At 42.9% G+C, this 277,320-nt stretch overlaps 21 protein-coding genes across 43 annotated transcripts; 8 read left to right on the forward strand and 13 right to left on the reverse strand.

Moving 5' to 3' along the window:
• Positions 1-2,030: 2,030 nt before the first annotated feature.
• On the reverse strand, positions 2,031-7,794 carry srsf5a (serine and arginine rich splicing factor 5a). Of its 3 annotated transcripts, none has more exons than XM_068580353.1 (8): positions 7,644-7,794; positions 6,474-6,613; positions 6,310-6,380; positions 5,736-5,876; positions 5,254-5,323; positions 3,824-3,897; positions 3,632-3,736; positions 2,031-3,270 (listed from the first exon to the last, which is right to left on the reverse strand). In XM_068580353.1, the coding sequence occupies exons 2-8, from the start codon at positions 6,597-6,599 to the stop codon at positions 2,928-2,930; spliced, it is 930 nt and encodes a 309-aa protein (XP_068436454.1). In that variant the 5' UTR covers positions 6,600-6,613; positions 7,644-7,794; the 3' UTR covers positions 2,031-2,927. The 3 variants fall into 3 exon arrangements, with proteins under 3 accessions (XP_068436454.1, XP_068436451.1, XP_068436452.1); XM_068580350.1 differs by having other exon boundaries at positions 5,254-5,332; XM_068580351.1 differs by having other exon boundaries at positions 5,254-5,332; positions 6,474-6,605; positions 7,644-7,792.
• Positions 7,795-8,078: 284 nt separating this feature from the next.
• Positions 8,079-17,628, reverse strand: LOC137788011 (deubiquitinase DESI2). The gene is made up of 5 exons (XM_068580814.1): positions 16,627-17,628; positions 12,913-12,985; positions 11,559-11,652; positions 11,327-11,468; positions 8,079-10,558 (listed from the first exon to the last, which is right to left on the reverse strand). Exons 1-5 carry the CDS (start codon positions 16,663-16,665, stop codon positions 10,334-10,336), a joined length of 573 nt encoding a protein of 190 aa, XP_068436915.1. The 5' UTR covers positions 16,666-17,628; the 3' UTR covers positions 8,079-10,333.
• Positions 17,629-18,706: 1,078 nt separating this feature from the next.
• On the reverse strand, positions 18,707-23,147 carry synj2bp (synaptojanin 2 binding protein). The gene is made up of 4 exons (XM_068581039.1): positions 22,953-23,147; positions 22,271-22,407; positions 21,535-21,630; positions 18,707-20,799 (listed from the first exon to the last, which is right to left on the reverse strand). Exons 1-4 carry the CDS (start codon positions 23,014-23,016, stop codon positions 20,656-20,658), a joined length of 441 nt encoding a protein of 146 aa, XP_068437140.1. The 5' UTR covers positions 23,017-23,147; the 3' UTR covers positions 18,707-20,655.
• A 558-nt stretch (positions 23,148-23,705) lies between these two features.
• On the reverse strand, positions 23,706-28,264 carry lgals3a (lectin, galactoside binding soluble 3a). Its single transcript, XM_068581017.1, has 6 exons — positions 28,104-28,264; positions 27,665-27,682; positions 26,751-27,575; positions 25,411-25,499; positions 25,079-25,235; positions 23,706-24,763 (listed from the first exon to the last, which is right to left on the reverse strand). Exons 2-6 carry the CDS (start codon positions 27,677-27,679, stop codon positions 24,608-24,610), a joined length of 1,242 nt encoding a protein of 413 aa, XP_068437118.1. The 5' UTR covers positions 27,680-27,682; positions 28,104-28,264; the 3' UTR covers positions 23,706-24,607.
• Positions 28,265-29,212: 948 nt separating this feature from the next.
• Positions 29,213-36,618, forward strand: gmfb (glia maturation factor, beta). The gene is made up of 7 exons (XM_068580890.1): positions 29,213-29,403; positions 31,859-31,955; positions 32,309-32,358; positions 32,505-32,554; positions 32,912-32,994; positions 33,088-33,161; positions 33,604-36,618. The coding sequence occupies exons 1-7, from the start codon at positions 29,401-29,403 to the stop codon at positions 33,673-33,675; spliced, it is 429 nt and encodes a 142-aa protein (XP_068436991.1). The 5' UTR covers positions 29,213-29,400; the 3' UTR covers positions 33,676-36,618.
• A 620-nt stretch (positions 36,619-37,238) lies between these two features.
• cnih1 (cornichon family member 1) lies at positions 37,239-43,126 on the forward strand. 2 transcript variants are annotated; one of them, XM_068580628.1, is made up of 6 exons: positions 37,239-37,402; positions 38,411-38,479; positions 38,752-38,799; positions 41,148-41,260; positions 41,342-41,485; positions 42,080-43,126. In XM_068580628.1, the coding sequence occupies exons 1-6, from the start codon at positions 37,322-37,324 to the stop codon at positions 42,105-42,107; spliced, it is 483 nt and encodes a 160-aa protein (XP_068436729.1). In that variant the 5' UTR covers positions 37,239-37,321; the 3' UTR covers positions 42,108-43,126. The 2 variants fall into 2 exon arrangements, with proteins under 2 accessions (XP_068436729.1, XP_068436730.1); XM_068580629.1 differs by lacking the exon at positions 38,752-38,799.
• A 96-nt stretch (positions 43,127-43,222) lies between these two features.
• On the reverse strand, positions 43,223-47,338 carry cdkn3 (cyclin dependent kinase inhibitor 3). 4 transcript variants are annotated; one of them, XM_068580627.1, is made up of 8 exons: positions 47,280-47,338; positions 46,561-46,657; positions 46,416-46,471; positions 46,258-46,302; positions 45,704-45,926; positions 44,490-44,521; positions 44,226-44,329; positions 43,223-44,009 (listed from the first exon to the last, which is right to left on the reverse strand). In XM_068580627.1, the coding sequence occupies exons 2-8, from the start codon at positions 46,638-46,640 to the stop codon at positions 43,920-43,922; spliced, it is 630 nt and encodes a 209-aa protein (XP_068436728.1). In that variant the 5' UTR covers positions 46,641-46,657; positions 47,280-47,338; the 3' UTR covers positions 43,223-43,919. The 4 variants fall into 4 exon arrangements, with proteins under 4 accessions (XP_068436728.1, XP_068436727.1, XP_068436725.1 ...); XM_068580626.1 differs by having other exon boundaries at positions 45,739-45,926; positions 47,235-47,318; XM_068580624.1 differs by having other exon boundaries at positions 47,235-47,318.
• Positions 47,339-48,191: 853 nt separating this feature from the next.
• On the forward strand, positions 48,192-55,905 carry si:ch211-67f24.7 (rho guanine nucleotide exchange factor 33). Of its 4 annotated transcripts, none has more exons than XM_068581156.1 (15): positions 48,192-48,356; positions 48,678-48,795; positions 49,115-49,159; positions 49,266-49,430; positions 49,515-49,615; positions 50,302-50,441; positions 51,003-51,123; positions 51,266-51,404; positions 51,486-51,584; positions 51,676-51,765; positions 51,927-52,072; positions 52,185-52,268; positions 52,439-53,141; positions 53,228-53,331; positions 53,420-55,905. In XM_068581156.1, exons 3-15 carry the CDS (start codon positions 49,118-49,120, stop codon positions 53,520-53,522), a joined length of 2,037 nt encoding a protein of 678 aa, XP_068437257.1. In that variant the 5' UTR covers positions 48,192-48,356; positions 48,678-48,795; positions 49,115-49,117; the 3' UTR covers positions 53,523-55,905. The 4 variants fall into 4 exon arrangements, with proteins under 4 accessions (XP_068437257.1, XP_068437256.1, XP_068437259.1 ...); XM_068581155.1 differs by having other exon boundaries at positions 48,681-48,795; XM_068581158.1 differs by having other exon boundaries at positions 48,711-48,795.
• sos2 (son of sevenless homolog 2 (Drosophila)) lies at positions 54,363-87,191 on the reverse strand. The gene is made up of 23 exons (XM_068581154.1): positions 86,310-87,191; positions 75,951-76,076; positions 75,627-75,758; positions 74,496-74,660; positions 74,156-74,362; positions 71,499-71,642; positions 70,718-70,828; positions 66,774-66,872; positions 65,991-66,118; positions 65,245-65,900; positions 65,045-65,126; positions 64,764-64,886; positions 62,896-63,008; positions 62,242-62,464; positions 62,014-62,133; positions 61,762-61,924; positions 61,088-61,205; positions 60,815-60,987; positions 60,612-60,728; positions 59,527-59,791; positions 59,194-59,235; positions 58,906-59,009; positions 54,363-57,739 (listed from the first exon to the last, which is right to left on the reverse strand). Exons 1-23 carry the CDS (start codon positions 86,391-86,393, stop codon positions 57,206-57,208), a joined length of 4,029 nt encoding a protein of 1,342 aa, XP_068437255.1. The 5' UTR covers positions 86,394-87,191; the 3' UTR covers positions 54,363-57,205.
• A 327-nt stretch (positions 87,192-87,518) lies between these two features.
• Positions 87,519-92,908, reverse strand: l2hgdh (L-2-hydroxyglutarate dehydrogenase). 2 transcript variants are annotated; one of them, XM_068580475.1, is made up of 10 exons: positions 92,714-92,908; positions 91,476-91,591; positions 90,895-91,046; positions 90,636-90,767; positions 90,388-90,550; positions 90,230-90,264; positions 89,981-90,148; positions 89,063-89,220; positions 88,768-88,899; positions 87,519-88,628 (listed from the first exon to the last, which is right to left on the reverse strand). In XM_068580475.1, the coding sequence occupies exons 1-10, from the start codon at positions 92,797-92,799 to the stop codon at positions 88,433-88,435; spliced, it is 1,338 nt and encodes a 445-aa protein (XP_068436576.1). In that variant the 5' UTR covers positions 92,800-92,908; the 3' UTR covers positions 87,519-88,432. The 2 variants fall into 2 exon arrangements, with proteins under 2 accessions (XP_068436576.1, XP_068436577.1); XM_068580476.1 differs by lacking the exon at positions 91,476-91,591 and having other exon boundaries at positions 92,714-92,764.
• A 113-nt stretch (positions 92,909-93,021) lies between these two features.
• dmac2l (distal membrane arm assembly component 2 like) lies at positions 93,022-97,060 on the forward strand. The gene is made up of 5 exons (XM_068580768.1): positions 93,022-93,086; positions 93,216-93,312; positions 94,878-95,086; positions 96,175-96,346; positions 96,472-97,060. The coding sequence occupies exons 2-5, from the start codon at positions 93,218-93,220 to the stop codon at positions 96,584-96,586; spliced, it is 591 nt and encodes a 196-aa protein (XP_068436869.1). The 5' UTR covers positions 93,022-93,086; positions 93,216-93,217; the 3' UTR covers positions 96,587-97,060.
• Positions 96,725-107,637, reverse strand: cdkl1 (cyclin dependent kinase like 1 (CDC2 related kinase)). The gene is made up of 12 exons (XM_068580767.1): positions 107,605-107,637; positions 106,987-107,121; positions 106,256-106,340; positions 105,233-105,495; positions 103,337-103,458; positions 100,864-100,936; positions 100,408-100,498; positions 99,568-99,768; positions 99,010-99,092; positions 98,680-98,736; positions 98,258-98,419; positions 96,725-97,540 (listed from the first exon to the last, which is right to left on the reverse strand). The coding sequence occupies exons 4-12, from the start codon at positions 105,398-105,400 to the stop codon at positions 97,439-97,441; spliced, it is 1,059 nt and encodes a 352-aa protein (XP_068436868.1). The 5' UTR covers positions 105,401-105,495; positions 106,256-106,340; positions 106,987-107,121; positions 107,605-107,637; the 3' UTR covers positions 96,725-97,438.
• Positions 107,638-107,734: 97 nt separating this feature from the next.
• On the reverse strand, positions 107,735-135,881 carry map4k5 (mitogen-activated protein kinase kinase kinase kinase 5). Of its 4 annotated transcripts, XM_068580319.1 has the most exons (35): positions 135,472-135,881; positions 134,799-135,051; positions 131,429-131,486; positions 126,512-126,602; positions 125,495-125,559; positions 125,337-125,392; positions 125,210-125,257; positions 124,388-124,430; positions 124,206-124,278; positions 123,573-123,704; positions 123,313-123,375; positions 123,121-123,202; positions 122,356-122,472; positions 121,363-121,441; positions 120,583-120,654; positions 119,491-119,549; positions 119,253-119,320; positions 118,062-118,106; positions 117,706-117,748; positions 117,403-117,616; positions 117,292-117,315; positions 117,089-117,174; positions 116,668-116,709; positions 116,361-116,445; positions 116,199-116,278; positions 115,835-115,895; positions 114,996-115,110; positions 114,707-114,765; positions 114,324-114,427; positions 113,907-114,084; positions 113,508-113,576; positions 113,292-113,384; positions 112,925-112,995; positions 110,938-110,993; positions 107,735-108,749 (listed from the first exon to the last, which is right to left on the reverse strand). In XM_068580319.1, the coding sequence occupies exons 2-35, from the start codon at positions 134,904-134,906 to the stop codon at positions 108,662-108,664; spliced, it is 2,727 nt and encodes a 908-aa protein (XP_068436420.1). In that variant the 5' UTR covers positions 134,907-135,051; positions 135,472-135,881; the 3' UTR covers positions 107,735-108,661. The 4 variants fall into 4 exon arrangements, with proteins under 4 accessions (XP_068436420.1, XP_068436422.1, XP_068436421.1 ...); XM_068580321.1 differs by lacking the exon at positions 120,583-120,654; XM_068580320.1 differs by lacking the exon at positions 117,292-117,315.
• A 713-nt stretch (positions 135,882-136,594) lies between these two features.
• atl1 (atlastin GTPase 1) lies at positions 136,595-148,189 on the forward strand. 4 transcript variants are annotated; one of them, XM_068580324.1, is made up of 14 exons: positions 136,595-136,944; positions 138,602-138,852; positions 139,192-139,326; positions 139,886-139,990; positions 140,822-140,872; positions 141,142-141,198; positions 141,705-141,797; positions 141,875-142,013; positions 142,787-142,914; positions 143,191-143,247; positions 143,822-143,893; positions 143,989-144,420; positions 145,447-145,461; positions 146,212-148,189. In XM_068580324.1, the coding sequence occupies exons 1-14, from the start codon at positions 136,905-136,907 to the stop codon at positions 146,326-146,328; spliced, it is 1,692 nt and encodes a 563-aa protein (XP_068436425.1). In that variant the 5' UTR covers positions 136,595-136,904; the 3' UTR covers positions 146,329-148,189. The 4 variants fall into 4 exon arrangements, with proteins under 4 accessions (XP_068436425.1, XP_068436426.1, XP_068436427.1 ...); XM_068580325.1 differs by having other exon boundaries at positions 136,596-136,938; XM_068580326.1 differs by lacking the exon at positions 145,447-145,461 and having other exon boundaries at positions 136,596-136,944.
• A 93-nt stretch (positions 148,190-148,282) lies between these two features.
• Positions 148,283-155,779, reverse strand: sav1 (salvador family WW domain containing protein 1). Of its 2 annotated transcripts, XM_068580328.1 has the most exons (6): positions 155,385-155,779; positions 153,799-154,350; positions 151,145-151,415; positions 150,861-151,016; positions 149,749-149,919; positions 148,283-149,514 (listed from the first exon to the last, which is right to left on the reverse strand). In XM_068580328.1, the coding sequence occupies exons 1-6, from the start codon at positions 155,476-155,478 to the stop codon at positions 149,382-149,384; spliced, it is 1,377 nt and encodes a 458-aa protein (XP_068436429.1). In that variant the 5' UTR covers positions 155,479-155,779; the 3' UTR covers positions 148,283-149,381. The 2 variants fall into 2 exon arrangements, with proteins under 2 accessions (XP_068436429.1, XP_068436430.1); XM_068580329.1 differs by having other exon boundaries at positions 149,381-149,919.
• Positions 155,780-157,827: 2,048 nt separating this feature from the next.
• On the reverse strand, positions 157,828-180,801 carry nin (ninein (GSK3B interacting protein)). 3 transcript variants are annotated; one of them, XM_068579673.1, is made up of 29 exons: positions 177,520-177,726; positions 176,463-176,556; positions 175,423-175,580; positions 173,232-173,277; positions 172,955-173,130; positions 172,337-172,486; positions 171,948-172,115; positions 171,115-171,251; positions 170,887-171,027; positions 170,627-170,801; positions 170,395-170,505; positions 170,148-170,237; positions 169,878-170,013; positions 169,645-169,766; positions 168,190-169,313; positions 167,102-168,023; positions 165,771-167,020; positions 165,391-165,489; positions 165,224-165,293; positions 164,694-164,861; positions 164,497-164,613; positions 164,164-164,283; positions 163,883-164,023; positions 163,380-163,559; positions 163,146-163,277; positions 162,952-163,053; positions 162,279-162,371; positions 158,824-158,937; positions 157,828-158,137 (listed from the first exon to the last, which is right to left on the reverse strand). In XM_068579673.1, the coding sequence occupies exons 1-29, from the start codon at positions 177,709-177,711 to the stop codon at positions 157,922-157,924; spliced, it is 6,744 nt and encodes a 2,247-aa protein (XP_068435774.1). In that variant the 5' UTR covers positions 177,712-177,726; the 3' UTR covers positions 157,828-157,921. The 3 variants fall into 3 exon arrangements, with proteins under 3 accessions (XP_068435774.1, XP_068435775.1, XP_068435776.1); XM_068579674.1 differs by lacking the exons at positions 165,771-167,020; positions 167,102-168,023 and adding an exon at positions 180,757-180,801 and having other exon boundaries at positions 163,883-164,029; positions 164,170-164,283; positions 177,520-177,732; XM_068579675.1 differs by lacking the exons at positions 157,828-158,137; positions 158,824-158,937; positions 165,771-167,020; positions 167,102-168,023 and adding exons at positions 159,237-160,341; positions 180,757-180,801 and having other exon boundaries at positions 163,883-164,029; positions 164,170-164,283; positions 177,520-177,732.
• Positions 180,797-187,523, forward strand: LOC137787340 (lysophosphatidylserine lipase ABHD12-like). 2 transcript variants are annotated; one of them, XM_068579677.1, is made up of 13 exons: positions 180,797-180,912; positions 183,042-183,218; positions 183,993-184,095; positions 184,297-184,416; positions 184,593-184,623; positions 184,722-184,767; positions 185,420-185,549; positions 185,638-185,675; positions 185,865-185,944; positions 186,775-186,857; positions 186,991-187,069; positions 187,163-187,296; positions 187,453-187,523. In XM_068579677.1, the coding sequence occupies exons 2-13, from the start codon at positions 183,116-183,118 to the stop codon at positions 187,475-187,477; spliced, it is 972 nt and encodes a 323-aa protein (XP_068435778.1). In that variant the 5' UTR covers positions 180,797-180,912; positions 183,042-183,115; the 3' UTR covers positions 187,478-187,523. The 2 variants fall into 2 exon arrangements, with proteins under 2 accessions (XP_068435778.1, XP_068435780.1); XM_068579679.1 differs by having other exon boundaries at positions 180,811-180,912; positions 182,853-183,218.
• A 410-nt stretch (positions 187,524-187,933) lies between these two features.
• On the reverse strand, positions 187,934-197,804 carry pygl (phosphorylase, glycogen, liver). The gene is made up of 20 exons (XM_068579676.1): positions 197,443-197,804; positions 196,756-196,857; positions 196,535-196,613; positions 196,034-196,137; positions 195,220-195,351; positions 194,507-194,618; positions 194,204-194,286; positions 193,573-193,710; positions 192,931-193,023; positions 192,435-192,581; positions 192,177-192,340; positions 191,223-191,337; positions 190,988-191,089; positions 190,478-190,625; positions 190,020-190,078; positions 189,780-189,921; positions 189,477-189,684; positions 189,248-189,382; positions 188,985-189,051; positions 187,934-188,260 (listed from the first exon to the last, which is right to left on the reverse strand). The coding sequence occupies exons 1-20, from the start codon at positions 197,683-197,685 to the stop codon at positions 188,072-188,074; spliced, it is 2,562 nt and encodes an 853-aa protein (XP_068435777.1). The 5' UTR covers positions 197,686-197,804; the 3' UTR covers positions 187,934-188,071.
• A 3,092-nt stretch (positions 197,805-200,896) lies between these two features.
• trim9 (tripartite motif containing 9) lies at positions 200,897-236,606 on the reverse strand. 3 transcript variants are annotated; one of them, XM_068579767.1, is made up of 11 exons: positions 235,557-236,606; positions 222,857-222,952; positions 221,226-221,348; positions 212,712-212,822; positions 211,113-211,266; positions 210,244-210,389; positions 207,609-207,747; positions 205,820-205,858; positions 203,892-204,195; positions 203,532-203,694; positions 200,897-202,372 (listed from the first exon to the last, which is right to left on the reverse strand). In XM_068579767.1, the coding sequence occupies exons 1-11, from the start codon at positions 236,406-236,408 to the stop codon at positions 202,295-202,297; spliced, it is 2,205 nt and encodes a 734-aa protein (XP_068435868.1). In that variant the 5' UTR covers positions 236,409-236,606; the 3' UTR covers positions 200,897-202,294. The 3 variants fall into 3 exon arrangements, with proteins under 3 accessions (XP_068435868.1, XP_068435869.1, XP_068435870.1); XM_068579768.1 differs by lacking the exon at positions 205,820-205,858; XM_068579769.1 differs by lacking the exons at positions 200,897-202,372; positions 203,532-203,694; positions 203,892-204,195; positions 205,820-205,858 and adding an exon at positions 205,932-206,036.
• Positions 236,607-256,618: 20,012 nt separating this feature from the next.
• On the forward strand, positions 256,619-262,375 carry tmx1 (thioredoxin-related transmembrane protein 1). Its single transcript, XM_068580955.1, has 8 exons — positions 256,619-256,870; positions 257,291-257,406; positions 258,232-258,277; positions 258,767-258,895; positions 259,267-259,312; positions 259,871-259,972; positions 260,089-260,155; positions 260,288-262,375. The coding sequence occupies exons 1-8, from the start codon at positions 256,665-256,667 to the stop codon at positions 260,533-260,535; spliced, it is 960 nt and encodes a 319-aa protein (XP_068437056.1). The 5' UTR covers positions 256,619-256,664; the 3' UTR covers positions 260,536-262,375.
• Positions 262,376-263,182: 807 nt separating this feature from the next.
• LOC137787826 (salivary glue protein Sgs-3-like) lies at positions 263,183-265,856 on the forward strand. The gene is made up of 2 exons (XM_068580563.1): positions 263,183-264,085; positions 265,824-265,856. The coding sequence occupies exons 1-2, from the start codon at positions 263,183-263,185 to the stop codon at positions 265,854-265,856; spliced, it is 936 nt and encodes a 311-aa protein (XP_068436664.1).
• The last annotated feature ends 11,464 nt before the right edge of the window (positions 265,857-277,320 follow it).

The following is a 277,320-nucleotide window of genomic DNA, read 5'->3' on the forward strand; positions in this document are numbered from 1 at the left end:
TAGCATAGAGGCTTAAATTTAAAGTGGCTTTGTTTTCCAGTGGCTTCTGATCGACAATGTCATTCTTCTTTTTCTCCTTTTGATTCATTAGTAGTATTAGCTTCATGCTATTTGGTTGCTACTTTCAGACTGTGGTGGGAATTGTGTGTCTTTCTTAATATTTGAACAAAAGTATTAATACCAACAATGTAGAAGTCAGTGGCGGGCCGTGGATTTTAATACCTGAGCAAGGCGGACTTACTAACTACTGTCGCCCATTCAGCACTTTATACGAGTAAAAACTCCACAGTATTAGCTTTGAATCAGTTCTTGCCGCATTAATGTAAGCATCCCTTGTGTTGCAGCTGGAACGGTAAGGCTGATATTAATTGAACTCCAGGAAGACTCAATAATACATTGATCCTATTTGTTTTTAATGATCTGACCCTGCAAAGCGACTCTAAAGCCGTCAACGTGCGTCGAGTCGAGTATAAACTACATTAGTATAGCATCCAAAATGTGGCACAAGCTTGACATATTTAACTGGGAAAACAAAACGGGCATAACTAGAGCAAATGGGTAAACAAAAAAACTCTGGTTATAATAAGTAACATATTAACAAGAGCATATTTCTTTCTTAAGGTGGCACTAGTCATGACACTGCTCTCGGTCTTGCTCGGGCATTAATCACCTCTCATATAATGCCCCAGGAAAAACGTCATCGGCGGTCAACTCCAAACTGCATTTTGCTCATTTCTTTGGCAGGTGCAGCTGGTTCAGGTCTGGGGCGGATTCACGGACACGAGCCGTGTCGCCTGATCGATCCCCAAATGTTGTATTCACCGCACAGTACAGACACACTGCTGCACAACCAACCCGGGTTAATCCCATCCTTACTGTGCAATTTCTGGTGCACATTTTAAATAACCTACTTTCACAAACTATGCTGTTTCCGCACAAGACCAGTTTCCAGATTATTAATATGTATTAGAATAATATATGTATCTGATGCACACACAAAGTGTATTCTGGGGTTTGAGGGCAGGCAGGTACTGCCACCATGTGGTGGTCAGGGTCGTGGTTTCAGGGTTTGTGCTCAAGAGCATCATTTTAATTAAACATGTGTTTGTGCAACGTGTTTAACTTGCTTTAGGGATTCAGCATCAAGGTCTTCAAGCTCTGCATGACTTGGACTTTGTCACTTTAAGGATTAATATGATCTGATGGATAAGCTGTTATCATGTTAATCCACGGATTGCTTGGTTTCAAGTATCTTGCATTACCAAGAGCCGCTCCTCTCTTACACCTGTACAGTCGTCTCCTTGGGAGTTCATGTTCATGTTCATTAACGTGACATAAAAAGTTGACCTATCAAGTTGCTTTGGATCAATTCATGTTCACCATACAGACCAGGTATAAGAATAAAGAGAACTGATTCATTTCTGGTGGAGTAGGGTTTTTTTTAAGAAATGTCTCTTATAAAAAAGTACAATTGAGAAAAGGTTAAAGTAAAAAGGTAGTTAATGCAAAAAATGAGATTTAATAAACTCATTGTTTTGTTTGCAAAAATCTAGTATAGGGAGTCAAACATAGTGGAGTACAATGAGATGACTTAAGTACCTCAAGTGTATACAAACAGTACACGAGTTGAAGTAGAGTTACAATCCAATATTGGTGGCAAGAAATATAAAAATGTTTGAAGCGCTTCTTGAAGACCTGAGCTGTCTTTTTTTGAATCATCCACCAGCACAGATTAATATGATTGGTTCTAATTCACTGTGCTTTGCCTATTTTTATTCTTAACCACCAGTTTAGTTGTGTTAATGCTAATTAATATGCATCCAAACATGAATAAGTTTAAATTTATTGCATGGTGATGCATTTGGACTTACTTCCAATTTTGGCATTTCACTTGTTGGTCTGCTGAGTTTCACTGATGAATACAATCTTAACTTTTACTTTATATCTATAAATGATGTGGTATTTAAGCAGACAGAAGTTGTATTTCATTGTCTGGTGCATCTGCAAGAAAGAACCAACAGTCTCACGAATTTAACAGTTTGTGAAAACTTTATTCGGTTGAACTGCAGACTTTGAGAAGTCTAATCCCAGATTCACAAAATATTAAAAAAAACACTGTTCTTTCTGAACATTACTAAAAAAATTAAATGACAATATGCAGTGAGTTTTATTAGTATCAAATTAATAAACTTATTTCGAGACATTTCTTCCTGCAGAAACAGACACTTGTGTTCAGACGACACGCTTCAGCCCGAAGCTGCAGTTAAAGTTAATAAAAAGCAAAAAAAAAAAGATGAATCACAACACGAGACGAGGTCCTGGTACAGAATTGAACAAAATTAATGCCAGATTCCAACAACATTACACAAGAAAGCTGAAGTAAACCACCAACTGAGACGCTTGCATTTTTCTGTTCACATATCAGGGCAGTGAATGCAACACGAAGAGATCATCAGAATCACAGTTTCACAGCAATGCCAGGCGCTAGCGTTGCAAACAAAAAAAAAAACATACCTATTGACACTTTGGGGAACCGCTTCCATTCCCACCTAACTATTAACCGCTGTGAACACTCGCAAAGCACAGGAGAGTGGATGGAATCGTAACATGGCAGACGGCTGGGACAGGCTGCAGGATGCGACGAGTGTCGTCACTGATCAAAAGGGTTTCTGTCGCTCAGCATTTCAGCAAAATATGAAGGATTTTATGAGGGGGCCAAAAAAAAAGTAATAAAAAAAATTCCGGTGGATGTTCATCCAAACTAAAACAAAATCATAGCCAATGAGGGCACATTAACAACTTAAGATCTTATTTCAAAAGAAGCCATGTAAATGGGGATTTCCTCCCCTTCATTAAAAATAAACAATAAATCACGTGCCACCATACAGGCCTATGGTGAGCAACTATCAGTCTATTTTACACCAATCTTAGTGCTTGCTGTCTGCAGAGGCGGAGCGGGAGCGTGAACGGGAGCGAGACCTTGAACGAGAGCGGGAACGGGAGCGGGACTGCTTGTTCTGCGCGGGAGCAGGCGAGCGGGAGCGAGACCTGGACCGGGACTTAGACCTGGACTTGGAGCGAGACTTGGACCGAGACTTGGAGCGAGACTTGGATCTGGAGGGGGATCTGCCCGACGCCCGCCCCCCGCCGGACGACTTCTTCTCCGGGGTGCGACTCAGAGACCTGGAGCGGCTCCTGGAACGGTTGCGGCTCCTGGAGCGACTCTTTGAGCGGGAGTAGCTGCGGGAGCGAGAGCGGCTCTTGCTGTGGCTGTCGGGAAAAGAAAAGTCGTTTAAAAATGTTTCTCTGTGGATGCGTTTGTGTGGCATAACAGCAGAAACGGTAACAAGATAATAATTCAAACCGCACAAAGCAGCAATTTATGTACAAAATAAGAGTCTAGAATTGACCGATGTCCCCAAACTGTCAGGTTCAGTCTGATTACTGGTGGAAAATACAATCGGTGCAAAATAAGTCAAAGTAATTTAACATTATGGTCTAAGAACTGGTCGAAATGATCTTTAAAATAAATAAATTCCTGTATGACCTATATCTGAGGAATTGCCCACTTAACTAAATGTAGGTGTCGACGTAATGGCAAAAACTATGTAGTATAGTTTTAACAACTCACCTTCTGCTGTCCTCAAAGATCTTAAGCTTTCGTCCGTTCAGCTCTGAACCGTCGAGCTTGGAGATGGCGTTCTTTAGGTCACTGCGGGATGCAAACTCAACCACTCTGTATGAAAACAGAAACATTCATTAGGCCCAAAACAATGAGGACAACGACCATTTGAAAGTTTTGACCAAGAGGAACGCAACTCACCCTTCATTTTTGTTGGGCCTGTGTGCGTCCACAAAGGTAACTTCACCTGCTTTTCTCATCAGGTCTTTCAGGTCCTATTTCAAAGCATAAAGTAGGATTAGTAACAAAGAACAAAACATAAGATGCTGGTGAAAGCCTGTTCAGACCTGGGGGGAGAAAAATGAGCAGGCAACAAAAAAACCAGCACACACTGAAATTTGAGTTATCTAATGCTGACTTTTGTCACTGTGATAAGCTCCAATTTCAGTGGAGGGCATGTAAATAAAAGAGCCAGTGGAAGTGTGTGGACAAGTGTTGACTTTACTCTAAAAGTTGCATCAGCAAACAAAATCAACTCCATAGTGGAACGCCTGACTGATTACAAGATTTGTGTGTATTAAGTTTGAAACTTGTCTGAGTATGTGAGATGAACCTGTGTGTTACTTGTCGGATAACAATAGTATGCTGGTTAAGTGAACAAGAATTGTGTTCACGTGGCCTAAAAAAATATTATTCTTAAATGGTCTTTAAGTGTTTACATAGTACAACTGCCTCCTTCCCATGTGAGACTGTAACTCTACACCCCTTAACCACCCGACCCAGAACAAACCCAATCACATGAGTTTTATGCTACTTACCGCTCCATACCCAGGAAGATATTATCATAGAGCCACTTGTCCAAATAGCAAATGGGAACCAATGCAGTGTTAAGCCCTTGAGAAACGACCTCGGCCTTGACCAGCATCCGGCCTCCACAAGTAAGGAACCACCAGAGCCAGAGAGCAAGTAGGGGGAGGGGTGTGCGCCCGATTCAACACCGCCCCCAGCTCCATCAGCAACAGAAAAAGACCCAAACGGGAGAGTGTAGGGACCGTGGATTTGAGGGGGTTACAGCAGTCGGGGGTGCCAGCCCACAGAACCTCCAGACTGTGGCTACGGACCTCCTAAGGCTACCGTATCCTGCGCTAGACCACTTTCACCCGCTACGGGGCCCAGCCAAGACTTTAGACCGGCGGCAACTGCGTGTAAGGAGAGGCACCAAATGGACACTATTCAGAAAAACAACCAGGAGAGGGCGCTACACACTTCTGACACCTCCGTGGAGGGTGTGCATATACCTCTGATATAAAGGAAACCTTATCAGATCAGCCGTTTAAAAAAAAAAAAACAACAGTTAAATGTTTGTGTTTAAAATTTTGCCTAAAAAAGAAAAATGTATTTGGGGGGGAAGTATACAAACTAAAACACTAGGGGGCTTTCTGTAATTGGCCGATTACCTATTGAATTTTGTATTTAAGTAATCTGAATATAGAAAAATGGACCCGGCCTGATCAAATGAATGCTGCTCTATTTAAATAATTATTAAAAAACAATGTCCTTATATAGGTGACATCTACATTTAATTGAATCTTGTGTTATAAGTTAAATAAGAAAGTGTAGTTATTGCTTACCTGCCAGCTGATTCGTGAAGAGAGGTTCTCCACAATGAGCCTGTGATCTGTTCGCACAGGGGGGCCATACCTGTCCAGTCAACGCAAACCAAAAAAAAAAAAAACCTTTAATACCAATCTTTAAGTTAAGAGTCTAAAATATCCTCACATAACCTGCCTGGCTTCATGTTCACCTTGCCTAAGGTGCCATGTTAATATTGTAACTTGATAGGTAAAACAGGATCATATTAAAGACCTGCTCTTAGTGAAACCGGCTCAAAAGACATCATATATTTTTGCTTATGTGATTCCAGCCACCCGATCATAGCATAGCCTTCAAATGTATCAACACGTTTCACTTCAATAATAATTGCAATAATGTAATACTGGTTTCATTTCTAATTTGACAAAAACTTTTGTTCAGTTTTACCGAAACGCAATACAAGTAAAAGCTTCGACTAACTAGTAAAGGTTTCAAGAAGTTGTTTTTAGGGTAAATGTACCTGGATCCACTGCTGCGAGATGGACGATAGCCACCGCCGCCACTGCTGCTACCTCCACCACCCCCACCACCAAAACGTCCTCCCATTCCTCCAGGGCCACCACCCCTCCCTCTTCTTGAGCGAGCGTGCTCAATAGTGACCCTGAAAAGAAGGAATTATTTTATTTATGATCAAAGAGTTGGATGGCTGAACAACAAACTAAATGTTTCCAATAAGCCTATGAAGAAAGTTATTGATATAAATTAAGCTAGTATTTACAATTATCTGCAGGATGACATAAAATAATTTATTGATTTGAATGAACTTGGTTTTAAGTGGACAATACGCTATTAAATGCATCAAAGGAATCCTGTCTTACAAGAAACTAAGTGTCTAGTGATGTTACTCTGTCCAGTATTGAATATCAAAGGACACAATCTGAATTGTGTTGCCATTATTAATGATTGATGTCTGGTTTGGAAAATCCAAAACTCAAATTGTGCTGCAAAAAAAATAAACAAAGAGGAACACAATACAGTGCATATCCTAGACAAAAAAAGGATGCATTTGATTTTCCTTCACATCTCATTCTTACCTTTCACTGCACAATTCTTTGCCATTCAACTCGTATACGGCATCATCTGCATCTCTGTGGTCATCAAATTCCTAAAAAGAGATCATTAAAAGTTATTAAGTAATCCCAAAAACCAGGATCGGAAAGCTTAATTTGGACAAAGCAATCACTGGTCAGTCACTCACCACAAAGCCAAATCCATTCTTCAGGTTGATTTCCCTAATCCGTCCGTAGCCCTTGAAAAACTTCTCCACATCTCTCTCCCTGGCATGAGGGCTCAAGCGGCCAATAAAGACACGACAACCACTCATTGTAATCTGAGGACCTGGAAAAAACACAAAACCAGGTAAACATTAAACCACTGCAGGAGGCACTGCAGGAGTGTGTTGACTTTACTAGCCAAAGGTTAATTATAGACGACAGTACAAATTCCACGCTTAATCAGTATTTACTGATGGAAATACAGATATGGTGGCCGGTGCTGTGTCAAAGACTTGTGAAGTTGAGTATTTAAAATAAATGTGCACAGTGTCGCATTAACCCAGGTCTGGACGACTCAGGTGAAACTGAGCAACCTGGATCGAGAGCCAAGACACGTGATCAGCTCTGGTCAAACAAGTTTCACTGCAATAGTCAGTAACTGTTTGCTCTTAAATAACGTCCCCGAGATCTCAACACAGATATTTATACTTTTAAACGCCAATTCTTCAATAGGCGAAAAAATATAACTTTTACAGCAAGGGTTTGATATGAAAATATAGACCCCGGATTAATATGAATGAATGAACGAATGAATGCATTTTTTTAAACATCTCACTACACAATACAACGGTACCACAAACTATAACCTCAAAAAAACATAGATAGTATAGTATTTAATAAAAAATTAAAGCGTTAACGTTACAACTCTCAGATACCATTAATCAGTAACCAACGTGATATTTGTCATGCATCTAACGTGCGCGTTAGCCCGGTTAAAATAAATTGGGCCTAGCTAAAGCGTGCTGGCAGTTCATTCTTCACTACGACGACACACTGCAAAGCTATCGTCTGAACGCTGAAGCTAAACATTAAAGCTCATTGTGAAGCTGAAAAGAAGTAATCGAGAGGTTAAAATGCTATAATAACGCGTCGTAATATTAGGCAAAAGGCCATCTTTTTATAGCTTAAAGATAATATTGCTTCTTGCACGGCGCCTTCTTAACGCATGTTAGCATGCCTCGAGGTCGGCTACTGTTAGCTCAGGCGAGCTCACGACAAAGACGTAATTATCAGTTTAGAAAACACGAACCCCGCAGATAGCAATTTAAAAAAAAACGTTTATTTATTTAACGAGTGGTATATCACAGTCTGACCTTTTCTTTCACTCTACGCGTCTCCGGGTTCGGTGTTTACGCCGATGGTAACCTGCAACGTTGCGGCTTGTGGTCTCAGCAGCACTGCTCGAATATATCAAAATGGCGAGTGGGTCTAATGCCAGAAAAGGGAACCGGAAATGCTGTCTGCCTTCAAGTTGCCAGTTCGGGGGTTGTTCATTAACTGCCCCGTTTAATCCGTAATTTGGTTATACAATTGACGGTTTTGACGGTTTGGCCAACATATACAATGACATAGTACATCTGTCATTATTTATCGGATGTATTAGAAATAGTTTATAAACTAAAATGTCTGCACTTTTAGCATTTTATGTGAAAGTCAAGTTAAATACCTGGAAAATCAAAGAACTTAAAATAAATCATATAATCGTTTTACATTCTCAAATTGAAGAAGCCACACAATTCTTTGTCATTCTGTCTCTTTATTCTAGAACTATATCATCATTCTTAAAATTGTCCTGGGTTAGGAAAAGGAAAATACAGGGTTACAATTGGTACATAACGAAAACATTCCTTTGTTCTTGTCTGCTTTTTAGAAAGTGCCAAAGACTTCTGAGCAACTAATCACTGCACAGCTTCTGTCGACTCAAAATGTACTAAAAAGGTCTGAACACAATACATTTGGGGAAATGTAAGACTACATCAAAATAAATAGGAATATAGCTTATTCAAGAGCATGAATAAGAAGTCAAGTTTGCACTTTCAACCCCATTTAACAAGGTCAGCGGGAATGAGATGACTGCCACTGTTACAAGTCATGTGATTTCCTTCCTGAGAAAGGGTAGATGTCCATGAAAACACTGCAGCAGGAAGGATGGGACAAAAGTAAAATCACATGTGGCCTGGTTCTCTGAGCTTTTGCATTTTAAAAAAAGCAAGCTATATGAATTTAAATGAGTAAAACTACCAGGAGCCGATGTTTTTCATCATCATTATCATCATTATAATCACCACCTTACCTTCATCACTATCAGAGGTGAGTGTGTGTCTGTGTGGTATTGTTTACTTGCGGGTATGCTAATTACAAGTATGCAATCTTTTCCCTGCAACAAACCCCAGAAGTTTGTAGACTATGATTAAATAGCTTTGTATCTGTAAACATGTCACAGTTCAGTTGCCAGTCAAAATAAATCAAACATAAAATGGTCATAGTTTGATATTTTGGGAAATACACTTATCTTTTTGCATTGTTAGATAATAAGTTTGATACAACTATCATGCCTAGGATAAATATGATGCTTTGTGTAGCATTCAGTTAGCTTAGCCTTGCATAAAGACTGTAAACAGCTAGTCTGGCAACAAAACAAAACTGCCATTTTTAAACTTTGTTTACTTTGTTCGGGTTAAACAAAATAGATATAATGTGTTCAGTGGGGAGTTTTCAGTCTGCTGGTGGGTGGATTTTGCTATCTTAAGACAGGACCAGGCTAGCTGTTTCCCCCTGCTTCAAGTCTTTATGCTAAGCTAAGCTAACCAGCTTCTGGCAGCAGATTCATATTTACAAACCCCGGTATTCATCTTCTCATTTAACTCTCGACAAGAAAGTGAATAAGTATATTTCCTGAAATGTAGAACCTGTTCCTTTATGGACTTCTGTAACTTAAAGGAGAATACTGATTTTCTGTTTTTCCTTTCCATGGCTGCTTAATCTTCATTGGTTTAATAGTGGAAAAGGCGATAAAACCAGTATCACAGAGGAACATTCTCTGGGCGTGAATATACATTTGCTTGCCTCGAAGTGTCGCACTGTTATAATATAAAGATATTTGGATATAAAAGCGTAGACAAAAATTGTACTGGATCACAAAGTCAATTGTCAGCAGCTTGACTTTCGTTTGTGTCTCTGAGATGTTCACAGATAGTGACTGAGCTGCATAAACAGCGACTATTAAAACTGAACAGTATTTGCCCTTGATTGTTTACAACTGTCGATCAACTGGTTACACTGCCGGTTTATTGATTAAACCGAGCTCCAGGTTGCATCATTCGTTTTACAAAAGGAAAAAGGAGAAGAAATACTTGATGATATGATCAGAAGTGTGTGGCGTCACAGTCGCTCAACATGCAATATTTTTACGAGTTCAGACTGAACTGGAGGAACAATCAAATCCTCTATAAACCCTCTAAAATGGCCAAAGTTAACTACTCAGGTTCCACACAATGAAAGCAGAGTCAACGATATCAACTGAAGGCCACATAGAGGTTATCGAACGAGAACTTGTTGAAATTGAGCTAATAAGCAGTTCCCTGGTAATGCCACGATGAGTAGCCTCAGGTGTCTATCTTGTTATTCTACAAAAGCAGCTCTGAAGGCAGGGCAGGGAACAAGGCTGACACAGGTTTAAAAGTCCATGGAAAAAAACAATAACAATGTTCTACAAACTTCAGTTCTACAAGTGGTTGTGGTGGAGTCTGAGCCACGCTTCAGGACTCAAGTCAAAGTGTGTCATCCTGCCGTCTGCAGGACCGGCCGGGTCTCTGCAGGTCTCTGGCAGCAGCTCTTTTTATGAAGAGGGGACTCTTCTTTTCCCGCCATTTTACTCCGAGGACAAACAGTATGAGGTCAGCTGGTTGTTCGAGCTTACTAATGCCACGGTCACGAGCAGAGGTGGCAGGGCGGGGGGTAGGGGGGAAGAGGGTATACCAGAGGTCAGCGGATGTCGGGCAGTTCAAACCCTTGTGTGGCGACAGCTGTGGGAGGAGCCGGACGGGGACGAGGGGTCCTCGTCGCTCGAATCGTTACGCTCCTCTTTGTGGAGGCCGAGGCTGATGTGGGTCTGCAGGGCGGCCGGGGTTAACCACTCCTTGGGTAGGCAGCTCTGCAGGAAGGGGATGCAGGAGCTGAAGTACGCCAGTCTGTTGACCCAGCGAGGGATTTCATGTCCACACAGCAGCTGAAAAAAGTCGGGATACGTTGGTGTGAAACGTATTGTCTTTATTTTATTATTCCCATAAAAGTGCAAGAGTAAAAAAAAAGTTGACTAGAAGAAAACAGCAAAATAAACCAGAAGATTTGATGATTTTGTGGATATTTTTGTATGTATGTGTACAGGAAATTAATACAAAATAAAGGGCCTATTTCTTTAATTTAGTGTTGCACTCTACAGTTAGTCAAGCCTCTAAAATGTTTGATCCTACATTTCCCATAGCTCCGAGGGGTAATTATTTCATTTCAGGCAAAATGTTAACAATGTTCATCACCTTAGGTTAGGATGTTAACATGCTGACATTTAAGTGCTGCTGAGACTGATGGGAACGTAACTCTTCCCTCTAAATCTTCCGCAGCAAACTAAAAAGAAATATTTTCCGACTATATCTTGAATAACTAAAATAGCACTTTAGTGGCACTCTAGTAGCACTTAAATGACACGTACTGATAGCATTTTGTAGTTTTTCTTTCTTGAAGAAATTGTACTTTCTTGATTCCTGTTGTTCTGAGTTTGTACTCATGATTGAATGCACCAAAAAAAGACACCTACATATGTGAATGTAGTGCAGTGTCCCCTTAAATCTCTGCACAAACTTTCATATTGAAGGATTTTTATGTCTTTGTGTCTTATGTATGGCTATATCAGCACTGTTCTGTACCTTCAGGTTTCTGTACAATACATGTAGGAACAGAAAACACAAACACTTGACAGTCGAAACAGCATCAGACTGACCTCAGACAGCGAGGAGGAGAAGTGGTTGCAGTTTTTGTGCATTAGATGGTAGGCGATGCCTTTGAACTCTTTACCCAGCTCCTCCATGATTTTATCAATGTCCTCCTCTGTGAAGTCGGTGGTGCCCAAAACAATAGCCTCCCTGTTTGAAAGCCGAAAAAGCCCAATCAGCGCAAATTAACATTGATAACCTCTCAGAGCATGTATGCTAAAAAAAGAAGCACACGCTCACTTGAATTTGAATGTCTCTCCCAGTTCGGCGGCATTCCCCGGAGTGATCTCAAAGATGCCACTGAAAGGGTACGGGTGACCCCCGTATGCAAATTCTGTGTGGGCAAGGACGCAAAGTACACATTAACCCCTCAAACCAAGCACCGAACAACTGTAATTACACAGAAACAAGCAATTAGTCACTGACACACTGTGCTTGAATCATTAGGTCGGGTCAATTACAGCCCTCTATATACAGAAGTATGACAGTAGCGGGCCGTGCCATGTTGAATAGAGCATTGCACATTTTAAACTCAGCATATTATGAATTCAATTTGAATTCATTCATTTAAAACAAACACATATGAGAAATCATTGAATAAACAAGAATGAAATAAACAGTAATTTGATCAATAATATGTTTAAATGTGGCTTCTATTTAGATGTATGAAGACGTCACTGTTGCAAAGTAACATTTAGGCTTTTACTGTACTTAAGTACACACTTGAGGTACTTCTACTTATAGAGTATTTCCATTTACTTTAAATGTCTTCTTCTACAATACAGTTCTGAGGGAAATATTGCACTTTTCACACCACATTGAGTTGCTTTACATATTAACAATTGATGATCGTATCAAATATGATGTACTGCTACAAATTAAACTACTTGACAGTTTATAAATGTCTCTTTAGAACAAGCTCCACTTTGACCGTTTAACAGTAAAATGCTATTCACATGAATTTATCGTAATGATAATCCATAATAATACACAATGACACTCACAGGGGGCAATTTGGGGCATAGTGAGTACTTTTACTTTGATACTTTATGTACCTTTAGCTAATATTATGCAAAGATGTGAGACCTATGCCCTTTGCTTTTCGCTCTCAAATAAAGTCTTTCACCTGACGGTGATGGCATACAACAATACAACAATCGAATAGGATTAAAGCCGCTGCATTACGCAAGCACAAAATCACATACTAAAATTACACAAGAAGGGTAAGAAGAATGTATTTTCACTACCATCATATTTCACAGGGCACGGAGAAAATATTTCTGCAAGGGCATAATGGGATTCTCAAGCTCTAGTTTCACGCTGGTTTCTGCACCTCTTTTTTCACACCACACACACACGCACGCACACACACACACTAACTAGTGAGTCAATGGTGACTCAACCCAGAACAATGAGGTCATGTAATCAGGGACACAATTCCATATTCCATTTTTAAAACCAGACTTCATCCGCCTCGTACAAACCTCACGATCAGACGCTGAGCCGCGGGTCTGAGCGCAGCCAGCTGTGCCGCTCTGACAAGCCGTAATGGGATTTCACGGACATAAAAGAAAAACAAAGGAAAAGGTCTTACCTCTGCCGTATATCTCAATGCCTGAGTGGAAGACTCCAATACCCAGATTGGAAGTGTATTCATTTATCCAGTACTGCGGAGAAAGAGAGGGAGAGGTAGAGAGAGATAAGAAGCTTCGCTCAGGATCGATATCAAGAGTTATTTGTGGCGTCTCAGGAAAGAAACAATACGGCTCGACAGGAAACTCTGGCCTTAAATACTACATCAGTCAATTCAGTCATAATTAAATTATATATATCTCATGAAAGAAACAATAACACACAGGAAACTCTGGCCTGAAATACTACATCAGCTAATTCAGTCTCAGAAATACACTTGCGAATTAAATTATATATAACAGGAAATATAATGATAATACCTTAAATATGATCATAACTTAAAACTTGAACATATCAGGCTGTGCATTTAAGGGTTTACAATGATTTTACTGCGCTTTCAATATTCAGTTTATACGCCTTAAGGGATCACGTAGCTCCTTTAAGGTCATATTTCAGGTCATATTTTGCTCAAATTAGCATTTAGTTTTATTCAGATTTCGTGATGCGCCTGTAGCTCACTTCATGGAGCGGGTTAAGTATTTATCGTGAGGTTGTTGAACAGGCTGGAAAGTTATTTCGGCAGAAACTGAGCCTCAGTGGATCTCAATGTGCAAATGAAAGATAAGCTTGACTGTCATGCATCTTTCAATCATTTGTGTTGTGTTGTTTTGTAACCAGCAGAACGACGAGGCTTTCCTGGTTGAAAACATCCTCAATCCAATATTCATCCTCTCGTTTCCTCGATAGAGTTTAATCCTTCTCCGCGTCGTGACAGCGGAGGCGTCCCAGCATGCACCGGGGCCCAGAACAAACAAAACAAGGGACACACCCAGAACTGATCCATCAATAAACAATCAATCACACAATGGGGCCTCTGATCTGTTTGACCTGCGAGTCAGACTCGGATCGCGTTGGAGGAAGATTCACACGTGAGAAACGCTCCATGAGCCAACATGTCGCTCTTCACTGCAGACAATCAGACATAATTCATGGCAGGACCACGGCTCTTCAAACCCCCAACGCCCACCGACACCAGACATCCCGGAGGAAACGCGCTAAGAGCTCTGCACGCGGCCCCAGCTGTGCCGTATTAATAATAGAGCACTTTTCCGGGGCTCAGTAAAAGCATATCCACCTTTTTTTCTTTTTTACTTTGTGTCAAGAGTCCTACTTCTACGGTGACTTCTACCCATTTTAGCTTTTAGATATTTTTTCTCACTCTAATGGAAATCTCAGTTACCTGGTGAAAAAAGAAAAACCACGCACAAGAACAAAATCTCCCAGAGAAGTGAAATGAAAATGGGACGAGCCGACGCTCAAATGATATGACTTTTGCCTCGGTGCATAAACAAGAGAGTCCTGGTGACATCAGGCACAGCTCTCCCCCGTGATAATAAATCACACTTCTCTGATGATGCGCTCATCTCTCGTTGCACGCCATCAAACTGCTGCAACGATCCGTGCAGCCTCCCCCACCGACCGACAACATCCTGCCTATTGCGGCTGCAGCATCCAGCACGAGACACATCCGTCACGTTGACTTAACGCTGAGGAGGATCGATTTCCTCGTAATCCCCTTCTGCTCGCACGATGCCCTCTCTTGCTCGCCGTCTCCGTGTTTGAATCTCGGGTAAGAGAAGTATTCGAGGCCGGTCACTTTCTCCCCTCTTCCACAAACCCGATACATGACCCGCGAAGTCCCGGCACAGCGGAGGCACACTGGTATCGAACCAGCTGTTTGAGCAGCTGCCACTCACTCAGGTCCACATCTGTGAGACGACTTCAAGAGAGCGCGATTAAACATTTATGTGTGAGTGTTATTGTGAAATCACATGTTTTGCCAGTGTGCAGCATGATATCGTGTTGTTATTTAACATTAGTACAACCTCTTAAAATATGGAGCAGGCTGACTGACTCACGTCTGGGAAGCAAACAGATGAGGTCATCTGTTGGAAATAGTTTGACTTCAGGTGAGCAGAAGAAAAGCGTGCTGATGATTCTGTTTCATAACACTTCAGCGAATAGAAACATATGACAGTCAACTGCAGACTTTCTCTCAATCATTATTAATTTAACACCATCCACCCACCTGTGCTGATATGTGTAAGCACATATCAGCACATTTTCAGTGTTTGTTTGTCAACAACTAGAACTGCTCTGCTGAAGCGTCTGTGTCACCGGTGTGTAAACATTTTGGCAAATATAACACATTTATGATCATATAAACTGGGGGAGATGGTGTTTGCTAAAAACATAAATACTGACATAACACATTAGACCGGTTTAAAAAAAATAAAACTACTATTATTATCAATACATAAGAATCAAGCCAAATGGCACATTGTTGGGAAAAGCACTGTTCCAGGGCTGTAATTCCAGTTATTACAAAAGTCAATGGGATTTTGAAAATGAGTTTTTCTACTTATGATGCAGAGCCAAGAAGTTCCCGCTTCCCTTTGGCTCTCTGTATTTGTTTTCTGTTTGCCAATAAATGTATTTACACTCATTAACTTCCTCTCTACATCGTAGTTTTCACTGTGGCGGGGTCCGCCGTCCCCACACACGATTCAAATTGTGATCGCAAAGTACCAGTACATATATACAGGAAGTACTTCACATAGTAACTAGCTCAGCATGTCTTTTGTACACAGTTTTGAACCCACTTGTAAGTGATGAATACATATATTAGTACATAACAGCTTAGCACATGTTTTATAGCAAAGATATGTCATCATATATCAATAAATATGATTACTGATCGTTTTTTCTTCCCAGACAGAGGTTATGATTGTTGACGAACACATGAATAAACACTTGCAACTTCTGTTTATCTGCGTAGAACTGTGTGTTAAAGTGTGTTATTGTATTTCATTTCTATGTACAGCACAACCATTCTAGATATGGGGAGTTGAAGCAAAGAGTGACAACAATATCACAACTGTTTTGGGGTAAATGGAGTAATTCTGTGTGTTTACAGCCACATGTTGCATAATAGTCACACAGGAGGCTGTTCAGACTGAAGAGACCGGGCACGTGTCTGAATGAAGACACTTGTCCTTTACATGGTGTGTGTGTAGGTGGTTCATATGTGCGTGTGTGTATGTGTGTGTGCGTGTGTGTGTGCATCATGTGAGCTGTGGGCACAGTCCCAGAGGTCAGACTGTTGAGGCAATGTCTTGTTTTAAAGGAATTACTTAATTTTCTTATCTACTTTCTCATCGTTTTATGTTTTAAATTTCACTCGATGTTACTAAGATGAGGACATTAACACTGGACACATTACCGCCCAGGCTTTTCTTCGGTCTTTGAAGATGGGTGCGACTGTGCTCCATTGGAAATTATTCTAATGTAACACTCTTTAGACGTCCATGGGAGTAGAATAAAATTAGCATGTATTAGCATTTGAAAATGATTCATGGCCAACTGTGGCTTTACACAAACAGTCTCATACTGCAGGCAAAACATGTTTTTCGTGTCCTGTTTCTAGTCCAACTGGACTCCTTCCAGCATTAAAATAGCTGTCAAGTGCAATTGTGAAACAGGTGTGTAGTGGGCCTGCTATTTCTGGTGGTGCATTCACTTCCTCTGCTGGTGTCGGATGACAAAGTGCAAACACAAACACACAAACAAAAACTGAATAAAACAAGCAGGCAAGTGGTCAGGGGCGGGTTCTTACCATATCATACACGTTAAGGATGACAGGTGCATTGGCCATGGTTTAAACCTGAGCTGGAAAGGCAAACGTCCCCACCCTCCACGTTGTACGGTTGTCGGGACCTCCACACCCCTCTGAAGTCACAGGGCCACACCGAGGACAGCGTCTGCTGGCGGGGTGGAGGCTGTTCATTCACCCCCTGTGCACGAGGCTGGAAAACCGAGGAAAAAGCCAGACAAAATGTCCCGAAAGAAGACAACTGCAGCGTACAGTCCTCAGAGCCACTATGGCATGTTTAGGGTTGTGAAAGCGTGAGACTCGGATCCCCAGCAGCTGGCAAGGCGAGGTGCATCTCTCCCCCGGTTCCCCCCCCCCAAAAAATACCCGTTTGTCCGGGGAAATCGATGCAGAGGAGTGTTTTTTGTTGTTGTTTGTTTAAAAAGCAACCACAACAGCTCAAAAAAATGTCACGTCAAAAACGCGTTAGAGGCGCTAACATGATGGCCAGCGGACACGGAGGGGCCTGCGAGTGTTGAAGTGTGAGGCCGGCGCCCTCCCGTCACCACGGGCGGAGAGGCGACCGCTAGGGCGGACCGACGTCGACGATGGAGGCGGGGAGCGGGACATCTTTCACCCGGAGGATGTCGGTGCAGCTGCGGGAGAGGACTCCTTGGCCATGGCGGTTAATTACAGCTGATGTGGAGGCAGGAGAAGGAGGAAGAGGAGGAGGAGGAGGAAGAGGAGGAGGAGGTCAAGTTCACCAGGAGCATCCCTGCCCGGTGCTGCTCCCGCTGCCCGTCCGCATCCAGCAGCCTCTTCTTCGTGGTGAGGGGACAAACCTCGGCGGCATGACTCCTTCAAAACACGGGACTCTTGTACTCAAACCGCTCCGATGGAGAGTTTTCTTTTCTTTTCTTTCTTTCTTTCTTTCCTCCCTCCCTCTCCACTTGTGCCAAAGCAGCCGATACGCATCGGCGTCGTGCAGGGCTTGTTGCAGCTCCGGCTCTGCCTCCCTCTCCTCTGCCTCCTGTCGGGACTGAAGCTTTTAGATTACATCATATCTGCCTCCGGGGGAGACGGAGCTGCTGGTGGGTGTAAGGAGATGCATTTTGTTATAAAAACACTGCACTGTTCCTGTCAGCCGGGGCCCTGCTGCGATATGCGGATGTTTCACCTCCGTTTTAAACCATAAAACCTCACTGTTAGACGCATTAAGACACATGAAACACAGTCATTTACATTTATTTGTTTGGTTTGACAAAGTTTATGTTTTATGACTAGTACAAATAGTAAATACATATATAAAATGTATAATGCAACAACAGGTTTATAGGTTTATTATCAAATTAGCAGGACAAAAAAAAATCATCACTAATTAATTTGTATTATTATATTTTAATGAATTAATTTATATTTTTCCCCCATGACATTGTGATACTAATAAGCAGTCGTATGTGTATTATAATAAAATATACTTTATACAGGAAAGCGTTTTTGACGCAATTATGTCGACTTTTATTTTGAAGGTAACGTGGCAACATCCGGTTTAATGCTAGTCATGCGAGTCAGAATCATGTCATGCAATGTGTTTTCACATACAAGGAATTTGTCCTGGCTAAATGTGCATAACATTTAACATTTACCAATAAACATTTAACAATGCTAAATCGTTTGCAAACGACACAGATTTAGTTTTAGCCGTGGCTTTTTATTTTATTTCGTATAAATCAGTTATATGTATTAAATCACAATGACTGGCATGTCAAGAGAAAATGATTATCATTCATTCATTCAATTATCATTTTCTAATACGTAAAATATGTTTAAGAGCGAGTCAAGCCTTTTCCCATCTCATAATGTTGACGTATCAGAAAGGTAAAATTGTCCTTATCATTTTGGCCCTTTCATAATTTCAATTAATTGTCTCAGAATTTTTCTATTTCTCATAATTGCAACTTGACATCAGAATATTTGTACTTCTGAAGTTTTTAATCTTTCCCAAGTCATCTATTTAAGCGTAACCAGGTATTTATGGATTAATGTGAAATATTCTATAATCCCTGAAACAAAACAAAAAACAAAGAAAAAAACCTAAAGCAGATACATTTAATAAGTTTTATTTAATACAGTTGGTGCTTGGATGCAAAACACAATATTTTACATAATTCATTAGTGCCTCTGATGATGCATTTTTCTGGCATCCTGCACATATTCACAATCCCAATCAGCAGAGCAACGAGAAATGTATTTACAGAACACAAGAGCCGCATACGGTCAGAGGATTGCATGAACGATGCGCTGCAGACTGACAAATGTTGACAAATACATCCAGCACACACAATTCACTAACTCATCGGCTCTATAGAAGTTCGGAGTTCCAGGATTGTGGCTATAGTGCAAACAGTAAAAAAAGATGATGAAGAAGAAGAAAAAAACCAACAACATGGCTGACAGCAACTAATTTCTTTGAAGAAAACTTTCCTTTACATTAAACTGGCTCCAAACAGATTTACAGTATAAAGCTGTTGATGCATGACACAAATTGGCTAAATTATAACATACTCCAATTCTCATCAGTCCGTTAGCAGGAGGTGTGATGTGACTATTTCCACTGGCCTCCATGTAAGATTAGAACAATGTCTTCAATGGCTGTGACACACAACAAAAACATGGCAGCGTCTCTCAACGGTCTTCAGCGGCGACCGAGCGATAAGAAACGAGCTGCTCACCACATGTAGATTATCTAAGGAATGATTTCTTTTTAAAGATATAGATTTAATGGCTCACCCTGAGTGACTGCGCGACTCTTAGAATAAACCCTTCCACGTGAAACGACTCGGTGATACTTTCAACAAGCGTATTCTGCTTTAATGGATGAATCTGATTGTATTTCTTAGTCAGCAAATTCATTTTTAAAGACCCAAACCAAGAGAGTAGTGAATGATATATTTGTGCAACAGGGCCCCACTGTTGTCTAAAAAAAAATATATATATTAAAGCACCAAATATGTTTTAATCCACAGCTGTAAATAGTGCATGAAATTCACCATTTCCTTCTGTTGTGTAACGTTTGCTAAACACAACAGCGCTGAGCTGTTTTAGCAATGTTTCATAATGAAACTACATATTTGTGATGTGTTTTTAAAGATTCACGTGTTGAATAAATGGGTTTGTGGCTGCAGGCAACAAACAGGCAGAGTCGTAAGGTGTTGAGAAACAGTGTTGGTTTAGGGCTTTTTTTAAATGGTATTCCTTGACAATAAAAAATAGAGATTATTGCCAGCAACATCCTTTAATTTATTGTAATAATGGTCGTGTTGGGTTGATTTTCATTTGGATCATGAAGGGAGCAAGAACAACCAAGCCATTACTTGGAATAGACAGAAAAAAGGCACTCCGAAAGTCAACTACAAGACACGATTGATCACGTTATCATCTACCACTCCTCTCATGATTCTGTGCAACGGGGTGCAGAAATAAAACTGAAATGAAAAATCAACCCCGCTCGGTCGCATTCACTTTTTAAAAACACTGGAGGAATTGACAGTAAAGAGGGTTCCCCTCACATCGACGCCAAGACAGAGCTGCCATTCAGTGATGGAGGTGCACAGAGCCACAGAGACTGAACACAAACACGGTCTTTCAGTTCGCAAAATGGACCCTGAAGCTTGAGTCAGTCCGACCCCGACCCGGGGGTTTAATAGTATTCTGTCTACGCCCCGCCGTTTGTTTCTACCCTGGGCTCAGCCCTGCGGCAGGATTATACATCCTTCTTGTTCTCCTGACGATCACAAAGTTATCTATTACGTAACCTCTGTGGTAAGAGAGCATCCCTTTTGCATAGGAAGGGTATCAACAAAAAGCTACCAGTAATCACATTAGACATATGAACATGGAGAAACTCATCAGTGACACCTACACCTGCTAATAAAAAAATAATAATAATAGCGTCTACTGTTTAGAGTTTGATCCCCACCCTTTTTCTTTTTCTTTGGCCTTTAAGCAAAGTTGTTTTTGTTTTTTTTAATCTTAAAACAGACGTTGGCTTCGTTAAAAGTGCTTCCTCGGCAGCCGCATGTAAAGCAACCCACAGATAACTGCAACTGCGGCTAAAGCAACCAGTATTTCCAGAGAAGACACAGAGGATTTGGGTTCGGGTCGTGGGCCTGTCGGTCCGTTCAAGTGATTAGGCAACTGCAAGACACAGATATGAAAACAAGAATAAACATGACAGCTGCACAGGAGGTGATATTTATGTAGAAATGCACCCGTAATCCGTTTGAAATCACAAATACAGACAGAGCGGGTCGCCCACTCAGTTTGTCTGTATTACATTCTGGTGTTGGACAGATTTCTGTTTCAATAAATCTTCTAAGAAGAGATGAATCAATTAAAAAAACTTACTTGATGCTATTGTTTGATTTCGTTTTTAGTTTTGCATGAAACTGCAAACACGTCTGATTTTGTTGAATCTTAATGAAGATAATGAAGCGTTCATTGCGTAAAAGCAAATGTAATAACTTGTTGCATTCAAGATCACTATTTATTAGCATATCGAGTAAAAGCTGAAGCCATTGTTCAGGTTACCGATTCTGAGAATTAAAGAAAACATTTGATTATTAATGTTTTTATGCTGAATTTATCGTCTTGACGACGAGCGCTAAAGCCACGAGCCAACATGACAAGCAGTCTACATCCTTTGTTTTCTCAGTATTAAACTGAAAAACTCAGTTAATTCTCAGGTATTTCTTTACTACTGTGCTGAGCTTTATCTGCTTTTATGTTTGTGGTGACAATTTTCCATTGTGGCGAACCATAAGGAAACAAATCCCCAACAACTGCTTGCAGAAAACAAAGCACAAAAATCAACAAACCACCCAATTGTTTGAGTACAATGAAGAGCTCATTTTACGGCGTCATGCTTCTCACCTTTTTCAGAACACGGAGCTCCACGTCCTCCCCTGCGGCCCTGAACAGATCCACTATAACTTGGTGTTTTAGATCCTCAAGTTTTACTCCGTTGATCTACACAACCAACAAGAAGAAAAAAAAAACAATATGGACGTGCTTTTTCATTAACTTTCACTTAAAATCAAATCACTTGATCGACTGAGTACATAAAGCCATTAAACCCTTACTAGCTGCACCATTACATCAAATTGTGCAATTTAATAGTGCGTTTCTGCACAATAATCTTACCAGGCTACACCAGATGAGATACACCAGTGTCTTTAAAGTTATTTTACTGGTTTACAAGGCTCTTAGTGCTCTGGAACAATAATTATTTGTCATTTTGTAAGCCTTCCCAACCTTTTAGATCCTTAGCTGCTTGTTATAAAAATAAAAAAATATCACCCAAACATCAACATTTTTATTAAAACGAATAAAAAAAATATTCAGCATCATCTTTAACAGACTTTTGTATGTGTCATTGTTCTTTTGTTTGCCTTTGTCAGTTCCCATCTCTTGCATATTCATTTGTTCTCACCTGAACCGGTTCTTTCTATTTGCTGTCTCTTTTCTGCAATTTAGTTTTTTTGATAAACTGGACTGGACTCGTTTAAATTGGACTTTCTATGTCTTCTCCTGTTTTCTCCACTTCATTGCTTCACTTCCCCTCCTCCACATCCTTCCCCTCCTCTGATAAGAAGAGCACATGTTTTACCGCCAGGATCTTGTCCCCTTCATGGAGTCTTCCGTCCAATCCTGCAGCTCCATCTTCTTTAATTTTGCTCACGTAGACGCCATTGTCATTAATGACATACTGCTGGTCCACGCCCCCGACGATGTTAAAGCCCAGGCCTGGAAAACCACAACAGACAGGAGACAGTTGAGTAACATTCAAAGACAATCGTTTTCCTGAGAAGAAGTTGCCGTGTCAATCACAACATCCATCTCAATGGCTCAAAGTGCACGATGAATCACCCCAAACGCAGTACTGCTCCTCTGATAGTTCACACCACGTTACATAACAAGAGGGAAATCAGACGTTACTCTCGTGGAGCTAAAATAAACCGTATTATCAAACCGTAGTGTCCTTTGGCTGGAGTAAGCGGTCAGTCTGTTAGAATCTGACAGGCCGAGAAGTAACATAACTTTTAAGGAATCAAACATCAGCAAAGAGCATTAATATGTCATAAAAGACAATTAAACCGACTGTTTTTAGAGCTCGACAAGCTGTCACGGCCCCCCAAATGCCCTTCTTGTGCTCCACGAAAACACACAGCGGGGGGTGGAGGTTTGGTTATTTTTGATACGCAGGATTTAGCCGTTAGCTTCAAAATACACGCGAGCTTGACACGTAGCTAGCTAACCGAGCTACCCGTCAACTCAACCGGTCCTCTTACCTGCTGAGCCCCGCTTCAGTTTGATGTCCACCACGTTGGGCGAAGAGGGCAGCGAACCATTCATTTTGGTCGAGACGATGAAACGATTAAAAAAATAAGTCTTCGGAGGCGGTGCGGGCAAACTATTTTATGTGAAGGTGAACCTCATTGAGGAGTTTCGATTTGCTTCCTTTCGACGCGGTTGGCGGTCTGTGGTTGTTGCCGCCCCCTTGAGGCCCGAGGCGGAACTGCAGCCCAACCTTTGGCTCACAAAGCGGGGAGAACAATCGCACATGCAAACACGACAGATAACTTGTCATGTACTTTCACCATTAGTGGTGAATCCTCAACTTCAGGTTTCTAGATTAGCGCTGGATTATTTTATTTCCAACATGTGTTATCTCAGACATTATTAGCTGTGTCTTCCTTTTAAGAAGCCTAATATTTTACCATATCAGTGTTCAAGTATATGAATCCTTTATTTTATTTTATCAATCTAATGTTATTTGTTTTAAACATTTTAATCTTTGGTCAAAGAATGAATAAAAAATAAATACATCTACTGTATCTTTCTTTAATCTTCGTCTCATTTCTGTTCTAAGCAACTTTGCTGTAGTCCAAGAATATATTGTGTTGTATAAAAAAAATATGAGGACTATACACATTTTACCATCTACATCAAATGCACAGAAGTACATCCTATAAAATTATATGTGACTGCGGTCAGAGGATTAACATTCTCCCCTTTATGGTAAAAAAAAGAAAAAGAATGGGAACAGGGAAACTAGTATTTATTATGTGCACAGGCAGAAAAGTTTACAATATTTTGAATCAAACAGCATTATCAGTCATTTGTTTTTTGCCCTTTATTTATAAGCATATAATCTCAAAATATTGTACCACTGTTATCTTTGGCAACAAATCAGAGATCTCATCCCTCTCCTTTCCAACGATTTACTTTAAACTGAGCCTCACTTTTCACCATTTCTCTCCATTTGACTTCAACATGAAATCATAATTCGTCCTGTCTAAGAGCTCGGGAGGATTCACACTGAAGAAAAGAGGAGCTCAAAGTCTGTATATAAATACATTTTAAGAAACTTCATCATGAGCATATGATTGTTAACAGGCCAGTGAGCTTTAAGGGGAACCGGCCAGCACTGAAGAAAGAAAAGGGAAAAGGAGACCAAGTCGATTTTCAGCATCACACGCTCATGCATTGCAAAGGCTCATCAAGATATTGAGTTAAAGTACATGATAATAAACATACACGGGCTGTAAACAAATTACAGCATACTAGTGGAAAACATGTTCCACTTGTCCTACAATCTTTTCATTAGGTATAAATTAGTATTTCCTTAAAACGCCTGTTTTAGATGCACCTTATCTCATTCGCTACTTCGATGCTGTTATGTCCTTAAATATATTTGATTGTGAGCGGCAAAAAAAAGAGATATCATTCAGCAAAATAAAGGAAAAGGATTATAATGTGCTGACCCTGGGTTAGTTTGCCATTTGTTCTGTGATAAATGACAAAGTGCCAGGCGGGTAAAGATTGCACTTGACTGACTATTGTGCCTCAGAAACTCCATCAAGGCATTTGAAAAGGACTTCAAACACGGTGGTGAAGTGTGGCGCCGGGTCTCCAGTCCGGCACGTGGTTTGGTAGCCGAGTTTCAGATCATGTTCGGGGCAACGCTGTAAAGGACGACGTCTCCAGTCACCCGCAGCAGATCCACATCCTCGAGCCCGCCGACTCTGTGCTCGTACTCCAGCAGGTGGTTGCCGTCCACCGCTACTTTGAACGAGTCCTCCTCTACGAGGATCTTTAGCTGCAGGAGGGGCAAAAGAAAGTTTATGCACAACATGCTATGTGCCGACCCCAACGTAGTGTTCAGACCGCACAACAGCAGCTTGATTACTATTCAACCAGCCAGGCGTACGGTATCAGGAACAAAAACGTGCATCAGGTAAAACATAGTTGTTTTGCCTTCGCTACAGTTTCATCACGGAAAACACTAAACCAGCAAGGGACTAAACATGCACATTACATGAAGCTATAATCTGGTACCAAAATAGTGACATTTATGTTTGAACTGTACACAGTCCCTTTTAAATTAAGATAATTCAATTACAAAATACTTTACCTCAAAACGGCGTCCTTGAACGAATGGGAAATGTGCGTCCCGCTCCTCAGGCCCCCAACAGCCACCGAGGTTGGAGTTCCTGACGACGGTTTGCTCGTGAAATCGAGGGTTCAGGTGGAAGACGACATCTGGACCTTTGATGAAGTCAACTTGGAATCTGCAAGAGAAAGATCAGGATTAACTAACCATTGTTCCGCTGGTCAATTAATACAAGATATCTGTGGCTTGAACAAATAAAAGCAATTGATAATGAATGAAGTATTTTCCATGATTGGATGCAGGCCTTCGCTTGTGTTTCTCATACAGGAAGCCGGATGAGAGGGTGAGCGTACCTGTCTGCACCTGGAAGCGGCTCCCCCTCTATTGTGATTACAAGTCGTGGCATAATTCCAGAATCAAGTGGGAGATCATACGGCACCATCTGTGAGAAATAGTCACATTTTTTAAACCGTGACAATACATTTACCATGCTCTGTTTTAAATTTGAAGTAAAAAAAAAAAAAAGCATAATGAGAAATTCTGATTTACTGTGTTTATTAGGCAAAAATACACGTTGTTAGTTGCAATTCACAAAAAAAAAAAAAAATGTTTATCATGTTTATAAAATCCCCAGGAACAGAAGTAGAATGGTACACATTTGATCACAAATACTCTGAACTTGGTGATAAACAGCAAAGTACTAAATATCACAAACTAGCTAGGGAATTTTTAGTTAAACATTATTCAAAACTTTGACCCGGCTCACATTCCTAAAGGAACACCCCAATGAGTCATCACCTTTTCTTAGTTCAACGCTCCTACGACATTCACAAAGACTCGTCATGACAAGAATAGAAAAGTAAAAAAAAGAAAGTAATATAAAATCTGCTAACAGTTTTAGCACAGCAACAGTACAAAGTGACTTCTGAGCAAAATCCCAGAAGACAAAACAAATACTTTTGAGACTTAAAACATGCACAAAAGTGATCATACGAGATTTAATCAAATTGTAATTTCATCAGAGAATATAAATGTGTCTTCATACATTAAACATGAGTTCTGTGTAAATCTGTCAATTGAAATCATATTGCACTTAATTAACGTAATACATTGGCCAGGCAGAATGAACATATATCCTCTATACTGTGTAGATAATATAGTCTTTCCACATGTTCGCATTGCCTAACCAAACCATATGTTGATTCTGGAGGTGAAGTCCTTGTCCGACTGAAAAGTTGAGTTCATTGCTTTCAATTATATGGTGGATTAAATCTGGGCTGAAAGACAAGAATACATTTTTGATAACTACTTCTGAATATTTCTTGATTCTGCTTAATGTTTTGCTTTGCACCCCAGCAGAGCCCAAGATACAGAAATGATCTAAATGCAGCCCTCGCTGAAAATGTACCATCATGCAGTAAAACCCAACAAGGCAGGAAACTAGCCGTCTTTTCCCACCGTCAGCAGTAATAGGACGACACCTCATCAGGCACACTGAATATTCTACAAGAAACCCTGTGCTAGAATATCCATGTGAGGTGAGCCCGAGACCTGCTAAGGAGGCCGGCAGTGTCATGTCCTAAATCCCACTGAGACCGCCACCCCAAGAGAAGATACTCCCCCACCAGAGCAAAGACGCATCAGCAAGGAAATGCAGAAAGCAAGCAACATAATGTTATTTATTTGTACTCACCATCATGCCTCCCGGAGCGGCAGGCCCACCGTATGGACCCATGGGCCCAGGGCCAGGACCAAAGGAGCCAGGGGCAGCAGGGAAGCCGCCCCCTGCAGGTGGTCCCCATGACCCAGTGGGCATTGGCGGAAAGCCTCCAGCAGAGTATGCTGGAGGAGGGTATGCTCCTGGACCACCTGGTCCGTACATCCCGTTGCCTCCTCCTGGCTGACTTCCTGGGTAAGGCACATTGGGATAAGGCCCAGGGGGAGCTCCGGGGCCAGAAGGAAACGGTCCAGTTGGGTAAGGACCAGGGCCTCCAGGTAGTTGTCCTGGAGCTCCTTCAGGTGGGTACTGCCCAGGGAACTGCCCAGGATGCTGACCAGGGAACTGCCCCGGGTGCTGGCCCGGAAACTGCCCAGGATGCTGGCCCGGAAACTGCCCCGGGTTCTGCCCGGGGAACTGCCCCGGGTGCTGCCCGGGGAACTGCCCAGGGTGCTGCCCGGGGAACTGCCCGGGGGCTCCTGGGCTGGATGGAAACTGCCCTGGAGCTCCTGGTGCAGGTGGGTATTGTCCAGGTATCCCAGGACCAGGGGGGAACCCGCCAGGTGCTGAAGGAGGTCCCGGGTATTGCCCTGGTGCCCCAGGACCCGAGGTATACGGGGATTGCCCTGGCGCCCCCGGCCCGGACGATCCACCAGCAAAGCCACCCGGAGCGGAGGGCTGGGCGGGAGCTCCTGGGGCCGGAGCTGACCATGGACTTGGGTTACTGGCGGGAGCAGTCGGGTTTGTGTTTCCAATTTTCTTTGCCTTGCTTGCAGAGTCGTCGCCTAAGGCATCTGCCAGCTGAAAGGGAAAAAGAAAGGGGAACTGACTCACTGAACACAACTGAAAATCTGTTTCACCTCTAAAATTCTGTAATTATTTAAACTCACCGAGAAATCGCCCATGATCTAAAAAAAGAGAAAGAGAAAAAAGAAGACAAAACACAACTTTTATGAGTTTTACATCAGGAAGATGTACAAAGCTGTCAAACACAGAGGGCTGGACGCACAGAGGCTCTGAGTAATAGCACAGTAAATGTTTCCATCCCCGACTGGTGACCAACTAAAACCATTTTTTGGGCAGAGTCGAAACCCCTTGATTAAAATGAAATATCGTGACGACCAGCTGTGACTTCAGCTGCAATATTCACGGAGACGTAGGTCTCACAGTTTCTAGTAAACTGCTGTTGCATAGTTGGCCACCGACCGAGCTAACGGCGGCTAACTGTTATAGTTGACGTTCAGACGGTTCACTTAAGCTAGCTCGTTTAGCTCCTCTGTGTCCAAAAAGGGAATAAGTAGTCAAAAGTGATGTGTCTCGCGAACTCACCAGATGATGAACTCCTCTCAAATGATGTGTGGGGTGACGGAGATAATGTATCCAGCAGTTGAAGCCAGTTAGCCAGCTAATTTAGCCTTCGGAGGTTCACAACTACAAGCTAACGTTGGATCCGCTCTCTCGCGACTACAACTCTCTCGACAAGGGAGGAAGGACGGGAAGGTGCGCGCGCACAGACGCGCTTCGATGATGACGTATTCCAAAGGGCGGGCACGTTCCTGAGCACACGCGCAAAAACATGGACACACACACACACACACACACACACACACACACACGCACATACACAGCCTAAAAACAAGTTATATTAAAGTAAAAAGAAAATAAGAGCGTGAAGACTTGTGACAAATATGTTTTGAAAATCATAAATTTAAAATATAATTGATTGTCTTTTGTCTCTGTGGTCTTTAATGTCTTTATTTACATTTATCTTTTTTTAATTGTATTTATTGTATTGTATGTACTGGAGTCAATGTTCATGTATGTGTAAACACGCATTGCCAATAAAGCTGATTCTGATTGTGAGGTCAATTTATAAATTGACGATAATTGTTATTTTTATGGATTAGACCAAAGATCAGGCTTTTATTCTATCAGGTGACTTCTCTGTTTATTTTAGATTTAGGTCTGGACTTTGTGGACCCTATCAACCCTCCACTCCCCGTGTAACATCTATAGGGAACGTGATAAAATATAAATGTTCATACACCATGTCGGCATATTACCAGCTGTCTCTCTACAATACATGTAGGAGAAACAATGTGTGCTCTCTAGTTCACACGAACAAATCAAATATTGTGTGCTCCTATTTGGCAGACAAATTAACATGTTTTCTTCTAGAGAGTTTTGTTTTGTTGTGTTAACTTACCTTTTTTTGAGAGGTGATAATATTATTTAAATATTGTTTTGCTTTAGTTAATAGTCTGTGACAAAACAAAGCTAACTTCAAACCAAATTCGTTGGGTAGTTTTAAATTGTAAATATACACGTACTCTGCAATGTAACAAAAAACCTATCAACAACTAAAGTGTTCGTTTTGAGTATTTTTTCGTGGTTAACATAGCGATTTTAAACGGGACAGTTTAATAAGGATATATGTGTTTTAATGAGGACAATAACGCCCGAGGACAATAAGGAGGAGAGATTAACGTTTGGGACGAGAGCAGCGCGCGTGTGATTGGTCCAACCAGTCACAAGATGATATGAAGGAAGAAAAAAAAAAACATTGTTGGCGTTTCTACCATTCAGAGCAGCAGCTGCAGCTTCAGGGATCTTTTTATTTTTAACAATGGTAAGTTGTGAGCTGAGCTTTTCCTTATTCGCCGTTCTGCTCTTTAATCGTGTGCTCTGAACAAACGTGAACTTCCGGAACATTATTGAAGAAAAAGTGAGACTGCAGATAGATTGGCAGCGTTTTCCTGCTAGCTTAGCATGAGTTCCACCCTCTGTCCATTGTGTCAGTGTCAAGCTAGCCTCAATAGAACGATGGGCATATCCGGTTATCGATTTCACAATAAAATTACTTTGGACGAAAATTCCATAATATATATATATATGTATTAATTCGCTGTGAATCACGAGATTCAGTTCAATTATATTGTACTATTATATTAATTTATAATTATATTGGATGCATAAAATCTGACATATTTCACATGTATGTCATCAGACCGTTGCAACATATGTCTGTCAGTGCATTCTCGTCATAGTTACTATAAAATACAAATAATGCTGTTAATTGGAAAGTAATTCTCATTAAAACAGAGTGTGCATTAGTTATTTATTTATAAGGTTACAAACATCAACAATATTTTAAACGCAATTCACACATAATACAGTTCTCAAAATGATGTAAGAATGACTTGACACAACTGTGTTATAATCAATATAGCTAAAAGTCTAGAGTCTGACGTCACACTGCAGCAAATCCTACATGCACACAAAACAAAATTATTGCAAGTCTAGTCTCAATAATAAAGGATAAGACACGTTCTTATTTCCTTTCTTTTTATATGATTACTATCTTTTTTTGCAGCTCTGCTTACCTCAGTAACTGTAGAAAAATAATGTTTATTATTTATTAATCTGCAGTTCATTGTCTTGATTGTTATATCAGGAAAGTGTCAGGAAGTAGTGCAATAATGTCCATTATCATTTATCAGAACTCAAGGTGACAATGTTGAAACAACAGTCCAAATAACTATCGTTTTATTTTATTTTGCTACCAACTATAACGGATAGAAGCAACAGATCCTCACATTAGAAACTCTCAAACCACGGAAAATATATTGCTGATTACTTTACTCCCGACGGACTAATGGATTTATCATTTCAGCTCTAATATTATTCTTGCTCCGCTTCTTATTTTTAAAGACTTCCATTAGTGTGTGCTTTTATTCTGAAGCCCAAGCTAGCGGACTTCCTGTATGCGTGTAGCTAAGTCCGGGTAGCTTGTCGTCGCAGCGGTGATGTTCTCCACGTCTGGGTTTGGGCAGCTGCCTCATCGCTAGCTCGCTCATCGTGATGAACAATCATTACCTTCCGCCTTTTTGACAGCTCGACTGTCTAATTTTGTTCAACACATAAGATGCATTCAATAAACTGTACAGTTAAAGTTATCTGACTCCTATTTCCTGCATGAACTGTGAGCTGTGGCTGTCAAAGGCTGCAGGAATTTAAACCAGAAGTCAACCTGTGGCCTTAGTTTTTTAAATATTTTTTCATTGTCGTGTCTGTTCCGCATTGTCTTCCTTTTGCATCCTGTTTTCCCAACTCTCTCATTCACAACCACACACACTTAATCTGTAAAGATCTCTCTGAGCTCAGTGAAATCCTGACTCCCACCAGCCATCTGCTCAGGAAGCTGTAATTATAGAATTCAGAGACTCTTGAGGAGTTTATGTCTTTGTGCTGGAGTTATGTAATGCTGTGTGTGTGTGTGTGTGTGTGTGTGTGTGTGTGTGTGTGTGTGTGTGTGTGTGTGTGTGTGTGTGTGTGTGTGTGAGAGAGAGAGAGGTTCAGACCAATACAATCCCGTTCATACTGGTTTGTTTTAAGTCTGTGGGTCAGACTGGACTTCTAAAGAAAGACAGTTTTATTTTTTTAAGTTTCTCCTTTCGCTAAATCAGGATACTAACATGTTGCTTTGCAGCTTAGCAATAAAAAAAAATGCACGAAAATTGCTTAAAGCTTCAGTCTGTGACTCTGCAGCTGTCTGCCGAGCATTAAAACCCTCTGCAAATAGCCTCAAAAACATACGGCCAATTGAAATAACACTCATTATTATTTTATTTCATTCATTTTTCTGAATTATAAGCAACAAAAGTTGACAGTTGAAATACTCCTTGTGTCCACAACTGCGTCACATTGTTGTACACATCTGTATTTGTACCCACAATTCATGGGTTTAAGGGTTTGAGCTGCTTGCTCCGTTGCTAACAAGTCCATATATTCTTTAATCCAGTTATATTCATTCTGTCATAAGTTTTTTATGTGTTCTCCAGTTTAAAATGTAGCCACTAATGCAGATGTTTTGCTTTACACGAGGATGGACTTGGGGGATTCTGACCATTTAACACGGATCACATCAATGATATGGCGTTAGATACGTTCTATGTAGAGATTAATACATTTTAATGAGTGATGATGAGGACAAAAATGACGTCATTAATTTGGTTTGCTAAATCTGTGTACCGATTGTTCGATAATCTGTAAATATAAGTGGATGTTCCTCCCGTGTCTCTCAGAGTGAATCACTGGCGGTGTGTGACGTGGACGAAGAGCTGGTTAAAAAGGTGAAGAAGTTCCGCCTGCGGAAGGAGACCGACAACGCGGCCATCGTTAGTGAGTATTTCAATTAGTTCTCTTCCGTGTTGTTTATGAATGTGTTACGGTCGAACAGTCAGCGAGTCCTGCAGGAAGGAGTCAGTGTGTTTCTGGTTAAATGCCTGAAATAAGATCTTAAGAGATTTTAACATTTTTGTTCCCCTTTGTGGAATATGTCCGTCTTGTGAACTCTGAAGCTTTTATGCTTCTTAAAGGCACAGTACATCTGTGATCGAAAAATATGAGCTGAAATATCTTACTTTTTTCACAAAAACATTCTTACAATGTGTTACTTTTGAACGTGACCAGTGCAACTAAACTCATGTGATGGTTTAATCTTTTCTTTTCTTCCTTTTTTTTCCTCCCCTCAGTGAAGATCGATAAAGAAAAGCAGCTGGTTATTCTGGAAGAGGAACACGAGGTAAAATATTAAACCCGTCATCATAACGTGCCGCACTTTATACTTGTTCATGTTCAACTTTCATTTTTAAAATGTTCACGCACCAAACTTTGCGACAGTAAAATTAGTTTTGCTCATCGCAAATGTGTCTCTTTTTTTTTTTTTAGGATATTTCTCTCGATGACCTGAGAGACATACTGCCTGAGAGACAGCCCAGATATCCTTTTGTATAAGTCAAAGTCCTATTTTAGTAGTATTCAAATGATCTTGGCCTTTTCTCTGAGATGAATATATCTATAGATATATACATATTACGAGTCTGCTTGTGTTTCCGCCCAAGCTTTTAAAATATAATTCCCCAAATTCTTCATGGAAAATTCAAACGCTACTCACTTTTACGATTAACTGGCCACATATTCTTCCTGCGATGTGACCTGTGTGTGTTTTCACGCCGGATTTCTACTTGTAGTAGACCATTTTATACAAAGAAAAATCTTCAATCATTCAGTTCTGTATTCCGTCCGACTCGACGGGGCCGATGCGAAACACGTTGACCGTCCTTAGCGCCCGGAACGTTTATCGTCTACAGTTACAAATACCTCCACGACGACGGCCGCATCTCCTACCCGCTCTGCTTCATCTTCTCCAGCCCCGTGGGTAAGAGCTCCTGCAGAGTCGCGGCCCGCTGAGGGCGCGTGTTCGCCGCCGCTCCGTCACTTCTGCTCATGTCGGCGTGTTTGTGTCCAACAGGATGCAAACCGGAGCAGCAGATGATGTACGCGGGAAGCAAAAACACGCTGGTGACAACTGTTGGAATGTCCAAGGTCAGTGGAGCTGCTGCGGATGTTTATTTTATATCATAGGTTGTATTATTTAATTACTCAAGATGTCTGCTTATTTTGATTAGATTTTGTTCTTTTGTGGAATTTTTTTTGTGTTTTTAGTATACTTTAGTTTTGATTTGCTTGTTTAACACTGTGGGCACTTGCAGTTTATACATATATATGTATACTAACTCACTCCTCAATATAGAAGGCAGGTAGAGGACCAACAGGAGAGCCAGGGAAAGGCATGCGTTCTTTGTTCTTTCATTTGCTTAAATCATAATATGCACATTTTGCATGGATAAGGAACTGTTTTGCCTGCGTGAACCACAGTGGATTTAGACTTTTTTTTACCACGCTCTACACTAAGACTTTTCCCTTATTATATTAAAAGCAAATTCTACAGTTTTGCTCCTTTTTTGTATGTTGTTTTTTTTTACAGGTGTTTGAGATCAGAAACACGGAGGACCTGACGGAGGAATGGCTGAAAGAGAAACTGGTGATCTTTGGCTAAAGTGACCTCATCCAGTGGTCTGAGATGTGAGGAGGATCCAGATTGCACAATCTCTTGGGGAGAACGCACCACAGTTCATGTTTCCCTCCTCCCTGTACCAGACCTGATTTTGAAATAGTGTTTGAAAATACCTTCCGTGCTCAGGTTTAGGCCTCTTTGATGGAGTTTATGGCATATTCTCATTCAGTGTGTCACTTCTAAACCTGCAGCCGGACACTGCAAACACTATTTGACGCGGGTCTGCTGTAGTTTCCCATGAAAGCAATCGACGTGCCAGTGATGTGTCTGTATTGAAGTGTCACTCTGATGGCTCTTAACGAGGACAGAAATGTTTATTTATCATCCACCCTTCCTCAGCATGTTCATCGGGAGAATCTAAAGGCATTGCATCAACAGTTTCTACCATCTTTATTAGTTTACACTCGGCGTCTTTTTGCTGAACTTCTTTAGTTGAACCTTTTTTTTTTAATGCTTTTTCAGATGTTTCATCATTTGAGGGACTTTTAGTTTTTCTCCTGGTGTTTGTAGAGTAATGTAAGCTTATACTTTATAGCAGTACTTTTCCTTTTGTGGTGGAAAACAAACTCCCTTACAGAACATTTAAAGTTTAGTTACACTACAGAGTTCAGCTTTAGTCGCTCAATCTTTCAGTATTATTTCATCAGATTATGATTTTAGGTAAAATAAAACACTGTAATCACTCCAGTCTACACAGGACCATGACACTAAGACCAATCCTCAGACTTCTATGTGATGTGTTGTATCTTTTCCTGTGCACAAGCCCTCAAAGTGGTGCTCACCACACTGCAGATTTTCCCCGCCGGTCCATCCTCAGATCACACCTTTCCATCTCCGCAGAGGGAAAACAGTGGGACTCATGGGTAAAAGCTGCATTCTGCCTTTTTGACATTTCCACTGAAACATTCCAGACTGAGCATTTTATGACTTGCAACAAACGCCAGTCTTGAAAAAACACTGCACACTTTTTGAATCCACTGGGCTTCTCTTCGGTTTGAGTGGGTCACTGTGTCTGTAGGGAGCGCGTTGGCTAATATTGTGCATCATAGCTATTGCTGTTGTTGATGTTTATGAATGTTGTGCTTCATTGCCATTTGCTTATTGGTGGCAGCGGATTGACAATAACGGCTGCGACCTCTCCATAAATGCCCGTTGTGCTTAACGTTCAGACTCGGTGGGTAATTTCCATCTTCCATAGAGAACAGGGTTCGGCCAGTGTAGCTTTTTGATATTGATATTTGCGTATTGAATGTGTCAGCAGCTCATGATATCTATTTATACAGTTACATTTGAGCACAATGAAACACGGACTGAGGTTAACATGACCAATTCCTTTCATTTTTACATTTTCAATCCAATGTGTTGGAGTGCAGAGTTAAAACAACACAGCGTGTGTCCCTTTCCAAACACTTGCCGTATGTATTTGTGTCTATTTGTCACGCCCCAAAGTACCAGGTCTTCCACATTTCCTGCTGATGATCCTCCACAGCGTTCAAACCAATCAAACGCACAAAAACGTCAAACAGGGCAGCCAGCTTCAGATGCGCTTCAGATCTGCAAAGAAATAATTGTGTGGCTGGCGCGGTGAGAGAGAAACTTCCATTTTCTGGATCTGATCCTTAATAAAAGCTTGATATCCGCTCTGTTTATTGGTCTGACCTTAATAAAGAGTAATAGGCACAGAAATCCACATTTGACACTTATTGAGAAACTCAGATAAGGGAGTGTTGTTGCTGATTTAAAGCCCCCTACCTACAGCAATGTATGATGTCATACTGTCTACCATGACAATGCCTTAACTTTTTATTTTGTCATATAAATGTCAATTTTTTAAAATTCAATTATGACGCCAAAATGTAAACGTGACACAAATGTCTTTTCGGGGGAGGAAAGATAGAAGGTGATTGGAGAAGTTGAGTTGGGGGATTATATTTATATATTTCTAACTTTCTGATCTGTAAAATCATAGATTTGACTCAAAGACATGTATCCACAATAACACCATTTCAAATGAATATTTTTTATCATTCCTGCTTTACATGTCAGGGCTTGGTTTAATCCAACAGGAATGAGGATCGTTGATATCAAGGCTCAGATTTACACTGTCAGCTTGACAGTCAGTAATACGCTGCTGTGGCAGAAACTCCAACGTGGATAATTCTATGTGAATATAGTTCCTAGTTCGATATCTTTTGTGGATATAGAAAGTTTTCAAATCTCCCTGTAAATTTACAAACATGCGCAGCCAATCTAAAATCAAGAATGTCTGTCTTTAGTTTTGATTTTGAAACATGCAATGAATTGATTTTAAAATTGTTAAAACCTCATAAATGTGGGGAGCTACTGTAAAAGAAATGCATGCTTTAATGTATGTCTGAACGGTTTTCCTGACAAGAATCTGCTGCTCTGCATGTATTTTTAAATATTTAGTTCACACGATTAGACTGAATTTATTTGCACTCAGAACTTAAAAAAGAGGCAACATTTGCATTTCAAACATCTGGTCTCAGCTCGGCTCTTCAACTGAAATATCACTGACCGTATTTTCTTTAAATAAATAAAACTCTGCTACTGCTATTTTTCATTATGGATTATCCATTGATCCTGTATCAATCAGAATAACTCCCCTCATGGTTTCATCACTCAGTGTTTCCTTTATCTGGTTTTGTCCTGTGAACCCGTTGTACTTTGGCTTCTTGAGTCTTTTTCTTTCAACTTGCAAATGTGTCGTTCGGATCTCAGCGTCTCGTACTATCAAATGCTTATTATTCTATTTTCTTTCCTTTTTAACGAAAAACACCCCTGAGACACGTATCATTACCAGCTGCCTTGTGGCATCAGTGAAACTTGACATATTTGTATTTTCCCATACTTTATAAAGTGTCTATTGTCTTATTGTTCAAATAAAATGACAGTGTTGTTTACCCCTCTGGTTTCAGGAGACAGCTGTTTTCAAACAGACACGTATGATGTGTGTGTGTGTGTGTGTGTGTGTGCGTGTGTGTGTGTGTGTGTGTGTGTGTGTGTGTTTATATGCATTGAATAGATGTGGCAAAAGCAACACCCGTTTTTCAAAATAAATAAATAATAGCTAATGCATGCACATCAATGTGTGCTTGGATTTACAGCCTGCTTTTAATTATTATATTGAACTATAATTTGTAAGTACAGTAGATATTTTTGGATAAGAGGGACACAATCCAATATACTGTTAAAATGGTAGTTGTAGTAGTTTATGGAGCCACATAATCTGTAATAAGAATAAGAAAAGAAATGTGGAACTATCAAGAGGACTAAATAAAAGAATGTGAAAAAGTACTTGAGTTCAAAACTTCTAACTTGTATAGATATGTTTAATTTTTTGCTATTCTGGTAATCTGAGCAGCTTTAAGATCAGTTCGATCATTAAAGCCTTTCAATTAATTATAAGCATTTTAAAAACAAAGACTCACTGAAGGACCTTCATTACTCCAGAAGATGGCAGTAATGAGACAAAAGGGATACCAGCTAGCTAAGCACTGACTAAAGAAGAAGAAGACTAGCTGACAAATCTCAAATCGGTAGCGAAGCTGCCTGCATCATCTGCCAACCGAGCCAGGAACCGACTAACAGAACCCGAGGAACAAAAATGGCGTTCACATTCGCGGCCTTTTGTTATATGCTCGCACTGCTGCTCACGGCGGCGCTTATCTTCTTCGCTATCTGGCACGTAAGTACACATTTGGACAACTGCGGATAAGACGGTGGGCCTGTCGCCCCGACGGCGCTGATGAAAGCAGGCGAAAGAGCGACGGGAAGGTTGTCTAAAACCCGGGCTAAGACCCGGGCTAACGCTAGGCCAGCTTTGTGGCTGCGGGACGTTTTAACGTCTGGACGGAACGTATCCGTGCCAACGCCATAGAAAACGGCCGCGCGCTCAATACTCTGCATACGTAATATTAAACTCATCCATTCTTCAATGAATGGCACACACCTTGGCTCATGGCTACAGTTGGCTAACGATATGAACACAATCACTTTAACAAATACTATTATGTCGTATTATCGCAATACCTCCTCCATTATTCCCATTTTATTGACCGTAGTCAGAATATAGCAATAAATAAAATAATCTATCCGGCTTGTCAAAAGACTAGAGTCCAGCTATTAGCGGAACAGCTTGTTAGCATGTTTAGCTAACGTCAATGCTAACGTCAACGTCCGCTCGATGACGCGGCTGTCACCTGTTTCCTGACATGCCACGTTTATTCGTTTTTTTTATTAACGTTAGTTTTATTGTCTTAACTTAATAACTACCGATTGAAGTTTTAGGTGACGTATCCACGACCCCAATTCGTTACATACATCGTTGACGTTACTTGTGTTTACCCCGTAGAAAAAGAGGAACTACTCACACTATGTCAAACTACACAGTACATTCATTGACAAAAAAAAAATTCACGAGAATGACGTAGTATTGTCTTATTCTGAATAATGGAGGAAATAAATCTGTTTTGATTTTTTTTCTTCTTCTAAACATTCTTTGAAAACTGAGGAAACAAAACATACATTCTGAAAACACTTCCTGGCTGTGGGAACTTATATTGAACATTTATTTTGTCAGATACTGTAGACTAAATTACAATTAGGGGGGAAAAAAAAGATTATTTGATGCATTCAATTTTCTTTTTCGTGTTCATAAAATGTTCGTCACATTGTGCCCATCTTGTCCCCCCAGATAATAGCATTTGATGAGCTGAAGACTGACTACAAGAATCCTATAGATCAGTGTAACACTTTAAATCCGGTAAGTGACACCACCGTCCTTGACACACGGCTTCCTTGCCTCCTTAGACTGCATGCAGAAATGCTCTGTTGAAAAGGTCTTTCATTTATTTTAGGATAACTTTATCCGCCTATCTGTCTTTTTTCAATCATTTCTCTGCACTGTTATGCTAAATGTCCTGCCTGTTATGAATTCAGAGATCTTGTCAGCTGTCAAACTCTAACGGCTTTTGTTTTGTTTTTCCTAATCCTTTTTATTTATTTATTTTTTTACACTTTGTTATCGGCAAAAAGACAGTTGAAAAGGTCAAAAAGATTAAGAGAGTCAAAATTGCAATAAAGGTTTGTACCAATCTTTAAAATGCCCGCTCAGTCCAACTCAGTCTGCAGTCTTGTCATTTTGCACGGAGAAGTGTTTGCAAACGTCTTTTCAGTTAACTAATCTCAAGAGTTGAAGCCAGAGTTTAGCCTGGGATTAGAGAACATGCCACCTGTGCTTTGAGGCTTTTACTGTTAAGTAGTATATTGGTTTGTGATCAATTTTGTTATACTTTTGTGTGCATTTCTTTTGACTGTTGTGGACTAGTTATTTTTTCCAATTCTTCCTGACCTTTTTTTTTAGAGTGCAAAGCGTCAACTGTAACATTAGTTTGGCTTTCTATTGTCCTTTTTTATACCTCATCTAACCAATTAAATTGACCGCGTTAAGCTGTTTTATTTAAGTATAAGAGCCACGGTGCGTCGAGTAGCGGACAATATTAGCTTGGATGAGATGTCCAATGTGTAGGATAGTGTAGTTGTTAACTGAAAAGACTTGCAAATGCTCGATACATGCATGATCTTTATTACAACCTACCCTTTGTTTGCAAATAGTGTCAAAGTTACTGGTACAGTAGACTCTCAGTTAACTAGCCAGGCACACGCACTGTCCTGCAAAGCTTCCACACAGCAGCATTCAGAGCAATCATGTAAAGTCCCAACAGGTGACTGGATTTTGTAGCAAAGCTTTTTGAGTAGTCGGTGCTTTGAGCTGTGGATCATCGTAGGGAGTGATGCTTGATTGGTTATGCAGGACATTTATTTAATGTTCCAGCTTTTTAAATTAAACTTATATTATTACGGCGTTTCTCCATTTTCTGTGGGAGGCGCGAGCTGCAGTTTCAGACTCAGCCTTTAGCAGAACTGAGCTCGACCTTGGCTCCGGCCAACATCACCTGTGGTGCAGACCAGATGGCTGCAGAACCACGACACAATCCAACCTCAGCAGTATTTGGGGCCACTGATTGGTCCGTGATTTCAGTGGTAGGAGGAGTTGTTTTTTGTCACTACAGAAGAGAGATTCCTCGTGATCCACAGTACTATGTGCAGTTTTGACCATGGACAGTCTTTTTTTTTTTTTTTTTTTTTACGTGTGGATTGTTAGCTCAGTTGGCACGTTTTGTGCTGCGATCAGTTGTTTTTGTATTTGGCAGCACAGTGCAGGGTTTTCAACACATTATAGCCCTCCACACCTTCCTCTTCCTACACGCCCCTCACCTTTCCATCTGTGGGCTGTTGGTTGCCCCTCCTACCCTTATACCCTTCCGCCCTCTGCTCTTTTTGAATGCATGGCTTCCATGTGGTGCCTCCATCTGCCCCCCACTCCACCCCACACCACATCGAACCCTGTCAACCCGAGGCAGGCTGCTGCATCAACACTGCTAGTGCTCGCAGCATGATCCCACTCCAGTGTGTCTCCCGTTTGTCAGGAAGTGATGCAATCGCTGCAAAAGACGTTGTGACGTGCAACTGTTCTCCATAGCAAGTTGTTGATGGGTTTCCCCTTTATTTTTAATATATACTTGTAATTAGATGCATGCATGACACATAACCAGGGTGGGAAATTAACATTTTTCTATCCACTTAAGCAACAATAAATGTCTTGTAGATTTTTTTTTTTTCTAAATTTCAACAGCAACTCAAATGATTTACAGCAATTATAAAGACTAAATGTGATGCATGACTTGAGCTGCGTCGCTTAAAAACAGTCGCACATTGTTTTGCCACATTAAACAGAGGACATCTGAAGCTATTGCATAAGCCTCACCGTGGGGGGTTTCAGTCGACCAGGAGGTTTTTTTTACGCTCCTTCGTTTACGCTAACATGTCAGTGGTGAAATTCACTGCCATTTCTGCTTAATTTGTCACCCTGTTTCTCGTTCCACATCGTGTCAGGTCGGTGCATCATGAAGCACCGTTAGTGTCGTACCAACAGCACGGCGGCTTTACATGTGACATTTCTCTGCACATGTTAATAATGTGCAGTAATTTCACATTAAACTGGGCCTGGTAGTTTGTCACAATTGGCTCAACGTTTGTATTTAGTTCATGCATTCGCAAAATTATCATCTCACTGTAGCGAATTAGTATTTCAGTCCTGTCTTTGACTCTCTGTGGAGCTGTTGGCATTTTTTTTTTTAGCTGTCTGGCTCTTTAAATAGCTCAGCTATCTTTGTAAAAAAAATACCCTCTTTGAGGCTCTTAACTTCATACTGTGTCGTCTGACCGGCTTTATCTTTTACATGTATTCATGTGGCGCCTTACTTGGTAATAATTAAGTATTTTGTGTGGACAGTTAAAGATTTTGTCTCAAGAACTTGACTTTTCACTGTGTGGTTTCTCACATTTTCTTTACATTTTGTTCTTTTCAGCTGGTTCTCCCAGAATATCTCATCCATTTCTTCTTCTGTGTGATGTTCTTCTGTGCGGCCGAGTGGCTCACCCTCTGTCTCAACCTACCGCTGCTGGCTTATCATGTCTGGAGGCGAGTATCTCACGCATCTTTTACACATTATAGTGCTTATTCCATCGGTGTTGTTCTATTTAACGCCCACTCTGGTTGCAGGTATATGAGCAGACCTGTGATGAGCTGTCCAGGACTCTACGACCCAACAACCATCATGAACGCTGACATCCTGGCCTTCTGTCAAAAAGAAGGCTGGTGCAAACTGGCTTTCTACCTCCTGTCATTCTTCTACTATCTCTATGGGTACGGAGACTTTTTTCTGCTTTGTTTCCTTTGCTGTGAGCGTTTATGTTTTCATTGTACATTAAAAAGAAAGATTTGCAGGGGATATGATGTATAGTCTGGGAATAACCACTTTATAACAATTCAAGAAGTTTTTACTGTCATATGCACAGATAACAGTTAATCTATACAATAAAAAGCTTATTTTTGCTCAGTCCTCCTAACACAGAATTACAATAATAATAAGGCACAATATATATAACAATATTGCACAAAAATATGATGATAGTATTGCTCATTGTATTCTTATACACTATGCATTGCTACAATTTAATCCTTCGCTATAATCGGCCACATTCGTAAAGTAATAAAAAAAATAAAAAGTCTTGAGCAAATTCAGTATTCTAATTTTGGAGGCTGGTTAAAAATCAAGATTTGTGTTATTAGATATGTGGCATTAGCAAGAAAGCAAATAAGTGTTTCCCAAAAAATGTTGAGCCGTTCCTTTTTAACTGTCTGTGTTATACAGTAGGTCACAATGACCTCTGCGTGATGCGACTACACAACGTTGTCACTGTTTAACTCGTCCCACTTTCTCCTCTCTGTAAAAAACAGGATGATTTACGTGCTGGTGAGCTCTTAATCTGGACGACGAAGGAAGAGGACCTGCATGTACGGTAGACGACCAGACACTGACGTTAGTGCTGGAACACTGGACCTGCTGGAGGCCGCCGTCCAGCAACAAAAGACGCCATTTCAAGCGGACGAACTCTCGACCCTCATTTAGCCCGTTTTCAAGAGAATATCTCGGCCGCAGCGTTCCTCTCACAGCACTATAGTTTAAAAGCGGACAAACCGGAATGGACTTTTTTTTTCTTTTTTTAATGGTGTGATTTTGATGCTTGGAATTTAAAGTTTTTTTTGTTTTTTTTCTTCTTCTTCTTCTTCTCGGCTCCCAATGTTTGAGTGTTTACACATTTAGGTAGACATTTGCAGGTGTGTGTGTGATGTGAGGATCTGAGCCGTGTGCTGAACCGCATTAGTTTTTTTTCCCGCAAATTAGATTCTGGGCTTCGACGGCTAATTGATTTCCTGCAGCGTGACTCATTATCAACACTAAGACAAATAGTTAAACACAAACTACACTTCTGTTACTGCTCGCAGATGCATACGGTCTGTAAAATTGATATGGGGATTATTATTTTGTGGACCTGATGGCACTGTTTCGTACAGTGAGGGCTGATGTGCATGGGGTTGTCATCACTTAGTAAAAAACGTGTTGCACAGGGACAATCACAACCTGGTTGTCGCGTTGAATTTTTTTTTTTTTTTTAAAGAACCATCTGATGTATTTTTTCCATACTTCAGATATATATCCTTCATCATCATCATGATGTAATCCCTCTTGAACTCAATGGCAATATTTAAGTGTGACTCCAGAGTAGCCAGCAATGTGTGACCTGTATTTCTGTAGAATCGCTCTCGCAGCAATCAATAAATTAGAAGGTAGACTCAACAGTACAATAATGTAGTCGAGCATTAGAAAGCAACAGTACGCGTTATTCTCCTTAGTGGGAAACCGAGTATGCCAAACTGTTGAATGTACCTTTTTTTTTTTTTTTAAGTCATTTGTGCATTATGTTCAATTTAGCACCAAATATTTCCACAGCATTAGGAACTCTGGTGTTTTTATTTATTCAATGTTTTGAATTGTTTCCAAGATATCAAGCACTCCACGCAGTGTTAGGCCTTCCCCCCCCCCCCCAGTCAAATCTGGATTGTTTTCTCAATAGAATCGAGGCCATTAGACAAACATTTTCATAAATACCAGAGTATTTATTGCCATTTTTCAAGTGTGTACATTTATCAGGGAAAGCTATGGTCTTTTGTCACGAATAACATCGACATTTTTATGTATTAGATCCCATCATTTCACATCTAGGGAAATAACATCTTGAGTTTATTTGAATCTGAATAAAACTGTCCCACTCTGTTATAATGGACTGGAATGTTGTTTTACCTCCAAAACCTTTCAAAGGATTTGAGTGGCATAAATACATGTTATCAGCCATGGTAGCGAAGTGGCTTATAAACAATGTTTCAGTAAAAGTGGAGCAGGAAAGTAGTGATTTGTGGTACTATTGAGAGGAAAGGGATTTCTGAAAATGCATTTTATGGGACAACAATAGACACAGCAGAAAACCTTTATGCAGTTGAAAATCAACAATGACAATTTTTTAATGCAATATTAATGCTAACATGTTGTAAACCTGCCAGTAGGATACCCTCAAGTCTTTATTGTTATCACAAGGAGAAAAAACAGCAATATATTAAGAGTATTCTGTTAAAGTGCAATCATTAGAGAATACAATTACATATCACACACACAAACACACACACAATGAGAAAGTCACTGACAAATGAGGTGAATATTTTCAGACGTGAAGCGCAGTGATCACCGGGACACCGAGCGCTCTGAGGGACTCTCTCTGCCCTCGTGGTAGGCCGCGTACTTTTCCCGAAACTCGTGGAGGAAGTTGTATTGCTACAGAAAAGATGAATTAAGGCGTTAGTTTACATGACAATCGAATAGTGCAAGCACTTCTAAGACAGTTGGAACTTGCTCGACATCATCAACGCTTCTGATATCATCTGCAGTAATGCAGATGATATGAGAAGCGTGCAGATGCGGTAATGCAGCCAGAACCCTGCGGTTCCTTATATTCAACAGATCCAGAGAGGAAGAGAGGAGATCTCTCACCTTCACGGTTTGTATCGCTCCTCCTCCTCGGTGCTCCCGGAGGATTTCGATGGCTTTGTTCGCCGTCATCGTGAGAGAGAGCAGGAGCAGCAGACAGGCAGCGACTGTAAAAACATGAGACATCAGGCTTTTTTTCTTTTTAAAAAAGGTTACACTTTTCAACAAACTGACATGTAAAGAAAAAAGAAACACATTGATCTTGGTTGACGTGAAAAATGACAAAGAACAACTTTCAAAGTAAAAGGATAAGTAAAATATTCATACTTAATCCGGAGCGTCCCAGACCTCCGTAACAGCTGAAGGGGGCGGAAAAAAGAATTAAAGGCTGGAAGCAAATTCAGTTGTGTAATGAGACGGTTACAGAAAACAGACGTCTTTGTGGTGAGATGTGCTCGGGTTCTCCATGGCTGAATGTATACAAAATACTTTAAATATTACAAAACACAAAAGGTAGAACAGTTGCAGAAAGGGTGGCCGACACGGTTGCTACGGTCGCACGCTCGAGTAGAAACGGCCCAGTACAACCAGTTTGTTCCTGTTCGCTCCACCGGCTCACTCTGGGACTCAGGAGCCTCTCGGGGCCTTTCAGCAGGTTTTTACAAAGAGACACGTGAACCAGCAACCTTCCTCTGGAGGCTTTGGTCTGCAGTCAGTAGCTGTTACGACACAATGCTGCTGCCGCCATTGCACAAGAAAACATTTGACTGTTTTCTCAATAAATCTGTGAAAAGATCTGGTTGGAGCACCTTTTTCCTCATATTAACAAGATATCCTAAATATTTTAATGACATATATCACTTTTAGATATCGAAATATTCAATTTGTACAATAAATGTTTCTTGTTTCATTAAAACTTTATGTTGTTCCTTCACAACACTTCTTTATACTACTTAAAACCTCATAAAAAGAAAAAATCCAATAAAATAGGAGTTTGTGACGTAAACTCTCTTTTTCATTACTTTCTACTTCAAGAATCCTCTTGTTCATGTAGAATGTTTATGGTTTATGAATCTCTTCCCCCAGGAAACCCCATCTTTTGAACTATGGGTGTTTCATATTTTGGGTAAAAAACAACAGAAGGCCTACCTTCTGTTCAAGAGTTTAATCGATGCAAGTATGAATGTGCTCTCATATATGAAAAATAGAAATTGTGACCAAGGAAATAAGGTTCATCATGGACAGTCAACTGATTTTAGAAGTATTAACACATATAGTTTCTGGCAGGAAAACAAAAGTCTGTATCATACTGCTTTACTTGCCGTAGCATAAAAACCAGTACGACTTTTAATGGCAACTTAAGACTGCCAGTTCAAATATAACACTTTGAATACATTGATGTTGGAAGCCATTTTCTGGGAAATGTCAAATACGCTACGTGATCAGAAACTATTTTTTTGTGAATGTTTTGTTGAAAACTGATGCAACTTTTTCAGAGACATTTTTAAAAGAAATCCAGAATCTCAACAGGTCCCACTCACTGGATCACAGTCCTCCTGTTGTTCTCGAGGCTGACCTGCAGCTCCTCGAGGATCTGGCTGCACTGTCCCAGCTCGGGAGCGTCTCCGTCTTGGAAGGGCGTGTGGTGGACCGTGAAGCCGCGCTGCCGGTAGACCTCCAGCAGGGAGGGAACCCTGTACTTGTTCAGCTCTCCTCTGGTGCAGAAAACAAACACCTCCTGCACCCCTTGGTTCTGGAGCTCTTCTGCAAACAAAGATGTGAAACAGGTTCAACAACTTATAGCCTTTTTCCTCTAACAAGCTGGTTTAAAACAAGATTGCTCCAGAGGAGCAGGGATATTTTACATGTGTAGGTTGACCAATGTCTCTGGTTGCTGCTATATACTGCTGATAACATACCATCAGACTGACAACATATTTCCAGTAAAGCATGCTCACACACACAACATTGCCAAAATCCAATGACATGAGGTATTTCAAAATAAAGGGCAAATAAAAGATCTACATGGGAATGTTGAAATGGTTTTATCCTGAGCATTTGATTCAAGCACCATTAAAGAACAAGGTTGTCTTACCAACATCTCTTTCCAGACTCCTGCGGACGTCTTTGTATTTGCAACCTGAAGTCAAATGAGGAAAACATTGTTTTATTGTCAGTCGCACAACAACCTTACAATAAAAGTAAAAACAGCAACATACAGATACAAACAAATATGATGAACTAGGGTTTTACCTGGTAGTGCACATATTCCGAGAAACTGTGAGCACTCCACTATGGACAGAGGTAACCTAGAAGACAATCATATACATACACACATGTCATTGACTTTCATTGATGCACAGACTTTTTGGCAAAAGGAAAACTGCTAGAAACATACCAGGAAACATGAAAGGGCGTCAGCTGCTCGTCTCCAACGTCCTCCTCTTCAGATGAAGAGTCAAACTCACTCGTCCTCATGGCTCCAGCCCAACAGACTGTTGAGACAGGAGGGAGGTACAACATGTTTGCAGTGAGGGATTATTTTATCAATCAAGTTGAGAGTCTCTGCAGCTCAGCTGGAGGCGATGGCATTTTTGTTTTTATCGCTTCACAAAATAGTAGCATTTGTTTCAGGACATTGTGCAGTTCTCCATTTCATTGAGTGTGGTTCCCCTGAACGTCATAAAGGGATACGTGTTTGTACGAGAGCGAAAACATGCTAAAACATGCTAAACCACGATGGGTATGCTCCTTTAAATGAGCGAGCGACCATGTCAGCGAGCAGCTAGCTACACAACCTGTAAACTATGAATTAAACATGCTTTATTCCGGATAATAGCTAGCTTTCTCTCCACTACCCGAGCTATTACTATTCAGATAAAGACAACATAGTATACAGAATAATACATGTATATAAATCTTCTAGGAGAAACATTTGTTGCTACTAGTAGCTAACGTTAGCTGTGCAACTTGTGTCAGACCGAAATCGCGACATGGAGGACAATTACCTAAAATCTTTTCGTAACCGTCATTTGCAATAAGATAGAGCGCTGTTTAGCATTACATAAGTACCTATATTTGGCTTCATTCACGGTACGTCTTTGTCTTATTCCTCACCAGTCACGTTGTCGTCCTGTCGGCTGTTTTGACAGCTCCGTCAGCTGCAGCTCCGATTTTGAAAACTCATTGAGCCCAGCAGCCAATCAGATTCGAGTACCGTCCTTTAACCACGCCCCCTTGCAAAACAAATTAGACGCGTGTGCGCTCGATTTATCCTGCGGAGAGATGCACGCGGGCGGAGTGAAGAAAAGCCATCGAATTAAAAAAATAAAATTATGTTTGATCTATAAGGTTGTTTTTTGTGTGTCAAACATCAAGTAGCCAAAGCCTGTTAGTTTTTATATATGTATAAATATCTAAATATATGTATGCATAAAGTTATGTATGATAATGTGTGTATATTTATACTGCAGACACATGTTACTATACTGTATATTTAAAGTTTGAATATATGTGTTTGTGTAATGTATGTGTTATTCATACCTATTAACATATTTACATTATGTAGGCTGTATTGCACACATCATGGCTGCCGGATTTGCATTTCTGGATTTCTGGATATATTTTCTAAAATTATTTCCTTCATCATTTACATAATTGGAGGTATTGCACTGCGAACAAGGCCATCCCTTATTTATTGTTTTTTTTCTCTCTCTCTAATCATATTATTATTTCACTCTATAATAAATTAAAGCAATGTTTTGTCGGAAATTGCACAAAAAAGTGACAATTGCAGATTGAAACGCTTTGAAAAACTACTTTTTTAGCATCATTTGTGAGCTAATTAAATAAATAAACGTGTTGGTAAAATAACAGTAGAGTGGAATATAGTTATAATATAGAAATACATTATTTACATACATATAATACATATAACATACATATATATAAGCAAGCGATACTTCATTGGGGCATTGGTTCTCCAGAGGCTCACTGAGCGTCATGCGGGACATCTGCTGTCCGCACAGCGCATGCGCAGCTCACCGCGAGACAGCCGCCTTCAAACGCTGCAAATGACTGAAACCTGCAAGTTTTTCCACAGAAAAGCAAACACTGGACATTTAAAGTCTTTTTGGGGATTCAGTGCATCTTTTCAGATGTCTGGAGTCGCAACATCAGAGAGCTGTAACTGACGTGAGTCCTCTGGCTTTCTTTTAAACCTCCGTGATTTTTTAAATATGTTTTTAAATGTTTGGAAAATCACTGATATTATGATTTTGTTTGGGAAATATTATCACATGCTTATTGGTAGCTATGACCGTCACAGTATTACAACTATAATAAAAATGTGATTTCTGCATATTTTAAAAGTGTTATAAGATGACCAACGGAGATCTGTCATTTTGCTTTCAAACTGATTTTATATGATGTGTTTGTAGTTTAAAATATGTCGTTACCCTATATCCCATTTTCCTTCTCATTTTTTTTGCTGATCCATGCCTGCCCTTATGTCAGCAGACTTATAAGGAGGGATTTTGGCTCCTGCAGCCATTTCCCCTGCAGGGCTGAGCTCTTTGGCTGGCTTGCCACTTCCTTAGCAGAGGGGCTGCTGGCAGGGGCAACATCGGAGCAGGTACCAAACAAACCAGAATATGCACACGGAAGTCGTTTAATCTGGTTAAGAAAGGCTATTCAAACTCTTCTAGTAAATGAATACGCTTTAATGGGGAAATACAGTATGAACATTTGATCAGGAAGAAGTTAAAGATTCACTTTATGGAACAAAAGCAGGTTGACCTTCCTGCTTTTGTCCCCTTTACACAGGCGTGTAAACTCAACTGTTCTCTTCTAGTTTATCAGCTAGAAATACCAAACAGTGTGTGATGCTTTGTGCAGATTATGAACTGGGTGTTTGCAAACAGCCTTCCTTGTTTGTGTGTCTGTCTCTGCAGGTCATGAAGCCTCAAGAGGCCGAGCTCGTCACCGAGATCTCAAAGGTGCTCTGCTCCTTATTGTTCTCCCTGTTGATTCAAAGCTCTTATTAGTGTAACAAGTGTAAATGCCTTTAGTTGATTAATAAATGACACTCGCTGTCCCCCTCAGCTGCAATGCATGGTGTCGGAGCTGAAGACGGGCTTCACCGGCGCTCTGCTGGAGCTCAGTCAGATCCAACATGGAGACACGTACCTGAGGGAGGAGCTGGAGGAGAACAGGAGGAGCTGCCAGAAGAAAGCTCTCCGTCTGGAGGCGCTGGTCGAGTCCCTGAGGGTGAGCGTCAGATCAGCTGTTGAGGAAATGAAATATCTCATTTACACGTGGTGAGCTTCACCCGGGCGTCTTGTCCTCCTGCAGGAGGAGCTGGGAGGGATGCGGTGTCAGATCCTGCAGCTGTACAGCAACAGACAGAGACCTCAGCAGGATGGGAAGAGCTGCACATCCAAACACAGAGAGAGGTGGACAAACACACACAACAACAAACTGCAGCTTTACGGATAAGAAAATAAAGTACGAGAAATCAGATCATAGTTCAGAAGACCTCTTTCTCAAAATGAAGACCTTAATTGTCAATAATCTAAAGAGGAAGACTAACATGTTTCTATCATCAGACTAAACTCATTCCGTCATCTGGATGTATTTAAGACTGAAAGCATTAAGCTCGCCAAATATATGAGGACAAGAACACAAACAAAGAAGTTAAACGCACAATTCATTTATCAAATGAAATAAGAGATAAAATAAGATACTGGAAATTGCCTGATTACAGCAGCAAGAGATAGGAGTACAATAAGAATAAAAGGGAATACATCTAAGTCAACAGTACAAAATAATCCACAATAGCACCATTATATGTACAGAATAAACAAGTATTTTGAAAGAAATCTGTTTTTACTGCAGCGGTTAAGTTGTTAAATATAAACACTAGAAACCAGTAGAACTATTTTCTGCTTCACGCTGTAAATTTCAGTCAAATCAAAGAGTGAAATGCAGAATCGGACACAAGTCTTCTCCAGGATGTGTTCATGTTCACAAACAGTTACTCATGACAGAGCCGGTGGACGCCGCGTCGTCGTGGTATTTTTAGAGCAGGCGAGTAAAAACCTGCAGGGAGACATTTTGCCATCTGTCCTCCGTCGTGCAGCAGCGGTCCAGCCGACGCGGCCAGCGAGCGGAGGAGGCCGTGCGAGCGTGCAGCGGCTCCGCCGGCCGCTCGGTCCAGAGGGAAGATGCTGCTGCTCTGCTTCCTGCAGGGCCTCAAGGCCGGACTCAGCGAGGGCACAGGTGAGCCAAGGAGCCAAGGAGCCAAGGAGCCAAGGAACAAGATGTTTGCAAACGCTGCGAATATCCCTCACGTGGCTTTAAAAAAAAAAAAAAAGTGTTTGACAACCTTCATAACTTGAGTTCTTTGTTTGATGCTGAAGCCACGAGAGGTTAACCTTTTGGAAACCGTGTGAAAATCCTCCTGCGCCAATTTTAAGTCCCAGCATGCCCCATTCAGACAATCTTTTGGCATAAAATAAGTAATTTTTCCATTTTTGAAGCGAACGACACAGTTTTTGGACTGAAACTCTTTCCTAACAGGCCAGAGCTTTTGTTTTATTGTGATTTTTGTTGCAGATTCTGATTCTTTAGGTCCTAATCTTTCCAAAAAGGTGTGTTTTTGAGCGCTCCGGGAGGCATTTTTGGGGAATCTGGCTCATATCATGTTTATAGTTACGATCAAAATATCTTTTAAAATCTTTTTTCCCCCTTGGGGATGAAAAAAGTATATATCCTAACCTTATTTCGGTTTGCGGCCCATTCGTTCACATCATTTGTGAACGTCTTCTTCTTGTTGCACAGATGCTCGACATCAGGTGGCGATGCAACTTCTGCACTCTGAGTGGGAGTACGTGGCGGCCTTAAACCAGCTGTATGAGAAATACAGGACACCGCCAGCTCACCAGATTACTGTGGAGCCGTAGTGAGTGATAAATATGACCAAAAACACTTTGCGTCCTGACAAAACTGACCCTCACAGATTGTTACTACATTCAAATGTCTTCGCTTTGATTTTCTATTTACAATTCAAACCCTTCACCTTGTCCCTTCGCGTCGTGATCCAGTCAGACGTATCTGAAGTTTGTGGAGCAGCTGCTGCAGCGACACCTGCTCTTCAGGAACACCCTGCAGGAGCGACTGACTGCCGAACACTGGAAGTCTCTGCTTGGAGACATCCTGGTGCAGCTTATCGGACAAAACGATGTAAGTTCTGTTAAATGACCTCACTCCAATTTGACTGCCAAATGACGGCGCTCACTATTTGCTTTGACTTGGGTCGTCCAGACGGCCTTTTCGGACACGTACCTCGGGTACACGGCCACCCTGGCTTCATTCCTCTCGCTGGAGTTCAACAGACTGAATCATTCAATGCAGGAAACGCAGGTATGACGAGATGAGAAGGGACAACTATTCAGTCACAGGGTACGTGAGCGACGGGACACGCTGACGGATAGTTCCTGTCTGCATTCAACAGAGCGGCCAGACGGAGAGAGAGGAGATGAAGCTGCTCTACCTGCTGCTGGCACCCGTCTCTCGCATCCACGGCTACCTGAGCCACATACAGGTGAGTCAGCAGCCACGGGGACGATAAAGGCCTCATGAACACATGTGAAGATGTAGAAACACTTTCAGAAGACACTACGAGTCATCGTAGATACAGTCAACTGGTCATTTTTGTATTAAATGAAGCAGAAAGTTGAATATTTCTCCACGTTGCTCCTCCAGAACTTGCTGCAGTGGACGGGGAAAGAGCATCCCGATTGCAGCCTCCTGCTGGGGACCGAGCGAGCGCTGAGGAGCATTTTGTCCCGTTGCCATGTGATCCTGGAGGAAGACGTCCGGTGGGAGGAAGGAGAAGGAGGTGCACAAAGGTCAGGGCATCAGGAGAAGGATTGGCGGCTTCACAGATGAGCTCGAACGGCCGACACTCACATGAATGCCCTTTCACGTCAGATCAAATGTTCCTGTTTTTGTCATATCCAGCAGCTGCTGTGATGCGGCGGCAGGTGGATCCTCTGCAAAGTGCTGCGCCGGGAGCCAACAGACCAGAGAGTCTGCAGCTCAGAGGTGAGTGCGGCGCCCTCTGCTGGCGGCAGGCGGCACAGCAAGCAATGCTTTGATTACGGTGCAAAGATGTGGAAAAGGATGGAAAGAGTACGAGGAAGTTAGATATTGATGACATTGACACGTCCTTCACGACGCCGCCCCCTCACTGTGTCGGCCTCTCCTTCCCACAGAGACGACCAGCAGCCCGTCAGCAACGGCGTGGCCGGATGTCACGCCATGCGTCTGGAGTGCTGGTCCTGCAGCCCGGTGAGGAGGAAGGGCTGCGGGGGAGACCTGACCCTCCCGAACCAGCCGGCCCGAGACTGTGGTCACGCCTGCTGCTCCCTCCTCACCCCCGACGATGCGGCGGGGGCGGCGGCGTGGGCCGAGACCAGCGACTCGGGTCAGGGCACCTACAGCCAGCTCACGGGGCCGGGCGCCAACGGGCCGGAGGCCCCTCACGCCCGGCCCGGCCTGGAGGACTGCGAGACGGACCAGGACGACACCTCGGCCTTCGACTACTCCTCGGTCACCTCCTGCAGCCCCGACGGCACGCTGCGCCGGGAGACGACGGGCAGCAACAGCGGCGAGGAGGAGGAGGAGGACGAAGGCGAGGAGGACGAAGAGGAGGACAGCCAGGTGCCGGTGCTGCTGAAGCCCTCGTACAGCCAGCAGCAGCAGACGCCCCGAGAGAGGACCGTGTGTCTGAGGTGGCAGATTCCCAGGTTGACCCCTCACCCTCCTCTGCGGTCCGCCGCGGGGCCGTGTGCAGACGGGCCGTCGCCGTGCATCGTGGGCTCCTACGGAAAGAGGCTGGTCCACGTGAGGAAGGGGTCGCCGCCTCTGCATCCAAAAAGTGCCTTCAGGCCCATCTGGGACGATCCATCCAAACAGGTATTTGTTTAACTTTTCCTTCTAGCACACCGAGCGTTACTATCGATGTGACGAGTGGAGCACATTGTACACACTTCATGCACCAGGCCGATGCAGCGCCGGAGAAGGACAAGAGAAAAGGCTTCGTACCGATTCAAACCCCAGCGAGGAAAAGCTTTCTGAATTTCAACCCGAGCAGAGAAAACCTGAGGTGAGACGCTCGCATCGGTGCCGTCCACGCAGACACAAAATAAACTGAGTTAAAAACTGGTTTTAATGAGTTGGTTTAACCTCTTCAGACCCGGCCCCGCCCAGCAGAGAGGCCTCCACGCAGCGGCCCCGAGCGCCGGAGGCCTGTGGGACGACAGCGAGGACAGCGAGGGGCCCTGCAGCACCGTTTGAGCCCCAAGAGGACCAGCAGGAGTACGAATAATAAACAAACAGGAAAACTGCAGCACACAAAATGCAGAGCTTACAAACCGGAGCCCAACGAGAGATTTCTTTGGAGACATTTCCTCAAACCGCATGGCTTGTTGGTGAACCGGCAGACGGCTTCTTTTGGCTCAAGATATGTTTTAAAAAAATATGTGAGATAAGAGGTCAAGAGAGCAACAATCATCTGAGAAGAATGATGATTAGACTTTTGAAACAATCTAAATAAATATTCCAGACCAAGTTGTTTGTGTTTTTTAACTGGAGGGCGGTGATGTGTGACACGATGTCTAGTTAGCTTAAAGTAATGTGACTAATAAATACTACTTTGTACCTTTAATGAGGATATTTAATGTCCAATGGAAGCAGTAAAGTCACATGCTTATTTCACTTTCAGGTGGAGCGTGAACGTCCCTCTTGATCGAGTAGTTAGATAGCTCCGTGAAATATTAAGCAAAGTCTACAAGCCCCACTTATTAATATGTTGTCTATAGTTTAGGTAACAAAGGACAATTTGTTGTATTAAAACTTTTCTGAGTCAGTTATCGCCAGTTGTTTTTTTCTCTTGAATAAACAACAAGGAAATCTACCGTGTTGATTTCTGTGAAATGGATTTTGATTCGTGGTTTTCCCTCAAGTCCAACGTTAAACTAATCTGTGCATATTTGTGCTAACAGACACATGGAAGTAGCTTCTAAAACCAACTTTCAAAAGCAAAAGAAAATTTAAAACCACCTACTAACAAAAGCTGAGGCAAAAATATTTTCAGTAAAAAAAAAGAAATTAAAAAAAAAAAAAAAAAGAGCGAAATGAGTAGTTCAGTACAAAATAAGACTGGGTGATTTATTAATCTCATGAAGACCATTAATACAAAGCAGTTAAAAGGCCACATACCATCAAATAAACCGACTGCTGGATCAAGCTGTTACAGTGCCACTGGAGGAAAACCAATCTGTTATTCTGTCGGGGGTTAAAACAAAAAAACAAACAGAAAACAAACACAAAAAAAGGACAAATTTGGCAAAATGAACCCCACCACTTGGGAAACTTGGAAAAAAATGGACAGAACATGAGCGAAGACAGTGAAGTGATTTGACTTCAGCTGTCGATTAAAAATCCTCCAAAACTTTCCTCTCCAGCTGGATCAGAAGTTTTAAATCGACGCGACGAAGAAGGAAAAAAAAACAAAACAAACGGGCACGAGATCACACGTCTTCTCTTTACGCTGAACGCTCGGGTTTGTCGAGACGTTCTCGGGTGTTCGTGTCTTTAATACGCAACACGAGGACGAAAGAGAGGTGGTAGACGTGTGTTCTTATCCATATCCATGTAGAAAGTGAGTTGGAACAGTTGCATAGGACCATTGCATTTACAAACATGACCTATCGACAACTGCGGCTCTTCAACAGTACAGCCTAAAGTGCACAAAGTGTGTTTCTCAGAAAAAGAAAAAAAAAGTCCAATTCTCCACTATGCTCAAATACTTGCAACTGAATATCGGTCTGTGTGTATTCACCTGCAGCTTTAATACAATCCCAACCTCTTGTTTAATGAATGTTAGCATTAAAAAATCTTTGAAAAGGAGAAAAAGGCAATTAGTAGGATGTACAAAGTGAAGCACACGTCTAAGTAAGTGCTTGGCATACTGAACTGTGTATTTCTTTTTTTCATTGCTTTTAAAACAGCTACAGGGAGGAGGGGGGGGGGGAGAAAAAATGGCTTTCCTCAGTTAATACTCCCAGTGTTTCAACTGGAGATTGTCTGTAAGTAAGTTAGTGACAGTGACCTGTTTTTTTCTTGTTTTGTTTTTTTTGTTTTTTTTATCCGACTGTAGCAGCATTGGATTATTAGGCAATATTCGACTGAACAGATGCGGATGAGGGTACAATACAACGGGAAAGGGGGGGAAAACTTGCCACTTTATACAAATTATTTAGTTAGTGTATACATGTTATATATACACAGTATCCACAAACATGTACAATTTCATAGTGTATAGCTTTGTTCTAAACATTACATAGGCAACTTTATTTTTTTTTAGCATTTTAGACACCATCTGCTTATTTCTGTAAAGTAGAAAATAAAATAAAAAGGCACATCTGAGCATGATGCATGGATTATTTCAGTCTTTCCAAAAGAGAAACAAAAGGTTTTCAAGCAGAAAAAAAAGAAAAAGGAGACAGAAAGAAGAAGTTGGGTTAAAAAGTTCCTCTTTTTCATGTTTTTTTTGTAATTTTTTTGTTTTTAAAAAAGGTACGTCGAGCAGCCACTAGGGGGAGCCGACCCCAGCTCTGGTAAGGAGGTTTGCGTGCTTCCAGTGCTGAGAATACCAATGAAGAAGAGTTGGTCATGGAGAGGGGGGGGCTTTTGGGAGAAGAGCACAGTGTCGAGACAGCGGCGCTGTGAGGGGAATCGGTTAAGACATCAGCTTTTGGAAGAGTTGGAGAGAGAAAGACACACCGCTCTCCTCCTCCGTCTCCGTCCCGGGGATCGGCGGGACGCTTGATATCGTGGCGGACGTCCCGCTGTCGCGCATCATCAATAGTCTGATCGGGAGAAAGAAAAAACCTGCTGACTCGGCCCATGTGCAAATGGAGTGTTCCTCGGCTCTCGCCGTCCCATCCGGGGCCGAGAGGACTGGAGCCTATGGGGGAGGGGAGGGAGGGGTCAGAGGTCACCGCTGTTTGATTTTTCATTTGTGTGTGTGTGTGTGTGTGTGTGTGTGTGTGTGTGTGTGTGTGTGTTAAAGGCAACAATTTGTGGCTGCGGAGAGGCCTCTGTCTTCAGATAATAAAAAAAAACAGTCGAGACAGTTTGACTCTATACAGTCACAGTGTACAGTTGAGACGAGGTGGAGGATTCAGTGTCGCCGCCCATTCTTTTAAATGTCACATTTGTTTTTAAAAAAAAAAAGAAAGAAAGAAAAATCCCTTTTCCCCCTGCATAAAATAAGACTTTGGCAACTGTTTGTTTATCAGTTCGTAGGAAAAAAAAAACACAACAATGGAAACGTTTGCTGCTCACAGCCGCCGTGAAAGCGCTACGTCTGAGTGGATGGTCGAGGGAGGAGAGAGATCTGTGAGCTGCAGCAGGACTCCAGATCATGTCAATGCCCAAAGACACAAAGCACGACATTTTGACGCTACAAAGTCCAAGGCCTCCCCTCCTCTCTTCCCCCCACACACACACACATTCACCCCCACCCTTGACAAGAGGAGTGGGACGTGGGGCAAGTTACGAGTGTGAGGGGTGAGAACTTTTTTTTTTTAAATGAGGAGCAACAGTCCCGCTCCGTACAGAAAAACAAAACAAAAAGACACAAACGCTCGACTCCTTGTTGTTTATTAGCTGGCACACCGGTGAGGGTTTCTCATTGGCACAGAGGGTTTATGATGAAGGCGGAGCTACTGATCCCCTGAGAGGCACAGCGGGGGGCGAGGGTGTGATTGGTCGATGCAGAGGGTCAGGTGGGTGGAGTTAAGAGTGTGTGTGTGTGTGTGTGTGTGTGTGTGTGTGTGTGTGTGGAGCAGTGTTATTCTTTCTGATCAGTAGCTTTTGAGTCCACTGTGTCGTAAAGTTTGCGGGAGACAGTTTGAACGTTTGCATTTTAAGATAACCCCCCAAAAAAAAAACACGACGGCGACGCAGCGGACTCACTGGCTGCCGTCGGCGTTCTCCACCAATGAGAGGCCTTGTATCGGCGGCGGCTGCAGCAGCAGCGGCGGCGGCTGCAGCAGCAGCTCCCTTTTGTACGTCTTTGGTGGGAGTTTGGGGAGTTGCGGGCTGGAGTTGTGGCGCGGGGGGACGGGCGGCGCGGTGATGGGGACGGGGAGCGGGTAGAGGCTGTTCTGGCTGGCGCTGAGCGGGCAGCTCCGCCGGGGGACGCGCGGCGACGGCGTGCTGGGCGGCGTGTTCGGCGAGCTGGGGGAGCTGCTGAAGTCCCAGTGGTATCGGCCCACGGGGGAAGGCTGCATGTTGAGCGGGTAGTTGATGAAGATCTCCGGGGGCCGCTGGGGCACCGGGGGCGGCGTGTCGGGCAGGGGGTCGCGGGGCGGCGGCGGCGGCGGGCTGGGCAGGGGGCCGTCCATCGGGGGGCCGTTGTAGACCAGCGGTCGAGGCTGGTTCCTGGGCAGAGGAGGGGGCAGCCGGGGAGGGATCGCCGGGGGGCTGTCGGACCTGGAGCTCAGCTGAGAGAGAGACAGGGAGAGACAAGCACATCAGAATCGTGTCAAAAGACGATTATATGATGAAAAACTACGCAGCATTATTAAAACACGTCTCTCTGAAGGTTAGAATATCTTGTGTGGCAGAGAGGTCAAACATTTGAGGCAGATTGAGATGATTATGAGGAAAGAAAGCAAAAAAATGCCCTCTAATTTAGTATCAAGTATTCAGCTTGAAGGAGGAAATAAAAAAACAAGAAAATATTGTTTTAAAGCGTCACCAAAGAAGTTGAGAACCACTCGGTCTGTCAATGCATTCATACCATCAGTCATCCATCTAGGATTCATTATGCCCTTTAACTTATGATATACATGTGAATCATTGTGTGGCCATTTAGTGATGCATACAAAAGTAGCCAAAACACACCATAAAGTAAAATTTACTCCAAGTTGTCACCGCCTGAGAATTGTATTTTTATTTGCAATAACCACAAATAAGTTCAACCCGATCAAACGGAGTTAAAGCTGGAGCACAAGAGCTTTGTCTCCCCCTTCAGGCAGCGAGAGTAATTACAGGACCGAGACTCATCTTTTAATCCAGATTAAAGACTTGTCTGCTCGCTGCTGCCTTTAATTCAACCAGATTCAATGATATTAATCATTTCTGCATCTCACGACTGCATTTTATTTCTTAAACTGCAACTTGTACTCTTTGTTTGCTTCTTCACTGTTTTGAATGTTTTAATGATAATTCTTTTCTTCTGCATCATGTTTTGATGCTTTTGAGTGAAGCACTTTGAATCACCTTGTTGTTGAAATGTGCTGTTCAAATAAACTTGCCTTTCTTTGAGTACTCCAGGTGAAAAAAACAACTCGGCGTTGAGAAGAAAGACTAAAAGACTTGAAGAGAGCGCTGCAGGCGGGCTGCAGGCGGGCTGCAGCGAGGTCACGCTGCAGGAATAGTTGCGCCAGTGCAGGAAAGTTGCCACAGACACGGCAACTCCTGCATACCCGCCAAACGCAGGGAGTTCTGCTCGGCGGCGCCGGGGCTTAATCAGCATTGTGTCAACTCGTTTGGCGAGGGCTTAAACGTAACGGACGCTCATTCATATGTAAGAAGTCTCGCACCCCGGCTTTACGGTGTCGTAACTACGGGTTCAATTGGTGGGAAATGATGCGCTGGCTCTTACTTTGGCTTCAGACATGGCGTCTTTCCTTCGAGGCGGCAGAGGAGGAGGCTTCAGCAGCTCCTCCCCGAGGTGGTGGAGGCTGCCGCAAGACACAGACTGGAACTCTGAGGAAAAGACGAAGAGTTTTAAAAATGATAATAACCGGCGTGGGTGAGAGATCAGGAACGAGCTCAATGTCACAGCTCGCTGATCACAACGTGAGCGTAGGAACGACTCACGGGACAATCAGGCAGAAAGAAATCAGGGAAACAAAAAGACTTAATTGACAACAGAGAAGCACACACTCACTTGAAGGCGGCAGAAGAACAGGAGCAAATATGGAGTTGCTACCTGTAAAAATTTAAAGACGGAGAAGATGATTGGTTTCTCAAGAGAGGTGCACGCTCTGATTCAGAAACAGAACAATGTCGGTGGGTCAAACGTCTCCGCTGGACGTTTGTCCCACCGACAAGTGTCATGTGATGCAAAACATCTGTGAAACACTGTAAACATGAAACTCATTTTTTGGTATTTACTGACTTTTTATAGACGCGTTGAGCAACTTTCCCGCGCACTTCCCGCTTCTCGAGAAGGGGAACAAAAAGACGCCCGACGCCGAACCGGAGCGCCGGGCGAACTCACCGCCGTACGAGCTGCTGAAGTCGTGGTCCATGAAGACGGAGCTGAGGTCGGAGGAGGCCGACTGCGGCGGGGTGGGCGTGTTCGGGGAGGTGGGCACCGAGGCCGACGCCGGCATCTCCGGCTCGGTCTCGGCGATGCTCCGGAAGGTGATCTTATGCGGGGGCTCCCTCTCCAGGGGCACCGGGTGGCCCTTCAGGGTGCCAGAGGTAGACGTTCGCACGGGCCGGATCCCCGGGGACTTCAGAGTGTACATGGTCTTCCTGGGCTGCAGGGCGCAAGAGAGAGAGGGCGAGAGACATTCAAACAAACCCTCTTTCTCCTCTGAGGCAGAACCGAGCGCTTCTTGAAAACTGCACACTGAAACCTTTTAGCCTTCACGTCGCTCCTGACCTCAAAGTCATGTCTTTTGAAACTAATTGTGAAGAATGCAGCAGGAAAGTCGGATCTTTTGTTTCATTACAGAGCAGAATCCTGGAGACGGACCGTTCATACCTACTTTTAGGTTTATCCACATCTCTGTCCACGAGAAGCTTGTTGAGACTCGCTTTAAAAATATAACCGGTTTCTTAAATCGTCACCTAGAAAACTTAACGCTAAAGAAACAATCCCCTATGTGTGAGACATGTGGATTATTTAGAGTAACAGCTGCTGTTTAATACTTTAAGCTCATGTTTGTGATGTTTTGAGCAGCTGAAAATCCAATTTGGAAAAATAAAAAAAGTATTTGTATGGAGAAATGACACTGGGAGTAAGTCAGAAAATACTTTTTGGGGGGAGCAAGGGGGTTTATGACTTTTTAAACTACATGAACACGATTCTACTGATATTACAGTTTAAATGAATGTATTTAAGGCTGAAACAGACTTTTGCAGTGAGCACTAAGTAAAGCCGGACAGTGCAGCTTTCGGGCCAATTCTTCATTTAAGCTGCTTTTAAAATCAACAATATTACAAAAATATTGCTATCAAATTGCCTAAATTTACAACAGAGACTAATATGTTGTTTGAATGGTATACAAAAGGTCCAAACAACCGTTTTTTCTTCACCTGTCAATGTGCATTTGGGACGAGAACAGAAACACTTACAAATCGAGGCGCCTGCCTGCAGTTCCGTGGCTCAATATCCAGAGACATTTTGAACAGGTAGTCGGAAAACTCCTTCTCACTCCTGTTGTCCATCGGGTTCAGGTTCTCGAAGAACCTCTGTGCGAGAAGAAAAAAGTCACGTGTTGAGTTCAGGATCCGCGAAAACAAGTCGAATGCTAAAAGGGACGAGAGCGAGCGCTCACCCGGATCTCGTGCTCCACCTTCAGGCAGTACGGCTGGTTCTGGTACTGCTGGATCTCTCCTGTGATTTCGGCCACTTTCCTCCTCTTGCTGAAGTTGATCAGCTCTTTGCCGTGGCGTTTGAGGAAGTCCGGGTTGCCTTCCTCCGTCTTCAGGATGTTGGTTAAATAGATACCTGGAGGGTGAAGAGGATGGCGGTCACTTTGAGATGTAGAAAATGAAGAAACTAGTTGTAGTTTAACCCTCATTTCATAATAAAAACATAAGGGACTTACCAAAAAAAGGCACACAGGGTGGGTTTATTGACTTGAGTTTAGCCAAGTATTTCTTAAAGTGGTCCTGGCTCAGCTCCACGGCCTCTTCCAGGATTTTCTTCTTCCTCTCTGGTATTGCCTGTGTTACAGGAGGGATTAAAAGTCCAAGAAATGGATGTTACAAGTTCAGTATTGCATGTCAAAACAACAGAGATCAGACATTTCTCAATAGCTAATTGAATAAGACCGAACAACAGCATCTTCACATGCCAACAGTGTGCATGTTTTTTATTACAAAGGATGGAGCAACAGGATTTTTTACAGGATAAAAGACTGTCATTTTTTGTAAGTTTCCTTTAAACATCAGAGTAAACAATATACAGAAGATAAACCTTTTTGATTTTGGCCAAAACGTGTGCTTTCCACTGTTAATATGTCATTTATTGTTATATTTTATATTCTTCACCAGACTCGTAGTGTAGTAAGATTATAAAATGGCAGAGTTGTATCTCTATTTTCCATAAATTGAATGTTAATTGTTGTTTTCTGCAGTTTATTAGCTAGTCTATTATCTCCAAATCTCTTTGAGTCATTGGTGGGATTTCCTGGTTAATCTTCAGGAGTTTAAAAGTCAAAGCAAAGGGAAAATGCATTGGGAAACATTCCCTTCTGCTGGTTTCACTGGTTTCCCTCACCTCGAAGGTGTGGTCCAGCCTGTAGACGGGGACGGAGTTGATGGCGCTGACCACCTCCAGCACACCGTTGAAGTTGTTGAGCTCCTGGAAAACCTGCAGGATCTCAATGACCCGCGATAACACGGCCACCCTCTCTTCCAGGTTCATGGTCTCTACAATGCACCTGAGAACGACACAAAACACACAGTTACGCACACATCAATATGTTTTTATGGTCTCAAATCCTCATTTCTGTGAATCCCTCGGACTCACTTCTCGAACCACAGCGTGAGGTTGGTGGTGTGGCGGATCATGCGCAGCAAGTTGGGCGAGTTCTTCTCTTTGTCCTCTTTGGTCCAGACGCTGCCGACCAGCTCGGACGGCCGGACCGCTCTGTGGAGGGAAGACAGTTCGGTTCAGACGAAGGCAAAGGAAAACTATTCGATCCAAAGTATGACCAACAAACAACAATCTGTGTGAAAACGAACTAATTGAAGTCACCTGTACAGCTCTGATTCGAGCAGAGTCAGCTGGCGGGCGATCTCTATGGGGTGAAGGGTCATGAGGTCGAACGAGTCCACCTGGCCCGCTCTGCAGATGTGCCACTCGATGGGAGGGGGCGGGCTCTCGAAGGTGATGTTGTGGCTGACGCCGTTGGACTGCGTCTGCAGCTTCCTCCTGATGATCTTATTGATCGACTCCACCCACTTTCTCATCGACTTGCCTGAAGAAGAAAAAACACAGGTCTCTGTCAGGTGTTTTGCGTAGTTAAAGATTACAGGAAGTCCTTTAAACAAACAGGATTTAGTCTTAAGTCTGATTTTGGAGGCACACACAGGCAGCAATTTACACCTGCAACTAAAAAGTTAAGTCTCTAAACACCTCTGAAATAATAAATCATGATAATAATAAAGATACTAAAGATGTTTTAACGACGCTGGATAGGTTTCAATTATTAAAACACATAAGGTAGCAGTGTAGTATCAATAATACAGGATTGTGCAGATGGAAAATGTCACAGGATTAGTTTAAATGCATCTTTTTTTTTTACGAAATGTCTTTCTTTCTTTTTTTTGCAAAAGAAGGCTTCAGCGAAGGTATTTCAATGCGTTAGAGAGACTCCGATACTGATGCCTGAACGTGTGCAGCTCTGACCTCTCAGCTGAATCTTGCTGGAGATGTACTCCTCCAATCGACTCCTCAGCTCCGGGTCGTTCTCAAAGTCGTAGAAATGATGTTCGACCCACTGCCGGAACACGTTGAGAACCCTGCGAGGCGGAAGACAACGGCGACGGCGTTTAACTCGTGATGCGCATCGTCCTCCATGCGTACAACTGACATCATTTCACATTTATGTACCACTGACAACCAAAAAAGGGAAACAAGCATGTTCAACTCTGGCATTTTTTACTGATTTTTGTGCCTTTAAAAAGGTCCAACATGTCTCGGCTGGAATTTGCACCATAAATGTTGCGGTTGTGAAAAAGAAAAACTAAAGTAAAAACATTAACTTTATAATAATTGTGAGCCACAGCACCTCCATTGTGTGGCATTCACTGCGACTATTAAGCTGCCGTGGCGCTCCATCAACCACATTTTTTTCATTTTAAAATTCACCAACCATTGACGGAGAGGTTTGTAGGATAGAGACAAGACCTTAATTGAACGGTTTCTGGCTGCGGGCCCGTGTTTATTCTTCACCCTGTCAGTTCACTTGTTTTAAAGAGAGTGGGTATTTAAAAATAGGACCGGCAGGAACGCTTTTTTGTGCGTGTGTGATTTTAAAAAAAAGGGGCAAAAGCTGTGCCAGAAGAGCTATTTTCATGTACTTTGAGTCTCCTGGATTTGAAGTAGAGGACCACATTGTCATGTTTATAATAGACCACCCAGTTCCTATCGTTATGTCCCGATCTTTGCTTGAAACACGGAAGGATGATGACCATCGGTGTTTATAATGCGCGTCTGTTCCCTAACGTAGACACCCCATTAACGACGTTTGAGGTTTCCCAAAACCCTGCTGATGCAGAGAGCATGTCGTGTGCGTGACCAGAAGACTTGTAAGTCCCATCGTGCAACTGCCCACTTGTGTTTTTACCGTTTTGTATGACTAAAGTTTGAAGGATTTTACAGCAGCTGCTCTCAACGGCAGCAAGCGGTGCAGTCGGATACCGAGAAGCTCTGAGTTTTTAATGGTACTTACGGGACTGTTCCTGACTCGGTTACTCCTTATAAGGACACGCAGTCTAATGCAAAAGTAATTCTGTGGCTCACTGAGAACGCTCAGGCCTTAACAGGAGAACGAGAACGAGCCAAACAACAACAGGAGACAAAGAGAAACAAAATCTTTTGTGGCATTTTGAAAGGGCCTGCTGGGAAATAAAAAGAAATCAGTGAAAGGAGGAAGAACTTTTTACATTTCTTGCACAATTTTAGAGACTCAAGGGAATACAGTTTAAGACAAAAACATTATTGTGTTACCAGTTGCATAATTCCACCTGTAAAAGTAACATTTTTTTTTTAACTTCATAGTGTTGACAACGCAATTCAATTTGTAGTTTAGGTCTGTAATGCTTATTTCGTTTGTATTTATATTCAACAACGAAGGCCAGCTTGTAGGATACAGTGGCAGAAATTATTCTATAATCACCTGAAACTACGAATCTGTATGTTTTGGGTGTTTGTGAAGAGGACCGGCTCCTTATTGAGATACAGAGTGCCATGTTTCTACTGTGGCCCAGAACGGACAAACCAAATACTTAAAGGCCAAAGCAGTTCTCCAACACACTTGTCTGAATCGCGTTTTTTCCTAAAGTCGGCTCGACAAAAGGTCCTGATAAGATCCCACGGCATCGCCATGTTTTTGCACTTTATGGATTTTGTTACCAGTTTTGGAAAGGAGGCCACTAAATTCTACACACTGCCCCTTTAATTCACTTACGGTCCGTATAAAGTGCTATACAGATGAAATCAAATGCGTTGCTCGCGGTTGTTGCTCTTCGGCTGTGATTGGACGGTTGTCGTACCTGAGTTGGACCGGCTGCACGTATTCCTTCCGGAATCTCTGGAGCTCGGCCGCCATTGGCTGGTCTCCGTTCCAGAGAGCCTGTCGGTCCTCCTCAGTCGGCTCCGGCTCGGGGATCTCGATCCTGCGGAAAATAACCGTCAGACACGTGATATTTAAAGACGTCAACGGGGCACCCACCACCACCACATCGCTGAAGGATATATTCTCCAAACAAAAAGGAGACGGATCGTTCTCACGGCTCAGAGAGGAAATAAATCGGGCGTCCGGGTTGAATCGTACCTGTCTATCAGCAGCGTGAGAAGCTCTTGTGGTTTGCAGAATGATCGGTATGTTGTAAGAAATGTGCGCACAAAGTTAGGATCTACAAACAGATGAAACGGATTAGATAACAAACACAATCAATCTTTGCAAAAAAAATAAACATTCGAGTTAGCAAAGTAAAATATCTCTTAAGCAGAAGCTCTATTGCAGCAGCTTACCAGCATACATATGGTAGGTGAGCCTCTCTATAAGCTTGACCACTGTGCCGGCTTTAATGATGGGGATGCCCGTTTTGCTCTGCACTTTGTCCTCGAACACAATATTCTCCTCAGAGTCCTGCACGGCGAAGCGGTAAACCTCCGGGGAGGGCAGTCTTAGAGGATGCGCCTGCTCCTCGTGCTGCAGCACCGTGTCCAACATGCGATCCAAAGTGGAGCGGTACTGCAGCGTCACCAGCCCGGCCATCCACGCCGCCTTGTCCTCCGCTGTCCGTGCGCAGAAAACGGCGCAGTTCTCGTCTTTTCCTATCAGTTCAAAGGCGTGCTTCAGCTCCCCCGAGTCCTCGCGATCCACGATGCGGATCTTCCTCAGCACGAACTTCTCCTTCAGGCGGTACTCCGCCCCGCTGCCCGAACCCGGGAGCCGCGAGCTCTGGTTGGCCTTGCAACTTATCATCAGGCCGTCGAACAGGAAGTTGTGCCGCTCGTGCTTGGCGCCGGCTCGACAAAGCGGCCCCTCCAGGATGAACTCGCTGCAGCACTGGCCGATGTCCTTTCCCTCCCAGCCGTCGATGCTCTTCTGGATCTCGTTCATGCGCTTGATGGCGAGTTGTTTGCTACGAACCTGCCTGCTGTACAGGCGGTACATGGGCTCGCTGTGAGGGGGAGGAGGGACGTTCGGAGTCAGACAACCAAAGAGATCAAGGCATGAAAGCAAACATTAAATCCACTGAAATGTCACGTACCCAGGTTTACGGCGAGGCTGGTGCTTGGCATAGATGCGCTCCACGCTACATTGCAGGTTGAGCAGCGCCGTGATCGCCTGTTTCAGACACTCTCTGTCATCTTGGTCTTGACTGCGCTCCTGAAGTTGCTGCGAAAATGCCAGAAAACACACACACATCAGATATATGCATTGCTGTATTTCATAATACAGAAGTCTAAAGATGTTTTTCACAGCTGAAAATGTCTTTCTGTGACACTCAAAGTCACAAAGTCTGCAGTGGAAAACATTGATACAAAAGCTGCATAACAATAACACGTCCGTGTGGAACAGTTACATTCAACAAGACGTAGAAATACCAGTAAAATGTATGTAGCTGAAACTACTTTAAAAACAGTCTTTATCCTAAAAGAATCACAAAGCAGCACTAGAACTTTGTTCCCCAGAGTTTCTTTAAAAATAAGTTATCTAGCATCAAAAAAAGCATTAAACAAATAACTGACAAAGGATACGGTCCATCATCGAATAAGAGCCCTATTATAGTGATATTTAGACGATAAACAGAGACATATATTATAGCTAACGGCTAACCGAGGATCAAATATGCCACATTGTTGGCTCCCAGATCAGGAGCTTTGAAGCTTGACATGATGATGTCAATCCAGAAGGTTTATCACGAAACACTAAGCAGACAAAAGTCGAAAATAAACCCAAAACAAAATGAAACAATGACTCTAGAAACACATGAAACCGCAGTAAAAAAAACCATCTCCTCTTTGCTTGTAAGCGTGCGTGCGTCACATACCTGCAGCAGCTCAAAGTAGTGCATACAGTGGTAAACTGGGACCATCATCAGCTGAGGAAGGACGTACTGGACGGCTTCTTTGAAGCCATCTGCAACTGACTGGAGACACAGAGACACAGAAGAACCGTTAGCGAAGGACATCGTGGACACACCTGAACACACCGGCGTGCGGCAGAGACTCAGAATCTATTTTACTTATTACAAGAGCGTCGTGTTTTTAATGAAACTTTGTGGAAAAGTGTTGAACGAGCCAAAGGAAGAAGCCATCTGGGGTCTGCGCTCTGGGTGACCCTTCAATCAATAGTTTAAAATCGGGCTGCAGAGATAATTGTGGCCATAAGAATCCCCATTTACAATATTAGCGCAACATCTATACAAAAAATATAAATTATGATATCAATTAAATTCCTCTTTAATTTGGTTTACTGTCCGTTTTATCACTTTTTTTGTGCAAAATAATTACAATCAAAATATGACTGTAAGGCAGTGGAGAGAGATAATGTGAACAAAACTGTAAATATATTAAAATATTGTAAAATAATAATATAAGACAATTAAGGAGGAGCTTGATTATTTATTATTTTTAACATGATATCCATACTTTCATTAAGGTTATCGCAAATACCATCAAAATATAAATATATATAACATCCCTAAGTCCAAAATTATTGATTCTCTCACAACAACACGAATGTATATTTTTTATTAAAGATACAAACAATAAGAAAATGTAATTTTCACCTTCGAAACATCGTCGTTAAATGACTGGGTGTGTTTAAATCTGCCTGACATGCGTGAATTATATAGTATTATATATATTATATAGTATTTTGTATGTTTTAATACATAACAGTAGCTAATGATGAAAAGAGGAGAACTGTGGAGACGAGTACGTCTCAGAACATAAAGGAGACGGAGACGAGCGCCGCAGGAGGGAGAAGCAGGTTGACCGAGTGAAGGCTTCTGGGTAACCGGAGAGGAGGCCGTCACGGTCTCCATTTAAACCTCCCCGTACCCCTGATAGACGACTCAGAATCAATACGCTGCTACTCAAGACTCCACAGCAGCGGCCACGCCGTCTGTGCAGCGGAGGGGAGGAGATGGAGACGGTCCTCGTGCACGGAAAAGAAAAGAAAAAAAAAAAGACATCAGCCGCCTGACGCACGCTGACGGACAGCCGGGGGAACAATGACCTAAGTTTAGATCATGTTATTGATACGTCAGCCTCCTGCGGGTTCACGAATCACCCGCGTGCATTAGAGCTACACATTCAGACGCTTCCGAATCAGCAGCACAACGTATTCAGCTGGATTTGTGCGTTTAAAAGTGTGCGCTTTGGGGCAACAAATCAAGCGTTCCTCATACACAAGCGAAGCAAACGGGCTGCGATGAGGTGGGAACTTTTTGTTTTACTACGACGCAGAACATTTTATTCACGTTACGGAAAAATTGCTTCACGTTTTTATGCTAAGCTAACGAGCTCCAGCTTAATATGAATGGTATGTTTGAAGGTCCAAATCTTCTCATCTAAACTCCAATAAATGATTGATGGAAGACTAAACGAACGTTTTTTGTAGTACAATTAAAAACATATATTGTGAATAAAGATGTTCATTTCAATTAGAAATAATATAAACTATTCTCTTCCTCAAACTGGGAGAATATAGATAAATATAGAAGTCACTTTGTTAGTTGCATCCAAGATGCTTTGTATTGCGTTCTGTTCTGAAGGTTTGACGTCAATCTGAAGTGCAAACTGGAAAAAAAAAGCTCAATTAGAGATATATCTCTGCCAAAAACTAGTGTTCATGCACAAAATGCATCATGAGCCAAACCAGCTTCTTACACAACAATAATCTGCTTTAAAATCCAAAACTACGCCGATGTTTCAAAGTAATTTCAGCTCAATGTCAGGGGCTATTTTTTCTCTCCCCCCCATCTGATGCGAGCAGGTTAACTGGAAGTAAAGTTGATATTGTGTCGGATAACGTGTTAAAACGAGTCTCTGCAGGAGCCCCGCATCAGTGTGGCGGCGGCCTAAATATAAACACACGGTGCAGGACGACGCAGAGAACAACGTGTTCCCGCTTCACAGAGGCTGCGTGAACCCGAGTCGTGGGTCTTTCGCCGTCTTAATTCTCAGCTTATTTCCAACATGAAAAGCGCCTCGGGGCCACCAGCCCCCCTTCACCACCACCACCTCCTCCTCCTCTTCTTCCCCAAGAGAAAAATGGCCCGCAGTGTAGCTGCCTGTTCTATTTTTAAAAAGGCGATGTAATTTACCCACAATACCAGACGCTGCAGAGTGCAGGGGGCTGAGTGCTCGACAGACACATCCATCCGACAGAGAACGTGGGGAGGGGAGGAAGTCAAGAAGGACGGAGTGAGGAAGATGAAGTGAGACAAAAGCTGAAGAGGCAGAAGAGCTGATGACGACACCACGAGGGGTTCGATCCGCACTACAGCGAACGTGTGCATTTATACCAGGTGCTGTGGAGGACCACGCGCATGTAAAATGTAAAAGATAGGCGAACAGCCATCGGATAGATAAATATTGGTACGCAAAGAGTCACTGTTGTGGCCTTCAAGAGAAACTGCAAGTGAAACAACGCAAGGTGTTTTTAAAACGGACGCCGCGGCGCTACAGTGCAAAAATAAAGCAGTATTTTTAAACTCTCGTGCCCTTTCCCCCACTCTCATACAATGAGTTTATGAAAATAAACAGCGGGTGTGGGCAATCGGAGGACGGTGCCATCGTTGTTGATCTCGCTGGCGGTTCGAGGGTAAACGCGGCGAGGCCTCGACCCGAGGTGCAGCAGGGCCGCGGGTACGCTCGAAGACGCAAATAACAAAAGATCTGAATATCCAAAATCGACAAACAAATGACAGCCGGGCGTCCAGCGTCTCGTGAGAAACGGCAGTAAAGCGCCTCGTACAGTAAATACAGTCTGAAACTCTGCGCTTCGTGTGAACGGCCGGACTCGCCGGTCTTCGGCCTGAGAAAACACCAGCGAAATATTTCATCTTCAAAGGCCGCCGGGCTGCACCCCATCGAGCATAATTCAATGCTATTCTTGTGAAGAATGTCCAAATAAAACAATGTGGCAGCAGCGAATAAACTGTACACAGGACGCCGGGTATGTCATGACATGCCCTCAAACGATATTGGGAGGAATTCCACCAGGTTTCACTTCAAAGCAACACAGGAACAAATATCACAGCAGTGTTTGCGCGGCGTAAACACATAAATGACCTACGTGCGTCTTCATATTTAAAAAAACTTTCTTTTCTTCTTCAGCTTCTTCAGGTTTGTGGCTTTTTTGTTTGAGAATGACAGAGAAGAGCGGGACACATAACGGCTTTAATGGCTGTGAAGTCATAGCACTGCAATTACATGTCATTGATTTAAACATAATAATTAACAATGAGACGTATACTTTACTATTTATAATAACTTAATATTAACCATGTTTTCAACAGGAGTAAATTACTTCTCTTCACATATTAGAAATGAAGATTTATTTATTTTTTTGACATTTTCTTTACAATATTTCATGTTTTTTGTTATTATTTAGATGATTTATTAAAAATATTTGATCGATTCTACATTCTATATTATACGAATGCAGGACATCGGTACTTGTTTATTTTTTATTATTTATTTTTTTAAAGACCTTTTTGCTTCATAATAAATCAACATGCCTGACTACAGTTTTATTGAATTTGAGTTTTAACAGATATTTAGTGCACATTATATAAAACTGTCTTCTCATTAACCAGAAGTGCAAAGGACCAAATGACTAAATCAGATTATAAGCACCTTATTCTTAAAGTTTACACGTCCTCAAATGTGGAAAATCCAGATTTTAATCTGGACTATGTACACCAATAACAACAACTGTTCTGTATTGCATTTCCTAAACAAGCCCAGACGAGCATCTTACCTGGAAGTACAGGCCGGCGGTCGAGCGCGCCATCAGATTGTTGAAGTGCTCGTGGAAATCCCGGCTGAGGATATCCTGAGACAAGGTCTCGTAGGGGTCAAACGCCTGCTCCTATCGACGAGGAAAGAAACAACTCAACGGTTAATGTCCACACATGACGGTATTCCTCCTCTGCGATAAGGATGCTCGGCTGCAAGCGGTGCGTCGGACACAAAACATCAGCCTGTATCTCAAGAAGAATGAGTTATTAAGCTGCTATTTAACACGAGTGGACTTGTGTTTATTTCTTTTAATGGAAAGTAAACAGGTTTACAGTCGGTGCAAGCTGCAAACGAGGTAAACGCGTTGACTGTATGACTTTTGTCAGAGGTCCGAGGGTGCGTTTTAAAAATGTCGGGTGACTTAAATATTAACAGAGATCACATCTTCTCTTTCTGTGCCAGGCGGCGTGAGGCTTTCTTGTCAGGTTAGTAGAAAAAATAGAACTTAAAGTTCCTTCATTGTGTCACTTTGAGGTATATAAGAGGTGCAACACAGCTTGTTTGATTGACAGCTTGCAAACTTGATTAATAAATTGCAAGACATCTATCAGATACCACAATATAGAGCATTTTTACATTGGGATCATGGCTTTTTTTTCCATCAGATACATTCTCAACCTGTGCATCTGTTAATTTTCATGCATTTTTAATTTAAACAATTTAAATTTGGTTATTATATTTGGCAGCACGCGTCTTGAACTCGTAAGTTTTAAAGTTTCCAGGAGAGAAACGCTTCATACCTCTGCCAGATCCTCAAAGCAGCTGCCCACCAGCGGATGAGGGCTGCCGTCAGCCGTCATCTCCACGGCGTCCTCGATCAGTCCGAGCAGCTTCACCGTCAGCTCGTGGATGTCCAGGATGTTGCTGAAGATCACCTCCACATCCTGCACAACAAGAGGAACGTTAATTAAAAAGGTGGGAGAGAGAGGACTGAATCCTTAAACCAGCAAGGAAAGGCTGCTGCAGGGAGAGGGATTAATCCCCCCCGCTTACCTCGTTCTACGAAAGGGGAACTCCATGGATTTTACACATCAAAGTCTGCTGACAGGCCTTGATTTCAGTTGCATTGTGGGTAATGTAGGTGCCAGGATAAATAAAATGTGGAGAGAAGACTACATCTCTGATCTGCTGAACCAATTTTTATTTTGAGGAGATTAGATTTGAGACTTATTGTCTCCGGGATGTGAAGGACTGTGTTCACACGCACACACAAAAAACTGGCTAAGGTACAAAATCCAGAGATGCAATAACACGATTACTATAAAACATGTCCACACACAGCTGGTCAGAGCTGAAAAGAGCTTCTTTCTCTCTTGGTTGGAGCAGTCAGCCTGACTTATTTACACTTATTTATGTTTCAGTTTTAGCCAAATGTAGGAATGAATTATATGGATCATTGGATGAACTGCTCTTTCTTTTCATCCCACCACACTGTCGCCACAGAAAGAAATCCTTTGTCGGCCGTTCAATTCAACAATTTACGAACACAAGTACACTTAAAAAAAACAAACTTATGAACACGGTAAACCTACAATAACAAGAAAGTTAAATGCACGTGAACACTCTGGAGGCGTTTAACCGCCGGCGCGTGTCGCGGGGTGTTGCCGAAGGAGCTCCCGTTCTTGTTCTACCTCCCTTAGATAAACAAAACGCTCAAAACAAAAATAGTGGTGGGAGTGAGCGCCAAACAACAACGTGCTTTAAGGAAATCATTATTCAAGGAAGACGAGAGAGTCCTAAAAATAGCAGCGAGTGATTATCGACTGCTGAAGTCTGAATGGGGGGGTTCAGTCTTGTCATTATTTGACCGTAACACTTTCCTGACATCTTCCCGGGGTAATTTCAGATTACGCTGCGTCTCAACAGACATAATTGAGGTTATTTTGGCGAGGGCTGCAGATGTTGTTCCTGTCTCAAAGTAATTACATGTTCTGCATTCCTCTGGGCCTCACAAAAAAGGTTTATCCTCCTCACCCAAATGATACCACAAATTACCCAAAACCCAAAATATGCAAAAGCCACAGCGACCCATTAAACTCAAATTTCCCTTCACTTCCTCTCAACCCACGGACCCGTCGTTCAACTCCTTGCTCATACGGGTTCCTTTCTTTTCTAGAGCACTTAATTGCCGTATTAGACGATATGTAATTGGTCGTTTGTTTCTTTGGTTAACCCTCTGTGACAGATACAGATGTCTATTTTCTGGAGTGGTCAGAGGGCATGGATGGTGTTTCAGGAGACGCTACGACGTAGCTGGAGCCTTTTTCCTCGTCCTGCTCCAACTTTCTGCATACAGGACGTACGACGACTTTGACCGTCAGAAAGGACAAAAGTCTTTTATCTCAAGATGAACAGATTAGAGAGTAGTTTCGCTTTTGTTGCGTCTGCAGTGTGGAGGAACCTCAGACTGAGAAGTGTCAAGTCGTATCAAAGCAAATATTCAAAGTACTTAAAAGGGGAAAATGGAAACATACCGCCGGGGTTGTCTCTTCTCCAGGCGTAATAACATAAAGCAACACTGCTAAATCTGTTTGGGTATTTCAAAAGGAAAGGGCTTCCTGATGCTGATTACCAGTTAGCCGATTACAGAGTTTCAGCTGTAATCTTTAAATGTTCTTAACGCTGGATTTGGATGAAATTGCTTTGTAATTAGGTTCACAGTTAGTTGGAAACTTAACTTGTTGTTTATAATCCGGCTGCAGAGTGAGCTGGCAGCAGAGTTAGAGGACTTCTCTGAGATCAGTATCCGGCACCTTTAGGTGAATAAATCCGTTTGAGACTGACATTTTTTTATCTAATACTAACATTGTGGGTCAGCCAATATTTTACACTTTATTAAATTGCAACAACTGGAGTTTCTGATGTCATATATTGTGATACAGAAATCCTATAGTGTTGAGCTGTTTTGTGATCTGCGCTCCTTTGTAAGCTCTGTCAAAGAGGTTATGACAATTCATCCACAATATGTTTCTATGACTGGCTTTTATTAGCTCACCGTGCTCATGTTGTAACATTTCCTGTGGTTGTTTCACATAAAAAACACACTTATTATGAAATATATACAGAAAGTGTTGCGTTATTATCAGCAGTAGCATTACAAGTTAACTTAAACGTACTGCAGTGATGGAATATTGTAGTAATGAAGCTCCTACTGTGACAACTAATAAAACAAACGTATGCATTGGGGATTAACGTGGCTCCACATCATGTTAATATACTCTACTTCTGTAAATCTAACCACACGTCTACCCACCAACGAGCGGTTTCAGTACTTGATGAAACTCCTCGTCAGCACATGGAAACAACGCGTGTGAAAACGAGGACGGCAGAGATTAAAGTTGGGTCTGTGTTCGCGATGTTGCCGTCTCTTGAATTCGACCGCGCGGGTCTTCCTCACCTGAGGCGTGAAGATCTTGGGGTTGGACAGGAAGTGCTCGCGGAACACTTTGATGATGAGGTCGAGCTCCCGCAGGTACTGCCGCTCCTCCGCGATCTCCAGCCTCACCAGGTCGTCGTACGTGAACTCCCCGGAGGACGACGGCTCCTCGGTGCACTGGGACATCAAGCCGATGTCCTCCTCCTGGTCGAACATGTCCATCAGCACCTGGAGACACAAACGAAAGGGGGATGGATGAATTAAAGAGTCGAAGCGATTGTCCTGTGGGATGTTTCACGCGCGCACAAAACCTGCAGCCGTCGAACTGGGCGTCGGCTTTTCTCCCCCCCACTGTTCTCACCTTGTCTGCACACATGGACACCTTGATGTCCTGCTGGCTGATTTCATAGTGCCGAATGTTGCCAACGTAGTTGCCCGCCAGTTTCAGTATGTCTGCTGATATGTATTCAAGCACAGCGACGATGTACAGGGAAACGTGGTAGTCCACTTTATAGCCTAACACCTCCTGTTGGGGGGGGAGAAAAGCAGAAAAACAACATATTGAGTATTACACATGTGTTAAACAGCAGTTCAAAAGTGTTCCTAGTATCTGTCTGAGCCTGCAGGACCAGACTCGTTCAGGATTGTTAAATTATTCAGCGGGTGATTGGCGGGTGGAATTTTATCTTAATTATATTTACTGTTTCAGTTTTGGGGTAAAATAAAGAAGATGCTGGTCGAAACCAAGTAAATAGATCAGTAGTAAATAGGCATATAAGCTGCAAAGACACAGTTTTAATAATTTAATGTCTTAATACTGATGGATTGTGTGTGTCAGCTCTCTATTTCTGCACCACCTGGAGTATGAGAACAGCTTCAATCAGGTGCGTTGCTAACACGCAGGTTAAAAAGTATTTCTTGAATTATCTTCGGGGGAACTGTGGTTAGCAAGTCTTTCAATCAGAGGGTCGGTGGTTTGATCCCCGTCATTGTGTCCTTAAGCAAGACACAAAACCCTGACTTGCTCCCGTTGCTGTGTCTACGGTGTATAAAGTAAAAATGTAAGTGGCTTTGGATAAATGAGATGTAGCTTAATCTTTGTTTCACATGCATGAATGCCTATTTGAAGAGGGAATGGTTATTATAGGATGTTTGTGTTGGCTTGTAGAATTAACTGGTCTTATGTGCGGGCGGGCACCACGTGCATGCTGCTGTACTGAGGCAACAGACGTGTCTTCAAAATGCAGAACTTTGGATTAGAAATATTTCCCAGCAACTGTCGTAACTTTCTGTCACTCGCGTTCGAGTTGACGGCGTCGAATGAGACTATGAATCTGCCGGCTAACGTCCAGATTCTGTGAACTGAAACATGTCTTTCAACCTGAATACTTACTAAGTAAATGACAATAAAGTAGCTGTAACATTGCAGGATTTGGGGAAGGTTCAGATTTATGTGCGATAGAGAAACAGTGGCGTCTTCGGGAGTCTTTACCTTCAGCAGTGGGTGGATCTTGTCCACAGGGAGAAGTAAAGGGTTTCTCCTCTTGCGTTTCTCAATCGCTGACTGGGCGTCGGCAATCGCCCACTTATCTATCGGGTGGGGGAAAGTTTTCTGGACGCGTTCCTGAAAAAAGAAAAGAAAATGACTCTCTTAACACTTTCTAATTTTGGTAAGCATTAAGGTGATTGAAAGCTGCACGCGTTCAATCGGTAACGTGGAATGCCGCTGCGGTAGCACACGTTTGCGAAATTGCATTTTAGTCAATTTGCAAACGCATTATGAATTTATATTTAGACGCCGCGTAGAGAGCCTCACCTCTACGTCCTGCACGGAGCGAGGCTGGGCCACACACAGCATGTTGAGCAGCTGCAGGATCAGCTCCTCGATGTGCTGCAGGGCATCCTCCTTCGCCATGAGGTTTGGGTGGACCTGCTTCTGTACCTGAATGTTCGACACACAAAACGCAATGAGAAGAGATGAGAGACGGCAGGAATTCATGCAGGGGGGCATCGCTGCAACTTCAAAACTGCCGTTATTGGGTTTTTTTGGCTTCACCACGAGAATAAAAACCTCTTTCTTCTGCACCGCTCACATGATCTCGACTGAAACCGTGTAATGTGTGAAACTGATCGCAACACCTGGTATGATGCACCTAAATTAGGCTCAGGTCACATGTAATGACGTTAAAAGCAGCAAGTACAGGCGATGACTGAAAGAAAACAAACCGCATAACATGTATATATTGGTGTTTCTTCACAGGTTTCAGCCATTAACTACAATTCTTACATCATTTCCATTACAGCTTTTTAATCATAGTAAGTAAAGGGAGTAAAAGTGGCCACCTAGAATGTAGCAAAAAAAGACTAATATATGAATTTTGTAATGTAAATAAACTATACACCAGCGTCTCTGTGTGAAATCTGGCTGCACACCACAGATAAATCCTCTCAAGGCAATTACTCAGCCTCAAGTTGAGATGAAAGACACTTTCTAAACAATAAATCTGTCAACAAATATTATCTCCATATAAAAAGATTGAGATGTGCATTTAAAAAAAAAAAAAAAAAAAAAAGGTCTCCTCTCCTGATTTATTAGGTCAGCCGGGCTTTTTCTAAGTCGTGGGACTTTTGGGAGGTGGAACAGAAGGTGTGGTTTTAGGTGCAGACAGCAGAGAAGGTGTGGCTTCACCAGGTCTACAAGTGGAAGACAAGAACACCCCCCCGCCTCCTCCTCCTCCTCCACCTCCTCCTCCCACCCTCCAACCTCCCAAAAGTTGTCGTCATTCGGGCCGTGCCCTCTTGCAGGAATGCTGTCAGTTGAGGTACTATTATAGCACCCAAAGCAGACTCAGAGGGGGAGAGAGACGAAGAAGAAAAAGAAAAAAAAGGCTGGCAGAGAACGAGAGGAGAGAGGTGGATCGAACGGCAGCCTGGAGGTTTTTACTGTCCGCTCACAGAAGCCGGGCCTGTTCACACGTCGGTGATGGAATTACCCCGGCGTGCAGTAAAGCGGGGCATTACGATGACAAAACGTTGCCCCCGGATGCAGGAATGTGAGAGGAGAGTTAAAAAGGTCAACGCAGGCCGAGCGAGCTTCATGCATTCATGTGCTCTGACTTAACAGAGACGCAGTGACGGGCGGGATGTCCCCTTGTGCCTCAAGTTTAAGTTCATTGGTTGAATTATTTATTTATTTAAAAAAAAAAGGTGAAACTCTCGCTGCAGGGGAGATCTCAAAAGATACCCTCTTAGTTCTCCCAAGATCTGTTTTGAATTCAAATTATGAAACGACACTCAGATGCTTTCTTTAAAACAAGAGGAGCTGGAAAATCTGACGTCCCGTTTCTGGTCCTCTCGTTTACGTCATTTTGTTTTTTTGATGCACGCTCACAAGACTTGACGGTTATAAATAAGCCCCGAGTATGAGCGCGGGCACATCAAAGCAGAAGTAGGTTATGATATATATTCTCTCCGCACCGCAAATAGGCACTTGACCAAATTCCACAGGACACCAGGAGCTGTGAGTCACCACACTGAAACTACGGGGGTTTCCCCTCGACTCCATTCACTGAATAGTTGGCCGGTTTCTGGGAGGCCCGCGTCCAACGAGTGTCGTCTCTCTGCAACAATGTCAGGATGAGACGCGGCGATCCGAGAATACACAAACACGAATGTCATTTGAGTGAAAACCACAATTGAAAAAAGTGAAATCAAAAACATATGCAACTGTTATAAGGTCACCGAGAGAGCCGCTGGGTCGTAGCTGTGCTCCAACAAGCTGGGACTTACTTCCTGCTTGTAGAGCTGAAACATTTAGAAAATGTATCTGTAATAAATTGGATCTTTTCTGATGGTCTGAAGTCACATTTTCAAGCGGAAATGACACCGAGATTCACTGGTCCCGGCTTCTAACGTGCCAATATTTTATGGATTTCTTATTTTTATAGTGATAAAACTGAATATCTTTGAGATTTTGATTAAATTGACAATAAAAAAAGACATTTCTGTAATTATTAAAGTTTTTTTGGGTGTAAATGTGCGAAAAATTGAGTAGTTCTAGTTTTTAAAATGTAAAACATGTATAGTTGTCATAGCCTTATACAGCAATACACCGAATAACGTCGTGGACGGTTGGTTCACCAGTAAGAAATGTAAATATGACACTCTGGACTGGATATTGTAATGAGAGATTATAACTTTTTCCACAACCGACCAAGTCACTGAACTATTAGACCAATCGATAACACAATAATCATAACTTGCAGCCTTGCCTGCATGGATAAAACAGTAGTTACACTTCCATGGGAGGCATTTAATAATCAATTTTACTGACTTGAGAGTTTGAAACGGCGCTTTAAGGAGTCTTTTGAGCGAGCCGCTCCCAGTGAGTCTGTCAGTTCTGCCCAATGACGACGTCTAAATTGAGGCCTGAATGCGGAGCATGTGCAGGTATGACTACGGCTCAGAGTATTTACAGTACCACTGAAACTTGAGCCTAATGGGGCGATGGATGCTGCGTGGTCTAATATAGTCGGCGGCTGAGACGAGCAAAGTGAAAGCGACCGGGTGGAAGAACTGCAGGGGAACTCCTGAGTTTGAAAAGCACTCAAAACATCAGAGACAACAAGACACACAATCTGTCTCATGGAAAGACAACTTTTTTTCCCAGTGCAACAGCAGGTGAATTTAAAACATCGCGTAGCCCTGCTCAGTGATAGTAAACACTGTCACTAACAGGTCTAAATCTCCCAGACATGTTAAAAAGGAATGATTATTAACAATAATGTGTTTAATGACAAATAATCAGCAAGTATTTTGATTCTTGAATAATTTTTTTGTCAATTTTCCAGCAAAAAATGCCAAATATTTGCATGTTCTAGCGTTTCAATTAAGAAAATGTACCGCTTTTTCTATTTAACATATAACAGTAAAGTGAATATAGCATACGTCACTCTTTTCTGACATTTTACCAAAAGATGAATTTATTAAAAATCAGAGAAAATAATGGGCAAACTAGTCAGTAATAAAAAAGTGTCATTTATAAACATTTAAAAGGGTCTCCTGGTATAAATTGTAAATGAAACATCAAGTCTTTTGGCTCTTCATCTTTATTATAATTTTTAGTTAACAGGATTAGAAATCACGTCGGGCTCTTGTGATATTCTGTGGATATATTTAATACGACCCGCTTCACCACTGCGCGCACGCAAAGACATGAAAACGAGCAGCATCTCGATCACATGCAGGTTTTCGTGCACATCTTCCTGGTCCATGTTAAGGTGTTCAGTTTCATGGGTCAGCTCCATTAAGACGGGAAAGGCTGGTGGACAGGAAGTCCCAGTGCTCTCTCTCTCTACCTCCGCTCTCTCCCTCTCTCTCTCTCTCTCCCCCCATCCACCCAGCCCCCACCTCCCTGCCTTGCTCTCTACCCACACAGATGAAGCCCCCGGGGGAGAGCAGATCATAGCAGCAGACTGAGAGGTATTGATGTGCGTGTACGAGGAGGCGGCAGCAGCAGCAGCAGCAGCAGCAGCAGCAGCAGTAGCGGCGGCAGCAGCAGCAGCGGCGGCAGCAGCAGCAGCAGCGCTCGTACTACACCGACTGGAGCGGAGCCAAAGCCCGAGGAGGGAAAAACCAGGATTCACAAACACACAAAAAAAAATCCAACTGGCTGATGTTCAACCTCAGAGTCTTATAGAAACATAAGTATATCCATTTCTAGGTAGAAGACCACCTACTGAGCAGAAACTGATGCGTGAATGAACAAACTGCCATTGTGAGAAGGATTACACGCTTTCCTTATAAAAAATAACCAAAAGCTCTGCGCCGTTAAACGAGAGCTGAAATTAATTAGCTTATTAATTAATCTGATGTTAACTTAGATATTATTTAATTGTTTTAAGTCAGGCTTCGATATAGCTTCTGAAACGTGATAATTTAAAAATAGGGGTGCAACTAGTGATTATTGTCGTGACTGTTTCTCTGTTTGTTTTATTGGTTTGTCTCCATGCATGTGTAATATAGTGTTTTATTGTGCATTTTATGCCTCAGAATGAATACATTTCAATGTAGCAATGTTACCGTCATGTATCATCCATATCAAATAAATAATTAAGCTAAAAAATATTGTTTTCATTTAATTGATAAATCAATAAAATGTCAGAAAGTAGTAATAAATGTCTCGTTTGGTCCGACTCATGATCCAAAACTCGGCCAACTCGGCCATGTCTGAGAAGGCACTCAGATTAAAATAATATAAGATAGGAAAAAGAGGAAATTCTCAAATCGAGAAGATGGAACCAGAGAATACGTGTTTTTGCTTAGAAAAATAACTTAAACAGTTAATTATATTAATAAACATAGTTGGCTAATCAAATTAACAAATTGTTGCAGCTTCAATTTTATGCTTTTTTCCCTCCCGTTTGATGTTAAATTAATTAGTGATGATAAGCCAAAAGAAGCAAGTTAAAGATATCACAAGACCTTTTCTTTACACATTTTAAATACGAAACAATAAACAGAATAACGAGAAGAAAGCAATCCTTTCTTTTCTAAAACTGATCGAAGAACGTACTAAACTGTCAGGATAAAAGGATAAAACACTTTGCTGAAAGAACAGACCGGTCGGTGCCGCTGCACCAACACACTATTGTATTAAATATATATTTAATGCACATTAAAGCATTGAATGTACATTCACACAGTATCTTCAACGTAAAGTAGTAGCATCGTCTGCCACGACACGCTGAAATAATAAGATCCGACAGAAAACAATGGAGCGGACTGTGAAGCTCGCAAGTGAAAGTTAAGGGGGAAAATCTAATCGTTCAAACGGAAAAAGCACACGCAGCGTTTCTCCAAATCGCCGAACCGCGGACATTTTTTTACCTCAAAAGAAGATTTTATTACCCCAAAAGTGCGACATCATCACAAGTATTAGGCCAGTCATGGAAACTGTAGCAAGGGAGCCGATGCGTGCACACAAAAATATGAAAAAGTAGTTCAGAAACTGTTTAGTTACTCATTGTGTTACGGGCAATGAAGAGATAAAGGCCACTTTTTTACTCAGCCTGCACATTAGTGAAACTAAAATCCTACATGTCTCAACTGTAACACACACAGACACACACGCACAAGAACCCAAAAGTTGGAGGTAATAAAAGAGGCCGGACGGTGTTAATACAGGGTTAACATTTCTAATTCAATTGATTATTCTTCTGGCTGTGTATAAGGGGCTGCAGGCTCAGGTTGCAGGTAATATGGCTTGCTTGTGTGTGTTGGCAAGGTGGGGGTGGGGCTTGTTATTATACCCGAGCATGTGTCACTGTTTGTGATTCATGCCATGACATCATATGCCATTACAACCAGACTGTCTGGGGAACCATAGGCCAGCCAGAGATCAACTCCGAGACAACAGGCGCACGCATGCACACGCACAAAAACAGAAAGACAAAGGAGACATAAACACAGGTAATCTTTGGACAGACACACACACACAAACAAACACATACACGTGGCAAGATATAGGTGGAGGATTAACACACACACATGTACACAACAAGGAAATAAAAATCCAGACAATTTAGACGAACACGCGCTCGCACACAGCTGACATTTCACCAGCCCTCCTCACATTCACACCATGAAGACAATGGCTGGTAGACGTGCTGTCGACAGCACGTGGCCTCGCCGTGACCCGAGTCTGACCCGACCCAGTGACCCCTGCCTGCCTGCCTGCCTGCCTGCCTGCCCGCCTGCCTGCCTGCCTCTTTCCCTCCGGTTAAGGACGGACTGACGTCCGCAGACCGCATTCAATATTCTGGGAAGGGTGGAGAACATGCGCGATGATCGGGCACAGACTCTGCAGACGGCGCGGTGCACAGGAAGTGCAACCTGCTACCGGGAGCATCCTGTCCGATCGACGCGAAGAGCTCATCTGTGGGGGCTGCAGTTTGTGTCACTTCATTGTTAATTAAGGAGGCCATCGAGTGCTAAGAGCGAAGCATCCCCCCAGTTCAAGTCCAGCCACGGGATCGTCGTTGCATTACATCGTACTTAATCTCCTCACCCAACTGTGTCATAAATGCAAAAGAATACAATTTAAAAATCATTGAATACAACTTTGCTCAACAAATACATTCAGAATTTGTGAACTAAAAGTAGTTGCAGAGTCTGTAACATATAATCAAATCGAGTGTAAAACACTGCCAGAGTCGCTCCAGGTCACCGGGTCAGTCATTTCTTTTAAGTGAAAGTTTTTTTTATCCAGCTCGACGACAGATCAATGATGAGATAGATATGACGAGATAAAAATAAAACAAACCGTAACACAGTGAGACCGGTTTCCAGGTACTTTGTAAATATCACAACTACTTCCTCGACTCTCGATTTTCTAGAACTTGGGAACCCTTGAGCTTTACCTCAAACAGCGCGGGCTTATAATAAGTCAATCCGTCTCATTCTGAAGTGACTACACAGATCTGTCTCGCCCAGATGAAAGTGGAGGCAAGACCGACTGACTGAAATAAAAAAGACCTCAACTGTAAGTTTTGGCCTGTTGTGAAGTCACCCGGTCAGAATTTTAAGCAACTACTCAGGCTGAGAAGATTAAAGAGGCAGCAACACACACACACACACACACACACACACACACCAACACCAACAACAACAAAGCAAGCTTGTAACCCGACCAATCTCAGCTTTAAAGGGTTGGCCTGTGGAGCCCTGTGAACTCAGCAGCATTGCGCTGCGCTAACTCAACATGGCAATGGAATGAAACCGTAGCCAGCGAAGCTCTGGCCTTCGTCTCGATGCCAGCGAAGCAGCAGACTGCACGGGGGGAATGCACAGTTATTATCAACACTGGCAACGTCGGGGGACAAATCACCCTCTTGCAAATCACCGGGCACGAGCCGCGGTGATCGAGAATAGCAGCGACACGCAAGAGACACACACGCTGAACTCCACCGCGGTGAAATGTCTCGTTGGTACTATAAAAGCCAGTTTCAGTGTCTTTATTTGACAACAATATCGGAGAAGGGGGTGACAGGAAACAAGTGAGAGAAAGGTCCAACGTCAAGTCTCAGATCCCTCACGAGCACAAAAGAAAATAACGTTTTTTGCTAGTAGTTATGAACATAAAACACGTCATTAAAGTGTGCAGCGGTAATCACAGAGCTGATTCAATGTCTCTTAAGGCTAAGTCAGACTTTCTTTCTACTTGTTAAAAAGGACCTTGGGCATGCGTGCATACACGACTTGCCGTAAGTCGGTTTACACACAACACAACAGTTGCAATGGCAACAGGACACATAAACATGGCCGCCACTCTCCCCGTTCTGTAAATGTCTGTTCTACTCCAACTCCATTTCTATGTTCCCGCCTTTAATAGGCAGCTCATCATTCCAGATGTGCAGTTAAGCTTACCTTTTCATGAATATAAATAAATAACAGTGCTTAAGTACCTTCATCCAGGCCTGTAACTAATGCCGGCTTTCATTATCAATTCATCTTTAAGACTATAAATTCCCAGAGGCAACGCCGATGTCTGCAGATTGCTCTGTCTGTCCTATAGTCTTAAATCCAAAAATATCCCGTTATGATGATATAAAGCAGAGGCAGCAAATCCTCAAATTTGAGAATATGCCTCTGATATTTCTGCTTGTTAAACTACACAAGCGACTAAATGATCATGACATTAGCTGGCAATACATTTCTGATTTCACAACAATCCGTAAATTAACTGTACATATAGACTGTAGCTAGATGAGTGTCTCATTTACGATGCAATGCTTCAGGTGACCACCCATCAGCTGAAGGTGACACTTCTTAAAAACGCCCTGCATGATCACAAAGTTACATCCCCGCCCTTTAACAGGTTCGCTTTCATCCTTCCTCTCAACAACAATCCAAAAATCATTCTCCGTGATGGAGTCATCCACCATGGCTCCTTCTGACAAGGAAACCCCTCCCACCCACCTCCCTAGTGGACAGCTGTGAAAAACAGCGAGTCACAGTCTGTCAGAACCATAACAAACCTCTCCTGCGTCAATCTCTGACAGGCTTTCCCTCCGGCAGTTGTGTAACAAGTTCAGACAATGAAACCGCGGCACCGCGGCCCACCACCTGCTCGCTCAGTTTCACCTGATTCATCCCACCAGCTCGACTGCATTATGGACAACGACAGAGAGAAAGAGAGAAAAACATTTATAAAAAACACACTGTTACATGGCTAAAGCCGTGTAGTTTATAAAAATGAATGCATTAAAAAGTTTACAAAGGCTGAAAATGGGAAGGAGGCGCAGATTGTGTGTGTGCCAATAACGCGTCTCGGAGCAAAAGTCGAAAGCAGTCGTTTGATTAGCTGCACTTAAAAACAAAGAAGGCAGTTAAACAACTTCATCAAAGCACAGTTCAAGAAGTTAGCGACACTGAGAAATCTATTTTGGGTTACAGACACGAATCTTTCATGCTTTGAAACTAAACTTGGTTCATCGTACTTCTACATCTGTTTCAGGAACTCAATTTTTGCAGTCTATTAAAACATGGCTGTTTTAAGCTCTTTCTCATTAAGTCAACATGCGGAGAAGTTCCTACTTTAGGACTCTATTATAAACACCGACCACTTGTAGTCTTGTCTTCATGAGTTTAACAACTGTCAGGTAAAACCGTGTAAAAGAAATATAGATCAACAGAGGTAAATGTGCATTTTGTAGAGGAAAAGTTTTGAGGCATGGTGCATCATAAATGGAGAAACATGAACAGTGAACTAGTTGGATTACGAGGTGCCGGTCTTAAGTGCTCGCTGTGATTTGGCTTAACTCAAATCTCCTTTAGGTTACAGAACGGCACTTCATACTGTACCATCCTAATATACAATTGCATCATGAGCAGGTATTAGTTGCTCATGTATCCCAACAGTATGTAGCCAGAGATGTCCCGTGTCTACTTTGCACACAAACAGCATTGCCACAACAGTCTATGCCGATTAGTGACTTCTTTTGAGCACTGAACGCATCAGGAAACATAAACATATGAAGGAATCTCAACAGGCCCTTGTGGGGTTACATACAGGCCGATTTTCAAAGCGAAAGCAGCATGCAGACTGAGCTTTTAGCGTCTCCCAGTATCTAAACAGTGAGGCTCTGCATGTAACATATAGAACAGAAAGCCAAAACTGTTGACAATGAAACGAAAGGAGCTGTGAAAGCTTTGTGTCTTCAGTTTTAGACTTTCATAGGTTTGCAGAAAACAGGCTTTGGGGAGGTGGAGGGGTCAGAATACAGAAAATAAACCTGGTCATGTCAGGGAGAAGCCAAGATGATGCAAGAAAAGAGAAAGAGAGGGACACTCAAAAAGGAACTGATACGAGTTAGTCCTGCTGACCAAGGACATTAAAATTAAAATGTTTCCTGTGCTGAAAGTTTCAATTAGGTTAAAAGAGAATTAAGTCACATTTCTTTGGAAAAAGGAGGGTAACTTGACATGTAAGTAGCATAAAAAAAACTGCTGTCTGAGGTTTCTACTCTGCAAGAATGAGACATCTTTGCTGTTGAGAGCAAATGAGGAACAAATAAAAGAGGTTGGCAGCCACACAGACAGAGACTTCCAGTAACAAGGCAGCAGTTTCAGGGCACTTTCAGTTGTATTTAACTTAGAGGTAAGATCAGCACCCTGTACGTCATTAGTGAAGGCTGTTTAACCTCATAACAGGTGAACACCAGATACACATCAAGTCACAGGGTTAACTTGGCAAAACCAACTTCTTCGAAAAATATTTAACTTAAAAGTCAATATGGGGACCCTGAGTGAGATGAAGATGAAGACAGCAGTTTCCACATTGACAAATAACTGTTGTGGTGATTTGTGATCAACAAAACATGACACACTTTCCATTTTAAAAAAAGGTGATATTCATGCTGACACCGTGAACGTTAGACTGAATTGCTCATCACAACGTCATTCATATGAAAATGCATACTTTATTTGGCTGTTGATGTGCCCAAGTTGGCAACTTGTGATACAAGTTTGGGTTTCGTGAAGAAAGCAGCACAGTGACGTAGCCTCCATGTCCCCACACACACACACACGCGAGTGAATGTATGGGGGACACGTATTTAGAAAGGCTGGTCGGTGACTTTGTGAGGATTAATAAGTGTAGAAATCGTGTGGTTACCTTCCGCAGAGCTTGCACGAAGAGGCCTCTCCATTTGTGACTGTTCTCGTCACTTGAAAAGTCGTATATCTGCTGGGGCTGCATCGCTGTAGCGGCTCCGTGATCCGGGCTGAACTGTCAGCATCGGCCCCGGGTAGATAGTCCTGGTGGGGGGGTTGGAGGAGGGGGGTCAGTCCAGGGCAGAGGCACGGTGGGGTGGAGGGGTTGGAGGGAGGAAAAAAAGTCAAACTGTCTCGCTTTGTAAAAATATGAGTATCGTTAAACCGCGCCGCGAGTCCCGGAGCTCCGACGTGAAACAAGCACATGTAGCCGTAAAGTTACCTCGCTAGCTCGGCGGCTATAAACACGGGACGAGCTAACGGCTAACAACAACGCTGCTAAGCGTCATTCTGGCCACTTTTCCGCTTCTCCCAAAAAACTCATACTACAAACGTGAAGTTCGGCGTAGGGTCCCGAGGCGTGAGCTCGGCTAACTGCAGCTACACGTCACGTTTTTGTCGGTGGCGATCCGCTGTTAACACCTGTAACGGTTAGCCGACGAGCTAACTGGCGCTACAGGCTGCCGCCGGCCTTTGATGCGCTCCCGAGTTTTATGTTGTGGCACAAACGAGGCTCACTTTCTCCTCTTCGCTGCTCGCCTCGCGTTTGGGGCATCTTCTGTCCCGAGCGATCAGACGGCTAAATCCGACGTGAATCCCGCGGCCCCCTCCCCCCGGAAGAACAGCGACGGGTCCGAGGCATGTCTGTCTGCGGAGCGGCGCGGCTGAAGAGCAGTCGAGGAGGAGGTGGTGTTTTTTTTTTTTTTTTTTTTTTTTGAGAAGTCGAAGATGTTCGTACCAACTCCGCTGCCTGTCTGTCTGTCTGTCTGTCTCTCTGCCTGTCTGTCTGTCTGCTCTCTGCGTCGCTGTCACGCACGCACCGCACGCACGCTGCGTAATTTTCACATTTTATTGGACAGAAGAAGAAGAAGAAAAACAAGGCCGGACTTCTGTCTCATTACATGCTGAGAGTCCGACAGTGCGGAGAGAAGATTGAGGACTCACATGGATCTTATAATTAAACATGTCGACTTTGCTGGTGGAATAGTTTACAAAAAAAAACACAAGTTGAAACAATGCTTTTGAGAAAATAAGGTTGATGCAAATAAATTCTTTATTTTCATAATTTCACAATCATTTCCAATATAACCATGAAAAAAACATTCGCTTTATTTACCATACAATTAATTATGTTTTGAGCAGACATTGTGGCTCATACAGTACGTTTGTTGCTGTGATTCTGCCTCCTTGTGGACACACTGAAACAGTGCTTCTGTCAGGAATTACTGCTTTAATAAAAAAGGACCAGAGGTGTATTAAAAAAGTATAAGTATAAAAAAAAACCTCAAAGTTTTCAAGTGTTCTCAGTTTATATCAATGTGAATGTGAAACGAGAGTGAAATATTTTCGGTTTATTTGATTTCTAATTGTTTTTTACATTATTTGGCAGATCCAAACTGTCCAAAACAACCAAGTTCTTAAAAAACTAGTTTCAACAATTTAGAAAAAAAACGACGCCCACCTTTCTCTGACTGATTGTTGGCACAAAACAACAATCATCATCTTTTTACATGTAATGATACGTTTTATTTTATTTATATATATAAAATATTCAAATGTTATATCGTCAAAACTCAGAAAAAACACACACGACTTCCAGTAAAGAGAACAATTGCATACGAAATATATATTTAAAATATCCATTGTAAAATGGTCAATCTGTAAAAAGAGTTACATTCAAATTAAAAACAGTATGTTCAAAAATAGTATTATAGCTGAACCGTTATTTTCATAACATTTTCACAAAATGTTGCTTATGATGCACTTTTTAAAAACAGTAATGTAGTGCAAAAAAAAAAAATGTATTACTTGAAATGTCGCGGCATGAAACAGCATCAAATAAAAAAATGTCATCAAGCCAAATTTGCATCACTTTATCCTCCGAAATGAAGGCTCGACCTGAAATGAAATGCCTCCACGAGGACAGCGCTGAGGAAGTAGTAACAGCTTAATACAACAGTTTCACTTTGCCACCTCCAGCTGGAATATTCAGAGTTTCTGTTCTTCTGCCGCCACCGTGTTGCTCTACAGCGCGAAGCGGCTCTCCACCTCGTCTGCAACCATTTCAGCGATGGCGAGGGAGGAGGTGGCCGCCGGCGAGGGAGCGTTCCGCACGTGGAGCACCCGACTGCCCACGTCCCCGACCCCGCCGTCAAACACAAAGTCGTCCACCAGGTTTCCGTCCCGGTCGAGAGCCTGAGCTCGAACTCCTGCGGGACCCCTGCAGAGGAAACAACCATCTCGAATCACATCATTTACACTTTTACTTTTACTGAGAGTCATTTTACATGACGTGCACCTGGTAACAAACACCAGTGGTCATGCATTTTTCTTTTTTACGTCTTGCATTATTTCTCTACCTGAGCACGTCGCTCAGCGAGAGTTCTGGGATGTACTTCTGCAGGATTTTAACCTGAGCACCGATGAACACCCCTCTATACATTTCTCCAATCCCGTAGGTCACGTTCTTCATCACCAGCTTCTGAAGGCCCCTGCGGGACAAAGAGACACAGATTAAACTCTCAGTTATCACCCACTGTGCAGCACTTTAACGAGATGGATTCAGAATCTGTGTCTCTTTTCAAAAACCACAGTTCCAGAATAAAAACACAAAGACTTGAACCAGATCAGATTAAAAAAAATTCTCCGTGCTACCTGAATGAGAGTGCGTCTGCAAAGTCTCGAGGATTGAAGTCGTACAGTTTGTAACCCTCCCGCTTGAAGGCGAGGACGGCGTTGGGGCCGAGCCAAACACCTCCATCCATCCTCGGGGTGAAGTGGACTCCGAGGAAGGGGAAGCGAGGGTCGGGGACCTAAACGTACAGCGTTTATAGAGACAAAAAAAGGAATTAGCAACAATGAAGAATTATTGTTTATTCTGCATTAAAACCCTCATCAGGAGCAGATCGAGGTGAAAGGAAACAGCAGATGTGCCAACTGATCGCACAGTTGCATCAATTAGTCTTTTCAGTTAAAATGTACATGTATTCATAAACATCATGTGAACTTTACGTCTTGGTTCCTTCTACCTGATTCTGGCAAAGATATTAAAGTAACTCTTCTCTAATATTATCTATTATCCAATATCTTATCTAATATTTTCTAAACCTCTGCAGGGTCCGACTTCAGGATTTGTTGACTCAATAGTTAAGTGCAGCTGAACATCAGCAGGCAGGTATGTGGTGACCTTGAACATTCAGGTGACCTTCAAATATTCAACACACATTAGGGAGAATTCAAACTTCTTATAATTGGCAGAAACATGGAAGCTCACTCCAAAGAAAGCTGGACTCAATGTACCAATAATTGAAAAAAAAAAAAAAAATAGAAGTTGCTGCTTTTAGATCTCAAGTTACAGGATTCCTGTAACTGGGTTGTGAATTCCTACAAACTTTTCAAGAACTCAAACAACCATTTCTTTTTTGCCACTTGGAGCCGCTACAAATGTACAGCTGTGAGCAAACTTTTGCACAGAGCTGGAATGTAATGAGAAACATCTGGAGATCACATGATCCACGGCCGGGGGATTACATAACTCAAAGGGTTGGCCATGTGCCTCTTCAGCAGACTTACAGGGTAGATATTCCCCTTGACCAGATAGTGTTTCTCTGGCTTCAACACCAAGTAATCTCCTCTGAAAGGGACGATCCGAGGCTCCCGACTGCATCCAGATATCTGTGACAGGCGGTCGGAGTAGAGGCCGCCGCAGGTCAGGACGTAGCGGCACCGCACCTCGTTACCCTGTGACAGCAAACGCAAACGATTGGAAACAAGGGAACACGATGTGAAACACCGTGGTGCTTTTATCCGCTCGTTTCTTACCTTTTTGTCTCTGATTGCAATTGGATATTTCATTCCTGCAAATACAAAATAATAATAAAAAAAGAGATGCATATTGAGTTGAACTTTAAATAACTTCACAGCTCTTGTTTAAATCGCAAACCGTGTCGCCACACGGACGTCCAGAAGCCGTTTCTCACCTTCAGTGCTCCCGGCTGGACTCTCCGTGGCCATGGAAAAGTCATTGACCTCAGAGTCGGTCACCACCGTGCCGCCTGCCTCCTCGAAGTCTTGCCCGTACCTGAGCGCCACCATCCTCCAGTCCACAATGCCGGTGTAAGGCGAGTCCAAAGCCATTATACCCTGCAACGACGACGTGTAGAATCTGTAGATAGACTGCAGCCTTTTATTTTGTAGGAGCATCAACAGGCGTCTCTGAGACTCTTACCCTGCAGAATGGCTCTCGCTCTCGGATTCCCTTGGCGTCGACAATACTGAGGTCACGCACGTTGTTCTTCATGCCGCGCTCATACAGAGCATGCAGTCTGGGAATCTCCTCTTGTTCCACAGCCACGATGAGCTGCAGAAACACAGCGATCAATACCAAAGATAGGCCCCAACACAACCATCCGAGCAGCAGCTCCAGACCAATGGGGTTTGTATCACATGCATGTTGTCGTGTTATGTGGTCGGTATTTCATCTAGACCTTTCCACATTTCTTGTAAGGGAGTCCTTTCTTGTCGCAGTACTCGTAGGCCAAAGTGGCGCCGCGCACACACAGACGGGCCTTCAGCGATCCTGGCGTGTAGTAGATCCCGCTGTGAATGACTCCACTGTTGTGCCCACTCTGGTGCACAGCTGATGAGACAGAAAGTGACCGACAAATAACGGAAAAAGAAGACAGAAATATCAGCAGCCTTTTTCCACTGGGTTTCATCAACCTGTAATATTCAATATATTCATCCAGGCACTTTTTCTCAGGATAGACGTGTGCTTTCGTCGTCCTTTGAATCAAGACGAATGCAAACTTCCTTCATCACTGCAACAAGGTCACATGTCTGACTTTAAAAGGCGTTTGTGGGAGTTCAGTGAGCGACCAGTGGAGCACAAAGGCACTGTTACAATTCCTTATCTAAAATGAAGTCGTTGTTCAAAGCAATACACACTTTGTCACTTTCCAAACACTTCCTGACCTCACTGTGTAACCGCAAAACATCTAGCTCTTTAGAAAAACAAAAACACAATGACGCCTTCCTTCACACTGATAACTTTCAAGACTCCACCCACCGAGCTCTTTTTCTTTCTCCAGCAGGATGAAGCTGAGGGACGGGTGTCGCAGAATCAGCTCTCTGACTGTCGCCAGGCCGACGATGCCGCCCCCCACCACGGCCACGTCGTACGCGCTAAAATACAGACGACAGCAAAAGGTCACTGACATTTACATTTTTTTTAAATTGGTCACCGATAAGGGAGCCAGCTTTACAAGTTGCAAAACCAAAACAGAATATCTAGGTCACTGGTTCAATGTCCAAATGTCCAAATGTGCATGACTGCATGAGGAGCCAGTAGACCTTTGAGACTAATCACCAATGTGCTGCAGTAAACAGACTTATCTGGATCCAAAGAGACAATATCAACCTCTCTGTGATCAAATTAGTCTTTTTACGAACCGAAAATACCACAAACTGCTGTCCCGTGGGTGAGTTGCAGGGTTTCAACTCGCATAAGGAAGCCTTTGCGAGAACAAAATGTTCAAGCCCGGGAGAACAGTACACATGGCCACAGTGGGAGAAGGCAACATCTTGTTTTCATTTTCTGAAAAATGGAGCCAGGCAAAGTGTTTTTAACGGGCCACATCATGAGGAACCAGTAAATCAAAGTGAACATATTTGGAAGCGCCTTATCTGTGTCTGCACATGTTGCGTTAACTAAATCTGTGATGAGACTGGGTTCTGATATTTCTGCTGCACTCATTTAACCAAGAGGAAAAGTTGCTCAAGTATGATGAAACATCTTTTACTTGAGGCAGCATGGAGAGGGGCTCTGTTACATAAGATGGGAGGGGGGGCACTCCTCCAGAGTAGCCTCTGGAGTCTGTCTAATAGGTTGCACATGCTTTCAGGCATTCCTGCCTAAAAAGGAACAGCTCACACAAAACTAGTTTCTGACACCTGGACGTGAAGATACAAGTCAGAATACAGGTGCTTTGACAAAAGTTTAATTAAAAGGCCTGCTAATGTGCCTGCAGCAGCAATGTTTGTAGAGTTACACAGTGCAGGCCGACATGTTTTTGTGTGCATAAACAAGGTGGTGGCGGGTGGTGTGCAGGTTAGGTTCTGCAGGGAGGTTATGCAACCTTGTTCCTGGTGCAGAATGCCCTTGACAATGCCCCCCCCACCCCACACACACGTCTTAACTTCTCCGTCTGTTAGTGAGTGAACTTAACCCCCGTTGACACGTAGGCCTATTCGCCTGAACTACTCAACACCCAGGTGGCTTTCTCTTCCCTGTAACGTGAGTCTTACCTGTGCAGCCGCCTGGTTGTGACGCCGTGTGTCGGCCGCGCTGCCCCGGCAGCCTTCAGAGTCGCCCCGCTGAGTGTCCGGATCATTGTCACAGCGTCTGGTAGCAGCTGACGTTCACCTCTTCATCGTACAAATGACAGAAGGACTTCCTTGAGTTGTGTTTCCTCCTCCCTGTTGCGGCTGCAAACCTCCCATTGCTGCTAAATCGTTTTAAAAAAAGAAGAAGAAAAAAAAGAAGAGACCTGGCCACGCCCCCTATTACGCTCCGGTTCAGCCAATGGCAGGGCGCGTTTTCTTGACGTCACCGGGTCAGAGGTTACAGCAATGGCCGCGTCTCACTTGTAAACAGTCCCGCTCGCTTGTTGGAGGGCAGGTGAGATTATTTCATCTGGTTCCGCTGCGACACAGTTTCAGTCGTTTGTTTAACGGACTCAAACCGTAGTTTACTAGTAATATAATAGTAGTACGGTGGTGTAATTTATTAGTATTTTTATTTTTTCAGATATGAGGCTTCTATCGAGGGCTGTGCAGTGTGCTGTGGGTCAGAGGGAGAGGAGCCGCAGACACTTCTGGGGCTGGCTCAATGCAGTCTTCAACAAGTGAGACAACGTTATTAATGGATCCAATATGTATGGATTAATGGCTGCACAGCAGTGCATGAACAGACATGTTAGTAACAGTCTATACAATGACAAAGCACTCACTACACAGTTTATCTCAAACACACACTATGTTTATGTGTGATACTTTCAGTATATTAGGTAAACCAAGCAAGAGCTAGTCCAGTCTTGCAATAAGACTTCATGTAGGTTGTAATGTTTTTGTTGACTGTTTTAAATTGTGCACACCCTTTATACTTTTGCTTGTTGTGTATGTTTTGCACATGTGTATGTGTATATGTATGTGTACATGTGAGTATGTGTATGTTTGTATGTATGTATGTATGTATGTATGTATGTATGTATGCATGCATGCATGCATGCATATGTATGTATGTGTATGTATGTATATGTGTGTGTATGTATGTATATGTGTATGCGTGTGTATGTGTATAGATATGTATATGTGTGTATGTATATATGTGTACATGTATGTGTGTGGGCCACGGGTGGGTGTGTATGTGTAGGTATGTGTATGTGTATGTATGTATATATGTATATGTGTATATGTATATGTTTGTATATATGTATATGTATGTGTATGTGTATATGTATGTATGTGTGTATATATGCATATGTAGATATGTATGTATGTGTGTATGTATATGTGTGCGGATGTATGTATATATATATATATGTATCCATTCCGCTTGCTTGCATGTAGGTGTATATATATGTTTATACTTATTTCTTACTTATGCATACATCTGTTACCCGCTGTTCCTGTTATTATTTATTTTTATTTTATCATCTGTGTGTTTAACTTAGTTTACGGCATTGGGATGCTGCTAGTACGACAAAAAATTTCTCCTTGGAGATTAATAAAGTACTTTTCATTCATTCATTCATTCATTCATTCATATCAGTAAGGGTGCATACATTGTATTTGTTATTACAATATGTTGATGTATTCAAATGACAAACATTTGCAAATCAAGATTATTTAAGAAAGAAAGATGCTTTACAGGTATTTTCTAAAAAAGTTTGTTAAAATAACCATTAATTATATAGATGTAAAACATACACTAGACATAACATTAATCACAACTCTGCAGAATGGTCACAAAGAAATGTACAACTGATTGTTGCCCTTACAACCAGAAAATTGATCATTTTGAACTATTTCACATAATCACACATTCACAATGTATCTTATCAAGCTGAATATATTATTGTGAGAGAATTGTTGGTTTTTGTGACATTTAAATATAAAAAATGTTGTGTTGAAACTTTTGCCATTTCTATTTATTTATTTTTTAAATATACTGTAGTCCATAAAGTGTCAAACACCCAAAGTATCCTGGTTGAGAAACACACACACACATCCTCACATTCATGAAGTTACAACCAGCCATTATGGTATTTTACTTGATAAAAAAACAAACAGTGTATGATTTGCTCTGGTTTCACCAGTGCCGCCCTCTTGTTCCCTCCTGTGTGACCCGTCACGTTACATGTCATGGACGTCTTTCCTTCTTTGAGTGTTGCTGTTGTTGTTCTCTTAGGGTGGACTACGAAAGGATCAAAGCTGTCGGTCCGGACCGAGCCGCAGCGGAGTGGCTGCTGAGGTGCGGCGCCAAAGTGAGGTTTCAAGGTTTCGATCGCTGGCAACACGACTACAACGGACTGCCAACCGGGCCTCTGGGCAGATACAAGATCCAGGCCATCGACGCCACTGAATCCTGCATCATGTACAGAGGGTTTGACCACCTGGGTCAGTGTTACAGCGTGGAGAATATTGTCTTCCTCTCCTTGTGAATTGTACCACTCTCAGTTCCATGCACCTGCATATTTAACAAGAGAAAACTAATTCAGTGGTAAGATGAAACATGAAGAGAAAACGTTGCTATTCTTAGATCCAAAAGCCCATTGAGGCCATATTCTTTACTAAATACAAAGACTTTATCAGCTGTAATATTGTTGACATTTTAGATATAACTTGTCAGGCTCATCTCAAAGTTACATTGTCAGATTTAACTTTGTTTTGTTCCCCCCGGTCCACTTCCTGAGATACTTATTTAGGCTTGTCTGTGCATTGAGACATGATTAACAAACCATAGCATTTTACAGCTAACCTAATAAGTATTTATGAGCCTGTTTGACCAAATATACGCTTTGAAGAGACGGTTAGCATGTCCTATTTTGTGAATTAGCATGCTATCGTTTGCAAGTTAACAAACTAACATGTAGCATGCAGGAAGTTTTCAGTAACTTGTTTAAATTAACACTTAATTACTCACTTTATCATTAGCTTTTATGGTTTAAAATAGAGAATCATTTGACACTTTTTAACAATGGCTTTACTCAAGTTTTGACGTTTTACAACATGCTGGGTTCTCTTTATTTTAAGAAATACTCCAAGAATATTTTCCTACAAATCAGCTGTACAATAACAGAGCCTTCAAAATTGGTCAAAATCGCGATTTGACTCAGCCTGCGATTCTCTCTGTAGATATTTTGGTCAGTGTTCGGTTTCGATCCCCGGGCCTATCGATGTTGGATTACCAGACCGGAGAGCCGAGCTCTAATCAAAGATTAAAGCTCGGCTCAGAAAGTGTAAATGTTGCATTAAGTATGTTAACATGAGCTTGACCTCGACTGTTGACCTGAAAGCGATTCCCCTCTTTGTTAACAAGAAAGGAAAGGCGATGGCGACAGCCCATCTTTCCCAGATGGATTGTCCAAAAGTGACGCAAGAGAGTGGCGTCTTTTACACGGATGACACGCACTTTAAACCCAGAGTCCACGCAGAGTTAGTGCGTGGAGTGTCCTGGTCTCGCATTTTTCTTGTTCTTTTCTCAGATGATTTGAAACACGTGGAGGAAATCAAGTTCAACAAGTGCATCTACATCGAGGACGGCTGCCTGGAGAGGCTGAGCTCCATAGAGAGCCTGCAGGAGACTTTGAACAGGATGGAGGTGGTGTCGTGTGGAAATGTGACTGACAAAGGCCTCGTCGCCCTGCACCAGCTCAGGTGAGTCTTCACCATCTAAAAATTAAAAAAAAAGGTAAATTATACAGGTTCCATTTGTTGGAACAGAGTAATATATTTCGTTGAGTTAGTTTACAAGTTTTAATTAATGCTTTAATCCCGCGCAGGAATCTGGAGCATCTGTTTCTCAGCGATCTTCCGGGGATCAACGACAGACAGACGACAGTAGATAGACTCCAAACGGCGCTCCCGCGTCTGGACATATCGCTCGACCTGGACTGAGAAACAACTTCCTATTCGTCATAATCGTAAAACATGGACGCCTTGTTCTAAAGGGCCGAGGGGCTTGTCGTTCATAGTTGTGTCCCCTCTCAGCTTCAATGAAGAAACGGCGTGACAAAGATTAATGTTAAAGCACTTTATTTTGTTGACAGCAGCTGTTCTCAATAGATTGAACTATTCTGTAGTTTATCATATTCTCAACGTTCAGGGTAATAAAGATTACTCCGTATGCGGGTACAAAGAGAAAAACTATTTGTGAAATAAATGCAAAAGGACTTTGAGTCTTTTCCACCATTTCTCTTGAGATTCATTTGGCATTTGTACAACATCTGAGGACAGACAGATGGCTGTGGACATCCTGAGCACCAGAGTTCCAGACATGAAGAGTACAATGTGTGTATTGTTACTGCGTTACGCTACTCAATGTGGGTTAAAGGAATATTCACTCCCGGCGTCAATAAATAGTTTCAGAAATGCTCATGAGTCATAGTTTGTGTCCTACATTGTAACTTATGCAAGTCATAAAACTCACTATCAAAAACATGTCACTCTTTTTAAATAGTCCATCATTATATATTTAAAAAAAGAAAAAACATTTGGCAGGCAAGGCAGGACGTCGTAGTTTTATCTTCAGTCTACTCTGCGACTACGAGTTTCAGCTTGAAACGGAGGCAACGTGCGTGACGCGTGTCGGGATCCAGAGCATCGGACTGACGTCAGCACCGAGAGACGCCCCGACACACGAAGCCACGCGGTCAACTAACAACCTGCTGGGGTCGAATCCTCTCAAGGTGCCGCCAGAACCTGCAGTTCTCAGGAGCGGCCGCTTGTCGGGTTTGACCCAGCTGCGGTTCAGATGTTCGGTAGGTGATAGTTGAATTTGCGCAGGTTGTTGTAGTACTTCTTGTTGTCCAAAACTGGGAAGATGCTGCTGCTGGTGAGCTGCGGCAAATACTGCAGGGAAGGACAAATAAATGCAGTTTCAGCGACGAAGTTTCAGAGCAGCTTGAGATTACATGGACACAATTATTTGAGATGTAAAGAGTTGTAATATGTAACTTAATTGAGATATTTTTCAGTTTGATAATTCTACAATTCTTACTAAATCAGCTAAAAGGTCGGGAACAGTCAGGGGAAAGTTTAGTTCCCGTCCATTAGCTCATGTACACATTTCAAAATACACAATAAGTAGCACTGCATTCCCACCTGCGTCCTTTTCTATTCGTTTTAGTTTAAATTTGTGTTCTTAGACTTTTAATAATAAAAATTATAATAATGGATTTAATTTATATAGTGCTTTTCTCAGTACTCAAAGTCACTTTACACAACATTTAAAATAAATAAAAACAGTAAGAGCACACGGTCGTATATTAAAAGTAGTTCTTATATGAATTATTATTATTTATAGTGGAATAATATGATCCTAATTTTCTGGCTAGGTTTCAAGATCAGTAAATTCTATATTTTAAACTTTTTCATCATTTAAATCTTGGTCAATATACTGAAGCTTTTGATTTGTAACATGTTCTTTCCATGCAAAATGTACACGTCCATCTCTTGCACATGCGAGAATATTCTTTCCCTGCAGACCTCTACAACTGACTGCAGTATTTTAAAACCCACTGACACCCGTATGTGGCAGCTCACTGGTTGTTTTAAGGTGCCACTGACCCCGGGGGGGAGGTGTTTGCGAGGTAGACGCGTCCTCCTGTTGCTGGAGCGGTCTTGCTCTCGAGACGTGCCGCAGCTCTTCTCTCGCAGGCTGTCGAAGTACGGCTGCTGGAGGAGCTGCTCGCAGGTCAGCCGCTCGGACGGGTCCATCCTCAGACAGCCCTGAAGCATCAGAACCGCCAGTTTCTCAATGACCATCAAATACAGCCGTCTGGTTGTGGTCAGAATCATACAAGCGACTAACATAATGGAGCGTTTGTTGTCCCCAAATGTAATGCAAGTCATACTTTTACGGTTTTCTTAAAACATTGAAAGAAATCTGTTTAAATAAAATGCACATTTCAGTGGATTCAAATCTAAACTTGAATGTACAAAGCTTGTCAATGTAGTGTGTATTAAAACATGAAATGGATCGTCGTTACCTTCATGAGACTCAGAGCTTGATGTGAGAGATTTGGATATTTCTGCTCCAAAGGTTCCTGCGGAAAGAAAAAAATGACAAAGACACTGTATTTTTTTGTGTGAAAGTGCTTTTAAATCTTCTGTTTGTTTGCACAAATGGAAGAATTGACAAATAAAACTGACTTTGCATTGAATATGTTTGTTCACTTTTGTGATCCCTCAACAAACTGTGTGCAGAGTTAACTGGAAAAAAACACCCTTTTTTTACACAATTTACACAAAGACCCATCAGACTGCAGCTCATGTCGATGCATGCGTTCAGGCAGCTGGAGCACATCTGTGTGTCTCACCATCTCTTGCGGCTCTGGGATGGAAACTCCACAGAAGAACTGGTTGTTGCTGAAGACCTGCTGGTGGCGAGGGATCAGATCTCCTGCAGAGGACAAGAAAGATGAACACAACTCGTCTCAAATTCCTCCTGTGGATGTATTCACGCTCAGTGTTATTGTTCAGTTGTGGATATTTTACAATTTCATTCATCCACCATAAACTTCACAAGACTTTCATGACAGTGGAAAGATGTTTTTCCATCCTTTACCATGTTTTTTCTCACATCTGTGACTAATTAAATCCTGATAATCCATATTCATTACTTTAAAGATTGATGATTGATTGCATAAAAGTGAACAGTGTACACAGTAAATGATAAAGCTCTGTCCTTATGAAGCCTGAAAGACTTGTCTAACAACCATGTATCACCATTTAATGACATTTTAGTTCCAATATGAGACAATAAATGACAACGTTATTGTCCCTTTTATGGAGATATTGTTGTTTTTGGTCCTAAAATACTCCCGGTACAGTTTGTATCTGCGGGTTCCAGAAAGGCGGCGGGCTGATTGACTCACCGAGAGTCTTCCTGATCAGGTACAGCTGGTCCATGTCAGACTTGCCGGGCCACAGCGGCATCCCCGACAGCAGCTCAGCGAGCACGCAGCCGATCGCCCAGACGTCCACCGGAGCGCCGTACTGAGTGTCTCCCACCAGCAGCTCGGGAGCCCGGTACCAACGCGTGGCCACGTAGTCTGTGTAGTAGTCACACGGGCCGGCTGGAGGGAGGACGCGCGCACCATGTTACACTCTGACACTGGGTCCATTCGCTGACAGATATGCCTTTCATACGATGACTAAACCATTTGCACATGTTCATAAGTCATAATTATGACACACACAAAAAAAACATAATTAAAACCTTTTTTTAAAAGTCATGACAAAAAAAAGTATGAGAAAAAAGAAAAAAAGTCATGACAAAGAAAAAAAAAATCATGATTAAAACTTTTTTTTAAGTCATAACATAAAAAACGTCGACCAAAAAAAAAGTATGACAAAAGAAAAAAAAGTCCCGACAAAGAAAAAAAAAAAAAAATCATAATTAAAACTTTTTTTTTTAAAAGTCATAACAAAAAAAAGTCGACCAAAAAAAAAGTATGACAAAAAAAAGCCATGACAAAAAAAGTCGACCAAAAAAAAAAAAGTATGACAAAAAAAAAGTTGAGCAAAAAAAAATTTTTTTTGGGTCATAATTCAGACTTTTTTTTTGGTTGTTGTCATAATTTATTTATTTTTGTGTCAGAAATGGGCTTCCACAGAGTTTAAAGGCTTTAAACGCAGCATTGCCCCTGAATGCAACATGGAAGTGTCCACCAGGTGTCGCCGTTTACAAAAGTTCAGTGCGGCTTCAAACTTACTGAGAATCCTCGCGAAGCCAAAGTCACAGAGTTTGATGACTTGGTGTTTGGTGATGAGAATGTTCTCCGGCTTGACGTCTCTGTGGATGCACTGCGGGAACAGAAAACGGAGAAGTTAACTCTCTAAACAGAGTTCTCGGATACTTCGTGGTTGTGCGATGCGGAGAATGAAAGGGGCCCGTGTGAGAAACCGTAAAAGGAGAAAGAGACAGTGCTGTTAAACGGGGGCCCTTGTAGTATTTGTTGTGTCTTGGTGATACATTAACTGCTGCTCAGCCAAGGGGAAAGAATCCTTGTTGTAAAAAGAGCCATAAAGCAGAGGAGCTTGGTGGGAGGAGAACCGAGGAATTCAAAAACAAGCTGAAGGGAAGCTTCAACCACTGAAAACACAAACTTTAAACTTCACGAAGAGACGAGAACGAGGAGGAACCGACGAGAAGGAGTCACCTCACTTACGTTTTGTTTGTGGCAGAAGTTGACGGCTTGCAGCGTCTGCCAGGTGATGCTTCTCGCCAGGTGCTCCGGGACCCTGCAAGAAGGAAGGAAGTCGACGTGGTGCGATTATTAATCCCTTCACTGAGCAACAGAACACCACGGTTTCAGATCCAGTATCGACTTCTTTATTCTCAAGACGCCATCACCTGATGAAGGACATGACCTGCGGCTGAAAGCTGCAGAAAATGTCCAGTTAGAGAATCGTGTGCAAATATTTTTGCTTGTAATCAAGCTACGGTTTAAAAAAATCATATATACACCAAAATAACTTCCCAAATGTTCTTATTTTGATGCCTTCAGGACGTTTCTGGGTAAAAACTTTGACCGCAAACACGCAGAAAGTGATTGTTTTCAGTTGGTGAAAATCCAGAAAGATGTTCTTTGATTGCGTTTATTTTTCTTTATAAATATCTTTCTAAAAAATGAAATATGGGTTTTTGTTTTTATGGTTATTGACAAGGCTAGGTCGGTAACTTTAGAGAAATTGGCATTATTTTGTGTATATTTTGTGACGTAAAAACGTCATACTTGGTTTATCAGACTCATCTTTTCACTTTTATTAATTCAAGCCTCGCTAACGTGTCGATGCTTAGCAGGTTATGGTCACATGTTCATCCTGTTACATTTGCTAATTTAGCACTAAGCACAAATTGGCCTCCAGCCGAGGATGATGGGAATGTTCTTGCTATAGGTGATGATGATGAAGTAAAAGTCAGAGCATCACTAAAAGCAATGACAATTCGTCCCGAGGAGAACATTAACGTCAAATTCCAAGACAATCCATCTGATAGTTGTCGAGATATTTCACTAAAAAGTCTTAAGGTCAACCTCAAGGTGCAGGAGGAAGAAACAGAGGGTCACAAAAGCAGAGGGATTCATCATCTGGGGGACGTACGAAAACATCCAATGTTTGTTTTCAGTCTGGACGAACAGAACAAAGTTTCTGTCCTGAGATGTGAAAATGTGTTTGTTAGATGAATCCAACAACAGAAGCACGGACGGCAGAGATCACTGTCTCTGCCGTCTTGTCGGACGCGTCTCCTCTCTGTGGAGGACAGAGCCCCGTCTCCACCGCTCAACACTGAGGCTTTTGTTGGTTCAGGGACCGCCATCCATCCGCGTTGCCGTGGAAATGGCTAAATCGAGCCCCGCGACGGGGCAATTAATGACAAGCCCCGCCCCCTTCGCCCCACTTTGTTGTCTCTTCTTTTGAACCCTCCGTGTCCAGGAGGCTACAGGCCAGGACCATATGGAGGGAGAGGCAGGGTGAGGGGGGGGGAGTCAGACAGCGAAAACACTCCGTGTAAAATGTGGCCCGCCGGCTTCCCGCCAGCAATGCATTCTGGGAGAGCATCACTGTAAACATTCCACAGAGAGCGGGTCAGCTTCCAGAGAGACGAGCGTTGTGCCCGTCCAGCCGGACACAAAGCCCGCTGGACGCTCAGTACACGTGTAATGCAGAGATAATGGAAAGTACACATCACAAGCAGACTCACGCTGTCGGCCTCTCGGCGTGACAGCAGAGCGGTGAGCTCACTTCAGAGACGGAAAAGTCCTCAAATAGCTGAAATATGATATAAGCGTCTAGAACTTTTTCTGCTTTGCAGAAAGTGCTGAGCGTTAATTCTGTGTTAGTACAAACATTTCTATAATGCATTATAAACATACTTATGATGCGCTATGATCTGCTTGTAGCGCTGTATAAGTATAGTTATGAGCACTCTGTATTCACAATGCTCTACAGCAATAATCCTAATAAGTCTATTATATGTCATAATTAAAGGTATTATGATTATTGCTTCAAGTCATTATGAATATTTATGAGCAGATTATTTGCTTCGAAGGCATTAGAGACATGAGAGTCATCCAAAGTGTTTCTGAATATTTATTTTAAACTATTAAGTGTTTTCTGGAGTGGATTATAATTAAGTTTATTTATTATCTCCTCATGCATGTTGTTTTTCATATTGTACTTTCTTTCACAGTATTAATTACTTTACACAGCTAAAATGATAAACCGATTAATCCACTGCGAAAAAATGACCTGGCAACTATTTGAGTGAATTAATTTTTCATATGAAAACATTTGATAGTTCCAGCTGCAGATTTTCCTTTGAATTATTTGAATTTAAATATTTTTGGGGGTTTGGACTTATCAAACAGTAATTATGGCAACATTTATTACTATTTTATAACATTTTCTAAAATATATTTATCGTGCATTCTTTACCGTTTTTATTTGCATGACTGTTTTACTGTTTATGTATCACTCGTTTTTACTTTCACTCTGTGTTGTGTGCACTTTACACTGCAGGAATAATAAAGAAATAGCTGATCAAATCCATAATATACATTATTCAGAAAACTTTGAATAAAGTATTCCTCCACTGAGGTTTAAGTAAAAGAACCAGACGTCTTCTGGAGCAACACGCACCCTCGAGGGTGCCGGTCCAGCTCGTTGAGCACCGTGTGGTCGCAGTACTCGAACACCAGGTGAAGCTTTCGTTTGCGCCGAAACACCTCGATCAGATTCACCAGGTTGGCGTGTTTCAGTTGCTGCGGGGAGACAAACCACAGAAGAAGAAGAAGAAGAAGAAGAAGAAGAAGAAGAAGAAGAAGAAGAAGAAGAAGAAGAAGAAGTCTTAGCACAGACGTCAAAACCACCAGACACAGAAACAGCATCTTTCCACTGGCCGTCAGTCTGATGAACAGCTGACCAGACTCCATCTGCACTACTCTGCTGTCTTTAATGTCTTTAATACATGTATATTATTTATTGTATGTAATATGTGTACATGCACGATGAGAGCGAGAGTCAAATTCCACGTATGTGTAAACACACATGGCCAATAAAGCCGACTTCCAGTGACGTCCACGCAAACACCAGTTCAGTGAAACTAGTGCACCAGTGCAGGCTGCTGGTTAGAGAACCGTCTGTGGTTTGCTCTCATCAAACACACTAAACTCTTCACACACGGTAATAAACATGCTGTTGCCACTGACGACCTGTCCGCCATCCCGTCCTATTCATGAGCTCTTGGTGTCCAGCAGGCCGCGGACACGCCCACCCAGCGCATGACTAATTAAACCACCAAGGACTGTACCAGCGCACCTTTGATCACCATCAGGCGACAGGAAACAAACTGGTTTCAGCCTTTGCTTTAAAAAGAAAGATGGAGAACTTGCAGTCGCTGATGTTTCTGATTATTTCCAAGAGGATTAAATCTCTAATCATGTACTGATTTAAGGTCAATTCACTGACATAGATATTTATCTTGCATCCAAAGTCTGAACCAGACTTTTATAGCCGAACACACTTTGACAAGCCGGAACACTTGTGTCGACTCGGTGCTTAAGTCTTTTTCAATTTCTCATTTCCTGTTACATTTTACAGACGTTTCACATCCTAATTTAGGTCCTTCGGTGGGTCCGGACTCTGCAGGGCTTTGGCTCGGTTTGATTACAACCCTGTAAACCTCTTTTGATCGCTGCTCTTTTCTCTGTGCAGCAGCTACAAAAATGCCTCCCCTCTGTCTGCAGAATTAACTGCGTCTGTCCCTCCTGCCGCCGCTGGCAGAGAACGAAGACGCTATAAACAGGATTTGCATCTTTAAAAAGGTCAAATCTAAAAAGGTAAAAGAAAAAGTGTTGCTTCATGTTATTATAGGAGGTTTTTGATTGGCTGTTCATCGTTATATTGTATTTCCAAGGTGGAATATATAATAGTAGTGAATAGAAATGATAAGAGACTGAACTCTGACAACAACAAAGAATAAAAGCTTCAAGGTTAGTTTTGTTAATAAAAAACAGACATAGTAGTATTTAGTTTCATGAAATATTGGTGGTAGTTTGCATTAATTTAAAGTAGATTTAAAAACTTGTATGGAAGCAAGAAAAATAAGAAAAAACCAGATGTGATTTTTTTGGACAAAATTTGACTTTTCAGCGCTTTTATTCTCATAACTAGATAAACTTAAATATCACTCACTTTGTTAGTTTTTACTTAGTATGTCAATATGTTTTACCTTATATTACTATTTTGTATTTTCTCCTAAAAGTTGAACTGACAATAAGTGCATTCGTCCATGAGTACAAACTCAGAACAACAAGAATCAAGAAAGTACATTTCTTCAAGAAGGCCAAAGTTAAAGTGCTATAATATAAGTAAAAGCCCTTAAAGTGCATCTTATCTCGACTAAACCTTTCCTGCAGAAACACACGTCCCTTGTCTGGTAAACCTGGATTTCCCTGCTTCATCAGTTTAATGCCAGTGAAGGTTTTTTTTTGTGAGAAGACTCAGAGGAAGTTATGGATATGAATGTGTCGTCACCTTCAGCATCCTGATCTCCCTCAGTGCGATCTTTTTGATGATGGGATCGTCCTCCGACTCCACAAACTTCTTGATGGCGACGATCTGGCCCGTGTCTCTGTTCCTGCACTTGAAGACGACGCCGTAGGAGCCCTCTCCGATCTTTGCGATCTTCTCGTACTTCTCCATCCTCAGGCTGGACCGTCAGACATCCGAAAAGATGAAGACACTTTTCTTTTTTCTCCCCCAGGAGAGTTCAAGGAGGCAGGATTGTGTCTGCAGCTCTGTGAAGAGACGCAGGGAGGTTTCTCTCAGTCGGGATGCAGAGAAGAAGAGTGACTACCTGGAGTTCACTCCATTAAAGATGGAATAAATCCACAAAAAGCACCCAATATGAGGGATGGGTCACATCTGGAAAAGATACATTGATGCTTTTCCTCAACATAAAATAGATTTAGATCCATTTCTGTGTCTTTTTATATCGTGACAGACATTTACATTCACTTCTGCATCATTATAATGAAAAACATGCCATGCAGAATCATCTGAATACACTGAAAAGCACAAAGAGATTTTCATGCATCGACTAATTTTGATCAAAACTATAAAATACACCCAGTGTTTAATGTAGGGGAATCTACATTCTTGCTCTTAAACTGCCTGCAACAGATAGATTTGATTGCTTAGAGGCAACATTACACCCGTCTCCCGACAGGTAGACTGCGTAACGAAACAATTTGCAATGCAAAGTATATTAGGTCATTTCCCTGGGGGAGGAAACCAGAGTGGAGACAAATAAACACAAATGAACAGCCAGGGGAATTAAATCAAAGTGCTGCACTTATTTTAAAATGAAATAATATTTAAAAAAGCATGAATAAACAGCTCAGGCTGCATGTTTGTACCTGACACTGGAGGTTTGTTTGTGATGAAGAAATAGTTACTATCATCTTGTAGCAGGAGCAAAGTTTCCCCATGAAACAAGCGGGTCACATTTAAAGATTCAAATGAGAAATGCATGAAATGTAAATGTGAAACACTTACTTTGAGTGAAAATGCTGGCAGATGTCCGTCAGTCAGGAGCTCAGTCAGTGAGGAGCTGCTTCTTCCAAACACAGCTCAACTGTCCCTGCAGACACAAGAAGCGGCAGCTTTTAAAGAGTCAAGGCGGACAGAATGAACCACATCCGGCCACGCTTTTCAAAATAAAGCGTGACAATGAGCAACCGTCACCTTTACTTCCATGACTTATGGGTAATTAACTGCCCAAAGAGTTTAAATGTACCGGGAGCCTTCTGAACCTAAATAATCGTTTATCAAATTTTTTTTTGTTTTATTCTGCAGCTGGAAAAAAATACACAGAACTTTGACTTAAAAGTAGAAGTATCACAATGTCAAAAAAAATAATTGACGTAAAAGTAGAAAAACATTGCCTAAATTACAGTCATAATTTATAATTCTTTTATTTTTCTGTTAGGTAGGTTGTGACGTTAGCCCTCATAAATCTATAAAGTTCTCATAAATAACCCTATTATTTGATTAGATCTTGTAATATTAATCATAATCTGCAAAGTAAGCAAAGTTATCAAATATTTGTTGAGGCGTGAAAAGTGAAAAACTTGCAGAAAGAAGTAGCAGAAAATGATATACTCAAGTAAAGAACAAGTACTTCAAAATTGTATTCACGAACACAAGTAAATGTACTTTACTTCCCAACACAACAATACAACTTACAATACAGACGCAGAGACTAAATCGGCTCCGTTAGCACAAACCTGTCATTTTTGTTTCTTGATTTTATTTTGAAGGTGAAATCACGGGACATCCGGTCCTTTCCACTGACTCAACTTGACGTATTTTTTCACCTTTTCCACCTCAGTTCCCATAGGAACAGGTGACTGAGTCCACCTCTATGAGCAAAATGCAGAAAAGCCAGTTTTTTTTTTTTCTCAAATTTTTATAGATTAGTAGATTTTCACACCTGACAGAGCGAGTGTCAGAGACGTGATTAAAAACAGAGACGGCTGAACGACAGCCTCCTCCAGTCGAGTACAATCAGGGAAAACTCCCACACAGGTAAACAACCTTCCACTCTGAGGGGGAATTCCCTGAAGCTCCTGTCCTTACAAAACCTGAATCTGACATCACTTAGTCGAGGTAGGGGAGTCTGTGCTGCACACTTTTACCCTTCCAGGATGTATTTTCTTACGCTCTTTGAGTCCTTTTCACGTTTTTGGCGACGTTGAAGACAACCAAATCGGTCTGACATCACATGACATGAGTGAAATGTACACTTAGCATGTTGTCCTGTCACATCGAGGCTAACTACTGCAGGTGTATGATGTCAGAGGAACGGCAGACTAAACGGTGAAATAATGGAAACTAATACTCACCTGTATTCCTCTGTTCCTCCCATTGGACCCTCGTCATCACTGAGGAGAAACTCTGCAATCATCATCATCATCTGAGTTGCATTAATAAAATCTCATAAAACACAAAAAAATAAAGCAGAATCCATCCGTGTTATCTTGTTAACAGCTTTTTTTATTACAAAAAAAACAGCATACATTAAACATTTTGCGAAGGGAATGCAAAGATGTTAGCAAAAACCTAGCATTGTCCCTCATTTTGTCATTTTATTTTAAATAAAAAAATGTACAAAAGTGCTTACATGGTGCAAATAATGAGAAGTAAAAGGTCTATAAAAGAGGAAAGTAAAGAAAAAAAATGTACATTATATCCAACTTCTAAAAATGCAGCAGAGCGGGAGAGATGCGACTATATTACATAGCGGTAAAAAATAACCCAAAGCTCCTCAATAATGGTTCACTAGGTAGTTAAACCTCACGCAGCAGGACTGCACGGTCTGTTAATACGGCCCGTAAATCAAACATACCCTATCACTTAGCATGAGGTTAATAAATATTGCTGAAATAACCCACAATGCACTTGGGTTTCTGTTTAAACGGTGCTATTAGTTTGACTACAGGGCTTGAACATTCTCCTCTCAAGCCTGCTAACGGTTGCCACTGGCATTGATTATGAGTGACATGTTACAGACAATAACACAATAAATCTCCCACTGTGTCGCTAATACAATCACAAATTCTTGTGAATTTAAAAAATGGCACTTTTTGTCAATAATACCGCTAGATAACTTGTTTGTAACTCAGTCCATAATGTCCACTACAGCTGTCATTGGCGCTCCACTTGCTGCTCATACTGGTGTCCTTGTTGCTTGTGATGAGCGTGTTGCTGGTGTAAGGCTACTCATGAATCCAGACTGAAGAGGCTCCTCTTTTTTTACTGACCTGTCGATTCCCGTGATCAGTAACAAACGCTCCCAATAACAGTTTTAAACCAGACGCTTCTCTTGACACTGAACGTCTGGAGCTTTCTCCCAAACAAAACGGAGGCATCTCATCCACTTTCCTCTGGAGGGAGAGAGGCTCAGTAACTGTTCTCATGACCTGCTAAGATGTAGAGGTTGCTGAGGGCCGTGGGGTTGTCTGTGGGTCGGCTCTGCAAAACCACCACCCTACAAAAAAAACGACACAAAAAAAAAAAACACACCAGTTAGTACATCACACAGAAATACTAAAAGTTGGCGGCCGTGGTCACTGGTGGAACGTAAAACTGAGGCTGTAACTTAAGTTTATTGTCAACAAGGAAGCTGATGGGTTTCTATCATTTACTATAAATCACATGTCCATTTAGGAATACTTCAACATGTTGGGAAACAAACTAATTTGCATTCTTGCTGGGAGTTAGATGAGAAGGTTATGGTATTAATCGGCACTAGAGTGAGCAGCCGGTTAACTTAAGCATAAAGACTGGAAACAGGTAGAAAAGGCGAGAATTGTTCTGTTCAAAGGTTACTTTTTTTTAATATAAAAACCCTACCAGGACTTTAAAACCACAACGTTTTACATCCTGCTGTTTCAACAGATCAAAAAGAAATATAACGACGTATCACATTTAATCATTTGGTATCAATCATCAGTCATTTTACAACCTGCAAGACAGAATGAGCATATTCCCTCAAGTGTTAAATTATTCCTTTACTACTGGCTGTGGCGTTTGCATGCCCTTGTTTTTAGATGTGTTTTGGTCTATCTGCCAATGTAACTTTTGTCTGTAAATGAATGGAAAACAACGGCTACCTGCAAAGTAGAAAACCGTTTATCGGAGATTTATCCTTTTAAGATTTGACCGATTGCCAAATAAGAAAAATGTCTCTCCAGAAATGACCGATGTTGACAAAATACTGAGGTTAAGAGGCAGACTTTCACGAATGAAATGTAAAAGCTTACTTTTATTAAATAGGGAAAGAGATGCTGCTAATTTACAACCAATGGCGAAACTCTAAGCGTCATGTTAATGGTATGGATCTGCTCAAGAGGGCAGCTCACGGTAAACCGTCCTCGTCTAACGTCACAGTCGGATCAGGACGTCAGCGGCTGCATCTTCAGATGCCGCTTGGTCGTGACAGCCGAGCAGGGAAGCTACAGTCCTTACTGTCCGTTCCATCAGATGAAATTACAGAGGCATGGAGAGACACTCAAACCAGGCTGGCAGTGCCCGGGCGGCGGTGAATAAAACATGGCGGGCTGGGCAAAGAGAGGCCTCGCTCCGGTGCCACAGGCATGGCGGCTTCATCGGGAGTCGTCACTGAGCACGCTCTGAGACCCTCTGTGTGTGTGCGTGTGTGTGTGTGTGTGTGTGTGTGTGTGTGTGTGTATGTGTTAGCTAAATCTCATCCTACAGAGTCCGCAGCTCAAACCAACAATCAAGACATCCGTCGAGAGCTCGAACGGTTAGTCGATTAACGATGAAAATGTATCTGCACCTATTTTAACAGTACTTCCATAATTTTAGTCACTTTCCAAGCAAACTTGAGTTGGTCCTGGTTTCTCCAATGTGAGGATGAACTGCTTTTGTCTGTTTTATGCCCTTCATCTATTACTTAAGAGAGTAGCCCACCTGATTAATCAATAACGAGAGTGATCCTTTCGCTTTGCTTCATCTCATGTGATGGCTAACTGATTAACTTTTGGGGTTTTGGACTATTGGTCAGACCAGACTAATTTGAGGACATCTACTGGGACCTCATGGCATACAATAATTATGTATGCAATGTTATTTTGTTAAAAAAAATATTACATTTGTGTATTATTTAATATATATGTATATATACAAACAATGTATTGACACATCTAAACCATTAACAGGCTTAACATTAATGAATGGAAGAAAAAAAGAGAGATGGAGGGCTCGAGGATGATGTCAGGGGTGCATTCAGGAACAGATGTGTTTAGAGTCACCTGAAAGCTATATTTTAAGAACAAATGAAGAGAATTCATGAGTAAAAATAGAGGCAGGGAGTGAGAGATGCACCAGAAGCAGCAGGCGATGAGCTGTGGGCTCACAACACAGCAGGTGTGCGGGTTGTTTGGTGGTTTCCTGGTAATAAGACCTGAAGGAGGACAGTAATAACACGGGTGCCTGATATCATGGGGCTGATAAATTATACCAACAGCATTACAGTATTGAAAAGATGGGGTATGTGAGGAAGGTAGAGCGGGACACTCGCTGTAACCCTGTTTGTCGATGAGGTGACGCGTCGCAGAGGCCCCTTTGAGATTTTTGTGACGCTCATCCAGTCGACGCGTTTGATCGCTCGCCTGCACCGATGCAGATCAAGATGGAAATATCTCTGTACCAACCTGTCAGAGCCGAGGAGGCGGAAGACTCTGCTTGGATCACAAATCTCCTGGGTCACCTGGGGGAATGAAAAGAAAAACACAACTGACAACTGGCTTTCTGTGTTTCTGGGGCATTACAAACACATGAATCAACAAGTAGTGTTGTAGTATGAGAGCATACTTCTAAATCTTTAGCGTGGGTGACTCCTGTCTTGGAATTAAATTGGGTAAATTGCAAGAGAGCAAACCAAATCTTATCACCTTCAAGAAAAACATCCAACACAGTTTGAGCATTCACACAACCAGTAAATTGTCCTCTTTAAACTTTACATCAATCCAAAATCAGGCATGAGTGACCAATCACAGATTAAAATTCAGCCTAATCTGTACAGTGTCTGCCCAGCTTCAGAGCGATAAAATAAACAATTGCAAATAAGTTACTTTATTTCTGTGTACATATGTTTAAGGCCCAGTATGTGTTTTCAACTATAGAAATAAGGCATGTATAATTTTAGTTGATTTTACCTTAATAATAAAAAGCTAATAAAATGCTGTTAAATAAACATTATTGACGTGAACCTCTCGTAGCACTATTATTATTATTATCATCTAGCATCTAGCTGTTGTTCAGTGTCAGTCTGTATTTTGAGAGACCCGTCAATCAATTTCAGAGCCAGAAAGTTGCCGGACAGTGTTTTGAATTTCGGTGGTAAGGTGACCGTTTACATTGGGATCACTTGTTGTGTCTTCAGCAACAAAATGTCAATATGTTTTTGAACAGACTGCAAGTAACTGAGTGCCGTCTCTAGGGACTCTGTGTGTGTTTGTGTGCGCGCGCGCGTGTGTGTGTGTGTGTGTGTGTGTGTACAATCCTGGAGCTGACTCGTCTGAGCCACAAGATGCAGCCCGACACTTTGAGGCGTACAGAACAAAAGGCCCCTTCAAAACAAACTCTCGCGGGTTGACATGTCATGAAAAGTTGCCGACAGATGGGAGATAGTCCGCGTGTGACACCTGCTAGGTGTAATTTCTTGGCCTCGGGAGAGATATGATCCGTTTGAGTCTAAACGAGAACAAGGTCTCGGGTGTTCAGAGAAGCGCCCCGTCGAAGCGCGTACGGATCAGCAGGCCTGCCACTTGAATGCCTTCGCTTTTGAGAGGAATCATAACGAGACAAAGGCTGAATTATTTAGTGCTGCTCCCCTGTCGCGTGACGGGTTTCGTTTATGATTGAGCATGAATTTTGCATGGCAGCTGACATTTCAAAAAAATCCTTGCTGTGGGAGAACTGTTAAGCTGGGCTGGTTACACCCGAGCGCCACTGGACCACGTGTGACACGGCGAGCTTTCAAAAAAAGTCTGGCCCCCGATCGCCATATCACTTTTCAAAAAAACTGAATGCTTCACCTCCCCGTGATCTCTTGAACTTTTATGCTGCTGCCGTGCGCCACTCGCGATCAGGTGAACGCGGAACCCCTCCGTGAAAGGAGGACAAATTCATTACCTCGGCCCGACACAAAGACACTGTGTCTGGCTTCACCTGAGGTCTAATCTCACGGGAGATCCCCTACAGCATGTCGCAACGCATATAAACGGCCAGCACTCAGAGCCAGAGGTGTTCTCGTGTGTAGAACAAACAAGCTTGTATTCAGAGAAGTGACAACAGCTTCTCTTCTTTTGTCACTGGCAACCCATTAAGATACTGACATTCAATTAAAATAGTTTGTCACGCAGTCTTTCAAACGTGTGGAAAGAAAACATCCAAATTATACATTTAAATGTATATTTTACTATTGTGATTTCTCCTAAATCCACCAAAAGTTATAACTGGATATTTAATAGTTTACCCATATAACCTGGTGTTCCTCTCCTGAAGAGGTGAGGATAATATACTCGACGACACAAAATGTTACAGTATCAAAACGCGACGTTTTTGTAAATTTGTATTTCCATATAGTAAGAAACCAGCAGTCGTAGTCGTATGGCCAGACTTTTTATCTATTTTTACCTCATTAGACTTGAAGCTCTTTCCTTGCATGCCATGTTTCCAGAAGGCCAGGACGCTGTCCTGAAGGCACACTGTCAGAAAGGAAAGGTAAAGAGGCCATGAGTCAAGGAAGCCACTGAAACACTGCCAGCTTCATGAAGAGGAACAATGCAATTCATTATGAGTTGACAAAAAGCCACACTGGAAATGTAACCTGCAACTTTGCTGGATATGAAACTACCGTTTTCTGTCATGCTGGGTGTTTAAAAAAACATATAGTTCTTTTCAAGGTCAGGATGTTTTGTTGTTAGGTATTACACTGAATAACTCGTAGCTCTATTTCTTAAGACAGACCGCATAATCTAAGACTTTCTATCTAAAAGCTTACCAACTGATCCGATACAGAAATCAAAGCTGAGCTCAGATGCCAGCTTCTTGTTGGACTTCAGTCTGCCCTGGAGATTAACAATCTTCAAATTTTCTGGGGAGAGAAACAATAAAAGACTGTCAAAATAATGTGGCAGAACATAGATACATACATCCAGACTGTACATAAGCCGCTTGAACAGATTCCGGTCCAAGCTGATGAAGAGATTGTACTTACGGTCTAAACACACCAATACTGTGTCTCTCTCCAGCTGGGTGACGTGGATTGCATCCACCTGCTGATGAGCTGTGGAAGGGAAAGGTACAACATTACCAATAATACTGTTCTAGATCATGCCCATAGCATGTTCTATACATATTCACTCTCCTTAGGAGTTATTTGCTTTGTTTTTGAGCAGAAGAAACATACTACTAGACTAGACAGTAAAGAAAAAGCCAAGCCATCATATGTTATGTGTCTGAATGCTCAAACTGCACAAAAGCAATTCACTAATAATAAAGCCCCGGAGACGTGAGGCTGCCATTGCATTCCGAGGAGGCTACTGCCAATAGACAACTCGTCTTTGTATTGACTTAATGATGTTCGTCTCCACAACCGAGTACACACTTGACCTACTTGTTCCAATCTCTGTGAACCAGGAGGAGCAGGAGTTAAGGTTGATGGTCTCAAAGCGGACCACCTGGCCCGGCTCGCTGCCATGGCTGATGGCCACACACACCAGAGGATACTCCTGCTCCGGGACCACCAGCATCTCAAACACTTTCAGTGGGCTTGGAAGAGGGAAGTCAAAGTGCTGGAGGAGAAAGAAAGCACCAACAATGAAGTTCTGATGTGTAAAGCTAGTGGTAATTTAGTGTTTTTGCCACACACAAAACAAACATTTCTAGCTAGATTATAACATGTAACGACAGATGGCCTCCTCAGAGAAAATGAATAAATATACATAGCATAACTTTGCAGTATAGTCAGGTAGTCTTACAAGGGAAATTTGTGGAGAGTCATTTAAGTTGAAGATAAGAAAATAAAATGTACCTTGATAAGCATAAACCTCTGCATGGGCTCATACCACTGCAACAAGACAATCCCAGACTGCAGCGCTCCACACAAGTACTTGTGGCCTGTATATGGATTTCTCACTGTGAAATAGAAAACACTGTCACAAAGTGTAGCTTGATTGTGCTACGTAGGTTTACTTTTATCAGAGTGTGTGTCTCAGAAAAGTTAATTTATTCAAACCCCACTCACATTGACACACAATATATATAAAGTCATGAGGGCTTACAGAAGACAAACATTGCAGCAAAGTTAAGTGGGACACGCCCAAACTTGAGATGTTACTCATGCCTTGACACAGCACAATATGATGGAAGGGTGAGTAAATAAAACAGAGGGGTTGGGAGGCAAAGGCCACTCACCAATGCAGCACTTGTGACAGCTCTTTGTGTCGGGGATCTTAGTTGTCAAGGCAAACCTCCTGAGGAGAGAAAACAGTCAAGTTGTTGTGACTTTAAAGGAGCTGATGACGTCTAGAAACAGGGAAGTCGGCCAGTGGTTCTCCTTTTTTCCCCCCACCAGCACCGCGGTAGTTTGTCAAGGAGGTAGACGGTGAAGAACAAAAAGACGGCTCAGCATGAGCATGGCAACATGTTGCAAGAAAAAAACAACAACATACAAGACCATAAAACTGACACATGTTGGTCTCACCTGGGTAAGATTTTGTCTGGAAAGCGATGAGTCTGGAACTGAGCAGCCAGGCCCGGCTTCTTCAGCTGCTCAAACAGCCCGATGAGGTTGTGAGAGTACAGCTGGAAGGTTTTCCCTGCAGCAGAAAACAGTATGCATGAGTCAAAGCTGTCAGTAGTGGAGCAGCAAATCAAAACCAGGAGTTCAAATATATTTATTTTCAATATGACAAACAAGAACTGGGTACACATTTCTATACGTCGTTTCAAACACCCGTTCTGATTTTCCTGTACACATTCTGGATCCATAAAGCAGGTTTCACATGTAGAAAGGTTAGATGTGAGCAGGGGTAAAAACAGAAGTGGGACGATGATGTGAAGCATGATTACCTTCTGATGAAGCCAGTTAGTAGAATATCAAATCAAGCCAGGCGAGCGAAGGAGGATGGACAGTGTCCAAGGGAAGAGGAGAAGAAAACAGAGGTTACAAACAGCTGACGGTAAAACCCAAACTTTCCTATTCGATCCTCTCCAGTTAAGATAAAAAGACAACTGATCACACATCCGTTTTAATATAAGAAACAAACTATACTTGCTAGTGCAGCTATTATACATTGTAACCTACAGAGACCAGTACGTCTGAGGGATAAAGCCAGATGTGTCACTCATGAATCAGTGGACCACAAGAACAAAGTTTACAGAGGCTGATGACATGACAAACATAAGAAACAGTGAATTTAAGGCTGCAGATATGGAGTGACTGGCTTGCCCTCAGAGGCAGCTAGTTAACACAAGACAAAGAGGCAGCATGTTATGACAGTGGTCAGTAAAGCAGGAGGCTGTGAGAAGCCCACCACTTACCGGATAAAGACATCAGGTTGTTGTTGATAACGTACAGCCATGTGCACTTCCTCGGGAACAGCTACATAAAGAATAAAAAAAGAACATCAATTGACTGTTCACTCTCCTCCTCTAGACAGAAAGCGTCCAATCACAGCTCAGCCTCTGTATGTAGTTACAGTTACTTTGTAGTGTGAGCGGATCTCTGTTTCGAAAGAGATAACTAGATGAATTTTTGGGGTTACAGATGTTTTTAAAAAAAGTCCTATGAACAACTAGCACTTACACCTATAGAACAATATATACCTCCCCTACAAAGTAAATAACTCTTTTAACTGATCCAGGTTATATTAATTGGTTTTAAATTCATTTTATCTCCTGTTACCTGCTCCATTGTGGCTTCATGCAGCTCATTAAGGTTCAGCGTATAGATGCCATCCTCCGTCCCAAAGATTAGGTATTGATCTAGAAGAAAAATATCCTTTTTAAAAATTAGGCCGAAATAACAAGATGTTTGTGTAACACGCTTGTTAAAAGGGAGCTGTACCTTTGGTGTCTGGATGAATCCATGACGTGGCACAGTTGATTTTCAGTGGACAGCCATCAAATACTTTAGAGAAACAGGCTCCCATCTGAAATGAAAGAGCAACATGGCTCAGAACAGGCAGCCTCTGGCTCAGTGAAGCGCCGAAATGTCAGCCAGCGTTTAATGAGCTGAAGCTGAGCTGAAGCAAAAGCTCTGTGGACACAAAATATCTACAAAGTGTACAAGCAGCAGAGACAAGAGTTTAATGACAATGCCCATGAAACGAGGCCAGTAGGGGGAGAGTGAAGGCTGCAGAGGATCCACTCACCAGTACTTTAGGAGTGGGAGGAAGTCCGTTGATGGCTGGTTTCTAACGAGGAGCAGAGGAAACAAAGTAAAAAAACATAATATTGGAGATGCAGAACACAGCAACAATTATTTTAAATGTAGCGGCTTCACTTCAGCCTCAACAATGAGCCAATGTGTTTTTTTTGTGTGTTCTGTCAAAGTAAACTAAAGTTTGACATGAGTGGATGCCACAATTCCCTCTTTAGCGCAGTGTTTGGATCTGACAAAAGGAAAAACATCATATTTGTGGTTTTAGTGCGAGAGCAGCCAGCCGTTGGAGACACTCAAAATATAAAATATAGGCTCTGAAACCAAAGATGAAATTCCACTGTGAAGTGTGTCTGATCACGATTGAAATACATGTTGCAACGTAGTATATTATGGAGTATCTCCAGACTCACAGGGAAATCTTTTTTCTCCTTTCGGTGCTGTCGGTTGGGTGGCATCTTGGGACTGCCGCCATTCACACTGTCATCCGAATCATTATCTGTCAAGAGTGAGCAGACAGATTACAATTACATTTGCTATATAGCTATTAATCATACTGTCAAACACCCAGAATCTAAAACCAAAGATCAGACGCATTCACATCAGGCTCCCTTACCTTTACATTCAGATTTACTGAGAGCTTGTAAAGATAAAATAAGCTTTCATTTAGACACCAATGAAAGACATAGGAACAGGTTGACATGTGTAAATATCTCTGAAGACTCACCAGGATCAGAGGCGTGAGACAAAAGACCGGGGCTGCTGACGCTGACGGAGAGAAAATCTGGAGGCGAGTGCTCCACTTTGTTGCCTAGGTGCTCAGGTGTGCTCTGGATGCGAACCACCTGGCCCGGCCCGTTCTCAGAGTTCGGGAACCTCCGGACCGTCAGAGACCTCTCGTCGTTAAGGCCGAGCTCCTCCGACGAGCTGTTTAATCGCGGCTGAGCGGTAAAAAGAGTAAAACAGTTCGATGGAAATGCAAAGCACCACATTCATACAGCAAAACATAAAATAGGATTTTGGGGCTCACCTTCGGAGGCAGAGGAGGAGGAAACCCTGGCTTGAGAGTTGACCTGAAATGGAGATATGTTTTTCATCAATTATTATTTAGGTCACTATAAACATGTGCATATAATTATACTGTATATAGTATATGATAATAATGTATTACAACTATGGGAAATACAATATGTTATACCTCCAAATGTGATGGGATATGATACAAGTCATGTGATTACTGTTGAAAGGCCTCATGAATGTTCGTGACTGCTCATAACTATTATTATACAGGGCTATATATTTAAAATGTCTAAAATATATTATAGACATGGACACATAGAACGTGTTAGCAATGTTTTTGTGTCAATCTTGATGTAATGAACTCACAGCTCCACTTCTTCAAAGGCATCTTCAAGATGGGCAATGTGTCCCCTGCAGGTAAACAAAGACAGCGATCAGTGTGGGAAATAAGACTCAGGAGCTCGTGAGTGGTGTTAATGGTGCAAATATTTACGTAATACCCCCCCTTAGAGAAAAAGAGAGCATGACTCTAATGAAGTGGAGGGGGGTGTATTCGTTCAACCCTAGAGAGCTTTAATTCTAACGAAAAACAAAAGGTCTTTCATCACTTAATGTTCATTATGGTCGTTAGTTTTAAAAAAAATAAGAATTTCAGACATCTCTTTATTATCCAGAGAACTGGAGACAAATCCAAGTGATGCAATTTTTACAAAGTTGTTTGGCTAGTAGAAGTTTTAAAACAGCTTTAGTGTACAGCACTGTCTATGCAGGGTAAAGTCTGAGCAACGCTACAGTATTTCACGCTCTCCTTGTGCGTCACACTGTTCTACAAGACCGGTTGTGTCACACTCTTTTATGCAGCGCACAGTTTTGATCTGCAGCTATCATCACACCACGCATGGTGAATGAAGTTGGGGTGGGGGTGTCACTGCAAAAAAAGTGGCAGAGGGCAGGCGAGGAGTGGAGTGGATGATGGAGGTTGGCTACTACAGCACAGACAGTGTTAGTGTTACCGTTGGAACAATTCGTCCTCAACGCTTTTGAGAAGGCTCCTTCGTGGGACAAGACGAGGGAGACAGAGAGCCCCGACAGCCAAAAGAGGACAGAGAGAAGTGGAAGGAGAAAAACAGTCAAAGCACATTGAACAAGTGAGGAGGAGCCAACAGGCCGAAGCAACAGATCAAAGTGCAGACAAGGGGCAGTGAGTTCATGCACAGACAGGTTAGCTCTGGTGAATAAGCAGGTTAATGTGAGAGACAGTGAGAAGCATCCATAACTTATATTACTGTGCATAATCTATATGCTTCAGTCAGTCTTTTCATCAGAATTCTTGCTTTCTTGAACTATATGTTGTTACTCAACGCTGCCACTAATATTGTGTAACCCTGCATTTTATTTTCAATGTTAACAGACTCCAAAGACCAAAAACTTGAATAATGTATTAGTTTCCTTTCTCTGAATGAATTTGGGAATGCATCCATCTCATAAGTAAGCCAGGTCAAGAGAGAGGAGGGGTAAACAGGAGCAGTTCCCGTGACAACAGTTTCCATGGATTACCTGGTTGTTATTCCTCCCTCTGCAAAGGGACTCCAGGGGGAAGGGAAGTCATTATCTTTACTCACATCCTGTGGAAAGATGTGCACACAAATAGAATTTAAAATAAACTTATTTTTTTCATTTGTAGATATTGTTTTTTTTGACATCACGTACAAATTAATCGTTTACAAATAGACACAGAAAGTAGCACTTCAGTACTGATTGATGAAACATTGTTGAAACAGAATATGATTATCACCATTTCAGAATGAGCCTCAGTTTCCTTCCGGAGAGGTGGCTCAAACTGGAGCTTGTCAACTGTAAATGACAAAAGATGTGTTCAGTTTTGTGGGTTTTGTTCTTCTTCTTACACACACCTTTGGCACTAGAGGGCATCAGAGGCCAACACTTCAAGACACACAAAGCCTTGAGAGTAGTACTCATGTGCATTAGTAGCAGGAGCCTTAGAAAACACTCTTAACAGAAAATCACGTGCAAGAAAGAATGAACCAATAGCACATCTTCCATTGCAATGTATCTGCCAAAACAGCACAGAGGTCCTCCACTCTTTTATTAGGCTACTATGTGAATATTTGGTCTGGAGCCTCAAGACTCGTCGGCCACCAGAGACAAACACAGATTACACTTGACCAGATCTGTCTACTTTGGGGACGTATTGGTGGGAAAGCACAAAATGCAAACAAATCAGGGAAGAGATTCCTCTTAGTTTAGGTTTGAGGTCACATTCTGTCAAACAGTTGATCCCACAGAGGAGACTGGTTTAGTGTGCAGTATAAACAGGAGTGATCCTGCTGTAGGTATGAAGGCGAAATAAATCAAACCAAGCTGCCAATAAATACTCCCGCATAATCGGCTTCTCATTAACAAAGAAACTTTGTATTCAAGAATTCAGACCACAGATATTTCTTTCATCGTGTGTGTTTTTCTGTTTGAGGTATGCTGATAATGTGGAGGTGCTGCAGCATTTAGAACATATAACAGCGGGGAGGTGAGTCACTTACAGCAACGATACATTTAAGAAAGTGAGGAATCAGGTGAGACGTATGACTCAAACTTTACTTCGTTGTTAAGATCTGATTAGTCATCCACAATGTAATATTATTTCAGTCCGTCTCACAGGAACCAAGATATCACAATGTCCAAACTCTATTTCAGCTAAATAAACTGTAAGTAGCCACCACATGCAGATCAACTCACCTTATTAGTGCCACTTAAATCTCAAACACAATGGTCTGTTATGTGCTACAACATTATCCTAATTCTCAGGAAGTCTTGGGAGTGAGCTAGGGAATTGAGCAAACACACACTGTCTCACTACTCTGTCACTGACCTGGGTCCACCCTGTGTCCCTCAGTGAAGCTAGGACTTGAGCATGGCCCTCCTTGGTCTTTCCCATTGTTTGCTTCATGTAGGAGGGAAAGTCAGATGTAATTGTGAGAAATATAGATACAACTAAACAGGAATGGCATCTGGTACAATCACAGTACGAACAAGCACAAGACACAAAAGGATCACAGCGAGTATCGCCCAGATAAATATGACACGCAACCAACAAGGACACTTAGGTCACCACTGGACTGTTACTACGTCAACCCAAAATGATGAAATGAGAAACAGTCACACTTCCCACAGGAGACTTTATCTACAACTACTGACGACAACACAGACACACAACAACTTCTCTGAAGGGTTGTGAAAAAATACATTTATTGGCTGCGGATAGAGAGATGGATCCTCTGCCAAATCCAGTATCGACACATGTTGACCGAGAACCCAATTCCTCAAGAAACGTTCATGACCCCTTCAGACAAGCTATTAGACATTATTCATCGAAATAAAGATGAGGGAAAGATAACTTAATGGATTCAACTACATTCACTTTCTCTGCCGTGAATCCCCCGGCTATTTTTATGCACACTACCACATGCTGTGGTCTGGAAAAGTGCCAGTCAGTTCTGCAGGATTAATGGAACGACCCTCTGACAAGCCGACGGGCCTCTACCAACCTACACAGACAGGCTGACAGACGTACTGACCAATGACAGGACAGATGCATAGCAGGGGGTTGGCCTTTATCTTTGTGATGCGTTTGTGCTTTTAGTTTACTTACAGTCCATCTCTGAGCGCGTCCTCTCAGCTCTGGCTTGTTTGTTGGTGGAGCGGATTGTGTGTCTGACTGCAGAGAGTGGCTGGGGCAAAGAGCGACAGAGACAAAGATTAAAAGATAAGAAAAAAGGTTTTGACAGTGGGAGCAGCGCTTGATAAGACAAGTGCAGAGAGAAGGGTAAAGCGCCTTCAAATTATATAACACCAACGCTGCATAGCCTGGAGTCATTTAAAACAATTAAGACATCTCTACTAAAAGAATCTGAAGAAACAAAATCCTGAAACTTGCATGCCAAGCTTCTAGAGAACTGAGAGATACTTTTTGTACTGTGTCTATGCATCGTCACATTATTATGCATCCCAGAGACTGGGTGTTTGCAACAAGCTCCATTGCTTGCAGTCAATAGCCTTCAGGCTGTTTTCATTCATGGGGGCCAAGACAGTGCTACTGCTGTCAGGGGGAGAAAAGCACAATGGTCTTTCAAAAAGGCACTCGTACCACCTCTTTGGCTGCCACGTAGATGTGATGTTGATTCCAGTTGGAATAATAATGTCGGCGGAGAGAATCAAGAAGAGGGGGGAAGGGAGTGCAAGAGGAACATGAAAACGGACTTCAGCCAAGATCACCTTTTTTACCAAGTTGCTGAAAAAACATGGTGTGCAAATATTTACATTCCCCGCTGATACTCTTTCAGTGTTTGCATGAAAGTCTGTTTTACAACCAGATCTAGTTAAATTGGACAAGGAATGCTCGTTTTTTTTCCAATCATGTTGCTGTTTTTTTTATATATTACATGCAACAATAGTCAAGAACTGGGGCACTTTCTTTTTTCGATATTTCTGAGTATATACTGTTGAAAAAGTTGTCAATGTGTCTTTCTTTGATCACTTCTTTGTTGGCTGTGTAGACTTTACATTTCTTTCTTACTTTGTCAAAGCAATTGCAAATTTCTCCCAGTATTGGTGCTATTTTAGATGCGACGGAATCTGATATTACCTCAAGGTCATCATCGTCCACCTCACTGTAATGCTGGTGGTTGTCTGGGTTGTTCATCTTATCAAGGAGATCAACAGCGAGCCTCCTTGTCAAACCCGTCTGGGCTACATACACATGCTGCAAGAAAAAAAGACAAGATTGCAAATTATTATGAACTGATGCATCATTTAAAAAAAAGTTTACTTGTAGTCTGACTTTCTTAATTTCACACAAGTTCCATGTAACAAGTAACATCCGAGGCTTTCACGGTTCTCAAGTAATTAAACCCCCTGGATTGAACATCAGATTTCTGGACCATTGCATGCAGTCAATTACTGATGCACAGACATGCAGTGAATTACTGATGATATCTTTTCAGAAGCAGCAGAACTGTGGGCATCTTAAAACGATAGTTTGTCTTGGAATATGCACACAGGCTGGAGCGCCAGCCTTCTACCTTTGGACTGAGGCTTTGTTGACAATATTTAAGAATGTAATTGCTAATAACTTAAGCTCTTCGGGCCATGATCTTGCTCTGACCCACAAAGCTAAAAAATTTAGCCAAGCCACACAGAAGCTCATTGGGACAACTAAAGTTCTCCACTTCTTTGTTGGGCAATGCAATATTCTACTCTCAACTTAACTGTAAACATAGACAGGACTTTTGGCTACCATGCTAAATTTCTATTGTGAATTTCCAATGCATTCTTTGTTGAAAACATTTCAATCTCCTCCTGTATAATCTCCACCATACGGTATGCCTACGCGACCAATAAGAAACATTACCGATAGAAGTTTTTCTGCAGTGGGCCTCTTCTTTGGGTTCTTTGTCAGAGACACTTTGACAAAGTTATGGAAGGCGGTGGACCTGTGGATGAAGATGATTTTGTTTCAATGCAATGGTTGTCACCAAGACTAAAGCGAAAGGTATTATGAAGCAATTTTAGAGCAGCACACTGAATACTCTGGGACCATCACCATTTGTTTTTGTCTTTTAGCTTTGGAGGCTGGAAGCTGCTCTTCGACATCAAAAACAAGGCCCTATGGGAAAAAAAACACTTAAAGTGGGAAATATACATCAGTAAGCCTAAATCTTATTTTCATAACAGCCTTAACAGTATGACCATTTAATGAAAAATACATGATGAAACATGGCGGTAACACAAAAGGAGAAAAGAAGCTTCAGAATCATCTGAAGAAGTTCGGACTGATCTTTTTTTGAGTAAAGTAAGCCATGCCTCATCGGGTGAAGGTCAAACATTGGAGGCTGCAGCTCGGCCAGCTCTATGGACGTGATGCCAACGGCCCAGATATCGCACAGCTGGTTGTAGCCACCGTTCTTCTCCACTGCTGCTACTTCTGGAGCCATCCTACGCAAATTAAGAACAATAATTCAGTGATGACGCTCTTAAAATAAGAACAACAAGTTGGTTCGGGAGGCCTCTTTGAAGTGAAAAACAACGCTGGTACTAATATTGAGATACCCTGGTGATCTGTGTAGGAAAACTACTTTTTCCCCCTTTGACAGGGTCTTTAGATTTCAGGGTCAGTGACTGAACAACGGCCCTGAAGCTAGTGATGATTCATTGTCTTACTCAAACACTTCAGCTGCCATGAGAATCTTTACTGGTATCTTTTAGGGGAGGCGTCTATCTAACCACTTCTACATTTTGTCACCATAAACTAGATGTTGTTAGATAAAATACAAACATACTGTACACAGAGTATAAAAGTATCTGTTTCTAAGTATTTAAACAATGATTCTCAGAATATAAAAAAAAACCTGAGGCAAAATAACCCCTCACAGTTTTTCAACCTATTCAACAAAGTCAAAGGAGCACTGGCTCATTAAATGATGGTGACACACTCACCAATAAGGTGTTCCAATGAAGGACTTCCTTTTGGCAATGGTGGCTGTTATTTTGGCTGCAACTCCAAAGTCAGCTGTAACAAGGAATGACATGATTTTTTAGATTATGTAATATCCGCATACGACTGAAAGCTACAGAGGTGTTAAATTATTAGAGATCTAAGACGGTAAAGCGTGACTTACCTAACTTCACATCTCCGTTGACTGAAAGAAGTATGTTGGCACCCTGTTCAAGGAATACCATAAACATTTTTTTTTTAACTTTGAGAAAATACATTCAAGAGACCATAATAATATTTTAGCATCTCATAAGACAGAGGCTGAAAAATACTGAGCTGAGCTGCTGTGTGCCAATCATGTGTAACACATTCTCAGTAACATCTGGTCTAGTTGAAACATTAACTGCTGGTCTGTTACTGATCAGACTGCCAGTAAAGGTGCACCAGAATCACAGCTTTTCGACAGTCCTCCTAACAGTGTTTCTGTTGGCGGTGACTGACAGTCTCTCTGCTGGCATCCTGCAGTGAGAGCAGAGGAAACAGGAAGTGCTCGCAGCGTAGCGCAGAGTAAAGATAATAGGTCCAACCCTGACCTTCTGTGATACACATGAAACTGAGGCTCCAGTCTGTGTGTATGCAACAGGCGTGATGAACTTCAGCTTAACCACAAAACCGCTCCAAGTGACACCACTGGTCACATGCTTTCAAGTAAGCAAATCCCCGGCTACATTTTTTCCTGTGACTTCAGGTCACACCTCTGCCGCGCTGCTGCATCAGAGAGAAGTCTGACCTTTGGACTGCATGAGGACCAACAGATGCATTTGCAGTTCAACTGCTGTTTCTTTTTGTCAATCTCACACCTCTCCTTTTCTTTTTTCCCCTCCTGACTTTTTTTTTTATTGTTGTTCTGTCAGAGTTGGCATTAGGCAAAGCGTCTGCATGTGGGCATGACCAGGATAATTCTAAGGTTAAAAGAAAACTAAACTAAATAGAAAAGAGATGATACCTTAATGTCACGGTGCATCTTGTTCTTGGTGTGCAGATATCCCAAACCCTGTGAAGGTGAATGTATTCAGTAATGAGTTCAACTAAAATTGAAAAAAAAAGAAAAGAAAAAAAAGAAGTATAATTACCTGTAAAGTCTCTCTGGAGACATATGCTATTTGAAGCTCCGAGAGAGGTCCCGTCACTGTTGAAAGACAATTTCATTGAATTTTTGCAGGGTGCATGTAGAGTATTTAAACCATTTTATGACTGCATCTGACTTGTTTTGAATGAAAGAAAAGCTCACCATGATAAATGTCCTGCAGAGATCCTCCGCCACAAAATTCCATACATATCCAGAGTTTCTCTCGACTAATGAAATCAGAAAAAAATGCTGTTAGTTACAGAATAAAGTGTGTCTCGTTAAGTATCCAAATATTTTGACAAGTGGTTGAACATAATTAAGCAGCACAAACATTCAAAAGGTGTTTTGTTGAACAAGTTAAGCTGAACTAATCAGCAAGGTGAAAAACAAACAATGGTTTGTGCTTCGGTCAGTGAACTGGATATCTAAGAGAGGGGCAAAAAATGATGTCATGCCTTCATCAAAAAGCTAAAAATATCACGAGTGTGACTGATTAAAACGTGGACATGGTACATTTCAGCTGGACATGGACATGATTTTAGCCCGGGAAACCGGTCTCAGTGGAAACATGAATTCCCCCAAATAAAATTGTGGTTCTTCTAATGCAATTAATCTTGTTTTATAATAATCAACGCATGGTGGGTCGCTCGTTAACATTTTACAGTAACCATTTGTGCTCTATGCGGCGAGACTGTACAAGACATGCCTGCTGTGATAAGACGTGCATCTCTCTGGACTAACAGCCATATAAAAAACAGATCTGAGCCTCATATTCTAGTTAAACCTGCTGGAAGTCTGAGGCAGTGGTGGGCGGACCAGCCTTACTTCCTCTCAGAAAACAGCCACAAAACATAGGCTCCGTTAAAACAGAAGAGCTGCGACCTGGCACTGAAGGGCCCAGTCAGCAGCAGCAACCGAAAGGTTTGAGTCACAATGTCGCGCGCGCACACACACACACACACACACACACACACGCACACACGCACACGCACACACACACACACACACACACACAGGTGTGATTCAGTAATTACATACATAACGTGACTTTCAGACAGCGGCTCGTTAAATCCTTTTGACAGTAATGTAAGAATTTCACAAATGTTATACTGGCTGCGAGAGAGGAGCAAATACTAAGTATAAAATGACAAAGCAGGAGTATTTTAAGCTGGCTCTTACCAGAGGTAGCTCCCAAAGTAGGCCACAATATTGTGGTGCATGCATTCCTTCACCATGAAGATTTCCTGCTGAATGATGGAAAAGTCATCCCCTGGAAACAGAGGGAGAAATCACACAGACAAAAAGTTACAGTTTAATTCTCTGCTCAGGGAACTGGTTCATTATAAAATGAGATATTTTCCATTCGGAAATAAACCCTTAACAAAATGATTGTGGACGTGAAATAACATTTCGTTTCATTATTCATCACGTCAGTAACGCTTAAAAAAAAAAGTCAGATGACACAAAGGTTGTGCACACCATAAACATTACGTTTAACACTTTCCACACACGTTTGCCAAACTCCAAACCACAGAACAAAATCTTCCGATATTTCACTCTGACTAAAATGTTCAATCTTTCCTCCATCTATAAAAACAGCACATTATTAAACAGCCAATACAAATAGAAAGAACACCTTGTACTTTTAAGGTTTTTGTAGTATGGGCTGCTGTCCAATTCGGCAAAGCACTTTAACACATCCGACAAGTCGGAAGTAAGAAGAATAAAATATGTAAGCCCAGCTGCTCCCAATTGTGCCAAGACATGGTCCTGGAATACATTAACAGGAGGTTAAGGTATGCCAGACTCTGCCAGCTTCAGAGCTCTATCAACAAACTGTCACCAAAGGCATCAGTCCAGATTAAACTCATTTAAATGTATACAATCTCTGCAACAACACACAAATAGCACATTACGTGAGTAATGGAGTGAGAATATCTGTCAACAAACCATTTGTTTTCTGCATATGGTCAAGTGTTTAAATTCCGTCTATCTCGCATGTTTACAACTGTATTCGTATATAATCTAAAATCTGGTATAAAAATCAACTGTCTCAGAAATTGCATCAAGCTTTGGCAACTGCCACCAGCTGTGGCCTGAAGACAAAGAGAAGTTGTTGACCGGCACTTTACTACACAGAGCTCCAGACACTGTAGCGGGTGGCTTGTAGTCTAGCTGCCTAATTAAAATGATACTGGGGCATTTAAACTCTGGAAGAAAACATCTCTGGAGATACATCCTGGACCACAGAGGCATTTTTTTTTAGCATACAAACAATGTTCTTACTAAGTGAAAAGAGCAGTGTTGTTGTGTTGTCTGTCTGGGAGGTTATGCCCTCTCACGTGAGTGTCTGAATTAAAAAGGTCGGAATGTCAACACGTGCTTAACTATCCAGCTGATGAACAACAAACCAGCGAGTTTCCATTATCTTTGAAGACACCTACGGCAACTAATTTGGGTATTCAGTTTCATCCGAAGGCTTTAGATAATGTAACCATTAATTGTCTAAACTGCACAAAAGAACAACACGTACCGGTATGTAACTGCATCCCTTGTGACCGTGAAGTGTTTGTTACCAACATCACATGAAACTGACTCATCAGATTAATCTGAGTGTCAGGTGGTATCTCACAAAAGAAAACGTGTCCAACCATGAAGGGAAAACAAATCCCATTTAAAAACACTGATAATTAATTCATACGACTATGTATTTTGACTTTTTAAATTTTTCTGTTCAATAGAACATCATTGTTGTCTATTGTTGGATATGTTGTATTTGAGCCGATCGCTCAAACATGGTCTTGCTGCTGAAATAGTCTCAAAAGCACCAACGGTGTTCTAATGCACAGCTGAAAACAGCCCCGAACAAATACACTGTTTACAACTGTCTGAGTAATGTTGACAAAAAAGTGTAGCGTCTACCTGTGTTAGGAAATAACTGCGCTTTTTTTCTTAACCTACCTACGCTACTTTTAAAAATTTATGTCTTAAATATAAACCAATGGGCTTCGGTTTGAGTGCAACACAAAGTCGGAAAGTCAAAAAATATTCAGAGAGTTTTTGGGAGATTTGTTGACAATAACATAAAAAAAAGAATGTAAATAACCGTATCCTTAAATCAAGGGAAGGGGACATGTCACCAACTATATTTTGTTTCGCTTTTACACAGCTGAGATGTTGATCGTGCAAAAGAAAGGGAAGGGAAATTGGCTTTCGGCATGCCGAGTAAGCTCAATACAGCAATCCAACATAGACCTCAAAATCACATTAAACACGTTATCCATATATTACCACAAAATAAAAGTCACAGCCAGTAGCCGTCCCTAAAAGTGTTGAGTGCAGTCCATCTGCCGGGGTTAGTGAGAAGTGTTAATATTGCAGTGGGGAAAAAATGTTTGAAAATGGGATTTATTATTCTGATGCTTGAAACCTCTGTAACAAGAATAACGTAAGTCTGCTCAAGAATGTCAACAGAGGCTATGATAAAGCAGCTAGACTACAAATTGAACTCTTCCCTTCTACTTGTAAAATTAACGTTGTTTTTAATCACTTTGTATATTATCTTTCTGTTGCCCAATAAGGGCATATAGTCCTTATTGGGCTGCACCTCTGTCTCACAGAAGCTAGTGCTCACACACACAGCTTTAATGATGATGAACATCATAATCATTTTTACACATTTGTCATTGTTTGCCACATAATGCTTGAGAAATGTTCCACTTTTAGGGAATCATTAATTAGCTTACAATGACATGTTACTGCGTTTGTAATTTCACAGGAGGAGCGGGTGCTGATCACAATTATTTTCAACATTTGTTGACGGAGAAATTTGAGTGTAATTTTAGTAACAAGATTGTGAGCTTAGTCAAACAAAACAAACATAATGTGACAATCTTGTCTTCTTAGTGAGTTGAGGCAAAAGAGTGTAGTCACTTCCTCTCTGAAGATACACAATGCTTCAGGTTTCAATTCAGCGTGTTGGGTGTTATACAGTTTTAAGTCTTGCCCAATATGATTTAATAGATGTCCTGTTAACCATACATGACATCTTTAAAGAAAAGAGGTTTATCTTCATGTAAAAAAAGGGAAATTGATCACTAAAAAAAGCACCACAGCTGAATTTCTAATGGAAACTACCAGGAGGCTCGTGTAAACAACGTCAAAATGAAGTGTCATAAGAGGGAATGAGGCATAGTGACGGATGTAGTGATATTGTTAACAAAATAAGTGCCAACATTTAAACAACTCTGTGTTGACGACCCAAACTAATTTGGTTTTAAATAGTTGTTTACCATCTAACTAATCAGATTAACCTGCTCTGTGCCCAGCAGCCCCCGTAGCCCGAGGGCTTCACCACTCCTCTCTCCTTTCCCTCTCCCGGTCCCTTACTTAATAACAGCGTCACTCCTCCTGGTCAAACCTGTTTGATTCTGCGCTCCGCCCAAAGCTGTTTACCTGAAGCACTGAAAGGAATAACTCTTGCAAAAAAACAAAAAAAAGGAGGGGAGCAGAGAAAAGACAGTCCTGCTTAAACAGGACAACCTGAGCTGGGTTAATCCTGGTTTCATCTAAAAAAGAAGATAAAGCCAATAAGAATAGAGCAAATATGTGTGTTTAAAGTTGCTTATAGGAAGACCTATGCAGGGTTATGCACCTGACAACTCTAACCTATAAAATCCTGTGTTAAGCTGTAACACTGGTCTAAACCATTTTAACATGGCTTAAAACATAGCTGTACACAAGGCCTGTTTTCACTCTTTATCTTTGTATTATTTATGTTTTTTCCAATTCAAGTTTGCAAAAATGATATAAACGAAGAACGTAGATCAGTGAGTGCTTTAGAATTAATTGTATGCGTCACTTGCTAGTGCCTTTCTCTGTCTCCCCCAAAGCACTCTCCATTTAATGGATTTAGGTTTCGGACTGTCCCTTTGGGCTCTGAGGGAATTATGAAGGACATATTTAAGACAGTAACTACTCAATTACTCAAGAAAATAAGATGGCAGGCTCAACGGGAATTAAATTTATGGTAATGTGCAGTCACAGAGTGCAGATTTACTTAAAATTGTATTTATATTAAGAATAAAATAATTATTTATATTCTTAAAAGTCTTGACAGCAATAAAGAATGCTCCCCTTTCCCTCTTCTGACTCCCGTCTCCGCCCCAAATTACAGCTAAGCCTCCTGATCCACACACACACACACACACACACACACACACCTCTCTTATATTCCAGCAGAACATATCTACGCTTTAAAAAAAGAGCTCAAAACCTCAACAGGATTATCAGGTTGTTCGGAAAAATTTTTAGAGGGATATTTTTTGTATTGATTCTCACATACAAGACGACACCTGAAGACAACGCCACATGTAAACTTTATACAAAAACATACCGACGCTCTCACTCAAAGACTAAAACAAACAAACAGTGACATGACTAATGAAAGAGAAAACAAACAGGAGTGATCATCTGAGCTCAGTCTGGTTGCTGGTGTTACAAAACCCTCATCATAATCCCACTAATCTGGATCGCACTAACGCTGTCACTAGGTCATCACCAGCACAGACACCAAAGCTGCCTACCGTTAGAAAATCCAACAAATAATAATAATTAATGAAGAATACACTAATAATAATAATAACACCAGTAAACATTAATATTCTATTAATAAATCATAAGCCCCCCCAGCATGTATGTATGTATGTATGTATGTATGTATGTGTGTGTGTATATATATATATATATATATATATATATATATATATATATATATATATATATATATATATATATATATATATATATATATATATATATATATATATATATAAAAAATACTATAATCTCAATATTTTGGATATGGACCAACCATTTCACATAAAGAATGCAAAACATCACTTGGTCTATGAGCACAAAAACATTTGCAGTCATGATTATTGGCACTGTACTACAATAGTTTAATTTGTGTTTGTTTTATTACTTTTTGTACATCCCATTCAGAACCCTGGAAAAAAAAAAATCTTTTCCAGACTTTTTTTTATCAGTATTTGTTTTAGTGTTGACAAACTGAGATGATGAGAACGTCACTCTTACCTGGTTCCAACTTTATGATCTTCACAGCAGCGAGCTCCCCGGTTTGTATGTTTCGAGCCTGAAAGACACAGCCGCACAATAGTCAGCAAGGCTACAAATATCACAACGCAGTTAATATTACTCCTTTAATCTTGCATGATAGTACATTTTATTTTCTGTTTTTTTACTATATAGTATAAACTGACTAAATGATTGAGTAAAATAATCAGCTGGGAACGTTGACTGTGAAAATAAGTCAGTTGCAACCTTGAATATTACATAACATAAACGGAAGCATTAAAACAATAAATGCCATTTGAATGATCCTTTCTGTGCTGAGAGAAGTGGGGTGGAAACATTTAACTGTGCACAACCCCCACGTCCATCAGTCAAATTCAGCCTCATTACATACACGAGTACTATAAAACCCAGAGTCTACTTAAACAAGCATCATCCCCCAGAAGTCATGCTGGACAGTGTAAACCTTTAAATATCCCGAATGTAGATGACTAAAGATTTAGTCAATCTTGGAGTAGCATACTTTTTTTGACATTATTTTTGTTTTTTTCCACATAGTTATGCACATCTTCAGTTTAATGTTGTATTCTGCCTATGGCTACATGTCAATGGAATAAGATTTAAAAACACATCCATCCACCAATTGTAAAAATGTCTATCTTAAAAGTAGGTTGCACCGACTTCAAAATCCAGGTCAAGACGGGATGCTCCCTAATCCGTGGGAGTGTAAGTGATGGGACAAGCAGCTAAATCAACCGTAAACCATAAAACCCTCCAGTATGGCCACCTTTCAACACAGGGAATGTACTTGTGATTCACACACACAAACAGACTACCACACTGAACTATTGCGCATACTTGTTCTGCAGCTGATACCGCAAGTGCATACAGACAAACAAATACCAAAAAAAAAAAATGTTTTTCAGATGGGGCTCTGCTGCTTTATGGTCTGTTTAAGTAAAGACAAAAATATCTGTGAACAACTGGTGTGTCTATCTTCACATTTCCTGAAGTAGCTGAAGACAACCTGAGAACTAAACCCGGAAAGGAGAAGTTCTTCACTGACCGCAAATATGTGATGCAGCAGATAACACAAGATTTAACATCCTTAAACAACCTTTAACTGGAATCGTCTGGCATGTAACAGACCTCTAAAGAAGCTGTAACACAAGATCAATACCCATGTCCAGGGATTGGCCAGGTGTGCCTGATGTCTACATGGATCTCATGTTCAGCTAACTATAGTGACAATGTTGACACTGACTTAAAAAATAAAAGGGTAAATAGTTTCTCACATCCAACAACTTAAAGTTATTCTTGCACACACTAAAGGCCTACTGAAGGTGTAGAATACAACCTCTTAATCCACACATTGTTTAGAAAGTGAGTATAAGTGACCGACAGTGTGCAGTATTCATAAGTTCCTTCTTTGTCATCAAACATTCACTAACAGAAGCAGAGCTAGTATCAATGCAATGACCTACATTTATGACCGTTTGTAGATACGCTTTCATAAACTCATAAAACTTGCGGAAATGTGTTTCTTTGTACAAATAACAATGCTGGTAAATAATGTTGTGTAAACATTTAAGAAGTACTGATTCTGTACAAAATGCCACCATATAAATGGATATTGACACAACAAACTACACTGAGAGCAAAGTGGAGGAAATTATAATGAAGATAAATTAATCATTATCCCCAGAAATAACAAAGAGAGGCAATATGTGGTTCTCCAATTAATATAATCAGATCCAGTAATTCATCCAAGGCAAGGATTGACGTGTCCATTAAAAGTTGAACGAGAGGCTACAGCAGAGAGGCTACAGAAGGCTAAGGGGGGAACTTTTCACAATTTGAGGTGTTTCTGCCGTCGGTGCCGCCCAGAACACACCCAGCAAAACGCGTGTTTAGACAGGGGCCTGATCGTATTTCAGCGCGCTGCAGCCCTTCGCCTGCGAGCTGTGGGAGAATACCAGGCGCAGCATTCCACCGGTGGCCTGTCTGGGGGTGGGGGCTGGGGGCTGGCCAGAGAGGCTTTGTATGGATGACAGGCTGCCTGAACTATCACACACTGGATCAGATGGGTCGTCTGTTCATCTGTGGCTTGTAGACAAATGAGAAAGTCTCCAGCAAACTACATCTCACCACAGCCAACAGAGAGTGGGGAAAATCTGGATAAATGATCTTGCAGGACAGTTTGAGCATAGATTTAATTCAGTTGAATTTTCATTGAACAGTTTGAAAGGTTTTGAACTACGACAAAGATGTGTCCTTCCTTTAAAACTAAATGTTTAACTCAGTTATATCGGACAGTCTTGTTTTGGGCAATGACTCTTACTTGTTTGACACATGAATGATTGATAATGTGTACATGTCTGTGAGGGAAAAAAAATGTTTTCTTAAGCAGTTTCATCTGAGTTAGCTTAAAATAATTTGGTGAAAGCAGTAAGGCTTTGAAAAGCAGCAACTATAGTACATGACTGGTTTCTTTTTCCTCTTTAGTAACATAAACATCACATTGATGCTGCAGCTGACAGCAGATCTTAAGATTATATACATTTCATATAAGTCAATCTACAACTGATAGTAAGCCAAAATCCATCTTGAGAAAAAACTCCTGCTTTGATACTGCTGCTTTGAACTAGGGATGGGTAACATGGTCTCCATCATTGAAAAGAGGCGATGTGGATACATTGGACAAGCAGGTACAGGCAACCACTGTTCAACAGTCAAACAGGTTTGAATTGTTTCAGTTAACTGTGATGCAGCTTGCACAACCAGTAATACCATACTAAAGTTAAGACCATCATTAGTATTAATGATTAATCTGCACTTTATTCTTGATCCATTTACTAAAAATGTAGTCTGTCAAATGTCATAAAATAGAGAAAAATGCTCATCATAGCGAAGTCTATAAATTGTTTGTTTTGTATGACCAACGGTCCAAAACTCAAAGATATTTAATTCATACATGACCAAGAGAAATGTAGCAAACTCTCACATTTGAGAGATTCAGTTTCTTTTGATCTACTAGTTCAATAATCAACTAATCATTTTCCTACACCTCACAATGAATAAATCATTATCACGTGACAGTATTGTTATCAGTAAAGGTCTTCGCCCATTGAAGGATGGGGTACCAACTGCAGTTATTCCTGCCAATAAGTGTATTTTAGTAGATGAAGAAGACTCGAGGAAGGGAACTTGGCCCTCATTCAACAGCTACTGCCAAATGTGTTGGCCACATGTTGTTATGAGTCACAAAACAAACAACACTCTGGCTTTACTTAAATTAACAGGTCATGTGACGGTAAACCAAGATATCGCCAGCACTAATGAAAGGCTATGGGAACCAGTAACTTCACTATACCTTGTACACGTCTCCATATGTGCCGCTTCCCACCCTCTGAATGAGCTCAAAGTCGTGCTGAGGGTTCCTCCTCTGGATTTCACCGCTTGGCCGGGGAAAGATGTCCATGGTAGCTTGAACGAAACGATCCTTTACATTTAGTAGATCAAATCTAGTGGCGGAGGTTTGATGAAGCTGCGGTGCTAAATAAATATCCTATATATACACAAGTCAATCCCTGTTACTCAGACGGTCCTCCCCCGTGCTCCAGGTCCTGATCGAGAGGCATAAGAGAAGAAGTGGAAGGAAAGTGTTAAAAAGAAAAAAAGCATTTACGTAACATTAAGTGGGTTACGTTTCACAGCAATGCAAAAGTTGACATTTCATTTAAGCTACATTATGTGCGTCAATAGCAACCCATATCGTGACATCTGTCACCTAACAGCTCAACTCTTTGTATTGCATTTTTCTTAAACCTCCATTCAAATTAAAGTTCAGTCAGAGCTCGGACCACTAAAACAACATGAACGTCAGCATGGACATTGTGGTCATTCCAGCAAATAGCCAGAGCCAAGTGTAACGTTGCAATTGGACCGGGTTAGTAAAGGGGTTGGGGGCATTAGCTAATGCTAACTAGCCGACGTTAACTTAGCTAGCTTCTGGTTCTCGCTCACTTCCACTGCTCCTAACTTACCGTTTACAACGCGAACATACATCTTGCATTTGCAATCTCTTTGGGGGCCTTTAACCGCACACGCTGGCGTCGAGTAACGGCTCAAAGAGAGCAGAGAAGCGCCCCCCTCCCCTTTGTTGTCGAGGGCACGGCAATAAACTTCAGTTGGCCGTTGGCTCCGTCTCCTTCAGCGCGCGGACGTTGGAGCCGAGTTCGGTTCTACAGCAATAAGTTTAGCCGTTGACATGCCATTTTCCTCCGCTGACAGTTTAAGCGAAGCCTCAAGCTCGTATGTAGATGATTAACGCGGGAGAAACTGCGTTAACAATGCCAAGTATTACTCTTAAATTGTTTTTTTTCCCTCTCCAAAAAATATCTGCCGAAAAAGCAACAGTCTGTTTGCTAATCTCTGTGGAGTCGCAGTTACAGGATCCAAATGCTGCGTTCAAGAACGCCGAAGAAAATCTATCACTTTAGAGAAAGAAAAAAAACCGCACACACAGTTTAAATGTCTCGTGGCAAAACCACAGTCAAGTATAACAACTGGGAAATAATCACAACCAAGAGCACATTACAAAGGCAGTTATCTTAATAAATCGAGACAATTGCATTGTTTGTTCGTCAGCAGTAAAACAACTAGAGCATATTCATATGAATTGTTTTTATGTTATTTTTTATTTTTTATTATTTATTTACTATTTTGTTGCACCAGATACTGTTGCTGGTAACCTTGGGGTTTATTTTGTATACTGTTTTTATATGATGCAGTACTATACTACTAATCTATCTAGTAGTATACAAGGTATCTATAATTGGCTCCACATTGCAGAACCACAACATTAAAATGCTATTAAATGTATTTGTTAGTAATACAAAATTAAGTACCTTTAATTTATACACTTTCAGCATATTTAGCTGATGCTACGTTTGTGCTTTTACTTAAGTAACATTTTAAATTCATGACTTTTGTATCTGAGTAAAGCATCCTTCGACCACCACAGCTCGTCATACTGTGTCGGGTAATTTCTGTAAAAAATATTTACGACAGTACCCGAAGGCAGCACGTGTTCCATTCTCTGTGTAGTTACCGCCCCCTAGCGATAGAAGCTGAAGATGTTTTTTAATAACAGGCTCAATGAAAGATACTTGAAATAAATACCAAAAGCCACACTTTACATACTCGATGGTTGCACTTACCCAATGTCCGCTGATCTACATTATTTTTTCCGCATTATTAAGCTGCTACATTACACTGAATAGGAACAACAGACAACAGCGTCCCCTTGCTGCATGCTCGAGTCCTGCATCACACAGGCAATAAAAGCTCCATCATCCTCCTGCGATACGAGCATCGCTTTGGTGGAGATAGGGCATCCTCCCTACCCTTCGACACCTATGAATACCGACTAGGGTCGCTCATTAACGGACAAACAAGGGGACACAAGGACAGTATTATGGCGAAACACCGTAAAGAAAGAGACAGCTGGGGTGAGTGTACGTATACAATATTTGATATTTCATGCCTTCCTTGACGCACATACATGTTTGTCTTATTCCTGTCGGGGCGACGAGGGTGTAAGCAATGCAGCTAATTAGATTTTTATTTCGGACTCCGTCATGAAGGACTTGTTATTGTTCCGACAATATTCTGACCAGTGTGTGTTTATTTGGTTCCCCGACAATATCTAATATTACTGCTCGTGAGAAATATACGTTTTGTCCTTATTTGTCACTGCATCGATGTCGGTCAATCAAGCATAAGCGAAGATAAATTTCCACCATTAAATCCTGTAACGCGTTTTCACTAATCAACATAAAGGAAATATTGTGTCGGGGCGGCCCAGGCCCGGAAAAGACCTGAGAATAACCTTCTGGTTGTATTGTGTTGGTCACACTGAGCCTCTTGTGATGCTCTGAGAGGCATCTGGCATCAAATGATCAAATATTGCATCAGTGCATAGCTATTCTCCATTATCACCATCATATTTCTACTAATCATTACTGCTATCATCATTGTCATCCATGGGTTGTGATGATAAGCAGCATCCTGATTGTCCCTGAGATCCCTCCATGGCTCATGTTAACTCTACATAGGCCTGCGAGGGGCGAGGGAAGGGACTGCATGACTGTTCCAGGGTTGAGGAAAAGGAGGGGGGTTAACGCCCCCGTTTGTCATTGGAGAGTTTATCTGGTTTGACCCACTTTGATCAGACAGTGCTTCTTACGCCTCCGGTTGGTTTTCAAGACCAGCGGTAACCAGATCGGGTTAACCCGGGCTCGGGCTCGGGCCGGGCACCCCCTCTGAGTGAGGCCTTTGCAGGAGCTGTGAAGTCAAACTGACAGTCTTCGTCAGGTCTGGGCTGATTCTTCCTTAAATTATTCACCGTGCATTCTTGGCACTCTTCATTAATCTTTTAGCACGCTCCCAAATTTTGACTGCTACTCCTTGATCTGTCACCGTGCCCTTGTGAGACTCATAGGCATGTTTAATTCCCAATTACATCCTCGAAATCAACATCACAGACACACAGATTGTGACTTGTGTCTCTTCTTTTTTTTTTTACATCAGTAATCCTTTTTGTGCTTTGCAAGAACGTACACGGTCAGACACCAGTTTGTTGCAGCATGAAGCATACATTACACGAATGGGAAGTGGAAGCCCAAATCTGGGCACCAGGACGGTCGTGCAGCTTACACACACTCTACGTGAGGCAGCAGAGATTGGAAACACACTGAGTCACTGCCGGGAAAGCGCCAGAAACAGCTCTCAATGCACATGATCTCATTGGACTCAAACAGATGGGACGGCCAGCACGGCACGATTCATTATTAGCATTACCAAACTTGCAGGCGATGCTATTGATCTGGTGCTAACAGGAAGGAATAATGGACTCAACTTTCCTGTTTCCTCGCCTTTAATGGACCACTGATTTTGCTTCTCACCACAGCGAATAAGTTATGGCTCATCACTGGTTCATATAATAACATTTATTGGACTCAACAGAGCTTATGACAAGTGATTATGTGGGACACAGTTGCAGCAACGTGATCATTTCCTTACATGTGACCATGTTCGAAGATGAAAATATGCTTAGTGCAGGTTCAGGTTACCCTCTTAGGGTCATTCTTGTGCACTACTCTGGTCCTCCAGGGTCCCTCAGTGACAAAAATGTCTACGACTGGAGCTCAGAGGAGGAGGAGCCGGATGGACGAGCCCGGCCCATACAGGTGCTGCTGGTCAAAGACGACCACAGCTTCGAGCTGGACGAGGCGGCGCTGAGCCGCATCCTGCTGGCGGAGGAGGTGCGAGACCGAGAGGTGGTGGCCATCTCTGTGGCCGGAGCTTTCCGCAAGGGCAAGTCCTTCCTCATGGACTTCATGCTGCGGTACATGTACAAACACGTAAGTGACGGGTGACGGAGCCCAGCCTTTGATTGTGGGTTCTCGTTTTTTGTGTTGTCTGCGGTTAAAAAAGGTCAATTCAAGAGGAGGTTTGACTTTTGCATAATGGGCTCTGACCAAAAAACAGAACCTGTAATTTTCTACGAAGGCTGCAAATGCCTGGTATTTTGCTGATATCCTATTTTCATGGAAAATGTTCCGTTCATTCTTCTCTCAAAAGCAATTCACTCTTGTTTGGAAAAGTCTGTGATTTTTGGCACATTTTGGGAAACCGACCAACTCTCTTACACTTCAATAAAAGCCACATTGAAACCATTTGCCTCTCACTCCTGTGCTCAGGCGTCTGAAGACTGGCTCGGAGACGCCGACGAGCCTCTGACCGGCTTCTCCTGGAGGGGGGGCTCCGAGAGGGAGACCACCGGGATCCAGATCTGGAGCGAGGTCTTCCTGGTGGACAAGCCAGACGGAAGAAAGGTGAAGCCCCGTGCCTTTACACCAGTTTCAATTATTACAATCCAACAAGGTATTATGAGGCTTCATTTAATGTGACACAGATATGGTATTAACCTTTTCCAGGTTTTCTTTTTTTTACACAACCTTTTTTGGAAAAGGCAACAGGTCTGCTCCTCACTTTGATAGTAAAACACATTCACACTGAAAGCGGCCCAGTAGAAACACACTTGAAAGAAGACATTTTTGCTTAAGAGGCTTCTTTGACACCGGTATCGGCCAAACGTTTCCCATCTTTAGTCTGCACACGCAGCAAAAGCCAGAGTGCTCCTGGTTGTCATCTTTAAATTGCTTCCTAATTTATTGTAATTGTGTTTAAATCAGAGTACGTTTGGCCTTTATCAAGATACCAGACCGACCAGCCGGCTCCTCACTCACTTTTCTCGCCGACGTGTTTCCTGCCACTTACGCGCTCCCAGCGCTCCTCATAATCCCTCACGCGCTTCATCACAACTCACTCTCCTCCGCGCAGGCTGTAGCGTAGCGCTCGGCTCACTGTCTCCGTCCGTTTCCTCCTCGGCAGGTGGCCGTGTTGCTGATGGACACGCAGGGCACGTTCGACAGCCAGTCCACGCTGAGGGATTCAGCCACCGTGTTTGCACTGAGCACCATGATCAGCTCCATGCAGGTATGCTTTCACCCGTCTCACCTGAATGGATCGAGGAAGGTTTGTGTCTTTAGCCGAGCTAGCGGCGATGGGTTTGAACACCACTATGGTTCAGACTGGATCCACAACTGTTGGATGCATTGACACAAAGGTTTTTGACAAACATTTATGTTTCCCAGACAGTGAATCTCAATGTCACCACGAGGCTGACGTGTGTTGCTTTGTGCTAACAACTGTTTAATGGATTTACGTGGAATTAGAGACCAGTGATGCACATTTAACATTCATGCGGTGTGTCTCAAATCACAGGAGGCACAATATTTGCAAAAGACAAAATGTGTCTCAAAAGACAATTTTTTATTCAATATTGTCGCGCTGCAGAGAAGTCCTGGCTCACACGTCTTATTTTAGACTTTAAAAAAAAACATTGTTTGGTAGAGAATCCCACTATAGTCATTCTAATGTTTTGCAATGAAAATTGTTTTGAAAAAAAATTACAATTCCCTTTTATTTAGCAAATCATATCACAACGGCAATAACAGTCAAAATAATCTCAATTAGAAAAGTTTTTGTACACATTTATTCCCCCTTGTAGAATAAATAGTCATAACTCTATTAATCCCTTTATTTTTCCGTTCGCGCCATCTTCAAGTATTTTTTTTCGGTCCAATATTTATTGTTGGTTTATGGCCAAATATCTGCAAAAAGTAAGGGCATTCCCATCAGCCCCGGCTGCACCGAGACGCTGCTCACCATCAGCATGTCATTGTCTTTGTGAGCACGGCGTGCAGCCTCTCAGTCTTGTTTCATCCTTTGTTGAATAAACGATCTCATACGAATGATCTTTTTCAGGTTTACAACATCTCACAGAATGTACAAGAGGACGACCTTCAGCACTTGCAGGTAACACTGTCGAGTATCTAATGAGAGCAGAAGGAGAGAGGATCCATATTTTAAACCTCTAACCAGTCAGGCTCGACGCATATTAATATATGAATATTTATCTCGGTGCATTTCCTTCCTGACGAAACATAAACCTGTGAAATAAAAACCCGGGTTCTGACTGAACGTGCTCACACGTCACGTCTTCAGCATCCCAGCGCTCCAAAAAAAAAAAAAAGACTACAATTCCCACCCTCACTCATTTTGTCTCGTCTTCCTTTTTCTTCCAGCTTTTCACTGAGTACGGCCGACTAGCCATGGAGGAGACGTTCCTCAAACCCTTCCAGGTAACGTGAACCTCACAGCCGCTCCTTCATGCTGAGGACGAGTCACTTGCAGAGGTCCAATTTCATTCCTTCCATTTTTGAATGAAATCATTTTTCACTGGCAAATGGTGACTGCGTCCAAATGTCAGGAAATGACATTTACACATGATTATTGGTGTTTGCTTGAAGCAACTTCAAGTATTAGATTGAAGTTTGTTATGTAAGAAAGTAATAATATCATAATAATAATAAGCTTTATTTGTACAGCGCCTTTCGCAGACCAGGGTCACAAAGCGCTTTATAATAACTACATAAACAATACACACTTAAGAAGTACATATAAATTAAAATTTAAAAAAAATGTAAAAATTTAAAAAAATAAATAAATCTTTAAAAAAAAGAAAAAAAAGAAAAAAGGAATGACTTAGATGACGACTGGAAAGGATTTGAACGTGAACATCTGTCTGCTCCTTGTTTTAACGGCGGACGTCACTGACACTGACAAGAGTTGCTTTCTTTCGTCTTAGTCCATGATTTTCCTCGTCCGAGACTGGAGCTTTCCATACGAGTTTCCCTACGGACAAGAAGGAGGCATGAAGTTCCTGGAGAAGAGACTGAAGGTCAGTTGTGACGGAGCGCGTGCAGTTTGAAGCCATCCCAGATTAAACCAAACTAAAACCGTGTTTCACGGTCACAGATCTCCGAGAACCAGCACGAGGAGCTGCAGAACGTGCGTAAACACATCCACTCCTGCTTCACCAACATCTCCTGCTTCCTGATGCCTCACCCCGGCCTCAAAGTGGCCACCAACCCTCACTTTGATGGAAGGATCATAGGTACGCCTCTCGTCTGACGTTTGTGACCTCGAGCGATCACGGCAGTCGTGTTTGAAATGGAGGCGATCACATGTGCACGTGCTGCTCACACGCTAGCTCAACATGAACAATATCACATGTTTTGAGTCGCTGTAGGAATGGTAAGCGCTTTGTTTCACAGGGAAACATCCTGACAACTTTTGGATGGATTGCTGTGGAACTTTATACAGACAGAGGATGAATTCTGACTTTTGAAGTTGACAAAATGTGTTGTTTTTTTTGGTAAAATGTCTCAAGGAATTGTGGCACATACACACATTAATGTTCCTCCTAGAATCAAATGTATTAACTCTGCTTTTCCCCAGGATTTCCCATCTCTTAGGTCTACATTTTAAATGGTCCACTTTCTTGTTTTATGACTATATTCTTGCAAAACAAAACTGAAGACATTCCCATCAGCCAAAGCTGTACTTTGTGTGTCATGCTAATTTGCGACGTTACCATGCCAGCACACAAAGAAAATAAACAACATAGGCAAATTGTATTTGATAAATTCAGCATGGCTCTGAGACAGAACCTGAGGCATTTATACAAAGAGGTGAAACGGGTGCAGAGAGAGAACGTAACGGCGCTCTGGGAGGAAAAACAGCTGTTTGCGGCTCTGAATTGTTGACTCTTTCCCACGTATTTCATGAAGCACCCGTACACTGGCCGCCAAGAAAGTGAATATAGCAGAGCAAACACTGTAGAGCGCACACGCTGTGAACTCGCTCTCTCTCTACTTCCCCGTCTAGAGATTGACGGCGAGTTCATAAACAACCTGAAGGTTCTGGTGCCGTGGCTTCTCAGTCCTGGAAACATCGACGTGAAGGAGATCAACGGCAGCAAAATCACCTGCAGAGGCCTGGTGGAGTACTTCAAGGTGTGACACACACACACACACACACACACACACACACACACACACACACTAAACCTCTACTTCCTTTATCTTATGGTTTAAAATCTACTATCAAACCGTTTGCTTCAATCAAAAACGTGGTGCTTCACTTGTTCTCTGGACATAAAGTCATATTTACTTTTATTTCTTATGTCACTAACCAGTAAACTGATTTGTTTTTTAAATCCAAACTTATTTATTTGACTTTATAACACCAGTTCTGTTACTTTTAATGCTTTTTTTTGTCATTTATTTCAGGCATACATTAAAATTTACCAAGGTGAGGAGCTTCCGCATCCAAAGTCCATGCTGCAGGTACGTTTCCTCCATCGTCTTAAAGGGCCAGTGTGTAGTATTTTTTTTTTATTCAAGGTTTATTTATCTAGGAAGGCCTCGTTCAGATTAAAAATCTCCTTTTCAAGAGGGTCCCGGCCAAAACTCTTCTGTCACTTTTATGTAAGATTAGTGTCTAATCACTGGAAACTACGAATAGTTTTGTCATAGTTTTGTTCTTGTTAGTGCGCCACGTTTCTACGGTAGCCCAGAGGGGACAAATCAAACACTGGCACTTGAGAGAGCTTTTCACGTCTTTACGATATCTGAACGTGAGCAGCGTAGTGCAAAAATGTGGATGTACCAGAACCACCGCACACCAAAACACCGTCCCTTTAATATTTTACTTTTGTCTCAACACACTTTAAAGTTGCTGTTAATCTTGGTATCTATAGTATTGACTTCACATTATTGTATTTCCGTGCTTCGTTTATACATGTGTAACGTATTTAGTGTTATATTTGAGTTTTTGTGACATGTCTCCCCGCGTGGGATCAATAAAGTTAATCTTTCATTTAAAATAATGACCACTACATCCTCCTCTGCTTCCTCTCAGGCGACAGCCGAGGCGAACAATTTGGCCGCCGTCGCGGCAGCGAAGGATCTGTACAACAAGAAAATGGAACAGGTGGGTGAAAACAGGGTTTCCCTCAGCGGATCCCAAGCTGTTTTTTAAAGCGTCACCATCGAACATCTCCGCTCTGTACCCCCCCCCCCCCTCAGGTCTGCGGGGGGGACCGGCCCTTCCTGGCTCCCAGCGAGCTGCAGGCGCAACACGGCGCCATCAGGGAGGAGGCGCTGCAGGTGTTTCGGGGCGTGAAGAAGATGGGGGGCGAGGAGTTCAGCCGGCGCTACCTGCAGCAGCTGGAGGGGGAAGTCGACGAGGTGTTTGTCCAGTACATCAAGCACAATGACTCCAAGAACATTTTCCACGCGGCCCGGACGCCGGCCACCCTGTTCGTGGTCATCTTCGTCATGTACGTGGCCGCGGGCATCACGGGCTTCGTGGGCGTGGACGTCATCGCCAGCCTGTGCAACATGATCCTGGGCCTGGCGCTGATCACGCTCTGCACGTGGGCCTACATCCGCTACTCCGGGGAGTACCGGGAGCTCGGCGCCGTCATCGACCAGGTGGCAGGTGCATTGTGGGACCAGGTAATTCAACCTTTCTTTTGGCTCATAATGAATCTGCGCCGTGTCACTGAGTCAATATCGGGATTAATAGTCACCAAGTTCAAGTTCACTTTATTAATAATGCAAAATCATACATTACAGTATTTCTTATATACAAAACGTAAATGTACATTGAATACGAGACGCTGGTTACCTGCATGATACATAAAAGAAGTTTACAGAAATACAGCATTGCAATGAAGACGGTATATAGTTCAGATTAAGATCTTTAAAATCATTTTTTTGGGAGCTAAAAGAAACCCTGTCGATCTTATTATATATTTATATTAGTCAAACATCTGATCAGGAGGCCGGCTGCATTTTGAGCCGAATAAAAGTGAAGTTTCAAGTTGTCATGAAAGGAATCAATAATCTGTTCTGGATATACGGCTGTAACTCATAATTTTATAATCGTATTGATGAATCCGTCTGGAAGAATTGCTGCCTCGTTATCGTTCCAATCGTTCCAAATCCAATTTACTCATAACGGATGAAGAGGAATCAAATACTGTTGAAAATGAAATATTGGAGCCATCAATGTTCATAATGAAGTCAAAAATATTGTGATTACTTTTTGTCATCATTGTTTATTCATCACAAAGTCCAACTTGACTTAATCAGATGATTTGTTTTGTCCAATCCCAAAACCCAAACATGTCGCAGTACACACAGTTATAGAAGATAAAATACATTGTAAATATTATTATTATTAGGAAAACAATCTTCAAATTTATTTATTTTTTTTTCCAATTTGATACTTGACTCACCAACTAATGAACTATAAATATAAACCAGAAGACTTCTAAGAGACATACTGAACATATTCATCAGTAAATGAGGTGAAACGCATCTTCAGCCCACCAGAGGGCGACAATCCCCTTCACTTCAGTGGACAAGAAGATAAACTGAGGTCCCTCACAGCCACAATTCATGTTATTGAACAGCTTTCATGTGACACGTGCATGTCTGTGCTCACTTCACTTTCTTTTCTTCTCCATGCCTCTGCAGGGGAGCACAAATGAGGTAAGTGGAGCAATCGAAGTGGCAATATGTACAAAAACTGGCAAGAGCATGTTTCGGGAGAGCGTTAAACTCACAGTAACATATGCAAATACATATGAGCGTAAAGATTTGCAGCAGTAAAACACATATTAGACAATTAAATAAATGCCGGTGGAAGTGTTTGCTATGTTTACATTACAACATTGAGGCCAGACATCCCTTTCTGACGGGGAACTGAACGATAACTATCTGTTATCTGTGCTCTCTTCGAAGCCACGAGGCTCCTTTGGGGAAAAAAACATTGCAGGAGGGATAAAGTTATGGTCCTCCGCTGCCTCCATCAGTGAGTTAGTTTGTGTTATTGTGTGACTTTGCTGTTTCAAAGCGTTAGTCGCACAATGACGCCGGCAAACAAACCAACCGAGGCGGCGTTACGTCAGCAACTCCCGTGATCTGCGAGGAAAAATGACAGTTTTTATTGTGGCTTTGAAGAGAGCATCGATGGATATGATAGCTTCAGTCCCCCCGTCTGTGAAGGGGTGTCTAATCGCGAGGTAACAAGGTGAAAATACTCTAAAAACAGTGTGCACTTAGACTGATATTGAGGTTTTTAGGTGGGCCTTTTTTATTTAAATGAGTCCCCTACATCACTACATTGCCTCCTTCTCCAAACTCTGCATAACACACTGACTACAGACCTCGAGCTAAAACTCAGGGGCAGTAAACAAACCCTCCTCCGCCTGTAATACTCTTGTCTCCCCCCCCCAACAGGCTCTCTACAAGCTGTACAACGTAGCGGCCAATCACAGGCACCTGTACCACCACGCCTTCCCCGGCGGGCCTCGGGCGGAGGAGGTGCCGGAGGAGCAGGACACGAAGAGAGACTGAGTAGAAAAGACAAAGAGAACGGCAGGGACTTCCTGGTGACAGAGGAGGGACATCCTCACCCATCAGGCACTCTTTTATTCTGTTATTGGCCGGTGACGCCCACCGACACATCCACTACTTTTAAAAACCGAATAGAGGACTCTGTATTGTTCATGTGTAGGTCAGTGGACGCCTGTCTGCAAGCGATGGACGACATGTTTCATCGTCTCTCACTTTCTGTACAGAAACTGCAGGCTCGGCATATCCAACCTCAGTTCAGGTTTTTTTTTTTATTTTTTATTCTCTCCCATCATTTGTCACCGACGTCAGTTTCTCAAAGTATAGCCCGATCTGTGGGAAAAAAAATCCCCATTTGTGACGATTGTTCCGTTCTTTGAAGTTTAGTGCTGTTTACTAAGATAATATCTATGATCTGCGATGTTTGAAAGCCAAAATATGTACTGTATGTTAAATAATGAAGCGTTACAAGCGTCATCAGCATGGTAAGTGGTTTAATGTCTGTCAACTTGAAGCTCTTAGACCGGGTTTTATTTGTAAAAAACAAAAACGAAAAAAAAAAAGAACTTTTAACGTTTTAATAGTTGTGACAAAATGGTATTGTGCCATAAAAACATGTACAAATGATTTCACATCTACCGCAGCCTGGCTACCTGCAGACACACAACGGCACATCTATTAGTTGTATAGTTTGTTTTGGAGGTAGATTTCTGCATCAGGGACTTTGCGCTGGTATTTACTTTAAAAAAAAAAAAAAACTGCAGCGGGTGGAAGGACAGTTCAAAGTTTACACAACACAGCTGACATTTATCTCTCACTCTGTAGTCTGCTTGCAGTGTTGTAATTCCGCGTTGATCCTCTCTATATGTGCGTTTGGTCTTTGAGGGCGAGAGGGGGGCGCGTTTGGTTTCCATTGTGACGTCGAGAGGCGATGAAGCATTGTTGTGTTTCTCACTGAATGTTCGAGCAAATCCGAGGAATGTAGCTACTCTGTGGCCACCGAGGAATCAAACATGTTGTTATTAGGCGGGGCGACAGGCCTGCTTTGGAAAGAGAGAAAAAAGAAAAGAAAAAAGGATTCCTCATTCCACATCGCTCTCATCATCTTCATTTAAGTTGCTTCATCTGTGAAGAGCGAAAGCAGCCGAGGCGCCTCGAGCGCTTTTTGTTTTTTTCCCTCCAAATAACAGCGTGCATTTGTAAAACAAAAGGCTTGTAATGGTGTTTGAAACGTTGGGCCTCGTCGTCGGGTCCTTTTTGTACCGCCGTGGTTATTTTAGCTCACTGAATGACCCACGGAGCTCGCTGTGAAGCGTCCGCATCACATCCAGCTGCAGCGCTCCAATGCTTTTCTTTTTCTTTTTCTTTCTTCTTCTTCTTCTTCGTCTTTTCTGGTCACCGTGCAGGAACACTGTCATGCGTATTTAGCAAGTTTATACTGAGGTTTGACCTCAAGGGTTTGGAAATTTAAAGGCGCTGCAGCCGAGTGGCTTTTGGAGTCTTCCGCAATGTATAATCAACATCAGTGAGGCCTTCACGCAGAATATCCAGTTTAAGAGTCGGGAGGTTTTACGAAATCCCATTCCTTCAGAAAAAGTAGCATCGTTGTGTTGCGTTTTACGCTCCAATTAGACAAATTGAAGATTTTATCTGTTGTGATCACGACATGTTATTTTTGGGTTCGACTATTCCTTTCCTGAAGCCGCCCCCTCCATGGACATTTAGATCATCTCCGGATATCGTGGGAGCCGCAAGTGTACTGAAAGGTCAAGATGAATCAACCTCTTCTAAGTCAACACTGCTAAGTTTCCACACGCATTGCAAAACTGCAGTTACAAGGAAATGACTAATAAAGTTGGACCAAATCAATCAGATCTAGACGACTTTTTTCTTTCAAAAATACTTGTGTCTGGTATTTTCTATGTCCCAACATCCTTTGAGGCTCAAAGTGAAAGTAAACGCACAGTAAGAGGCAACAACTGCACATTCAGAAGTGTATTTTTCTTCACTGCAGACTTTATTGCTTATGTTCTGTATTTGCAATCCACAAAATTAAGATATGTACAAAGCGATGACGCCGTTCTGGAGAAGCGTTTGAGACCTTCTTGCATAGTGAAGGACTCGTTGAAGAGCAGCTCTCACAAACATATTCCACTGTTAAAGTATCAGAAAACCCTTTTAGGACATTCAGAAATGTTCGGCTTTGTAATCACCGTCGTAAACAAATCCCCATTAAAACATTTGTGCTGATTTTTTTTTTTTTTAGATCGTGAAAATAATTATTTCTACTCAACAAAACCTGCGGCATGAAAACATTTTTGAATATCTTAAAAACGGCTTAAGCTGATTGATTAGTGATCAAAAGAATTTGCTTCCAAGAACGTGCATTTCTTCCACAGACGCGCGTCAGTCCATAAAAATAAGGCGTCACCGAGGCAAGAAATATCCCAAAAGAACAGAACAACAAGCTGAATTGCACTCGTTTGGCAAACTTGGTGTGTCTTCCAGTAGCTTATTTATGTTTCATTATACACACACACACACACTATTCCTGACTTACAGTAATGCCAAGAGCCACGAGGTGCTCAAACCACTGCATCAAATGCTTCGCTTCATCCCACAGAACGTCTGTAAATAAAGACGCGTTTCATATCAAAACTTAAATATCTGTGAAAGTTTTGGTGGATTGTCTTATTAAGGATACGTCATAAAAAAAAAAAAAGAACAAAAAAACACTTTCTATTTAATGTAAAAGTGTGGTTTCAGTTTATGAAGGTATCAAAGCGAAGAAAAGTATTTCATATAGAAACAAATTAGATGAAGCTGCCTGTCATTTTCTCCAACAGGAAATAACGACGGAGTAGCTGGTGTATTAAAACTGCTGAGTATTATTTAATAAAACAAAAAAGGCACAATCTCAGGATGTTTTTGAACGTATATCCGTAGTTTCTCAGACTCTGTACGACTTAAAAACAAGAATCCGTACAGTAATTCAGTTCTCAGGGCAGTGGCTGGAAATGGCACCACAATTCTTCCCAGATGGAGCACATTATAGGTTATTCTTCTTCATTGGAGTGTTTTTCAGTCACATGGTCATTCGTAGATTGACTGTCACGCGGGAGGCGGGGCTCCGGAGAGGGGGGTGGCGGGGACCGGGCCCCTCGACGAACGCGCGTCTTGACTTCCTGGCTGATATATTTGGATCAAGCGAAGGCACAGATGTGTTTGGTAAAAGAGGCAATTAAGAGTCAATCGTGATTTCAAAAGGAAAACCCTGACCGCTCCCAAACTGTGGCGACCTCAGAGAGGAGTGGCAGCGCGACGTCCCCGGCTGCACACACACACGTACACACACACACACACACACACACGCACGCACATCACATGTTCCCAATGAAGTTCTTGTTGGGCTGCTGGGCGTACCACTGCTGCCGCTGTTTGCGAGCCTCCACCTCCGACAGCAGCGCCTGCCGGTACGCCTCGTAGGATTTGACGATGTGTTCCAGCTCCTTCATGAAAAGCAGCTTCAGCATGCCCTGGTACGTGTCCAGGTCCGCCAGCTGGAACAACTCCCACTTCAAGATGTGGTCATACCTGATGCAGAAGGGAAGACATTTATGCCATTTAGCAGGTACTTTGGGAACTGTTGGACCACAACGTCCCCCAAGATCACCCACCACAGCTCGACCGTTACTGGCTTTGTGAGGTTGAAGCTGATATCGATATTTGGGAACTGTTAAAAAACAACTGATGAAGCTATTCATGCTGATAGTAATATGTTTTAAAGCAAAAAATAACCTAATAAATAACCTAATATCGGCTGACATACACACCATATATCTAGCTGTGCTTCTAAAACCTACATAAGGACGCCGACATGTGCCACAATACACATTTCCACAGACTTCAGGAGGCAGTAATGTAATTCAATTCATTAGAAGATTCCCAAAAAAGGAGGAGAAGAACGTGCCGTTTCCATTGGTCAAAATAAAAGAGGATGCAAATGATTTATGAAATAGGAGATGCTTTAAACACTTTTAAGGACTGAAGAACATAATGTGCTTTGCATTTGGGTGAGAGACTAACGTATTTGCCAACAATAAAAACTACACTTCAGGAAATTGTAATGGGCATTTTTTCAACATTTTATAAAACAAACGATCACAATCCGTGATAAAAATAGTAGTTCTGCCATAACCAGAAAAAGGTGTACTTCAATTATCAGCACTAATTGCCTTTGAGAGGTCATAAAACACACTCCATTCAAACTAAAAAAATAAGCAATGACGTATGCAGGAAGTCAGCTCGAAGTTATCCTAAAAGACATTTTATAGGATCGTGCCAAAAACTAAATTAAACTGACGGAGCGGATCAGCAGCAGATCAGCAGTGTGTGTTATTAGTTTTGTTAGCCGTTAGCCAAACACACCATCCAAACACAACGCAGAAGGCGAGATCCGCCGCTGACAGACACAGACGTGCACACTCACTCACAGAGGCGACATATCGCCGGATCCTCCTGGCGAACATACTCACTTTAGAGGGGCGCGGGCGTACACCTGCAGCCAGTCGGGGATCTCTGCTGTGTGGTACGGGTTCGCTGGCACCAGCACCGGCTGGTTCCTGTCCGCAGGACGGGGCTGGTAGGTCACGGGAGGCGGTAACGGTGGAGGCTGATCATAGCGAGGCACACTGGAACAGACAAGTCATGAATCGTATTTATACCATATTAATAAGACGGTGCTGTTCTGGTGAGCATTTATTGCCGTGAGGTCGAGATGCAGAGAGCCACACAACATCTTTCCACTCCGATGACGTACCTCGGAGCGCAGGGGTGTCGATACTGCGCCCTCTTGTTGATGTGATCCACATAGTAGACCCCAAACTCTGCCGACTCCACCTTCTCCCAGCCCGGGGGGAGCCCTTCCCTCTCCAGAGGGTGGCTCCAGTGTGTCGTGTTCGTGTTGTGGTCAATGTAGTACTTCCTGCCACGGATGGTCCAGTCAACGGTCCAGCCGCCCGGAAGGGGGATGTCCTCTCCCGTTAGATTGGAGAGGTTCCCCAGGGACTTGGCCTGTATTCGACCTATGCCTGAGGAAAGCAAACATTTCTTTTAAAACCCAAAAGGGAGAGATTTCTGACCAACAGTTGCAGCTGCCAGCTAACAGCGCCGCTGGGACATTTATTTAAAAACAGCATGTGTGGGAACATGTCATTTAAGTGAAAGGGATGTACAGTATTTAAAAAATAAATAAAAAGGTCATTCAAATGTGGAAACTGAACATTGATTGTGGAAAGCGGAGCAATGCAATGAATCTCTACTTAAAGCACGATGCAGTAACTTCTGTGATTGCGGGGCTCTTGATCGCTTCGACCCGGTTGCGACGGAGCATCTTATTCTGGCCCCGACATCATTTGATGAATGGTGGGAAATGGGGAGTTTTTGTTAGGTTTGGACAGGAAGGTTTGGCCAAACATACGCGCCGGAGCTTTCACCGGAAGAGAACAAACCACCGAACTCCCAAAACGGTCTCAGTGAGCGCGAGACGGCCGAGTGGGTTCATTCAACGGGGACGGTACTTGAAATTGCTGAAAAAAAAAAGTCAGCGAGGAATGCAGAGCCGACAGCTGTGTGGACGAGTTGGACCGAGCGAGAGCTATCGTGACTCACAACCAAGTGAGCCCGGAGGGACCGAGAAAGGGTTGAAAACACGGCAGAATGAGCGGCGAATGAAGCATCAGAGCAAAATGGCGGCTACAATCTGATAAATTCTGCACGAGAGTGACAGCAACAGAGCTGGAGCTCTTTGCCAGCTGCTGAGTGAAGGGACGGAATGTGCGAGCGCTCCGCAGAAATGCACTCCTCCTCCTCCTCTTCCTCTTCTTCCTCCACCTCATCATCATCATTTCTGCCCTTTTTCTCAGAAAAATGGCAGAGCGCCACACTCCCTGCAGACCTACAGCTTCATGCATTACAGGAATTTCCCTGAATACAGTCAAGCGTGGACTATTTTTACAACTGTGATGGGGAGGTTTTACTAAAGAAATGAAGTACGCAGAAAAAGAGTCAACTAGAGTATGACTCACCAACCGCATATTTTTCACAATACAATATTAGCGGTTATCCGAAACCACATTGTTGGCAACCCCTTTCCCCTAAAATATGAACAGATTTTTCTTCTTTTAAAACAACACATCAGTGTGAAAGTCACCAGATTTAATGTTTCCCGTGATTCAAGTAATTTCTGGAGGTTTTTCCGTGCAGTGTCCCAAAAACACGATGAGCACATTGTTATAAGAATGTTTTCAGTAATGGAAAGTAAAAAAAGGGAAATTTGGGAGACAATACAAATGAAATGGCGATCTTGTTTAATAAATCCTCATGATGATCAACAATACAAGAACAAAGGGTAAAACTACGTGGTGTGCATCTATCTTTACTCAAAATAAACAAGAGTAAATAGCCAAGGTTTATGAATTAATATAAAAAGCATCATTTCAAACTGCATCTTATTTCCTTCAACACCATTTTTAAAAAAAGGAGCCGTCAGCTGATTGAAGGTAGATGACTCGTTCAAAACAACTCTGCTTCCTACTCGGTGCATCGTGCGATGACCGTACGAACGTATGCAGTTGAACTGTACAGAAAACAGTACTGACGTACGCAGACGAGTCGTACAAGTGAGCCGTCTGCAGCTGAGACGTTTGACTTGGGGCGCTGTGCAAATTGCTAGTTTGTTGGCAGCGGGATTCAGCAAACAGAGAGGTGAAAAATGCAGAGCCCCTAAAGCTTGTTTAACTTCCCTCCAAACACGGCTGTGTGATATGCGATAGGCGGGCCTGACATAATACTAAACCCTGCACACGACGCTGACAAGGCAGCCACATAATAAAGGGTTCTCGATCGTTTGGAGTGGGTTGGAAAATTCCTGCGACGCCATAAACATTTAATCTTGTGGAAATTACACACTTACATCATACTAATGTTTACAATGTAGAGGGAGCAATTTTAAAATATTTAATCCCTCAGGAAAATTGAATAAAATCGCTCTTTTGAGCTCTTCAGTAACAAGCGACGGCTTGCCTTCTTTTCCCCGGTGGCCTTTGAGCAGTCCAAAAACCCATGCATGATGCTTTGATATTTCAAAACAACCACCATACATAAAAGGAAAGCTACTAACATTCTCGTCGGACCCTAAATTTGTTTTTAGAGCTATCTGAAACAGTGTAGACTTGCTGTTGTGACTTCCCTCTTTCTCAAAAAAGGACTGAATTTGCAGAATAAAGCCACAGTGTTTTCCCTTAAGACACGATGACCGCCGGCCCTGAACTTTCCACAACCAAGCGCTCAGAACCGTGCGTGCCTGCGATGTCTCGTCACTGCTTCTTGTTTACTTTCCGATGAAGAGGAAGTATCGTTTAAAAAAACAAATACTGTAAAAAGTGAGCGGCAAAAAAAACGTGTCATGTTTACCTGAGGGGGGTCTGCTCGGAGCAGGGGGCGTGTGTTGTCGTGGAACTCTTTGGAAGTTGTGTTCATTGTGCTCATAGTATCTATAGTCCTCAGGAAAGCGGTCCGGGACCCTCATGGGCTGACGTTGCTGATGATGCTGCTGCTGCTGCTGCTGCTGCTGCTGCTGCTGCTGCTGCTGATGATGATGCTGCAGCTGATGCTGATGCTGATGATCATAGTAAGGTTCAGGGGGGTAGTAATACCGGGCAGCGTCTCCATTCTCAGACATGGGGCTCACGTCTGTGAGAAAAGACTGTGCGGAGCCTCCGTATTCGTGAGGCAGGTCTCCCAGGCTGCGAGGCAGGTACGGGGGTGCGGACATTCGGTGGCTCTCCCTGCGGGCCACCTCGTGTGGAGGCCTCTGCACAGGGACGCGGAGAAAACTCTTGTTGTGGGACACAACCGGCCCCTGGGTGGATGGCACCGGGTAGGAAGAGGGCCCCATGTCTGGCAGAGGGACCTCTGTGCGTCTGGGAATCGTGGGTCCATGACGGATGAATGATGGCATAAGATCTGAAAAACCATGGGAAACGAGGCGAGAGCGTCCGTCAACATCAGTCAACACAATAACAGTCGCAGGAGGCAGCGAAAGAATGTAACGTAGTAATTAAATACTGTGCGCGCGTACTGTTTGAGGATATTTGCAATATACTTGAGAACGTATTTGCTCCACACTTAAGCGTGAAATGTGTCTTTACTCCACTACTTTCGGTACAAACTAAATAAACAATCATGTAAGATAATATAATTTAATGTGAAAGTGTAAAATTAACCACCCAGCAGTACAAACTGTAAAATTAGGGAAAATAAACTTCAGCTTAAAAACAATATTACAACGTTTCTTACACTTAACTGAATCAACAATACAACATTATTACAGGGAAAGTCTGCATGAGTAATAGTACTAACGTATACTTTCATACACTTGTTGCTTATTCTAAATATTTAATAAAGGAAATGTAAGTAAAGCATACAAAGTAGCGACTTAAAGTATATGTGTATACTTCTTTCAGCCCTGATAAAAGTACATAGTATTAATACTAATGGTCAGCCACCAACCATAAAACATAATTTACATGTCAGTTGGGGGAATTGTTTCTTTAATCACAAACTATTTAACACCCAAGTTAATCGACTAAAAATGGACAAATATTAGCAACAAATCTGACTCGGAAACAGCCACAAAGAAAAGGAAAATAAATGTAAACCCGGTCTCTCTCGACACGAGTAGTTTCGTGTTGTCTCTAAACTTCTGACAGCTGACGTCCATGGAGCTGGTGATGCTTTAGCTCAGCCGGCTAACACTCAAACCACCAGGTTAGTTTAGTTAGTTTACGGCACACACACCCAGTCTGTTTACGAGATAAAAAGACACGTCGACGCAACACCGTGTCTACACACAAACACCTTCTGCGTTTTATTTAACTCGCACGTTTATTGGCATTAAAGTGTGTTGTGATTCGCGAGGCAGCTAGCTGATAGCACGCTAGCTGCGAGCTAGCTAGCTACTAAGCTAGCTGGCTGGCTGGCTGGCTGGCTGGACTCACTTCTCAGGAGCGGCGACGTTTCCTTCTTCACATACTTCCCCTGGACCTCGGCTGGTTTCGACGCTTCTTTTTTACTTTTCTTTCGCGAGAGCATAACTCAAGGCTCCGGGGTGAGGGGGGTGGGGACCGGGCGCCGGGGGCACGGGGCACGGGGACGTCAACGGGAACCGTCCCGGTCCGTTTGCGAGGCGCGGACAGGGAACATTTACAAAAAAGAAAGAAAAAGCTTTATGGTGAAGTTTTTTTTTTAGCAGCAAGTTAGCCAGCTAACTTGAGCTTAACTCGGGTTGTTGTTGCTTCCTCCGGGGGTCCCGTTCGGCTTTGAGCAGCGGTTCACTCCCTCCGCTCCTCGTCCTCACCGTGCGGTCCTGCCCACATTCATCCCGACGCACACAGACACACACGCGCTGCTTCACGGGCTCTGACTGCCGCGCTGAGAGCCGGAGGAGCAGCTTTGAGGACGGGAGGGGTGGAAACGATTCGCTGCTAAATTATGAGGACTTTATAATGTTCTTCCCTCTGAGCAGCCGATCGTAAACTCAGAGAGCTTTATTGTATCTTAAATTAAAAAATGTCAAAAATACCTCTATACAAATGATTTAATGCATACATAAAATACATGTTATTTATGCTAAATATGTATAAAACGATGCAAAAATACAAACGTTATTGAATGCATACATACAATAAATGTTATTTCTAAAGAAGAGGACACTGCTCTAAAAATATATAAATAGGTATACAACGATGCTATGTATTCCAGAAACCTCTACAAAACATATTTAATACATGTTATTAATAAAAGAGAGGACAATGCTCTAAAATATTAAATAAAATAATAAATAGGTACAATGATGCCAACCATTCCAACAAGGCCATGAGTAACAGCACGCATTGCCTCTGATATGTTTGTATTTACACAATCAGTTTGTGCCGTAGTATGCCTTTTTTCTGTCTTTGTTAAATTTTCTACAGGTTGCACCTTGGCATGCTATTTTAAATGTATTTTGCTGTTTGTTATTGACAATTTATGAAATTGTACGTGTGCAAATGTTGAATAAATAATCATAAAACATATAAATGTATTGTTTAGAACCATAATTATGCAGTTGTTAAGGTGCATTTCATTAAATTGACTGAGTAAAAGTGAAACATGCAAAGTGGCAATACAGTACAAGTACAAATGTGACATAAAAACACACAAGTATTGGAAACAGAATTTAATAAAAGTATCAAAAGGAAAAAGTACACACTTTGCTGAATGGTCTGTGTCAGAGATGTATAAATATATTTACATTATTTTAGTTAATTATGCCTTTACATTAAAACAACATAAACTCTAGATGGTGCTAATAATCCAAAATATTGTGTCAAAATACATAAATGTAAGAGTATAAAATAAACACTATCCAAAGTGGTGATAATACCACTGAAGTAAATACATATTGTCAATAGAGTGTAATAAAATCATAATTGGGAAAATGCACTTTGCATTTTGGACCTCATCAATAAATATTTGATCATTATTGTTCCTCCAAACTGAATTTTAACATTGAGATTATTGTGTTGGAGCGGCGTATTATAGTTTATATAAAATATGTAAAATAATTATCTGTTCAATAAATACAGTGGAGTAAAAAGTACTTTAGAAATGTACAAGTGCCTTAAAATTGCACTGAGAAGATAATCTCCAAACGGCAGCACACTAGAAAATAATCCACTCAGAAATAAATCAGACGTGATCCATGTATTTTATTCATACCTGGAACACAACATGACCCTGTTTTCATCTTTAGTGCTCATGCGCTTCATGATAAAGACACTTCATTTGAATATAAAACACTCTTAATGGCACAGTTAATAGGAAACTTTACATATTGCAACAGTTAATAGTCTTTTAATCAAATGCATTTAAAATAGCACGTGTGGTCACATGACCTTCACCGGTGTGGCGTCAGGTAGCATTTCCCTATTTACATGAAAGCAAACACTGTGAAAAGGTCACCGCATTATTTAACTGTTCTGTACACATGATTTCACCGGCGGCAGGTTTGCTTCTTCTTGACATAAGGGTTTAGGAGAGACAGATTAACAGGATTAATCTCTTCCGACAACAAAGACAAAAAAAACCCCTTCTATTTATAAAAAAAGTGCACTTTGCTTTTCTTTTTCTCCAAAGAGAAATAGTGTCATAGTAAAATATTTACTCATTTACAGCTAAAAAAAGATATTATAAAATGATAAATTACTGTTTTCTTTAGTCTTACTTCACATTTGGTTCTTCATAGGTCCAACACAACATGAACTTAGACAAAAACAAACAAATAAAAGACATTGCATGTTTAAAAACAGTAAAATTGTTAGCTTAAAAAAGATAAAAACATGCCAGAGGACATGCAACAGAAGTACTTTTTTCTTGTACATTTGACTGCATCGATTGCGCAAGAGGTCGAGCAGCGACGTGCACATTTTAAAAGACTTGTGGGTTAAAACTCAGTGCACCGTTTGGCTGACTTGCAGGCGGGTGAGGAGATGCATCACGTGCATTTGTAGTGGTACTGTGGTGACGGCAGCGGCGAGGGGTTGAGGTCACGCACGATCTTGTTCAGGCTGGAGATCTTCTCCTCCAGCAGGTAGTTCTTCTTCTCTGTGATTTTCTGCCGCTGCTCGGTTCTCTCCAGAACCTTCAGCAACTCGCTGTTCTCCTCGTACAGGTCTTTAATCAGCATGTCCGCTTTGCCGTTCTTGTGCAGCTACAACGGTCCAGAGAAAGTACACGATCAGGGCTGTGATTATTCCACGATTAGTCTCATGTGATGGAGGCTACGAGAGCCAGAAGGAAAATCAGTCAGCCCATGTTCATCACGACTGTTGCAATACAAAAAGGCCAAAGATGACCTCATTACATAGTTTTTTTTATTTTAATCTTTTACTATAAACGTGTCCCTCTCAGTAGAGACAGTATCTCATACATACATCTTTATTCATCACATTTAAAGTACATTTATCCAACCGTTTGATAGGTTTTCTCCTTTTTTTCTGGCTGTGGCGAAAGTCACGACAAAGCAACCAAACAGCTTTCTTAGCTGCAAAATATTGTTTTGCTCGATAATTTGATCATAAAATGACATCTGGTTGGGATGTTGCACATTTTCAATTTGACTCACTATTTTAAGGACGTCCTTTGTGATGTTTCAACAATCTTATTTGTGAGAAAAGGATGCTTTGAATCAATCGTTTGTGGCAGTTTCATGTATTTGACTTTTGTTTATTGGTTGTTAAAACCTGAAGCTTCAGTACAAAAGTAGTGCACACTTTGAGAAATGGAATAAAAAAAAGTTCTGAAAGACATTTCCAAGACGCAATATTGTGGTTTTCTTGAAAATAGTTTTTTCTTCAAGAGTCAAACCGAGTTATTAATGATGATTGTTGAACTAACCTGGTCTTTCAGCTGAGCAACCTTCTCTTTGAGCAGCAGTTTGACGTTACGCAGCGACAGTTCAATCTCCCTCATACGCGCCTCCATACTCCTCATCTTCCGCTCCCTTTCATCCTGGTGGGAAGACAGTGAGGGATGTGAACAAATGGCTGCAAACATGTTGAGGAAATTTGTATTTTTTTTTTCTCTCTGAGCCAATGTGAAGTGAGAAAAATCAAAACGACGTGCAGACCACACTCTAATGAGCTAGAAGCTTTATTTGACCTTAAATTCAGCATTAAATGATTAATGGTACATTTCTAAAACGGAGAGGACAATGCACTAAAAAAATAAATAAAATATAAATAGGTATAAAAATAATGCCATAGATTCCAGATACCTCTACAAAATAAATAATGCATAAATAAAATAAACGTTAACAGGATTCCTATTAAAATAAATAACCAAAGCAAATAAAAGACATTTGAATCTATACATGGTGCAAAAAAAAGACAAAACAGACATTAATTGATCACTAGTGGGGACAAAGAACAATTTGCTTTACAGTAATAAACACCAGAAAAATACAAAGTTGTGTGACGCATTTGAACATTTGTCCTTATTTCGAAAAAAAAAAACATAACCCAGAAATATGTGATTCACTTTGGTTGTGCAGCAGCAGCAACAGAAACAGCAACACACACACACATACACACGCGCACACATACAGTCCCAAAACAGGTAGCTTGAAGAAACATTCAACTATGTGTAGATTTAAATAAGAAACATAAACATCAAAAGACAAACAGTGAGTACCGTCATTAAGAAATCTCACACTGGACGCAGACAGAAACGCCGACTGACAATTACACGTTTCTTGATTGTTGGAAAAGGCTCCAGAAGGCCGCCGGGCTCTAATCTGGCCTCAACGTGACACTCCTCGATGATCATAAGGCAAGATTCAGCCCCCCCGAGGATGGACGCAACCCCTCTCAGACGATGATAAACGGAACAAGTGCACAGCAGAACATTCCCAGAAAACACACCCTGCGTTAAAAGGATTTCCCCGTGTTAAAAAACTACAAAAACAGTTTAAATGCACAAAAGGACTCTTATATAAAAGTCAAATACGGTCGACAAACAGTGTTTGTAGATGTTACATTGGATATGGCATGTCTGACACACTTTAAAATATTGTTTTTTTTAATCAAAATCCCATTGGGAAAAGAAATCTCAGGAGCCTTTTCTGTGTTTTTCCTGCCACCTAGCAGCAAGGAAACACCATTACACATTCAAAGCCTTTTCAAACCAGGCGCCGCAAGGATGCGGTAAAAGGACGGCGTCGGGGCGCCGGAGGTCAGGTTTTTGGTTTCCAGGAACATAGCGGTGGAAAGAGGAGCGAGGCGGAGAGACAGAGGCTCGCAGGAGGAACGGACATGCGAAAGTGAAGAGCAGGAGGGGGGAAAGACGCCGGTGTTACAGTCCACCGATCCGCCGGTAGCTGTCCGCGTGAGCCGCCCGCTGCTCCGGCATCGGCCCCTGGAGAGAAAAGCAGGAACACTTCACCACGGATCGACCCGCTGCGCTAAGCCCAGAAACCTGCACGGGCCTGGAACGCTAACACGCCGGGTTTCATGGAAATATCACCAATATTACATGAATAAATGAATGAATAAGAGGTAAACCCACTAAATAAAACCAGGAAATTGTGAATTGACCAAATACAAATGTGGAACTCTGTCATTACTTCATTTCTTGGTTATATTACATGTTATTTAATCATATTTATTAATCCAATACTAACTGCTTTCTGGAGGCCGGAGTTACAAATGTCTCCAGTTCCTCACAACGAGGAGATTAAACTATATGATCACAAAACCCCCACGAGCATAAACATCATGCAACAGTTGTGTATACTTTACATCTACATTGTTAAAGGGCCACTGCAGCAATTCTACAGAAAGTTATTAGAGTTTTATTCCTTTACGGTTTGTATACTGACTTCGGTTGCTTAGTTATAACAAAGTGTAAAGTACAGACTAATCCTTTGTATTTTGGGAAATTCAAATACATACTAGAGACTAAAAAAATAACTTAGATTGTGAGTCTGCCAACTGTATGGAAGTACAATAATACTTTCCTGCAGTATACATTTAGCTCGGAAAGTGTTTTTTTTGGAGGGAAATTCTCGAAAACTTTCCTGAACTGACTTTTTCGAATACATTATAAGAATAAAATGAACTGAATCACACATGTATTAACTGAAAAGAAATATACTATATGATCAATAATCAGAATAATCCTACGAGGTTATGTATATAACCAGATGTCACAATGAAACTAATACACTAAATCTTATCATAAATGTATAGTATACACATATTATAGGACATGGGATCTACTACTTTCGTGGGAGCCTGCTGATAACTAGTAGTGTCATGCTGCAGATACAAATAACAAAAAAAGGCGGATGCCACTAAAAACACACGATTCAAAACCATTGATAACAGATAAACTGGAAGAAGCTGCGTCCATCAGGTTGATGCAAGATGACAAATGGGAAAAACAGCCACCGGGACCACACCCAGGTGATCACGCCACCGCAGCTACCGAAGGCCCCGGGAGGGAAATTAAATAAAGACTGGGAGTTCAGAAACACACACGGGCACCACAGACTAAACACCAAACCCCAAAAGTCAACACGACACACACACACACACACACACGACATCGAGAGGTGAAGACAGACGGGCGTGGACATGGATCCGTGACGAGCATCAAAGCAAACTCAGCTCTCACACCAAGAGGAAATGGAAAACAACAAACAAATGACACTCCGCTCAGGTGAAACAACACACACTTCAAAAAGCAACTCATTATTAATATTGCTTTGTATTTTTTTTTGCAGTTTTAAATTTCCCGCCAAATTAGTATCAGATGAATTTTCCTGCACCTGAAGTGAGTGATTTATTTATGGAGGCACACCTTCTACACCACAGTGAGATAAATACTACAAGTGTGTGTAGGTGTATGTGTGTGTGTGTGTGTGTGTACATTAAACTCCCATTACATCCAAAAACAGTTCCAACATGACATTTAGTTCCCATCTTGGAGCTGCTCATGATGAATTTATGCTAATAGCAACAACAGATGGCTGTAATGTGACAACATGAAGAAAAAGAAATGCTGACCGTGAAAGAGAAATGAAAGGAGATGAACGTCAAACCAAACCGTGCAACGATGCAACACCACGAAAGCTGCAGGTACTAAAGTGCTTGTTTTTTTTTGCTCTATGATCTCAAAGCAGACTCGGGGGGGGAATGGAGTTTGAAGAGAATTAGTTTGTTTATCCTGGAAGGGATCTTCTAATTTGCAAACCTGCATGACTTGAATGTAGGAAAGTACTTTTTTTGTTTGTTTTCATGCATGTGTGTTGCCCGAGTCTGCGATCAGAGAAGTTAAAGGTTGCAACGCACCTGCATGTTGTCCGGCTCGTCGGCCCGATGCTGACCTCTGGGCATCCTGTGAGGGGACGGAGGCAGAAGCCCCACGAACTGAGCCTGAAATGTCTGCCGAGTAGAAAAGTACGTCAGAGAAGACAGAAACACACAGTTCAGTACTTCAGGTACAGTGAGAGGTCAATTTTATTCAACAATAATCACATTTCTTTCCCAATATAAACCTTTTTAAGTATAGGTTTATTGTTAAGGAAAATTAAGACTAAAATCATGATTGAAAATATAAAAAAGGAAATAAATTACAGTTAAAAAAGAAAAGAAAAGATAAAAACTGCGAAACTACGAGTGTTTTGTCCGTCTTGGAGTCGTTTAACGTGGCGAGGCTCCAGATACTCACTTCCATAAAACACTGTATTCATATTCAATGTCATTCATTCTTTCATTTTATTTGTGCAACTCTAAATCATTTTTATATACTTTAAAAAACTAAAACCAGTCAATCTTCTAAATAAAACTGAACTTAAAACCAAAGTGAAAGACATAATAGGAAAAAAAAAAGAATAAATAGTACACATTTTACAACTTGAAAAAGCAAAGCACAAATTATCTTCATATATAACATTAAAAAAAACATAAAATCAAGATCTTAAAAACAACAACAACGCTGGAATAAGAGCAGAAACGTTGGTACCTCGAGCAGCTGTGTGGACAGTCGAGCCATCTGGGCTCTGAGCGCCTCATTTTCTTGTTGAAGGCCCTCCAGCTCCGCGTGTCCTAGTCCTGCTTCACGGCCCTGAAACACACGTGATGATGTATTGAACCACATGAATCGGGCATGTCGAGAAAAAAAAAAGAGAATAATCTGGTTAGACGCATGCAGTTCACCTTGGTGAAGTCCTTCTGCGCCTCCAGCTCCTGCTTCAGGGAGACGTTCTCCTGCTCCAACGCCTTCACCAGGGAGGACTGAGTCTGCTTGTGCTGCTTCAGGGACACGACGGCGGCGTCAAGCTGACGGACCTGCAGGCGTGACGTGTGAAAGGGCTTGTAGGTGAGCGACCGAACGAGAAACAGGAACACCTTATACGACTGCGTTGCGGTTCCCCGGAGGACTCGGCTCACCTTTTCTCTGGACTGCACGACGTCTCCTTTGACGTTGCGGACTTCAGCCTGAAGCCGCTCGTTCTCCTGCCTCAGCAGGTGCTGCTCCTGGTCCACCAGCCGAGACATCTCCTCCCTGTACAGCTTCTTGCTCTTACTCTGGAGACCGCTGGAGTGCAGGGCCATCTCCAGAAGGTGGTTCTGTGACGAACAAACAAAAAAAAAGGTTATTTCCACTGAAAGGAATGTGCCAAAATGTGCCGCAAAAAATGTGCACTTGCAAAATAAGCCGAATAATCTTCATCTTTATCATTTTAAAGTGGGGTTGTATGAGATACTCATCCATCGTGAGTGGTCAAATCAATATAATTTTAAGTGTATGTTATTTTTACAATACTTTCACTGTCTGCTTTGTTGACTGTAGGTGTATACACCGACTATCAAGAAGTAACACACACAAACTATCCCATTAATTGTTGTTTTCTTTTCTTTGTCAATTATACATTTTACCAAAACTATCTTACTTTGTCATTGACATTTTGCAGCTTCTTGTGCAGCACTGCAACTTCATGTTTCAGGGAATCCTTCTCCTGCTGCGAAACACGGAGGTCAGACTTGAGACGAGCACTTTGATGGTTCACAGCCTGAAGGGTCTCATCCACCGTCTTGGCCTAGAGGAGAGAAAGTCAAGCATTCGGTCCTCAATAACTTTATTTTGGGGGTTTTAACTTGTTCCTATTTGGTTAAACTACTATGACTACTACTGTAACATAAATCAGTTGATCTTCGGTGGGTTGCAGCAGACTCTCACCCTCTCTTGGGCTTTGGCTAGCTGGCTGCAGAGGCTCAGAGTCTCCTTATCCAGGCTCATCCGCTCCTCCACCAGTCGGCTGAGCTGACTCTCCATCGAGTCCGCTTGGACCGCCTGAGAACCAAAAGACAACTACAACTGTAATTTAAACAATCCTTTATGTCATTTTACTTTCCTCCTTTATGTTAAAATGACTCGGATACTTGTATTCGCTAAGATTCTCTAAGTTCTTTAATGGCGATAGCAGGAGGTGTTGAGGCTTTATAACTCTGTGCCCGTGTCTTGCTTTAATGGACATCACATTAACCCCATTAAAGAGGTGCTCACCTTCTCTCTGAGGCCAGAGAGCTGCAGTGACAGCTGGGTATTCCTCTGCTCGAGCTGCGCCGAGTCCTCCAGAGCTTTGGTCAGCTCTGCCTCCAGAGCAGACACACAAGCTGCCAGCTAACACAAAACAGCCACCGATTAACTACGACCAGCACGACACCGCGGTGACCTTCATCGGGCCGTGAAACTCCGGTTACCTTGTTTTTCTCGTCGGCGGTGAACGCCTCCCTCCTCTCGTTCTCCTTCAGCAGCTCCGCCAGCTGCCGTCGCAGATTCTCCATGTCAGAAATGTTTTGGGCATTTTTCTCCGACAGCGTCCCCTTCTCATCCTCGAGCTGCTGACTCTGCAGATGCAGCTCTGAAATCTGCAGAGAAGATGACGTATTATTGGCTGCATGGGAAAGGAAAGAGGAATTAATTGTAATTGAAACTGTTTCTGAAGACTTTTCACTCAGTTGGAGGATGTATCCTAATGAGTTTGGTGATTATTTGCCTGTTCCTCTAGCACCACCATGAGGATGACAGTGTTTCCTTTTCTCTTTTACAAACAAGTCTAGATGCATTGTCATGAAATCGGTTCCTACATTGGTGCCCTCCTCGGAAACAAATGAACACATGAGCAGGTCAGTGCTGACATTAGCATTTAGCTCACAGCCCCACTGGGCCTTTACGTGCATCCTCACAGATCTGACATCGGGACTGGATACTTTAGAAGTTACTTCAGTACCTGGATCATGAAATCCTCTGCCGCCTTCTGATCCGCGATCTTCCCTTTGGCCAAGTGCTCCAGTGTTCGTCTATGATCAAAACATTAGAAGACCGTTTACAGGACAAATTAACAACAAACGGATCGAAATTCAATACGTGTTTAAATTAAAATGAGTCGTTTCTTACGTCAGCTCCTCCTGGACCCCTTTCAAGTCCTCTTCCTTCAACGCAGCAATCTTCCGTCTCAGGACGACGTTTTCCTCAGCGAGACGACTGGCCTCAGAGCTACAGACGGAGAAAACAACGTCAACGAACTAGATTCTCACTATAATGAAACCAAACATGTCAGAACGGTAGATACCGAGTGCCTCCCTACGTATTGATTGAAGCGTCTTATTCTCGTGTCTACGCACATTGAACTATTCCACTGGTGAGCTACAGGGATCAAAAGGAGCACAAGAGTTGGACGTCTGTTAAAAAAAAAAAAAATCACCACAGGGACGAGGCAACGAGACGCCTCAGGAGACACACGGAGGGACGGGATCCTAGTTTTTCTCCCACGTTACCTATGAGCCTGCGTCGTTGCATTCAGTGACTGCGACTCGTCCTGCAGCTCTGTGATGGCTCTGCGGAGTCTGGTGTTGTGCTTCTCAAAGTCCTCGCAGCTGTCCTCCAGATCCGTCGCCGTCTGGACTTTATCCCGGAGAAGCTCCTCCGATTGCCCGGCGTCTGAAGGACTCTCGTCCGGCCTCTCCGGTCCACCGAACAACGCGGAGAGCTTCAGGTTGTCAGGTCTCATCCGGCTGATCTCGTCCACCAGCGCGATCTGCTGATCTTGGAAATCCTGGAAAGTAACCATCTGACTTTCAAGGCTCCAAACTCTCTTTTCAAGCTCACCGTTTTGGTCCTTCAGTTTGGCATTTTCACACACGCAATCCTCATAACTGATCTGGACGTCCTTCATCTTTAAGGCCTTTACCTCCAGCTCTTTGATGTGCTCCATTAGAAGCAGCAGCTTAACTTTCAGGCTGTAGTTTTCCTCCAGTGTCTGGTGGCCAGTTTTGATCTTCTCAGTGTCACGAGCCAGAAGGTTCTCCAGTAAGTCCGTCTTCTGTTGAAGCAGAGACATCTTCTCATGGAGGAGGACGTTCTCCTCGGTCACAGTGTGATACAAAACCTGTAGTTCAAGGGAAGAACGTCCCCTGTCCTCACAACCAGCATCTTCATCCGGACAATCATGTGCGCGTTCATCCTTTATTTTAGCGGTTAAATGTTCAACTTCCTGTGTACTGGACTGAGAGTTATTTGGTAAACACCTGACCTCAGCATCCTCCGCTAGACACGGTTTATCCGTCTCCTCCAGCACCGAGAGAGCCACCGCAGACTCATGACACGGCTCTTCCTCACGGAAAGGGATTTCATTGACCGAGGTTTGCACGTCTTGAGGTTTGTTCCCCTTCTCACGCGATTCTTTATTCTCACAGTCTGCTTCTGCATCGAGACCTTCAAACGCCTCAGGGGACGAGAGCGCCTCGCACGGCATCTCTGGGTGAACGGCTTCATTATTGGATTCAACTGTTAATTGATTACCAGTGTGAACATCTGGGCTGAGTCCATAACAAGACATTGATTCACAGTCTACTTCAGGCTCTCCGTCGACTTTGTTGGGACTTGAATCTCCAAGAACAGCAGCAGCTTGATCATCCTCTGGCACGTTGTCTCCTTGATCATCCTCATCATATTCATTATCTTTCTTGATTAGGGCACCGGGGGACTCAGTCGTCTTGACATCAGCCAGTGACAAACAAACCAGTTCCTGATTAGAGGACTGTGCAAGAATGGCATCATCATCGTTGTCTTCTTTACCGGAGAATGAAATGCATTCTTCCTCCTCTACGGTGTTTTTTTCATTTGATTCCTCGATCCCTTCTTCCTTGGCCTTTTCTGAAGACGACAAAACCTGATTGAACACCAACTCCAGCTCTTTAATTCGGATTTGAAGCATATCTCTTTCTGCGAGGAGCTCCTCTCTGTCGCTCCCTCGATTATCTTCCAACTTTCCCTCCAGGTCGGACGCATGTTCCTGCAGCTCCTTCCTCTCGAGCTCAAAGTCCACGACGGCCTGCTTGAGCAGCATCTCCAGCTCCTCGATCGCCATCCTCAAGTCGTCGCGCTCGGTCAACAGTTCAATCCGCTCCGCGACCTGCCTCTCGGAGAGGGAAACCGTCTCCTCGTGTTTTGCCTGAAGTTCGGACAGGCTGCTCAGGAGTTCCTCCCTCTCCTGTTTGAAATCGTCCACCGTTTGATTGAGCAGGAGCTCGATCTCGAGCGCTTTCCTCTCAGACCGAGCGAGAAGCTCGTCTTTGGTTTGCACGCTCCCCTGAAGCCGGTTATGGAGGTCATTCAGCTGCCTACTCAGCGCTATCTCTTTACTCTGAGCCGAACTGACGAAGTCATCCAGCTCCTTTTGCAGCTGCTGGTTTTTCCTCACAAATTCTTCCGTTTCCTGTTTGTGAAGACTTTCTACGTCACGTCGCTGTTCGCTCCACTCCTGATCCAGTTTATCTTTCTCTTGCTCCGCGGCCTCCTGCGTTCTTCTTCTTTGCTCCTCTGCGTTCCCCAGCTCCTCTTGCATTTGAGCCTCCCAGCGGAGCCTCTGCTCGTCGTGCCCTTCAGAGAGAGCCCTCAGCTCACTTTGGTAGTGCTGTTCGAGTTTCAAAACATCCGCCTGAAAACGCTCGGCGGCCGACTCTTGATCGTCCGAGAAACGGCTCTCCACTGCCTTGATTCTCTCGATGAAGCTGACCTCGATTTCCCTCCTGTACGCGGTTATGTAATGAATGTAACAGCAAGTTTTTCAAGTTAAAACACACTTTCAGCATATTGAATAATTTACAGAAAGGATGCACATGAAGGACAAGGCAAGTTTAAAATGAGAAAGAAGTTACTGTGATAAAATAAACATCTAAAAGCTAAATATCTCACCTCTCCTGAGCGATGTCATCTCGTAGTTTATCCAACATGCCGCTGAGAGCGTCTCTCTCTCCAGTGTGCTTGACCGTCAGCTCCTTCACGGCCTCGCGGTGGCTCTCCTCCAGACGAGCCCTCTCCTCCGCCATCAAGTGATCCGCTCTCTCCTCCTCCTCCTCCTTCTCGGCGTCCAGCTTCTCCCGCTCTTCGGTCAGCCTCTCCTGCAGCATCCCTTCGTAATCCTCCTCCAGCTGCAGCCTCTCCCGCTCCCACTCCTCCCTCAGCTGTTTCTCCCTCTGCTCAAACTTGTCTTGCGCCTCCGACCGCTCTCGAAGTATCCCGTCGAGCAGAGCCTCCTCCTGACGCTCCTGAAGCTGGGCCCGTTCTCTTTCCCACTGCTCCCTGAGCTTGACCTCCTTCTCTTCTTGCTCCCTGACCAGCCTCAGCATCTCCTCCTCCAGCACTAGCTGCAGAGACTCGTTGTTCTGCTCATCCAGCTGAGCCCTTTCTGTCTGCCACTGCTCTGTCAGCCTCTGTGCGATCTCCTCGCGCTCTCCCTCAAACCTCACCTTCGCCTCCTCTAGTCTGGCCTTCAGTTCGTCCTCGTGGCTTTGTTGCAAAAGCGTTTTCTCCCTTTCGGCATCATCTAACAATCTCTTCTCCAACTCGGCCTGTTCTTCCTGCGCTTTCTTTCTCTCCACTTCCAGTCTGGCTTCTACAATCTCTTCCTGCTCTTCCCTCAGTTTCTTAATCTCAATGGCGTGTCGTTTCCTCAGCTCGTCCAACTCTTTTACAAGAGTTTCCTCCGCCTCCGTCTGCCGGGCTTCGAGGGTCTTCAGCTGCTCGTCGAGGTCTGCTGCGTAGGTGTGGGCCTCCAGCAGTTGTTGTCTGAGACTCCCCACTTCCTCCTCTTGCAGATTGTGCAGCGCTTCCCTCTCCTCGGCCTGCTTCTGCCCCAGACTAGTCCGCTCGAGCTCCGCCTGCTCGATCTGGCTCTGGAGGTCCCGTCTGTGGCTCTGAACGCTGGCCATCTCCTCCCTCAAAGTCTGGACCTCCTGCTGGTACTGGAGGGCGACGGCGGCCTTCTGGTCCTCGTGTGTCGCCCTCTCCTTTTCTACCATCTTATCAAATTCATTGACCTGTGGTGATATAAAGAGGAACGCAATGAATCATGTCATTTGTTGACATTATCTTGAGATTTACTGCAGACACAAGAGGAATGTTGATCTTCATATTTAACTCTAAGCAGAAAGCGTATACTTAAAGATGTTAAACTTATGCTTTGAAGGCACAAGAGTAAAAAGTTTTACTCATCTCAGGTGTCAATGAACTGCAGGACTGGCGTACGGCCAACAACGACAAAAATGCCCCAAAAGTTTGATAAAGCATCTATACGTCTTTGCTCTTCCCAGCTCACCTTTTTATTACGACGACACACTGAAATATAAAATATATATTTACTGCACTAACCTTGCTTTCCAGCTGGTTTTGCAAATCCTCCATTTCCTGAAGGTGTTGCTCCTTCAGCTGCTCCAACATCATCTCTGCCTCCAGGCTCATGCTGAAGGGCTGCACCTCCTCTGAACCGATACCTGTTAAAAGTTACAAGATGGTGAAGCTGGTGCGGTCGGATTGTTGTCCTGGACAGGTGGCATCAGGGCTTTGTGATCAGCTCTCCAGGGCCCGTACTGTCCATGCGTTACCTGGATCAGACTCCATGCCGGGGCTTTTACTCTCCAGCTCCTCAGAGAGCGGCTTGTGGCACGACTGATGAACCCGTCCAAGACTGTGGAACTCCTGCAACTCTGACTGCAGCTCGTCGATACGATCCTGCAGGTCCTACCCAACGAGAGCACTGAGAGTTAAACGTCTGTGAAGACAATGTCACCGTCCTCACTTCTTACATGCATCTGTACGGACAAGCATGCAGGGGAAAATAAAATTCAAGAAAAAGCTAATTTTAGTGCAATTACCCTGTACTGAGCTTCATAGCCGCTGCGTAGCTCTTTAATACGTTCCTCTTGGAGTAAGAGGTCAGCAGCGCCAGGGTCCAAGTCCCCCAACTAAAGAAAATAAGATAATTTGCAAGTTATTATAATAAAAACAAGGACACAAATTAATACATAGTCAAGAAACAAAAAACAGCAGTAATAGATATATGTGCAAGTAACAGAGAAAGTCTGTGTTGAAATCACGGCGAGCCATAAAATGTCTACGTACCTTTTCTTTCATAATGTTGTCCAAAATCATCTGGAGTTTTGTATTTTGGTTTTCTGCCTCCACTAGTTTTTCTGAAGCGTCAAGCAACTCCATTTCAAGGCGTCGGTTTTCCTGGAAAAGAATAAAAAAGACACAGACACATGAAAAATTAAGTCATGTCAAGGTTCAGGAGTGCGTTTTTCCTCAATACGCGACATAAAAACACATTTAAGATTTAAAAACAAGAGAGTACCTTCACAGAGATGGAGAGGTGGTTTCTGAGAAAAGATTCGTCCTCCCTGATCTTGTCGACGGCTGCTTCCAGTTCCTCGCGCTGCAGGCCGGCCTGCAGCTGCATCTGCTCCATCTCCTTCATCAGCTCGGACCGCAGCGCCGCCAGCTTCTCTTTGTGCTCCTGTTCCAGCTTCCTGAAGACGTTCAGGGACAAAACTCAAGAGGACGACAACACGGAGTACCAAATGTTAAGAGGAAGCTGGATTAAGGATAAACTACCTGAGATTGAGGTTGTTCAGATGTTCGATGGCAGAGTGACGTTCATCCACCTCAGTGGCGAGTTGATTTTTCAGTTTCTCGGCTTTTTCCAGGTCGGAGCGTATTTTCTCTTTCTCCCCGAGTTCTCTGTCCAGGCGCTCTCTAGAGAGAGAAAAACAGCAGGTCACATTTCAGACCAACGTGTTAAAAAGTAAGAGCCGAATGAACTGCGTTATTATTCATGCTCACAGAAGACATCTGATCTCAGCTTTGAAGCTGGCCAGCGCCGCCTGGTGAATCCCGTTCTTCGTAACGAGGAGCTCGTTCTCCAGAGCCACGGTGAGATCAGTGAGACTCAGCTTTCCATCCAGGTTGAAATTCAGAGCCTGCAAAACAAAAAAAGTCTCATAATTAACCATTTGTCCTTTTTATGCGATTTAACATTGGTCAAAAACATATGGAAGCCCATTTCCGCCAGAGATTTTTTTTTGTCCTAAATTTTTTTTTTATTACTCAGATTTTTTTTTTTTTTTTTACCAATTTAAATCACTGAATAATAAAAAATAAAAGTTTTTTCTTTTTTCAAATTTTCTTTTGTGAATATCTCTTATCTTTATGGAAGTCCATTTCCACCATACCAACAAAAATGTAGGGCAAAACAAAATATATATTAAAAAAATTAGGCCAAAAATATATACATATTTATTCATAAAAGATTTTTTTTTTATTATTGTCCTAATTTTTTTTTGTGGTGGAAATGAGCTTCCTTAAAAATAAGAGATAATGACAAAAAAAAGAAAAAAAAATGTTTCTACTCAGTGAGTTCAATTGTTAAAAAAAATAAATCTGATTAATAGAAAGTGTTTTTTTTGCAAAAAACATTTTTTTAAATTATGCATTTGTCCTTTTTGTGAATATCTTAATATTCAAATTTACATCAAAGAAAAAAGAAACTTTTCTTTTCTCGCAAACTGCACTAATCTGACTTCCTTCATGTCATCAGCTGTCTGAATGAATAAATTAGTACATTTTGAAAACAGTCAAAGTCCTGATTCTAACTAACTCTGACGGCCAAAGAGCACCTGCAGGATCTCAGTGCTGTTGGGGATTCCCTCCTCCATCCAGGCATCCAGAACGTGTTCCACTGGAGTGAAACCGGTCCCGTCATCGAGGGTGGAGAAGAGACGCATGCCGATGGTGCTGGTCAGCGCACAAGGAGTTGCTATCCTCCGGCCTCCCTCATCGAAGGGCTGCACGACGGGGAAATGTCTCTTTTTAGTAGAGAAAACTATTAATCCACAAAGTTCTACTTTAAAGGAGTCGATTACAGAGGAATTATAAATGAAAAAGGGTTTTGCCGACCAACAATTTGTCTTATGCATGAGAATATGACGGGTATTTTCTTTAACAAAGGCTAGGACAGATAACACAATTAAAAACATATTCAAATAAATTCATCGACAACAAATACCTGAGTGGAGTGGTGTCGTTTGAGCTGTCTGTAGGGCGTGGAGGCGGAGGGCGTGGTGGGCGGATTGCGCTGGTTTACAACCCTGGAGACAAACTCACGAACGTTCATCGCTCCTTCGCCCGTTAGACTCTGGAGCACATCCAGATTTATCTGAAAAATAAATGCATGTTATTTTATTGCAATACTAGAGAAACTAAGTTCTTTACACCGTTTGTGTTTTCTTATCGTTATAGTTGCAACTAAATAGTTTACATCTGCGTTTATGATCGTCATCAAAAAGTCTTTTTTTCCGGCTATGAAGCAAAAATTCAAGCATCAAAAAGGAGGAAATTGATACTTTAAGTATTGGTTGGACAAAACAAGACATGTGTAGACATCGCCTTGCTCTCTTATCATTATTTTATTTTAACTGCATAACATTTAGAGTCATTAGCCGTTGAAATATTTCAGCAAAAATTGATTTTACATATGCTACTAGATCAGAACGCATTTAACATGTGATAAAAAAAGGTCAAAGTGCATTTTAAAAACTTAACTCATTGATTGATGCATTATTTAATAAACTATTTAAAAATCTCCCCTGGATTAAAAGGCGTCTCCATTCACTTTAGCCCTCACCTCCAGGCCCAGGTGTTCACAGAGCGCGAGCAGCTCGGAGTGGCCGGCACATCCGTCCCCGGGTATCTCGAGCTCGTCACAGGCGTCGCGCAGTCTCTCCTCTAAGCGCGTCGACAGAGGATACACGGCACCCCGGGGTGGGCTCGGCTCGTCGGGGTTCCAGAGATGCATCTGGCCTAAAACAAAAAAAAAAAAAAAGGTAAGAAGAGACCGTGATTATTTTTGAGACGACATCTTCAGAGGGAAATCTTCTGAAAATACTCCGTCTTTGTCGTACCTTCTGCCTCGTACTCCTCTGTGCTTGCATCGTGAACATTCCAGCGCTGTTAGAGACACAAAAAAACACGCAGAAATTGAGATTAATATCACAAAAGAGGCTTAAAATAACCTACTTTTCCTAATATATTTTTTGTTTTGTGGAAAACTTCCAACAGGCTGACTCTCACGTGACAATCAGCTCTTTATAAGTCCAAACATGTCTATAATTAGGAGAGGTTATGCAAATAGTGGGAGGGGTTTAAGAGCGTCTGGTAAGAAGCATAAAAGAGCTTTTGTGACGGCACGAGGGCATCGGGGATGGTCACCGTGCAAATAGGGAATGGTGATAATGAGAGAAGATGCGTGAAGATGAGTGAGACCCACTTTTCTGGATTTTCTTTTATCTTCTGAAACTTGTTAATAGCATGCTCCTCATGCCAATGTGCAACATTTAAAAACTAAAAACCACATGAACGAGAAGTTTGACAATGAAACTCTCACAAAAAAAGTTTTTAAAATCACATTTTAAATCCAAATGACCTTTTCTTCCTCTTAAACTGTGAGTGAACGCTCAGTAGAGGTACGATTTTAACGTAAACACCGGTGCGTCTTTTGTGCTTGTGAAGAAATACGGGAGGGGGAGGGGCTTTAGGTGGGCGTGACCCTCTGTGCGCTGATGCGTCTCCAGCGTGACCGCCTATTGTTTGGGGAAGCAAACAGTGAGGGAATGAGGAACAGATGGGCCACCGCAAGTGGCGTTTTGATACACGGTGTAAAGGCATCCCTGAGGGTGGGGGTAGCGGGGCTCATTGTTCCTCTGTCACAGGTCCTACGCCCTGCTCCTCCCGGGCCCCCAGCCTCGACCCGTCCCCATCTGCTGGCCCCCAAGGGCCGGACATTGGAGCATTGTTGCAGCTCAGATTAGTGAATACCAAGACACGCTTCTGTTCTATGTCTGGAGCGGCGCTCGCCTCGACGCTGGCAGGCATCTGGGGTGTGGAGTCACAATATTAACACAAGCTGAGCACGGACATCATTATGGCACTTTGTGGAGCAGTCGGGTGCTTTTCCTTGCGGTGATTTATTCTGCGACAGCACATCCATGACAAAAAAAAACAACCGCTCGTCAAAGGGCCACAGCACAAAACTTAAATATAGAGCTGCATCTAACCATTATTTCTATTGTGTCATAGTCTTTTGATAGTTTAATAAAGACTATAATGATGGCAGTTTCTAAGAATTCAAGGCGGGGTCTTCAAATTGTTTTGTGCAACCAAAAAGACCAAAATCCAAAAGACATGTTTTTAAAAAATAGAAAACTGCAAGAAGCTGGAACTATTGAATGTTTTGCAGCTTTGTGAGATCAATCATATAGACTAATTTATTGACAGCACAGCGCCATTACTTACAGCCAAATCCATTTTCAGCACAAAAACGGAGCTGTTGTAAAGTCCCCATCATTTGCCGGCCGTGGACGTACTTAAGTGTGAGTTTAGAGCTGCGTACATGTCGTCCGTACGTCAAACAACTCCCTAAGTCAGCAGAGAAAGCAGGATAATCCACGAAAGGGATCTAGAAGATCAGCCAAAGGAACCATGCAGCGGAGTTCAGCCGTGCGTGGCCACGACTGTACTGAAGCGACGCGTGCAGCGTGTTCAAACCCCGACCGTCCTGTGCAGAGACGACGGGAGGCGCTTACTGTCAATCATAAAGAAAGGAAAGAAAAAAAAAAGACTCGACAGCAAACGTGGGAAAGATATCGACGACCATAAAACGCAATAATCAGCTGCGGACTCTTTCTTTTTATCTGCTGAAAACGTTGATGTGTTTCGACCCGGGAATGTAAATACCAAAGTTCAACTCATGGAGAATCTCACCATGGCACATTAATCTGACCAAATATTGCAGTTACATCGAAACCACAGGCGGCCGTTCAACCAACACTCATGTCCAGAGTCTTAATTACAGACAGAGTCTTATGTGCAGCGAGCGAGGCCTTGTGAATCCTGCGTTTGAGCGTCTACGTTACATTTCGGGATCTGCCCGGCATGCCTCTAAGCTGATTAGCTAAGAATAACGCCTCGCTGGCGGCCCGCGGCTGCCAGGGAACACGGCACATGCGAGGACAGGAAGGTGATAAGGACGCCGTCGGAGCGTCTGGAGGCTCAGAGAGAGGCGCTCGGAAAATAACTTTCGGAGAGCGCCGTTACCTCGCGCTTCCGGGGGACGGCCGAGTCGTCGTTGTTCTCCAGGTCTTCCTCCTCCGCCGAGTTTGCGACCTCGGAGTCGGGCTCCGTGAACTCCGGCGTGGAGCGGCGGCCATAACGCTTACTGCCCTTCACGAACTTCGGTTGGATCTCAGGAGATTCTACCGGGGTCACAGTCAAAGAAGAAGAGTCGTGAATACTTGTGTCGGTCATATTTGTGCCTGCACAACGGATGAAGTTTGGTTATTACTAAAAGAAATATGATCAATGACTAATAAATGCCGCAGCCTTCAGCAACTACTTCTCCAAAAGTGACAACTTCTCTAAAAGTGGTGATGACAGAATTTTTTTAAAGTCACAAGTTCCAACTTGTTTGAGTGAAGCTGAAATTAAGCGACAGGTCAACAGTGTTTGAGCTGAAAGTCACCGGAGCTTCATGTTGGATAGCTTTTAAGATTAATTAACTTTAAGACATAATACATATTGACAGTGAAGCATTTGCTCTGACAAGGATCAGACTTAATGTTCATGATCAGTGTGAGAAGACGTCCCTTAAACCGCTCTGTGTGTTTGCAACATCCATAAAATAACAAACCATGCCGTGACGGTGCAGATAGTTCAACAGTCGGCTAATTGGCTTTGGGCCCTGTGCCTCCGTTTGTAGACTTAAAGCTGAATCAGCAAGAGGCTGAACTTATTGAACCTTCACAGTCCAACTCTCCACTTGGTTGACTTGTTAAGGTCTTCTTGAAGTTAACATTTTAAACCGATCCGTCATAAACTACAGATTCGGTTAATGAAACGGCTTCGTGCTTTAGTAACTGGGCAGCATTTATAAAAGGCGCTTCACAAATTTGCCTCTCATTCACCCATTTACACACATGGACCATTCATGCGCCAAGCCGCCGTGCAGGACAGGAGAAGCCGAGGACCGAACCGTCTCGTAATTAAAAAAAAAAAAGAGGACCGCTCGCTGTACTTCCTGAGCCACAGTCAGACCTTGTGTTTGTTTGTTTTTTAGAGAAAACAAATCTAGACTCTACCTGGTTTGGACAAAGTCTCCTGTTCTTCTTGTGGAGGCTCAAGAGTTGATGACAACACCAGAATCAGTGCATTCTTGAACTGGTCAAAGTCAACCTGAAAAAAAAAGAAAAGTAAAAAAATCAGATGAAGCCATCTTACATAAAAGTGAGAAATGCCAGCAATGCTTAGTATGCGAAGCACACACACACATGAAAAAAAAAGCAAAAGTGCACAAAATTCCTCAGACCAGATGTAATTCCCAGTGTGCCGGGTGGAGGCCGGGTGTCCCTGGCTGTCTAGTGGGTGGAGGAGGGTTTTCTGCAGGAGCAGCGAGGTCACACTTCAAGAATCAACAGCTGCTAACCCTGAATATTTTGATTTTCTTTGTGCGTCGAGGCTGGCGGCTGCCGGCTCTACGTGGGTTTTTCCTTCTTTTGACTTCATTGTTGGATGCCATGGAGGCAATCAGTTCACTTACCCTCTGTCTCCCTCCCCCTTCTCTACCAACCCAAACATGCACGACAATAGGCATCCGTCTGTCCACACGCTGATAGACAAACAAGACTTGTTGCAAAAAAGCATCGAGGTAAGCGATTTATCCACCTTTCATCTTCTCCTACATTAGAGTGGAAACCTTCATACTGGAGATCCTCTGAATGTACAGATGCAAACTGAAGTCCAATCACACAGATTGGTACAGTGTATTTTTCCATTTCATACATTTGCACATGGAGCACCCTTAAAGAAATGCCTTTGTGATTAGCCGGCTGGGTTGTCCTGACGACAGACACCTGGGATGAGGGCTGGTCGGAGGGAGGAGGCGGGGCGTTTTCTCCTCAACAAGACGGCGAACAAAGCGCCAAAAAGGCCTGGAGACACAAAGACCTGCGAGCTGGAGCGGCTCAACACAGGAGGAGTCTGCCAAATTCAAAGGCCGCTCTGCACGGGGGAAAAGCCAAAAGGCCAAAACTCACATGTGCAGTGAGTGACAATCTTAATTCTGCAAATACAAATAACTGCACAGCCTAACACACCTGTAACACCAGTTTTTTGTCAATGGAAGAGGACTAAACTCACCCTGGCGGTGCGGCGGTCCTGGCTCTGCAGCAGTGTGTGGAGAAGAGCCGGCGTGGCGTCATCCAGCTGCAGCGACAGGCAGAGGTCAGAGAGCTCCTCCGGGCACAGAGAGCCGCAGCCGCTGGTATCAAAACTGTTAAAAACTTCTTTCAGGCGCTCCTCGTACTGGTCCTGCTCTTGGGTGTCATCCATCCCACAGGACAGCACCCTGCCCTGGAAGACAAGGGGAAGGGGAAATGGCATTTTAGCTAAACGGCTCATTCAACAACAATGAAGAATTCAACTTCAAATCAGTATCACAACCTCAAAATCAAGAAAAAGGTCAAAAACTCATCACCCTAAATGAGCAGTATTATTGACCCAACCACTGTGGAAAGACACTCACAAACAGGAACCGTGTACCTCAACGGCATGCGGTCCTGACAGCTCCTTCCTCTGAGAGCGCCGCCGAGCGACTGAGCCTTCAGCACTCCAGCGTCATTTGTGTTGGAGGCTTTGGCGAATCCAATTAGGATGATTAAACAATCAGGTAAATTGATAGCAACGGCCAAGTCCGACACTGGCAACCACTCTCTTTTAAACGCCTTCAGCGTAGACATTTCATGACCCGCAGCTACATTTTTTAACTGCAGTATCTTTGAAGTTTTTAGGAATAAATACTTCAAAGTGGAAGGAGAGACGAAAGATAAAAGACTGCAAAGTGTCTCTAAACCAATTGGGACGGTTCCAGAAAAGGCCTTGAACCAACATTTACTGAGTTGCAGCATCAGTTGCAGAAACAAAGTGGTTTTACTTTCTAATCAGATACATTATTGCTTCAATTGACAACATTAAGGATCATTTGACAAGGCAAGGTAAGGCCAGTTTGTGGACCCAAACAGTTCAGCATGATTTCGCCATGTTTGCCTCAAGCAATAACAGAAACGCAAACAATGGATCTTGGTTATTTATTTAGGAAGCCGTCCTTTGTTTTTAAAGCGGGACGAATGCGAGACGTGATCACGTGACCAACTTAAGCAATGACATAACTCATAGACGCAACAGCTCAGGTCGTCCAACTGAGGCTTAAGGAAGGTAAATGTCAGACATGAGCAGAGCAAAACAGTCATCAGCTTCTATTTTTAGAAATTATTTCCATAAATCGTGTGTCTTTGTCCGTTGCAACAGGGGTGGACTGGCATCATATCAACTGTAATATTACTGCACTTTTAACTGCCCCACTTGAATGCCTTTGGTTGCTTTATCACCCCTTAAACCTCTTGCTGTACACTGAATAAATAAAAGGGTTTTGTTTTTTTAATATCTTAGTCTAATAACTTTATGCAAAACACTCTTACTGCCTCTTGGCTTAGCACTTTATTTATTTTTTACATTTATTCTTCATGTTGCAGCTTTTGTTGCATAAACTCTCTTTCATTCTGAATTGTGTACCTAATACAGCACTTTAAAATGTCTTCAGATGTCTGTTGTAGGTCTATTTCATGTTTTTCTTCATGCAAAAATAAATTGTGGATCAATAAAGATCTGGAAGGAACTTTGTTACATCACAAACTTCATATAAATGCTGTGTATAGGACCTTGTGAATGGAGCTAGAGATTAAGAGCAGACTATCCATCTAATACGTTGAAACGTCCCAGTTCGTGCCTAAATGTCTACACAAAGAGAACCCTCATGACCCCTTGCTTTTCCAGCTGCTCTCAGTGAGAGCATCTAGCCCTCGGCCAGGTGTCCCCCACACCCTAGACTTGGGGTGCCCATTGACCACAGACAATAGAGACAAGGATGAAAACTAAATCAGTATTCTGCATCTGCACATTTGAGCAGCTTATGAAATGCAAGAAAACCACGGCTCAGCAGTATGGCCGCTTGTCAGGAACTAGTGTCTTGTAAATTTAAGAAAGAAATAATAAACTTGGACTTTACCAAGTAAGTTTCACCACACACACACACACACACACACACACACACACACACAGAGCTCATGTAGTCGCATCCTCCGAGCCAATGGTCCCAGTAGCCGTCCTGCTATTAACTGTCAATCTGCAACAGTGAAAATGTCAACTTACTCTTAAATGTTAAGTTAAACACTGATGGGGAAACTAAGGTTTTGTCAGAGCCATTAGGGGTTAGGAGACAATATGGAACAAAAGAAAGTTTCCTACATTTCTTTTTGTTATCAGTAACTCATTGTCTTCTATGGAGAGAAAATCCCATCATGAAGATAAATATCTTATCAGCAACAGCAGTTAGCAGAAAAAAGAGCTATCTAAACTTTACAAAAGTTAATCAGGAAATGAATTCAAGGGAATTATTTGGGAATATTTATTTATGTATTGTCTGACTTTGCACATATTGTATGGGTATTTTTTCTTGTATTGTGTGTCCATCCCTCACAAACACAACACTGCTTCAACATAGACATCTTTAAGTCTTTAGTTTGCTTTATTTCCCAATTTTTATGAGTTTTTTGTGTGCAAAACTCTATCCATTGTAGTCATGCGACATATTCTTACACCACATTGCACGCCTTTTATTATTTGTGCTCTATTTTGCACAGGCACAAAACAAACCTCCACATCACCTTCTTTGCAAAGTGCATTCTACATCATTTATTTATGTACATGATGCTATTATTTAGCCCACACTGCCACAAAGTTCACCCGGCATCAAACTGCAAATCACATCTATTCACTTTTAAACACTTTCACAGTTCAAGTTGAAGAAGTTCAAGCCAACTGAGGCAAAAAACTAATTTAGTACTCATCTTTTAAGTAAAGACTTGTCAGATATAGCCATCAAAGTGTTTTCTTTGGGATGTAAAAAACCATGTCGAAAACTTTAAAATAAACCATTTTTAAGGAAACAAAAAAAAGTTACAAACTTGTAAGGATTTTCAAAGCAGCCGTGAGAAGAAAGTAAAATAATAAGTTACACAGTAGCGTTACAGTCTCACGTGACCAGTTAGTTCGTAAATGAGTGTCCATCAAGCATCACTGATGGGAAAAGACTGACGGCTGAATGAACTTACTGCAGCCGAGGAAATAAACTAGTTAAACTGGTTAAACTAGTTAGTCATACAGTAGATCCATAGGGAGGCTCTGCTCACTGGCCTAGTTTATCAACAGGCATGTTGGGAGGAAACGGCTCCAAATGCGACTCTTTATTTCAACTGTGAGAGAACACAGAAGAGGAAGTCACACTTTTTATACAGTTAAGTTTGCCACAAAAACACTCACCAAAGTCTGAATTCGGACGGCAGTTTGCTCCCTTTTTCTTCTTTTTCTTCTTCTTCTTCTACCAAAAGAAGTTCGGTGACTCGTTGAAACGTTGGAATAAAATAAACGTTCACAACATTTTCTCCACCGAGTCGCGTTGGCGGTTTTTCCTCGCAGGTAAAAAAAATATATATCCTTTTTCTCCCCCCAGAAAGATTAGAAAGTGTGCTCGTTTTTATGTCCAGGGAAACAGCGGAGAGTGTGGCGGACGCTTTGTGTGCTCGCCTGTGTGTGTGTCATCCTCCTCCGGCTCGTAGCGGATTTTGAAAAGCGGCTGGAAGAGGAAGGGGCGGTGCGCGAGCGGCTGAGTGGCCGCGGCCCGGCCCCCAACGCGGCCACAGCGGGACTCACGAGAGGGAGGGAAGCTAACGAGGGAGGCTAACTAAGGAAGCTAACGCGGGAAGCTAACGCGGGAAGCTAACTAAGGAAGCTAACGCGGGAAGCTAACGAGAGAAGCTAACGAGGAAGTCCAACTGAAACTTGTAACGTCTTTATTTTGCCAAGCCAACAGTCCATACTATGGAAGCTGTGATAAAAAAAAAGATCCTGTAAGTCATAATTATGAGACACTATCTCAATGTTGACTTATTATCTTATGAGATAGTAAGTCAAAATGGTGAGATATTAAGTCATACATATGATTTGCTAATTCATAATTATGAGACAGTTAGTCATAATTATGGGATAGTACGTCATAAATATGATATGCAAATTTCTACTTATGAGATAGTAAGTCAGAAATAGGATATGCTAACTCCTAATTATGAGATAGTAAGTCATAATTTAGAGATAGTAAGTCATATTATGAGACGTTAAGTCATAATTATGATACAGTAAATCATAATTTTGAGATCATATCTCATAATTATGACTTACAGATCACATTTTTTCATCACAGTGGTGTAAAATTATGAGATGGTAATATTATGAGATGCTAAGTCATATTTATGAGACAGTAAATCATAATTTTGAGATAATAAATTGAAACGATGAAATAGTAAGTCATAATTTTGAGATGCTAAGTCATAATTATGAGATGCTATAGTGAGTCATCATTTTGAGATAGCAATTCATTATCATGAGATCATAGCTCATAATTATGACTTACAGGATCACATTTTGTCATTGCAGTGGTGTAAATGTGCTTCCATACAAACCTCAACATTATAAAAACTAAATATTAAAATAATTAAAAGGTGAAGCAGCACGTCTTCACAAATGACATTCAATCAAAAAAGCTGTCTGTCACCTAACCGACAATTAAAAGTACCTCAAATGTGTACTTAAGTAAAGTACTTGAGTAAATGTATGAATTCCACTACTGTCAGCTACTCTCGTATGTTTTATAATACCCTGCACAAGGAATGGAAATAAGTATGTGGTCCCATGAAATAACACTGTTTACCCTCTAAACAATGCTGCCAAAAAAAAAAAAAGCTATTTACTGAAAACATTCCGCAACGCACAGAGTTTCATCTTTTGACAGCCAACATGACGATGAGAAGGTTTTTCCAACATTCCTCTTTAGTGCTTCTTTTATGTCACTGGACCACTGTTTGAAAATGAACTCTCATGACCTGCACACTGTGTGCCGTGACAATAAAACCCTAAATCCAGTGATGTCATGGCATTTTAAGTCCACCTGAGTATTTCCACCATCTGCTTCTCTACATTTACTCGATATATGATGAATTTATTCTCCACTTTTATTGAATTGGTAGCTGAAGATGCTTTGCAAATAAAGATGTTACACACAATATGTGCCCAACAAAATAAAGCTGCATTGCAATAGATCAGATTAAGTATATAAAGTACTTAAAATGAACCTCACCAGCTATGAACATAATCAGAATACTCTTTTTAGGGTGAATTTGTACTTCACAGTTGCAAGAACATAAAGAAACAATATAAATAAAGGACATTACATGCTTGTTTAGCTTTATAGCATGATATAAAACAATTAAGGGCCATTCTTGGTTAAAATAAAACAGCAGTAGCTTCTGAATGCAGGACAGAACAGAGCCTTTTTTTTCTTCACACGTGGTATCGCTCCTCAGGCTGCTGTGTTCAAAGAACTTCATTACCCAGAGTGCATTGCAGCGCAGCGGTGACCTGCCTGCTTGGTGTGTGCGCGTGCCGTTTCGCCGGTTGGACCGGTGTGAACCAGCAGCATCACGGGGGATTAGTTAGTTTCAGTGGGACGTTGACCTCTTTTCCTCCGTGTCGCCCGACATCCATGCTGTCAGGACGGAGGCTCGAGAGCAGGAAGCCCGCTTGAGTCTGTCGCCGCAGGGAGGAAGTACTCGGTCCTGACGCAGGCATGAAGAAAGCTGCGTTGTTCGTGGTCGCTGTCTACGCCTCAGCGCCTGTCATCCTCTACCTATTCCCCTGGATCCTGGGCCATATCATATATTCCCACTTCTGTGAGTAATGCGTGTTTTCCACTCGGCACAGGCTTGATGGAGGGAGGAGGGACGGAAAAGGAGGAGGGAGGGCAACATAATGCTTAGGTAACCAAATGGGTCACACGCAGTGTTGTCGTTACAGTGTGAGTTGTGTGTAGTGTTGCACACTGCACTGCAGGTGGCACCTGGCATGGTAGCATCTGCCCTCTGCGTGTGTGTGCGTGTGTGATGACGTAGTGTAAAGCACCTTTGAGTGGTTGGAAAACTATAAAGGTGCATTTGCTATTTACTATTCTCATTATGAAAATTGTACTAATTTATATTTGTAAAGGTTCAATAATTATACAAGACCACAAAACCTTCGTTAGTTCACAGTTTGATTTTATATATTATGATGGAAGTCCCACATGTATTTATATTCAGGTCCTTACATTTCCAAAATATTAGATTTATTAAAGTGGTTGTATTGCATATTGCAATGTCATCAATATTTATTTTCATAAATCTAATATTTTGGAAACGTAATGCCCATCTCTTTATATATACTTTGAAATTATATTGTATTATATTGTATTGACACAATCTGAAATGATTTAATACGATTTACTACAACATAATAAACATTTATATGATACAATCGGATACGATATAATGCATTAAAAAGTAATAATACAATAAACTACAATGTAATACTTTACAATACAATACGATGTGATGCTTTGATGGGACGTTATAATATTATGACCTAAATCCGTACATCTCACTGACCTTGAGCGCTCTCACCCGCCGCAGTGAGGTTTCCATTCCTCTTGGACCTCAGCAGACCTGAAGCCGTGCTGAACCACACGTGCAACTTCTACCTGGACACGGAGGAGGGCGTCTCAGTGGGTGTCTGGTAGGTCACTGGCGGCCTCCTGTTTGGTCCTTTGAAGTGCATCGGTGCTTGAAAATACCGCGAGCATGTGCATATTCGATACAGGCGGCTCCCGAGTCGACAGAAGGACGTTGTGCTCGTTAATCTGCACTAGACCACTCCACGCCGAAAAAACAACACAAGCCTCCCTCCTCCCTCACTCTGTGTCTTTGTGTCTCCTAGGCATACACTCCCTGCCAGCCAATGGGACGAGGCCAAGGGGAGAAACCCCGAGTGGTACCGGGAAACTCTGGGAGACGGTCGCCCTGTTATTATCTATCTCCATGGCAATTTGGGGTCCAGGTGGGATGAAAGCGGCATATAGGGACCCTTGAATTGATCCTAATGGGGTCTCGTGGGTATCACGTGACGACTCAGAGCCTCTGGGTTTATCCACAGGCACAATGAACACATCGGATCGGGTCAAAGTAAATGAGTCTTGCTTGTTTGTATTCATTGCTTTCATGTCATTTCTGCAGGGCCATACATCACCGAGTGGAGCTGGTGAAGGTGCAGTTTCTGTTTCAAAGCTTCTTTTTTTTTTATTTCAGTCCTGATCAGTTTTGACTTTCAGCGTCGGCTCAAATTCTGATTTTTTTGTGTTGCAGATTTTGAGTGCTGCAGGGTATCATGTCCTCTCTTTAGACTACAGAGGTAAGATCATTGTCATGTTCCTGCTCAATGAAACCCTTTTATGTTCTTTAACCTTTTGGAAACCGTGCGCCAATTTTAAGTCTCAGCATGCCCCATTCAGACAATCTTTTTGCATTAAATAAGTCATTTTTCCATTTTGGAACTAAACGACAGTTTTTTGACTGAAACTCCTTTGTAACAGGCCAAGGTTTCATTTTATTATCATTTTTGTTGCAGATTTCGATTTCTTTCGTCCTAATTTTTTCCAAAAAGGTGTCTTATTGACTGCTCCAGGAGGCCTTTTTGGGGAATCTGGCTCATATTATGCTGGATGTTCATAGTTATTATCAAAATATCTTTTAAAAGTGATTTTTTTGCAGATATAATTTTTTTTCCCAAAACTTTGCTGAACAAATACATACACTAAACACACGTATTTGAATCAATTTGGGGTTCCTACAATGACTCAAACTCAGGGAAAAAGAGGTTAAGGGCCCTGGATCTGTCCTCATTTTAAGAGAATTACTCATGAAGAAATGCTATCTTTACTGTTACATATTATTACACACGCTGCAGTGAGGAAGTAGATCGTTTATGGAGGCCTAAAATAGAGTACACGTCATGTTGTTGGTGTATTGTCCGATATCATTTTGAGATTTGTCTCCTGATGAAGGTTTCGGAGACTCCACCGGGGAGCCCAGTGAAGCTGGGATGACCAGCGACGCCCTCTTCCTGTACCACTGGGTGAAGAGACAAAGCAGAGGAGGCCCCGTGTGTCTGTGGGGACACTCGCTCGGCTCCGGGTCAGTAACGCCCGCTGTGCACGAGCCAACAGAGACGTCGGGAAAGATTAGACATGTGAAAGACATTTGTCTTCTTCCTTTCTTGTAGGGTGGCAACCAATACTGCAGTGAAAGTCCAAGAACAAGGTGGGTGAGAGACTCGAAAGGTCACAGTGGACTCAGGTCTGTGTGTGGGCCTCAAAACAACTGTACGCTGCATTTCATGTATTCTACAATACATAGTCAATAAATATTGAATTTAATAGCTTATCCATCCATATTTGTATGTTATCCTCTGTTTATAATATATGTTTGTTACTTTCTTGGAAACACCAGGGTCTGTTCTCGATGCTTTAATCCTCGAAGCTGCTTTCACAACTATTGGAGAAGTTGTCGTCAACTATCCGCTCACGAAGGTGAGTTGCTGCATTTCTGTTTGTCTGCAGCTGCTCAGGGTGTTTTATGAAAACACACCTCTGAGAAGAATATGCAACTGCTGAGGCAGTTGTTTTCCTTTGTGGGAAAACAAAGGCTTTTTTTAATGACAGTAATTGTACTGAGGCTGAGTTGTAAGTAACACTGAAGATAGAGAGGTGGGATAACGTGCAGTACAAGTCAGAGGGCTGGATTTTAAGTTTAATTCATAAGTAGTGAGGCCTCAAATAAATACACACTTAAATGGCTCTTACTTATAGCTTTGTAGTTGCTTTCTTGATTCTTGTTCTGAGTTTGTACTCATGGTTGAATGACTCGGGTCAAGTGAGCCGTCATCCGCCGAGTGAGCCGCACGCATGAAAATAAATGACTGTCTATTCCTGATGTTACAGTATGGTGGTCTACGGTGGCTTGGATAGCACAAAAAGCATTCAAACGTAATTTCCCAATATCCCAATATTCAAACAGCTATAAAATAAAATTACAAAGCAGTCTTGTTCAAGCTGACCTCTGCTATGTACATGGCCATTACATTTTACTGTACAGTTTTGGAGAAAAGGGATTTCAAAGTCAGCTCACATGTAATAATGATATTCATAACTTCACAATTTCCAATATTCAAAGAGCTATAAAACGGATCCTTAAACTTGTAAAGTAAAATTACAACGCAGTCGTATTCAGGAGGACCTCTGCCATGCACATGCACAAAGTTGAAACCACATAACTATTTCTATTCTGCAAGTATGTGTTATTGCAGTACACAGGAAATTGCTAAATATTTCTCCACACTTTGTTCTCCGCGTTCCTCCAGATTTACATGTTCCTTCCGGGATTTGAAGGTTTGCTCAGGAGCATCGTAGAAAAGAACAACATTGTGTTTCCTAGCGATAAAAAGTAAGTACACTCGTCTTTTTCTCCATTTTGTAGAGTTTTTAAATGATAAAATGGTGCCTAAAATATTTTATTCAGATCATAAAACCCATCTTCGACCGTGAATATATGTAAATATGTACGTTTCCCTCCACAGTGTAAAGGTCCTGACCTGCCCTCTTCTCATCCTGCATTCAGAGGATGACGACATCGTACCGTATCACATGGGTCAGAAGGTGCAGTCGGTCTTTTTGAACGCTTCCTTTGACTCGTTTCCTAGCGGGTGTCGCTGCTTCCTTGTTTAATTACTTTGTTTTTTCCGTCTCCAGCTGTACGAGATATCGCTCCAGGCCAAGAAGGAATACAACACAGATGTCCACGTTGAAATGATCTCCTACAGTGCGACTCTTGGATTCTCCCACAACAACATCTACTTGGATCCCAATCTGTCAAATGTTGTCGGGTAAGTTTTTCAAAATGCATTTTGTCATGCTAATGTGCAAAAGTAGTGAACCATTAATGTCTCTTTCATTAAGTTTCATGTGTTTGCTTGTAAATGTTGTGCATTAACCAAAAAAAAAAACCTTCAGGAAATAAATGAAATATGTTTTGGTTGCAGGAAATTTCTACAAAACCTGAAGTAGTAAATCGACTCTTCCTCCTCCCAGAGAAATAAATGACAAACTCCGACTGATAGATTTATTTTTCAAAAGAAATGCATGTGTGTGTGCCCTGAAAGAAGAAGCACTGCTTACATATTACATTACACTTCAATTTAAAAAACTGAGACAATGCTGTAGATCACAAATGAAGTAGGTTTGTATCTTTCATTATTCAAGTTGTACTGATCCAGACGCGCCTGCATGTGCGCCCCAGTCTGCCTGCTGTAAAGACCGGCTTCATCACTCAGAAACTGCAGCATGAAGTGGCAGGAATGTAACTTAAGAAATGTGTTTAGTCAGCTGCTCTGTTGCCGACGTCCTACTGAATTCTTGAGATGTCAAAATGTGCCCTCGGGACCTCGCGCTGAGTTTTCTGTATGTGTTGGTGCTGAAGGACTGTAACAGACATTTCTGTAAAGTACTGTGACTCAGGTGCTTTGACAATAAAAAAAAAAAAAGTACAGAAAATTTGCCCGTGTGATTTCTGAGACGTGAAAGTTGTCGGGTTGAGATTCAGAGGGACAGAAACAGGAAGTGAGTTGTAAACATATGAAGGGCGGGCTCTCGGGGGCCGCCTCACATTTTCTTCAGCGCTCGGGCCGTTTCCTCGATGGCCTCTCGCGGCTCGTTCGGAGGCGGGATCTTCAGGTCGGTCGGCGTGACGCCCCACACCTCGGTGGCGTACTCCGTGATGGTTCTGTCGCTGGAGAACTTCCCCGTGGCGGCGATGTTTCGGATCACCATCTTTGTCCACTCCACGGGATTCTTTGAGAGAAGAAAGACAAAAAAATAATACAGGATTTACGTCTACTGTCGAATTTATTCTGCTGCTGGTCTTTGAACGGATCAGAATCAGTTCATGGATATTTACAATTGGGTGTATTGAATATTTACAGTTGGATTTACAGAAAGTTAAAGTTAAAAATACGTAGAGTGCAAAAATAAAAACAAGAAGAAATAAATTGCAAGAAATGAAGTGATTGATCGTGTGAAAGTAACAAGTCTAAAATAAAGTGGCAAGTGTATTTAAATATTAAATATGAGGTAATTTTTTTTCTTCCTGCTAAAAGATTTTATACGTTAGTAGTTCTTCATTTTGAGAGTTTTATGCTGCATTTTATAACATGTATTGTAATAACTGCTACAAAAAAGATCAGGAAAGGTAAAAAAAAAAAAATAGAAAAAGTCAAAATACTGAAAGAAAAGGAGAAAAGAAAATAAGTCAAAGAAAATAAAGAAGAGGTACACAAGAAGGAACACAAGAAAGACAAAATAATTCTCTTGTACCATACAAACATTGCTCTTTAGTTTGTGTAACCTTGTTGTGAATTCACTCCTTGTGTGCGCGTTGGCGTCTTTACATAAAGGTCATCGTGGTCATTTAACCGCGTTCAAGGTGAGCCAGCTCGGTGAGACATGAACCATTAAACCCAAACAAAGGTCTCCGACTGTGACACGGGCCTCGGGTCTTGCCGGAGGGAGACGTTACCTCGTAGAGCTTGCTGACTTTCTCTTGGCTTTTGACGTAGTCCTCAAAGTCCGCGAACACTTTGAAGCTGAAGAGAGACGAGAGAATAAACGCATCAATATGTCTGACACCCTGAAGTCCATAAAACGGTTCAACAAGTCTCTGGAGGTCTGACATCCATCATGAGAAGAACAACATGGCGTCAGGACAGCATCAGCAGACATGTGACCTTTGCTCCTCATATAAAACGTTTTGAAAGAAACATATCTCGGCGCGTTGCTCACCGGTCATATTTTAAGAGCATGTCGGTGACGTCTTTGAAAAGATCTGGATTTTTGGGGCTAAAATATCCGCTCATGATCTGATCCATCACATGCTTCAGCTCCGGGATCCTCTTGTAGTACGACATGGCATCATATCTATACAAAAAAGGCACAAGTTAATACTGTTTTGACAAAATAAAGAGCCATAAAGTGTACCCCCAAAACAACAAAACAAAACAGCCGCCGTTACCCCTTTTCGTCCATCGCCGCCACGTCCTCCACCCTCATGCCGAAGATGAACAGGTTCTCCTCCCCGGCCTCCTCGGCCATCTCCACGTTGGCTCCGTCCATGGTGCCGATGGTCAGAGCGCCGTTCAGCATGAACTTCATGTTCCCCGTTCCAGAAGCTTCAGTGCCGGCGGTGGAGATCTGCTCCGACAGATCTGTGGCGGGTATCACTGAGGGGGCGAGAGCAGATTTTGTTGTGAAAGTCGTTCCCATTCAGGATGAAATAAATCCCTTTAAATAAGCATTTTGCTCTTGTACCGAGTACCTTTCTCTGCCAGAGAGACCCTGTAGTTCTCCAGGAAGATGACCTTCAGCTTGCTTCCCACCACAGGGTCATTATTCACCACATCGGCCACGGCGGTGATGAGCCTGATGATCATCTTGGCCATGTGGTACCCAGGAGCAGCCTGCAGAGGGCGACAGGAGACTTACTGTAAAACCGTCACGTCACGTCGAGCTTCGCCCCGTTTCCTGGACTTCATCCGTGCCGTCACCGAGCTCGTACCTTTCCCCCGATGATCACCGTTCGCGGGACAAACGGAGCGGTGGGGTTCATTCGGATGCCTTTGGAAAACATAGAAAACGACAAACTTATTAAAAGTTACACATCCACACGCACTACAGGACTGTATCTGACATCTCTGCATCGACTACAAACAAGTCAGGTGATTCATTTGGACAAACTAGAACTTTTCAAACCACTACGTGGGTTACAAAACACCAGGAAGTTGCACTTTGTAGCGGCATCCATGGTTTGGTGAAGGCGTACGACGTTATTTAGCTAAACTAGGATATTCCCATCGGCCCAACGTGCTGAACTGAGACTGTAAAAGACTTCTTGCTTCACGCCGACACGCGAGCGTGTCGGGCAGCAAGAACACGGCGTCCTCCACATCGGGACGTGTCCGATTGCGTCACGTGGGTTAGCGCTCGCGGCGCTCGCTAGCGGGGTCGTTCACGTACGGTTGTACATGGTGATGATGTGCAGGCAGTTGAGGAGCTGCCGCTTGTACTCGTGGATCCGCTTCACGTGGACGTCGAACATGGACGAGGGGTTTATTTTCACCCGGTACTCCTTCTCCAGGTACTGGGCGAATTTCGCCTTGTTGTCCTGTGAAGGAAAAAAAAAAAAAATCAGAAAAATATGCAACTTGACAACAAAAAGAAGGAGTTATTCATTGAGGGAGGTGAAGCCGCTGAATCACCGGTGTGACCTGTACGGACACGCACCAGCTCGTAAACCTGTGGAATGCAACGCTGCTCTGCAGAGACGCTGCACGCATGACAATCATCAGAGTTCCTTAAAAACAGGAAGACTGTGACTTGAATACAGTTGAACTGCTTTCATAACCAGACAATGCTTGTATCTATTTGATCCGCAGTGGGACAGATTTATGTAAGAGCTTAAAATGGGAATACTTATTAAGTGAAAGTACTTCTACACTGTGCCTCAGGACAAAAGTACCCGGTTACCTGCTTCACCCGAGAGACCTCTCGGATGAGGGTGGTATCGTCGACGTAGTCGTTCAGCTTCTCCAGCTGGCTGAGGTCCTTCACATAATCCTCCCCGATGACCTGGAAGAGACGGATGGAAAAAAAAGGTCACGAGGAAATGTGGGCAAAACAAACTGTGTTTGGTGAAACTCCACCGTAAAAAACACGTCATTGAGGACTCGCTGCAGCGGCTCCTCGTGATGCGTTCACTGACCTCGGCGATGACCTCAGCCAGGCCGGGGTTGCAGAGCAGCAGCCAGCGTCTGGGGGTGATGCCGTTGGTTTTGTTCTGAAACTTCTCCGGTTCAAGTTCACTGAAATTACGAAATCTGGAGAAGAAAAAGTCAATGTTCCTGAGGAAAAACTTGTTTTTTTTTAAAAAAAAAAGAAGAACTTCTTGGTTCTTACTTGCATTTTTTTTTTTTTTTACGTGCTTTAATATTCCAACCATCTGTCTAATTATTCCCGTATTCACCCTCGGGTCTGAAGCGCTTTGTTTCAGAGCGTCTCAACCAAATTGCGTTGTTACAGGATATGAACTGGAGAACATATAGAACGTGTTGCATTTATAACGGTGAAAGGGTTTGTTTATTGTCTCGTTGTGACATCACAGTCGCACAGAAATCCTGAAACACTTAGACCTGCTTTTTGATAAAGTAAATACACAACATCTTGAACACGTTTCAGGCCGGTAAAGAGGAACATCCCCATGTTTGTTTTATCTCCTTATCCACAAAAATCATGTGCCGTTTTCATTTTGCCGACCTTTGCAACACACCGTGGAATCGTTTGCCAAAATAGACAAAATGTGATTTGCAATAAATACACTAAAACATGCAAAAACAATGCGGGTCTGTGTGTGTGTGTGTGTGTGTGTGTGTGTGTGTGTGTGTGTGTGTGTGTGTGTGTGTGTGTGTGTGTGTCTTGGTTTCCTGCCTGTCGAGCTCCCATCACACACTTGTGAAAGTTAGAACGGAGGAAGATGACTCGATCCTGTGGTTATGTGGTTATTTATGACGCCACTCGTGTGCGGTTTAGCAACAATGTTAGCGGTCTGTCTTCCTGAGCTAGCTCTGGCTGATGCGGTCCATTGCTTTGTACACACATTGGTGTTTTGAAGCTGTGTGTGTGTGTGTGCGTGTGTGTGCGTGTGTGTGTAGTGTCTTACACGTCGGTCTTGATGATCTTGGAGTGGATCTCGGCGACTCCGTTGACGGCGTGAGAGCCCACGATGCACAGGTGCGCCATGTTCACCCTCTTGCATCCGTCTTCTTCAATCAGAGACATTTTCCTCAGTTTCTCCATGTCTCCCGGGTACAGAGCCGCAATCCTCTACGGTGAAAAACAAAGAAGATCACATTCACATTACGCGTCACAGGTGCGTTCAGGCAATACAAACCCTGGGTCCGGGTCTGGCTCTACGTACGTCCAGGTGGACCTGGTTGATGCGGTAGATGATCTGCAGGTGTCTGGGCAGCAGCTTCTCCAGCAGCTCCACGGGCCAGCGCTCCAGCGCCTCGGGGAGGACGGTGTGGTTGGTGTAGGCGAAGGTGCGCTTGGTGAGCTCCCAGGCCTGCAGAGGAAGAGGAGGAGTTGATCTCACCCTGATCACACTTGAGCTTTGGAACTACTTGCAACCTAATCTAAGTCTGCTCTCCTGATATCGTAGCCATCTGAGCTGCTTCATGTCACAGACTACCTGGGTTTTACCTGCCCGACTTTCTCTATTGCGCAACACAGGAGTGTCTGTTTCACCCGCCACGCTCTGTGGCTTTTCACCTCCTTTGTGTTCCCCCGCTATGACTTCCTTTGTGCGTTGTTCCTGCCGCGCTCGACTCGCTTCTCAGCGAGCAAAAACAGTTGCGACTCTACGCAACTCAAACACTTGCAACTCAACCGAAGCCGCGGACTCTCTCACCCACCGTGTCCCAGTCCAGTTTCTCGATGTCGACGAGGATTCTCATGAGCTCGGGGATGGCCATGGCCGGATGAGTGTCGTTCAACTGGATGGCGACCTGAGAAAACACGACATTCTGTACCGTCATCCATTTTACTTCCTGCAACTGTGGCTGACTGTCGTGGAACACTGAAGGGAAAAGCAGGCGTTTAATATCTTAAAACACCTTTGAATTCAAGACACATTGCTAAATATTTGCCAGATCCTTGTACAGTAATCACAATATTACGTCTGCAGGGTTTCTCACGTCTCACTAAACATTATGACGGGTATTGCGACACATTTTGTTTTCAGTGGACACAAAAGCTGTGCAAAAAAAAACAACATTACTTTTAAATGGTAATGCATGAGCTCGTCTATTTTACACTCTTTTAATTTGAAGGCACAACTTCCTCGTTTGAGTAGGTGACAGGCCGTTCAATCAGGAAGTTGAGCCACGAATTTGACCAAGAAGAAGACAAAAAGATGTTGAAAAACCTCGTCGCAATTGCTGGCGGCTTGCCTGTTGGCCAACAGCGTTACGGTTAAAAGAAGAAGTGAAGTAAGAAACCCGTCTCCATCTTCTCTTTTTGCACACATTACTAAACGACTCGACTCTGAAGCTCACTTTGTCTGGGAAGCCCTCGAAGGACGTGCGGACGGGAGAGCCCTTCTTGGTGGTCTTGAAGCGCCGGATGATGTCTTGGAGTGTGGCCGCCACGACGAAGTACTCCTGCTTCAGACGCAGCTCTTTCCCTTCAAAGAACTACAACGTATGAAGACCGCAGAGCCTCGGCTTTAGTACAGCAGACATTACATCATAAATATGTTCACTGCGTCAAACACTAGAGAAGATGATATTGTGCTGCAAGACAGTCAGGCATCAATTAACACACATCTGTATAACCCCAGAATGTATTGTATGATTACAAAAAGGGACAGAAAATGACCACAGAGAGACAGAAAATGACCACAAGGAGACACAAAAGGACTAGAAAGTGACACAAAAGTACTACAAAGACACACAAAATGACCACAAAGAGAGAAAAAGAGACCCAGAATGGCACAAAATGACCACAAAGAGACACAAAATGACCACAAAGAGACTTAAAATTACCACAAAAAGACACAAAAGGACTACAAAGAGACACAAAATGATCACAAAGACTTAAAACGACCACGTTCTAACTATGATTCATACCTACATACATACTTACTTACATACACACATAAGCTTCATGACCAAATATTCCTCTTACATTGTCGTTGGGATAAAGAACACGGGAGATGTTCTCCGCCAGATTTCGGTCCAGAACCGCCTCGATGTAATCTCCAACGTTAACTGCAGACGGATGAAGTGCAGTTCAGTAACGCTGACATGATAAAATACATTACACAAACATTCAGTACACACACGGTTCATGCGTGACAGGGTTATCTACACAAACATCTTTATGCAAGGTGTCGCCGTAGTGCGGCGGTTTCCTTCGTCTCTTCCTGGTTCCTGTTGAAGACAAAGGAGAACTGGTCTCGTGGGTTCGGACACGAGGACCAGCACTCACAGTCTTTCAGGTTGAAGTCGTTGGGCGCGCGGGCCGACCACAGCCTCATGGTGTTCACCGTGTTGTTCATGTAGCCGGGGATGGGCGTGTCGTAGGGCATCGCCAGGACCACCTGCAGGGAAGCATGGGAAAACAACGAGTCAGCAGGAAAACACTGAATAACAGCCTGTTGTGTTACCCAGAGGCACAGACTCCTCAGTGTTACACAACATCACAGGAAATGTGTTGGGTCTCACATGTCTGCTAATGATAATAGAAATATATTTTACTCCAAATAGCCTGAAGTCATAGACTGTGTTAGGTTTAAGTCTCTTTGTGGTCATTTTGTGTCTCTTTGTGGTCATTTTGTGTCTCTTCGTAGTCATTTTGTGTCTCTTCGTAGTCATTTTGTATGTCATTGTGGTCATTTTGTATGTCATTGTGGTCATTTTGTGTCTCTTGTAGTCGTTTTGTGTCTCGTTGTGGTCGTTTTAAGTCTCTTTGTAGTCATTTTGTGTCTCTTTATGGTTGTTTAAAGTCTCTTTGTGGTCATTTTGTGTCCCGTTGTAGTCGTTTTGTGTCTCTTTGGAGGCATTCTGTGTCTCTTCATGGTCGTTTTGTGTCTCTTTGTGGTCATTTTGTGTGTCTTTGTGGTCATTTTGTGTCTCTTTTTGGTCATTTTGTGTCTCTTTGTGGTTGTTTTTGTGGTCACACAAACCCATCTTCGTCAGTACCTGAGAGTCGACCCATTTGGGGCCCTGGCTGGTCTCCTCTACCCGTCCGTAGAAGTGAACCGGCAACATGTACTCTGGACGGGCTTTCTCCCACGGGTTCCCATGCCTCAGCCAATCATCTGCCTCCTCCACCTACAGCAGGTCATCCAGAGAAAAGATAAACACATTTAAACACGATGGAGCGGCAACATCCATCTTAACCGACCTCTGAAAAGAAGAACTTCCCTTTTTCTGAATTAACCAAGTTACATGAAAACACATCAGGATCCCATTAGATGACATTGACTGTGCACTGGCAGCAGAGGTCAGACGGGTTCATGACCCCGAGTGAGAACACACGGCACTGAAATCCAGGTCAGTGTTCAGGAGTGCATGTTTACACGTGAGAGGTTTTGAACAGCAAATAAGAAGCAGAATTCAAAAGGGCAAAAGTCTCTTTAGTTTGGGGGATCTCTTATCACGAGATACGAGATATGTATTTCTTCTTTTCATCTGAAACCAACCAGCACCAGCTCTTGCACCCAAGTCACTGTTAATGATCAGCTCGTGACGTATTCTGACCTAATTCAGGGCTACTTTGGCCTCGCTCCACTGAGACAACAACCAGCGTGAACACGGGTCAACAACAGAATCCTGAATTTCAAAGTTAAAAGATAAGAAGGGATCTATGAACTATAGGAGATAGCCAGTCATTCCAGTTAAAAAACAATGCTTATGAGACTGTGTTTTGAAGGTTAAAGAGTTGATCGATAGCTGATTAGGTTTTGATGAGTCATTTGTTGAAAATAAATACATTTTTAGCTGCAGTTTTTACCTGCCAGCCGTCTCTTATCTTCTGGTTGAAGATGCCATATTCATATCGAATGCCATAACCGTACGCTGCGAGGCCCAAGGTGGCCATCGAGTCCAAGAAACACGCTGTGTGCATAAAAAAAAAACATTCATAATTAAGACATACGATACAAATGCAACCTCTACGGGGCTGAATTGAGACACAGGTGGACAGTTTTGTGGCGTAATCTTCCTTTTTGTTGCAACATTTCTGTTGCTTCAAACCTTCAACAGGCACCCCGAGGCCTTCGATGGACACCTGCCAAAATAACCTGAACATAACAATAAGCTATTGTTGTCCAAGAGGTTGGGAGTTTGCCTTTGACTCATTTTATATCAGTTTGAAAGCTGGATTGAAAACGCCTTCTTTCCTTGTTTCCTTCCCTTTGCAACTTTGACTTGTTTTCATGGACTGATGCACAATAAATCAATCTTTCTGTTCTTCCTCCCTCCAGTTCAAACATCTGCACAGTCTTGTCTTTACCTGCCAGTCGGCCCAGGCCTCCGTTGCCCAGACCGGCGTCCTCCTCCATCTCCTCCAGCTCCTCCATGTCCAGGCCGAGCTGCAAGCAGAGGAGAACACACGAGCCCGCTGTTGACTTCTTTTTATGTTTTTTATTTTAAAAAAAAAGAAGCAAAAAAAGGTAATTATGGAGTGTTTGCTCTCCGCGGTGGCTCGACGGCCTCCATGTCCCGTCGTCTGACCTGGTAGATGGCTTCGTCGCAGGCGTTCTGCAGCCCCAGGTTGATCATGGTGTTTTGGAGCGTCCGGCCCATGTAGAACTCCAGAGACAGATAATACACCCTCTGGACAGAAGACACACGAAACAAACATGTTTCTCTGCACCGGCGTCGTCTTTTCAGCGATTAAATGGATGCAGAGTAAACTATGAATGAATACGTGTGTCTATGTTTATGTGTTTGGTTGTGGGTTGAGGGAAGTTCAGAGAGTTTAGTAAATAAGTGGAACTGGAACAAGCAAATATTTTCCTCGCGGTGTGAACCTGATGCAACGACTTCAAAAAAAGAAGAAAAAAAACCTGAACGTCTTGAAAGTCTGGAAAGTTTTTTTTGGAACAGAAAATAAATTGCACAAGAAGACTTCCCATAAATACATAAAAAACAACACTTCAGAATAAATGTGTGGTTTTCTTCCAAGACAAACATGTTGGTTGAAATGATTTGAAAGGTGAACACATTTATTATTTCCACTTCAAGACATAAGATGTTACAAAGTGCATGTAGACTATGTGCATCATGGTGTTCATATCAAAGCCTCGCTATGTGCAACATCTTTTTAACAGACTAGTTTTCACGACTTTTAAAACACTTTTTGAAACTTTCTTCCCGTCACGTGACTTGATCCGTGGTGTTTTGAAGCCGGATCTCTACCTTTGGGTCTGCCTCGTAGTAAAACTGCTGCGTCCGGATCCACCTGCCCACCAGGTGGTCCCTCACGGTGTGCGCCAGGGCGAAGTAATAATCCCGGGGGGTCGCGATGTTCCTGTCCTTCACCAGGGTGAAGTGCAGGTGTCGGTTGAAGCCCTTCTTCAGCTCCGCCACGTTCTCCACCCCCACGATGCCCCTGATGCTGATCTGCTTGCGCTTCTCCTGGTCGGTGAGTGGGGTCGCCATGCTCGGGCCAGCGGCGGGTTGCGTCCGGTGACTTGGTGCTGTCGGGATGTCCGGTGCTGCTGGAAGGTAAGATGGTGGCAGCGGGTTTTCACGCGGAAAGCGGAAAGTCTCCTCCTGTTGCTGCTTTCATTGGCGAGCGCAGGAGGGGAGGAGGAAGAGCAGGAGGGGAGGAGGAAGAGGAGGAGGGGAGGAGGAAGAGGAGGAGGGGAGGAGGAGGAGGAGGATGAAGAGGAGGAGGAGGAGGAGGAAGAGCAGGAGGGGAGGAGGAAGAGCAGGAGGGGAGGAGGAAGAGGAGGAGGGGAGGAGGAAGAGGAGGAGGAGGAGGAGGAGCAGGAGGGTGGAGGGCGGAGGGCGTTTCCAGAGGCCGGAGCAGCAGGAAGAGAGAGAGAGAGAGAGAGAGAGAGAGAGAGAGAGAGAGAGAGAGAGAGAGAGAGAGGTAGGTCACAACTTTTTTAGTTGAATGAATATATATATATATATATATATATATATATATATATATATATATATATATATATATATATATACACACACACACACACACACACACACACACACACACATACACACACATACAGAGAGAGATAACAGATAGAGGGATAGATGGTTAGGAAGATATATATATATATATATATATATATATATATATATATATATATATATATATATATATATATATATATATATATATATATATATATATATATATATATATATATATATGGGTCCTTTAATAGGACATACCAAAATCATCACAGGTAAAGTAAATTTTATGGTTTTGAAATTCCCATAATTAGATCAAATGAGATCACCTGTGTGTCGAAGGCATTTCAATTGAAAAAGCCACATGACATCATGACATCATGACATCATCCACTGTGATTGACAGCTGTGAGACAGTAAAACACAGACGGGCAAGCCGGACCTTGTTGACACCAATTTATTGAATATTCACACATACAAAAAGAACACAGAGGCTCATTTTACACTTCAGTTCATCATCATAATAATAATAGCAGTAATATGGTAATGATGGACACATAATCAAAACAATCGTAATAATCATACTGTGTTAAAATCATAGTTATAACAATGTTCAGTTCATATTCATAAAATTCTCCATAGACATATTTCAGCTTCATTGTAAATTATAACAGCGAGTGATGACGTTCCACCTCGGATCAAACTGGTCATAAAGAATAACTTTGGAGTTAAAATGAGGTTATAATGCAGGTAACACACACACACACACACACTCACACATTTATGTATGTACATTTGGATATATAACACCCAGTGTCGCCCAGCGACTGTGTGTAGGTCTGAATTAATTCATAAAAGTTGGTCTGATGGACTTTAAACCCTCCCCAGGTCTCAGTTTATTATCTATAAAGGGTATTTGGCTGGTTTAGAAATAATAAATGTAATAATCGCACACTTTATAACATCATCCCCCTCGTATGTCCGGCACAGAAACACACCTGCACACGTGTGTCAAAAGATATGCCCACCTGCACCACAGAGAAGAAGTTCAATGAGGAGATCATATCAGTTCACACGCGTGTGTCGTCTCGCCGGCCGAACACGTGGACGATCCCGCTCATGAACTGTTTCGCTGAATTAAAGCCATTTTGTTTATTTTGTCCTGGAGTCTGAGGTTGCGTAACGCTGTGATAATGGCTGCACTCGCCTCCGAGCGAGTCAAAGCTCAGCGGCCTTCTGCTGAACCGGGGCTTTTGGAGTTTATTACTGTAATCACGGCCCGGACAAAAGGCTCACTTTGAATAGACACCAATTGAAATGTCGCTTAAAATCAAAGCTGGGATGCAGCCGGCCATCATCGCAGCAGCAAAGGCGACTTTGCTTTGAAGGCTGAAGTAGTTTGGTGTATCGCTGTCAGCACACATGCACATATCACACTGGAAATTATATTGTTTACTGTGTGCAGCCATTTTTTTTTAGCAGCCGTACGTCACTATTAGAGTATTTACAATCAAAGGGGGGGAGAGAAAATAAAAACCACAGAGGATTTATAAAGTTGAGAAGGACACCCGACGGTGATCTTCCCTTCGACGCCGTGGTGATTAAATCCTTAACAGACGCGGTTATCGTTGAGTTTGCCCTTTCGCCGTTAGAAAAAGTAGGTAGCAGCAGGTGAAGTCAGGCATCACAGATGTTACAGTCGACTCCGCTGAAGCGATGCGTCTAGTTAGTAGCAAAGTTTGGTAACTCTTGTTGGTACTGAAGAGGAAGGGGAAAGGCACATCTATGAAGCTCAAACACAGGAGAGCACCTGATGTGTTTGCTAGACATGTACGGTTCTTCCCAGGGAGACGATGCACAGGGAGGGGGGGGGGTCCCTCAAACTGAGCGCTCAACATTTGACTTCAGTTCCTTCTTTCGGTCACGGCTCTGGCCATCGGTCGACTGGAGAACTATGGGATTGATTGCTCAGAACTTTTTGTCCGACATTCACGGTGCCCAGAGGATGAGTCTCCGATTTCTTCTCTCTTCATAAGTCAACCTTTTTCTTTTTTTAAGTGACGACTATTGAATGAATTGGCATGATCATTTTGTAACGGCGCTCGCCGGTGAGTCCTCCAGACTTTTCTTCTGGCGCCACCAGCAGGTCAGAGCCGTCACGCATCCTGAGAAACATCTCAACAACCAGCTGAACACGGTGTGCACTGACATTCATGGTCCACAGAGGATGACTCCTCATGGCTTTAGGGGATCCCCTGACTTTCCCCTCTAGCGCCACCATGACGGTCACATTTGTAGTTTTTTCGAGCCGTGGGGATTCATTTCATTCACTTTGATTCATAGATTGCTAAAATACCTGCAAAACTAAAGGCAATCCAAACAACCTCAGCTGTTACTTTTTGTGCAACGCAACTTGGCAAATATTAGCACGCTAACATGCCAAACTAAAATGATGAACATGGTAAACATCACACGTCAAAGCGTCATCATGTGAGCGGTCGGCTCAAAGCACGGCTGAGTTCAGCATCACAGAGCTGCTTGCATGGCTACGTTGTTGCCCGTCGAGGAGGCTGTTACACAAATGTGACGCCACAACAACATCCCAGTACCCCCCCCCCTCCCCCCACCACCCTCCTGTCGCTTTAGTGGGCCACAAACTACTTTTTTTTTTTTTAAAGCGACACAAAATATTTCTTTCCCTCTGTAATAACTATACATCAAATAAAGGAACAATGCAGAATTCTTATTGAAAAAAAAAACTCTGAACATCAATAACTTATTTAGCTATACACCTCTTTCCAATAGATCATTTCAATGACGATATTACAAAACTACCAGGATTCAGTCACCCCACAGTAAAAAAAAAAAAAAAAGCCAGACTGAAGCGAAGCTGCTGTAGCACCTTATTCATCGAGCTTCACAGTCGTCATCTCCAAACCGTTTACAACACGCTTCAACGCACAGACTCGCCCATGTTTATGATACTTTACACCAAAAATCCATCCGTCCTGTGTTCAGAGCTGCGCCGCAGAGAAAGGCTGCATGTTTCTTCTTTTTTTTTATACATTTTTGTTTACAGACGACACAGAAGGAGCACACGAGCGAAGCCACTAAGAAAAGCGCCTCATGTACACGGATGAGGAGACGACGGCGACGCGGCGGAGAGAGTCCGACTGTCGCTCTCGTCCAGGGATCATTGCGGCCGCCGACCGGTCTCTCGACACCTCCACCTCCTCCTCCACCTCCACCTCCACCTCACACGTTCACACGAACACGCGGGAGGCGGGCGACTTCTCGCGGCCCTCTCCGGTGTCTCGAACGTGTGAGAATGTTCACGTGGCGGGAAAAGCAACACACAGGAGGATGTTGTGGAGGAAAAGAATAAAGAATAAGATGTACTGAGCTGTGTGTTGATGGTGCGACGGGGGACTACTTTCTCTCAAAAGAACTCCTTACTTTAAAACAAATACTTAAATATGTTCGGAAATGTGGTTATTTTCTGGTTTCGGGCTGTATGCTAAATATTAAGCTATCGCTAACAGGCAGTTAGCTTAGCTATATGACTGGAAACCAAAAGGTTTCTCCAAAGGAAATACAATCCATCTGCCAGCTCTGAAGCTCACAAATGAACTCATCATATCCTGTTTGTTTGAAATGTAAATGTAAAAACGTGACTTTGTGGTTTTACAGGCTGTTGTGTGACTATTAGTTTGTGCCCTTAAAACCAACAACACGCCGTTTTTACACTTCTGTTTTTGGACGGGTTCAAGAAATGAGATATAAAGGTTTCATCAGTGAGTTCTAGACGTATATTCAAACTTTTGACAAAGCCTGGCTAACTGTTTCCCTCCGTTCCCAGTCTTTATGCTAAGCTAACGGTTCTACCAAAGTCCAGGTCATAAAGCAAAGGCCTAGTTTTCGTCCTGCAGCTGGATGACGGCGTCCACTGTTTATGCATGATGAAGGCGAGGCGAGGCACCGGATGGAGGCCCCTGACAGAGAGGCCGGGGGTCAGTCGGTCAGGGGGACAAGAGGGAGGTGGAGGGAGACGAGGGCGAAGGTTGGATCATAGTTATTGACTGGCAGGATGAACCCTGGGGAATCCTGGGGGAGGTTTTGTGAGTCTTTAGCACACAGAGCCAGTGGCATCCGCCTCCCCGGTGGTGTAGAAATCCGGGATGGGCAGACCAGTGTGCAGTGTGATCTGAGGAGAAACACATGGACAAACACACAGGCGAGTTACTAAATCTCGGTGAAGAGGTTTCATTCATTTTCCTGCCCGCAGGTGGAGCCGTTGAACTGTTTCCTCAGTGGGTGAAATGTTTTGACGGCATGAAAGACAACTAGCTGAGAGCGATGAGAAAGTCAAAGCTACTAACTGTTATTGAGTCTTTGAAGCTTCCTCTTTCAAGGTTTAATCTTCCGAGCCCATATTTGTATAATTCGGGGGGGAAGAAGTTTTAATGAATAATAACTCATTTGATATTCGGTTGATCTACAAGTAAAAACCTGTTTTGGCCTGCAGCGCCGCTCGGGGAGGGAGAGCCAGGGAAAGCTACAGAGCCGGACCCCCGGAGCGAAGACCCAACGCGTTTCATTTCCACGAAAACCAAAGTGTAAAAAAGACAATCTGCTGTTTGGTGCAGAACTCTCATGCAGTAACTTCCTGCAGCCTCCGCTGGCTGCCGGCTAACCTGTCCAGGCATCACGCCCGGGTTATCTTAAACCTCCAGTTGGTAGGTCTTTGGACAGTCTTGATGCTAAGCTAAGCTAGCAAACGCAGACATGAGAGTGGTATCCATCTTTGTAAGAAAACTATTCCTTTAAAGTTACTTATGATATGATTTGAGAGATGTTTGTAAGTTTGTTGTACGAAAAGCTCAAAAAGGGATTAAAAGAAAATTCATTTTTATCGTAGGAGTTAAAGTGTGAAACAACATTAACATTTTTAGCTCATTTTTTGGTTTTCAAGAGGATTATTTATAAATCAATATTTGAGTTACAGGTGTGAATGAAATGTTTCTATATGGAAGATGTATGTATATATATATACACATATACACATATATATATACACACATATATATATAATTATTATTATTTGATTTAATTGATAATAATTTAGGATAGGAATATATAAGCATTTGTTGCTTCCACCTATACCTTTTCAGTCTCTGTTTTTGTATATTATATAGTATAGTAAGATAATAATATTGTATTGTATAACGATTGACTGAATAAAACACACAAACCAAACTTGAGGGAAAACAAAAGGAGAATCTCTATCTTCCAATTTAGAAATGGAAAAAGTTTTTAAAATATATATATACATACACACACACACACACGATATCATTCAGTACCTGGACATTTCGGTTGAGGCTGATCGCGGGGTAGTAGACGCCCTCCAGGGCTTCAAAGGCCACTGGACCCTGCTGCTCGTCATTGATGAGGAAGATGAGGATCCTGCGTGTGAAGTCCAGCAGGATTCCTATCGTCGCTCCTTTCCCGATGCCGCCGTCCGTCCTGCACGGCCACACAGAGAGAAACCCACCGGAGGCATGACGGACAATCTAATGTTTCCAAAGTAACATCCTGCAAAAAGATGTGTCCTCCCATCTTGTAGCTGTACTGGGTGTGTACTCAAACACAGTACTGATTTCACATTCTTTCATGCCTGTAGGACTTTCTTGTATGGACACACATCCCTCTTCACTCTCTACCTGTTGGTGTGCGAGTTGTTGTGCATGAACCAGGAGCGGTTGTTGTCCACGTACATGGCCCAGGCCTTGTCGTCCTTCCCCAGCATCACGTCCTTCAGCACGTCGGCCCGAGCGATCCCGAAGGCCGGGTCCGGGTGGTTGTCGTAGCGGTCCACGGTCATTTCCCAGTAATGGACGCCGCGGGAGAAGGCCGAGTTACCCATGACCACCCGGTCGTCGTAGCTGTTGCAGGACACCGTCAGGTTGTCGTTGGAGAGGATGATGTCCTGGTGAGCGGAGGCCGGGTCAAAGGTGAACCAAGCGACTGTTCACACACACACACGGGAAGAGTCACACACACTGTTGTTTAGTGTCATCGAGGTCTGTCTGAAGGTCATGACAGTACGAAAGGGGACATGACTCCAGAGGCTGGAGGTTCGATGAGGTGAAGTTACACTGTAAAAACTTCATGGAGGACTAGATGAAAGAAGAAGGAGATAAAGATCTACTATCACTATTAGGATTAATCATTCTTAACATCATACTCTATAACTTAACTTATAACTTAATGCTAAAATCTTAACATTTATTATTAAATCAAACCTGCGTCAGACAGTCTGCAAATGATTACTGGCATTTGTTTTCACCGGCTTTGAAGAGCACGCGGGTGCAGAGGTTTGTGATCTAGATAATAAATCAATTCACTTTAAATTACATATGTTAACAATTTATCAGTCTTATCATAAAGGATCAGTTCACCCAAAAGAAATATTTTAAAAAACACCCTGGAGGTCGACAATTGACACAAAATAAGAAATTTTAGTGGATCTGCATTCACTAGCGACAGTCAATTTATACTAGATTATTTTATAAATATGCACAATTTCTATATATATTTGTTGGTGCAATTTGTTCTTTGTCTGTTATTTGTCTGTCTTATGTGAAATTATGTTGTTTTTAACTTTTTTGCTGTTTTGTCTTTTGTCTGTTACTTGTGATTTTATGATAAACCTTTATACTGGCGTCTTGGCCGGGACTGGATGAACCTTTAAGATTAAATTGAAACAATAAAAAAATAAGATTTAAAAGCTTCTTTCCATTGAAAGAGAGCGTTTTCTTGCTGCCGTCGCTCTGTGCTTGCTCATGGGAGACTGCTGGGTCTCTGTAAACTATAGTATATATATAGTATAAATATATCTAGAGAGTACAGTCTGAACCTGCTCCAGATGGAAATGACCATGACATCACTTCTGTTGTGATTTACACATAAATAAAGTGGACTTGACTTGAATATTAATGCAGTTCTACGTCTCCTGATTGTTCAGCACAGACACGTTACAGGATGATAAGAAGTCAACGCTGCGCTGCCCCCAAGTGGCAAAAAAAAATTAAATCCCGCTTTAATTTATACGCTGCAAACAAAATCCCTTCATGTTCATTAAATGCTTTGTAATTTGGGTGAGCCGACCATTTAACTTTCTACGATCCCACTGCACGCCGGCTAAATCAAAGCCGAAGAACTTTGCAAACTGTTTGACTCGGCATTTTTTAAAAAGCTCTAAACTCTACACAGAGAAATATGAGAATCTCACAGATGAGATGTTTGCGCTCTGTGTGTGTGTATATATATATATATATATATATATATATATATATATATATATATATATATATATATATATATATATATATATATGGGCTCCACAGGACATTTCTTGTCCACCATCGTTCACGGCTTCCCTATGTGCAGTGAAAAGTTTCATTACACAGCTTTATTTCCCAAAGGAAATAAAACAAAGACATTTATTAGAAGCCCGTATTGAACGTTTAATAAGTGCAGCCCACAGAGCGGCAAACTGCCCACCTGCTGGTTTGAGAGTGAAGCACTGGACTGATGACACAGGCAATGGCAACGAGGGGGATTAAGGAGTGGAAACAGTCGCCCATACCTGTGCCTATAGACTGAATATCACATGGAGGGAGTCCAGCTGAAATGTGGAATGAAGGAGGAGGAGGAGGAGGAGGAGGGGAGAAAGAAAAGAGGAGGAGGAGAGCGTAGCGAAGCCGTGAAGCAGACGGTGTAGAGCGGGTCGAGGAGGGATATGGAGGAGAGGGTAAAAAAAAAAGAAAGAAGCAGGTTTGATCAGGGACAGCACAGAAGAGATCCTGAAAAAAACAAAAAAAACAAAGAGTTCCTGCAAACGGGCGTGACCACATAGATGACGGAGGAACTGTTCTAGGAATAAATAAAACAGACAGAATCAAAGCACAGTCCGGTCCGGGGTGAAGGGCGTCAGATTTCTGCAAATAAAAACCTGTGAGTGGTTAGGTCGTGTTTGTGCAGAAGCCCGGCAGCTGCTGAGTGCTGCGTCTGTCCGTCCGGCTGGTTTGAGGCCGTCCGGGCCTTTCAGGTCCTCTTACGGATGACAAGCGCCCCTGTGTGCCGAGCGGCATTTAACTAATGGGAAAGCACATGAGTGGATTATGTCCACCAAGCAGCTGCTCCGGGACGTACCTGCTTTTAAAAAAAGCTCAAACGCACCCTCACACAGAGCTCACTTCCTGTTTCTGTGTTAAAAACCTGGCGTGTGACGTTTGGGAGGCTTTTAGTGTTATTGTTTTTTTGGGTTACGTGAATGATAAACGATGGACGGAGATGTTTGATGTCAGGTCGTTGAAATCCTTTTAAAATATCGCTTCAAAAACCTCAAACTGCATAGTTTAAAATCTGGAATAAGTGATCGCAAAGGAAGAAACCGAGTATGTTTCCACTTTCCTCTTAATCTTTTTGAAAGAAGTTCTCTTTCTGAAGATGCAAGACTCGAGTCTGGCAGCGACTTTATTATTCTTAAGATCTTTATGAGCTCAGTCAAGAACTATGGAAGCCCATTTCTGCCACACAAAAAAAAAAAAAGAATATTTTTTGAATGAATATATTTTTTGAATATATTTTTTTTTTAAAAGAAAAGAAAAATAACTGAGGACAGTAATAAAAATAAAAATTGACTTGAAAAAAGGCATTCGAGGAGAGAAATGAGAACTTGACTACTGATTGAAATTGTCAAAATTAGAGTTACACCCAAGTGATGAAATAACGTTTTGCTAAGATGTTTTTTTTATTTTTGTCAAGGAAAAAAAAAAAAGTTAATTAATTTTCTTTTTTTTTTATTGTCCTCATTTTTTGGGGGGGCCCTAATGTTCCTTTTTTTTGTCCTAATTTCTTTTTTTTTTTGGTCCTAATTTTCTTTTTTTTGTGTGCGTGTGGCGGAAATGGACTTCCATAAGATACAATGCTGTGAATGAACTCTTGAAAGAAGAAGCAAAAGAACTCAAGTCTGTGATTTCATGACGTAACAACAACAAAAGAAAACTACATCATTAGACCTGCCAGATGTTTGCTAAAATAACGGCTCATCAGATTAACTTCATCATGACAGAAATACACACAAGAAACATTTAGTAGATCTGATCACGCAAAAAGAGTTAAAACTACCAGAAAACACATTTATATCTTATAGCAAACATGTGGCAGGCATTTAGAGATACATGGATGCTGCGGATAAAGTTTGCTTTATTAATAACAGCACTGCCAGTTAAGAACTAATACGTCCATTATATTGGCAAACCAGACTTGAGTCTCCGCTTTTTTGTGGAAATACTGAATGAATTCTGTAGTGAGAGTGCGTTTCCCTTCAAGACAAACGGTCGTTAGCAGCGAGCGGAGGACGCTTCACGTACTCTCAGACGTCTGCATGATCAGCGTCTTGCTGTACTGGCCCACGCCGCTGCCGTTGAAGGCCTTCACCCTGGACTTGTACGTGCTGTTGAAGTGGAGCCCGTCCACCGTGCAGATGGTCTCCGTCCCCACGTACACTTCCTGTCAAAGACACACAAGCGCTTCCTGTTAAAAAAAAAGGCGGCGGCGGCTCCATCGCAGTGCGTGATCGTGACACAGCGGGGGTCCCCCCCCGCCTCCCTTTGCTTCTCTTTCGGCCTCTGAAGCGCCGTCCCGTTCAGGTTTTTTTTTTTTTTTTGAGGAAGGCGAGCGCGTAATCAGCGAGAGTGAGAGTTTGTACGACGGAGCGTGGGCGAGGAGGCCCACGCCGGAGTATTAATAGACGCGGGGACGTACAACTCGCCAAGCTCAGTGTGACGCTGCGTTGGCGAGAATCAATGAGTCAGAGGAGAGCGGAGGGAAAACTTCCGTCGCAAATTGGAAAGTAAATAGTTGTTTGGGCAAAATGTAGGTCCAGATGAAAAGGTACGACATGCTCACGTTGAAGAGACGCACAGGATGGAGGATGAAACACGACAACACATGCTGCGTTTCAACATGTGCTTTGAGATGCTCTCCGTGCGTATAACTCTGGTCAAATGTCCACAGATTAAAGATAAAATAAGATAATCTTATATTTGTCCCTCAGTGGGGAAATCACAGGATTACAGCAGCACTGCTCACAAGTAAATAAAGATAAAAATCAAGTATATAATAATATAAATAAACAGTACAACAGTAATGAAACAAAATAAAAAAACTAAACAGTAAGACATTTTTTTAAATTCTTATTTTATTCCATCTGTAAATTTAATATTCTTTTTTACTGCTATTTTTTTTCTAAAATCTTAAATCTGTTTATTACCGTTCTACTGTTTCTTTTTATTACTAGTTTCTTTTGATCTTATTACTTATTTGTGAGCATTTCTGCTGTAATCCTGTAATTTCCCCCTTGTAGGGATTTATAAAGGATTATCTTATTTCATCTTATTTTATGTTAAATATACAGATGGAACAAAAACGTGTACAAAAGTACTTAAACATACTGGATATTGCAAGTGCACATGAATGAACTGCATCCATATACAGCTTTACACTACATGCCAACATTCACCCATTCATAACGCCGAGCTGTCACACACTGATGAGCTTATGGACAATCACACTTTCATTCAGTAGCAACTTCTATCTGTCAACGCAATCTTTTCACAACAGTATATGTTTTAATTATGTGCTACACTCGTCACATGAGTAGATTAAAGCATCCACTCTCGACCAGGAGTGGGGTTTGAACCCACGAGGTCGACGCCCACTGGACCTTAAGTCCTGGTACGTTAGCGGGCTGGCGTCCAACGCGCACACTCAGCATTTCAGAGGTCGCGGTGGTTGAATCCGCTGGCAGATTGGATGTGAACGATCGGCCTCTTATGCAACAGTTGTGATGAAGACAGAGGGATGAAGGCTCACACCGGCAGACAGCTGGCGTCAGAGAGCGGAGACGCGAGGGCGATGGCTGCTTGTTTCTAAATTAAAACACCGGGCGCCTCTCCGAGCAGCTGCTGGACCCGCTCACTTCAAACAGGATGATCTGATGCTTTGATTTACAGTTCCATAAAGTGAATAAGACACTTTTTTCAACCAGAAAAGTCCAATATTTAGATTACAATCTCATGTTTTGGCCTCTTTAAGTGAAAGGATCTGGTTTTTACACTTCTGTGAGTGTGAGTGTTTAATGTGCCACCAGCTGTGTCCAGGAAACTGATGGACTTGTTTAGGCGCTTTGGGAAGATGGCAACAGTTCAAGAGATTGAAATACGGAGCTCCATTGGGATTTTGGTGTGTAAAAGCTCTCTATTAATGTTTTTTTCTGAGATTATCTAAACTCTCAACTCGCCAACTACTTGGCAGCGAGTTTACCGTCACTTTAAGGAAGTGGAAAAGATCTTCCACATTGATTGTCACGGAGAGGCGACCGGCCCGCTCCAGCGTGAGTAGGAACAGGTTTAGAGGTCGGACACAGATATCCTCCGCCATTGTGCCGACGGTATTGTCGGGGTTTAAGTTGCCATTGCGACAAAAGCGCCGGCCCCGATGTATAGAGGACCGGGGGAGCGTCTTAGCCGGATGGATTACACGGCGAACCTCCGAGAGGGTTTAAATGCGGCTTTGATGCCGGATCGCACTTCCTGCGGGATCATCCCGGCTGGCAGCTGCATTACCGACCCGTTCTCCATGCACGGCGTCGTGTGTCTGTTCAGGGCCTTGCTACACAGAGGGTCACGTGACCTGCTCTCATATCACTCCAAGAGAGAGAGAGAGAGAGAGAGAGAGAGAGACAGCGAGAGAGGATTTCAGCGACAAAGCGTCGCTTTCACATTCCCGCCGGCGGAGCTGGAGCCCGTCCCTCCGGCACCAAAATGAAGGCGTCTTTGTTGAGAAAGAGACGAGCGCTGCTGTGTAAAAGGTGAATTATGACTCTGACTGGTCCTGTTTTTCACTTTGTGTCTTGTAATCTAAATGTAAATCCAACACAGACTCTCGTTGTTCTTCTAATGAAGTGGACAGATAGATCCTACTCCCTGCGGAGGGGCCACCTACCCTGAACAGGCCCATGTTCCCGTCGTCCAGCTCCAGGATGTATCCGTCCACGGCGATGGTGGAGAGCGGCGGCTGTTTCCATGACAGCGTGGCGCTGTTGTTCTGGGTGCAGCATTCCTCCAGCTGGAGCATGGGAGCAGCTGGGACTGAGGAGGAGGAGGAAGAAGAGGAGGAGGAGGAAGAGGAAGGGGGATGAACACGGACCAGATTACAGCCCAGTGAGCCGGGAAAGGATCAAAACTTGCGCGCACGATACGACCTGTTCAATATTTATCGTTTATAAATGTATGAATTTGGAAATCAAAAGCTTCCGCTTCATAAATGTAAAACCCGGTAAACGTGTTTTAGACAGCGAGTCAGAGGCATCGTACTGTGTGACGTTCATCAGGCGCCAAACACAAACATGAATGTCAACGCATTCAGCAAAGAGTATAGAATATATTTTCATGTTTACCCGTAAAATAATTTGTCATTTTTAAAAGATAAAGAGGTCGCATGCAAAACAAGCGGCCTCTAAATTGCGAAAGCAAACTAAAAGCGATTGTATTCAGAGATGAAAGGGATACTCTTTTACTTACACATGTACAAAAATACATTTTATGAAGATACTGCATACATAAATATCAAGGTTTTATCATATTTATTCGAGCATTTCTCTTGGTATAATACTGAGCCTTTCCTATAAACACTGCTGGTGTATTTTAGTGATTTACAGTCTGACCACAGTCTCCTTCACAGGGAGGAAGAGGTTTGCTGTCTCCAGAAGAGACGTGAGCTCTCACGAGGGCCCGATCCCGGTTCTGCTCCAGCCCTCTGGTGTGAATCCCTCAGGTGTCTGTCTACCTGTCACCTCTCCTCTTTCTTTTTACCTTTCATCTGGACAAAGTCCAGCTGGTGGATCGTCTGCAGGAGCGGGCCGCTGTCCAGCGTGAGGTCGAAGTCGCTGTTCATCCTCGGGGTGAGGGTTCCCTTCCCCCACTGGCCCTCCGTCATGTGGACCCTCCGGATCAAAGCATCGGAGATCTGAGGACAAGGAATTAACTTGATGTTACTCGTTAATAATAAAAACTGCACAGGGAACCAGAAAAAAAACAGATTTCCACCCAGATTTTCCATTCAGGGAAATATAAGCAGATCTGCTGACAGTGCAAAGATGTGAAAGAACATGTAAAGATGTCTGCAAGAAAGCAAACAATCCGACGTATAAAAGAACAAAATCAAGTTTAACAGATGTTTTTTCAAAGGAAGTGCATTCTCTTGAATATCTTTTCCCAGGATATTTCCAAGGAAATGATCAAATTTTAAGGAAAACCTTGTTTAGAATAAACATTAAACACCAAAATTGTATTTTCACTTGCTTAATATTTTGGAGGTGGTAAATAAGTAAACTGTGTATTCGACCAGGTCTCTCCGCTCATCAAGCACAGACATCAAGCTGTGATATTGTGTTTGCTCTTCATCTCATCGGACTAATTTACAAGAAAAGAAACATGGACGCCGTGAAACTGTTTGACTGTTTTGACTAAGTTTGATTTTAACACGGTGGAATTGTTCAGCAAAGGCAGTGAAAACAAACAAAGTGCAACTCTACGTCATCTCTCAGCTCAGATTTGGTCGTGTTTATTTTTCACTTTGAAATAAAGTCATTTTTATAAAAATGTATTGGGTTTGAGTCATACTCCTAGCTAGCAATTTAATCGTTTTTAGGAGGAATTTCTCTTTTTTTTAACGTAGACTCACCACTAAAAGTGGCAAAATGGGTGAAAATGCAGAGTTTGCTCCAGATGTGTGGCGCATTTACACCAGATGTGTTTCGTTGTGACGACCGTCTGAGAGCTTTGGATGATCTATACTGACGCAGCAGATCAGACCTGTGTTTTGGCCCTCAGCCAATCAGTGCTTAACAAACCAATACGAGAAACAAAATAGATGACAAACAGCAGAATGTTAAAGTCAATCCAGTCGCCGGGTTTTCATCCAAATGTTACCTGGATGTTGAGAGAATTGTCAAAAGAAAATGCGAATGAAAGCTTGTTTCCATCAACAATGTGAATGGGGAACTTGGGCAACCTCAAACGGTGGAAAACAGGAAGTACAACACTACATTAATGTTTGTTTCATGCATTAATGTGAGGAAGGTCACACCAGATCGGCGTGGAGGCGATGAGGAGACTATTTCTGGCCTCTCGAGCAGGCGCTTCAGTGGACATCCAAGTCACATGTTTCATTACCGCCATCATGTATTTGCTGAATCTCCGTTGTACTTTCACACATTTTACAGCAACTTTTACACCTCAGCAAGGTGCGTGAATCCACTCTCCATCCCAGTAAGGAGCCAAAAACGCTGAAAATCAATGCTCCGGGAAGCATTTTATGCGTTCTGCTCCACTTTATTTATTTAAATTGCGACATAAAAAGCTTGCGCTGTCGCTCGTAGCGGATCTAGAGGCTTGTTGTGCATCGAATACCTGCAGGAAACCACTGGGGTCGTTCTCCTTGATGACCTCCAGGCAGTACTCCATCAGCCCCGTGGTCTGACGCAGCTTCACCGTGCAGTGGGAGATCTGATCCCGAACCACCTGAGAGAAAAAAGGGGGTCGGGGAAGCAGAAGAAGAAGAAGAGGAGAGGATTATGGAGGGCAAAAGAAGAAACACCCACGAGGAAATCAAGTTTTGCAAGTATAATACAAAAACAACATGCATACACGGAAGATAATCATATGTTAATCATCGCCCTTTTTTGTGTGTAATCACTCTCGAGTGGAACATGAATAAAATCCACAGAGCGGGTTTAATAAAGTGAGCGAGTGCTCGAGAGTATAAATAGGGCAGGAATAAAAAAAATGTAAAAAAAGAGGAAAAATTGGGGATGCAGGGAAATTATCGTGAAGTAGATATGCAGAAGAAATGTTGATAAATGAGTTAAGAAGAGAGACAAAGAAGAAATACGGATGCGGAGAGAAAGAGGTGAAGACAAAGTTATGTGACGACAATGGAGGGAAGAAGGACGCAGGAAGAAAGGAGGGAGGACGGAAGAAAGAGGCTGGGGAACACAGATTAAACGCGGCTGTTAATGGATGAAGAGAAACGAGACGAGCAGCAGGAATACCAAGAGTGAGATTAGCAACAGGGCCGTCAAAGTGATTGATCGAGTAACGTTTCCCTCCCGAGGCTCTCACGCAGATCGAGGGAGGGAACAGGAGGCCGGAGGGACATCGGCGACCTGTTATTGACGTGAACGGAAGAGAAAGTGACATTTTGTTCCTCGCGCCTGTGTGAGCGGCGTCAGCGGCACCGACTGCACACACACTACACCTACATTTCACTCGTCTGAAGTCCTGTTATCCGTTTGTCTGTTGCACTTTATTTTGATTTGTATATTCTATGGTAAATTAAATTGTATATTTAAAATACTGCACCACCCGCCAAGACAAATTCTTTGTACCGTGAAAGTCGGGGTTACGAGTCGCTACTATCTCCGCGAGGTGTCCCCGCGAGCTCCCGGTTGTAGCCAGCTAGCGCCGCTGGTAGCTCTTCAGCTAGCTCCCTGACAAGCACCGAAGGTAGTGGGACCAGCCCCGGCTTAACGTCCGACTCGGGCAGCGGGGACGCGGGCAGTAGCAGCGGCGGGAAGCTAGCAGCGGCAGCATTAGTGGGGAACTAGCAGCAGCAGCTAGTGGGGAGCTAGCAGTAGCAGCATTAGTGGGGAGCTAGCAGTAGCAGCATCAGTGGAGAGATTGCAGTAGTAGCTCGTGGGGAGCTAGCAGTAGCAGCTCGTGGGGAGCTAGCAGTAGCAGCTAGTGGGGAGCTAGCAGCAGCGCTAGCTTGCTACAGCAGGAAACACCTACCGAAGGTATATGAGCGGCTTGTAACCCGACTTTTGCGGCATGTGAAAGCATACGTGGCAATAAATGGTTGTGATTCTGCGTCAGGTGAGACCGCTCTGAAATACTCCTGAGCGGCTAAACACGCTAAAAACATCCAGAAGTTTCTAAATTCTCTGCCGTGAGTTGTAGATTTTTTTGGGGGGCCTTAGAAAATCCTGTAATGTTTGTTTCATTGCAGCCCTCCCTTTACCTTCAGGACGTATCTCTTCCTCGTAACATGATCTGAATTACAGCGAGCGGCTGTGAATCAATGAGGGAAACGCTCTCGCCGGGATGTTCTATCGATTGGATTGGATATTTGATCGACTCGGGGAGATCCCCGCTCACTACTGACGTCCACAGAGCCTCGTTGGCGGCGATGGGGAAATAAACGGAGGTGCTGGACCAAAGGGTTGCTAGGTAACAGAAACTTCGCTGTTGCTATCTGAGAGGAAAAGCCTTTCTGCAGACCGACAGACGAGTACATGAAGATGATTTACTGATGACTGCAGCCGCAGCATCCATATGCAACGTATTGCAGCACCGACGCTCAGCAGACAGTAAAGATCCAGTCGTGGACTATTCAGAATATGACTGTAAGACACGTTACACACACTGTGAGCGTGTTTATGAAGGCTGGAAGAACATAAACAATGCATGGGTGCACAATGTAGTTAAAATATAGTATATACTTGTATATTACAGTCGCTATATATGTTATGATTTACGATTTTTCTGGAAATTCAATCAGAAAACTGTTTTTTCGCTGATACACTGACATAAAAACGTCCCTTTAACCGACTGCATCTATGAATCAGTCCTGTATATACTAAATGTTTAAATCAACCGCAAATACTAAAAGCATATCGGTCTCAACATCCAGCATAGTTTAACAAAATCGGTGTTGTCTATTGCTGTGTGTTGTTGCGTCACCCTTCCTTAAATGTTAAAGTGTACAAATATAACATTTTGTCCAAAATGTCCGCATCATCTTTCGCAGCGTGATGCACGTTTTAACCACTTGACCTTCAGTCTACTTTCAAATGACCTTCAGTCTGCACAGCGTGGTGGTTGCAATGATCACATGGCGCACAACACTGTGTTTGACGTGCTTCACTCAAACCTCAGAGAATCGAACCCGTGTTCCCGGTGTGGGCCGTTTGGGCGGCTGAAAACATTTTGTGATAACTGACCTCGCCTCCTCTCCATCAGCTGTTTCCCTCATGTGTTCGTATCTGCTGCAAACACCACGGGAGTTAAATCTATCTGCAAATAAGTACATCTCGTCTCGCTGAAGTTTCAGAGTCTGGATGTCTTGATCTCTTTCTCTCTGCGGTAGAAAAAGCTGCAGAAAATGACTGAATACTTAAGAATCTTCGGTCGATTCGCAGAAAGACAGCGTGAACTGAAATGAACCCAACATAAAAACGCGACTTCTCCATTCGTCGAGACCAAAATGAAACAAATTGCAGGTCTGATTGGAGTCTGGAGAGGATAAAATATGAACCACAAAAAGGAATACTTTCATGTAAATGAATATTTACAGAGGCACAGCTAATCCTGTTCTCACCATTCCCCCCTTTTTAGTGCTGTGATCAATCAGAGGAGGGCCGTGTTTAGCCTCGTCCCACACGGAGAGGGGAGGAGGTCTCATCCCAGCTCCGATGATTTGGGTTTGTGTTTCCCCGGCTGGGGGCAGAGCCCTCCCTGCTGTGTCGAGCCCGGAGCATCCACACCCCTGCAGTGGGCTGGCAGGGCTCCAGGAAGAGTTTCTCCCTGCTGCCGCTGCCTGTTTAACAATCGCACTCGCTGTCACTCCTCCGCACGCGGCTGGAATCACAATCTCTTAATTCACAGAAGAGGACAATGCGCGTGGAGGGATTTTTCGCAGACAACTTTTATCAAATCTTGTCCCTTTCCCCAGCTACTTCTTCTTTCGACACTCGCGCTGCCTACTGAGCAGCAGCTTCTCTCAGCATCCCAGTCATCTTCTCCCGGAAATCTGCTGTTTTTCAGCTTTTTGGAACAAGATGTTAAAACGCCGGCGGCCACGGCCGCTCTGCCCGGCCGATCGGCGGATAATCAGTGGGAGGAAGATCCGTTCACCTGAATCACGCACGAAGCGAAGGGAGACAGCAGCAGCGTGAGGGAGAGAGGGAGGAAACGAAGCCTCCCGAGAGAGAGAAGAGATGTGGGAGTAATGAATGAAAAGGGGGCGTGAGTGCAGGACAGTGGGAGTGGGCACGCGGTGTCTGCAGAAGCAGAGATGAACGGAGCCAACCGGCGGAAACAAACTCACGTTCCTCCGATGACATGCGTGGCGGCCGTGGGATGGTGGTTAAACACGTCGCCGCCGCACGACGTCACGGCAGCTCGGCGTTCCCAAAATGATCCTTTACTTTACAGATATTAGTCATGTTTGGAACAGCGGGTTGGACGCAGGTGAGATTTATTAAAACATGTCACTGAGGAGCCGCTAAAGCGTGACCATTTTGTGTTTAAAACCGGCAGGAACAATACATTTTTGGGCCACTTGGGGGCGGTGGAGACAACGTTAACATACTATAAACGTTTAAATTGATATAGCAAACTTGTTAGCAAAACAGAGCAATATAATAGGGACAAAAGTGACTTGTTGCTCCCCTATGTTCACCAGCTGCTCTCTAACTGTGTCAGTCTTTCTGTTGATGCTGAGCAGATAGTGTACAGAAGGCTTTTAGAGCTTCTCCTGCTGAAAATGGGAGTTGAAACTCAATGAGACTGAACCAAAACAGTAAAGCTGTCGGTCATAAAACTGAAAAGTGTGAATCAAATTTGTGCACCGGCACTGACAAACGCAAAAGCGTATATCAAAAAAGGTGCCAATAGTCTCCTGTATCTCATCAGCTGCACATATTACACTGTGAGTCAGGCCCTGCTGCCTCTTTGGGAAATAAATTAACGCTTTCTATCTGTTTCGGACACGATTACTAGGCCACTGCGGCACATTTGGCCTTGTGAGATACTGAGGCTGCAGTCGCCTCACCTCACCTGCCGCTTCACAGCAGCGGCACAGGCTGGTATGTCAGCCGGCACCCGGCTGCAAAATATATACGAGACTTTGACGTTACGGGCCTGAGGAGGATTTGATGTAATGCGACCGACGTGTGGTGACAGAAGGAGAGGAAAGTGAGAGGAAAGATGTGAAGGGAAATGGATGGAGGCACAGGAGGAGAGGACGAAATGAGGTTGAGGAGAGAGGGAACAGTGAGAGAGACACAAGAGGGACTGTGATGGGGAACATGAACTCAAACTGTTACAAGATGAAAAGGGAAGAAGAGCGAAGGGTTTCAAATCGCTTCCTGCATGGTGCTCGCTGCAGTGACGGTCAGAGAAAGTGACGTGGGACACTTCCACAAACACTCAACTGTCAGCGAGGATGGAGGCGCTTCCTGCGCGGCACGAACGCGTCTTACTCAGACGGACGCTCGGAAAATATCACCTCGGAAATGTCAGATGTGTCACGGCTATTTCACTCTCCATCGCCGTCGACCGGAAGTTTAATTTAGTGTCAGAAAATCGGGAATTTCTTACATTGTAGAAGCTTGAACTACAATTTTTTTTGCATTTTAGCTCATTAACAGACGGTGAAAATGATTAGAGCTCAAACCAATAATCAATGTCAATAGACATAATAAATAAATACTATTCAACTCGTACAAATTACACGGAAATCCCCAATATTTTCTGCTTTTATGTGTTTTGTAGACAAAAACGAAGTCGTTGGAGTCTTAGTAAAACCGGGATGAACACTATTGATAATTATTCAGACTAAAATATGAATGATCAATCATTGATTTAGGTGCAGCCTTAAAAAGTTTTCCGTGGATCAACAAAAAGCACAAATACTGATGAATTATACACTTGCTGAATTCAGCAGCATTCTTAATATTTCATGCTCATCCTCTCTGCTGAAGACACCACTGCAGCAATCATTCGATATTTGCCTTCAGTGTCTTTTAAAAAAAATATATTTTAGTTCATCCAAACCGTTTGAGTGCTTAAAAGGAGGAGGAGAGCAGGGGTCCCCTGGAGCAACACACTCAGTCGGATGACGAGCCGTCGACAGGGAGGTCAGCAAACCACTACAGTGGAGATAAAAATAGACGACCCGCCGCCGGGAGTCCAGAGAGGACGAAGCATCCGGTGGCGAAGACGCAGAAGACGCCGAGTCTCCGATTCCCTTTGTGTTTGTCTCATGAGCCTCAGAAGAGTTGCTCATCGGCTCTTAGAAGAAATGCAGCGAGGGGGACTGACGGCAAACGCTCGGTTTGATCACACCGAATACATTCTTCTTATTAAAACACTGTACCGATGGTTAGCTTAGCGTAAGGACTGGAAACAGCGAGCCTGGCTCCGTCCAAAGGCAACACAATCTGCCTCCTGATGCTCTAATCCCCATCTGTGTTTGAGTAATCCACACAAGAACCAAGAGGAAGCAATAATCTGGCACTTTACCTCTCATAAAACCATAACCTGTTGTGTTTATTATTTACGTTTTTATAGAATAAACTCATAATATAACGTGTAAATCAGTGAATCTTAGACACTAGCGGTTTCCCTTTGGTCCTGGTCTCGATGCGAATAACTTTCCTTTTCCAAGAAAGCTAATAAATTAGCGAATTACCCAAAAACGAACTATTCCTTGAAAAACTCTGAGTGATGGTGCATTCAAGTGCTCGTGGAAAGCAACTTTATGATGTCGAAGATCACCCGTGTTTTACTCAGTGTTTTTATGATGTGCTTGATTTAAAGGGACGGTTTGTGATTCCTCCGCTGCTCCTGGACGTCGCTGTAAAGAAGCCTGTAAAAAGTTCACAGTGCCGGATTATTCATGGAGCACGCTTTATGTCTTCGTAAAATCATTTCCATATCTTACTGATACAAAGTGAGAAAGAAAGGGCTGCCTGAAAGGAAGAAAATCTGTCTAAAAAAACTTTAGAAAATCTGTATAAAACTGTATAAAATCAAACAGTAAATGAGGTCATGTCCTCAGAACATGTACTAAGAGCCCAGGAAAGGTTTTTTTTGGTGCTTTTTTGGCGATAAATTGCAACGCGCCGCTGTACAGATGTTGGAGTGAAGGAGCTCAGTGTGACAAACATCCATGAAAGCACTCTCGCCCTCTGCTTTCTGAACACACACACACACACACACACACACACACACACACACGGGTCACACACACACGTCACACAATCCTCCTGATGTGCGGGACAACAATAGACGCTGACTCACGTTATTAAGGATCACTTCTCTCTTCAAAACAACAAGCTCGGCGTCAGCGCAGCAGGACCGGAGGAGAGCGGCGTGAAGGAGACGCCGAGTCAGCCGCGGCCGCTTAAACTGTTATTAATTGATGTTTTCCTCACACACACACAGAGAGAGCTTTGTGTGACTGAATCAGCAGGATCCATCGGAGGCTCTTCATTAGGGTCTTAACTGGACGTAGAAGATGCAAAGCCGGCATTTTGTTTTATGCAACAATCTGCTTTTCACATGTAAATGCATCGTATCTGAGATGCAGGGCAGAAAGGTGCCCCGTGCTAATGAAGCAGAGGGCGCCCCGTCGTCCGGCCATGTCTAATGACTGGAGGTGGAGCAACTGATCTACTGATGTCGACCTCAAATGATCTCCAGGAGCACGGCGCATGAGAAAGCCAGAGTTTCTTGCATCACTGACTCTGTGGGAAACTCCTGTGATGGAAGCCGTGTCCCCCGGGTGAGCGAGCAGCGCAGGAAGAAAAAGAAGAAGAAGAAGAAGAAAAAAAGAACGTCGGATTCGCCGCGGAGAAATGTGGCATTAAGATTCAGCCGGCGACGCACGGAGGCTGACAGGAGGGGACGGGATCTGCGGCGAGAGATGCATTAACATCCCTCCGTCTGTGTCCGATGCCTCACGTTCCAACATCCATCCGTCACGTCTCGCAGTCGATCAATCATTAACGGGAACGGGGGGGGAGGGGGGGGGGGGGGTTTGCATTTTGAGCGAGCAAAATGGCGCCCGAGGGCAGAGGGCGCCGCACGGGTGCCGATTGTAAAACCTGAGTAGCGCCACCAAGCAACAGCTGCTCTAATTTGGACGATTGTGACACTGCAGGCGACGTCTTATGGTCTATCATTTTGGGAAATATATGGATTTGCGATTGACAGTACTCTCTTGTTTTGTTGGCTTAGTTATATGTTCAAAGCTCACTTTGTGCCAAATACAAAGCGTTAAAACAACATGTTGTGATATAACCGAGCAGATATTTGTTTTCTCATCTTGGCCAAAGAAACCCCGCATGAGCACATTTACCCAAATCGTAAACCTCAGAAACACACAAAGGACAAAAAGGGGGCCGGCTCTTTCTTGTCCAGAAGTAAATGTGAATAAAATGAAAAAGGAGAGTTTGTCAGTTTGTCAGTGATTTATGAGGCGCCTCCATGAGATGCCTCACATCTTAATGTGGAGAAAAGAAAAGCAAAATGTGTGTGTGTGTGTGTGTGAGCGTGCTCGCGTGAAGCCAGGCCCAGGCTGTGTTTCTCAAACCACCTACACGTGTGAAACCTTGATTCTACAGAGTGTCCAAGCGTGAAATTGGATGCTGTACAGCACAAATGTATCTCTCCCTCCTCCTCCTCCTCCTCCTCCTCCTCCTCTTCCTCCATCCCTCCGTTATGTCCCCTCCCCTCCCCGTTCAATGTGTTGAACACAGTGTGAAGACAATGTGGTACTATATGTCTCTTAAATCAGTGGAATTCTTGTGCTAAATAAAAAAAAATCTTTAACATGCGTTGAGAAAATCTTCAAAATGGGAGAGATGCAGAGACAGCTTACCATTTTTAAAAAGAAAGCGTTAATATTTAGATGTTTTTCCTCACATGCAGAGCCACAGTGATGTGATGTTCTCACCAATCATGAAGTCGTCAGTTGAAAATACCTCATTCATCCAATCCCAAAACCCGGATGCAGCTCCCGAATGTTTCATGCAAAAACATCCATCTTCACAGGACACCAATTTTCCGGGCCTCTCCGGTCGCCTCTGACATTTTGAGATGGAGTGCGTACGAGTTTGCCCGCTCATGCTCGCTCACCTTCAGTTTGTGCTCGTGCTCTTTGTTGACCCGAGACAGCAGCTGGGCCTTGCGCCGGTTCAGGGCGTCGATGAGGGCGTCGCACTGCGCCACCAGGCAGGCCTCGAACTCCACGCCGTTCTCCTGCAAGACAACAGGCGAAGGCTGATAGGAATAACGCATCTAAAAGACAACGTGTATACAGAACATACATATATGTGTATGAAACCAAAAGCACAGGCGAGTCTCTGAGGCCATCCCGTGTGACAGCATCGCGCTGAAATACAGAGCGAGCGTCAGATTTACAGTTGATGTGTCTTTCTTCACACGTCTCCTCCAGTTAGCTCGTCACGGAGCGAGGTGGGCGGGTAGACTCATCGCGAAGCGTCAGCGTCACAAGATGACGAGTACAAGTTTGTTTTTTTACACATCCCGAATTTCCACTCCTCCTCCTCCTCCTCTTCCTCCTTTCCCATCCGGCATCTCCCTCCATGATGGGTTTTTTCCCCGGAGTCCCGTCTCTGACTGCGTGTCGATAATCAGCGAGGGGCTTTTAATCCCACCGTCCTCCTCTAATCGGCCTCTAAAGCCGACCAAACGCAGCTTTGTCTCCGCGCGCGGCAGACGGGTGTCCGGCATGTTAATCTATCCTGGGTCAATATATATTTATATGTATGTATTAGCGCTTACGCTGAAGCGCTAATACATGCGGTACCGCCGAATGTCCACTCACGTGCACATGCTCGCTCACGCCTTCAAAAGAACTGAAAACCTGCAGCGGGGAGACGCTCTGCCGTTGTTACTATGGAGATACATCGGTTTCATTGAACATGGCGATCTTTGTTTTTGTGTTTTTTTTGCAGTCGCTGTCCACATGTGAGATCATTTTCACCCATAAATAGATTCAGAGCAACGTATCATAAATCAGTTTATAATTCATGGTTAAGAGAAAAGCAACACTGAATGTATTCTCTTTTGTATTTGATTTTATCACATTTTATTTTACATATATTATATTTTTTAAAGCGTCCTGTGGTCAGGTGTTGGAAATAAAAGCAACATTGTTCACACACTTAACACCCCTGTAACACATAATTTGACTTTGTGTGTGTATCTGTGGATGTAATCTCTTTTTCTCTCTCATTTTATCACATTTTATTATACATAAAATACAAAAAAGCCTCCCGTGGACAGGTGTTGTTCTGCATTGATGTATGACGTCCACATCAAATAAATACAGTCAAAAGGTCATAATTAAGTAAACTTAAATCTAATTGTTTGTTTATTTATTTTACTTGGTCTTATCTCTACTTAAATTTCTGTGAATAAAGGCTGATGTAATCCAGTAATTTCCCCACTGAGGGACTACTAAAGGACTATCTTATCGTATCTTAATTCAGGTGCTGAAGTGTGTTGTAGATGCACATGAAGAAGATAAAGGACTCTGGCATGTTGCACCTGTCGTACGCAGCCCTGTGGCCGACGGCCCGGCACAGTGGAATAATAATACGATAAGCCTTTTTGTTTCTCTTGATTACTGCGGTGACGTGGGAGACGGATAACATGGCTCCCGGGGTCGAGGATGAGGATGCAATGTGCAAAGCCGTTGTCTGTCTGCGCGTGTGTGTGTGTGTGTATGTGTATTTCAATACCTGGATGTGCTGCACCATGTTTCTCAGCTGCACCAGGAACTCTTTGGCCTCGGTGGCTCGGTCCGACAGGCCGGTGAGAGCTTGAGACAGCTGACCCTGTGGAGCGCACAGAGGGAGGACGTGAGCGATGCAGCAGGCATGGAGGCACATGGGTTTGCACCGCATTTCAGTAAGGATATTCAACACGCCGTTCTATATAAATAGGCGCCGAATCCTCAGAAACAAACATGGAAAACAAATCATCAGCAGGAAGAGATTTACTCATGCATGGACGTTTCCTTCTGCGGGGTTCAAACTGTGTTAGTCAAGCTGTGTGACATACTGCAACAGGAATACAGCCAACAGCAAGCGGCTTATTCAATTAACCAAATAATTAGAATAAGAGCTTTTTTCATTATATAACTCCATGAGTTTATTGTTCTACTATTTATTGCAAAGCAAACAGCCATCCTCCTTTTTAAGAAAATCCATTTAAATGTAAAATGTGTTTATGAACCCAACTGGAAATAAGGTACATATTCAAATATGTAATCAAACACAAAGTTGTGTTATGTTTGGGGCAACTGAGCCAAATCCTCCAATCAGATAAAAGCCTGAGGAAAAATTACTATTTTTACTGTTAAAGTCTGAAAAAGTCAAAGATTCTCTTATTCCAGCTTCTGAATTGTGATGATTTGATGCTTTTCTTTGTTTAATGTGAACTCTGGGATTCAGGAATACACAATTTCTAGACCAAACAATTATTAATAACATCAGATAATAATCTGCAAACGATTGCTCATAATAATCATTACTATTACTGTTTATAATGTTGCAGGTAACCGTGTTATAAAACTGCTTTCTCTGCCTCTTTCTCCCCCTTTAAAGGTCTTTTGTAAGTGGTGATGGAGGTTTTTGTGGTTTTTACTGCATAACTCTCAACGTTAAGTCCTCTTGAATAGAGCCCACATCTTGTTTCATGCATGTGAAAGGAACATGTATTTAATGGGACCTTTTCAGATTGACAGGAAAGACACATGGACGCAGCACAGCGTGACATTCCAAGCAGCTTAAGTTATTTTAGATGCAGATTCCCGGGCCAGTGTGGCCTGTTGAGTTCAAAATGCGAGGTGTTTAAACAACATATATACAGCCGTCACGCTCTGAATATCTCCTCACTCTGAATAAGTCCGCTTTCTCAAGTTTTGGATGAACTCAAAGTCACAAATAAAGCTGCTTTTCATCGCTGCTGAGAAATGACATTTTTGAAGAGTCAAAAGTTTCCCCCTCCTGAGACAAAATGAACTGTCAGCTTTATTCTCACACACAAAATGACATTTCCAACTAAAAGTCAGATGATTTATGTCGAATAAAGCACTTGACTTTTGCATGGTTGCGTTATTGGATTACAGTCTCTGGTCATTTGGAAAGCAGAGCTTCTGTACACGTGACGGGAAATGGCATCGCTGTGGATGTGTATGTGTGCGATCACACACACAAATGCCCCTGTTTGGACAGCGGGGGAAAGAGAGAGGCTGTTCATGTATGTGAAGCGAGGTTGTGTGAACAAAGAGGTGACGGAGCGAGAGGACGTGGCCTGACCCGCTGGGAACCTCGCATGGCTGAGCGAACAACCGTCAACTTGGGGAGGGTATTGTCTCCTGGGAGGAACAGAGGGGTACCGCGCGAAGAGACGAAGAAAAATAGAAGAAGAAGAAAAATCCACTTCCACTCCGGATGAGAGCAATAAAACCTTGAACGAGCTGATACAGTGAAAAAGACACTGTGAACACAGCTCTGTGTCAACGCGGCTCCCGGCATCTGACGTAAGCCGATCAAACGGGAATCTATCTGCGGGGGCCGACGGCTGACCTTTGACCTCAGAGTTTGGGGAAAACCGTGACAGCTGCCGCTAGCGTGAGTCCACAGCACCGAGGGACAAGTCTGAGCCCGTAGCAGCTGAGCAAAGACTGAAATGTAAACTTTTCTGGAAGAAAACTTCCTCTTTGTTAACGTGGGACTCTTTTTTTTTTTTCAACGTCTCGAGAGACCTGAGTGAAGGAAAAGATATGAACTGTACGTTTTCTCCAGAGTTTCACGAGGACGTCTCAAAAAACCTGCAGTATGTACAGACGTCAGAGCTGCTGAGGTCTTCACTACCAGATCATTTTAATGTGAAACAATTTTAAAAAAAACAATTTATTGATTACCAAAGTTTAAGTGTGGAAGCTCATTCGTGGACACTGTGCAACTATATCACTAAAATATTTGTCAATCAATGAAATGATCTGAGCAGTAAAAGAACTGATCGAAATTCAAAAATGTAGTGAGAATCAATCAATACAAATTAAAGTTTTGATGCTTGAATATTCCACTTTGATTGGGGGTTCGCTCTTGCTTTTTTGGAAATGTTTAAATTATACTTTTTTGGCAACTAAGAAATGTCAGTCAGTTAAATATGAAGCAACTGCCAGCAGCCTTGTTTTAGCCTAATTCTGTCTAGATATGAAATCCACCTCCCAGCATCTTAAAAGCCCACTTATTAACACGTCACATCTCATTTGTTCATTTCAAGTAAAACAAGTGTGAAAACGACAAGTTGCAGTCGGGCACAGTGACTTTTTTTTTAACCAGGAGCCATAATAAATATACACATGAACTGAGAAATTCATGACCCAGGCTAGCAGTTTCCCTCTGTTTCCTGTCTTGATGCTAAGCTACGCTAGTTAACGCGCTGCTGGCTTCATATTTAATGTCAAGAGTGGTATCGATCTTCTCATTTAACTCTCCCTGAGAAAGAAAATGAGTGAATTTTCCAAAAAGGCCACACCTATTCTTTCAAGGTGTTTCTCTTTTACCTCGCTCGGAGGATAAACAGGTGAACGGAAGACATTTTAAAAACACACAACTCACAGCCTCGTCTGCTCGTCTTCTGAGAAGAGACTACTTCTCCATTTCACGTCATCGCTTTGAGATCCTGTCGATCAAACTCAAGTCGTCCAAAAATGTTCCTTCGGACTCCGTCGGCTCAGCCGAGGAGTCGCTCATCACGCCTGCCCTTTCAGCGCGTCCTGAATTCAAGTTCATTTGCTCGTTCAGCTTTCTCACTTCCCTCTTCTGTGATACAGCGATGGACGTTGAGGGAGCTCGGGCCTTCGCCTCGCCCAGTTAGCAGTCAGCGTGCGTTCGGTGACAGAGCAGATGAAATGAAAAGCACTTGATGGTCTGGAGGCGTTTTTCCGCAGAGTCTGTCCTGCAGAGCTCAGAGTCCTCAAAACCAGGTCAAACTGTGCCATGGAAACCCAGGCGGTTTTATTTCTGCACAGCTTCTGGCTACTTCCTGCCTGGTGGAGACAACAGTGCCATGGCCGGCAGGTCGGCATATGGATAGCCAGACTTCAGCGACAAATGGGCGGAAGAGCGTTATGGCACCGACACCAAAGCTTCACAGTGGCACAGATCTGAAAACTCATAGTCCATTTTTTAAACAAAATCAAGCTTCTTCCTTCTCTTCCATTAATGCATCATTTGTACATTTCAAGGCGTATTCTTATTTATCTCTTATACTTTTCTTGCATTTATATTAAACACACGTAATAGAAATTTGCTTGTTTGTATTTGTGTGTTTGATGCTTAAACTATACGAATGCTGCGTCACAGCGGCTGCAAATAGGCCGTCCCATTTTGAGACGCCTCCCAGATGTTTGTGAAGAATGTGGCCTTCTCATCCCGAATTTGGGGGATCCAACTGACCTTCAGAGCCGAGCGTATCCCAAGATTCATTGCATTATTTACTGCAGCTATGGTGCACGCATCCAAGCTGAGTTATAGTCTTTGAAAGTTTTCACTTTCAAACTTAATGTCGTGGTGCGGCTGCAGGTAGTAAGCTAATTATCTGGACATGCTTACGATTGCAGCTTTTGTTAGCAAAACACACTGCTAACCCACTCATTAAAATGTTGCTCTTGTGTTTTGGGAATTCATTAGACGAACAAAACAAAAGACACTTTAACCTCCAAACTCTTGGTACTGCTTTCTTTAGTAAGCTAGTTAGCCGGGTATGCTAACGCTCGCGGTTTACAATGGAGCAGATTAGCGAGTTGTTTCCTCTATTGGAACGGCAAAAAAAGACACCACCCTCCAAACTCTCGGCAAACGGTCAATTGTGGCAAACATGAAGAGATTTCCATAATTTCTAGAGTGATTGATGCAAACTATTAAGATGCTAATACGAGTTTCTGCTCAACAACGCTGACATCAATGCAAAGCACATTCGCGCTCGTTCAGGGTTAGTCGAAATGAACGCATCATGTAACATTAATGTAGAGAGGATGCTTGAATGTTTGGAAAGAGCTATGGAGGATTTGTTGAGGTTTTGGGGGGGGGGGGGGTGTCCCTGCTATTTGGGAGCACTAATCATCTCAGTAATTAAGCCGAGTGGGAACACGTGCACGACATGAATAATTCACAAGCTCCAGGGCCATTCGGCGTGTTTCGTTTTCTCGCCGCGGCCGAGCGAACTCGCCAATCTGTCACGGGAATGCGCGGATGTCAGAAAAGGCATCAGAGCCAATTTGGATTAAAGCCCCCACTAGGAAGTGGGAAGTGCAAGGAAAGAGGGAGGTAGGTGTAATGTCACTGCTAAGCTCTTAAAGTCACAGCGGAGGAAAAGCATTACTCCTCGAGCTTATTAAAAAACACACATATACATATAATATTAAATGTGTCCACGGTAAAGACAGATTTTGAGTATTTTCAAAAAGCTGCGTTACCTCCCAGAGAAATGCTCTTTTCTCAGAGCTAAGTACTGTCTCTGGTGTTCTGTCAACAGTCTTTTTAGCCTCATTTAATCCTGTGTGTAGCCGCAGTCTTTTGGTTACACACCGTAAACAGGCGTCAACAGAGGCCGAGGTCAACTTCCGGTGACGGAAGACATCAAACACACAACTTACACAGAAACCCTACGATCAAAGAATGTGAATATTAATGTTATTTTTTTTTGCACAGCTTGATGACTGATTGTGTTTCCCCTACAGTTATCAATAACCAGAGACTCCAACATGAAAGGTTGCGATTGTTTACACGAACCGCCGCAGCCCTCAGGAGGATACAGTTTGAAATATTATTAATATTAAGCAGGCGACTTCATGATATTTACCGCTTTGGGAACTTTTCTCTTGTTAAAAATTAAGCTCTTACATCCTCCAACACGCTGGAAGAGTTGAGATCGGGCCAGATTGTTGATACTCCTCCGTGTTCAACAAGTTCCCAGATGAAAACCCATCTTCCGCAAGCAGAACCTAAGTGGCTGGTGCATTATTCATCGCTTATATCTGCCGTCATCAATAATGCAGAAGACGTCGTTAACTATCCACACACGCATAAGAAAAAGGCAATGAAACTAGGATATTAAAAAAAAAGGGTCCTTGTGTGACGGACACCTGGGACCGCACGGCAGGATGTGGGGCAGAAGTGGTCTATTTCTAGTCCGCACTGGATTCATCGGGCGATGGCGGCATCTCCTGCAGATTATTTAATCTGCCTGAACATGTCTCAGTGTGTCAAGTAGAACCAATCAAGGACAGAGAAAGCGTGAAATGGAGATTGTATATGGTTAAACCTGAGGAGGAGGAAGAGGGAGATGAAGGGGAGCAACAGGGTGGGGGGTTCGGTGTCTTGCTCATGGACACTTCGACATGCCACCTATGGAGGGGCTGGGGATTGAACCGGCTACCTTTGCAGTTTCAGGACGACCACTCTGCCCATGAGCTACAGCCGCCCACCTGGAGATGACTCATCTTTTTTTTTCTTCTTGTTTATCCTCCATTTTGTCTGAATTTGTATGAATCAAATGATGTTGGAAAAAGCAGCTTCCACCTGACTAAAGGTCAAATCAACCATGGTGATTTGAAACAGCTGCGTGGGGGACAAGGCCTTTAAAAACAAAACTTGTAGACACACACACGCACACATACATACCTCCATACATGTCTGACCCAGGAGGGACCTTTAGCAAGGCAGCACCCTGCTCCTTAAATACTTAGGATGGGTTAAATGCAGAGAATAATTTCCCTAAGGGGATTTATAAAGGATCATTCTTCTTTCTTTTTCTTGTGTTACTCGTGATAAAAGGTGTAAGTTGTGTCACCCAAAGAAGTGGTGCAACAGGAGAGTGGGAGAGCTGTCAAGGACGCGCTGTTGGTTCACGCGCACGCAGTTCAGAGAAGAGATCCAATCAGACAACGTAAGTGAAAACACCTGTGTGTATGACAGAGTGTGTGTGTGTGTGTGTGTGTGTGTGTGTGTGCGCGCTTTGAAGTTCTGCGGCTGAACCAATTTCAAAACGAGGGGTTACGCAATTCCAGTAATGGATTAAATTAATGTGGATATTAATAGCAGAGGAAGCAAAATGTGCCGCTTATGTCAGGTAGTCAGACCTCGCCTCACCTCTTCAGGGGCCGACATGTTGATATTTTGGGATGTATTTTAAATCGGTCACGCATTAGGGCACATAGCTATGTGTACGGCCGGGAACATTAATATATTCGTGGGGAAAAAAGATTCACAAGTTGCTTCGAAATAACTAAAATCTTACTGGAAGGTAACTGTGGTAATAGTGTTGCTCTGGATAACAATGGTCAAATATAAAAAGGGGGGGCTGAGTATCAGATTGTCCCAAGATGCACTTTTAAAAAAAAGATTCCTGTCGGCCAATCAGAAACAGGAGTTCTCTGTTGCCATGGTGCACCAGGCGACTTAACTCTCCACCTGACAGCCATGGCATCCGTTCTTCTTCTAAGTTCAAATCCTCACAATCTCAATCAAAGCGATGCCGCCACCGCCGCCGATGATGATGATGATTATCCTGAGGGTAATTATGACGACGATGAAAACCGGGTCGCCTCAGGCCGGAAGCCGTCCTCATCGTCTGCTGCTGCACAAGTTTCAGGTTGAGCCCGATTTCTTACTTAGCCTCATTTAATGAGTCGGCTTGGCTGTGATAGGGCAGCCAGATGTGACGGCGCAGAATGAATTATTCCGTCTTTAAAACCCCCCCTTTACAAATCTGATATCTTACTTTTTGGGTTGGACTCATTTATGTTGAAAAAAAGAAAAGAAGAAGTCCTTTCTTTCGTTCCCAAACTGGCACATTGGAGTTTTGAGGATCTCTCTCCGGTTCCACGCCTGGAGCAAGTTGAAATATTCAGCTGGTCTGTGTTCCCACCCGGAAAAAGTTAGATAAAAAAATGTCAAAATAAGAAATACCTTCAGTGCCTAAGTTTTCTGCGTTGACCCAGGACGACAAGTCGCATCAGACTAAACATGAACGACTCTTTAACTTATGAATCTCGTCAAACTGGGAGAGACTTCGTCGTTCAGCGCCGTCTCGGTTTCACTTCCTCTCTTCGGGCATTCTGGGTCAATCTGTCGCTCTCATTTTCCTCTTCTTTATCTCCCTCTTTCATTAACATTTACACAGCTAATCTCTTTACACGGCAGCTCGAGGGGTAAATACCAGCGCCCGTAATGGAGCAGAGGCAACCTAAATGGCTTTGAGACCCGACTGTGAAATGCCATTCTCTACAGACCTCTGTCCTCCGTCTCATCCCCGTATCAGTGAATCACAGTCCGCTGTCATAAACAAACGAGCTAACGCGTCTTTTCAGTGGTTCCCAAACCGTGGCTCGCGTGCCACTAGCGGTACGCGAGAGCCTTTCTAAAAAGGAACAACTGCGCTCCAACAAGTAACTTTAAGCCAAAGTATCATCACGCTAACGTTCGCGGTTTACGTTAGAGCAGATTAGCACGTTGTTTAATTAATCGCTGACACTTTTGTTCTCATGTTTCCTATTGGAAAGGCAAAAATTAAAAAAAAAAAAAAACACCCTCTAAACTCTCAGTGAACAGTCAATTGTGGCCAACATGAAGAGATTTCCATAATTTCTAGAGCGATTGATGACCAACATGTCATTACAAACTGTGACGTTAGCTAAATACAGTCGGATTCGGGACTCACTCAGATGAGATTAAAGCAGAATGAGTGGGATCTTTAACCGGATAAGAGGACGAAAAGACAGCCCAGAGGCAACGACAACGCTGGACCGGACACCTCAGAGTTGGAAGAACCTCTCAACGCCGAAGAGGAGTCTGAGTCGGCAGTTTAGCTCGCCGAGCGCCGGCACCTGTTGCACTCTTGAAGCAAACTGAAAAGACGTGACCGGGCTCGCTACATGAATCTGGGCTCTGCTGCTACCGGGCCAAAAAGGATCAGCGATGGCGGTATAGGTGAGTGTGTTGGAAGTGGTACTGGTGCAATTGTATCTGGTCCAATGCAGAACATGGTGTGCAAAGTTTGGCGACATCGGACTTTAGCGAAGACGATGGACTTAAAGATTTAGGAAAAAGTCCAGAATCCTATATTGTTGATTCTGTAATTATTTAAGACAAACATATCAGAATAAGTTATGAAGAAAAAGTGATGGAAAAGATTGTTACATTTCTTCCCATAGAGATAAATACAGGTTGTCTCACTGACCCCCACAAGTCTGCATCATACAATCTGTTGAAAGACCATGTGTCAAACCAGCTTTAATATAGCTATTGGCCATTTTGGGGACAGTGGAACAAGCTGTAAACACGACATCGTCATATTCGTCACCTATCACCAAATCCAGCATTGTCTCTCCTCATTGCTCCGATCTAGTCTAGTCTAGTCTCGGAGGTAACATCTGTCTCTTTCGCCACTAAACGCTCCTCTTCGTTCACAAGCTGGTCGCTAAATGCGTCCGTCTGCCGTACAGTCGGTTGAGCAAAGCTGTTACGCTAAAAAAACAAAAAAAACAGGGATAGGATCATATCAAGTATTGATGCCGCCCGCTGCTTTGTTTCGTTTGAAGCTGCAGAAACTCGCGTGTGACCGCGGACAGCTAACACGGGCATTATTACTGTGGCCTGCCACTTCTCATCTCAGTATCTACACATGGCAGCTGCGCTGCTCCTCCAAAATATCTGTGTTTTTTCGTCTTCCAATTCCTGAGAGAAACACCAGTCGTTGTCTTGTTGGTAAAGCCGACATGGTGCAGTTTGCATCTGGACAATTAGCCGCGTGGCCCATTGAACCAACGAGGTTCATTACTCGTCTGTGCGGGGCAGTTGCATGCTGGGGTGTGGAGCAGCACAGCAGGTGTGGGTGGGGGGGGGGGGGGGGGGCATGGATCCAGACTGACAGCCAGCCTCATTACTATTACTATACAGGAGTTAAAGCAGGAGAGGACGGGGATCCCGCCGCCAGTGTCTGGCCCTCCAAGGGTTTTCCTTTGCTGCGGGGTCGCTCATCCACACACGGATCATCTGCCGACATCGGCCTCAAGATTGAGACGAGTCCGTTAGTATTCTGCTCCGTGTGTCCTCGCTAGTCGGCTTTTTTTTTTAGGCGTCTTTGGCAGAGAGCAAGCGTCTGTGTTGACTTGGCGTCAAGGTGTGCGCGCCGTCTGTTCGTGTCAGGATCAAACACGCCGTGACATTAAAGGGGGAGCACGTGTGCACACGAGACGAGGGAGAAATCCCATGAATCACTTGTGGATTCCTGAAATTACTGACTTCTACGAGCCTTCTCCTCTTTCTCGCAGAGCTCAAAGGGGAATTTTCAGGGATGTCGGGGGTCAAATCTCCTCGGCAGCCTCGGATTTATCTCTCCGTTCGTGGCAAAGAGGGCCAATTGCTAATTTTCTTGCCGCAATCTGCTCCTTATTTTCTCCACACCCACGCATCTTGTTCTGTGTGATAAATCACCTTTAATTGCCTCGAACCGCTCCGAGGCGACAGAGGTTGACCCAGATTGCGTTCTGGTGGGGTCCCGGGCGACCTCTCGTGACACCCGTGAAGAGCCGAGGACCGCTCGCCGTGTCGCGGTTTAACGCTCCGACGATGCCCCCTTTCCTCTTCATAATGTGATTTCCAGAGATTAACGCAGGCATCCTGTCACCACATAAAACCCCTCTGACACAAATCTGAAGAGGCAGGCGCGTGGGGCGATACACTCGATGGGGCGCTTAGGGTTCTGCTCGTCTTTCGGGACTAAAAATTGACTTTGGAGACGTGAAATTGATTACCAGTGCGGTTTAGACACAGTCACGCCGTCCAACAGGGAGGGTTACAGATAAAACACCGTGTTTTTTTTTTTTTATTGCCCGGGAGATCAACGGAGAAGTCGAGAAGACGTCTAAGTAATGATCTGTAGCCCCCCGTTCAATTAGACGCAAATCCACTGTAGAGAGGGAGGAGGGGGAAGGCTGTAAAGCATCTGGGATGGATCCCTCGGTGGGTCCGGTATCTCGGAGACCTCTGCTGCTCCGCACAACATCAAGAGGGATTTGGTTGCCATGCCATGTGGTTCAACTCCAGTGTCCGCTAAGAGAGAAATGTTTCACAACGATAGAGAGAGAGAGAGCGAGAGCACAGTTTGTCCCGGCGTAATAAGACGACGAAGACGATGGTGCAGATTAAAAAACCTTGAAGTTAAAAAAAAAAAAAATCCCAGTTGGAAAATGGAGATCTTATTAAATGATACCAGCGAGTGTGTTTTCTGCTCTCACATGTAAATGCTGCAGGTGTGTGGGTTTAAGATGTTGTCGTAAAGTAACGAGGTCGGCGTTTCTTTGGGTTGCACATCGACGTGAGACAGCGATGCCGTCAGAGACACAAGATCAAAACAAGCCGCGGCTTTAAAGGGAAAAGCGAGACGTTGGTGTTTTTGTGCATTTGTTTTCTGGCTGTAAGAGTTCATCTGTGAGAGTATGAAGACTAAATGGTGTTGCATTCTGGCCAAAGCTAAAACTTAAAGGTGCACTAGCCTTTATGTTATATAAAATGGATTAAATGACTTTGTTTGGCAAAAGGTGTCGCTCGTAGTGAAGAACATGGAGACAATCATCAGTTCTCCTCTGCTGCTCGGAGCGTTTTAGCGTCTTTCGGCTCGTTGTTTTGGTTTTACGGCTTTACTCTCATCACTGGCATCTATTTTTCTTCTTGTCCTTTTCAATTTGAAGACTGCACTCAAACAAAACAAAATATGATGTTTCAGGTCATTTCGAGTTAAACTCTGAGTAGAAACCAATCAGATTTCAGCTATACTTCCTTGAGTTTCTACACCATGTGCATTACACCAAAGTGTAAGTGACACGTGAGGATCAGCAGGATATGGAAAACTGTTTCATTTCTCCCCTGATGAATTTTATGAGGAACACCCCGAAGCTCTGAAAGATGTCCATCCTCAACGCTGCCAGCTCCCAACTCCACGCCATCTGTTGCAGTTCTGCAGGCAGCAGCAGCTTCAGATAACAGGTCAGAAATAAGCAGGAAGCCAACAAAAAAAAACAGGACCACAAGCTGCACATTGGCACCAATATCACTGATGCCATCGACTGGTTTCTAAAAATGCTCTTCTTTTTTTCTTTTTTTTCCTCGACAGTTTGGATCCAAGAAAAAGATGAGGCAGAAAAGGTCGCCAACTTCTTCAAGTGATGGCAATTTGATGGGAGTGAAATGATCGACCCCCCCCCCCCCCCCCATCTCCCTCTCCTCCCTCCTACTGATTTTTCCATCAATTTCACAATTGCCTCACACGTCTGAGGCTGATTCGCCATCTTCACGGCCGCCGAGAGGAGATGATTGCGCTGGAGGTCTGTTAAGCTGCTGGTTTGGAGACGAGGAGGACATCTGATCTACGCCCGCGGGGGGGGGGGGAGGCCAAGGTGTGTGAGAGTCTCAATGCGTTCACCATATCTTCTGGTTTGCTCATGGAAACCAGGCAACAGCACACCACCCTTCATGTGTGTGTATGCGTGAGAGAGAGTATTGAAGAGGCATCTATATCTAGCTCCACATCCTCCCTCGCCACTGGAGTGCGGAGGTGAGGGTTGCAGCTGCAGAGGCGGAGATGCACTGCAGACCCTCTGAAGCGCAGCTCTCTGTCCAAAACAACTCTGCTTCCAAAATAGCGCCTCAATCCACACCGGAGGCCTGCTGCGTCTGAGCTTCACTGCTGGCCTTGATTAAAGCGTGTAGCTCCAACATTAGCCGTGCCTATAATGATCTGCCTGTTGAGCTGTCAGAGCACTGAGGGGGAGTGGAACATATATACATATAGAATATAGAGAGAGTGAAGGAATCTGCTGTATGGAAGCTCAGGAGACAAATGGTCAAGAGCTGAAAGCCAGAATCCCTGCACAACTTCAGTCCATCATTGTAAGGAGAAGAAGAAGCGGTTTCCTGTTGATTAAGGAGGCCTCCTCCTGCTTGTCCACTCGTGAACAGAATCCCCCCAATCGAGCTGCCTCAAGACAGCTTTGCGCACTAAAACACAGCAGAGTTTCACAGTTTTGGAGACGTGCGCATTTCTTAAATCGGACTGAAATGTGAGCTGCGTGCGAGGACAATCGCGTGTACTTACATGATTATTGTTCATTTAATTCCAACGTGACAGAGAGAATAAATCCCCAGCGCGCCGTGTGTATCTACTGGATACGAAGAGGAACTGACAAGATACAGCGCGCAGGGTTTTCAAGGCGGACTTGTTGCTCAGCTCAGAGGCTGATGAATCATTATGAATCAAGGCTACACACACACACGCGCGCGCGCGCGCATACACGCACACAGAGAAAAGACGCACTGGAACATAAAGATGTTGCAGCTTTTTCTTATATACATTTTACGCACGTACCTTGTGCAGTTTCCACATCGCGCCCAGAGCTTTGACTTCATGTGTGCCGTGCTTGCCCTCCTCCAAACACTGATAACACACGGGCATCTTGCACTGCACACAGTACATGCTTAGATTCTCCAGCTCGTGCTCCGTGCATGTGGAGGTCTTGCGGGGACTCGCGCGGCGACTTATCCGCCCCTGCGCCGGCGGCACCAGGCGATGCTTGGCGAGGGGACCGCGGGGAGGATGGCACCGGAGGCGGCACGGGTCGCAGTAGAAGACGTCGCACTGCTCGCACATCACCGTGGCCTCCTTCGGACTCTTCTCGCAGAGCTGGCACTTGAGAGCGGCCGCCTTGCTCTGCTGGTACCGGTCCACGACCCCCTCCAGCACCCGGTTCTTGGCGAACCCGCGGAGCCCCCGCTCGTCCAGGATGAGGCTGCGGTGACACTGCGGGCAAGTGATGCAGGAGTTGCGGGGGATCGGGGCCATGGAGCCGGGCTGCAGCAGCAGGTGTTGCTGCTGCTGCTGCTGCGGAGCAGGAGGCTGGGGCACGGACGGGGGGAAAACCCGCACCCCGTTCGGTGATTTCTGACACGGGGTGGTCGGGGCGCTGACGAAGCCCCCGTAGGACCCGTATCCACTGTCCGCCTCGCTGTACAAACTCATTTTATCCAAATCCAGGTAATCATAGTCGGAGACGCCGGATCCGGAGGCTCGGCTGCTCTGCGGGGACTCCGCGTCGGGGGTCTGCACGAGGATATTCCGGGCACACGCCTGGCAAATGTTGTGGGAGCACGGCAGTATGATGGGCTCCCGGAAAAAAGAGCCGCACACGGGGCATTTCAACTCTTCCTCCATCTCGTCCATGGCTGCTCTCGGGGAGGTGAGAGATTCCTCGGCGGCGTGCGAAACTCAGGCGCGCTGGCTGGCTGGGTGAAGGAGGGGAGGGAGGGAAGGAAGGAAGGAAGGAAGGAGTTACAGCGGAGTGTCGGGGCTCAGGAGGAGGCTGCTGCTGCTGCTGCTGCTGCTGCTGCCGTTTGCGCGCACACGGAGCTCCGGTCGCGTCCTAACTGCGATTCTCACTGCCAAGCGCAACCTTGACCGAGAGGAAAAAGCCTCAGCGCCGAGGAGGCAGGACCCACGCGTCCTCAGCCAATCAGCGAGCGGCACCGGCTCAGCGCGGGCTGCCATTGGACGAGCGGTGGATGCCGAACAGCCATTGGAGGACTCGGCCGTCAGTGAGGAGAGGGGCCGTTAATGAGCTGCACAGCGAGATGTGACAACAGATCCCGGTGTCTGGACACATTACTGAGCATATAGCCGTAATTGTTGAGGGGATTATGAGGAGAACAATGCGAGCCCATGCCTTCAATGCAGAGCAATTAATACAACGCGATCATGCAGATGTCATTCATCTTTTGTGTTTGTTCTATGAAGATAAGCAAAGATACTTAGTGAGGCGAAGATGCTCTTTAGGACGATTAGTGCATTGATTTAAGGAAGAGCAGCAGATGTAAATCAATTAGAAGTTCATTGCACGTGTTTAAACTGTTACTAAAGCAATACTATATCTTGCTGATCTGTTTGAAAAGTACACTCATTGTTATTTTTACTGACACGTGAATGTGTGAGCAGGATTTAAAGTGATGTATAAAGGTAATTTGTCCAATATGCGTCAGGTTGTATGCCAAGTCTTACTCAGCAAAGTCCCTTGTATCGCTGTAGGGCTGCAACTAATGACATTTCCCACATTATTGATTAATCAATTTGTTGTTTTCGCACATAGGATGTCAAAAAATAATTTAAAAAATCTCCGTCACAAGCTCAAAACCTTGGGTTAATGACCTTAACTGCACATAAATAGGACATAAAAGAGAGAGAAATTAGCAGCAAATCTTCATAATTGAGAAGCTGGAGCCAGTGTGTGTGTTTGATAAAAGACTTAAGGAGGTTTTCTATTTTGAAAACTAACAAATGTATTGCATTTTAGCATTGTAGAGAATACTATGGAAGCCCATTTCCACCCCAAAAAATAAAAATCATAATTATGACAACAAAAAATCATAATTATGACAAAAAAAAGTCATAATGAAAAAAAAGTCAACAAAAAAAAGTGTGACAAAAAAATAATGAAAAAAAAGTCAATAATTATGACTTATTTTTTTGTGGTGGAAATGGGCTTCCATAGAAAACAATGTACTCACTTACTTTTCACATATTTCTTTACTGACTGACAAACAGAACTGAATAATAACTGAACAATAAAACCTGTGCAGCGCTGCAGAGCGTCGGCACCGTGTAAACTTTGCAGTGTTCGGGTTGTTTGTTATTTAAAAAGCTTCTCCTCTGCTGCTGAGGGAGCAAAGATCACTCCTCATGGAGAGATTGCAAACATGGAAAGTGACACCTTGTGAGATAAGAAAAAGCAGCAGCTCTGGAAAGAGCTTTTTCTTTCTCGGCATCCAGAGCCTCTCCGTATGGCCGAACACCTCCGTCTCTCCTGCACAACAACGTGAAGACAAGAAATAATCCCATTGTACGGAAGGCTTTCTCAGCCCCGCAGAGGCCAAACGTGAGGCCATTCAGTGTGATTGCATTTGCATAATTCTGCAGAGCAGTTCGAGAATGGGCAGATCATTAATACAGACGTCTTTGTCTCATGAAGATAATCACTCAGCAATGTGTCCGACGCATCACATTGTAAACTGACAAACAAAAGTGGAGACGGGAATGATCTCGTGGAGATCCGTAAATTATCAAAGCAAATGAAGGAAATAAAAAGGCAACGCGCATTTGTATTTATTCAAATCGTAATCCTCGTGCATGCATTGATATTTACACCCTAATCAGATCTAATAATCGTCTATAAACTCAAGCTGCTCCTGATTCTCATCTCTGCAACAAGAGTGATGTGTTTCATTTCTATTGCGGCATTCTGTGCCGACGACGCTTCTGCTCCTAACCCTGTTAAGATTTGAGGAAATAGACAACAAATGGCAAGTTTATCCGTGTAAATATCCCCCCGGATTTAACCAAATACAGCGCTGATCCTAACCAAATGTTTGTAACGAGACCATCGGCTATTTCGGGATGCGTGCTGGCTCTCCGCCTCCAGCGTGATGACATTGTTCTCTGTGAAATCTCCTCAGTTCGGGGGCCCTCGCTGCGTCTTCCTGTTTACCGCCTTCGAGGAGAAAAGTGGCCAATTCTACTGAATCTGTATTTCATCTTTTGTTTTTGTGTGTGTGAGAGCCAACTCTCTCCTGCTGCCAGGGCAGACACACCAGGCAGGCGGCTCTGAGAGGAGAGAAAACCTTCACCGATTTCTTTTCACTTTTTCCGTGATCGCAGCCCAGAAAGCTCCAAAAGTTTGTGATTAAGTTGTTTTTTGGGTGACCCCGTTGTGCACTAGCACAGAAGACGACAGTGTGATGTAAAGTAGCTGCTGATGAACCGTATCAGCAAACACGCTAAGTTAAATCAAAGGAAAACTTTTATGAATCGCTTATATACTGGTTTTATATTCATCTCGCATGATGCAGCTTGTAATGATAATGTTGAAGGACATTTTTACTGAAGTAAGACTTTAACATCACAAACCTTCACTGCATGGTATTGTTTTACTCAAGTAAAAGACCGGAGTGCTAAATGTAAAGAACATCTTAAACTTGCAGACACATCTGCTCTTGAAAAGCTCATAAAGGCCTCACAGAAGCTCCAATTCGACAGTTCCACCGTCGCACCAAGAGCTCACGTGATTTATCGTGAGTCCTCCCCTCCATCGATAAGGGATCTTGTCTCCTTTGTGTGTCGCATTGAGTCCGTTAACTCTCGTCATCACGGCCGTCCTTTGCAGCCCTGCAGGCGTCAAAAAGAACGAAGTGCACAGCGGCAGGAGCATCGCAGCACACAACACCGGCTAGATATGAATCTCGATGGGACACGTCGCTGATATCAGTAAGATATGAAGAGAGCGGGTGTCTTTGTCACTGAGCTCGGGCTTGAGAAAAGTTGTGGTTGTGTAACTCTTTAGAGGACGAAGCTTCTGTAATTTTGGAGGCTGGATGTTTGTACTGGGTCTAAAATTACACGGTGAAGGAGACATCCTTTCTGGACGAGCTACGTTTCTTTGGTTTTGAGTTAAAGCTAAAGACCTTGCATTGAAATGTCGGTTCATCGTAAAAGAGTTTTTTACGTCTTCTCCCTTTCTGCAATATCTGAGCACGGCAGTAAAGTACGGTGAACGCTTCTGGCAAAGAGAAGTCCTTCAAATTGAACGACAAAATATGCTTTTTGTCTGGAATGACGGTGTTTTCTGAGCTGATGCCCGTTAACAGGACTACATCATTTGCTTGTGCTACTCACAACTGTGACAAAATCATGTGACAGCGCCACAGTTAAGGTTTGGTTATGTTGAGGAAAGATCACAGTTTGGGTTAAAACAAGTAGTTCAGGTTCGGGGACCTTTGGTCACCATGACTAAGGTGGACTTGGCTTCCTCCTTTGCTCCAGGAGAGACATAATCCCCAGAGGTATCGGGCTATTTATATCCCATTTTGATCATTTGCAGTTGACAGAGTTCAGGGCTTTATGTAACCTTCAGGAAGCAGTGAATCAAACTTAGGAAAGCGCCGCCCGAAACATCACTTGCACATTGACCTGCGGTGACCTTTCCTTCTTCAGTTCTCACATCGTCGCCATCTGCTATTACGGCTCTCTGTAGCAGAACGAGCAACTTGACTAACAAAAGCCCAAAGTCACTCTGCTGACTTGCTGACAGGATCTTTTCCCGATAACCTCGTATGAACTCGTGTTTATGGATTCAGCACCATCTGTGCCCTTCACGCTGACCCGAAATATGCATTTTCCTGATGCAATATTTGTAAATTAGGCCTTCGGGGAGAAATTAGGAGAGGTGCCTCGCGCTTATGATTAATATTTCTTAACTCAATGTGCTCCAGAATGAACGACAGTAAAGACAACATTGAGTTTCTCTTGTTATTAAAGGGTCATTTTCATCTCAAGATGGACATGTGTCCCGAAGAAAAACAGGGAAGAGGAAGAGAGTGAAAAAGTAAAGTCAAATGTAAAAAAGATGTAAAGAAGAAACATCTTGCAGCTCGTTGTGTGTTTTTGTGAAGAAAAACTTCTGAAAAAAAGATTTTTCAGATTCAGTTCTTCACCTTTTTTCCTTAAAGCTCTGAAATAAATGAAATCAGTGATCACTGTATAGTTGTTAGTTTGCTGTTTGAAATGCAGCAGAGACATGCATCATTACTGATATTAGGGAATGACTGATCGAGAAAATAGTGCATTGGCCCGTTTGTTTGTCTTCTTGCACGCTTGGCTTCCATATTGCAGTCTTCTGCAGGGAACCGGCACGAGAGGAACGCCGTAATGATGTGTTCCTTCGCCACGGACTTGGATTGCCTCTCAGTGCCATGTTGTCAGTGAAGATGCAACGGCCAACGCGGCTGAAACTGCAACTGAAATACATTTAAGTGCTCCTTTGTGTGCTGGGTGGCTCTCCTCTCTCTCTCTCTCTCTCTCTCTCTCTCTCTCTCTCTCTCTCTCTCTCTCTCTCTCTCTCTCTCTCTCTCTCTCTCTCTCTCTCTCTCTCTCTCTCTGCGCACAGCCTTCCTGTAAGAGGGTCAGCGTTATCGAGAATTCACTCAAAACCAGCAACAGTGTGGGCTGCCTGAAGAGACATGTGCGCAGGGGAAATGCCTCCATGTGCAGCATCACGTTCAGGGAGTCTGTGCGGGAATCAATGGCATAATGATATTTTGTTTTATATAAGTAGGATGGGGATTTGTGACTGAAGCCCAGCTCTGCTGTTGCACGGGGACTCACACAATGTTCTCCTGAGGGTTGGACACAGAATGGGAGAATATTGATCATGGAGAGCTGCAGGGATATTTTTGTAGGCCAACCAGGAAGTTAGCGTCGCACTGGCTCCCTCGACAAAAAACCCAACGGGATTGTTGCAATGAATTTGGGATGATTATTGCGGAAAATATGTTTCTGTGTGGAACAAAAAACAATGTTTATCAGAATCAGAATCAGCTTGATTGATACTTACACGTTTCATCCGGCAAGATAATCGTGACCAATTAACACTTTTTTAGTTTGAACGCAATCGTCAGACGTCAGGAAAGAAACAAACGAGGACCCGGTTGCATCAGCACGAGTAGAAACACAACGAGGCTGTGAAGGAGGACAAGTGTGTGTGATGACGTTTCACTCTCATTCTGCCTCTCATTGCCAACCGCCCACCCGTACAAGCTTCACATTTCACTTGTGGGGTGTTTACTGACATATTTAATGTTAAAATCTCTTTATTTCAGACATCTCACCAACAACCAAGTAAAAAATAAAGGAACTTGAAGTGTTAAAATGCTTTCTCACTTCTTTGTTTTAGGTCTCATTCCTGCAGCACTCGATATCAGTGTCTCTGAACATGCATATATCCGTCACTTTTAGAGCTGCACTGGGCTAAAGCGTACACATTATGTGCCATGTAGTTTAAAATTTATTGAGCCACACTGCAATCGATGTGTCTTTAGGGCTCATATATTTGAATAATATCGATGTGCAGATCCAGATTCACGTCTCCCCATCTCCTCCAAAGAATTACTCCGACTAAATACTCTCAATAACCCCAAAATGTCAAGGAAATTAAGAGTCATAGTGTTGGGCAATGTACCGAAGTAGTTACAATGTGCTTTACAAGCTTCCATCAATCCATTCAGTCGCCTCCCAACCCCCACCCACCACCCAGCATCCAGCAGGGACTCCCCACTAATGGAGTCAGCTCTTGTTACTGCAGGCTTTGTTACCGGCCTGAGGACTCCACTGTTTACCTCCGATTTAATGAAAACAGAACAGGTGCAGAGAAACGGGGGCAAAATAAGAGAAACAAAAATAACACTGTATGAAGTTATAGTGCTATTGTTCATTTTTTGAGAGAAATATGCCAGGAGGAGGTACATTATGCTGCTTTTACTGACTGTGATTAGAAAATATGTACATCCAATGAAAGTCTGATAGCGACATCCATCACTGGACATATGGCATACGGCCATTGGGAGGTGTGGAGAACGAAGGAACAGCCCTCAGGCCAAAGACAAAAGCGAGAGATTCAAAGCCATTAAACATCTTTATCACATATGAAAAACCATTTACAGCAGCTGGTGAAAGATGACTCCCCTCTTTCTCCGCACAGTGAAACCTCAGGGATTACCACTCGTGAGCGAGTGATGTATTTCACATCTCAGGGTGACGGAGGGAGCGGTTTCACTGTTTTCTTCTTTTGAAAAATCAATGAACATGTAATGTGGTATAGAGTTTTAGCTGTGCTGCGTTACACGCTAGCCATCTTTGTTGCTATTTTACTTTTGGAGGAACACAACTCAGGAGGAAAGCTTTGCAGTTGCTAACGTCTCAACAGCATCACTGAGATACATGTTGTTAGCATGATGCTAGCTCTCGGCATTGTTGCCGTTATTTGCTTTGTTAGCGCTGCGAGCACTGTTAGCTTCTAGCCGCTAGCCGCTGGCTCAGCCGTCACCGTATTTGGAGCTGTGTGAAGGCAATCTCTCTGTATTTTGGGAATTCAGCACATTTTAAAGCATGCTCTTCGCCATGTTTCTCTTAAAACCAGGAAATACTGATATATTTTCCATGATATCATGGGTTGTGGAGTCATTTATTTGCCCAATCTACCCTTCTGTTTCCTTGTTTCTTTGTTTCCCCCCATGTTTCCTTCAGTCTTCCTCCCAACCACACCCAACGTGTCCTTGTAAATCTCTCCTTTCTGCAATGGAGAGTTGACCTCCCACAGGCACTAGAGGTTGGCTTGGTGACCATTGATCCACCAATTTGCTCATTGATGCCTCCCCCATCCCAGCAGCAGCAGCCCCCCCGGGGAGCAATAAGAGGCTCGGTGGTGAATGCCGCCTCCGACAGCAAAGGACATTAGAAGCCTTGCTGGGTAATATCACGCTGAAGGGTTGTGATTGAATGGTTGGATTTGATTTTTCCTGGAAAGCAGTGTGTTTTATGGGAAGCATTGGGCTTATGTAAATGCACACACACACACACAAAACAACATTGAGTGCATGCAGACACATTAATCACGTTACAATCACATTTAGAGCTTTAAATCCAGTGTCAATTTTATTCATTCATTTTTATGTCGCTCGCTCGCCCGCTGGCGTGAGCTGCGTTTACAGCACTAAACGATCTAAACGACATACCGAAGGTTGACAAAATACTGGAATGTTCCTTTTAAACACTGAGCCACACAGGCAGAGTTTACCTTTAAACACGAGGAGCTTTTCGAGAGGCAAAGTGCACGAAAACAGATGCTCAAATGGAGCAGAGTGTGGTGCAAAACCTCTCTGTTAATGCACTTCAAACTACAACAAAGACCATCACTGAAGCTCTAAAACGCCACCGTACAGGTCTGCATGTTCTAATATTAGACCCCTCGTACTGTACTGCAGGCACTGAAGAACAAGAAAGAACCAGTATATACTAGAGGTGGGAATCACCAGAGGTCCCACAATACAATATCAACTCGATACTTAAGATACAATATTATCACGATACTGCGATATATTGAGTATTGCGATTTTTTTTCAACCACAAATTGTCCCCTAAATGAAGCTTTGTCATCAAGAAATAGATTGATTTTCCTATTCTAGGACCAAAAACGTTTCGAATTGATTAAATAAAAGGTCGATACTTGACTTCCGTGTATCGATACACTATCGCCAGGCAAAATATGGCGATACTATGCTGTATCGATTTTTTGCCCCAACCCTAGTATACCTCGAATGGCAATGGGTGTGAGGTTTCATATATATTTCTCTCATCTAGCTTTTTTTCAAATGTTACTTTAATGTTATGATATAAGACTTCAAATAAAAGTGTAAAGGAACACTTGTGAAGCTCTATGCATTACTTAGTACACCTGCATATGTACATTGTTCTTCTTTTTGTAGCTCAAGCTTTCTATCTGGAGTTCAGAGCAACTAATGGAGGACAAATCCACAATCCCTTTCTCAACAGCATCAAACAGCACAGAGATTCACCAAAAGCTACCCTGACAACACAGTCCATCGTGGCTTTAAGTGGATTTTTTTTATTTTTTTTAACATCAACAGTTGAGGTTTGTGTGTCTTTGATGAACTGAGATTGCAAGAGATTGCAGCAAAGAAGGGAAAAAAGACAAACTGCAGACGCTTCATGTTGGCTTTGGCTCAAACATGGCATGCTTTTTGTTGCACTGAATAATGATAAGATCACCCCCCTCCACACACACACACACACACACACACACACACACACACACTAGATTGCACTGAAGGGCTGCATGTCCGGTATGATGAAAGGAATAAAACAGCCTGGTATATGTTTCTTATGCTGTGATGATTCATATTAAGGCTCTACAGCTGAGAAGTTGTTAAACAATTGGTTAAAAACTAAAATTGTAAGTGAATTACGACCAACATCGATGGCACTCTTGTGCCCAAGTACATTTTTTAGAGGAGCAGAGCAAAATTTATGTTTTTCATCAAAGAAAATAATAATTCAGGCTGTTTAAAAAAAGAAAGAAAGCTGTATGTGCTGTATGCACGGCACCGTAGTGAGCACTTAATCATATTTTACCTACTTTGGGGAATTCAGGAGGGCACTTTTGCTGCGCGTGATAAATTAATTATATTCTTTCAACAGCGAACAAACTATTCACATCCAGAAACCGTAAAGAAACGACTGGATGGTGTTAAAATATAACCCCTAGTGCCTGAGAATGACAGAAGTAAAAGAAAAAATAACAAACAAACAGATCTTGGGGAAAAACATTAACGAGATATCGTAAAGTTAATTTAAATCCTAAGTTTCTTCCATCTGTACCTCCACTATCGACCGTTAACAGTAGATATAGTGAGCGTAGAGTCGGGATGCACTGGCAGTCCTGTCTGTTTGGGTTTTTCATAAATAATTCCTGAAGCTTGTGATACAAACTCATGATTAATTTGGAAGCTGGTTGGCTCATTTTAAAGCATTAAAGTCTTTATATTTGAGGATTTCTCTCTGAAAAGTCTGGAAAACCCCCCAAAAAGTGCAATTTTCTCCCACAAAGCCAGTGTCTTCACGAATCGATGAAAAACTGGAAAGCGATGTGGACCCTCGGCACGCCGTCACGTTATGAAAAGAGAAACCTTTTTGACGTCACATCCGAAAAAAGAGTCTGTTTCATGTGTATTCCTGCGAGGGGACGAGGATCTACTCGCGTACTTTGCTCCGGGGCAGGAAGCTCGTTGCATAAACATACTTTTTAAAGCTTCCCGATGAGTGTGTGTGTCTGCGTGGGTGTCCGTCTGTGAATGATACGCCATTGAGCGCTGCCCACCTCTTGCTTTTCAGGCTGTGTCCTCCCACTGCTTCCGACAGGCCTCTACTAGAGGCCCGCATGTGTGAGCGTCGCTTGCCGGTGAGTCATGAGTGACTTTACTTACATGGGCATCGGGCATTCTTAGCAATAAGGAGATGCACCTTATGTAAGCGCCTCGTTCCAGATGGTTATAGATGAACATGAGCAGGATTTGTGGTATTTTAGCAGCACGGGCCTGCAGGGAAAACACACAGCGTAAGAGAGAGCAATATTTATAGTGATGTCAAAATACTTCATTACAGTAGGAGTTCCGAAATCCGGCCTGCAAAATGTAAGTCGGACTTTATTTCCCTCCGAAATGTAGTAAAAGACAATTACAATTGTGTAAATGTACTCTCCAGCATTGATTACGCCTGAAATATGAACTTTGAAGTCACCGCAGGATCTGGAAGATCACAATGCACAAATGTGATTTCACTCCAGGAAAAGGAAAGCCAGTGAGTTTAGTGCTCCATCTATAAATGTTTGATCAATCATATAAACCAGATCGGAGCAGCAATGTAGATAAATCAATACACTCAGGGCCGCTGGCGAAAAACAGCCTCTGTGCTGGCGTACACACACACACACACACACACACACACACATCACAATAATCCTTCACTGACACGAAGCAGCATCTTGTTCTCAAACTAATTTTTGAAGGCGACCGAGTCTGGCGGCTCCATTATGCCTCGACAGACGAAACAGTCGTCTGTGTGTTTCCCCGCGCCTCGTCGTTAAATACGCCATTAGCGGCAAATGAGATACCGCGAGACGCCATTTGTTTCCCTGATTACGAATGTGTCACGCGTGTTCAACGCGCCTCGCCTTCACCTTCGGATCGGCACAGCCGGCGTTAATGTGAGCGCGCGAGCGCTTAATGGCCTCCTCGGGGGTTCTTAGTTTTGACGCATTTGAAGTGAAGATTCACGGGAAGGCGGGAAGCTGCGTTCCTAAATATTTGGAGTTCCTGTTGTCATCTCCGGGATGGATGTTCATGTGCATTGTGAGTAAAGATAAAGGGGTTATTTGGTGTTTTGTTGCATCTCTTTCTTCCTCAGGGGATCCCAGAGTATTCAGGTAAAAACAGCATTTCACACACAAAAAACTAGAAGAGAGATGAATCAATTGAGCCCCTTGTGCTCTGATGTGCAGCCAGAAAGTAGTGGAAAGTGCTTTTATGTGTGTTTCCAGGTTTCTTGCTTTGTGCAATTCTTCGAGCGAACCAAAAAAGCTTTGAAGGAGAACACAAGTAACAGGACTGAGAGTCGGCGGCTACGCTAGCAGCTCTGCGACGCTGTAGCGTGGACGCAGTGGTGCTTTGAGCTAACATTATGCTCACAGGGGAGACGCTGATGTTTAGCAGTGAAGTAACTTACCAGGTTAGCCATTTTACTTTAGCGTGTCAGCACGCTAACATGCTAACATTTTCGAACTAGCACTAAGAGAGAGTGTCTTTTGTTTTGAAGGTTTTGATCGTAAAACACAGTTCTGCGCTTGTTGTTGGCGCTACAAAAGTCAAGGGGTCGTCCCGAGGTGGACATGAATATCTGTATATTATTTCATGACCATTCATTCAATCGCTGTTGGGATATTTCCGCCTGGGCCAACGCACTGACGTGACTATTCCTTAATCATCACCACTAGCATGGCTAAAAGAGGCTGCATGTAAACGCCCCTTCGAATTAAAGCCTGAGAGTCTGCACTTGTTTCCTTCTAGTAAAATGTGCAGGCGTACAAAGCCAACACAATAAAAATGTGTCATAGTTGATTGAATGGGGACGCTCTGACAGCCGCTCTGTCGCAGTGGGGGTTTCTCATCCTGTGTGCGTGTGCTTAATGGCAAAAAAAAACTTTTCCGTGGGTGGTGATCAACCTTCTGGCTGGCATTCTTAAAAATGTCAGAACCATCTCCAATGTCGGCTCTTTGTTTGATTTTTTTTTCATTCATGCTGCAGAGTTCGTCAAAACCACACCGTCCTTCCTCCTGACATGTTTATCCCGGAGAGCCGAGCCCATTCGTTTGGCAAACGTCTTTTGTTTCCAAATGAATCCAGGCCTTCTTCTTCCACACGTGCAAATCCAATTAGAGGAACCAGAAGAGTTGGCTTTCCCCTGCTGCTGCCTGACACATTTACAGAGCCTCATAAAGAGGCATCCAGGGCGGCACACTATTAACCACCAACGCTCCCGAACTAATCGACAGCATGCACAACCCCGGTGAACTCCCTGCTGCTTTGCAAAAAAATAAATAAACAGAATATGCAAACAAATGCACTGGTTTGTTTTTCGTGTATCGTTGCAGGTTTTCTTTCAATTTAGTACAATAAAACAAATACAAAATTTGAATATCGCTGACCTCCTCCGCTAGGGGCTCTGTGTTACTCAAGTATAACAGAAACATGAAAAAAAAGTCTGAAAGATTTTAAGAACTGGGAAATATTCTCAAGTTTTCGGCATCAAATAAAAAGTCAATGATTCAAATAAACAGATGATAGCTGCCGAGCGTAATCAAATTAAAGTTCATTCAGACCCACTGAGTTAATCTTACGGCTGAAGCAGGAATTTACGGCCTTCACGGCCTTAGTGGACGTCATGAAGTGTCAATAAAGATTAGGACTCTATTCCTCCCGAGATGAGTCAAGACTGTAAGCTGAGCTGGGCAGAATCAGCGGCCCAGTGACCCACTGTCCGACTGATCCAATTCCAGCCATCACAGCTCGTCCTCTTACGTCGCTCAGTGCCTCCCTTCCTTCCTCTCCTTCCTTCCTTCCTCCCTCTCTTTCCTCCCGCACGCCCCACTGCGACACGGCGCTGCCCGTGAACCTCCGAGCTCTGCAGTGAGAGGCTGGGAGAATCGCTTATTGCAAAACACACACACACACACACACATGTACATAAAAAGCGACACAGAACCCACTATTTATACGATGATTAGCTAAATAGAGGACCATGTGGTGGAGGAAGCAGGCACAGAGAGGCTCGAACAGACAGACGCACACGTGCAAACTGCCAAAAGGAGACTCTAAGAGGTGTGAGAAAATGCGTCTTCAGCCAGCTGTTGCATGCAACTTACATTTTCCACCATGAGATGCATTTAATACTGTTGGGGAGGATTAAGGTAAACCTTTTAAGGACATCGATTGTACCACTGACCTATGCTCAGCTGTGGCAGTAACCTACAGTAAAGACTTCAACAGCTCATCGCACTTCTGTTGGCGTGTTGGTAAAACTTTATCTTCTTCCCCGTAGGTGATGGATTCCTCCATCCTTGTTTCTCCCAGCGCGGCTGGCAATCTAATATAAATTCATTTCACATATTGCTCTGGCGCGTTCACCACCTCGCACGCTTCTTTAGCTCCTGAATTTATGGTCGTACATCACATTTGGGAAAAAGATTTTTTTTTTTTTTGACTGTGCAGGATTGGTTTACACCAGCTATCCGTAAATCCATCCTGAAGTTTGTGTGTCAAGTCCTTCCTAAGTTATTATACTGGATTTTAAAAAAGGAAAAGATTACTGAAGTGGGTTGAACATTTTTTTAAGAGTTTTCACTTTAACTTTATGAACTAAAGATGCCAATATTGGACCGTTACTGACTCAAATAGCTGGATGTTGGTGAAAATGGGGCTGATCTATTTGATGCAATACTGGAATTTATACTGGAATTTGTTGCTATATCAATACATATAACTGTAATTCCTACATTGCTGGTGCACAGTTTATTATTTCAATAATAAAGAACAATTCAATATACTTACACATGTGTTATATTTGTTGTTATTGGTTTGAAATCTGATGTCGCCTGACACATTAATTAAAGAATCCCACTCAATCAAACAGCTTATGAACTGTCGGTACCAGGACTGATAAAGTTGGATTGTGCATCCCTAACTTTAACTGTTGCCACATTATATTAAACATGTATAAACATTATGCTGCATTTGAGAGCATCTTTTTTAGGCTTCGCCCTGTTGGCGTTGATGAATTCTGCTTTTTGTCGCATTCGAGCGAAGCTTGTTTTCCAGAGAAGTGTTTGGTGATTAGTTGTCTATCTAAGTGCCGATCTGAGGAGCATAATTAATGCATGCAATCAGAAAACAAACCACTTATTATCCAGCGTGCAACACCTCCAAAACGTGGCATATGGGTTTGAAACCAACATCGTCCCCTCAGGTGACTCAGACGAGCAAACAAATGACGACTCGGTGGCAGCTTTAAGAGCGCCGAGGGAGGAGGGAGACTCATTAATCAGTGGCCAGAGGGTTCAATAGCGCGACACTGTGACACTTCTGCAGGCTGCCGAGCTGAAGACTGCAGATACTGTTGGTACGAACCTCGCAAATGAGAAAAGGCATTCTGTTGCAGAATCCCTAATGTGGTTTGGTGGTGCAGAGTGATTTATAGTGTTTATGAGACATGCAGGAGGTCTTCTGTTACTGAAGCAATTACTGAAGTTTGGATTGTACGCCGGAGACAAATCCCATAAGGGCAGAATGTAGAAGGAGAGGCGATTGGTGGAAGGCAATAAAATACTGAGCATGCGATCAACGTTTTACGTCCTCACATTTCACACTTTGCTCACTGGCGGCACCGCCCAACAAATGAGAGCAGAAGAGGGATCACTTTTACAAATAATAGCAGAAAAATGTCACTGCAGGAATTAAACTATGTGAAAAACTGATTCCCAAACCCAATCTTTTAAGCTTGCACGGTTTCAAAACCTTTCAAATTAAATTTAAAACTACAATTTTGTTGAATTTAAAAATAAAAATACATTTTTAAGGTGGTATGCAGACCTCGGGTGTTCCTATTTTAATTGAAACTGTCCCAAAAAATCTGACTTTAAAACAATCAACGTTAAAAAACGCATTAGTCAACACAACATCGTCCCATAATTAATATGAAATGTAGTGATGCACACTGAATGATGTTGTTGTGATGCTGTCTGTGTGTTACAGCGACAGATGGAAGCTTGTACTGTGAGAGCAGTTGGCGCTGCATTTCTCTGGAGAGTCTGAACCACAGGAAGCCCGATGGTGAGAAAGAGTAAGATGTACGAGAGGACACCGGGCTAAAAATATGAAATCTCACAGGTAAATGAGGACCGCTCCGGCGGTTCCAGATGTCGATGGAGATCCTGGAACAGCTGGTATTTAGCTGTTGTTGCCACGCTAAGCTATTTTCTGCTCTCTGGTTTGTCTGATGGTCCGTCGCTCCACTGGGGAAACATGTCAGGATGGAAAAAAAAAAAAAAAAGAGAGTTTGAGGTGTTTAAATTCTTAAAATCTTTTTGTGTTTAGCGGGAGTCCCTGACAGATTGCGCAAATTTGGAAACGCACAACATTGTAAAAGACAATCAAAGTCCTTGTTGTCCGTCTGACGAGGACGTTTTTGTTCCCTTTGCATCCTATGAGCGCTTTCTGACAAATCCAATACTCACTCTTCCTTTAGCTCCGTTTTGGTCTCCACTAATTGCAGAGTAAAACATCCTCTTTAGCTGCTTGATGTTTTTTTTCACCGGCATGTCTAGACACGTGTCAGCTGTGTGATGCTGGGCAGGTGGAGTGTTTAGTGATCATCATAGATGAATCGCTCAAAAAGATCCGGCTGCTGCTGGAGATGAGGGTGACGAGAGCGCCGTGTCACTCGGTTACGACAGAGAGGGACGAAAAGAACAAGAAACTGTTTGTTGTAAAGAAAGACAAAGAGACAAAGAGAGACAAGCAGGAGAATTACATTCACATACGATTCCATTACTTCTATAACACCGGCGTATGTCTGAGGGAGAGATTACAGGGACAGAAAGCGAGTGGCAAACCTAAAGAAACTGATTGTAAAGGGTTACGTTGTGCAGCCTGTTTGAAAGGCTCCTCTGTGATTGGAGTGCTCTACCTCCTCACTCCCACGCTGTGCCACTTCTCACTCATCACTCTTGAAATTACCATCAGCTGTCACGCGGACGCTAACAACCTCTGAGAGCCGTACGACATTATGCTAGTCTCCACGTTCACGCCGAGCTAACGCTGCAGAGAGCGCCGGGCCTCTGAGCTGCGGCGAGGTCAGAAACCTCGACACAAACGATCGAAGAACAAATGTGTTTTGAGCGGACAGATGTTTTGCTGCCAGAGGAACAAGCATCCACACCCGGTGTGATGAATAAACATGTTTTTATATGGACCCAAACTGCGTTACGGAGCGTTTTAGCATCTCTTAACTCATTGTTTTGGATTCAACTTTAATATTTTGCTTCACTTTGATAAACTAACTGTCCAATAACTTCACAGGGCCGGACAGCAAAGCAGACAACGTGTATGCTAGTGAACATAGTGGGTCATTTAGCGGCTAAGTTAGCATAGGTGGAGACCAAAAAGAGAGCTAAAAGGAGAGCCGGGGTTGGATTTAGATTCATTAATTGGACACAAACAAGACTCTAAATGAACGATAATGTTGCGATCAGCTGCGTGTGTAAAGAAGCAACTGGTTGCCAACATGTTTGCAATAAAATATATACAAGCGGCCATAACAATCAGGAACTACAGCTCTAATAAGGTAAAAGTCTATTTATCAAGGCTCTAGCAGTGCTGCAAATCAACTCCACCGACACTAAGTACGTGCACATCGTCCTGAGCAAAAGAGCCGAGTCAATAACTCAACATCATGTGTTTCCTACAGGTCACATCAGCTGCTTGTACTCTCCTGCAGCTCATACTACAGCCCACACACACACACAAACACACACAAGATGATTTGCAATTCAGTGTATGAGGTGTAAATGTAGAACTTTGATTTTCATATTGTGCCGTCTGAATAGATATTTGTGTGCCTGCTTTAAAGGCAAATCAACGCTACTTCTCTCTTAAGAGCACTCGGCTGTGCTGCTCGGTTTGGGGACTTTTAGGCGTTCTGGCTTCAGCTTTAATCAATAAAGTCACAACAGGTGAGTTGCTGAAGACCTTTAATGGAGAACAACCGCTGTGGCATCAAGGAGGTGCAACAATATCTTCAACTCTTCTCTGCTTGTGCAGCGCTGAAGAGCGTTGCTATACTTCAGGCTTCTGCAATAATCGCCCTGATGGATTGTAGTTTGCAGTAATGACTGTGAATCTCAACATTATCCTGATAACGGCTCCACTCCAAAGAGGAACTCATAAAGTGGACTTCTTCCGCTGGACTGGACTCGATTCTTGGACTTATTTCCCTGAACATCTTGCGTTGGATTTGTTACATTAGTGTTGCACCAGCTGCAGTGTAATCCTATTCTTATGTTGTGATTCTGTTGGTATATTTTCTACTATAGTGCAGATCTTTCTTTGAATTTCCTACACTGAGAATTTGACATTGTCCTTCCTTTTGTACTGTTTTTTGTGTGTCGTATGTGTTATTATGTTACACAAATAAACTTCACTTGATTTGACATTTGACACTGGAGTGTTACATATTTGAGATGATCACATTACAAGTTGAGGTTCAAAGTGGAGTCTTAGCAATGCTGGAAACAGAAGTTGACAAAAGGTTTTACCCGTTTGCAAAAGTTGCTACAAAATGTGTAGTTTTGTAGCAACTTATCTGTGTACAACAGAACATTGTTGTAGCATGATGAGCTGCAAATGACGTCAAAAGAAAGAATTATAGAGGCCAGGATAAAAACTACATTTACGTGACAATCCTCCATGAATGTGGGCATATATATATATATATATATATATATATATATATATATATATATATATATATATATATATATATATATATATATATATATGCAGTTTGTGTGAGCTAACATTGCAAGCTCCACTATATATCTTTGTTTGCTGAATCTTAATTCTGTATATTGCAACTTTAAGCAACGTATAAACTCACACTCAAAGAGAAATATTCAAAAGGAAAAATATTTTTGTACGTTTCTGTCTGCGGCGGCATCCAGCTGCACTGTAGCTGAGCAGTAGCCATGGCAACAATCAGCCTCTGGCCAGCCATCGACAGTTTAATCAGCAGCAAATTAAATGTAAAATTAGAAGGAAAAAAAAAAATCTTTCACTGCAGAGTGCTTGTTTGCGACGTCTTCTTGCATCAGATGAACTCCGAACACGAGGCCCACTTGAAGGCACCGTCGGTGTCAGATGTGTGAACAATCTGATGAAAAGTCAAGGTGTTACTGCTGTGAAACGCAGACTGGAATGTCAAGATATTTCTTCTTTGGACCTCGTGTGTTGGACCGAGCAACATGGCTTTCAAAAAAAACAAAAAAAAAAGCGAAAATGTCACAGTCTTCCTGCTTCCAGCGGCAGCCTGAGCACAGTCATGGAGTTTGAAGGAACAACACATAATAGCACAACAACTCCCCCGTTCTGCCACTTATTTCCCTCACTGACACATTAAGTTGAAGGAGGAGAGCAGATGACTGCCGAGCAGGAAGGAGATTCATTTTGCTCTGTAAGTGGAGCAGAGCTGATGGCTGGAGAAAAGGGGGGGGCGACGGTAGGGGCACAAAAGGATGTCATCCGCGGGGTATTTTTAGAGCGTGAGGTGCACTGATAACTGGCTGCCATTGCAATCAGCCTGCAGGTTCCCAGCAATAATAACTGCTCTCATTCTGCAGATTCACTCAGAGAGTGAAACCTCCTCAATGCAGAGAAAACCACGGCAGGATGATTGACTCTCTGGCGCACGTATGGACGCTCGCGAGGGACAAAGTCAGTGAGCACAAACACTGATCAAGCTCTCAATCTGCAGGTGAAGATATGAGATTGTGTGCCCACAGATTTGTGGGCACACAGAATGGTCCAACTTGGCCTGTGTTAGTATTTTTTTTTCTAAAAGAAGAGAGGATGAGATATGAGTTCCTCCTGAGGAAGGAGCTCATTGAGTCAATTTAAGGTTTAGTTCATGATCTTTCAGGCTTTTTGCCCTCAGGGACTAGTTAGAGTAGTGGCTCAGGACCTCCACAAACTCTAAACATGATTCTGTGAAAACAAGGGTACAAATAATCTCTCTTTGGTACAACTGGTAGACGTTTGCAACCGATGAGAGGGGGGGTTGCAAGTAGAAATAGTTTTGTTTAAGGGGTCACAAGCCAGAAAGATTGTGAAGCAAGGGGTCAAAGGGCACGTTGAGATTCACATGCCATGCTATGAAGGTCGACAGAGTTATTCACAGCTGTTATAATTCTCACATTCCAGCCATGAAGAGGTTCCTTTCTTAAATAACTTCACAGTAAAGAATAGTGTAAGCACATATGTAAATCCCAGAGTCTTCAACAGGATAACTCAGACTGTAATAAGAATACAAATTCAATTAAAATTGTTAAAAATGTTGAATCTATCCACTAAAAAAGTATATATGTGTGGACGAAGACAAGTTGACCTCCAACTCTATCACATTTAAAAGGAGCACAAGTGGTTCAGGCAACCCAGAACATTGCGAGCGTATTTTCTTAACAGTTCAAGGTTTTTTGAGACAAGAAAAAAAAAAAAATATATATATATATATATATATATAGCTTGACATCGCTTAGAAGGAAAAGTCTTAATAGGATTGCACTTCACCTCGAGGTCAAATCAAATGGATTTCACTCTGCTCTCTGTGGGGTTTTTCGCATGTGCAGATGCAAAATGCAAAAACACTTTGATCGTGCAGCTTTGAAGATACTGAGCAGAGGACACAGTTCCTCGTGGATCAAATTCGTGATTACTTGCTATCGGAATTTTTCAGGAGCATAAACTCATTAATCTGCACTTTGAAACCTTGACTCACAGTTTGATTAATGGTCAAATTTGATAAGTTTCTTCGAGGAGAACTCGGGTTTCAGCTTCTGAAATGGAAATTTGCTGCTTTGCTCTGTTTCATTTCTTTTCGTTTTTGACTGTTGATAAACAAGACATTTGAAGACGACACCTTCAGCTCTCAGAAGTTTTAATGGGTTGTAATAAGTATTTTTCCCCTTTTTTTAAACATGTAGATGTAGACTCTTCTTTCCTGCTACTTTACATGTCTACTCCACAACGTTGATAGCATTAGCTAAATACTTAAAAGTCAGATTATCATTACAAATTCTAAATCAACTTGGAACTCATGATATATTTATTATAGGTTACGCTACTCAGCTGTATATAATCGAAATATAATTACTCCCACCTTTACCAGCTGCAACATTTAGGTAAAATACACATTAATGCATCAATAATTATAATAGAATAACATAATGCTTGTTATTCTGAAATGGGCCATCTACTTCAAACTGAGGTATTTTAGAGACAATAACGCCACCTGCTGGACATACATGTGTACAATAAATCATAAATTATTTTATAGACTTGACAAGCTACTTTATTTTACTTTGAAGGCTTTGGCTCGTTTGAATAATTCAGCACTCAACAGGAAACACCTGTCCTGAGCGCGTTACTTGCACACCTTTATGCAACATTTGCATCTCCAAATTTGCTTTAATTTTAACTGTATTTTTTATTTTAACGACTTAACTTTATTCGTAACGACTTACCAAACAACTCTTGATAAGAGCTCCTTTACACACACACACACACGCACGCGCACGCACGCGCGCGCGCGCGCGCGCACACACACACGCACGGTTAATAAACACCAACCCACCTGACGCAGACGGTAGGGGCGCACACCGGAAGTGGGCGTGTCGTCTCCTCCTCGCAGCTCGGACAGACATGGCGTGCTCGCTAGCAGGCGCCAGCAACACGGACTCGACGATGTTTCTCTCAACGTGGCAAAGAAAACACCGCTCGTGGATGTGCTGTTTCCTTCTGGCGGCGTGTCTGACGTCGCCGCCGGTCTCGGCGAAGCGGGACAGCCTCCGAGAAGTGACCGACGGGTCGTGGGAGGAAATCCTGACGGGAGAATGGATGATTGAATTGTCAGTGTCCAGCTAACGGCTGTTTTTCTTACGGCTGATTCTAACGGCTGAGCTTGTCACTTGGCTACTTTAGCATTAGCTTCTTTAAGCTCCCAATTTTGCGGTGTCCGGTCATACTCGAGCCTTAACACTCTCTTCTGTTTATTATATTGTCTTTCCCCAATTTAGTCCGGACACGTTTCTCTGAATGTCTCGCTAAGCTAAACCGCTGCCATCTTTACTGAGCTAACCAGCTTACTACAGAGTTGTACGCTCGCCAGTTAGCCGTTGGAACTCGCTAATAAACGTACACAGTCGGGTCGTCGGTACATTTCAATGTGTCCTCTCAGTAATTAGCGTGTCTAACGTGACTTTGCCGTTTTTATCTGTGTCTTTTAATTGTGAAACTTGACACCCCCCACCCACCTCCTCCCACCGCAGCTACGCTCCCTGGTGTCCGGCGTGTCAGCAGCTCCAGGCGGCATGGAAGGAGTTCGCGGACTGGGGGGAGGACATGGGGGTCAACATAGCCAAGGTGGACGTAACGGAGCAGCCCGGTAGGCTTGAATCACCTCTGGCAGCTCGCTTCTCTGACTCCTGCATGCAACATAACACAACACATAACTGTCAAAGAAGTACAGCGGGGATTAATGGATTTAATACCTCACAGCAGCTCTGCAGTAAACACCATATCAGTAACCTATAATGTCCATTTGTGTTATTTAAACTGTCAATAACAGAAGTTAGAGTCGGTGTTTGTAATACACTATTAGTCATTACAAACTCGAGCCTCTGACATGACCTTAAAGTTGAGTCAACACCTCTGACGAAGTCAACAAAAAGCTTCACTGTAACCTTCATAAAGGTGATATTTACGTCAAAGTAGTCGAGTTGCTAAAGATAAAGCATGCACTTTAGCGTGCTCAAATATTATTGTGTTTATGGATTTTACAACATTCGCCAAAAATACACCCAGATAGTTGCTACCAGTTTGCATCAGTTTTATCTGACTTTTATCTAAAGTTGCGATTGATTGTTCAATTGTCTCAAAATACCCAAAGGAACAGTGGTCTCATGCTGACTCTCAAAATATTCACTCTAACACCGGCTATTTTTGTTTAGCAGCTCAGCAAATGACATCCTTAAGTAAGACCCCTTTAGAAAGCTCTGTACGAGCTTCAACAAAGTGATATTCACCTCAGGGCTACTTTGTTCTACAGTGTGTGAATGTTTTTTCTCCTCAGCTCTGTGTGAATCATGTAAGCCAATGGCAGTGGAGCTTCTATCAAACATTAATTCGGCCTGTCTGCCAAGTCTGACTCAAAACGAAACACACATTTCTTTCTGCATACTGACTGTTCTCTGTCTCATCTCTCTGTCAGGGCTGAGCGGGCGATTCATCATCACTTCACTTCCGACTATTTACCAGTAAGTTCTTGGGTAGTCTGTGGGTTTTTGTTCACTTCCTCTTGTGTGTGTGGTTGCTTGTGGTGTATTTAACACGGATGTGCATTACCATTATAATGGGTTTAACTAAGTTCAGAACTAACAAAACTACACCTTGTTGTTGTCTTTAACATAATTATTAAGAGTGCAAAACGTCTTAATTTCTTAGCATAAATACAATGTGTGTTTCTAAAATATACCACAGTTGTAAGCATAATATAAATATCTCAATTAGTTTCAGTCAATGGGTGCAACTTATCTCTATCGATTTATTCTGATTAACTATTCAATCTATATTAAAAAGTTGTGAAAAGTAATGACAATCCCAAATTGCAAATTATAAATAATCTTTGAATCAGTGATAGTTGTATAAAACATGGTGGTGTAACAGCCGCTTTTGGGTCATCACTTTCACGGTTTTGTGAGTCAAAACACTGAATATTCCTAAACTGTTTAATGTTTGTGTTTTAGCTGTATAGATGGCGTCTTCAGGAAGTACCAGGGAGCTCGCACTAAAGACGACTTCCTCAGTTTTGTCGATGATCAGAAGTGGAAAGCGATCGAGCCGATTTCCACTTGGTTCGGGCCTTCTTCGTTTCTGTGAGTAATCACAGCTTTATCTGATCATGCTGATGATGAAGGGTTATAAGGTTACACTGGGCTCATTGTCCAATTCCTTACCAACACAATATACACATATTGTACATCAAGATCAAAAGACGCTCTTCTGGTTATTGTTAAATTTACATTAGGACTGATATGTCCCAGACCTAAGGAGACACAACAAGATCTGATACCAGCCCTATTAGTTCTATTCTTAGTGTCTCCCCTGTTTTCTTAAAAGCAGAGCCACAAACACCCCCTCATGTCCCCTACTTGTTATTTTTCATGATTAGGCTCTGAAGTGATGTTACAGATAGACAAAGCCGTATTAAATTACATGCCATCGTTTTCCTCCTCCTTTCTGGCAGGATGAATTCAATGTCCGCTTTGTTCAAGCTCTCCATGTTTATCCGGGTAAGTGATGATTTTCTTTTCTCTCTGGCAGTGCTGTCTGTCACCGGGTTGTTGTATGTCGAACGGTGTTTATTTCATTTCCCACGATCCTTTCAAAGACGACTCCGCAGCTCAGTGGGAAAATTGCATGAGGGAATCTGCGCAAACTACAACAAAACTTTGTTTTACAGGGTTGACACATTAGACACATTAGACAACACATTTTGTCAGAAAGAAGATTGAACTTATTGGAAACAACGCTGTTGAAGTGAATCATGTTTATTTATTTTTTTAAACAAAGCAAAATATTAATCTGTCCATGAGTTTACGGTTTCTTCTCTTTTTTTTTTTAGCAAATATTACAGAACACAGGTGGAAATTATTGGACTATTTTTTACCTGCGAATTAATACACACTTAGCTTGTTACTTAATATTTCTGGCAGCTGGACGTTGTATGTGAGCTTGAGTCAAAAGAAACCACGGTGCAGATGTTCGTCATAATGAGCGGTTTGTTTTATCTGTGCTGTCATTGACCGTGCATCTCCAGGCTCAAGTAACATTCTTTTTGTATTTTCCAGCGCTGTCATAACTACATGACGGAGCAGCTGGGGATTCCGGTTTGGGGCTCTTACGTTATCTTTGGTTTGGCCACTCTGTTCTCTGGTCTTGCATTGGGTCTGGTGAGTACTCGCTCAGCACCTGTTTGTGATTTTTAAAAACAGGGAAACTGTTGTGACTCTTCTTCTTCTTCTTCTTCAAGTATGAATTAACGGGCATTGTTGTTTTGTCTCTGCAGTTGCTGGTCTTCATAGCAGATTTTGTTTTCCCCTCACGACGCTTTTCCTCTTCAGACTACTACCAGAGTGAGTTTTTTATAAGAGCATAATTAATAATTTATTTGCTTTAGAAACATAAATGACATAAACACAGCACAGATTTGCATGTTGTCAAGTTTTGTTAACGGTCACTGACTGTTCTAAATGTTTGTTCTGCAGAAAAACAGACCATGGAGCAGGCGAGGTTAATCCAAAGACAGGAGGACGAGCATGAGGCTGACGGCGAGGAAGACGACGACGAAGACGAGGCGGACGATGAGGAGGACCAAGATGAGGTCTGGAGACGGAGGAGGATAAGGGCCCCAGAGGGCTGCCCAGAACCTAAGGGTCAGGGTTTGTCCGACGAAGCTCTGAGGAAGAGGGTGGTCGGCAAGCTTGAGGAGGAAGTCAATGAGGAGAACACCTAGGGAGTCGCGTGGTTCCTGCTAGTTTTGAGAAGAGCATCATGGAGTCAGCCGAGTCGAAGGAGCTTCGGTCCCGAGCAGCAGTGTTTACAGCGGGGAGTCTTTCAACCCCCCTCCCTCCTCCTACCCTCCCCTTCTCCTCCTCTGAGCCCCCAGAAACACCTCTCTTCTTTTCCTCTCCCTCCCTGTTACTTTCTAACAGGAGCGCTTTAGACTCTCTCTCCGCCTGAGCATCGAGCTCCACCTGGAAACAGCAAAACAAAACACTCCAGACACCTGTTTCCAGACAAATGGGCTGGCTGAGGGTTAGGTCTGAGTGCAGTATAGCTGGATTTTGCAATGTTGTTTCTGCTATGCATCATTTTTTAAAGATGTGTTTTATTATGATTTTCTCAGATTTATTATACCAGGCTTGCGTTTGAGGCTTATTTTTTGTTTAAAGTTGTGTTAACAGCTATTGTATACATTGTGTTATTTTATGTGTCATATATATTTTACAAACCCAACGAACCAATGTTCACACACCCGAGTGAAGAGGAAAATGTCCCCCGAGTGTGTTAGTCATCATCCTTAAGGTTTTTCTCCTGGTTGATTTGACGACCCCGTGGTTACGCGGGGCGGCTGTAGCTCATGGTGAGGGGTCGCTCCCCGGTAGTAAATCACCGTCCTTTTTTGTCGATGCATTTCTTCCCCCGTGACACCTGCACAATAAAGCCACCCTGAGTTTTTCTCCACTTGAAGGCTCTCATTGTGAAGTCACAGCGACCGATTGCAGCTCGGATGTCGGAGCAGCGAGGCCGGTATCTACGAAGGCCGTTTTAAATCCAGCGCGGAAGCAGCGGACTCCGCCACAAATCATGAAACATTCAGACAAACGATATGATCAAACAGGGTTTAATTTCATGGGGATCTTTAGGACCATACCTTTTTTTTTAAAAAATCTCATCCCACTAGTTTGTTTGTGCCTATAAAGTGTTCATCCAGGCGGTGCAGGTGCATTATGGGGCAGGAACCTTTTGTATGGCGCTTGTGCTGTAATCAGCAACCAACATGTTGACTTTAACTGAGCAGCATTCTTGCCAGTTTGTAGAAACTTGATGGATGCTGATGCCCATTCACTATAAATAAAAGGCCTGCTGAAGTCCCCATAATGAGCCATGAAATCCACCTACAGGATGTTATGATTTATTTTGTGTTGCTAATGTTTGCTTGTGGGTCTCTAATTATCAAAAGGTCATTTACTTAAATATCCCAGATGTGTTGTCGACTTTTCAGTGGGTCTACAGAACAGTATTTGCATACTGTAATTAAAGAGGAAGCATTTCGGGACGCCCTTTTCTGAGTTGTTGTCCGGTGTATCCGCCCTGACGCTCTGCTTTGTGGAACAGCTTTATGGCTCAAAATGCCAAACTAAACCTGATCTTTTGATAGTAATCTACCTGAATATGTGATATTTCATTTTGTGTACATTGGTTGTCACTGAGATCTTGAGCAAAGTATTACACATAGTACGCATATACTCCAAATATTCATGTGACTCTAATATCACCATGTATCCTTTTCGGTCTTGTGAAGAAAAAAGGGGAAGTGAGTGTGTGTGTGTGAGAGTGTGAGCGACAAGTGTTTTTAATACACATTTCACTCTGCTGTTTTGATTAGGCTTATGACTGTTTTTTTCTGCCTGTTTATTTCCAGAAATAAAGCTGATTACTTATTTTGGTGACGGTTGAATCAGGTTGTAGTTTTTTTTACCCGACCACTATTAACGGCTTGTAGCATTTACACTTTACTCTTTTATTGTTTGAACTTTTCTTTTGAATAAAGGGTTATCTCTGGAAAAAAACTCACTTGTGTTGCTTACAATTAACTGGCACAAATATACATTTCCATTATTGATCCATAAAGGAAACGGAGTAGTTTAGTAGAAATGTTTTAAGTGTATCGACTGCGCTCAAGAAACATCCTAAAGAACAAACAAACACATAAAAAATATATAACTTTCAACAATTTAAGTATAATCCAAATTTATTTTGAAGAAACAGAACAATAAACATGTACATTACGTTGTCTATTCATTAAAAACTAAACTCAAACATGAAATAAATATGAACACATTATGAAGAGTTCCAGTCTGTGCCAGCAGATGTCCCTCTTGCCCTCGCTTTAGTTCATGTTCACAGCTGAAGGAAAGTTTAATGTGTTGCAAGTTTCAACAACTCAAACAGTGATTTTACATGAAACATGAAAATGCATGAAGAGAAGAAACATCAGGTAAGATGAAAAGTCACATTGAAATAGGATTTTTTAAAAATAGAAGATTAAAAAAAGAAGAAAACAGCGGCTTATGTGCCAGGTGACAGGAAATGAACAGCGGCACCTGATGTGTGTTGTGGCAAATGTAAAGCTACAGTTCATTTGTTCTCCCGGGGCGTCCCGCTTCCTCCGTGGGAGTTACACCCGTCCTGAGTGGGGGGTTAAGAGGGGAGCCGGTCTCCTGAGTGCATCTCTGATCAGTCGTTACAGCCTGAGTGGCCTTCTGCTTGTGCTCTGTGTGGCAGAGTTTAACCTCTCTGAGGGAGGGAGGAGGAGGTGGAAGGTGTTTCCACCTCCTGCACCCACCAGGGACTCACCCACCAGGGACTCACCCACCATGGACTCACCCACCAAGGACTCACCCACCAAGGACTCACCCACCAGAGACTCACCCACCAAGGACTCACCCAGCAGGGTCTTACCCACCAAGGACTCACCCACCAGGGACTCACCTACCAGGGACTCACCCACCAAGGACTCACCCACCAAGGACTCACCCACCAGGGACTCACCTACCAAGGACTCACCCACCAAGGACTCACCCACCAGGGACTCACCTACCAAGGACTCACCCACCAGGGACTCACCCACCAAGGACTCACCCACCAAGGACTCACCCACCAGGGACTCACCCACCAAGGACTCACCCACCAAGGACTCACCCACCAAGGACTCACCCAGCAGGGACTCACCTACCAAGGACTCACCCACCAGGGACTCACCCAGCAGGGACTCACCCACCAGGGACTCACCCACCAAGGACTCACCCACCAGAGACTCACCCACCAAGGACTCACCCAGCAGGGTCTTACCCACCAAGGACTCACCCACCAGGGACTCACCTACCAGGGACTCACCCACCAAGGACTCACCCACCAAGGACTCACCCACCAGGGACTCACCTACCAAGGACTCACCCACCAAGGACTCACCCACCAGGGACTCACCTACCAAGGACTCACCCACCAGGGACTCACCCACCAAGGACTCACCCACCAAGGACTCACCCAGCAGGGACTCACCTACCAAGGACTCACCCACCAGGGACTCACCCACCAGGGACTCACCCACCAAGGACTCACCCACCAAGGACTCACCGACCAGGGACTCACCCACCAGGGACTCACCCACCAAGGACTCACCCACCAGGGACTCACCCACCAAGGACTCACCCACCAAGGACTCACCCACCAGGGACTCACCCACCAAGGACTCACCCACCAAGGACTCACCCAGCAGGGTCTCACCCCGCTGTACCGGCCCACTGCAGGCCCTTCTGTTTCCACAACATAGAGCAGTGAGATTGAAATTGTGTGTGTGTGTGTGTGTGTGTGTGTGTGTGTGTGTGTGTGTGTGTGTGTGTGTGTGTACAGATGCAGCCAGGCTTTGATTCACCAGGCGCGTACGTTCATCTGCGCTGGATGGGCAGTCGCCCGTTTTTTATGTTCTGCGATGTAAAGTGAACGCAGATGGCGGCGCTGCTGCGTTAGCGGTTTCCTGTTCTTGTTCATTTAGCTCGCTCTGGTCCGTGAGGTTTTCCATTGTCTTCGTTTATTTACTTTTAACCGTTTGGAAAATCTTTGCAGGAATGAAGGAATAATCTCGATTTCTGTGTGTTAATGTAATTAAGCCTCATTCGTCGAGAGGAATTCTCCATCAGCTATGCTAACGTGGCTGTTAGCATGACTGACATGCTAACGTTGGCTGTTGGTCCACCACTTTGGTCCAAACTGAAATAATTCAACAATTCTTTGATGGATTTCTATGAAATTTGGTTCAGACATTCTTGGACCACAAACAATGAATGCCGCCGACTTTGGTGATCTTCTGACTTTAACTCTAGCGCCACCTTGATGTTGATGTTGGCGGTTCAGAGTGAAATATGTTGGTGAGACTTGCATGGATTGCCACGAGATTTGGTTCAATTCAAGTTGACATTAGCATTTATCTGAAATGACCACAGGGCCTAAGTGCAGCCTGACAGAGCTGCTGGCATTGAAAACACTCTTCTCACGACTAAAGTTGGCTGAAAATGAAAGCTGAAAAATTTTGTTTGTGTGGTTTACGAGTGAAATTTGAAACCTTCATTAACAAAAACATGAAACCATTGTTAAAGTTCCAGTTTAATCACTATACCACCTCCATCGCCGCCCTGTAAACAGAAGCGTTTGTACAAACCGTAAATTTCTTTGCTGCTGCAGATCCGTCTCAAGCCAACTGGCACGCGATCTTGCAGAGTGCCGGGTTTCATTATTTACCTTCACTCACCTTCCTGTCCGTCTCCACATCCATCATGTGCTGGTGTTCTGACTCTGAAAATGAAAAAAAATGTAGCTGCATGCTGACATTTCACTATTTACATTGAGCCAGTTTGTCACTCAGCGAAAGTGTGATTAATGGTATTTGTTTGGGAGAAGCACGTCGTCCAAATGCATGTCATTCTTAAAAAAAAACTTGAACCCGCAGGACTTTATAGTAAGTCTTTATTTCCAAAGCTACCAAATATGTCATGAAGTCTGTAAAAATGTCCATAAGGCGATGTATATCTTGAATATTTGTTTGCTTCCTGGAATGGTGCAGCCATCAAATAAGGTGTCTTTAATTCTAAATATTTCACTTGGTTGCTTGAGTTGCAAGTAGATACAGAATATACAATATTACATGATTTATTTGACCAGGTTTTAAGCTTATTGAGGAGTTAAGGTGTCCTCAGCTCTATGACAATATGTTATACAACCCGCAGTGAAAGAAGTATTCAGATCCTCTACTTTTAAGCAAAAGTAGCAATAGTACAAAGTCAAGATACTGCATCATCTTTGGGGAGCCCTCTCTCTTCCTGGTTCAGGTCTAATCAGACGTAACTAGAAACACCTGTGTGGGCGCTGACCCTTTAATCTTCAGGCCTCCTGCAGCAGACACGAAAAAGCTCAGGTGAAAATGATCACGCTAACGAGGACTCTGTTGCTTTCTGTGTCCAGGACTTCCCCGAAGTAGAAATGCAGCATAACTAATGTTATTAAATGAAATCTATACCATTTATCTCCAAATATTGAAGAGTAGTAGTACAAAGAAGCATAAAATAGAGATGGATTTCCATCTCATAATGGTAATAGGGGAGGGGGGGTGCTCCAACAAATGATGAATTATATCAACTCAATTGGCAAAATGCCTTTTCTGCTTGAAAGTTGTAATATATAAGAATCGAGCGGCTCTTCAGTGTGCAGGACGAGCCAGAGACATTTTTTTTTGGATGGAGGTCTTTTTTTTTCTTCCTCATTATTTAAATCCCCGGGCCGGTGGCCGAGAGGGATCTTGCGCAAAACCACAAAAATCCATGAGAAAAACAAGGCGGCGTTATACGATCCGGCCTCGCTCACTGAGCTACTGGACGCCTACGAGGTGCGAGTTTGAGCGTTTAACAAGGCGGCGCTTGTTCTCTGCGCCGCCGTGTCCCCTCAGTGTCCTCCGTGTGGTTAGACCATTAAAACCTAGAAAGGAGATGAAGAGATTGAAATTGTTTGGGCTTGTAACGATGATTTATTCATCACTCTGACATGCTGGAGGAGATCATCAGGAGACCGGGGACAATGAGTTGTGTTCTTTTCTGTCTGCCTTCCTTCTGAAACTTTCCTTCTCATGAACAACAACTCACAACATTTAGCAGATCAGTCCAGTTGGTCTCAAGTTATGTCGTGACAATCATGCTGCAGTTCAAAACCTTGAGAATTGAATTAAAAGTCTTCATACTTTTGGCAGATTTGGAAGTTGATTCAAGACATGAAGTCAACTAAGGAGAATCTTTCATGCTCTGCAAACAAAAACCCTGTTGCACAGGACTGTGTTTCTACAATCGTGATTATTTGATCAATTGTGTTTTTAAAATGTATTTTCCTTTTATTTTTGATTTTTTATTAATCAAATATTTGTCTATCAAACACAAACTACACACCCTCCCATTGGAAATGCATCAAACTCAGCAGAACAGTTGAGTCACATTCAAAGGGAGTTAGAAAAAAACAACTGTTTTTTTACCTGAACAAATAGGAAACCTTTGAATTCACCTCTTTTTTTTCTACCTTCATGACTAATGTGCTAGTCTGGCGCCATATTGCAGCTATAATCGCTCTTTCTTCATCTGTCCGTCCATCAGACTGTGACTGTTTAGTGACTAATTGTTTCTCCATCATGATTACAGTCCACCAAAATGATATTTTTCCTTCCACAACCACCACCCTCTGCTCACCCTTATTTACATCCACGAGCACGCGTGTCACTTCCTCGCGGGTCAAATAATTGCCCGGCGGCTCAAACACAAATAAAGAATGAACACAAAGGTTTGTAGTTGTGTCTCCCCTCCAGTCTGCAGCAGGTACATTGTCAGGAAACCGTTGTGGTCGTGCCAGAGAGAAAAGCTCTGTCTCCTGTCTTCGCCTGGATGCAGACGTCCTTCTTTCACTGAATGCAGGATACTAAAATAGCAGCACACGCTCCCTGAAGTATATAAACACGGCTGGGTTTGCAGCGTGTCGGCTGGTTCAGGATCAGGCCCAAAGCAGAGAGCGATGCCATCAAACGCAGAAAGAACAGATTAAAAAGGCTAAAAAGGTTTCCTCTGGTTTAATAAAAACCATCAAAAACAGCCTGCGTTGAATCCAAAAGAAAACAACGATAACTGCATGTATAAGCTATAAAAATGGTGGCATTCACAACTTGCTTTAACAAGAGCTGCTCATGAATAAAACCTAATAAATACATTGCTTATCGTCACATTTATCAGCCCTTATGTATAAGATCTACAATGGGGGAATCCTGTATGTGCTCTGTGGCGTGACGACAGAAGGCCTCGGGTCAGCAGGAGGTCGAGGTTTAATCAGGTCTCCAAACTTTAAACTGAACTCAATGAGCGCTGCAGCCGTTTCCATGGATCTCACGCTTTGTTTTGGAGTGTGTCATCTGATGCGAAACACACATCCGATCCTAAAAAAAGTCCCTGAACTAATACATGAAGCACACCCACCAGTTTAAACATTATCTCAGCAGAATGAGCTTGGCAGTGTGTTTGTGCGTGTGTGCGTGTGTGTTTAGACAATGTGCGATTCAGTTTTGTACGTATTAAATCTCCTCACAGGAAATGGATACATGGAAAAGGGAAGGGACGGGATGGGATGTGGGTTTGTCTGAGCCTAAAATGTGACGAGTGATAACATTAAGCTGCAAATTAATCCTTGTGTGCATCTGGAGTTTGTGCTCTAGTGGTGTAAGAAGTACTTAGATACTTTACTGACGTAAAAGTGTTCATACAGGATTGTAGAAAGAATGAATTACAAGTATAAGTCACAATCTTTACTTTATTAAATGCATAGAAGAGGGTCGTGACTAATGGGGTAGGAAAGAAGAACAAACTCATTTCTGGTAGATAACTAAGTGTATTACTCTGTTGCAAGTATACAAGTGTTACATTCAAAAGTAAAATGTATTTAAGGTATCAACACTACTTATTATACTGGATTCAGAGTGTGATATAAAATATACATTATTACTTTTAACTCACTTTGTTTTGGACAGTTTAGTGTGTGACAAACCATCATAATTTGAGGCTGATCATACATTTTTTAAGTTAAATAATAATGAATCCCCAAAGTAACTAACCACAGCTCTCAGATAGACATAATGGAGTACACAGCACAATATTCCTCTCTGACATGTAGTCGAGTGGAAGTATAATGTGGCATAAAATGGAAATTGCGCAGGATTTGGGTACTTTCCATCTCGTGTGAGGTCCTGTCAGGTATCTGAGTGTCTTCAAAGCGGATATGGAGACGAACACTGTGTCAGTTTGACAGAAGCTGCACGTCCGACACACAAAAGCTGATATCTGAGGATCTTGAAGAACAGCAGCTCACTACAAACAACCAGATAACATCCGGGTCAGAGCCTGGGGCGACGACCCGGGCACGCCTCTGTGAAGGTTAAGTCTCCGCTGTCATTCAGTGTGAACATGTTTCCTTTCAGATTGAGTTCATATGAATTCGGCAGTGTGTAGCAGATCGTCGTCTGGTAATGAAAACAATCTTACTTCACTGCTGCAGAAACAAAATGTCACAGTATGGATGTTTTCTTATTTATGTGCGTCAATTACAGTGGTTACATAATACGGGAAATAGTAGCGAAGCCCCGAAGCGCTTTGTGTAATCGGCATGCGTGTGGCGCTATTCTGGTTGCGCAGTCAGATGTGACATCAAAGCGTTTCCTCTAACCAGTTGTGACACGTTGTTTTGGCCTTTAGCCGGTAACACGACAATTACCTTACCATGAATAAGAGGGACACAACGTTGAAGTCTGAGACTTCATCCAGTTTTAAAGCCTTTAGCAAGAATAAACTCCTCAAAAAAACACAATGTCACCATAGAAAAAGATAAGCAAGAAAGTCTACGTTAAATGAATTAAAACAGAAACATCCAAATTCAGACCTGGAACACATCCGGTATGCTGTTCTTAGGTAATATCATTTGCAGTGGATGAGAACCAGGCGTCCATTATGACATATACATACTCCCAAAGCCCTAAATCCTACCATGGACTGTATATAAGGTCCTACACTTCCCATAATGCAACTCTGTTTTGTGAAGCTAGTTCCACTAGATTAATCTGTGCTTTGTAAAATATGTGGTTCAAGAAGCTTGTTGATTGATAAGAGGGCTAGTTAGCTTGTTGGCTAATAGCTAACAAGCGAGCAGCTACAGACATGCTAGCACTAGTCGGTTACAATAGCTTCCCCTTTGCTTCTATCTATTTAAACTTGACCTTGAACTTCCTCTAACATTTTATTCTCACTTCAATATGACATAATAGGAATTGGAAAAAAAGGTTATTTGAGCAAGTGAGCTTGCTAACGGTCAGTTTAACCAAGTTAATAAGTAAGCTTACAAGCTAACGTGACTGCAAATTTATTCAAAAGACTTATTTGTACTTCTGTCTCATAACACATGTCTCTGTCTCATAGGACATGGCTTCCTCCATTTTCCCTCTCCGTCTCAGTCAGGATGCTTTGCTATTGGCCTTCTTCACCAATTGTTTAATGGATGGAAACCTGGATAATGTGTACTTTGTCAGCTAGTTACAGCTAATGTCTGTACATTTGGCACATTGACTTTTTTGGGCAATTAAACACAGACCGCACAAACTGTCCAGTTGTCAAATGTGTGTCAATAGCACATGCTGAGAATTTGCTGTGGCTACAAGAGGATCAGAACACACCTGGCTGAACACACCTTTGTTTAGCATGAAGCTTTTGTTTATTTAAACAAAAGCTTTGCGCTAACTCACTGCTAGTGCAGATTAACCGGATCAGAAAAAATGTAGGGTAAAAAGATCTTTTAGAACATCCAAACTGGCAAACTTCCAGACAAACAACTCCATTGAAATCTGCTGCTGCAACGAATATCAACCCATGTATCTTTAGATGATGTTCAGAAGAATAAAAGACGACAACAACATCTCCATTACCCTCTCATTCGCCGTGTCGAACAGCCAAATCCTCCGACCCCCACCTCCATCAAGGTGGCCTCGACACTTCCCGACATACTTCCTGGCACAGTTTCTGCCTTGTGCTCCTACTTCCTGTTTACATTTGAGACAAAGTGTCAGGAAAAGGGCTGCAGTCGCAGAGCAGGATCATGACTCTGGTGTTTCTCTGGAGAGCTGCAGCTGTTGCCGCAGGAGGAGGAGGAGGAGGAGGAGGAGGAGGAGGAGGAGGGACGGACTATTTATGTACAGTCTTGACATCCCTGCGGAGAGAAGACGCCTCCATCACCGTGAGGTAATTACACGGTTTATATGCCAGGGGAACAATTATTGAACTCCGTCAGCAGCAGTCACTGAGTCTCAGAGGCCTTTTAATTGCAGGACGCTGGTGTTTTTGTCAACATGTATTTTTTTTTTGAAGGTCAATAGAAGGGGTTCGTGTGACTCTATCGGCTGTTTTAAAATCCATAACATGTTGACCCCCCCCTGAGCATCAGAAGACACCGCTTGTGTCCTCTTCGGTACCGATTGTCGGCAGATCTGAGGACAGAAAATGTAATTAACCGTTGACGCGCTCATGCGTGAAGAGTCCCTTCGCTGCACGTGAACCAGAAACACTTGACGCTGGGTCACTTGACAGCGACACAAACGGCGGTCAGCGGTCAAAAAAGAGATATAAAAGGTATTATCACTCTACCTACAGTACATTTTCTTCTTTGTTAATATGTATTTGTTTTATTTCCATCATTGTTTTACTTGTATTGTATTAACTGCAATACACAACTGAATTTCTCTTTTGATTCAATTTAAATCAATTTTAATTGATCTTTGTTTGTTAATGAAATACTTTAAAATTACCTCTTTTTTTAACATATTATGTTTTTTCCCCTGCGCTGACATTGAGATGCAGTTAAAGTCAACTTTAATTTCTCAAACTACTCTTTCCAAAGTCCGAAAATAAGTTTTTCAATAAACAAAACACAGAATAATATCTAAGGTTTACGCTCCACTGGAGCCATGGTGAGTCTGAGCAGGATACTGTGAGAGAGTTAGACTACACAGGATGAAATATTATTACAAGTGCAATAATATTATGTTAAAATGGCCACTGGCCGACAAGCTGAGACTGTCTGGCTTTGAAGGGAGGTTCGAGGGCACGGGAGAAAAAAGGACATCAGGACTCAGTCGTCCCTGACCACGAGGGAGGACAGATTTTATGACCTGCTGATTATAATTCAGGGTACGGACACGAGCCTTAACTCACCCAGTAATGAACTCATCAGCGGCTGCGCTCGTGTTTCATGTTGTCTGAACTCTACTGCTGGCGGTCAGCTGATGAATATTAAAATGAACCCATTCAGTCTTTTGACATGTTCATTGCTTTACATCCATCAAGTATGGATTGAACCCGGCGCCTTTAAATCTTTCCAGTCGTGTTTGTCCCCTGAAGGACGTGGCACTCTCTCGCTTAATCAGCCGGAGGACGGAGTCAGCCCGCTATTCAGTTTAAGAATATTCAGTTTGAGAATATTCACAAATAAAAGTCCCACATTTTCAACTGGAGAAAAGCTTATACAGCAAAATGTAATCCAAAGAAAAACTACTCGTAAAGTTGTGAAAGTTTAGTTCAAGAAGAAAAACAAGGTTTTACACAAAAATCTTTGACTTTTTAATGAAATGTTGGATCGTTTGAACAGTTTTTAAAAGTTAATTTTCGAGAAGAACTGTTTGGTGGAACTTCTAACGGCTCAGAAAACACTGATTGTGAATAATGTATTACTATTATCACGTGTTTTTTGTGAAATATTCATCTGAATTGTAGCTATAGCTGCCAAATGAACGTAATACGACTACAAAGTACAAGTATAAAGTAGCATAAAAGTGAAATACTCAGAGTAAAGTACAAATACCTCCAACGCGGTCCTACACATATGCACTCTCCACCATTGTGACGAGTGAATGTGCATCTCCAGGGAAAGGATTCAGCCCAACATGATGTATTATACAACACAGCGGGATGCTGCTCATAGCGGAGAGATGTGAAGACACAGTGCGGCTTTTAAGTTTGAAAAATATTGGCTGTATGTATACGAACCGTCGGTGCAGCAACTGAAAGTGCTCATGTGACTTTCCTTTGTACAAACGCCTATTAACTCGTCTCTGTACTTGTGTGTGACTCATGATGATTTATGACGTGAAGTCAAACAGTTTGTAAATGTTCACGCTCCCATCAGCTGCTTTCATCTCTCACCACAGCTACTGTTGTTGTTCTCTCAATCTATGTTTATCGCCACCATCTTTTTTATGGTTTTCCTTAGATTACAGCTTCCTCTTTAAGCTTCTGCGCTGGTGCAAATAAACACACACAACATACACACACACACGCACACACACACACACACCCACAACTGTATATAAGGTGACGTGTCTGAATTCATGCTTTTGGTGCGATTTTTCACAAAATTCACCATTTGATTTTGGGGTTAGATCAACCTGCTGTTGTATTTTAACCCTATATACTTTATTGGGTGAACATCTTAGTAAAGATCTTCTGGCAGCTCTGATTCTGAGTGAAACATCTGGCTCTTCAGCTGCTAAATGCTCCACTATGCAGGTAGTGTGCGGCAGGTTTTTTGGAGTTATTTTTCCTTCTGAATGCATCCGCCTGTTTGAGTGCATTCAACTGTTTCTGCCTTTTCTTTCTCTGTTGTCATTCAGGAAGTGGAACCACGCTGCTTCAAAGGTTTTGCACACAGAGATTATGAAATGTGACACCAACACGTTGTCTGGGCTGCAGGCTCTGCTGACACTGATTCGACTGTGCAGCACATCAAACGGGTCCAGTTTTGTCGTCCTGTGAAGTTCACAGACTCTGCTCTTTAAATTCCAGCCACTGTTCTAATATGGAAAAAACACACTGTAGTCTGAAGGCGATAAAGACTCTGCTATGATGTTGGATGTGGTTTATAAGGTGTTTTAAAGGACCCAGTGTGTTTCCTGTAACACTTCGTGCCTTTCATCCCGTCTTACACATCCATTCATTTACACTCACTTACATTTAATTCATGCTCACACACTTACATTTCTTCTCTGTTAAAACTGTTCCAGACAGAAACAGTAATAGATTATATTTCACAGCAGCTTAAAATAAGAAATACTTTGAGTGTTTTTTAGTAATTGGTGCATGAAGCAGCGTGGTTCCACGGATGGAAATGTCGTTTGGTTCGTCCCACCGCTTTGGTCCAGACTGAAATATCTCGACAACTATTTGATGAATTGCCATTTGTACACGGTTATTAACCTTTCATAGTCCATCATCGGGTCCAATAATTTAGTTAATGACCAATCCCATCAGCCTCAGCTGTACTTTGTGTTCAGAGCTAAACAAAGATGGTGAACACGATACACGATACACCTGCATGTGTTTGTCATTGTCAACATGTTAGCATGCTGATGTTAGCATTACGCTCAAAGCACAAGAGCACAACAGTATGTGTATATCAGGTGTCCTAATGAACAATTAAACCGGTTTTGCTTGGTAACAGCCATTAAAAGATTGTTTCCTTACTTGTTTCCAGAGGAAGTGTGCAACAGGAAGTGATGAGGGACAAAATCCACAGATTGAGTTTGTCTCTTTTTATGCTTTTCTGACAGAGTAACACTGAACACCTGAGAAATACAGAAGAGTTTTCTTCAGACATTGTTTGGATTTCTTTTGTTTACATGTACAGCCTCACAGAGCTGCTAGCATAGCTCACAGAGCTGCTAGCATAGCTCACAAAGCTGCTAGCGTAGCTCACAGAGCTGCTAGCATAGCTCACAAAGCTGCTAGCATAGCTCACAAAGCTGCTAGCGTAGCTCACAGAGCTGCTAGCATAGCTCACAGAGCTGCTAGCGTAGCTCACAGAGCTGCTAGCGTAGCTCACAGAGCTGCTAGCATACCTCACAGAGCTGCTAGCATGGCTGCAGCTAGTTTGTGATACAGGTGATGAAAACACAACTCAACTCTTCTTGCTTTACGTTCAGTCGCTGAAAGTAATTCACATCCATTTCAAACTGAAAGAGGAAAAAACCTCATTGACTCAAACATCTTCTCGTTCTCTACTGGATGCGTCTGCAGATGCACTTAAGGTCATAACGCTGACGCCTCCACTGAAAAGACTAAAGGGAATTTCACAGGTGCCCGCATTCCCAAACTCCCACGGGGCAACTCCGGGCTGCCTGGACCGTGACATTCCTCCTGCCGCATGTGGAGGATTCATTTCTCCTGACCAGAGGGGTTCGCCTCCAGCCCACAATCGACTCCACAGCAGCCACTGAGGGTCAGCCGGGAGGTGAGAGGTCGAGTCCCAGGCAGCCGAGGTCAGGAGGGTTCACGCCACAATGACTGCAGTTTGTCTCCTCGAAGGACTCCCATCCTGTCTGGTGGAAAGAGAAACTTTTACATTCAATATTATCACTACTGCTCTGGCTTTGTTTGTTAATATGATTGTCTGATACGGACGTGAAAGCTTTAAGCCTCCAGGGAGTTTTGAGGCTGTTAAAGGTTTGTTAATATTCATAATGTTGCTGAAATGTGAAGCGAAACATTTTGTAAACTAAGAAAGAAAACATGTTATGTATTCCTTATGACTCAAGGTCCATTTAATAGCCTTACTCAGAGCTTTTAACTGCAGTTTTATTCAATTAAAAGACAAAACAAAAGTAGAACTGATGCTGCAGGCTTTAACTGAAAATGTTATGTTAAAGTATGTTGTATAATATGTAGTGTAATTTATTACAGTATGTTTTTTTTCCCACCTGGTAACTTTACTTTATCTCCCTTTTGTTAAGGTTTACTTTGAATTACACTTTGAATATTGTTTTGGGATCAATGCATGAATTTTGTAGTTTCTGGATATTAATTGTATGTTATACTACAATTTTAAATATGTCAACTTTGAATGCAACTCGAATTTTGTCTCAGTTGAGAATAACCAGGAGTGGTCACATGATTTTGTGCTAAATCAAACCTGCAACTTGTTCATTTGTAATATTTATATGGTAAAACTCTCAGTATATTCAATAAGGACTTTGCAGAATAACATCTGCATATGAAACTGTAACAGTTTCAGTGGAATCTTTGATGTGTTTTATATGATTTAACTGCATCTAAATGGAAACAGGACATTTCCAAATGACATATAAACAACATACTGTGAGGAAATCCATCAAACTATGAATCTAACAAATCCCGGCCTGAATCTTCAAGAAACATACGTTCAAAGTCTCCCCCGACGTCTGCTTATTGTTCTCTTTCAACAAACCTGGACCTTAACGACCACAGTCACAACATTACGACTTCAAACTCAAACTTGAGCCCTTTTTTTTCCCATCTCTTGGTCATCGTGTTTGAATTTAAAGAGCGGATTGCATTGCGGTGATTTCACGCTCTACATGGAGACACATTCCTTCATGTCAGCTCTGATCCGGCTCTCTAAACGCAGGACAGGCCGTAACCTGTTCACAGCTCCCCTGGCATCCTGCTACTTCCCTCACAGCGGCGTAATCCAATCACCCACCTCCGCTCTTTTTACTTGTTACTGGTCACACCAAACTGGACTTCTTCCACACACAAAACAACTATTACAAGATGCATAAATTCCACTTTTGAGCTTTGACCTTTTATCTTGACTCGTTGCACAGCATGCCATTGTTTTTATTTTTCCCTTAACGCTTGTAAAAAGAGCACCACAAGTATTTAAAGAAGCTCTACTTGGACACCTCCCAAACTGAGTATGCGTACAAAAGAGTCACGAGGCAGCACCTCGGACTACTTTCCAGGTTTGTCGAGAGAGTGTGTTTGAAGTTGCGGCCGCGTTCACTCCTTTTCAGTAAAAGTCACCTGCATGCAGGTCCGGACACATCGAGGTAACATACAGGTTAAACAGAGCGCCGGATTTGAAAGATGCACTTTGACGAACAGTAGAGCGTTTGTTTGACAAATATCAGTCGTATTGACTGTGAGTCACCGACTGTTTGCACTGTTTGAAGCTCTCACATCTTTGCACAAACATTTACACGCTCGTATTCAGGTTATCCAGGTTAAGAAACAGTTTTTTTGGGGGGAAGGAATGCACCGTTGTTTTGGTCTACAAAGGGACAAAAAACAAAACCAGGGAATCCTTTGTCGCTCTTAAGTTTTCTGCACAAACTGAAACTTGTACTTCAATCACTGACACCTTACGCAAAGATGCTCTGAAGAGTGTTCTTACAAAAGCCAGCAACACATGTCAATTAAGATGCATCCAGTCTTCTCAAAATAAATTTCCATCTTCACAGAAAACAACTCCGTTAGGTTTATTCAACAACACTCCTGGGTTCAGTTTGGGGAAAGATTGTGGTTTGGGTTGAAATAACTATGGAAGAGTTGGAGTCCTGTTGCTGAAGTACGCAAGTTACGCAACAAATAAATCACCAGTTTATTCGCTCAAACGCAAAATTTCCAGCCATGTTCTCTCTTGCTTCACCGCTCACTTCCCACGGTCCACATTGGCTCCGATCTCCCCAAAAATGACCCGTGCTACTCCTGCAACAACTGGGTCTGGATTCACGTTTTCCCCTCCATGTTGGACCTTTAAGTTACAGGCAAAACAAGTAGAACATGTCCAACAACAGGATGTCTTCTTGTAAAACATCCCACCTGAATAACTGTGCAGAGAAAATGCCACTTAGAAAACAATGTAAACATCCTCTTTACACTAAATACAGGAAAAAAGGAAATATCCCCTTTCTAAACCTCTTTGGTTTTACCAATGTCATATGTTTCTGTGCACTCCCACATTAAATGGCATGTGGGAAGTTCCCGTCTCCTCAAAAGAGGGTACATTCAAACATATCATCTAGCTATTTTGAGAAAAAGGGAATCTGGTTCTCTCTGCGGGCGACTCAAACTATCAGAGCCTCAGCACA

The sequence above is a fragment of the Clinocottus analis genome, unplaced genomic scaffold (assembly GCF_023055335.1).
Source record: "Clinocottus analis isolate CAN_PGR_092001 unplaced genomic scaffold, fCliAna1.0.p SCAF_17, whole genome shotgun sequence".
Taxonomy (NCBI): domain Eukaryota; kingdom Metazoa; phylum Chordata; class Actinopteri; order Perciformes; family Cottidae; genus Clinocottus; species Clinocottus analis.

Bases quoted from the DNA above. Each gene is read 5' to 3' on its own strand.
- synj2bp (XM_068581039.1), bottom strand. From the start codon at position 23,016: ATGAATGGTTCGCTGCCCTCTTCGCCCAACGTGGTGGACATCAAACTG. The intron at 21,631-22,270 runs GTAAAACATGTG...TTGGTTGTGTAG, and splicing joins AAGGGGACAAGATCCTGGCG to ATCAACGGAGTAAAACTTGA. The intron at 20,800-21,534 runs GTGAGAAGCATG...TGTGTCTTGCAG, and splicing joins AGCTCCGTGTTCTGAAAAAG to TTGCCTAATCACTTGAACGG.
- lgals3a (XM_068581017.1), bottom strand. The intron at 25,236-25,410 runs GTACGCTCACCC...TTTCTCTTGCAG, and splicing joins CCGCTTCCAGGTGCAGACAG to ATTCCAAGTTGACTTCATCA. The intron at 24,764-25,078 runs GTAAAGTATTTT...CCCCTCCTGCAG, and splicing joins TTCAAGGACGCCGTTTTGAG to CTAAAGATCCTCGTAGAGGA.
- LOC137787826 (XM_068580563.1), top strand. From the start codon at position 263,183: ATGGACTCACCCACCAAGGACTCACCCACCAAGGACTCACCCACCAGA. The intron at 264,086-265,823 runs GTCTCACCCCGC...TTCTGTGTCCAG, and splicing joins CCAAGGACTCACCCAGCAGG to GACTTCCCCGAAGTAGAAAT.
- l2hgdh (XM_068580475.1), bottom strand. From the start codon at position 92,799: ATGATCCGGACACTCAGCGGGGCGACTCTGAAGGCTGCCGGGGCAGCG. The intron at 91,047-91,475 runs GTGGGTGGAGTC...CTGTCTCATCAG, and splicing joins GGAGAAAGAAAAAGAGCTCG to CTGTGCACCAGAGTGGGCAC. The intron at 90,551-90,635 runs GTAAGAGTCTCA...TCGTCGTTGCAG, and splicing joins AGCGAGAGCCATTCTGCAGG to GGTATAATGGCTTTGGACTC.
- cdkn3 (XM_068580624.1), bottom strand. The intron at 46,472-46,560 runs GTATGTTTCTAG...ATTGTCTTCTAG, and splicing joins ACGCCCTTTCATGTTTCCTG to GTTACCTCTGTCCATAGTGG. The intron at 44,330-44,489 runs GTATGAATATTT...ATGTTTTTACAG, and splicing joins TCTGGGACGCTCCGGATTAA to TCGCTGCCTGTCTGCTGCTC.
- pygl (XM_068579676.1), bottom strand. From the start codon at position 197,685: ATGGCGACCCCACTCACCGACCAGGAGAAGCGCAAGCAGATCAGCATC. The intron at 192,341-192,434 runs GTACGTAGAGCC...TTTTCACCGTAG, and splicing joins TCAACCAGGTCCACCTGGAC to AGGATTGCGGCTCTGTACCC. The intron at 189,052-189,247 runs GTGAGCAACGCG...GTCTCTCTTCAG, and splicing joins ATGCTCTTAAAATATGACCG to CTTCAAAGTGTTCGCGGACT.
- LOC137788011 (XM_068580814.1), bottom strand. From the start codon at position 16,665: ATGGCCAATGCACCTGTCATCCTTAACGTGTATGATATG. The intron at 12,986-16,626 runs GTAAGAACCCGC...CTTTCTCCGCAG, and splicing joins TCCTTAACGTGTATGATATG to TACTGGATAAATGAATACAC. The intron at 11,653-12,912 runs GTAAGACCTTTT...TTGCCCACACAG, and splicing joins CATTGAGATATACGGCAGAG to AATTTGCATACGGGGGTCAC.
- srsf5a (XM_068580350.1), bottom strand. From the start codon at position 6,599: ATGAGTGGTTGTCGTGTCTTTATTGGCCGCTTGAGCCCTCATGCCAGG. The intron at 5,877-6,309 runs GTAAGAATGAGA...CCTTCTTTTCAG, and splicing joins AAAGAATTGTGCAGTGAAAG to GGTCACTATTGAGCACGCTC. The intron at 3,737-3,823 runs GTGAGTTGCGTT...GTTTTCATACAG, and splicing joins AGGCCCAACAAAAATGAAGG to AGTGGTTGAGTTTGCATCCC.
- LOC137787340 (XM_068579677.1), top strand. From the start codon at position 183,116: ATGAAGAAAGCTGCGTTGTTCGTGGTCGCTGTCTACGCCTCAGCGCCT. The intron at 184,096-184,296 runs GTAGGTCACTGG...TGTGTCTCCTAG, and splicing joins GGCGTCTCAGTGGGTGTCTG to GCATACACTCCCTGCCAGCC. The intron at 184,417-184,592 runs GTGGGATGAAAG...TCATTTCTGCAG, and splicing joins CATGGCAATTTGGGGTCCAG to GGCCATACATCACCGAGTGG.
- map4k5 (XM_068580319.1), bottom strand. From the start codon at position 134,906: ATGGACATCTTTCCCCGGCCAAGCGGTGAAATCCAGAGGAGGAACCCT. The intron at 124,279-124,387 runs GTAAGTCACGCT...TCCTTGTTACAG, and splicing joins CAACGGAGATGTGAAGTTAG to CTGACTTTGGAGTTGCAGCC. The intron at 122,473-123,120 runs GTAATGTTTCTT...TTTTTCTTGCAG, and splicing joins CTGCAGAAAAACTTCTATCG to CATGTGTATGTAGCCCAGAC.
- trim9 (XM_068579767.1), bottom strand. From the start codon at position 236,408: ATGGACGAGATGGAGGAAGAGTTGAAATGCCCCGTGTGCGGCTCTTTT. The intron at 212,823-221,225 runs GTGAGCGAGCAT...TTTTTCTCTCAG, and splicing joins AGCACGAGCACAAACTGAAG to GTGGTTCGGGATCAGATCTC. The intron at 205,859-207,608 runs GTACGTGAAGCG...TCCACATTTCAG, and splicing joins GATCATGCAGACGTCTGAGA to CTGGACTCCCTCCATGTGAT.
- atl1 (XM_068580324.1), top strand. From the start codon at position 136,905: ATGGCGAAACACCGTAAAGAAAGAGACAGCTGGGGTGAGT. The intron at 136,945-138,601 runs GTACGTATACAA...CTGGTCCTCCAG, and splicing joins AAGAGACAGCTGGGGTGAGT to GGTCCCTCAGTGACAAAAAT. The intron at 141,798-141,874 runs GTCAGTTGTGAC...TCACGGTCACAG, and splicing joins TCCTGGAGAAGAGACTGAAG to ATCTCCGAGAACCAGCACGA.
- si:ch211-67f24.7 (XM_068581156.1), top strand. From the start codon at position 49,118: ATGAAGCCTCAAGAGGCCGAGCTCGTCACCGAGATCTCAAAG. The intron at 50,442-51,002 runs GTGAGCCAAGGA...CTTGTTGCACAG, and splicing joins CGGACTCAGCGAGGGCACAG to ATGCTCGACATCAGGTGGCG. The intron at 52,269-52,438 runs GTGAGTGCGGCG...TCCTTCCCACAG, and splicing joins AGAGAGTCTGCAGCTCAGAG to AGACGACCAGCAGCCCGTCA.
- sos2 (XM_068581154.1), bottom strand. From the start codon at position 86,393: ATGCAGCCCCAGCAGATATACGACTTTTCAAGTGACGAGAACAGTCAC. The intron at 74,661-75,626 runs GTAAAGACTCCC...CCCCCCCAACAG, and splicing joins AGATCCACCCACTGCTGAAG to GAGGTGTTAGGCTATAAAGT. The intron at 63,009-64,763 runs GTACGACAACCG...TCCGCCTCGCAG, and splicing joins GTGCAGCCGGTCCAACTCAG to GGTTCTCAACGTGTTCCGGC.
- tmx1 (XM_068580955.1), top strand. From the start codon at position 256,665: ATGGCGTGCTCGCTAGCAGGCGCCAGCAACACGGACTCGACGATGTTT. The intron at 257,407-258,231 runs GTAGGCTTGAAT...TCTCTCTGTCAG, and splicing joins GGACGTAACGGAGCAGCCCG to GGCTGAGCGGGCGATTCATC. The intron at 258,896-259,266 runs GTGAGTAATCAC...CCTTTCTGGCAG, and splicing joins TTCGGGCCTTCTTCGTTTCT to GATGAATTCAATGTCCGCTT.
- gmfb (XM_068580890.1), top strand. The intron at 32,995-33,087 runs GTAAGAGCTCCT...TGTGTCCAACAG, and splicing joins CATCTTCTCCAGCCCCGTGG to GATGCAAACCGGAGCAGCAG. The intron at 33,162-33,603 runs GTCAGTGGAGCT...TTTTTTTTACAG, and splicing joins CAACTGTTGGAATGTCCAAG to GTGTTTGAGATCAGAAACAC.
- nin (XM_068579673.1), bottom strand. From the start codon at position 177,711: ATGGATGACACCCAAGAGCAGGACCAGTACGAGGAGCGCCTGAAAGAA. The intron at 169,314-169,644 runs GTTAGTGCAGTA...ATATCACCACAG, and splicing joins AAAACCAGCTGGAAAGCAAG to GTCAATGAATTTGATAAGAT. The intron at 158,938-162,278 runs GTGCGTTGCAAC...TCTTCCCACCAG, and splicing joins ACGAGCCGGACAACATGCAG to GATGAAAGGGAGCGGAAGAT.
- cnih1 (XM_068580628.1), top strand. From the start codon at position 37,322: ATGGCGTTCACATTCGCGGCCTTTTGTTATATGCTCGCACTGCTGCTC. The intron at 37,403-38,410 runs GTAAGTACACAT...TTGTCCCCCCAG, and splicing joins TCTTCTTCGCTATCTGGCAC to ATAATAGCATTTGATGAGCT. The intron at 38,480-38,751 runs GTAAGTGACACC...ATCGGCAAAAAG, and splicing joins AGTGTAACACTTTAAATCCG to ACAGTTGAAAAGGTCAAAAA.
- dmac2l (XM_068580768.1), top strand. From the start codon at position 93,218: ATGAGGCTTCTATCGAGGGCTGTGCAGTGTGCTGTGGGTCAGAGGGAG. The intron at 95,087-96,174 runs GTCAGTGTTACA...TTCTTTTCTCAG, and splicing joins CAGAGGGTTTGACCACCTGG to ATGATTTGAAACACGTGGAG. The intron at 96,347-96,471 runs GTGAGTCTTCAC...AATCCCGCGCAG, and splicing joins GTCGCCCTGCACCAGCTCAG to GAATCTGGAGCATCTGTTTC.
- cdkl1 (XM_068580767.1), bottom strand. From the start codon at position 105,400: ATGGAGAAGTACGAGAAGATCGCAAAGATCGGAGAGGGCTCCTACGGC. The intron at 100,937-103,336 runs GTGCGTGTTGCT...TCCTTCTTGCAG, and splicing joins CTGGACCGGCACCCTCGAGG to GGTCCCGGAGCACCTGGCGA. The intron at 99,769-100,407 runs GTAAGTTTGAAG...TCCTCCCTCCAG, and splicing joins TGGCTTCGCGAGGATTCTCA to CCGGCCCGTGTGACTACTAC.
- sav1 (XM_068580328.1), bottom strand. From the start codon at position 155,478: ATGCTCTCGCGAAAGAAAAGTAAAAAAGAAGCGTCGAAACCAGCCGAG. The intron at 149,920-150,860 runs GTGAGTATGTTC...CTTCTGCATCAG, and splicing joins TACGCCCGCGCCCCTCTAAA to GTATGACCACATCTTGAAGT. The intron at 149,515-149,748 runs GTACGCCCAGCA...CAAATATATCAG, and splicing joins CGCAAACAGCGGCAGCAGTG to CCAGGAAGTCAAGACGCGCG.